The following is a 240,471-nucleotide window of genomic DNA, read 5'->3' on the forward strand; positions in this document are numbered from 1 at the left end:
TAGGCAAGAATTAAGCAGGCTCTTGTCTAAGCTATGAAGCGGACTCTAAGGTATAGAATCCTTGACAACTACAAAGCTAAAATAAATATGGAATGTTCTATCTGAAAACCCCTCATGTGAAACTCTATACCTGGATTGGAAAAATGTCAAAATGATGCATGTGGCTCAGCTCAGCCAGGCAGGCAGGGGTGTTCCATTCTTACTGGTAGGATTTAAAACAACAAAGCTTCTGCAAGTTTGTTCTAGGCAGAAAGGTTTTTCATCTTAGGTCCTTTCATTAATCAAAAAACCCAGTTTTTATAGATTCACAATTAGTATCTATCTCATGTACTGAAATTCTTCTCAACTTTCATAGCATGAATGCTACCTCCCTGAGTTTCCCTTGAGTGGGTTCAGCTAGTGATAACGACATCGCAGGTGTCGTGTGTTTTGATCACGTACCAGACCCCACTGCTAACCGTCTATTTGTATCGTGTCATCCGATCCTCACAAGCCGTTCGAGCCTTTGAGCTAGTTACATAGAATGCTGAGGCTCAGAAAGCAACATGCCTAAGGAATTTACTGTTACTGTATTTACTTTCATTCTGCCTCATGTTAATAATAATAATTTATTATTATTAATAATAAATTATTATTATTATTATTTGTCGTTTTTGAGGCAGCAACACCATCTTTTCCTCTGGGACTACACGTGTCCTACGTGCTAAACTGCGTAAACGCGGTACTGAGTAACAGGCAAACTAGAACGTGCACGTTCTGACTGGGTTTGCGGGAAGCACCCGTGCAACACGGGGGCCCACAGGCTGTGCGGGTTTGGGTGGATGGACTAAACGTCCATCGGGCTCCCGAGACCCTAGTATATTACGTTCACGCCTGAGCGCCAGCGGCCGCCGCTCGTCTCGCGGAGGCGGGACTTCCTATCTTCCTAAAGAAGCACTTCCGGCCAAAGCCGGAAGCTTCGCTGCGGACCGGCGCGTGCGAGGGTCGAGGTTCGGACCACCCCGGTAGCCGCGGGGCAGGTGAGCTTCGGAGGGACTGAGGGGCTGTGGGAGCCAAACGCGGGTGGCTGGCCTGTGGCCGGTGCGTCACCCGGCGGTGCTTCAGTCCTTCTGTCCTCTCCTAGAAACTTCTCGGGTTGTCGGAGTCGGGTGGTGCCTGCTCTCTGCCACCCCTGTCAAACCGAGACCGGGACGTGCGGGCCGGAAAGGAGTCGGGGCGTGTGGGGGCCCGGCATCGGCCGCGGGCTAGGGGGCGGCTGGGCCGCGCCGCCCAGCACTGTGTGGTGGCGCGTGACTTGGGAGGAGGGGAGATGGCTCCGGTGAGAGAAATGGCCCCGAACTTCCCGTCATTTAGCGTCTGTGACGGGGAGGTAACGTGAAGGAGGCGCCGAACTTGGAGCGTTTTGGAGAAGTTCCATTGCCGGCCGCTGGGGATGGGCCTGGGTGGTGGGTGTCCGCGGGAGGGCGTGACGTCCCTGTCTGCGGGGGCCGCGTCTGGTGGAGAGGTCGGGGCTCTCTGGCCCCGGGCTGCAGGACGGAGACAGCGGGGACGAAGGACCGGGAGGGCGACATCGTGTGTGACAGCGGCCCAGCGGGCGCTGCCGTCTGAGATTCGTCCCAGCGTCCCCATCCCTTCACTTCTCACCTTTGTCTCCGCTGTCACACACAGCACGTCGCTGGGGACGTTAAAAACCCAGGTCGACAGACTCTGCCTTTTGACCGTCCGGTGTTTGTAACTCATTGTCGTAACTGAGGTGTGGTTCAGGCGCGGACCTCCGGAGTCGCCCGTCACCCTCGCGCCGCGCGTGTAATCCGGCGGCGAATCACGAGATTGTCAGACCCCCGGCCTCTCACTTCTCTGCGCCGGTTTGCAGCCCTGTCACCCGGGCTGCTGCCGGCCCCCTAACCCGTCCGCTGTTCTTCCAGCCTCTTTTCATCCCAGCATCTAAGGCGACCCTCCTAAAATATCAGACTGTTGCCCTGCTTTCCGAAGTCCGGCGAGGACTCCCGTTACACCCAGGGTAAGAGCTGAAGCTACCGCTGCTCTTTGCCCCGCCCTCCGGCCTCTTCAGGCACAGCCCGGCCTCGGGGTGTTTGCAGTTGGGGCTCCTTTGCCTGGACTGCTCTCCCCCGCATCTGTGCACCCGGTTTAGTCCCCTAACTCCCTCATTTATGGGAATACCGCCGTCGCAGCCGGTCTCCCCGACGCGGCTTTCCCGGACCTCCCCGTTGTGCTCGCCGTGGTTTAACACGCCTTGTGCGTTTTTCATTCGTCGGACCCGCGGGGCTTGCCCGCTGGGATGGAAACTGCGCGAGGACATCTTTGTACGTTCTGTTTACCGCTGTATTCCTGGTGTCTAACGCAGTGTCTGCTTCCCGTGGATTTTCTATAATGTAACTGGAAGGAATGGATTGGAAGGAATGGATTGGATTTTCTATAATGTAACTGTGGAAGGAAGTACCATTTTACACTTGGTACTTCTGTGCTTTCTTTTCTTGCCTTTTTTTTGGATTGAGGTTTGACCTTGTGTATTTTCTCTTCATTTTTTTCTTCTCTGTTTCCTTGGAAGATAATATTACTCTGGTACTCTATACTTACAGGGCTAACCTTTTAATTTTTAATTTAGCAATGCATACTTAATTGAATCTAATTCAATCTTAAGTAAATCTTAACCTCGCCGCACAGTATTGTTTTTACCTTTGTTTTACTTTTGTCTGATTTTAAACAGACTTCTTGGATCATCTCCATACTTATTTTTGTAAGATGTACATGTTCAACAATAAAACTAGAGTTGTTACTATTTTCTGGTGGTTTTGATTTTTTCTTTTTGACTTTTTTTTTTTTTTTTAAAGATATTTACTTGAGAGAGAACATGAGCAGGGGTAGGGGGCTTGTAAGGGGGAGGTCAGAGGGAGATGGAAAAGCACCCACTGAGCAGGGGCTCTCTCTTTCTGGGACTCTGAATTCATGACCTGAGTCCAAGGTAGGTGCTTAACCCAGTGAGCCATCCAGGTGCCTCTTCTGATTGATTTATTAAAGTCAGTTTATCATACACTTAATAGAATATTTGTTGTATACTTAGCACGTCAGACTTTATTTTTTTAAAAGTGTATGATACTTTCCCTACTTTAGCATTTTGCTGGAAAATACAAGAGTCCACTAGAAAACAATATGGCAGACAATAAGAGTGAAATGAATATGACCCAGAGAATGAAACTAAATATACACTGTATGTTAACTAACTTGAATTTAAATTAAAAAAAAAAAATATGACCCAGAGAGTAATTAGGGTCTGCCTGAAAGGAGAAACATTATAGTTTGCCAATTATTAGGAGTGCTGGGATGAATTTGTGGAGAGATTTGGGGAGATTTGCTGGTATTTAAAAGTGTATAAAGAAAGGGCACAAAGTTAGTGATTAATTTTATTCTTATTCATACAGTTTTGTTATAAAAATTGTGTTTTTTTTTAAGATTTTATTTATTTGACAGATCACAAGTAGGCAGAGAGGCAGGCAGAGGGGGAAGGAGAAGCAGGCTCCCTGCTGAACAGAGAGCCCAATGCGGGGCTTGATTCCAGGACTTTAAGATCATAACCTGAGCCTAAGGCAGAAGCTTAACCCACTGAGCCACCCAGGCGCCCCAAAAATTGTGGGTTTGATGTAGATTTTACACATTGGTGTTCTAGAGAGGAGTGCCTTTGGTCTCTTAGGAAATGCTTAAAGCTTTTAAGTAGGGGGACCTACTTAAAATTTCGTGAGATATGGGCGCCTGGGTGGCTCAGTGGATTAAGCCGCTGCCTTCAGCTCAGGTCATGATCTCAAGGTCCTGGGATCGAGCCCCGCATCAGTCTCTCTGCTCAGTGGGGAGCCTGCTTCCCCCTCTCTCTCTGCCTTCCTCACTGCCTGCTTGTCATCTCTCTCTCTGTCAAATAAATAAATAAAATCTTAAAAAAAAATTTCGTGAGATAATTCAGTATGCGAAGGCTAAGAATTTTCTGTCAGGTTGTAGTAAAACTTGGGAGACAGCCTTTGACATTTAGCATAAAAGGACAGCAAGACATGGTAAGTGAAGTAAGCCAGTCACAGAGACAAATAGTGTTTGATTCCACTGACATGAGATACCTCGAGTAGTCAGGTTCATAAAAACATAAGGTAGGGGCTGGGGAGGAAGGGCTATGGGAGTTGTTTAATGGTTATAGAGCTTCAGTTTGGCTGGATGAGAAAGTTTTGATAATTGCTTGCCCAACAATGTGACTATATCTAATGCCACTGAACTGTATTCTTAAAAATGGTGAAGATGGGGACGCCTGGGTGGCTCAGTTGGTTGACCGGCTGCCTTCGGCTCAGGTCATGATCCCAGCGTCCTGGGATCGAGTCCCACATCGGGCCCCTTGCTCAGCGGGGAGCCTGCTTCTCCCTCTGCCTCTGCTGCCACTTGGCCTGCCTGTGCTTGCTCTCGCTCTCTCTCTTTCTCTGGCAAATAAATAAATAAAATCTTAAAAAAAAAATGGTGAAGATGGGGGATCCTGGATGGCTAAGTGGATTAGGGCCTCTGCCTTCGGCTCAGGTCATGATCTCGAGGTCCTGGGATTGAGCCCCACATTGGGCTCTCTGCTCAGCGGGGAGCCTGCTTCCCTTCCTCTTTCTCTCTCTGCCTGCCTCTCTGCCTACTTGTGCTGTCAAATGAATAAAATCTTCAAAAAATGGTGAATATGATCAATTTTATGTGTATTTTACAACTAAAAACTTTTTTTTTTTTTTTTAAACAGCAGATGGGTTTGTTTAAGATTCTGCTAAATGCAAGCACCTCCCTTGGCTCATTTGGTAGAGCATGTGACTCTTGGTCTTCGAGTTGTGAGTTTGAGCCCTGCATAGGGGGTAGAGCTTACTTTAAAAAAAAATTGGGCTAAATACTTGGGAATTGTAACATTTTGGGGTGGTAATTTTTTTTTTTTTAAGATTTTATTTATTTGACAGAGAGATAGCACACGTAGGCAGAGCAGCAGGCGGAGGGAGAGGGAGAAGCAGGCTTTCTGCTGAGCAGGGAGCCCGATGTGGGACTCGATCCCAGGACTCTGGGATCATGACCTGAGCCAAAGGCAGCCGCTTAACCAACAGAGCCACCCAGGCGCCCCTGGGTGGTAATTTTTTAAAAAAGATTTTATTTGTTTCAGAGAGAGAGATAGCATGAGCACGAGGGAGGGGGAGAGAGAGAGAGATGAGCATGAGCCTGATGCAGGACTCAATCCCAGGACCCTGGGCTTATGACCTGAGCCAAAGGCAGCCGCTTAACCAACTGAGCCACCCAGGCGCCCCTGGGTGGTAATTTTTTAAAAAAGATTTTATTTGTTTCAGAGAGAGAGATAGCATGAGCACGAGGGAGGGGGAGAGAGAGAGAGATGAGCATGAGCCTGATGCAGGACTCAATCCCAGGACCCTGGGTTTATGACCTGTGCCAAAGGCAGATGCTTAACCAGCTGAGCCACCCAGGTGCCCCAGCTTATTGAAATTAAACTTCCCCATATAAGCTACTGTTATTCTGAATGTGATATAGTTCTTTGATTTATGGAATATTTCCCCTTACCTAAATATAGAATCTCTAATTTATGATGTTAATGATCTTAATCATTAAGAGATCTTAATGACTACATTGACTGTATATGTTGAGCACTTCTACACATAAAAACTCATTTAATTCTCACAATATCTATGGAGTAGGTCCTAATACTATCTACATTTTATAGATGAGGAAACTGAGACACAGAGAGATCATCCCGTGTCCCATTCTGTTCTGTAGTGGACAAAGTCGAATTTCTCTCCAGTAGCCTGGCTGCATATAATGTCCAAATTATGTTAAATAGGAACAAATCTCTTAATTCTTAGGTGTTTTGCAGTATTCTTTCAGTCCTAGGAGAAAGAAACTGTGTTCAAACTAATGTAAACAAAAGAAAGACTACTGTTTCATTTAACTGGGCTAATGAAAGGCTTCAGGCATAGTTGGATCACCTCCACTTCCCTTTCTGGCCTTACTTTCAGACAAATTTTTCCAAATAGTGGCAGAGGTGCCTCTCAGCTATTCCAGGTTTAAGTGGTCCTTTTGTTTTAAGGTCTAGGGAAAGAGAGAGATGGATCCTGTCTTCAAGAGCCCATGTTATTTTCTAAAAGACTGACTCTCCTTGGGTTAGGATCTTTACATATGGACCAGTTGCTATATGCCAGAATGGAGGTGTGGAGTCATCATATTGGCCGTCGTGGGCCATGTGTCCACTCCTCCAGTGGATGAGTGACAGGCCACCAGGCCAAGAGAGTACACTTCCCGCAGGGGAAGCTGGCTGAAAAGGCGAAAAATAGGTGAGAACCATTTTGATAGTATAGATAGAACTCTAGGTCTCTGTTAGGTGCTTTCCCAGGTTAAGATTCTTCTACCTTTTTTTTTAAATGATTTTATTTGTTTGAGAGGGAGAGAGGGAGGGGGAATGAGAGGAGAGAGGTCAGAGGGAGAAGCAGACTCCCTGCCAATTAGAGAGCCCTGTGTGGGACTTGATCCCACGACTCCAGGATCATGACTTGAGCCGAAGGCAGTTGCTTTACCAACTGAGCCACCCGGGCACCCAAGATTCTTCCACTCTTAAACAATAATAGTCATTTTTAGAAGAATTCTTAGAAGAATTAAATTATTAGCATTTTGAATGGATATTGTGCAGTTAAGATAAAGAAAAGGAAAGCATGTGCTATATGTTGAAGACTTACTACCAAACTCCTCTCATGCCCTCAAATTTAATTTGTTTCTTTATCAAGGATAAAGACCCCTTTAGCAGTCTGATAAATCTTGTGAGCGCCTTAGAATTTGTTTTAAAGATTTTAGTTATCTCCACACCCAACGTAGGGCTTGAAGTCAGAACCCCAAGATCAAGAGTCACACACTCTACTGACTGAGCAGCCAGTCACCCTTAAAATGTTTGGGGTTTTTTTGTTTGTTTGTTTGGATTTTATTTATTTATTTGAGAGAGTGCCAGTGCAAGAGAGAGCACATGCGAGGGAGGGGCAGAAGGAGAGGGATAAGCATACTCCCTGCTGAGCAGGGAGCCTGAAGTGGGGCTCTGTCCCAGGACCCTGAGATCATGACCTGAGCTGAAGGCAGACACTTAACTGACTGAGCCACCCAGGCGTCCCTAAAGGTTTTTTTTCAAGATTTATTTATTTGAGAAAGAGTGAGATAGAGAGCAAGTGGAGGGAGGGGCAGAGAGAGAGAAGCAGGCTCTCCGTGGAGCAGGGAGCCTGACATGGAACTCGATCCCAGACCTCTAGGATTATGGCCTAGAGGCAAAGGCAGACACTTAACTGACTGAGCAACCCAGGCGCCTTAAGGTGTTTTTAAATATAGAAAACACATAGCATTTCATATAAAGAACTTCTACAACTCAGCACCCAAACCCCAAATAATCCAGTTAAGAAATGGACTGAAGAGGGCGCCTGGGTGGCTTAGTGGGTTAGGCCGCTGCCTTCGGCTCGGGTCGTGATCTCAGGGTCCTGGGATCGAGTCCCGCATCGGGCTCTCTGCTCGGCAGGGAGCCTGCTTCCCTCTCTCTCTCTCTCTGCCTACTTGTGATCTCTGTCTGTCAAATAAATAAATAAAATCTTAAAAAAAAAAAAGTTAAAAAAAAATGGACTGAAGATATGAATAGACATTTTTACATGAAATAAGGCTCAAAATCACTCACCTTCAGGGAAATACAAATCAAAACTACAATGAGATATCACTTTATACTAGTCAGAATGGCTAAAATGAACAACAAAGGAAACAACAGGTGTTGGTGAGGATGTGGAGGAAGGGGAACCCCCTTGCACTGTTGGTGGGAATGCAAACTGGTGCGGCTCCTGTAGAAAACAGTGTGGAGATTCCTCAAAAAGTTAAAACTAGAGCTACCCTATGATCCAGCAATTGCACTGCTAGGTATTTACCCAAAGGATACAAAAATACAGATTAAAAGGGCGTACATGCACCCCAATGGATAGCAGCATTATCAACAAGAGCCAAATTATGCAAAGAGCCTAAATGTCCATCAACTGATGAATGGATAAAATGGGGCACATGCATACAATGGAATATTATGCAGCCTTAAAAAAGAATGAAACCTTGCCATTTGCAACCATGTGGGTGGAGCTAGAGAGTATAACCCTAAGTGAAACAAGTCAGAGAAGGACAAATACCGTATGATTTCACTCAAGTGTAATTTAAGACACCCAACAAACATGGGGGAGGGATAAAAAAGGAGAATCAAGAAACAGACTCTTAATTATAGGGAACAAATTGATGGTTACCAGCAGGTGGGTGAGAGGATGGGTGAAATAGGTGATGGGGATTAAGGAGGGTACTTGTGATGAGCACTGGGTGTTTGGATGGAATGCTGAATCACTAAATTCTGCACCTGAAACTAGTGTTACACTATATGTTAACTAACTGGAATTTAAATAAAAACTTGGGGGGAAAATAGAAAATATATAAGGATTTCAGATGAAATCCAGTTATGTGAAATGGAGTTTTTATGTCAAGAGACATAAAAATTGTAATCATGTGTTCATTAACATTAAATGACAAAAATCTAGTGGCAGGTCTAATACTGTAATTTTGAAATAGCGATGCTTATAAAGAATATCTTGAGATATCTGAAATATCCATAATGTGATATGAAATATCTCTGATCACAGGTGCTGCTAATCCAACTGATTTTTTGGCCTATACGCACAGTTTCAGTGAGAAGTTAGTGAATATCTTCAGTTAGGGGATACTTTGAGAACCTATGGACTTAGGGTAAAAAAATACTTCACTTAGGTGCTGCCCAGGTAGTCAGCCCAGTACTCCAACCACCAGGTGAGAGTGAGGTCTCACTCTGTTCTTGTTAGTTGGCCCTGATCCCCAGTTGCATGACTTGTACTGTTTCTTTGACCAGGCCTCCCAGATGCAGTCTTTGGGTTTCTGAGAAACATTCACTTGGACTGTCCCTTATTGTGCTGTTCCCAGTCTTTGGGAGCCATCTATGTTTTCTTGAATCCTTTAATACCAGATATTAACCTTGATCTCCCTTCATTCTGAATTTCTGGTGGTCATGACTTGATCACCTAGATATATTCCCTCCCATCTTTTTATTTTTTTAAGATTTTATTTATATATTTCAGAGAGAGTGTGTGCATGTGAGAAAGAGCGGTGGGGATGGGGGTTGGTGGAGGCGGAGGGGGAGAGGGAGAGGCAGAGAAAATCTCAAGTAGACTCCACGCTGAGTGCAGAACCAGATGAGGGGTTGGATTTCATGACCCGGTGTCCCAGTTAAAGCTGAAGCAAATCAGAACTCTACAAAACTTAAAATATTTTAAGTTTTTTATTAATTAATTATTTAAAAAAGATTTTGATTTATTTGACACAGAGAGACACAGGGAGAGAGGGAACATAAGGAGGGGGAGTGGGAGAGGGGGAAGCAGGCTTTCAGATGCAGGACTCCATCCCAGGACCCTGGGATCATGACTTGAGCTGTAGGCAGACACTTAATAACTGAGCCACCAAGGTGCCCATAAATTTCTGATTTTTTAAATTGCACTAAAATACAGATAACATTGAGCGTCTTTTTTTTTTTTTTTTTTTTTAAAGATTTTATTTAGGGACGCCTGGGTGGCTCGGTTGGTTAAGCAGCTGCCTTCGGCTCAGGTCATGATCCCAGCGTCCTGGGATCGAGTCCCACATCGGGCTCCTTGCTCCGCAGGGAGCCTGCTTCTCCCTCTGACTCTGTCTGCCACTCTGCCTGTGCTCGCTCTCTCTCCCTCTCTGACAAATAAATAAATAAAATCTAAAAAAAAAAAAAAAAAAATTTAAAGATTTTATTTATTTATTTGTCAGAAAGAGAGAGAGAGAAAGCACACAAGCAGGCAAAGAGGCAGGCAGAGGCAGAGAGAGAGGCAGGCTCCCCGCTGAGCAAGGAGCCCGATTCGGGACTTGATCCCAGGACCCCTGGGAGCATTACCTGAGCCGAAGGCAGCAGCTCAACCCACTGAACCACCTGGGCGTCCTTTTTTTTTTTTTTTTTTTTTTAAGATTTTATTTTTAAGTAATCTCTACCTCCAGAGTGGGCTTGAACTCACAGCCCTGAGATTAAGAGTGGCACACTCCATTGACTGAGCCGGCCTGGCACCCCAGACCATTTGAACAGTGCAGTAGTGTTCAGTAGTACTACAGTTCAGTAGTGTTAAGTAAATTCACATCGTTGTACAACCATCACCACCATCTGTCTCCAGAACTCCTTTCATTTTGCAGAACTGAAACTCTTAGCCATTAAACGCTTTCTCCCTTCCACAGCCCTTGACAACCACAAATCTACTTTCTCTCTCTATGCATTTGATGACTCTAGGTACTTTTAAGTGGAATCATACAGTATTTGTCTTTACTGGCTTGTTTCACTTAACGTGATGTCCTCAGGGTTCATCCATGTTGTATCATGAAGCAGAATTCCCTTTCTTTTTTTTTTTTTCTTTAAAGATTTTATTTAGTTATTTGACAAAGATCACAAGGAGACAGAGAGGCAGGCAGAAAGAGAGGGGGAAGCAGAGGGCCCGATACGGGGCCCAATCCCAGGACCCTGAGATCATGAGCCGAAGGCAGAAGCCCCAACACACTGAGCCATCTGGGTGCCCCTCCCTTTCTTTTTAAGGCTGAATAATATTGTATGCATACACCACATTGATATTTGAGTTAGTTCCATCTCTTGGATCTCTTGGGTCTTTGTGAATAATAGCACTGTGAACATGGTTGCAAAGTACCTGCTTGTGTCCTTCCTTTTAGTTCTTTTCAAATATTTTATTTGAGGAATTATGTAGTCCTCATCATGAAGAACATACAGGAAACTGTTTAGATTTTTAAAACATTATGAGAAAGATCAGTAAACCAACGGGAAAATGGATAAAGGATGTGAACAGTTCATGGAAAAGGGAATCAAAATGAAGAGATGCTCAGCTTTCTTCATAAAAGAAAATGTAGATAAAATGCATATTTCACTTGTCTGACTGACAACCAAAATTGTGTTAATATTTTGTGAAGGGCAGTGTGACGACACGGGCTCAAAGAGTGCTGCTGGGACTGTGAATTGGTACAGCCACTAAAAAGGGACATTTGTTAATGCCTATCAGCATTAAAAATGCACATACCCTTTGACTTAGCAAACCTGTTTTGAGAATTTTCTACAGATATATATTTTTAAAGATTTTATTTATTTGTTTGACAGGTAGAGGTCACAATTAGTCAGAGAGGCAGGCAGATAGAGAGAGAGGAGGAAGCAGGCTCCCCGCTGTGCAGAGAGCCAGATGCGGGACTCGATCCCTGTACCCTAAGATCATGAGCTGAGCCGAAGGCAGAGGCTTTAACCCACTGAGCCACCCAGGTGCCCCTCTACAGATATTTTTGCACAGGTATAAAAAAATAAATGAGCAGGTTTAGTCTTTGCAGTATTATTTGTAATAGCAAAAACTTGGAAGTAACCGAAGTCCATCAGTTTGAAGACTGGTTAAATCACTCTGTATCTATACAAATACTATGCAGCCAGAAAAAATTTAAAAGCTCCTGACATGGCTGTAGATAAATTTCCAGGTTATATTATTGAATGAAAATGTAAGGAACAAAACCACATATGTAGTATGGTACCATTTGTGTAAAGAAAGAAGAAAAATACCGGTATGTATAAGCTTAAAATGGGTAAGGAAGTATATAGAAGGTACTAATAAAGCTGTTGCCAGCAGGACGAGATAATGACTAGCAGGAGTGGAAAGGAAGCTTTCAGTGTATTCCTTTTATACTTCTTTGAGTGTCATCTTTTAAAAAAATTAAGTGAGAAAGATGTGCCTATAAAAATACAAGGATTGGGGTGCCTTTGTGGCTCAGTCGTCTGCTTTTGGCTCAGGTCATGATCCCAGGGTCCTGAGATCGAGCCCTGCATCAGGCTCCGCACTCCACAGGAAGCCTGCTTCTCCCTCTCCCACTCCTCCTGCTCGTGTTCCCTTTCTCTCTCTCTCAATCTCTGTCAAATAAATACATAAGTAATCTTTTAAAAAAAGAAAAAGAAAAATACAAGGATGAAATGGAAAAAGAGACTGCCTAACCAGTGACTTCCAGACACTTGAACAGACTTCTTAAGAAAAACATCAGTAGGGGCGCCTGGGTGGCTCAGTGGGTTAAAGCCTCTGCCTTTGGCTCAGGTCATAGTCTCAGGGTCCTGGGATGGAGCCCCGCATTGGGCTCTATGCTTAGCAGGGAGCATGTTTCCTCCTCTCTCTCTGCCTGCCTCTCTGCCTAATTGTGATCTCTGTCTGTCAAATAAATAAGTAAAATCTTTTAAAAAAAAAAAAAAAGAGGGACGCCTGGGTGGTTCAGTGGATTAAGCCGCTGCCTTCGGCTCAGGTCATGATCTCAGGGTCCTGGGATCAAGCCCCACGTCGGGCTCTCTGCTTGGCGGGGAGCCTGCTTCCTCCTCTCTCTCTGCCTGCCTTTCTGCCTGCTTGTGATCTCTCTCTGTCAGATAAATAAATAAAATCTTAAAAAAAAAAAAAAAAGAAAGAAAAAGAAAAAGAAAAACATCAGTAAAGTTGAACCTCGAAATCAACTTGTAGAAAAAATGTGAAGACAAGAAAAGAAGCTTTTGGGATTGATCTGGACTAAAAAGTAGTACAAGAAAGTGTACTCCTTGGGTGTAGTAGTATATGTCTTTTAACTTTAAATCCTGAATATTTTGGGGGCACCTGGGTGGCTCAGTGGGTTAAGCCTCTGCTTTCAGCTCATGTCATGGTCTCAGGGTCCTGGGATCGAGCCCTGCATCGGGCTCCTCGCTCAGCAGGAAGCCTGCTTCCCTCTCTCTCTCTGCCTGACTCTCTACCACTTGTGGATATCTCTCTCTGTCAAATAAATAAATAAAAATCTTTATAAAAAAAATAAAAAAAAATCCTGAATATTTTGAAACATAGGAAACACCCAGATACTCGTTGCTTTTATTTAATGATTGTTAATATTTTGGCAGCTTTGCTTCGTCTTTTAAAATACATTTAATGTAGCATAAGAGAGGACCGAAAAGTAGCAGATTGATTCAATTTCTTATCTTTTGTTGTTTCTATGGAGAATGATTTCCTGTCTTGTCCAAAAAAAAAAAAAAAAAAAAAAAAAAAGTCTGGTTAGAAAACATGTTGAAGATAAAAAGAGAGGTTAGCATTTAGCCATTTTCAATTAGTCTGCATTCTCCAGGTGCCTGTATGGCTCAGTCAGTTAAGCCCTTGCCTCAGGTCATGATCCTGGTCCTGGAATTGAGCCCTGCATCCTCAACAGGCTCCCAGCTCAGCAGGGAGTCTGCTTGTCCCTCTCCTTCTGCTTCCCGACTCATGAGTGTGTGTGCATGTGTGTATGCACGTGCTCTCTCCCTCTCTCCCTCTGATGAATACATCTTTGAATTAGTCTGCATTCCAGAGAAATTACATTTAGAACTTTATGAAAAGCTGGCAAAAATGATTGCAAAAAATTCCTGTTCATACTCTTTAAAGAGTAACAAACAAGGGGAACTAGAATTTCTAGGAAAGATGTTTTGTGAACATTTGGAAAAGTAATAATCCCAAGGAGATAGGAAGAGTTTAGTGAGTTTTGGCTAAATTTACCTTTTTTTGTTTGTCTTTTGGATTGTAATTCCCTGGCAAGCCAGGGAAATTTGCAGAGAACAGTGCATTATTTCCTTTCGCTTTTCATCATCTTTCCTTTCCTCCCTCCTCATTATTGTTAATAGAACAAATATCAGCTATTCCTTCCAAATATATTCATACGACTGAGAGGTGTGTAAGTTAAAAAGTGAAGCGACCCTTTCCCCCACCCCACCCCTCTGACAGTATACTCTGGGACTGACGGTGGGCTTTAATTTCGGGGGGAGCTCATGACATACACAAAGCTCATGATATTATTGCTTGTGAACTGGGTAATAGGAGAGCTTGTAACTAAAAAACATTTTACCCACAGTTTGTATGAGTTCTTTCTTTGGTTATGTCATATATATGTGGGTCATATACATTTACATACACACATATTTTATCCTTGATCTTATAAAAATTAGGACAGAACTAGGAGAGATAATGTTGGATTATTTTATGTTTAGAATATATAAATGTAGGGCACCTGGGTGGCTCAATGGGTCAAGCCGCTGCCTTCGGCTCAAGTCATGATCTCGGGGTCCTGGGATGGAGTCCCGCATCGGGCTCTCTGCTCAGCAGGGAGCCTGCTTCCTCTCTCTCTCTGCCTGCTTCTCTGCCTACTTGTGATCTCTCTCTGTCAAATAAATAAATAAAATCTTTAAAAAAAAAAGAATATATAAATGTAAAGTCTTACATTTACACATAATGTTATGATGTGTTAAGTCCAACTTCAAAATTAGTTGCACAAGGAGTGCCTAGGTCAGCATATAACTCTTGATCTTGGGGGTCGTGAATTCAGGCCCCACACTGGGTATAGAGATTACTTGAAAAATAAATTGTTGTACAAATATAGCATAGAGAAGACCTGGTTTGAAAATTCTTCATGGAAATTCATAAGACTTTACAGAAACAAGTAAACAAATAGATTTTCTCTTAGTCTCAGTGTCAGTATTTAACTTTTCCTTTGGCTGGATGGTTTGGGCATGGCTTTCTTGAATCTTAAATATATTTATTTACTTTGAATAACTGTCTCAAGAATTTTTCCCAAGGAAATACTTCAAAGGACAAGAATAATTTAAAAGTGAAGATATTTTTAGCTGTTTTCTTTGAGATAGTAAACAATGGAAGCATATATCAACAGGGAAATGATTAAATTTTGGTATCTACAGGTCAACATTAAAGAGATTAATATGACTCCGTGGCTATATAGAAAAATGTTTATGCTATTAAAGAAGTAGAACAGATTACATATCTATATCTTTTTTTTTTTAAGAGATTTTATTTATTTATTTGACAGAGGAACACAGCGAGACAGGGAACACAAGCAGGGGGAGTGGGAGAGGGAGAAGCAGGCTTCCCCCTGAGCAGAGAGCCCAAGGCGGGGCTGATCCCAGGATGCTCGGATCATGATTTGAGTCAAAGGCAGATGCTTAATGACTGAGCCACCCAGACACGCCCATATCTATTTCATTCATTCATTCATTCATTCATTTATTTTAGATTTTATTTTTTTATTTGACAGAGAGAGGGATCACAAGCGGGCAGAGAGGCAGGCAGAGAGAGGGGAAGAAGCAGGCTTCCCGCTAAGCAGAGAGCCCAATTCGGGGCTCGATCCCAGGACCCCAGGATTATGACCTGAGCTGAAGGCAGAGGCTTAACCCACTGAGCCACCCAGGTGCCCTTATCTATTTCAATTGTAAGAAAATTGTACATGGGGCGCCTGGGTGGCTCAGTGGGTTAAAGCCTCTGCCTTCAGCTCAGGTCATGATCCCAGGGTTCTGGGATCGAGCCCCGCGTCGGGCTCTCTGCTCTGCAGAGAGCCTGCTTTCTCCTCTCTCTCTGCCTGCCTCTCTGCCTACTTGTGATCTGTGAAATAAATAAATAAATAATCTAAAAAAAAAAAAAAAAAGAAAGAAAATTGTACATGTTAATGAAAATTGAAAAAGGCATTTAAAACTAGTGAAAACTGTTTTTTTTTAGCATAGTTAAAGTTAAATTTAAACATTTAAATTCTTTACATTTGAATCTTTATTATTAAAAATTATTTTGAGTATAGTTGATACACAGTGGTACTTTAGTTTCAGATTTACAACATAGTGATTCAGTTTCTTTATACATTATGCTATGTTCACAACAAGTGCCGCTACCATCTGTCACCACAGAAGTCTATTATAGTATCATTGACTATATTCCCTGTACTGTGCCTCCTATTCCAGTTACTTACTCATTGCATAACTGGAAGCTTATAGCTCCCATTCTGCCCACCCACCCAACCCCCTCACCTCTGGCAAACATCAGTTCTCTGTATTTAAGGTTTGATTCTGCTTTTTGTGTATTCATTTGTTTTTTTGTAGATTCCACCTGAGTGAAATCATACGATATTGGTCTTTTTCAGTCTGAGTTATTTCACTTAGCTTAATACCCTCTAGATCCATCTTTGTTGTCGAAATGGCATAATCCCATCCTTTTTTATGGTTGAATAATATTTGTGTGTGTATATGTGTGTGTGTACACACCTTTTTTCCTTATCCATTCATCTATCAGAGGACACGTAGGTTGCTTCTACATCGTGGTTATTAGAAGTAATGCTGCAATAAGTACAGGGTGAATATGATGTAGGAAAGATGTTAGGGCTTGAAGCCAATGGCCAAGAAAGAATTCTTGAGGTGTTTTTGGTGCAAAACGTGGTTTTATTAAAGCACAAGGACAGGACCCTTGAGCAGAAAGAGTGGCACTGGGGTCATGAGGAGTAGCTGATTATATACTTTCAGGTTTGGAGGGGGTTAGGGATAGTGTAAATCTAAGGATTTTGGAACCAAGGTTTTCAGGACCTTGAGGGGCTAGCTGTTGTTAGGATAAGGTCATTTTTTACTGTTTGGTAAAACCTTGTTCATGAGATCCTTCAAATGTATATTGGTAGGTCATATGCTTGGAGGATGATAGCCAGTAGATATCCTGGGGGGTACAGATAAAGGAAGTTTCCAAAGGAATTTTTAATATGCTAAAGTAGACTTACAGGATCCTGGGGGTCAGGCTAAGATTGCCTTTTGCCCTTAGCAAAGTATTAACATTGGGGCAGTTGAGTCCCTAGAGGAATGTCACTCTGCCTGTTTCAAGGGGTTGCTAAGTAGTAAGGAAATTTAATTTTTCTTTTGCCTTTGTTTCCCACATTACATACATCTTTTCAAATTACTAGTGTTTTCATTTCCTTAGGGTAAATACCCAGCACTGGAATTGCTGAGTCATATGGTATTTCTATTTTTAATTTTTTGAGGACACTCCATACTGTTTTCTACAGTAGCTGCACGAATTTACATTCCCACCAACAGTGCACGAGGATTCCTCTCCCTCTGCATCCTTACTGACACTTGTTATTTCTTGTCTCTTTGATGCTAATCATTCTAACAGGTGTCAGGTGGTCTCTCATTTGTAGTTTTGATTTGCATTTCTCTGATGACTAGTGATGGTGAGCATCCTTTCATGTATGTGTTGGCCATCTGTGTGTATCTGTATGTCTTCTTCAGAAAAATACTGATTCAGGTCCTCTACCCATTTTAATTGGATTTTTTGTATTTTTGGTGTTGAGTTTTATAAGTTCTCTATGTATTTTGGATATTAACCCCTTATTGCATATGTCATTTGCAAATATCTTTTCCTATTCAGTAGGTTGCCTTTTGATTTGTTTTTTCCTTTTGCTGTGCAGAAGATTTTTATTTTGATGTAGTCCCAAATAGTTTATTTTTGCGTTTGTTTCCCTTGCCTCAGGAGACATACTTAGAAAAATGTTGCTAGGGTCAATGTCCAAGAAATTACTGCCTATGTATTCTTCTAGGAGTTTTGTGATTTCAGGACTCAGTTTAGGTCTTATGTAGTTTGAGTTCATTTTTGTGTATGGTATAATAAGAAAGTGGTCCAGTTTCATTCTTTTGTGTGTAGCTTTCCAATTTTCCCGACACCATTTGTTGAAGAGACTATCTTTTCTGCACTGTATACTCTTGTCTCTTTTGTCATAGATTAATTGACCATAGTAAGTGTTGGTTTATTTCTGGACTCTTATTCTGTTCTATTGAAATATGTGTCTATTTTTGTGCCAGGACCTTTGATTACTATAGCTTGTAATATAACTTGAAATCTGGAATTGTGATACCTCCAGGCTTGTCTTAGGATTGGTTTGGGTGTTTGGGGTCTTTCGTGGTTCTATACAAATTTTAGGATTATTTGTTCTAGTTCTGTGAAAAACAAGATTGGTATTTTGATAAGGATTTCATTGAATCTTTTTTTTTTTTTAAGATTTTATTTATTTATTTACAGACAGAGATCACAAGTAGGCAGAGAGGCAGGTGGGGGTTGGGAGGGGAAATATGCTCCCTGCCGAGCAGAGAGCCCGATATGGGGCTCCATCCCAGGACTCTGGGATCATGACCTGAGCCGAAGGCAGAGGCTTAACCCACTGAGCCACCCAGGCGCCCCAGGATTTCACTGAATCTTAAAGCTATTCTTTAATAACAAATCTCGTCAGTTCAAATTTTCAGTATCCTCATTTCTTTTACTTTAAAATTATTTACGGTTTTTAAAAATTAGGATCCACATAAAGTCCATATATTGCAGTTGGTTGACATATTTCTTAAGTTTCTTTTAATCCACTCATTCTCTGGATCTCCATGCCTTTCTTTTTCTCCTTGCGTTTTATTTGTTGAAGGAATGGAGTTGCGTGACAGTAGGGATCCCCCTGTCTGGATTTTCGCAGACTACAGCCTGGGAATGTCATCTAATATGCTTCTTCGGTCTTCCGCTTTCCTGTGAAGTAGGAGTTGGATCTAGTTATCCCTAAATTGGGAATACTTTTCATTCAGTCTCCCCTTAAGACCTTCTCTTTCTCTTTAATTTTAGGGTTCTGTATTTTTAGAGCTGCATGCTCCACCAGCTGAGCCAGCCAGGTGCCCCTAGAGTTTAATTTTTTTATTTATTGTTCATTCTGTGTGTTGCTTCATGTATCTATGGATTCGGGTTTTTCTCCCTTACTGAAGAGACAAAAATGCCCATATTGCCCTTTTTCTTTCCCTGTTCTCTATCACTTTTATCCCCCTGTCTCTGTTCTCCTCTCCTTCCAGCCTCTTCAGTAAATGACAGAATAGACAAGTTATGTGATGAGCTAACTAGAGTTAAACAAAACTTAGAAAAATGTGTTATCCGGACGCCTGGGTGGCTCAGTTGGTTAAGCAGCTGCTTTCGGCTCAGATCATGATCCCAGCGTCCTGGGATCGAGTCCCACATCGGGCTCCTTGCTCAGCAGGGAGCCTGCTTCTCCCTCTGCCTCTGCCTGCCATTCTGTCTGCCTGTGCTCGCTCTCTCCCCACCCCCGATAAATAAATAAAATCTTAAAAAAAAAAAAAAAAGAAAAATGTGTTATCAAAATACAGTTAGAAAGTAAAGTAAAATCAAATTATGAGAATATGGCACATATATCTGTCAGTCCTTCTTTTCACCAAAATATGAAGACCAAATTGGTCAGGAGTGTTGACCTTAAGAATTATCTCAATGAGGGGTGCCTGGGTGGCTCAGTGGGTTAAGCCTCTGCTTTCGGCTCAGGTCATGGTCTCAGGGTCCTGGAATCAAGCCCTGCATCGGGCTCTCTGCTCAGAAGGGAGCCTGCTTCCCCATCTCTCTCTGCCTACCTCTCTGCCTACTTGTGATCTCTCTGTCTGTCAAATAAATAAGTAAATAAATCTTAAAAAAAAAAAAAAGAATTATCTCAATGAAATTTAAAAAATATTTTTAAAGGACTTTAAAAATCTGTATTAATTCTTGTTAATTTTTTATAATATTCTTCCTAGATCTCATATTTTGGATTCTGGCTACGTTATAATGAATGACACTTTGACATCAGATGTCATTGGTCGACGAGTTGAGGTTAATGGAGAACATGCAACAGTGCGTTTTTCTGGTATTGTCCCTCCTGTGGCAGGTATGTTTGTGTGTGCATTTGTTTATTTTAGAGTTCTTTCTTTGCAGGCTTCTCTCTGGTGGTTTGTAACATCTATTTTGAAGAAATTAACAACGAATTTGTAGATGCTTTCTACATACAGTTGTTTGGTTTCAGTAACAGTATCCTGTCGTATCTATGTTTTTATTTAATTTTAGACTTATCTATTTATTTAGTGTTGCCATTTTATAGTAATTCAATCTTAAAATATCTTCTGAGTAAACTTTAAACAAGTAATAATTTTGAATTTTCATATCCTAACCTCAAAAACTAAGAATTTTTGGAAATTTCTTTTGTCATTGATTCATGTGTATATGTATTTAGAGTAGTTTAAATTGATAGGCATACAATTTTGTGATACCTTTTTTCACGTATTATCTGGTACATATTTATTTTATTTTTTTTTAAGATTTTATTTATTTATTTGGCAGACAGAGATCACAAGTAGGCAGAGAGGCAGGCAGAGAGAGAGGAGGAAGCAGGCTCCCTGCTGAGCAGAGAGCCTGATGCGAGGCTCCATCCCAGGACCCTGGGATCATGACCCGAGCCGAAGGCAGAGGCTTTAACCCACTTTTTAAAATTAATTATTTTTATTTTTTAAATTTCAGTACAGATAACATACATTGTTATATTGGTTTCAAGTGTACAGTATGGTGATTCAGCAATTCTGTACATTACTCAATGCTTGTCAAGATAAGTGTGTTCTTAATCTCCTTCACCCATTTTACCCATCACCCCCCACCACCTCCCTTCTGGTGACCATCAGATTGTTCTCCGTAGTTAAGAGTCTGTTTCTTGGTTTTTTGTTTTTGTTTTGTTCCCCTTTACTAGTGTGTTTTGTTTCTTACATTTCACATACTAGTGAAATAATATGGTATTTGTCTTCCTTTGACTGACTTATTTTGGTTAGCATTATACTTTCTAGCCCCATCCATGCTGTTGCAGATGGCAAGCTTTCATTCTTTTTTATGGCTGAGTAACATTCCATTGTGTGTGTGTTTGTGTGTGTGTGTGTGTGTGTGTGTGTGTGTGTATACACATACACTATCCTTTATTCATTCATCAATTGATGGACACTTGGGCTGCTTCCATAATTTGCTATTATAAACAATGCTGAAGTAAACATAGGGGTGCATATATTTTTTCTAATTAGTGTTTTCATATTCTTTGGATCAATACCCAGTAGTTGAATTACTGGACCGTATGGTAATTTCATTTTTAATATTTTGAGGAACCCTCCCCACACTGTTTTCCACGGTGGCTGCACCAATTTGCATTCCCACCAGCAGTGCACGGGTGTTCCTTTTTCTCCACATCCTCACCAGTGCTTATTTCTTGTATTTTTTATTTTAGCCATTCGGACAGGTATGAGGTGTTATCTAACTGTGGTTTTGTTTTGCATTTCACCGATGCTGAGTGATGTTGAACATCTTTTCATGTGTCTCTTGGCCATTGGTATTTCTTCTTTGGAGAAATGTCTATTCCAGTCTTCTGCCCATTTTTTAATCAGATTGGTTTTTTTTGTATGTTGAGTTGTAGAAGTTCTTCACATATTTTGGATACTAACACTTGATCAGATATGTCATTTGCGAATATCTTTTCCCATTCCATAGGTTGCCTTTTAGTTTTCTTTCCTCTGCAGAAGCTTTTTTTTTTTTTAAAGAGTTTATATAGTTATTTGACAGATCACAAGTAGGCAGAGAGGTAGGCAGGCAGAGAGAGGGGGAAGCGGGCTCTCTGCTGCGGGGCTCGATCCCAGGACCCTGAGATCATGACCTGAGCCGAAGGCAGAGGCCCAACCCATTGAGCCACCCAGGTGTCCCACTTTTTTTTTTTTAATTTATTTATTTGTCAGAGAGAGAGAGCAAGTGAGAACAAGCACATGCAGACAGAGTAGCAGGCAGAGACAGAGAGAGAAGCAGGCTTCCTGCTGAGCAAGGAGCCTGATGTGGGACTCGATCCCAGGACGCTGGGATCATGACCTGAGCCGAAGGCATCCGCTTAACCAACTGAGCCACCCAGGCGTCCCCCACTTTTTTTTTTTTTAAGACTTTATTTTTAAGTAATCTCTACACCCAATGTGGGGCTCGAACTCACAACCCTGAGATGAAGAGTTGCGTGTTTGTGGGATGCCTTGGTGGCTCAGTCAATAGTTAAGCATCTGCTTTCAGCTCAGGTCATGATCCTGGGATCAAGTCCCATATCTGGCTCCTTGCTCAGTGGGAGTCTGCTTCTCCCTCTGCCTACTGCTCTCCCTGCTTGTGCTCTCACTCTCTCTCTGGCAAATAAATACATAAAATCTTAAAAAAAAAGTTACATGCTCATACGGAGGTTGCTCAAAATGTTAAAAATAGAACTACCCTATCACCCAGCAATTGCACTACTAGGTAATTATCCAAAGGATACAAACATAGTGGTTTGAAGGGGGCATGTGCACCCTAATATTTATAGTTGCAGTGTCCACAATAGCCCAACTATGGAAAGAGCCCAGATTTCCATCGATGCAGGAATGGATAAAGAAGATGTGTGTGTGTGTGTGTGTGTGTGTGTGTGTGTGTGTGTTATGCACACATGATGGAATATTACTCGGTCATCCAAAGGAATGAAAGCTTGCCATTGGCAGTGATGTGGATGGAACTAGAGTGCATTATGCTAAGCGAAATAAGTCAGAGAAAGATGAATACCGTATGATTTCACTCATGTGGCATTTAAGAAATAAAACAAATGAACATAGGGGAAGGGAGGGAAAAATAAAATAACAGAGATGGAGGCAAATCGTAAAAGGCTCAACTATAGGGAAAAAACCGAGGGTTGCTGGAGGGGCAGTGGGGAGGATAGGGTAATTGAGTGATGGGCATTAAGGAGCGCAGTTGATGTAATGGGTGTTCTGTGCAATGCAATTCTGATGAATCACTAAATCCTGCCCCTGCAACAAATAATACACTCTGTGTTAAGTAACTTGAACTACAAAAAAAAAAAAAAAAAGTTGCCTGTTCCACTGACTGAGCCAGCCAGGTGCCCCTGTGATACAGTCTGAACATAAGTTCCACCTGACCCTGTGGGAACTCTGAAGGGAGGGTGGCCCTTCAGAGATTTTCCTAGCTAAGATGAGGGGCGAGGCACTTACACCTGTGATGATCTGTCACTGGGTTTTGTGGAAGCGGGTGTGTCAGGCACTTTCTCCAGTGTAGACAGTTCTTGAAAGTGGGTTCATAGTTGAGGGCTAGTTGCCAGAGGCTGGTTTGCCCAGCAGCTGGTGGGAATAAGTCTCAATTTCTAAAGGCAGGTTGGAGTGGCCCATCACAGATCCAGTAATGCAAATGGAAGCTATTTCATGGTAATTTAGTGACTATGAAGTGGTACATATTATTTTCATTTATTAAATTGCTTGTGAGTTTGACAATTCCTTCATGTATGTATGATCAGGTGAATTTTCCCCCCTCAAATTATAATTCTGTGAAGAAGGAGCTACTGTGTATTCACTCTATTAATTATCTCATCGTTTGGGGGCATTCTGTAGGACTTTACCTCAACTGGTGTGACTTTTGAGTTTTTTTCAGAAGTCAACAGGTGGAATTGGTACAAAGATGCAGTGAAATTGAACACAGATTCAGTAATTACTCCTGGAGCTGCTTTACTGGGTGTAAATTTTAGGGTTGTTGTGATAATTAAATAAATGAAGGTGTTTAAAGCGCTTAGACCAGTTCCTGGTGCATAGTGTTAGCTATTGTGGTAGATAAAATTTACTTAAGAAAGAAATAGGGCAGTTCTAATGTTTTACAAATGGCTTGGGTTGGAAATCGAGATATCCCGAGATAGCATCACAGGCAGGCTTTTTAATTTTTTAATTTTTATTTTTTTAAAGATTTATTTTAGAGCATGTGAATGAGTGTGGGGTGGGGAGGGGCTAAGGGAGAGGAAGAGAAAGTCTCAAACAGAGTGCTCTGAGCACGGAGCTGGACTTGGGCTTGATTGATCCCACGACCCAGAGACCATGACCTGAGCAGAAACCAAGAGTCAATGCTTAACTGACTGAGCCATCCAGGTGCCCCCATATGCAGTTTTTAATAAAGTGTTTAAATAAAGAGGATATGCTGTGATGGGTAGAAAAGTGCCCCTCCCCTTCCAACAAAGATGTCCCTAGGAGCTGGGAGCATTGTGTTTGGTTACATAGCAAAGGAGAATTAGGGTTGCAGGCGGAATTAAGCTTGCTAATCAGCTGACTTTAAGATAGGGAGATTATCCAGGTGGGTTCAGTGTGATCTGAAGGATCTGTTGAAGTAGAAGTAGAAGAGGACAGTGCAGGAGAGCAGCGATGTGAGAAAGTTTTGACTGGCCACTGTGGGCGTTGAAGATGGAATTGGGTCGTGAAGCCAAAGAGTGTGTGCAGCCCCTACCAGCTGGGGAAGGCAAGGCAATGAGTTTTCCTCTCTCGCCTCCAGAGGGAACACAGCTTTGCAACCCCTTGATTTTATTTTATTTTTTAAAGATTTTATTATTGAGAGAGAGAGAGAGTGTGCATGAGAGTGGGGTGAGGGGCAGAGGGGAGAAGCAGACTTCCCTCTGAGCAGGAACCCGATGCGGGGCTTGACCGGAGACTCCAAGGTTGTGACCCGGGCCGAAGGCAGACACTTAAGCAACTGAGCCACCCAGGCGCCCCTGCAATGCCTTGATTTTAGACCAATGAGACTGTCCTCAGGCTCTGACCTCCAGAACTGTAGGATAATAAATTTGTGTGTGGGGGGGATGATAATCAGACACTAATGTTACAACTGTGTTTGGAGAGTCTGTTTAGAATTGTTTCATGAATGTGGGAGTGAGGAAGCACTTTTTCTAAATTTGTTTCATATGATTTAAATGATTAACTGATTTAATTAATGAAATACTACCAGTAGACCTTTTATTAATATACATCTGTATGCTTAAAAATAAGATATTTGTTACTCGATATTCTCATATTCATATACTTGGAGTTGCTGTAGATCAATCAATATATACATTGTATTTTTATTTTCTCTCCAGTGATTATCTTCATGGTTCTTTGCCCTTAGTTATTGTTTTGTAATACATTTTATGGTAACTGAAATCTGGTATTATTGTCAACCTGTATAGAGTGACTAAATTAAATGGTCCTATAGTATCTTGGGTTCCATTTATCCTGTAGTAACAAGTTAATTTAAAATAAAATAGTCGAGGGATGCCTCTGCCTTTGGCTCAGGTCATGATCCCATTGTCCTGGGATTGAGCCCCACAAGGGGCTCTCTGCTCAGGAGGGAGCCTGCTGCTTCCTCCTCTCTCTCTCTCTGCCTGCCTCTCTGCCTACTTGTGATCTCTCTCTGTCAAAGAAATAAAATCTTTTAAAAAAATAGTTGAAACATATTGCTTCTAAGTTCTTATGGAGGTATTTTGTATTCTGCACTCAGTTTATTGATCTTAAATAGTGGTTGAAATGCGTTGACACCTATTGAAGCAAATACTGGCAATCCAAATTCATCAGGGAACAGCTGACTCAGCAAAGTCAGAAGTCTGCCCTTGATCTTTTTTAGTATTTTTCTCCATTCTTCACATCTTCTTACCAATTTCCAGCCTCACAGATTCCAGCTTCTAACCTGGAACTTGCCAAGGGTCTGACTCTATCATGCACATCTCTGAGGCTCATCACAAGAATTCGATCAGATTCATTTTTTTCTTGTGTTTTAGAGGATTAGTATAATTTTCCATGACAAAAGAAGCAGTTGTTTTTTTTTTTTTTTTTTTAGGTCTTGGAGGATGTTGTTTTTAAATATAACAAGATTTTCTTATAGTTTCATTTAGTAATACTGCTAATTAATCTTCCGGGCCATTCTTGAAGCCTCGTTGCTGTGTTTCCTTTGTTTTTTTTAAGTACCTATTAAAATAATACATGAGCATGATAAAATATAGTGCCTAAGGGCTTATGATGAAAAACCAAAGTGTCTAGCTGTGGGTGTTTCTTCACTGATTGGTTGTAGGTGTTTTCTTGGTTAAGCCTATTTAATCGAGGTCACATGTACCTTTTCAGTTATGAAATATTTTCTTCTAAGATTATATTTGATAATGTTTACTCTTCCATTTTTCCTGTTTTCTCTTTCTGGCACTCCTATAAGTTGGATATAGGATTTCCTAGAATGATCTTCTACGTTCCTTTTTTTCTTCCTTGCAATTTGTTGGAAAAAATTGTGTTTTGTCTTCTAAAACTTCTCATGTTCTGGATTCGTCTGATTACCTCCATGTGATGTCATTAACATGTATTTCTGTCTCTATGTTTTCTGTACATCGGTAATTGTATATAGGGTTTATCAGATTCAGGTTTGATAATCTCTTTTTTTGGTACAAATACTCTGTAGATAATGCATTCTTCAGTCAGGAGGCGCACAATGTCTGGTTGTATCTCTTTTTGTGATGTTTGCAGCTCTAGATGAATATGGTTTATGTCAGTTATTTGGGGTGGTCAAATGGTGAAATTCTAATAATTTTCTTCTATTGTTCTTCTGATGGACTGCGTATATTGTGGAAAATTTCCCTATGTTAATTAGTTTCTTTCCAAATAACTGGGTGATTGAAAGGCAGGATAAATGTTGGATTTTTTCCTTTTATTTGTCTTCATAAAAATGAATTGGTTGACTTAGAAAACCAGTGAATTAAAAAAAAATATAAAGTCATGGGTTTAAACATATTTTATGTTTTAGTCCATTGCTGTTATCCTTATTGATGCTCAGACTGTCCCAGATTCAGCCAGAAGGACCCCCTTCAGATTGCCTCCTGAGTACTTTTGATGTGACCCAGTGGTTTTTGATAGTTTCCTTACTAAGATTTGATAAGGAAGCTATCATATGTGAAGGGTTCATCTAACACGTTTTTTGCCCCACAATCAGCCATTTCTCCAAGGTTCTGCTTTCTATTTTTTTTTTTTAAGTGTCAGGTAGCATTTGGAATAGTATAAGGAACACCTATATATACTTGTTATGTCTGTTTAACATTGCTAACACTTTGCCTTATTTGCTTCATTCAATAAAAATTTTTTTTGCCTAAGCATTTTATTTTTTAAAGACTTTATTTATACATTTAACAGAGAATAGGGCATGAAAGAGCATAAGCAGGGGGAGTGGCAGAGAGACAGGGAAGAGCAGGCTTCCCACTAAGCAGGAAACCCAATCCGGGGGTGGGGGTGGGGTGGGCTCAATCCCAGGACTCTGGGATCATGACCTAAACTGAAGGCAGATGCTTAACCAACTGAACCACCCAGGAGCCCTGCCTAAGCATTTTAAATAAAGTGATATGCATAGTGGCATTTCATGTCTGAATACTTCACCATGCATCTCTAAAAAGTAAAAGCATTTTCTTATAAAATACATTTTAAACTCAAATTCTGATTCGTATCGTGTTACTGGTGAATAGAATTCTTTTATTGTAAATAGAGTTTATGTAAGCCACTGAATAAACAAGATTATTGAAAAAAACTCTGTCCTAATTAACCTCTTGGTTTATAGTCTTTGAAGATTAGTCCTAAAGTGAAGTGTGTCCGTTCTTTAAAAGGGGGTAATCATAGGGGCGCCTGGGTGGCTCAGTCTGTTAAGTGTCTGCCTTCAGCTCAGGTCATGATCCCAGGGTCCTGGGATCAGTCCCATGTCGGGCTCCCTGCTCAGTGGGGAGGCTGGTTCTCCCACTCCTTCTCCCCCTGCTTGCACTTCCCCCCTTCTCTCTCAAATAAAATCTTTTTTTTTTTTTAAGATTTTATATTAATTGACAGAACATGTGCACAAGCAGGGGAAGGGGCAGGCTTCCCACTGAGCCAGGAGCCTGATGCAAAGCTCAATCCCAGGACCCGGGTTCATGACTTGAGCTGAAGGCAGATGCTTAACCGACTGAGCCAACTACGTGCCCCTAAATAAACTCTTAAAGAAAAAAAATAGGTCTTTGTTTGTTTGTTTAGGTAAAGTTGACACAGGTGTACAATGTAGTGATTGGACAACTCTATAGTTAGATTGGACAACTCTACAGTGTAGCTATAATCTGTTACCATAAAGTGCTGTTACAGTACCACTGACTCTATTCCCTACCCTGGACCTTTCACCCCCACGATTTACTCATTCCATAGCTGGAAGCCTATACCTCCCACTCCCCTTCAGCCATTTTCCCCATCTACCCCTCATTCCCTCCCCTCTGGCAACCATCAGTTCTCTATTTGTAGGTTGGTTTCTGCTTGGTTTGTGGTGTTTTTTAGATTCCACATGTAAGTGAAATCATGGTATTTGTCTTTCTCTGACTCATTTCAGCAAAATTTTAGGTGTTTTCATCTGTACCATCAAAATTATGCACTAGCTCTTTTCTCTCGATTAGTTTTATTTTTAAAGTTTTTTAGTTTATTTTTAATTTTTATTTTTTTAAAAAGATTTTATTTATTTGACAGAGAGAGCACAAGCAGGCAGAATGGCAGAGGGAGAGAGAGAAGCAGGCTTCCTGCCAAGTAAGGAGGCCAATGTGGGACTTGATCCCAGGACCCTGGGATCATGACCTGAGCAGAAAGCAGCTGCTTAACCCACTGAGCCATCCAGGCGTCCCTTATTTTATTTTTTAGAAGGAGACAAGGCACATGCGTGCGTGGGGTAGGGTAGCTGCAGAGGGAGAGAGAGAGAATCTCCAGTAGGCTCCATGCTCAGCGAGGAGCCAAGGGGTGCTCAGTTTCAGGACCCTGAGATCATAACCTGAGCTGAAACCAGGACTTGGCCACTTAAGCGACTGAAACACCCAGTGCCCCTTTTTGATTAATTTTAGATATGAGTTTCTTATTCCCTCATATAAAGAAAATTTGTATCTAGTCTTTACTGTTCTACTTTTTTTTTCCTAAGAGGAAAGTTGTTTATTTAGCATTTTAAGGCTTTTGTAGCATTTATTTACCTACTTTACGTTTTTTACATTGAGTTGAGTTAATTGCCCTAGGCTTTTTTTTTTTTTTTTTTTTTAAGTAATCTCTGTGCCCAACATGGGGCCTGAACTCCAGACCCCAAGATCAAGAGCCACATGTTCTTCTGACTAAGCCAGCCAGATGCTCCTAAGGTATTTTTGTTTAAATAACATATTTCTTAATTTTTAAATTTATTTTTAGAGGATTTTATTTATTCATTTGACTCAGACGGAGCCACAGGCAGAGGCAGAGGGCGAGGGAGAGGCAGGCACCCCGCTGAGCAGAGAGCCCAATGTAGGACTTGATCCCAGGACCCTGTGATCAGGACCTGAGCCAAAGGCAGACACTTAACTGACTGAGCCACCCACCCAGGTGCCCCCAAATAACACTTATTGATTGTACTTTATTAGTGTTGTTTTGATGCTGTTGTTATTCCAAGGTTTTTAATGGGTTTTATTTTCTCACTGCTTTTATTGAACATATACTACTTTGAGAATCAGAATCAACACAAATTATTTGGTAGCAAATCTCTACATAAAGTATGTGTAACAGTGTTCTTCTCTGAGACATTTTCAAATGAATCCTGCTTTTGCCCTCCTACCAGAGCAAATAGAAAGGCATATGTGTGTTTAAATGTGGTGATGACAGGATAGGTTTTCATATTCTGGGAGTTGATGGAAGAAATGGCTAAAGTTACAATTTGTTGTCTAGAAGAACATTTAAACATTATGTTAAAACCAAAGTTGTTGGGGTGCCTGGGTGGCTCAGTGGGTTAAAGTCTCTGCCTTCGGCTTGGGTCATGGTTCCAGGGTCCTGGGATCGAGCCCTGCATTGGGCTCTCTGCTCAGCCAGGAGTCTGCTTCCTCCTCTCTCTCTCTCTGCCTGCCTCTCTGCCTACTTGTGATCTCTGTCAAATAAATAAATCTTAAAAAAAAAAAAAAATCCAAAGTTGTTGCCTTTGACAGACACGTGATAATATTCAGATGAAAACTGTAGTGTCGGGGCATCTGGGTGGCTCAGTGGGTTGAAGCCTCTGCCTTCAGCTCAGGTCATGATCCCAGGGTTCTGGGATCGAGCCCCGCATCGGGCTGTCTGCTCAGCGGGGAGCCTGCTTCCCTTCCTCTCTCTCTGCCTACTTGTGATCTCTGTCTGTCAAATAAATAAATTAATTAATTAAAAAAAACTGTAGAGTCATTTAAGTAGGTAATTTAATTATTTCAGGATGATTTTTATAACTTATTTCTTACTGGGATGTAGCCCTGCTTCAAACTGGTAGCAGATCTTATTATAGGAGTAATAGGCATTTGGTAATTTGTGACTTTAAGTATGTTAGGCCCTTAGTCATCTCTTCTGTATTTATAGGTGCAAAAAAATTGGTACTCAAGTGTGTCCTTGTTTGAAGCTTTGGACAGATGTGGGGTTGCTTCCTGAGAGAGAATTCTTGCTCCTGAAAGTTAGTGGTCTTTCTGTAGTCCACAATCGTGCTGAAGTGGATGGCCCTCTGCTTCGAAGGGTTGTTATGAGGAGTCAATAAATTAAAATATATATAAAGCATTTAGACCTAAACTTGACAGGATGTAAGAGCTTTTTAAATGTTTGCTGTTCTTGTTGTGAATCAGGAGAAAAGTACTCTTTTTCTCAGAACACTTCATTTCCCTCTATAGGAAAACCATCATAGAATCTTGATTTTTGTTGGAGCATGGTAGTCACTCTCATCTGTCAGGGTATTGATGTATAAATATAAAAATTATATTTATCATTGGAAATTAATAAACCTATATTCTCGTGTCTGCTTCAGTCTTTTGCACATTTGAACTTGGTAGATGGAAGGTAATCAGGGCCTTAGCACCCCTGGCCTGTAGGAGGCAGAAGCCTGGGTCTTCCAGCGTTGGGAAATGACCGATGAGGTCCTACCAACCTCCACTTTGGTCCGCTTTCTCATCTCTGCTGGTTTCCAGACTTGCTCTGCTGTCTTTAGCGGACAGGGCGAGAGCTTGCCAGACAGGAGTGATGCTTCGCCAGAGTTACAGCTGATCCCAAGAGCGTGCTGGCCTTGCTCTTCCCACCTGTGTGAGTCTGAGTAGTGACTTGTTCTTTGAAGTGCAAATGGCCTTCTTAGTGATGTCCGCTAAGGCAGTTCATTTGGGTGAGGGCTTTTATGATGAATAACATTACTTGTGTTTAAGGCCTTTGTTTAACAAAGTGGATTAAGATACAAAAGGAGTGTGTGTGTGTGTGTGTGTGTGTGTTAGTACAAAGTTTGGTCCTTTTTCACTATGTCATTTTGGCAAGAGTGACATAATAAGAAAAATATACCTGGTCTGTGTCTCAGGTTCCTGACACAAAGCTCCCCAAACCCACGAAACTTCCTGTGTGTTAGGGGAACTAGGAACATCTGTTAATCTTGAAAATAAAAGCTGCTGGGGAGCCTCGGTGGCTCATTTGGTTAAGCATTTGCCTTCGGCTTATGTCGTGAATCTGGGGTCTTGGGATCAAGTCCCACGTGGGGCTTCCTGCTCAGCGGAAGTCTGCTTCTCCCTCTCCTACTAACCCCTCCACTGCCTTGCATTATCTCCATCTCTCAAATAAATAAAATCTTAAAAAATTAATAAAAGGAGCACCTGGGGGCTCAGTCCATTAAGCTTCTGCCTTCGGCTCAGGGCATGATCCAGGGGTCCTTGGATGGAGCCCCTCCTCCGGCTCCCTGCTCAGCGGGGAGTCTGCATCTCCCTCTCCCTGCTGTTCCCCCTCCTTGGACTTGCTCCCTCTCTGTCAAATAAGTAAATCTTTAAGAAAAAAAAAAAGGGGGGCTTTTTTTTTAGGAATAAAAGAAAATTGCAATCCAGGATAAATAAACTGTGGTAAAACCTGTGGGAAGGTCAGAGGGAATAAAGGAGAAGCATGCTTTTTAAGGAGGAAAGGGGTAGGTTGGGATGTCTGTTATAAACTAAAAGTCCACTGGAGTAAAGTAGAGGTCATAGTGTGGTAGCTTTTCACTGGCTGAGCTGTTGGCTCTTGTCGGCATGAGGTGGCTTTTCATTGGCTGAGCATCTCTGCTTTTAGCCGGAATAATGGAGTAGTATCTGGGTGCAAGGTCAAGTCCAGGTAAAGCCAAGTTTGTCTCTTCCTGTTGGGTCTGCAATCCTTCCGACTACATTTTGGTGAAATTTCCCACTACTGATTTTCACATGCTCTAATATTTGTTCTTCAATTCCTCGTTCCCCACCAAGAACTTCTAAAAGAAGGCCCTCGGAATCTCCAAAGTGATAAGTGTCTTTTTGTTTGCTAATGACAACCGGTGGCTGGGTTGCCCTAGGTAGCTTCAGGATGGGGGGCTGGTCACCAGCACCTTAATTAGGAGTTTGGAACTTTGACTCACCCCCATCCTCTGGGGAGGGAAGAGAGGCCTACATGAGGAGGTCTCCATGAAAATCCCCAAACTGTGGGGTTTGGAGGCCTTCTGGGTTGGTGAACATATGCACACACTGACAGGTACACCTCAAACTGTGGTGCAGTCACCTGTGCTCAAGACCCTTCTGGGTACAAGACCCTCCTTGTAGATGTTCATCTGTTCTTTGTTTTATCTTTTATAACGTACTGTAAATGTGAGGGTTTTCTTGATTTCTGTGAAGCAGTTCTAGCAAATGATCAAAAGTACAGGCTATGGAAACCCCTGATTTATAGCTGGTAGCTGAGAAGTTAGAGGTGACAGCTTGGGACTTGTGACTGGCATCTCTAACTTCTCAGCTACCAGCTATAAATCAGGGGTTTAGACATTCTTGTGGGACTGAGCCCTTAATCTTTGGGGTCTACACTAATCTGGCCAGTTAGTATCAGCCTTTAGGTATATTGTAGGACATTCAGATTGTGTCTGCCAAGAATTAGAGAATTGCTCGGAGTGGAAACACCACACATCTGATACCAGAGTGCTGTGAGACTGCAGGAAGAAAGTTTTCCCTTGAGTAACTGACATACTTCCTCTGAGCTTCAATTTCTTATCTTTCAAGATTGAGATCCTGTGTCTCCATGCTGCTTAACAAGGGTTCTCAGGAGATGCAGGATAAAGTTCAAGCTCTTTACTGTGTCATTGGAGAGTTTTATGTTAGGGTTCAGCCTCTTTGCGGCCCTGCTAGTCTTTTTTTCCTGCTACTGGCTCTGCGCTGACCCTGGGCTACACCCCCGGTTCTACCTGTGTGGGACTTTTTAAGGCTCCCTAAACAGGTCCTGAGCTCTACTAGGCTTTGGCCTCTGCTATTTTCCCTTCACAGTTTCTTTCCTATTACCATGCATGTTTTTCCCACACACCACCCCCAATCGTATGAACGGTCTTCTTCCGTCTTCCTTTTTTTTTTTTTTTAAAGAGTTTATTTATTTATTTGACAGACAGAGATCACAAGTAGGCAGAGAGGCGGGCAGAGAGAGAGGAGGAAGCAGACTCCTCGCTGAGTGGAGAGCCTGATGCGGGGCTCCATCCCAGGACCCCGAGATCATGTCCTAAGCTGAAAGCAGAGGCTTAACTCCCTGAGCCACCCAGGCGCCCCTGAACGGTCTTTTTTTCTTTTTTTTTTTTTTAATACTTTATTTATTTATTTGACACACTGAGATCACAAGTAGGCAGAGAGGCAGGAAGAGAGAGAGGGGGAATCAGGGTCCCCACTGAGCAGAGAGCCCTATGTGGGGCTCGATCCCAGAACCCTGAGATCATGACCTGAGTTGAAGGCAGAGGCTTTAACCCACTGAGCCGTTCGAGGTGCCCCTCGAACGGTCTTCTTAACTGTGCTTCCTTTTCACCTGCACTCACTTTTATTCCAAGAGTTAGCCTTTATGTAATGGCTGCTGGTTTTCACATGTATCCCTGTTGGAAAGCTTTGAGCTGTTTTACAGCGAGAAATGGTCTTATTTTTCTATCCTATTCATTTTTCCTCTTTATTATTTACTTCTGCTTTCTGTAGGCTTAATTTAGGGTGTTTTTCTCCCCTTAACATTTTGAGACAGATGATTATTTTCTGTCTTCCATCTAACCTATACATTTAAGCCTGTAACTTTCTCTCCAAATGCAGCTTGTGGCTACATTTCCCAAATTTTGATATGTGGTATTTTTATCATCATTCTGTTCAAAATATTTTCTAATTTACTTTGTGCTTTTTTTTAAATTAAAATTTTATTTTTTAAAATATTTTATTCAAGAGAGAGAGAAAGAGCACAAGCAGGAGGAAAAGCAAAGGGAGAGGGAGAAGCAGATTCCCCACTGAGCTGGCAACCCGTTGTAGGTCTTTATCCCAGGACCCAAGCCAAAGTCAGATGCCCGACCATCTGAGCTACCCAGGCACCCCGTGCTCTGCTCCCCGACCCAGGATTTATGTATTTATTAGAGTGAAAGAGAGCACACCTATGTGGGGAGGTGCAGAGGGCCAGAAGGAGAGGGAGAGAGAATCCCCAGCAGACTCTCTGCTGAGTGTAGGTGCCTGATGTGGGGCTTGATCTCAGGACCCTGAGATTATGACCTGAGTGGAAATCAAGATCGGACACTCAACCAACTTTGCCACCCAGGTCCCCCTGTACTTTCTCTTTTGAAGCAAGGTAATTTAGAATGATATGGCTTAATTTATACACATATGAGTATTTTCTAATAAAACTTTATTGACTGAATTCTACTGTGTACAGAGCCACTACTCTGTGATTTCAGTCTTTTATATATTTTCATTGCGGTGAAATGCACAGAATGTAAAAATCCACGTTTGTTACATTGGTTACATGTGCGGTCCATGGCATTGGGTTCATCACATTGTTTTGTAGCCATCACCACTGTCCACCCCCAGAACATTTTTTCATCTTCCCAAACTGAAATTTCGTATTCATTAAACAGTAGTTTCTCATGCTTCTGTCTCGCCAGTCCCTAGAATCCACTATTCTGCTTTCTCTCTCTTGGGAATTTGACTGTGGTATTTGTCTTTTTTTTTCCCCCTAAGATTTTGTTTTTTAATTTACAGTATGGGCATGTGAGCAGGGAGGAGGAGCAGAGGGGGAAGGAGAGGAAAAGAATCTCAAGCAGGCTTTGCGCTGACTGTGGAGACCAGTGCGGGACTTGATATCACAACCCTGAGATCAGGACCCGACCTGAGATCAAGTGTGGGACACTTAACCGACTGAGCCACCCAGGTGCCGCTGTGGAAATTTTTTTTTTTTTTTTATGAGTATCGAATTTCACCGAGCATAATGTCCTTGAGGTTTATCCATGCTGTAGCATGTGTCAGAACTTCCTTGTAAAGGCTGAATAATGCTCCGTTGTCTACATGTACGGCATCAAAAAGAATGAACCACTTGGGAATTAACCAGGAAGGTGAAAGGCATATGCAAGGAAAATTATAAAATGTTGCTGAAAGAAATGAAACACAAATAAATGGGAAGACATCCCTCCATGGATCGGAAGAGTTACTAAAGTGTCATTACTACCCAAAGCAATCTACAGAGTCTGTTTGATCCCTGTATAAATCTCAGTGACGGTTTCTGTGGACCCTCTTTTTTTTTTTTTTTTAAAGATTTTATTTATTTGACAGAGAGAGATCACAAGTAGGCAGAGAGGCAGGCAGAGAGAGAGGAGGAAGCAGGCACCCTGCTGAGCAGAGAGCCCGATGTGGGACTCGATCCCAGGACCCTGAGATCATGACCTGAGCCGAAGGCAGCGGCTTAACCCACTGAGCCACCCAGGCGCCCCTCTGTGGACCCTCTTAATCAGAATGTTTAGTCCTTATTTTACTTATTTCTTGATAATTTGGGTTTGTATCTGCCATCTTACTATTTGCTTTCTGTTTGTCTTGGCTGTGTTTTTTTTTTTTTGTCTCCCCTCTCCCCTCCTTTTGGATTATTTTTTAAACTTTATCTTTCCTCTCTATTAATCATACTTTTTAAAAAATAAGTTTTTATTTATTTATTTGACAGAGAGAAAGGATCACAAGTAGGCAGAGAGGCAGGCAGAGGGGGAGGAGGAAACCGGCTCCCTGCTGAGCAGAGAGCCTGATGCGGGGCTACATCCCTGGACCCTGAGATCATGACTTGAGCCAAAGGCAGAGACTTAACCCACTGAGCCACCCAGGTGCCCCAATCATACATTTTTTTATTAAGTAATTATTAGGGAGATAATAACCTGCATCTTTGACCTATAAAAGTCTAATTAGTAATTTTACTTCTTCCTGGACTCCTACAAACACCTTAGAATACTTGAATACTAATTCTGCTTACCCAATTCCTAACTCATAGGTTGGGTATTTTAATCTTTGTGCATATAAAGCACCAAGAACTGATAATAGTTTATATCATTTTTATTAATTTAGATGTATCTATATATTTACCCTTTTCTTGCCTTTCTGTATCCTCAGGTTTTCATCTGGGATAACTTTCTTTTTTTTTTTTTTTAAGATTTTATTTATTTATTTGACAGAGAGAGATCACAAGTAGGCAGAGAGACAGGCAGAGAGAGAGGAAGGGAAGCAGGCTCCCTGCTGAGCAGAGAGCCCGATGCGGGACTCGATCCCAGGACCCTGAGATCATGACCTGAGCTGAAGGCAGCGGCTTAACCCACTGAGCCACCAGGCGCCCTGGGATAACTTCCTTTATCCTTGAAGATCACCCCTATTAATTTTTCTTTGCTGAAATTATCTTTGTTTTAAAATTTTTTTAAATTGTGGTTACATGCATATAAAACATAAAATTTGCCATTTTGACCTTTTTTATTAAACATTTTAAATTATAAAATACAACAAGATTTACTGTTTTAATCTTTTTTTGAATAGGCTTTATTTTTTAGAGTAGTTTTAAATTCACAGCAAAACTGAAGAGCAGGTAGAGTGATTTCCTTCTGCCCCGCACACATGTCTAGGCCCCCTCATTACAAATGTCCCCCACCAGAGTGTATATTTGTTGAAATCGATCAACCTGTATTGATGATACATCATTATCACTCAAAGTCCATTGAAGTTCACTCTTGGTGTTGTATATTCTGTTGCTTTGGGGAAATTTATGATGACATTATCATACAGAGTAGGTTCACTGCCTTAAGAATTCTGTGCCCCACCTGTTCATCTCTTCCTTCCCCCTAACTATTTTTAAAATGTTAACATATTTAATTGTGGTAAAATTTACATAACATAAAATTAACCATCTTAACCTTTTGTTTTTTCTCTCTTAAACCATTTTTTGGGGGAAGATTTTATTTATTTATTTGACAGAGAGAGCTATAGTGAGAGAGGGAACACAAGCAGGGGGAGAAGGAGAGGAAGAAGCAGGCTTCCCGCCAAGCAGGGATCCTGATATAGGGCTCGATCCCAAGACCCTGGGATCATGACCTGAGCCGAAAAGAGATGCTTAATGACTGAGCCACCCAGGCGCCCCTCTTAAACCATTTTTAAGTGTATAGGTAAACAGTGACTAGGGTACCTCATATAAGTAGAACCATAGAAGTCTTTGTCCTTTCAGGATGGCTTTTTTTTTTTTTTTAAGATTTTATTTATTTATTTGACAGAGAGAGATCACAAGTAGGTAGAGAGAGGTAGGCAGAGAGAGAGAGAGGAAGCAGGCTCCCTGCCAAGCAGAGAACCTGATGTGGGGCTTGATCCCAGAACTCTGAGATCATGACCCGAGCCGGAGGTAGCGGCTTAACCCACTGAGCCACCCAGGTGGCCCCAGGATGGCTTTTTTTATTTGACAAAATACCTTCAAGGTTCATCCATGTAGCATGTGCGAGAACGTCATTCCTTTTTACGGCTGAATGTTCCATTGTATGTGTATCACATTTTTTTATCTGTCCATTTGTTGATGGATATTTGGGTTATTTCTACCTTTTGCCTATTGTGGGTAATGCTGCAATGAACACTGGCATACGAGTGTCTGAGTTTTTTTTATTTATTTTTTTAAAGAATTTATTTATTTATTTGACAGAGAGAGATCACAAGTAGGCAGAGAGGCAGGCAGAGAGAGAGAGGAGGAAGCAGGCTCCCTGCTGAGCAGAGAGCCTGACACGGGACTCCATCCCAGGACCCTGGGATCATGACCCGAGCCGAAGGCAGTGGCTTAACCCACTGAGCCACCCAGGCGCCCCAAGTGTCTGAGTTTTTTTAATGCTTGGGGTTATATGCCCGTAAGTAGAATCGATGAGTCATATGGTAATTCTACATTTAGGTTTCAGGATCCACCTGAAAATGTTTTCCAAAGTGGCAACACTGTTTTATGTGTCCGCCAGCAGTATATGAGGGTTCCGGTTTTTCCACATCCTTGCCAGCACTTGTTACTTTCCATTATTTTGGTTATAGCCATACTATTAAGTGTGAAGTGGTATCTCATTGTGTTTTCTTTTTTTTTTAAGATTTTATTTATTTATTTATTTTCCAGAAAGCGAGAGCACAAACAGAGGAAATGACAGCAGAGGGAGAGAAAGAAGCAGGCTCCCGTTGAGCAGAGAGCCCAATATGGGACTCGATCCCAGGACCCTGAGACCATGACCCGAGCTGAAAGCAGAGGCTTAACCCTCTGAGCCACCCAGGCACCCCTCATTGTGGTTTTGATTTGGATTTCTGTAACGACTAATGATCATCTTTCTGCGTGTTTATTGGACATGTATATATCTTTGGAGAAATGTCTATCCAAGTCCTTTGTCCATTTTTCAGTTGGGTTGTCTTTTTTTTTTTTTTTAGCTTTTTATTATTATTATTATTATTATTAGCTTTTTATTTTAATTCCTGTTAGTTAACATACGGTGTTGTATTAGTTTCCAGTGTACAGTCTAGTGATTGAACAATTCCATACATCACCCAGTGCTCATTATGACAAGTACAGCCCTTAATCCTCTTCAGCTGTTTCGCCCATCCCCACCCACGTCTCCTCCGGTAACCATCAGTTAGTTCTCTATAATTGAGTCCATTTCTTGATTTGTTTCTCTTTTTTTTTCCCTTTGCTCACCTGTTTTATTTCTTAAATTCCACATATGAGTGAAATATGGTATTTGTCTTTCTCTGACTTATTTTGCATAGCATTATATTCTCTGGCTTCATCCATGCCATTGCAAATGGCAAGATTTCATTCTTTTTATGGCTGAGTAATGTTCTATTGTATATATAGACCACATCTTCTTCATCCATTCATTCATGTGTGGACACTTGGGTTGCTTCCATATCTTGGCTATTGTAAATAGTGCTGCTGTAAACAATAAACATACATGTATCCCTTTGAATCATGTTTTCTAGTTTCAGAATTTTTATTTAGGGTTTGAAAAAAAAACACAGTTGTGAAATTCTCTGCTGAAATTTTAAGGTCATCCTTTATTTTCCTGAAAATATTAAGCATAGTTAAAACTCCATTATGCAGATGCCTGATGAATCTGTTTGTGTTGGCTGTTGTTTTCCTTGGTTCTCAGTCACGGAGTCTTTGTCTTTTTCTGCGCTTGGTTATTTTTGTTAGAATGCCAGATATGATGACGAAAAATTATAATTCCAGCTTTGCGATCGTGTTATCTTTCTTCGATCCTTTCCAAGGATTTACATTTAATCCCTTATGAGGGTTAGTTTATGTATCTTATCGCTGATGTCTCCTTACTCTTAGAATGAAGACATCTTGAGCTCAGTACAAATCCTAGAGACTTTCTCAGCAACTTGGATCTTCCTTGGGGGGCTGTGATTCTCAGTATTGATTTTTTAGCCCTTGAAATCTGTCCAAAGCTCTGTTCAGCTTTTTAGCTTCTTATATCAGAATTACCAAATGCCTTAGGGGAAAACATTGCTCTAAATGTTTATTAGTTATACTCTTTGGGTTTCCCTTTTCTCCCACATGTTGGCTTTGTAATTCTTGGCTGCCTTAGTAGCCCTCTGGGATGTACACACATATCTTTAAAATTGTAGTAAATATACATAACTAAATTGACCATTTTAACCATTTTTTCAGTGTAGAGTTCGGTGGTATTAAATACATCTCCCTTGTTGTGCAACCCTTACCACTGTGTACCTGGAACGCTTCATTTTATAGAACTGGAACTCTGTACCTATTAAATCATAACTCCCCATTCTCTTCTCCCCTCAGCCCCTGACAACCCCCATTTTACTTTCTGTCTCTATGAATTTGACTGCTCTAGGTGTCTCGTGTATGTGGAATCCTATCTTGTCTTTTTGGGTTTGGCTTATGTCATTTTAGCATAATATCTTCAAAGTTCAACCATGCTGTGGCGTGTTTCAGACTTTTATTCCTTTTATTGGCTGAATAATCTTCTGTCGACTGGATACACCACATTTCATTTGTCCATTTATCATTAATGGACACTTGGGTTACTTCCACCTTTTGGCTATTGTGTATAATGTTGCTGTAAACCTAAATATGCAGGTGTCTGGGTCCCTGCTTTCAGTTCTTTTAGGTATATACCCAGAAGTGAAATGCTACATGATTTGGTAATTCTGTGTTTAGTTTTTTTGAGGAACGATCCTACTGTTTTCCATAGTGGCTGCAGCATTTTACATTCCCATGAGGAGGGCACAAGGGTTCTAATTTTTCCATATCCTCACCAGCACTTGTTATTTTGTTTTGTTTTGTGTTTTGACTTTGGCCATCATAATTGATGTAAAGTGATTTTCAAAAATAGTTTATGTAGCTTTTCTAGTTTTTACTAGGAGGGTTAATCCAGAAGTGAACCACTCCATCTTTCTTTTGCACTTAAAAAGTACTGTATATAGAGTGTTCTGGAAACTGAAGGGGTATACAAACACAAGGTCTGGCCAAAGACAGCAAAGTGTGACTTTGGAATTACAATCACCTGGGTTTGAAGTTGTGTGACTTTGAGTGAGTTATTTTACCTGTGTTGCATAAGGATACTATTTATATATAGTTTTTTATTTTATGAAAAGCAGAATAGTAGACTAGGACTCCAAAACTTGGGTATTTGTCCAGGAATTAGTAAAAAAAGAAGGTAATACTATCTGCTTGACAAAGACAAAGTGTCTTGTGAGAATAACATGAAGTAATGCAAAAGTTTCTGGCATTCAATAAGTGCTCAGTAAGTTTTAGCTATTGTTTCTTTCAGTTGTAGTTTATTTTATTTATTTGACAGACAGATCACAAGTAGGCCAAGAGGCAGGCAGAGAGAGAGAGAGAGAGGAGGAGGAGGAGGCAGGCTCCCTGCCGAGTAGAGAGTCCGATGTGAGGCTTGATCCCAGGACCCTGGGATCATGACCTGAGCCGAAGGCAGAGGCTTTAACCACTGAGCCACCCAGGCGCCCCATATCAGTTGTAGTTTTTGTAGGCTTATGAACCAGACATGCTCTCTATCATATTTGCTGATTGCAGTCTCAAGTCTAAGGTTAACTTGCTTTTTTTCAAAAGATATTTTTCGCCCCCAGTGGTGTCTGTGTGATAGGGTTTCCATTGCTAACTGTATTTACTTGCAGCAAAAAGGAGCATTAATTACCTCCGACCTCACTTAGTCCTCATTTTTTTTTCTTATTCTATTAGGACTCTGGTTAGGAGTAGAATGGGACAATCCTGAGAGAGGAAAGCATGATGGAAGCCACGAGGGGACTGTGTATTTTAAATGCAGGTAATTTTTCATTATGAATTTGCACAGTTTTTCAGGTAATATTCAATAGTTGAATAAAGGGGGATGGAGAAGAAGAAATGTTTGGCTTTGGGTATAGTTATAATGTAGAATTTGATGTATTCTAAAAAAAAAAAAGAAAAAAGCAACCCTAATTTGCAGAGTTTTTTCCCTTAGCTTTTAAAACTCTGGCTCTTAACTTCACAAGTAAGATTGCTTGCTTTTTCCTTCTTTGGGTTTTTTTTTTTTTTTTTTTAAAGATTTTATTTATTTATTTGACAGAGAGAGATCACAAGTAGGCAGAGAGGCAGGCAGAGAGAGAGGAGGAAGCAGGCTCCCTGCTGAGCAGAGAGCCCGATGTGGGACTCGATCCCAGGACCCTGAGATCATGACCTGAGCCGAAGGCAGCGGCTTAACCCACTGAGCCACCCAGGCGCCCCCTTTGGGTTTTGTTTCTTGACAGCTTTTTAAAATTGGATAAATATAAACATTTCTCATCAATAAACAATTTACAGTCCACTAAATGAATAATAAAAGAGAGAAATAACCTAGGTATCCAAAAAGAAGCAGTTGATTAAACAAAGTACAGACCACCTGAATAGGGGACTGCTAGGCCACTGTCAAGAAAAGTGCTTATATTGCTTATCTACTAATATTTTTAACTGCTTGAATTCAGATAAACTTTATGAAGCTTTGAAGAGGATGGTGGGATGCTTTCAGACAGAAATTTTTTGAAATTTTTGTTGTTTACTTAGTAGGTTTCAGTTTCTCAGAAAGACCTTGGTGTTTTTTGTTTTGTTTTGTTTTGTTTTTGTTTGTTTGTTTGTTTGTTGTTGTTGTTTGTTTTTTGTTTTTTGAGAGAAAGCACAAACCAGGGGGAGGGCGGAAGGAGAGGGAGAAGCAGACTCTCTGCTGAGCAGGGAGCAATGCAGGACTGACCCGTGGACCCTGGAATCAAGACCTAAGCCAGAGGCAGAGGCTTAACCGACTGAGCCACTCAGACGGATCAAAAGATCAAAAAGATCTTTTAACATCAAACTTATTTTCCCTTAAATGTGGCAGAGTGAACGCAGTCCTGGCCCTGAATGAGACTAAATTTACTAACCTCTAAAATGGGGATCAAAATTAGATAATAGCAAAATATATTTCCCAGCCTACCATCCTGTAATTTCAGAGAATCAGGGTGGAAGAAGAAGGAGGCAGATGGCAGACTTGGAATGAGGGCAGCTCAGAATGTGTCACGAGTTCATGGAAGATACATTAGGGAGGTGTGGAAATAGAAGTTCCTTATCCTGGCTTGTTGATCCCTCACCTTCCTGAACGATGACCTCATAAACCTTCCAGTGAAGGAGCTTTTCCTCAAGAGCCTGCCCAGCACAGTTCCCTTTTCTAAAAGCGTGCCCACATCATTCGTGACTGCATGGACCTTAACGGGCTCTAGATGGAGTGATGTTTTCACTCTTGGTTATTCTTAGTGTAAAAATGAAGAGTTGTTTCAGTCTTGACAGACCTTCGGGATTTGCCCTGAAGGGCAATGGAGGCCTCAGTTCAGGAACAGGTACTCACTGTTTGGATTCTCTTCCTTGGAATAGCATTTGCTTATTTCCTCATGTCTTCTAGTGAGGTCATGCCTGAGCATTTACAGACTGAAATGCATACTCTCCTGTTACAAACCTACTGTTCTTTCATTTCATGGAAATGAGCCTTTTGTTGATTTTAAGTCTTACATCGGTAGGTAATGTTAAGTATGTACCCTGTTGCAGAATATTTATGGGGCAGTACAGAAGGGAGCATTGTGTCTGATGTGGTGGAGGACCACTGGTCTAGACTAAGAGAATCACCTTTACAGTTGTTAATGCTTGTATTGGCATAATTAGGAAGGACATGACTAATAGAGATCGTATCAGTATCATGGAATCTCTGCCTCATACGAAACAGATTACATTACATGTATTTGTTATTAAGTTCATTGATCTCTTCCTAATATATCATACACACTTCTTCCCTGTCAAAACCCATGTTCGGAGGTGGCCATACGAGGTGATCTGGTCCACCCCCTAATCCTCTTTTGACAGCGTCATGCCAACTACTTGGGTGGTGGCAGGGGTGGGGGTTGATCATTTCATGTCACTCTAATTTCAGTCAGATCTCTTATATGACCTGAGGAATGTCTGGCAATCTTCTGAGCTACTACTCATCATTAATATTTGTGACACAAGTTTACAGGTTTATCCTAGAACTTATGGCTGTGAATCTCTCATCAGCATGCTCCCAGGTGCTTCCGTTCTCCGTCTGTTGTTTTTTTGGGGTGTAGAGAGGTTCAGTTAAGGTGATTAACCTGGAAGTTCTTTCCACCTTGCCCCTAGACGGCAGAATGATTTCCAGGTTTTTTTTGTTTAACCTAAACTAGAGAGTATACTCTCAACAGAGCCCTGTGTGTCAGTATTCCACTGTTCAGTTTTTATTTAAAGTGTTCACTTTCTAAACAGTTATCTATTTCTTCTGGTGGGCATGAAATCTTTTTTTCTTTCCTTCTTTCTTTTTTTTTTTTAAGATTTTATTTATTTGAGAGAGAGCACGCACACACAAGCGGGGCGGGGGTAGGAGGAAGTGGCAGATTCAGAAGAAGAAGAAGTAGGCAGGGAGCCCAATGTGGTTCTTGATCCCAGGACCCTGAGATCATGACCTGAGCTGAAGGCAGATGCTTAACTGACTGAGCCACCCAGGCACCCCCCACCCTGCCACCTTTTTAAAAGAAATCTGAAAATGTAACTTTTTCATGTGCCTGGCTAGCTCAGTCAGTAGAGTATGCGACTCTTGATCTTGGGGTTGTAAGTTTGAGCCCCACGTTGGGTGTAGAGAGTACTTAAAAATAAAATCTTCAAGGGGGTGCCTGAGTGGCTCAGTTGATAAAGCGTCCAACTGTTGATCTCTGCTCAGGTCTTGATCTCAGGATAGTGAGTTGAAGCCCTGTTTTGGGCTCCATACTCAATGTGGAGCCTACTTAAAATAACTAACGAACTTTTTAAAAAAGTGACTTTTCTTTGGCACCAGTGAATGGAATACCTGACATCAGAAGAAATGCACTGTTCTAGACTTTGTGCACAATACTGGATAACTTAGAAAATAGAATCTTGATTTGCTCATCCTGCATGTGTCATAAGATTGTTGTAAAGTATTTTGAGCTTCTTAAGTGAGCATTAATGGATTAGTATAAATCATTCCCCTGCTATGGTGTAAAGAGTTAAAAGAACTTTTTAAAAAAAGTCACTATGTACTGATAGTTTGCAGACAGGGCACATTTCTGCAAAAGATGAAGAGAGGTATTTCATTCTTGGAAAACTCCCATAAATCAGGGCAAAATAAAAATTGTATCACTCAGGGTCAGTCTACAAAAAAACTGAGCTGTTTTTCCTTTGGAAAATTAGTCTACCAGGTCAGTTCTTCCGTAAAGCACTGTACACCAAGTGAAATGGAAGTTAGTTTTGCAAGCTTGCCTAAAAGGCTCTAAACATGTGTAATTTTGTCTGTAGCAAAATAGGGTAAGAAGATCAACAAGAGACCCAGCCTTTCCCAGGAGGTAGCATCTAAAGCCCCAACAAGAAAAATGCTTTCTATGGTTAATTGGTCTGTGGAGGACCCTTGCCTTTGAGTAATACTGCCAGATTCAGGAAAGAAAAATATGGAATGCATAGTGAAATTTGGATTTTTAGAGCAACAGCCAGTCATATTTTAATATAAATATTGGACATGTATGGGACATACTTATACTAAAAAATGATTGGCTATCAATCTAAAATTCATATTTCACAAAATTCATCCTGAATTTTAGCTGACAAACCTATTGGGTGGTTAATAGTGCAAATTAAATCTCGGTGACAGGGCTTCATGACCGTCCTCCATTCCCACAAGGGCTGTGGTCGGGATTTGATTTCATTCAGAGCATCTGTAATTGGTGGGCAGGAGGAGGACAGAACCAGCACAAGCTGAATGCTTACGAGGGAAAAATGTTTGGACTCCCCCCCCAATTTTTTTCTCTTTGGGCAGGGTTCAGAATTTCAGTGTTTTGATCTACCATCTCAGTAATCATCTGGAATGAGTCTGTGTAGATTATTAGTTTGTTTTTGGATATTTATTGTTACTGGTGGGCCTTCATTCACTTGATATTTTTCAGTATTTGCAGGTCTGTTTTGTTTTCTGAGAAACCCTCCAGGAATGTTCCAGAGGAGACTGATCTTTGATGTTATCCTTTGATCTGTAAAGGGCATAGCATCCACTTTGCAGCTACCTAATACATACCATTCTAACTCCTTTGATCTGCCTGCAGTCAAACAAAACAGTAATACAGGTCTCTTCTTGAATGGTTCATCACCACTGTTTAAAAAGTGTGAATTTAGAACAAAAGTGAAAACCATTTGTTTTGTATTGTGTTTTCTCATTTATTAGAACTGTGCTAGTTTTTAAACTTATGTACTCAAACTGTTTCATTTATTTTTTGTTGCCGTATAGTTGACAATGTTACGTTAGTTTCAGGTGTTCAGCATTGTGGTTTGACAGTTCTGTGCATTGTACAGTGCTCACCACAGTAACTGTAGTCCCCATCTGTCAACGTACAGTATTACTATGGTAGTGTTGACTATATTCCCTGTACTGTAGTCTTCGTTCCATGACCTTTTTTTTTTAAAAGATTTATTTATTTGGTGGGGGGCAGAGGGAGAGAGAATCCTTAAGCAGGCTCCCTGCTGAGCACAGGGCCGGAGGCTCGATCCCCAGGAGCCTGAGATCATGACCTGAGCCAAAAATCAGGAGTCAACTGCCTAACCGACCGAGCCACCCAGGCACGGCCCCACCCCCATGACCTATTTTTAACTGGAAGTTTGTACTCTTAATCCCCTTTACCTATTATGCTTATCCCTACCTGCCTTCCCACTTTGGTAACCATCAGTTTGTTCTCTGGATTTAGGACTGTGTTCCTCCTTTGCTTGTTTGTTCATTTGTTTTTTAGATTCTGCATGTAGGTGAAATCATACGGTATTTGTCTTTCTCTAACATATTTCATTTTTCATAATACCCTCTAGGATATTGTTGTGAACATGTAGTGCATTCCTATTGTGGATGGCAAGAATCCTTTTTTTTCTGAGTAATTGTTCCATTGTATATTTGTATGTCTGTATCTCATCTTTATCCATTCATCTATGGATGGACACTTAGGTTGCATCTGTATCTTGGCTGTTTTAAATAATACTGCAATAAACATAGGGATGCATATATGTTTTTGAATTAGTGTTTTTATTTTTTTTAGTTAAATACCCAACACTGGAATTGCTGGACTGTATTCTATTTCTACTTTTAATTTCTTAAGGAACCTCCTTACTGCTTCCCATAATGGCTGCAACACTTTACATACCCACCAACAGTGCACAAAGGTTCTCTTTTCCCCACATCCTTGCCAACACTTACCGGTTGTCTTTTTGATAGTAGCTATTCTGACTGGTACCTTATTATTATTTTTTTTTTTGTATGTATGTGTGTATGAATGTATTTTTAAAGATTTCATTTTATTTATTAGATATGAGCAGGGGGAGGTGCAGAGGGAGAGCAAGAAGCCGGCTCCCCACTGAGCAGGGAGTTGGATGCAGGGCTTCATCCCAGGACTCGATCCTAGGATCCTGAGATCATGACTGAGCTGAGGGGAGATGCTTAACTGACTGAGCCACCCAGGTGCCCCTTGTTTTAATTTTTAATTTTTTTAAAGGATTTTATTTATTTATTTGACAGACAGAGATCACAAGTAGATGGAGAAGCAGGCTCCCTGCGGAGCAGAGAGCCCGATGCAGGACTCAATCCCAGGACCCTGGGATTATGACCTGAGCTGAAGGCAGAGGCTTTAACCCACTGAGCCACCCAGTATTTTTTTTTTTTTTAAGATTTTAATTTTTAAGTAATCTCTTAGCCCAGTGTGGGACTTGGAACTTACAGTCCTGAGATTGTGACCTGAGCTGAAAGCAAGAGTCAGACACTCAACAGACTGTACCACCCAGATGCCCCTAAGATTTTAATCCCTACACCCAGTGTGGGGCTTGAACTCTCAACCCCGAGATCAAGAGTTGCATGTTCCACCACTGGAACTGGTCAGGTGCCCTGCATTTTTGTTTTGTTGATGGGCTTCTTCCTGTGCAAAAACTTCTTAGTTTGGTGTAGTCCCCATAGTTTATTTTTGTTTCCCTTGCCTCAGGAGACATATCCAGACATATCCATTATTTTTGTACATGGTCAAAGAAGGTGATCCACTCTCACTCTTGCATGTAGCTATCCAGTTTTCTTGACATCACTTGTGAAGACTGCTACTGCCCCATGGTGTATTCTTGTCTCCTTTGTCATTGATTGATCATCGGGGTTTCTTTCTCCCCCTGGGCTCTCTGTTCTGTTCCATTGATTTATCCGTCTGTTTTGTGCCAATATCTTATTGTCTTGATTAGTTCAGCTTGGTAGTATAGCTTGAAATTTGGGATTGTGGTATCCCCAGCTTTGTCCTCCTTTCTCAAGATTTCTTTGGCTATTCTGGGTCTTCTGTGATTCCATGTGAATTTTAAGATTATTTGTTCTAGTTCTGTGTAAAATGCTCTTGGTACTTCGATAACGATTGCATTAGATCTGTCAGTTGCTTTGCATAGTAAAATGGGCATTTTGATGTATTCTTCCCATTCATGAGCATGGAGTATCTTTCCATTTGTTTGTGTTCTCTTCAGTCTCTTTCATCACTGTCTTACAGTTTTCAGATTAGGTCTTTCACTCCTTGGTTAAATTTATTCCTAGGTATTTTAGTCTGTTTGATGCAATTGTATGTGGGATTGTTTTCTTGACTTCTCATTCTGCTACTTCATTATTAGTGTATAGAGATGAAATATATTTCTGTATGTTAACTTTTTATCCTGAAGCTTTACTGAATTCATTTATTCTGATAGTTTTTTTGGTGTACTCTTTAGGGTTTTCTCTACATAGTATCATGTCATCAGCAAATAGTGACAGTTTTACCTTTTTTTTTTCTTTTAAAAGATTTATTTATTTGACAGAGACAGAGGCAGAAAGAGAGGGAACACAAGCAGGTAGAGAAGGAGAGGGAGACGCAGTCTCCCCACTGAGCAGGGAGCCCGACGTGGGGCTGGATTCCAGGACCCTGGGATTATGACGTGAGCTGAAGGCCGACACTTCAACAACTGAGCCACCCAGGCATCCCACAGTTCTACTTTCTTACCAACTTGGATGCCTTTTTTTTTTCCTCTTGCCTGATTACTGCCTCTAGGATTATTTTTTCATTTAAGTCATACGATATTTGAAAAACAGATCTTCCAAAAAATTTTAAAAAGGAAGAAAAGTAGATTTTCCCCATTCTGTTTCTATACCCTCCCCATTTTATTCCTTTAAGGCAAACCAGTTCTATTTCATAAATTTCATACTTTCCTTTCACCAGAATTACAAATTTCACTAGTTCTTTTTAAAAATTTTTTTGTTTTTATTTTATTTTAAGATTTTACTTATTTGTTGGAGAGAGAGCACAAGCAGGGGGACTGGTACGCAGGGAGAAGCAGGCTCTCTGCTGAGCAAGGAGCCTGATGTGGAACTGTCTTTTTTACTTAAAGATTTATTTATTTGAGAGAGTGCATGCATGTGAGCCCAGGGATGGGCGGTGGGGGTGGGGTGGGGGAGAATCTTAGGCAGACTCCCCACTGGGTATGAAGCCTGATGCGGAGCTCAGTCTCAGGACCCTGAGATCATGACCTGAGTCGAAATCAAGAGTCAGAAGGTCAACCAACAGAGCCGCTCAGGCGCCCCACAAATTTCAGTAGTTCTTAAATTAAGACCTATTTCATAAATGTGAGATTCTAGGAACAGTTGCTTACATGGAGAACCTAGTTGTTTGTACACATTTAGATCAGTATATAAACTGTTCTCAATTGTCTGGAATTCAGTGCTTGACAACACCTCGGGCTCTAATTCAGCCTTGTATATGTAAGATGTTTACCATTAATAGCACTTATTTTCCAGTGAACACAGGATCTATTTGTGTTCTGTCCTTAGAGAAAATTAAAGGAGATATCTAAAAGTGATCTCCTAACATACTTCAGGAAAAACAACATAATGTCTTATTTAAACATTTGTTTAAACCATAACATTTTATTTCAAATGTTGTAGTTTTGTAAATGTTTTATTGTCAGTGATACTGTTTCTGCTGTGCTGCTTTCTTTATTTTCATCAGTATTTCCACGTATTTCCACAGAGGATCCTGTTGGATGCCTCGGGGTAGGACAAAAGTACCACCCATTTCACCAGTCTGCTCAACCTGCACAGTTCAGCTACATTTCTATTTCTTTGTTGAATACACTCGAGACCCAGGGTTCTTTTTGTGCTTCACGTTCTTGCAGGAGGCATAAAACAGTCTATTTTTTTTTTTTAACTTACATATTTAAGTAATCTCTCCACCCGACCTAACACTTGAACTCCTCTAGATGGGTCAACCTCTCTTCTTCCCACTAGTCTTCACCCATAGTCTAGCATGAGTGTCTTTATATGGTGTCTGTTTTCCAAGAGGGTGGAAATGGGGACTGTGAGGACTCTCTCTGTTGGTACAAGCAGGTCACTGGGTGAGCCTAGACTCAAGAGTGGGGGAAATAGGTATTACCTGGTAATGGGATACGTGGCAAAATCATATCACCAAAGGGCACGTGGGCTGGGAGTCATCTGTGGATGTAACCCACACAGTTCACCAGCTGTCAGTTACTCACATCTCTTCCCCACACAAAGTTTGCTCCTCTCACCTCCAAGAGTCATAGCCCCTTTCGGTACTGGCTCGACATCCAGGGTGTTGCCATTGAAATTAGTTCCAGGTACCAATGAGGCTCCTTGGATGCGTTTTCTGGTGCATGTGCTCAGGAGGGGCTCCTTCATCTGGATCCGAGAGGTAAAAAGTTCTTGGCCTTCCTCACACCCAATGCACGGTGATGAGAGGGAAGGAGTAATTGCAGTTACCGGTTCCAGGAGAAGCATTTCTTCTAGATTGTCTAATTTGTTGGCATATAATTGCTCATAATATGTTCTTATAATTGTGTTTGTTTGGTGTTGGTTGTGATCTCTCCTCTTTCATTCATAATTTTATTTATTTGGGTCCTGTCTCTTTTCTTTTTGGCAAGTCTGGCCAGGGGTTTATTACTCTTTCAAAGAACCAGCTCCTAGTTTCATTGATCTGTTCTACTGTTCCTTTGGTTCCTATCTCATTGACTTCTGCTCTAATTTTATTATTTCTCTTCTCCTGCTGGTTTTAGACTTTATTTACTGCTCTTTCTCCAGCTTCTTTAGGTGTAAGGTTAGGTTGTGTATTTGAGACCTTTCTTGTTTCTTGAGAAAGGCTTGTATTGCTATATATTTCCCTCTTAGGACCACCTTTGTGGCATCCCAAAAATTTTGAACAGCTGTGTTTTCATTTTAATTCGTTCCCATGAATTTTTAAAACTCTTCTTTAATTTCATGGTTAACCCATTCATTCTTTCGTAGAATGCTCTTTAGCCTCCATGTATTTGAGTTCTTTCCAAATTTCCTCTAGTGATTGAGTTCCAATTTCAAAGCATTATGGTCTGAAAGTATGCAGAGAATGATCCCAATCTTTTGGTATTGGTTGAGATCTGATTTGTGACCCAGGATGTGATCTGTTCTGGAGAATGTTCTGTGTGCACTCAAGAAGATGTGTCTTCTGCTGCTTTGGGATGGAATGTTCTGAATATATCTGTGATGTCCATCTGGTCCAGTGTGTCATTCAAGTCCCCTATTTCTTTGCTGATTTTCTGCTTAGATGATCTGTCCATTTCAGTGCAGGGTGGGGGTTTAAAGTCCCCTGATATTGTATTATTGTCAAAGTGTTTCTTTGATTTGTTTTTAATTGGCTTATATTTTTTGCTGCTCCCATGTTAGGGGCATAAATATTTGTAATTGTTAGATCTTCTTGTTGGATAGACCCTTTAATTATGATACAGTGTCCTTTCTTAACTCCTATTATAGTCTTTGGTTTAAAATCTAATTCATCTGATGTAAAGATTGCCACCTCAGCTTTCTTTTGATGTCCATAAGCATGATAAATAGTTTTCTACCCCCTCCAACCTGGGGGTGTCTTTGGGTCTAAAATGAGTCTCTTCCAGACAGCATATTGATGTGCTTTTTTATCCATTCTGATACCCTGTGTCTTTTGGGGGCATTTAGCCCATTTACATTCAGAGTAACTACTGAGAGATAATGAATTTAGTGCCATTTGTATTGCCTGTAAGGGACTGTTGCTGTATATTGTGTCAGTTCCTTTGTGGTCTGTGTTACTTTTGGGCTCCCTCTTTGCTTAGAGGATCCCTTTTAATATTTCTTGTAGGGCTGGTTTGGTGATCACAAATTCTTTTAGTTTCTGTTTGTCCTGGAAGCTTTTTATCACTCCTTCCATTTTGAATCCTGTATTTCTCAGATATAGTGAATATAATTATATTCAGCGCATCAGATGTTTTATTTTGAGTAGATGCTTATTTAAAAAGTTGACTTTTAAAGGTTTTTTTTTTTTTTTTTTTTTTTGCCCTGTCATCTCATTTATTAAACGGTAAGAAAAGATACAAGCAGGAAAAACACCAACCATCCTTTCACCTCAGGCTGAACGAAGCACAGTGATTTCTCCCCTTTCTCCCCCCACCCCCCACCCCAATTCCCATCCATATCAGTTTAAATTTTGAGGTTCTTTGATCAGAGTACTAGTGGAGAGGAGTTAGAGGAGCGGTGGAGCCTTGATTCTGGCCTCCTCTAAGTCCCGGGAGAAGGAAGTTGCAGGCCCAGTCAATCAAGCAGACATTGTATTTGGTGGGTCTTTAATGTGGTTGCCCACCTCCCTGTTCTGTGTTCAAGCCCCCAGGGAAAGGTGTGGCAGTAGAAGATGACCAGGTCCAAGCTGCCCAGGTCAGAACTGCTGAAGCATGGTCCGTTCACCAATGCAACATTTCTAGAGAGCAGTGAGCTGATTCTCCAGTGGTGAGCAGGGGACTACATATGAACTGGGACCTGCAGGCCAATGTATCCCTGAGGAAAAGTCCACGTGAACAATTCAAGAAACTAGTTAAGAAACAAGGGGCAGGGCGCCTGGGTGGCTCAGTGGGTTAAGCCGCTGCCTTTGGCTCAGGTCATGATCTCAGGGTCCTGGGATCGAGTCCCGCATCAGGCTCTCTGCTCAGCAGGGAGCCTGCTTCCTCCTGTCTCTGCCTGCCTCTCTGCCTACTTGTGATCTCTTTCTGTCAAATAAATAAATAAAAATCTTTAAGAAACAAGGGGCAGAAAGCTGTGGGACAAATGCACAGCAGGCTTCTGGAGGGCTGGAGATCCTTTCTCTAAAGGTCAGGATCATTCCCACCTGTAGTAGTCCATCTCCCACATAGAACATTTCACCTTCAGTCAAGAAGGCAGAGGAAAAAGATGGCTCATCCGAACTTGAGCCCCAGTTATGTACTTCAGACGGTAGCTCCACATCTACCCTTTCACTTATAACACAGCCCCTGCCCAGAAACACGGTGCTTGAACTTTTAAAGTTTTTATTTCAATATCAGTTAGTTAACACACAGTATAATATTAGTTATATTATACTGTATTATATATATGATACTGTTATAATATTAGTTTCAGGTGTACAATAAAGTGATTCACACTTTTGTACAATACATGGTGCTCATCACAAATGCTGTTCTTAATCCCCCTCACCTATTTAACCCATTCTCCCACGGCAATCAGACAACAAAAAGAACTAAAAGGCATCCAAACTATCAAGGAAGAAGTAAAACTTCCACTATGTGCAGGTGACAGGATATTCTATATAGAAAACCTGAAAGACTCCACTAAAAAATTGGTAGAAAGGATACATGAATTCAGTGAAGCGACAGGATACAAAAGCAATGTGCAGAAAACTTGCAATTTTATTACTAGCAATGAAGTAGCAGAAAGAGAAATAAATTACAATTAATAATTGTAAATCCTATTTACAATTGTTTCCAAAACCGTAAGGTATCTAGGAATAAAACTAGCCTAAGAGGTGAACAACCTGTATTCTGAAAACTGTAAAACACTGGTGGAAAAAAGAAAATTGAAGATAACCTAAAGAAATGTGAAGACATTTCATGCTCATGGATTGGAAGAACAAACATTATAAAATGTCTATACTTCCCAAAGCGGTCTACACATAATTTAATGCAATCCCTATCAAAATACCAACCACATTTTTTACAGAACTAGAATAAATAGTCCTAAAATTTGTATGGAACCACAAAAGACCCTGAATACCCGAAGCACCCTTGAAAAAGAAAAGCAGGGGCGCCTGGGTGGCTCAGTTGGTTAAGCAGCTGCCTTAGGCTCGGGTCATGGTTCCGGGGTCCTGGGATGGAGCTCTGAGTCAGGCTCCCTGCTCAGTGGAGAGCCTGCTTCTCTCTTTCCTTCTGCCTGCCGCTCTGCTTACTTGTGCTCTCTATCAATTAAATAAATAAAATCTTTAAAAAAAATGAAAATAAAAAGAAAAGCAAAACTGGAGGCATCACAATTCCAGATTTCAAGTTATATTACAAAGGTGTAATGATCCAAACATTATGATATTGGCACAAAAATAGACACGTAGATCAAAAGAGCAGAAAAGGGAACCTAGAAATAAACCCACAAGTATATGGTCAATTAATATTCAACAAAGCAGGAAAGAATATCCAATGGAAAAAAGACAGTCTCTTGTTAAATGGTGATGGAAGATTTGGACAGCCACATATAGAAGACAGGCCCAGCCAGCCACGCCAAGACTGGAAGCCACCTTAGCCCAGGTGCCGGTCATCTGACTGGAGCCATCTTGGATCGTGAAAGGCTCCACTGACTCTCCGCTGAGCGCAGTCACCCAGATCATGTCACCTGATAGCATGAGAAACAAGGACCGCTCAGCAGAGCCAAGCCTGCCCCAGTGAATTACAAGAAATAGCAGACCACTGTTTTAAGCCACTATGCTTTGGGGCAGTTTTTTTTTTTTTTTAAGATTTTATCTATTTATTTGATAGACAGAGATCACAAATAGGCAGAGGCAGGCAGGGGGGTGGCGGGGGGAAGCAGGTCCCGATGCGGGGCTCAATCCCAGGACCCTGAGATCATGACCTGAGCCAAAGGCAGAGGCTTAACCCACTGAGCCACCCAGGTGCCCCACGTTGGGGCAGTTTTTATGTGGCAGTAGAGAACAGCTTTGCCTGAGGTTGCATGTGAACTTTATCTTACATATGTTAATAACTGTAGTTTTTCTTAGCAAAACCATGCATCATTCATAGGGTGAAATTGTTATGTCATGATGTCACTGATGTTAGACGCCATAGGAGCCCAGCTGGACATGCTTGGCAGCCAGTGCTTGAGTGTAGAAACTGTGGCTTCTGGGATATCCCAGTATATTTTGGAAGATGTCAGCTTATGTTGACCAGTGTATTAGATACGATACTGTATAGAAAAGAACTGCTGCGCTGATCTGTGTGTCTGTGTAGAAAGGCTTGTGCCAGGCAGTGTAGTGATGGCTTATATATTATGGTTTATTTAGTCCTTATAAATAACCTCATTTGACAGGGCTTTATAGATGAGGAGACTCAGGCTGAGAACATATAATCACCTCCCTGAGGTCATAGAGCCAGTAGGTAATGGAGCCCAGAAGGATCCCAGGTTGGCCCAACTCCAGAGCAGCAGCGTCCCCATCCTGCTTCTGCCTCCCATCTTAGGAACTTAGATGTCGGGGTGCTTGGCCTACACAGTCGGAAGAGCGTGTGACTCTTCATCTTGGGGTCATAAGTTTGAGACCCACATTGGATGTAGAGATCACTTAAATAAAAATAAAACTTAAAAAAAAAGGGATGATATATGTTCATTAGGAATTTAACTTAGGGAATGTGTTTAATTTGCCAAAATAAAGCATTGATTTGTATCTATAAGCCCAGACAGAGATGTGGGAAAGGACAATGCACCAGTAGTCGGAAATCCAAGGTTTTTGGTTGTGGCTATGATACCTCTAGCAGTGGACCCCAGGTTCCCCAGCTGAAACGGGGCTGGATTAGATGAGAGTTTCTTAAGGTGGGACAGGAGGCCCACCAACGTCAGAATGTCCTGGAGCATTGTTCTAAACAGGCAGATTCCTAGGATCCAGTAAGATTTTCAGATGACTTTCTGCTTTTTAGGTTATGTTTAAGAAGTCCTAGCCTAGGGGATTTCTCAAGTCTATCACTTTGAACTCTTAAAAAATCATGCTAGCTGTATTTGATCTCTTTAGCTGAGTAGCATAGCTGTGCTTCTTAAAACAGCACCTTTCTTTTTTTTTTTTTTTTAAAGATTTTATTTAGGGGCGCCTGGATGGCTCAGTAGGTTAAGCGTCCACCTTCAGCTCAGGTCATGATCTCAGGGTCCTGGGATCGAGTCCTGCATCAGGCTCCCTGTTCAAGGAGGAGTCTGCTTCTTCCTGTCCTTCTGCCCCTCTCCCTGCCTGTGCTCTCTCTCTCTCTTTCTCAAATAAATAAATAAAATCTTTAAAGAATATTTTATCTGAGAGCGGGGAAGCGTGCCCAAGCGGGGGAGGAAAGGCAGAAGGGGAGGGGTACAGGGACAGGACAGAGGGAGATGGAGAAGCAGGCTCCCCGCTGAGCAGGGACCCCCCCCCCCGATATGGGGCTCCATCCCGGGACCCTGAGATCATGACCTGAGCCCAAGGCAGACGCTTAATCAACTGAGCCACCCAGGTGCCCCCAGAACTGTGTCTTTTGTCATATGAACCTCTCCTAGGGTTAAAATGTAATATTTTCTAGGAAGCTTCTGGTAGTCTGTGATCCTCTGATATCACAACGTACTGTACAGACTCAGAATTTGATTTTACTGCAACAGAGAATTTAATTTCCTGCATCATCAGTTCTCCCCTCACCACTGGATGATTTTCAGAGGCGTACAGATCTGCTGCGCCCAGCCATCGTAAGACGCCGTTGCCCTGTGCTCTTCTCCCCTTTGCAGTGAAGCCCTCGTGGCGAGAGTAGGAAGGCTTCCCTGTCTTCTCAGCGTCTGGAACTCGCCCACCAGGCTGCTGCCCTGTGGCTCCTACTGGGGTTAACTTCCTGCCTCCTTTCCTAGCACTGGCCTGGTTGTCCACTTCCATCACCGGCTTCAAGGACCCCGTGCTCTGGGGTTCCAGTGACTTCTGGGCCATTTTTTCTTACCCGTGACATCACTTCTAACTTTCGGGGATCACAACCCCCTTTCATCTCTGCAGACCCACTTTAAAAAAGTGTGTGTTTATATAGATGAAATTTATCAATCTGAGTTTTCATCCTTTTTAATCATGGTGACTTCTAGGAAGCTTTGATTTCTTTAAGTGTCAAAGGTTATGCTCTGGAATAGTGTTTGTAATTTCTGGCAGTTTATGTATTTCATCATTTATTCTCCAAAGTGATCAAATGACAGTAACATTTATGACTATTTTATAGTAGATACTTAAATCATCCTGAAAATAAGGTCTAATTGCCATGAAGTAATGCTGAAGCCTGAAATTTAAAGGTCCAGAGACCCACTTTAAATCTCTTGAAAAGCCTAAGTGGTCATTACATTCAGTGATATGATTAATTTTAATATTAAATCTACTAAAAATTGCTCTAAAACCTGACTAGAAATTGTGGCTAAATATCCTATATTTCTGTAGAATTCTTCCCACATTCTCTCTTTTAGGCCCATATTTAACCTTTTATTTTTTTTATAAGATTTTATTTATTTATTTATTTGACAAAGGTGTGGGGAGAGAGACAGCACAAACAGGGGGAGTGGCAGGCAGAGGGAGAGGGAGAAGCAGACTCCTCACTGACCAGGGAGCCTGATGCAGGACTTGATCCTAGGAGCTTGGGATCATGACCTGAGCTGAAGGCAGATGCTTAACTGAATTAGCCACCCAGGTGCCCCATATTTAACCTTTTAAAATATATTTAGCTGAAGGTTGTTACTTTTCAGCTTTTGTACCTAAGCCAGCTACCCACAAATGTTTTTTATCTCTTTGTGTCCTTATTCAATCTTTGTCTGTAGATGTGATTCCTCTATAGTTGTGTTATGTACAGTTTGGTTCAGGTTTTAGAAATCTCAACATTATTCTGTGATTAATTTTATTAAGTGTTACAGCTAGAATTTTTAATGACTACCTCTGTCTGGTTTACTTAATATTAATAGTTCCTATCCAGCTGGGCTTTTTTATGGTTTCCAGAGTTCCTTAGTTACAAATAAATGCTATTATACAGAATCTTTGTAAATGCAATTTTGTTTTTTATTTTTAAATTATTGCCTGCTGACATATTCCCAGGAATATGATTATACACTCAAAACCAAACCCAGCCTTGTAGTCTTTGAGGTGTTAGGATTGTTCTTTATTTTTTGCCAGTTTTGTTGAAAATAATTTCATTATTTGAATTTGCATTTTTTAATCTTGAGCAAGGTAAAACTTTCCCCTGTGGATTTAATACTTCTGTTTCCTTTTAGGTGAATTGTCTTTTTCATATTTCTTGTCTGTTTATCTGCTGGAACTTAAGCTTGCATAAGCTCACAGCCCTTTTGATCAATCATATCGATTACACATTTGTATAGTGCTTTCCCTTTTATGCTGATTTTGATTTTTCAGCATAGAGAAAATTTTGCCGTCCTTCAGAATATTGCTTTTATGGCCATTCTGGTGACTGATATTTTCTTTTTCTTTTTTAAAATTGTGTGAATACTGGGGCGTCTAGCTGGCTCAGTCAGTAGAACAACACTTGAGCTCAGGGTTATAGGTTCAAGCTCCACATTGGGTTTAGAGATTACTTAAGAATAAAATCTTTAAAAAAATTGTATAATTGCTTTTTTTTTTTTAATTTTTTATTTATTTATTTATTTATTTTTTAAAGATTTTATTTATTAATTTGACAGAGAGAAATCACAAGTAGACGGAGAGGCAGCCAGAGAGAGAGAGAGAGGGAAGCGGGCTCTCTGCTCAGCAGAGAGCCCGATGCGGGACTCGATCCCAGGACTCTGAGATCATGACCTGAGCCGAAGGCAGCGGCTTAACCCACTGAGCCACCCAGGCGCCCCTGTATAATTGCTTTTGTTTGCTACTGTATTTATAAACAAATTTGTAAATGTAGGCATTTCACATTTGTGGCATACTGACAGTTCATAAAGGATTTTTGAATGTGTCATTAAAAAAATTTTTTTTTAAGAATTATAGGAGAGAGAGTGTGTGTGCAAGTAGCGGGGAGGGAGGTGGGCAGAGGAGGGGCAAGAGAGAATCCTCAGGCAGACTCCCGACACAGGGCTTGATCATGGGGCCTCTGAAACCGTAACCTGAGCCGAAAACAAAATCAGGCGCTTCTGACTGAACCACCCAGGTACCCCTTGAATGTGTCCTCTTATTTAAATGTCCCCATTGATGATATTTTATGTTTCATTTCTCTTTTTTTTTCCAGACACCCAACAGGGGGATCCTTTATTCGTCCCAACAAAGTAAATTTTGGAGTGGGCTTTCTCACTGCAGTTAAGAATCGCTATGTGTTAGAAGATGGACCAGAGGAAGATGGAAAAGAGCAAATTGTTATAATTGGAAATAAGCCCGTGGAAACTATTGGTTTTGACTCTATTATAAAACAGCAAAGGTATGTAGGCTTGATAGCGGCAGAACTGACTTTGACGGTTTCATCACTGTTCAGGATTAAAGTTCAGTGGACTATATGTTGATACTCAGACTTTGCCTCCAAACTGGTCTTGTCCTTTCTGCACAAACAGCCAGTTAAAATCAGAGGAATCTGAGGACTGAGTCTTTGGGGAAATTAAAATTCTTAATTTAGCATAAGGTTGTTGGGCTTTTCTGGATTGGAATTAAAACATTACCCATCATTAATATTTATACCAGCCGTCTTGTCTAATAAGTAAGATTGACATTTTGGTCCTTTTCTATTTCATGGTGCCATTCTAGCTGGGTGGTAAGTCAGAAATGGAAACAGAGCTCTAAGTTGCTACCTACCATGTGGCATTCTGGGTCCTCTAGAACCAAGTTAGTTTCCATCTCTGGATCACACCCTTTCTTCCCTGGGGTGATTGTGAAGTTGCAGAATCTTGGGTCCCATCCTAGACCTGGATCAGAATACTATGGGCTCTTGCTTTTAAGAAGTACCCAATGTATTATGAAACTCTCTGTACACTGTGGTTCTGTGAAGAGAGGCCTTCTGCCTACTCCGATGCTGGGGCTGAATCACAGTGAGTAGAAGCTGATGTTCCACAGAAACACAACTGCACGAGAACCTTCCAGGTGATGGTCACTGCTGTCCTGTTTGACCCTGACCCCACAAGGTGGCCTACTAGCGGCCCCTGATGGCCACAGTGGAGAGTACATTTCTAGCTACTTGGTGTCTTTCACTTTTCTCTCTAAAAGTCTCTTAAATCAAACTGGGGTTTTGTTCGAAGTCCATGTATTTGCTATCTTATTTTGCCATTATTGTGAAAATTTAACATGACACCAGATGTAAAATTTATATGGAGACTGTGTGGAAGAAGAAATTCATTTCTGGATGCCTCTGCTTTTTAGCATGGGTGACCAGCATTAGTAACAGCAACAAAATATTCAGGGAGCCATCCAAATACCTAGACACAGAATATGGATAAATAAGTTATGCTGTATTCATTCCATGGCAGTGAACACGAGCAGCAGCTACCACGCGGTACAACAGTACATGTGAAATCTCAGTAGTACAGCGTCCCGCCAAAGTAGTCTGCCAAGAAGTGCACCTTGAATGATTCTGTCTCCATGAAGGTCAACACCAGGCGCAACTGATCGATAGTGTGAGAAGTCAGGGTAGACGATTTTGAGTGGAGGAAGCACAGAGAGGACTTCCCGAGTTCCAGGGATGTGTTTCTTGATCCGGGTGGTGGTGACCTGTGCGTATTTATTTAAAATCACTGAGCTGTGTACCGATGTGTAGGTAGGCTAATCCATATACTTTTCCTACGTGGGATTTTTTTCAATATACAATATGTGAAGGAGGAAAACTCAAGGAAATCAAGATTTTTTTTTTTTAAAAAGCAAGCACTGGACTGTGAATTACAAAGCAGCTTACACTCACTGTTGAGGATTTAGAAAATAGAAATTGAACAAAAGGAAGTCGTGACTCATGCTACCACCGAGAGGTAACAGTCATGGATATTTTTTGCTTTTTATCCTACTGGTTTACTTGGATTTAAAGAACAACGTGCTTTATAGGGTTGGAGTTCTTTCCTTCATCTTCCCATTTAAAATGCAACTATTGAAAAGAAAAAAGTGCAACTATTGAAATATCTTTTACCCCCATAAGAAGCACATTTTTTTCTCACTGGTTAATCTGAATACCCTGGCTTCTGTGAAAATTGCAAACCGATTTTCCTGCCCTGGCTTATGAACGACTGTGTCACTCATGAATTCTTTTGCTGCCTGACCCAGCTACTGGAGGCTCATGGCGTTCCATGATTAGCTAGCATCTCCCTTGGAACGGACTCCATGTTGGAGTCCAGCTGGGTCAGACGTTAGCTAAGCCACCTTCTAACTCTGACACTTTCCAACTTCTAAGCCTGAGTCTCCTCATTTATGAAACAATAATTAAGCTGTTAGACCTGCTGTGGATAACACTGGAGAGTGGGTAAATAGTGGTCACCAGTGTTAAGGAGGGACAGAATCCTCCCCTTGAAGCTGTCATGTTATCTTCTTAATAATATCCAGCTGACCAGCTCTGAGTTTGTGCCACTTAAGACTTAAGGAAAAAGAATTAAAAAAAAAACCAACAAAAACCAGCGTGTGTGACTTCTCTTGCAGATGGCTCTGGCTCCAGAGTGAGGTCTGTGCTGAGACCTGAGCTCCCACACTCTCTAGCGAGGTTTCCCTGGGCCCTGCAGCCAACTCAGCAGGCACAGTGAGATATTTTTAATTTCAGAGGGAAACAGTGGCCTCTGTTGCACACAGAACAAACTATTAGTTTGAGGTTGTTCAGTTCCGTGATAATCCTACAAGTTTTTTTATTGCTGTCCCATCCCCGCAAAGCTGGGGTTTTGGTGTTCCTGTGATAAAAAGCGAGTATCTCCTGAAAATCATCATGAAATGAGAAATGAACGTAGTGATGTCCAGTCTGATTCCAGGGTTTGGGAAGTTGTGCTGGGCACAACTGACACTTACTGACAGTAAGTTTGAAGGACACAAATAATTATTAAGTTGTTCTGGCCCTGACTACTTACTAAATGCAAATTCAGTGTGATTTGTTTTGTTTTGTTCTGTATGACTTACGGGGACACTGAAAAAAATGCAACACCAAGGGCACTGTCAACTTGAGCCAGTTTGGGAGCCCCTAGACCTTTGTTGCTGCCTTTCTCTTGGTCTCTCATTACTGTAATAGCACATGCCTGGGGTTTTGATGGGAGTATTTCCCCCAAAGGCGGTCAGTTTTTCGTTTGTTTTTATAAATACTTACAAAATAACTTCTCTATGTCAGGCAGTGTTCTGAGGTTTCACAAATAATAATATGGCATTTAATATAGCATTTAAAAAAATTATAAAAAGCACAACACAGAGTTTACCATCTTAACCATTTTAAAACCATTTTTAGTTTGGTAGCACTAAGTACATTCACAGTGTTGTGCAGCTGTCCTCACTGTCCTGCTTAAACAGCAGCCCCCAGCCCGTGGCAGCCACCATGCTACTTTCCGCCTCTGTGAAGTTGACTCCTCTAGGGACCTCACAAGTGGAATCCTGCAGTATTGTCTTTTTATGATTGGCTTCTTTCCCTTGTCATAATGTCCTCAAGTTTACCCACTTTGTGTCGTATGTCAGAATTTCCTTCCCTTTTAAGGCTGGGTAATATTCCATTGAATGGATGTACCACACTTGGTTCATCCATTCATCCCTTTGGCTATGGTGGTAATGCTGCTGTGAATATGTGTGTGTAAACCACAACATTTTAAAGCTGTGGAATCTGAGGTACAGAGATTCTAACTCCCCTCAGGCCAAAGGAAGTGGTGGACTTGGGATTTGAACTCAAGCGATGGGGCTCTGGATTCCCTGTTCTAGATACCATACAGGCTCTTTCAGTGATTAGAAAATGCAGGTCCTCTGCACTTAGAATGTGGCTTCTGAGATTTATCTAGTAAAGCTGAAGATACGCATGCTTTCCTCACCCTAGAGAGACTTTCCATGTATGAATGCGAGAAGCATACGACAGTGTTTACTTCAGTCCTGCTGGGAATAATATAACTGTCAGCAGAGGAGTAAACAGATTAATTGTGGTCTCCAAGACGTGGAAACAAATGCTCTGGAGCACATGGGTTGATGTAGCTAAGTCTCACTGCTGAACAATATACTGTAGCTTGGAGGAGGATACATACACTAGGATACCATTTATATCCCGTTTCATTATAGATGAAATGCTATGATTGTTTAGGGACATGGAAATGTGCAGTCAGACTATTCCGTGCTTCCGTTTAAACAAACACCGAGTGTGGGGGAGCAGAGGAAGAAGGAACATGCTGGAATGGGACACGAAGGACTTCAGCTATATTTGTAGTGTCTGTAACACTTTCTTTTTCTTCTCTTTTAGTAAAGCGTTATTTCTGAAACTGGCTGGTGGGTACTGGTATTGGTTATTTTTGGTAACTTCTTACAGGAAATGCTTTTTAACTTTTTAAAGGGCCAGTGGACGTGTCCGTGTTTATCCATACGTGTGAACTCTGTGTTTTTCATGCAGTCAGCTGAGCAAGTTGCAAGAAATTTCTCTGAGGAACTGTGCCGTGAATGGTGCTGGTGACAAAGGAGCAATTGCCAAAGCGTGTCCTAGTATCCTTTTCACTGAGAACCTGACTTTGGACTTGAAGCTCATATGGGACACAGCCAGGAACCTTCCCGGTGTCTGTTCTGCCCAACTTTCTTCCTCAGGGCCTCTCTGGCTTTCCTGTGCCAGTCGCTGCGATAGGAGATTATTTATCTTCCCGGACCCCTCTGCCTTCAGGTGAGGCAGCGGGCCTCACCCCAGCCAAGGAAATGTCTGGATAGGGCTCCTCACACAGGCCAGATGTGGCTGGCACCTGCCTTCCGCCCCAAGCCGTTAGCCTGCTCCTGAGTGCAGACAGAGCACCCAGGCAGCCTTCTCATGTGCAGACCATCCAGTGTGGACAGGGAGAGAGAGGGGGAGCCGGAGGCCTCAACCGCACCCCGGGGCCCCCCACACCAGCCCACCTGGACCGCCTTCCTGGTTCACGCAGCTGCACGCGGTTTGTCACGATCCTTCAAAACAGGCGCTTCCAAAGTTTGTAATCCTTTTCTCTACCTTCTCTTAGAAGAGTTTTTGGTTTGTGTTTACCCTGCATTGCTTTCATGTTCACAACTAAGAATATAGGAGATAAGTTTAAGTGAAAAATCCCCCTGGCAAATGAATGAGATTTTCTCGAACTTTCAAAGTTTTTCTCTCAATTCTTTAAGCCTGCCTCATCTCTGTGTAATAATTTATGCCAAAGATAGTTTATAATCCGTGTTCGGGGGGCAGAGATGGCGCATGAGCAGTAGTCTCTAGCCAGCTGTTCTCAGCTGTCCCTGTACTGTATGCTTTGTGACTCCCTCAGTCAGGACCCGGTCACCTTGCCTGTGAGCAGCCCCTCTGTGGGCCCCAGCGAGCTGAACTGGTGCTGTCCCTTCCCCTGTGGACAGTGGAAGCATTGTGGATGGAGTAGTTGGGTAAGGAGCAGAATGCCACGGGCAGCATCTGGAACATTCTGTGATCTGCCCGGCCAGCTACTAAGTGATTTTAGAAGATTGGGAATTGGGTGATTCAAGATTTATTTTCAGCATATCAGAGATATGGCCAGTAGGTGGGTATGGGAATGGCGACTATTTGCTCAGAGTTGTCAGCAGGGTCCTGGGGAGTCAGCATGCATCTCGCTTGCTGATGCTGTTCTTTGCTGCGGAGTCTTGAAGAAATGCGGTTTCATGAGACGATCAAGGGAGGGCTGATACTTGCAGGTAGAGAGATCGATGTCTTCCAGTTGCTGATTGAATTCTCGCCTGCAGTGAAAGTCTTGTCTGTGTCTAATCCAGTTGTCCCTTTGGAGTGGCCCTGTTTGAGGTCATTCGCTCTGCTGGGACATCAGACTGCAAGAGCGCTGAGGCCCTGAGCTTGCCGGGCCTGGGAAGCTCCTCTGGAGAGGTCTGAGCTCCTTCCTCCTTTGCCAGCTGGCTCGGCGCCAGGGGAGTCTGGGCCTGCGAGCAGGAACCAAGTACTGCCGACAGCCTGTGCGTGTGTGCGTGCGGGGCACTGCGTGACAACTGCCAGCTTGTTTAGAGCTGATTTAAGAGGGCGGGTCGTCTCTGTGCTCTGGATCACCAGCAGGTGTGAATATGAGAGAGAATGAGTGAGTGAAGGATTACTGGACTCCTGCCCTTGCTGACCAGCCCCGTGGTCCAGAGCTAGCAACATCACGGAAATGAAAGGTGGCTGGAGCCTGACCGTGAGGCATGAAAGCACCCTGCCCAGCAGTTGCAGGTGGGTCCAGACCCCCCAGAAGCTCCCATTTCAGTCAGAGACTAGCCAAGATTTCCTGACCTAGGTGTGGCCTGAGGGGTGGCCTAGCCCCTGCGGCCTTTGTGCCCTCATTTCCAGCACCTCCCACGTCCTTTATCTAAACCTGTTCTAACTTCAGGGCCTCGGCTTGTCTCGTTCTCTCTGCCCAGATGCTCTTCTCCCTGATGGTATTCCTCTTTGCCTGTGGTCTCCGCTCAGATGGCACCTTCTCTGAGAAGACGGTCTTCCACGACCAGCATATATAACGTACCCACACACCCCTTTCTTGTGTCTGTGGCTGCTACTATGAGCCTGTCTGTAGGTGGCATACTGCAGAGGCATGTGCTTATTGCTGTCTCCCCAACTGTGACTGTTGAGTTCGCTGCTTTGCTCTTGGCCCCCTCCCTACGGTCGTGGAACAGAAGAATGAACGGTTCCCAGCACAGCAGAGTTGTGCGAAAGACCCTCCTCAGAAGGTCCAGTCCTGCCCCGGGCTTCTCTTCCGTCTCTCTGCCTGGGGGTTCAGAGCTGCACCCCCTCTTGATGGCACCATGCTCCCCTGAGATGTTCAGCTCAGGTACCTTTTTCTCTCTGTCCTGCTCATTTCTCCTTCTCTGAATTCCCAAATCATTCTTAGCACTTCAGAACCTTTGTCCGTGCTAACCCCCATGGTCTGTTCTGGAGGTGCGGCTGGGGACTTGGGGGTTCTTGCAGGTTGGAGCAGAGTGAGGCCCCACAGGAGAATGACCCGTGGCTATGAGGCAACCGCTGGAGGGATTGCCTGGCACGAGACATAAAGCAAACTCACCACCATTTTTTTTTTTCCCACTCTTTTTGTTGGATATTGCTAGAATGGTTTCACCTTGGTTAGGACCTTTGGTTCTTCCTTACTTGACTATAGAGGTTTGTCTCAAATTTGCAGCATATGACAGTGAATGTTTTTGTTTCTCAACGAAAAGTGGGTGACTTACAAAGGTAAAAGTAGCGTGTGTTCCTGGAAACATTTTAAGCAGAATGGAGGGTGTAAGGTGAGAAGGTAAAGATCCCTGCTCTGGAATTCAGAAGTGACGACTGTTCTGTTTTGTGTGACTCTTTCCATCTTACTCTTCCTTAATGGGTGCTTTGAGGTATCAGAAAAGTAGATTTGTCAAGAAACCTGTTGTCCTCGTGGGATGAAGTCCTAGATATTGCTGATCAGCTGAAACATCTGGAAGTTCTTAATCTCAGGTATGAGCTCATGGGTGTCCATTTGTCACCTGTTATGAAAACCCCAATGTGTCCTCATTCCCTCATGGCATCTCTGTGGGAGAGAGGGAAACACAGCTCAGTGGAATTTAAGCTTAATTTCTTCTTCCTCTTTCTTAAAAACTAGACCTTTTTAATTTTTTTTTAATATTTTATTTATTTATTTGACAGACAGAGATCACAAGTAGGCAGAGAGGCAGGCAGAGAGAGAGGAGGACACAGGCTCCCTGCTGAGCAGAGAGCCCGATGCGGGGCTTGATCCCAGGACCCTTAGATCATGACCTGAGCCGAAGGCAGAGGCTTTAACCCACTGAGCCACCCAGGTGCCCCGTTTTGTTTTGTTTTGAGTGCCCGTAGAGGTAGAGGGGTAGAGGGAGGGATAGTCTTAAGCAGGCTCTGTGCCCAGCGTGGAGTGCAACTCGGGACTTGATCCCATGATTCTGAGTTGATGATCTGAGCCGAAACTGAGTCAGACACTTTTTAAAAAATCAATTTATTTTTTAAATTTAAATTTTTAAATTGTTCCATTAGCCAATGTATAGTATATCATCATTTTTTTTAAAAAGATTTTATTTATTTGACAGAGATCACAAGTAAGCAGAGAGGCAGGCAGAGAGAGAGGAGGAAGCAGGCTCCCTGCCGGGCAGCGAGCCTAATACGGGGCTTGATCCCAGGACTCTGGGATCATGACCCAAACTGAAGGCAGAGGCTTTTAACCCACTGAGCCACCCAGGAGCCCCCATCATCAGTTTTTGATGTAGTATGTGTGCAGCGTTTCATTAGTTGTGTATGACACCCAGTGTTCATCACAACATGTGACACTTAACTGGACCACCAGTTACTTATTACTTATTTATATTTAAGCTTTCCCCCCAACGAGGGACTCAGAGTCTCAACCTCAAGATAAGAGTTTCATACTCTATTGACTGATCTAGTTAGGTGCCCCTTTTCTGGGGTATTGGACGGGGGAGTCTTTTGATTGACTGAGGGAGGGTTGGCCTATCGAGCTGGGAGATCTTGGTGTCTCTTGTGAGGCTACCCATGAAGGATGGGCCTTCTGGGGGAGTCAGTATTTAACTGGGGAGTAGGAGAGGGGCTGTGAAGAGTGCTTATTTGTTCCGAAGCTTCTGGCACTTAATTGCTGTAGGAATGAGTAATTTCGTTGGAATGCTGTCTCCTTCAGTTCTGATAAGGATTGTCCACCAAGCTGCATGTTTCACTAATGGCCCCGTCTTCCGGGCCTCTTCCAATGCTTGGTTAATTTCAGTCTTAGAACCTGATTCCCCGAGGGCTCAGCCAGGTGGGAAGTATGAAAGTCCTCGAGCCAGCCTGGTGTGGACAGGTGGCTGGTACCTACCTGGCTCAGGCAGGTCAGTGAGACCGGAGAGTCAGGCCTGAATCAGTGGTGCTCCAGATAGGGTGGAGGGTGTCCTCTCACCCCTGGCATCTCCTCTTCTGGAAATAGGGGTTCATGTGTTTTCATGGTACCTTCTTTCACAATGACTCAGGATTGAGCACTATCTGAGATCAGGATCACAAGAGAGCACCGAGAAGGCAGTGACTGATTTTATCCATCCTGATAGCGAGAGAGTGGTTTCGAGACCCTGGAGGAGCGGGACTGTAGCTCCCGGGGCAGCCTATCAGTAGGGCAGTTGAAAGGGCGCTGGATTTTGTGGTGTCCAGAGTCTGCCTTGCGAAGCTAGACGCTGACCTTACGAACGCCTGAGGCTTACGCTTCAGCCAGCTGCCCCGGCCCTCGGAGAACATCTGTGGATGTCAGCTACCAAAAAGTCGTGCATCGCAAATACTAAAAATGAGGTAGCCTGGACTTCATTGGCTTTTAATTAATTTCGCTTTAAGGTCGAAACAAACCAAATGCCTGCTATTAAATCCCAAGTTGTTAGGCACCTGGGTGGCTTGGTTGAGCGACTGCCTTCGGCTCAAGTCATGATCCTGGAGTCCTGGGATTGGGTCCCCCATCAGGCTCCCAGCTCCCTGGGGAGTCTGCTTCTCCCTCTGACCTTCTCCCATCTCAAGCCCTCTCTCACTCCCTCTCTCTCAAATAAATAAGTAAAAATCTTTAAAAAAAATAAATCCCACATTGTTGCTTTTAGGGACTTTCACTTGGGCCTCCTGGGGAGTGGGGGATCAACACATTGTGACTTCTTTTTCTATACAGTGAGAATAAACTCAGCTTTCCCTCGGGTTCACCAGTTCGAACCGGAACATTTCCTGCACTGAAGGTTTTAGTCCTTAACCGAACAGGAATAACATGGGCGGAGGTAATCCTATTTCTCCAGTTTATTACCCAGAAATAAGAAATTTAAAATTCTTGGCTTAATAGAGAATGGAAGCACAACTGTGGCTTGGTTTTAATTATCCTGTTATCCAAATAATAGGATTATTTAAACTGCCTCACTGAAAGGAGTTACAGAATCATTGCAGTGAAGTAAAATTTTATATTTTGGGATTAGGATTTTCTCTCTTGGCTCCTTCTGCATTGTTCTGGTGTCTTTCTGGACTGTAGCACTCCATAGTGGGGTGGAGTTAATTTACGCCGAACTTGAAGAACCCTCAACTTAGCTGTTGATGGAGCTTCTCTGCATGTGCTCCAAGGCAGAGCTGCCAGAAGATTCTCGCATCCTTTTCTCATTTAAAGTTTAGCTCTGGAATTCACTGTTCATTGTGTACAGCTGGGTTCAAAGTGGACTAGTGGGTATTTTGCCCGGCAGCATTTGGAACTTCTATCTGGCACTGCTGTTTTCCATCAGAGGTGACCTGTACATGTGCCCAGTATATTCCGTTTTCGCAGATACGTACCTTCCCCACAAAGTCCCGTCTTTGAAATGCCACTGAGGAGCCTCCCGTAGAGACCAGTTGCCTTTACTGGTGCGTGTACATTCTAGCGCTCCTTCCTCCAAGATGGGATTAGAGTTAGCCTGAGAATAGGCGGGGCACATAGAAATTCAGGTGCTAGAGATGGTGGTGAAGTTCAAGTGCAAAAACGGCAGAAATAGTTTGGGAAACACCGTCTGATGAGTCTATTCTTTGCACACCTGGGTCAGCATTGGGAACTGAGCAGCGGTGTTTAACATCAAGTTCCTTCCTTTGCTGGAGCAAACTATGTCACGTGCTAAGAGTGTGCGCAGTGCATGTCTGCACATCCACTTTGCAGTCCTCGCACATCCCTGGAGGATGCATTCACAGCTGCCAGAGCGCCGACTGTATACGCTCCCATGTTATCGAAACACTTTGTTGCCAGCCCACCAGTGCTCCTGGCCCGAGTTAGAGTCCGTGATGAAGTGTCCATAGGACATTTTGTTTCTAAAACAGTAAGGGAGCTGAATTAAAGTGGAGATAATAGTAATTAACACACAGGAAGAAACACGTAAGAGAAGCTGCTCCAGCCTGAACTCCGTTTCTCTCCAGGTGCTCCAGTGCGCCGCTGGGTGGCCGGTCCTTGAGGAGCTATACCTCAAGTCTAACGATCTCCTCATTTCGGAAAGGTAACAAAGGCTTACTTCTGTCCATGTTTTGCCATGTAGTCTGAATAAATGAACAGTCTCAATGATGCCTCACACTGGTTTTTCTTTTTAAAGGATTTGCTAGTGAGAATTAGAAACCTGCTTATTCTTTACAAAGTAGGGCACCTGTGATCATTGGTCCTGATTGAGGAAAAGCCCATCAGAGTGAGAGCCTTGAGTTAAATATATTTGAAGACAAGAATTTTATTAGTTTCACAGAAATATATTTAATTTCTGTTTCTAAATGGAGGTTCTGTAGGAAATGCTTTATAAGGATCAAATAATGCATTTTAATCTTTTTTTCAAATAATGCGTTTTGGGTAGCATTATCTGCAGAAGGTTGATGGACCAGAGCATATGTAAAAGTTTGCTCTCCTTAAGTAAATTAAACATGTTGTCTTTCTCTTTTGTTGATTATCATTAAATTATTATTAAAACTAAATGCGGGCAAATTTACAACAAATTCTCATTTAACAGATTCAAGTTAATGAGATTTTACTGTATGGAGCTATTTTCTATACAGACAACTGCAGGTGTTTTTATTTTTGTTTCAAAATATTTTGTTTATTAGGGAGGGAGGGAGAGCAAGTGAGTGGGGGAGGAACAGAGGGAAAGGCACACCCAGCCCCATTCGGGGCTCGATCTCATGACCCTGAGATTATGACCTGAGCCAAAAACCAAGAGTCGGACACTCAACCGACTGAGCCACCAGGTGACCTAGGTGTTTGAAGACACCTAGCCACCTAGGTGTTTTCAAATTACACTTTTTATTTTGAGATAATTTGAGATTCCCATGCAGTTACCAGAAAGACTACCCAGAGATCCCCTGTACCCATGACCCAGATCCATGCCCTCGGTAACATCTTGCAGAGCTACGGTTCCATATCACAGGCAGGGTCCTGACATCGGTCCAGCCCAGACAGAACGTTTCCATCACCATCAGGGCCCCGCGTTCCCCTGGTGTGGCGCTCTTCACCTGCCTCCCGCCCCTCCCTCTTCTTTACACTAAAGGCAGGTACTTAAAAGCTGTATCTTCAAAAAACAATTAAGAGATGAAATTCACATTGAAACGTTTTTATTTTCCATACAGGCCAGCTGATGTCCTGCAGTCAGTCAAGTTATTAGATCTTTCCTCTAATCAATTAATTGATGAAAATCAGCTGTTTCTAATAGCCTATCTGCCCAGGTAATTTGCTTCTTCAGTGCTGCTTGCAGTAGTGCTTAGAAATGGTTAGTAAATGGATCACATCCTATCTTTGCTTTGGAAATGTGATGATGATGATGATGATGATGATGATGGTGATGATGGCATTCACAAACTGAGGAAGTCCCTTTGGGACATTTTTATTTGCATTTATGCGGACCATGTCCCTGCAAACCTCATACACTTTAGTCTACATCTGCAGTAGGTGACTGAAGAATGAATAATTTGGCCCTCGTGCTGATGTCCAAAGTCTTCATTCATTGCCTTTTAGGAAGTTAGACCATGTCTCTTTCCTCTCTGAGACCCATGATCACGTAGCACAGCCGCGGGCACCAGGAACCGGTAGGCGACTGTAGAACCCTCAGAGCACGTTCTAGAGTCCACTCCGTGTGCCCCATACTGCACTGTTTCTCAGCGTTTCATGTGGCATGAGAACCTAGTGTGTGGGGGAAATATTACAGATGCAGTCTGGTTGATAGGCTGTAGCATTTTCTACTGCGCTTTATAATCAAATTTAACATTTTAAATTTCAGATTAGAACAACTTATCCTTTCTGACATTGGACTTTCTTCTATACATTTTCCAGATGCTGGAACTGGTATGTGAGATCACTAGCTCCCCTCCCCTGCCCAGTACCTCATACTTGAGCTCTTTCTTTTACTTCTGTGTAACTTCGTTCTCCTTTTTTCTCTAGGGCACAAGACATCCATGTTTCCTTCCTTGCAGTACCTCGTCGTGAATGACAATCAGATATCACAAGTAAGGGCTTCTGCGGAATGTACGTACCTCAGGAGCCCTCGTTTCCACTCTCAGGAGAAGTTTGTCAGTTCCTTCCATTACAAAATATTTACTTCATTTTAAAAATATGCTTTATAAAGTTAATTTTACCTGCACTATAGTTAACATGCAGTGTTGTGTTAGTTTTAGGTGTACAGTATAGTGACTGCGCCCTTCCACACGTTACTCAGGCCTCATCAAGCTAAATACACTTCAGTCTACACTGTCTTTCCCCGATCTCCCATTCACCTCCCTTCTGGTGACCATTAGTTTGGGCTCTATAGTTAAGAGTCTTTTTTTTTTTTGGTTTGTCTCTCTCTTTTGTTTTGTTTCTTAGATTCCATATGAGTAAGATCATATGATCTTTATCTTTCTTGATTGACTTACTATGCTTAGCATAATACTCTCTAGCTCCATCCATGTTGTTGCAAATTGCAAGATTTCATTCTTTTTTTTTTTTAATGGCTGAGTAATATTCCATTGTATATATGTACATCTTCAGTCATCAGTCAATGGACACTTGGGCTGCTTCTGTGAATTGGTTGTTGTAAATAATGCTGCTGTGAACATAGAGTTGCATGTATCCCAAAGTTAGTGTTTTGTATTTTTTGAGTAAAGATCAGTGGTGCGATTTCTGGATCATAGGGTAGTTCTGTTTTTAACTTTTTGAGGAACCTCCCTGTGATTTTCCACAGTGGCTGCACCAGTTTGCATTCCCACCACCAGTGCGCAGGGGTGGTGGTTGGGGGGTTCCCTTTTCTCCACATCTTCGCCAACACCTGTTGTTTCTTGTGTTGTTGATTTTAGCCATTCTGACAGGTGTGAGGTGATCTCTCCTTGTAGTTTTGACTTGCATTTCCCTGATTGTGAGTGATACTGAGCATCTTTTCATGTGATGGCCATTTGGATGTCTTTGGAGAAGTGTCTGTGTATGTCTTCTGCCCATTTTTCATTGAATTATTTGTCCTTTGGGTGTTGCGATTGCTAAGTTCCTTTTACATTTTAGATACTAACTCTTTATTGGATGTGTTATTTGCAAATATCTTGTCCTATTCTGTAGGTTGCCTTCTAGTTTTGTTGCTGGTTTCCTTTGCTGTGCAGAAGCTTTTCATTTTGACATACTAAGAAATATTTTAAATTGAAAGAGAAATGCTTCTCCTCAGAAAACCCTAAAGTATTATGAAAGAACTTAATTTAAGTCACAGTAAGCAGACTGTCATTGTACGTGACATGGTTCTAGAGTAAAAGTGTGTTGTGTCTAGTGGGTGCTCCGTGCCTAAGGACAATCCTGCACCTCGGGTTGGAATGGGGGGATTTTCCTTTTCTCTTGCTAGTTCACATACTCCAAGAAATGAGCCTGAAACATGTTTATTTTCACGTATTCTCTTTTGCTGGGTTTCAGTGGTCGTTTATCAACGAGCTGGATAAGTTACCGAGTCTGCAGGCTCTGTCCTGCAGCAGAAACCCCCTGACTGAAGGGAGCAAAGCAGCACATACCACTCGTGGGCTCATCATTGCCAAAATCGGTCAGTTGAAGACCCTGAACAAATGCGAGGTGAGTGCTGGTTTCAGGATCTGATGCCTTTTAGCACAGGAAACGCAAGATCAGAATCGTCCTGCGCCTGAAGCATGATGGCTCTTCCAGGCTCCTCAGGAGGTGGTGTGGACGAGCCCAGTCCCGGAGAAGCCTGTTGCTTGGATATTTTGAGAAGGGGCCTGGCGCATCGAGGTTTGCTCCTTTGTCTTGGGATTACAGGAGGAAGAGCCAGAGAGCTTGTCCTCCTCTTCTCAGCCACTGCTCTCAAGAAATTGCAGGGCAGGGCCTTGCTGGCCCCACGGTGCTTGCCTGGAACAGTGTGCCTGCCGGGAACAGTGTGCTCCGGGGTGGGTGGGGTGGGCTGGGGTGGGGGCAGGGGTGCACCTGCGGGCCGGACGCCGGCTGTGCACACTCTCGTGAGGAAAATGTAAGACGAAGTTCTTACCTCCTTCTGCCGTCAGTTCCTGAATCCTGTCCCTGTTGGAAGGGACGGTAAGAAGAGATGCCCCGTCACTCTCTGTGTGATGAGCGTCCCTCAGCGAGCGGCAGGGCAGGGCACAAAGCACAGACCGCGTTTGTCCCGCAGATCCCGCCGGAGGAGAGGCGCGGCGCCGAGCTCGATTACCGGAAGGCGTTCGGCAACGAGTGGAAGGCAGCGGGCGGCCACCAGGACCCTGACCGGAACCGGCCCCACGCGGAGTTCCTCGCGGCGCATCCCCGGTACCAGTCGCTGTGCCTCAGTACGTGTGCGGCCCGCAGCCCACCCCGCACCGCCCCTGCAGCCCCGGCCACGGGGCGTCGGAGGGGACCCTAGTGGCCCTGCTGTTCTTCGGGGCGTGGGGTCCTCCGAACGGGCCCTTGGCCCGATGCTGGGGCCCTGTCCGCAAGCCCAGGAGCCAGACTCGAACCGGCCTCTTCAGGGCAGAGTCCGCAGCCTCGCTCCGCAGAGGGAGCGCGGGGAGTCTGAGGCCTGCTGGAAGGTCGAGATCGGCATCGGGGCGCTGGGGCAGGGGGCAGCCCTGCGGTGGAAGGCCCTCCTGTCTGCCCGAGTTCACCCCGCTTCCCGCCGCGGGAGGGCGGGCGACCCCTCCTGGCCGGGGGCAGGAGCAGCGGCGGCCGGGCCGAGCCTTCGGACCTTGCACGCGCGGAGCGTGTTAAGGTCGAAGCCGGGCCCGGGTGTTGCCAAAGCTCCCCGGGCAGTGGCGACCAGCGTGTCCGGTCCCCTCCGCGCGGCTCGAGGGCGCCCCCACCCCCCCGGCCCTCCCCGCCCCTCCCCGCCCCCGCCCGGGGCTCCCTTACCTTCCCCGCCTGGGTCCTCAGGCCCTGAAGCCCCCACTTGGCGACTCCGTCCCTGCCGTACTCCCCGTTTTGACTTCGTCGTCACTCCAGATGTCACGGGTCCGGGACGTTCTTTCTCAAACCCGTTTCCCGGTGCCGCTCGCCGTGGAACGCTCCGGCTGGGGCGCTGGCCGTGAGGACGCGAAGCCGCCTGGGGGGGGGGGGGCGTTTTCCGATCCCGGCCGGGAGCCGCCCCGTTTCCCGCTGTTTCTGGGAACCCGAATCACCTGGGGGTGGGGGAGGGGAGGGAGCTTCTGTCCTGCAGCCGCGCGGGTCGGGCTCCGGGCGGCCGCTGAGAAGGCCCTGAGGGGAGACACGGCCTCTCGTGCGGCCTTGAGAGAAACGCAGGCCCCGGTGGGTCCCGCACGAGCACGCGCAGGCGAGGCCTGCCCTCCCGCCACCGCCCCTTGACGCCGCATTTCCAGGCGAGGGATGGGCCTGGGCACCCAGCCTGGCGTGGCGCCATCTGGCTGATACCTGAAGATGTCCCTTGAGTTGCTAACACGAGGGAGCTGTTTGTGAAGGCGGAGCTCTGACCCCGCGTCTTACGGCTCTGGAGGCACTGCCTGGTCTCGCCGGTTGGGAGGCGGGACGCGCTGTTAGGCGCTGCGAAGTCGGGGGGGCGGTGGCTGCCTGGACGCGGTGGCTGGCCATGGCCGTCCCCCAGCAAATAAACAAGTAGCCCAGTGAAGGGGACAGGTCCCAGGTGAGCGGAGCAGCTGCTCCAGGAAGGAAAAGGCTACGGGGGTCTTTTTGGCGCCTGTATTTTTCCTTCTAGGGGCCTGGTTTATCGTGATCTGTGTTTATGCTTCTTGCACAGAATATGGTGCGCCGGAAGACGGGGAACTCAAGACACAACAGCCGTTTTTGCTCAAAAACCAGCTACTAAGTAAGAACCGCACAAAGACCGCTTACTTGTATGTGCGTCTTTGGGCGCTGACACAGATAGGGACGGTTGGTTTCTCTTAAGGAGGTACCTGGAATAACGCAGTTTTGAAAGAAAGGATGAATTCTCGAACATCTCTGAGTTGTATCAAAGTTTTGGCAGTTCCCATGCTTTCAACTGTTAGAAACTGGGACTGGGCGTGTGAGAAGTGCGCTGACTTGTGGTTTGTAAATGTGTGACTTTCTTACATGGGGACGCCGGCTACATGGTCAGGCCAGGAGTCGGCAGGGAGCAGGGGAGGCACTGGAATGTTGGTCCAGTGCTTTCTTTTTTTTTTTTTTTTTTTAAAAGATTTTATTTATTTATTTGACAGAGATCACAAGTAGGCAGAGAGTTAGGCAGAGAGAGAAGGGGAAGCAGGCTCCCCGCTGAGCAGAGAGTCCGATGTGGGGCTCGATCCCAGGACACTGAGATCATGACCTGAGCCGAAGGCAGCGGCTTAATCCACTGAGCCACCCAGGCGCCCCGGTCCAGTGCTTTCTGTTGTTAATTCTGTGAATAACTGTTGCTAATTGTTAATTCTGTGAAGAATTAGTAGAAGGAATTTTCAACATCAGTAAGAGCTGTTCCTGTATTAGGATCTGAGCCCAGTGGTCCTGCAGTTGGATCCTGGGGCAGGTGCGGTTCAGGTGTGTGCAGTTTGAACCCTTATTACACTAGCTCTCAGTCTTTTCCCTTTTTTTCTTTCAAGCACTGAAGATAAAATATCCTAATCAAGTTGATCAGAAAGTCCTAGAGAAACGACTGCCAGGTAAGAAAAACAGGACTTTTGTCTGCTTACACTTAGGAATCACTGGCCTAGGCATGAGTCAGCTGGTAGAAAGTATCTAGAAGTGTGGACTTTTGGAGCTTCTAGGTTTTCACTAACCTTTTATGATCTAAAATACAATGCGTCCTAACCGCCAAATGCTCAGGTCTCCCGTACCCATATCAGCTTGTGTAGGAAAGTCTTGTTAAACAATGACCTATTTAGACAAAGGCACGAGTGTGGAGCGGCATGGCCTTTCCGGAGCCCACCGCTATTTAGTGCCCAAATTGTGGCGCAGGTCCAGAGAGACTCACTGGGCCCGAGGTCTTACCATCCCTTTGTAAAACAGGAAACCTGTCTTGGTGAGCTGAAGTGTGAATTACTTGGACATTTGTGACTTCACATACACTCTGCTCCTTGTCAGTTAGGAATCCCCGCAGAAAGTTCTCAGATGTGGTCTTTTAATGGACACACTGAAATGGTTTTCTTTGGAAAAACAACTCCAGAACTCTGTCTAAACATCACTGTTACTGGAACGGAATTAGCTTCATCCCGAAAATACTGTTATGTCAACCAACTAGATTGATCTAATGTACTTAGAATTACAGTCTCTCGAGTGTACTGTGCCTTGTCAGATGGAAGCCCGCCTCATGGTGAGAGAGTGGTCTGGACGGGTTAAGTGTGGAGCAGCGAGGCTCTGAGGAGATGAAACGTGTAGCGCCCTAAGCGACTCTCATAAAATACATTGCTTGTGAGTGGAGTAAATTCACATTTTAAACTGTCTGCCTTGTAGCACTTGTAATGGCAAATTTCTCCACCACCTGACTGCTCACCAGTGGGGAAGGGGAAGGGCCGAGTAACCCCCGGCAGCTCCATGCCCCACGGTCAGGCACCAGGAGCGAGAGCGCAGAGGTCTAGGGTCGACTGTGCAGTATCGCTGCCACGAGTCGCCATTTAAATTGAAATTCATTAAACTGAAGTAAAAAAATTCAATCCTGAGTCATCCTGACCCCGTGGCCCTTCAGGTGCTGGCCGGCTGCACGGATGGCTGGACGAGAAAGCAGCACCGTGGGGTCAGGATGTCATGAAACCCGACAGTCCTGACAACCAGAGAAAAGCCTGGAAGTGTAGACCCCCATTCCACAGGGGGCCTAGGAAGCCACAAACCATCTCCACGTTTTCTGAATGTTAAGACAGTTGTGTGTTATGTTGACATTAGAAATGGTAGTAGTATTTAGAGCATTACGGGCAAATTGCCATTTTTTTCTGTAGACCCAGTGCAAGTGGGCAGATTTCTTACTAGGATTGTTGTACGGCCAAAGTGCTTGTTTCCAACATGACTTAGGAATGGGTCCTTTCCCGTTGCTCTTGACCCATCACTAACCACCCCCTGAACAGTGAAACCTGGTCCACCGAAATCTGTTAAGAAGGACAAGATTATCTACACATATTCACAGACAAAAGAACAAGTTATGTGAAGTATGTCAATTGTTTATATTCAACACATAAACAAGGCCAGTTTTTATTCTAAAATAAAGATAACATTTATTATCACAAGTTGCATAAAAACACAGCTTTACAAAAATCATTTTTGATAGAAAAATATTTGAATACATGTGATATTTGTAGGAACACCATACTATTGCTGTACCTCCAGCTAAAGCTTCAAAGAAACTATATTTCTCATCATCAAAATATCCAATATTTACCACAACCCATCTTTGGAAATAAGTTCATAGCGTTTTCTGAACAAACCAAGGCATCTGCTCATGAGGCAGGTCCCACATTACGATCTCACAGACCGGTCCCTGCCTCATTCCACAGAGGAGGAAACCAAGGCAGAGCCATGGAGAGGCGCCTTCCGGACGCCTGAGCCCCCACACCAGCATTCTCGCTGCCATCTGTAAGCGAGTCATCAGAGGTTTAGAAAATGAATGATTCTACTCAGATTTACTCCTCTGTGCACAGAACGGGATTTCTGGTTTATTCAGATGGAGGAAATGTTTGCCACCACTGAAATAGAATCCCACTGTCAAAGGGCACTTAGGTCAAACCCTGGCTCAGTTCCCCACTTGTCGGGTCAGTGGTGTGGAACCTGCTCTCCGGGTGCATGGGGCAGACAAGACTTTCCCTAATGATGTCCACGGGAACGGATACCGTGAGTCATTGCGACTGTGGTCTTGTCACAAGAGCTAGATTGACACGTGTCATTTGAGAGAACTGAGGGTGTTTTTCTTTGACAGACTCCATGACAATTCAGAAGGTGAAGGGACTGCTGGCCCGTCTTCTCAAAGTTCCTGTGTCAGAACTGCTGCTGTCCTATGAAAGCCCCAAAGTAAGTAGCCCACAGAACAGAGTCCGGCTGAGTCCCCCTAGTGTGACACACTGTGAATCTAGGGCTCCATGTGACACGTATTGTTTCTAAATGGGAAACATATGCCTCTGTTCGGGAGGGGGCGCATGTATGAAGATGTCTCCGCCTTTATCGCCCCAACCCTTTGTTCTGTTTGTAGATGCCTGGCAGAGAGATCGAGCTCGAAAATGACCAGCAGTCGTTACAGTTTTATTCTGTGGAAAGTGGAGATTGTCTGTTGGTGCGATGGTAATAATGAACTAAGAAAGTCTGGGGACTACACTGATTATCATGACTGGGTGTGGGGGTCACCGGAAATAAAGGATTTATTGGAACAATTCTGTCAGAAAAAGAGGTTTTACAACTTGCCCTAAGCATAGAAAAGGTGATATTTTCACTGGGAAGAGACCATTTCTAGGCTTGTATGTAACAGCAGTAATAAAGGCTTTGCACCTACTAATGGTTTTCTGATTTTATTTCATATTTCGTGACTATACATTTCCATATGTGGAGATTTAAATATTAAATAGAACCTAGCTAGTCTAATGAAATCTGAACACAGTTAATGTTGGTCATAGGACCAGTTCTAATGGAACTCTATGGATACTACGAGCTTATGAAGTTAGCAAAATGATTTGGACGGTCACTTTGGGAAATGTCGCTTAAACTTAGGCATTTTCTATATGTAACGTGTGCTGTGATCTCTTCCCTCCATTACCCTGTTTTTAGAGTACTTACAAAAATTCATTACATGCTTTTCCCTACAGTTGGGCATATATCCTACAGAAGATTTCCATCTCTGATCGGAGTTCACTCATATTAGGTAAACATTATGCAATGACGGGAGGAAAGAAAAATTCATTCTTTTAAAGTGTCTGCTACTTAGCACTGTCCTTCCCTATGTCACTAAAACCCAGAGAGGTATTTGATTTATAGCTACAGAATTTTAGCTTTTTTTTTTTTTTTTTTAATAGTACTAGACTGTGACCTTCAGGCTTTATGTTAAACAGCAAAAGAAAACTGAAATTAGCTCACTTAATAAGTGACCTTTAAAACCAAGGTCCAGAACAGAGACTTATATGGGTTCCTTTCCTAGTTGCCCACTTCACTCAGACCATTTCCATTCCCAAACTTTGGTATAAGTGACCACACAGCATTCTGTGAGTTGTTTTTGGCCCTTCATGATCCTAATTATGCTTCACAGAGCCATTCTGTAATCCAGGCTGGAATTCACATTCTTAGTTACTAGATTTCTGAACAAGGCCAATTTTAACCAAAAGTGATAGGTAATGAATTATAAACTAGAAAGGATACCTCAGGTTTTAGAAACATGTTTTATAAAACAATTTGGTGTTTTTCAAATGGTCTTCCAATATGGAAATAAAATTTTTATGTACAGTATCAGTTGATTTTTAAAAAGGAAATTTTGTGCAAACATTTAGAAATATCACATTGGTTTCAGGTAAAAAGTACCAACCTAGAACTATCTGGAAAGACCACAGCGCCTGTTACCTAACTGCAGGCTCCCCTCCGACTGACCCCAGCTGCTCCCAGGCGTACCGTCCTCCTCCGGCACAGCAAGTTAAAACCCTCCCGCTGCTGCTTCGCACTGACAAGGATCCCCACACAGTTCCTTCAGCTGCCACAGCTGCGCCAGCTCCTCGGGCGAGTACTGCGGGGAGGACAGCATTCCTGTCTCACACGTCTTCTCACACAGCCACAGGCCATCCTGGCAAGAAACCAAACCAAAGTGAACTCAGAGCCGTGGAAATGAGCTTGAAGGCTCCAGGGAGGGCGGGGGTCGGGGAGAGGATTCTAGGTTCCTGTGTGTGCGCGCGCGTGCGCGTGTGTTTAATTTAGAAAACAGAACCCATGTCTCAACCTTGACCCTGGGTGGGATGGCAAGGGTCTGCCCTGAGCACCTGGAACCCCAGCCTGCCCTCAGCTGGGGTCCCGTTCGCCAGCAGTGCAGTCAGAGATGGTCATGGCCTTCGGTGCGAGGCAGAAAACATCAGTCCTCTTTGTAGAGAACATTTTAAATACTTCCTTTTCAAGGACATGAGGTCACACACACAAGTCTCTGAACACATCAGGAAACCAGCTCCCTGAGCTACGGTCTGCAGACACACCTGCCCACAAAGACCCACCAACCCCAGCTACCACAATGATCAGACGCAGAAAATGATGTTCAGCGTTCGGCAAGTCAAATCTGGGACTTTGGGAGGACGCAGGGCAGTCACGGCTGGCCCAGGAGAGAGGGTTCATCCCTGTGCACCCCTGACGCGAGCGGGGCCTGCTCTGGGCCCAGGTGCCGCACAGGCTTCCTGCCCCCCCCATCCCTGCATGTGCCTCTACCCCTTGCACCTTCTGTGGCCTAAGTGGAAGCTGCAGGAATCGGAAATTCCCCAGAAAGCCTTGAGCTGAAGCCCAGCTTCGTGCCTGCCTCTCTTCCCAGCGCCCCTGTTCCCATTTCCAGCCTCCGGAGATCCCTTTCTTCTTTTCCCTGGCCCGGAGGTCAGTGGATTTCCAGGAGCACCTTCCGGTACTTACATCCGGGGTTGCATCTGCATCAGTCAGAAGAGCTGAAGGGTCCCTGGACTGTCACGCTGCTGGGAACTTGCCAGCGGATTCCTTAAGATCTTTTTTTTTTTTGAAGTGATCTCTGTGCCCAACATGGGCTCCAACTCATGACCTTCAGATCAAGAGCTGCAGGCTCCACTGACAGAGCCAGCCAGGCGCCCCCGACTCCTTATATTTTAAAGCTACAAAGAACTTCTAATGAAACATATAAAAACCTAATTCTCTGTGGGTGGGAAAACTTCCATATAAAACATTTCTTTTAAACTCAGAAAAGTGTGCGAACACAGGTGGATGACTGTGAGCTGAAACGGGCTCAGCCCTGCTGCCGGACCTTCCGCTTGCTGTTCCTGCCCAATGTCTGACCCGGGCACCTCACTCCCTCACACTCCGCAGAGCCCTGGGGCCGGCCCCGCCAGGCTCGCTTACCTGGTAGCGCGCAGGTCCTATGGCTGCCATCCAGATGCCCATGCTCACGTCTTCACCCTGTACGCACCCATGAGTCAAAATGCAGAAGCTGAAATGCTGCGTCATCTCTAAACACGATGCCACACGTTCCCATAAATCATCTTTCCACTTGTTCTGTAATTATTCTACCGGGAAACGCCAAGTCTACCACTTGTACACAGAGGGAAACCTAGTGGCGGTGGACACCCAGGAGCTGACATGCCTACACACAAGACGGCGAGGGGCCGGTCGGCCGCCCTCAGAGGCCCCACGCTGGCAGCATGAGCGCTACAGTGGCTCCGGTCGCCAGGTGGGCTGATGAGTGGAATCCACAAAAAGGAAGCCCATGCTTTACAGCCTTCCTCCTTGTGACTGTCAAGCTTTTGGTTCCTCCAGGGACTATCCTTTTAAGTACTGCCCGAAAACCTATTAAGTAGGCTCAAAAAAAGATTTTAGGAACAGAATTTAGAGCCAGGGTTTGGAGGCCATGGCTGTGTCCCTGACCTCAGAGGGGCACTCCTCCCAGGTGCGCTGCTATGTGCTCAGAGGTCAACACTGGGCTGGACGGGACTCGGCGTGAAGAGTACACGGTCGGGGCGGAAATCCGGACTTACCTGATAGGTCTTCAGTCTGCCCGCGTTGCCGGCGAGCCAGTGCACGATGTCCCTGGAGATGACGTACCCCGAGCCGCAGGCAAAGGCTGGGTAGGCGGGACTGGGGTACTCCAGCTCCTGCCACTTGCCGGTTCGGTCCACAGCCCAGTTCAGTCTGAAACTGAGAGCCAAAAAGAGGTGGCTTCTTTGTGTCAGTGTGACAGCTGTCCTACACTACAAGCCGGGACCCCTTTACGATCACTACAAAGGACTAAGCTGTAAAAGCAAGGAAAGAAGGAACATTTTTTTTTTTTTTTTTTGGTCTAAGGAAAGGCATCATTTACCTAGCGGGTGTGTGACATGAAAGACTGGCGCATCACATTCTCTAAGTTACATCTGTGGAGTTTCTGAAAGTACCAGAGCATCATGTGTATACATGCTAAAGACCCTGAATCCGAAGGAATTCTTCCTTCGCTGAAGAAACAGCGAAGTTTCAGAAACCTGTCACAACTCTCTTCTAACCTACCCCGTACAGCTCCTCCTCACACGAGCACCGTTACTTCTAGGCCGTGACGATGAGAGCCACACGGTCTTCCCCTTCTCATTTACCTTAGCCCAGGCTTCCGGGTCTGCAGATCTCCCCTCTCACTGCAGACTGCTAACGCCCAGGGGCCCAGGGGCCCAGGTAGGAGGCTGCCCATCTCAGCCACATTTTGCTTGTGAAAAACAGCTTGTGTGTTTGTCATTTTAAATTAATTCCTTTTGATCAGGTACATGAAGCCGAAGAGCGAACAAGGTTTAACTTACTTTCCCCACCAAAAATTAGGCCCGTCCAGATTCTTGTGGGTAATCCTATTAAATACAGCCTCCAAGTCTATGTAACAGTCATCGTCTGTCTTCAGCAGTAAGTCAAAGCTGGTTGTTTCCACGGTCCTGTTGGCAGAAGGGAAAACGGGAGTCAGTGCATCCGTACCTCCGTACCAGGAGAGGAAGCGATGCCGCCGCAGTGACATCACCACCGTTTTTCTGGAGGACCATCCCTGGACGACCTGCACTTTCTCTGTTTCTCCAAGGCTGAGAACGTGCTCAGAACGCTGCCACCAGCGACTGCGTCCTCACCCGATACTCACCGAGTGTAACACAGAGAAGCACCAAGCAGATCTGAAGGGTGAGGACGAAAACACAATAAACTACAGACCTGGCTTAAGTGGAACCTACGCGCAAACAAATGGTTCTGTGACCTTGTTCCCATAAAGCTGGCAAACATGCCAACCCTGGCACTTGGGTTCTTCCCGGGCTCGCCCACGGAACCTTGCTGCACAAGATGCCCTATTTTGCCACAAGTTCCACTCCACTCAGAGAGCTAATGGTTTTTAAAACACCGAGCTGTAACATGGAAACAGACTTCCCCGAAGAAATGATTCCCCGCACTTAAACTCTTATAAATGACCTTTAGGAAGGCGCAGGAGAATGACTTCATTTACCCAGACATGTCGGGGTGAGCAGAGACAAAACTGACTTCATTTCACACTGCCAATCCCTGTCCATCTTGGATTAAAACAAAAAACAAAACAAAACAAACCCAAAGTCTTGCTAGGGAACCAAATGGCAGAAATCTGAATAAAAGATATCTGGAGAAAGCGTTTTTTGGTCGAAGAATGGTGAATTTCACAACAGGTCCACACCAAAGTGCATGACCCCGTGTTTCTGAAGTTTACTTCTAATTAACAGCACAGGAGCACATAATATTTGCTCATCAGGAGGAACCCTGTGATAAAGGACACTGCGGTCACTGAGGAGTCACCCAAAGAAAGAATGCCTAGTGCCGCTTTCATTACAGCATGGACGGTGGAGGGAAAGGAGTGGGTCCCCAAGTCCAGGTCCATTAGCCTGTCACCAGTGATTCAGGTGGCACTGATGACTAAGATCTTAGAGATGCACAAGGAGTACAGGAGAGAAGACTTACACTGAAGGTAACAGATAAACTACACTGAACTTCCACAACCAGGAATCAGCTCCCCAGAGAAAGTCCTAGAACCCCACAATCCGGATTTCCCACTTCCTGGACCTCCATTCCCACCCTTCACTGAACTCTTTCCATTCCTGCCTTGGCCCCCTTACAACAAGGACCCCTCTCAGGGGCCTTGAGCTAAAGAAGGTTCTTTTTCTCGGTTCAGTTGTCCAAACACAACCCTGATATTCTAGACACCCCGATTTCCAGCTCTTACTTCTATCTGCCCTCTAGCCACAGGGTGTTTCCAAAATTATATTAATTTGCCCTAGCTATGAGACATGACCTTCCGTAAATGAATCCGGAATACATCCATCCGCTCTGCCCAGGGCAGCAGGCAAGAGCGAGCGACAGACTTCGCTCACCAAGAAACGAGCTTCCTGATCCAGTTTTAAAAGACATAGATGTGGAAACCTCTAGATTTAGGCTAGACAGAGACAGCTCAGGTTCATTCTAGGGTGGACAGTGTCACAGGGCTCAAAAGCAAGTAAGTGGACCGCAGAGTGACTAATCTTGTTAACTGTACAAATATGTAAATAATAGTAGTTGTTATTGTTGCTGCCATCAGTCGCACAAAGGCAGGAATGACAACCCAGGTGGAAGAAATGCTGAAGGGTTGGGAAGTTACAGGAGAATCCCAGGGCTTTGCATTTCATCTTGCAGAAAAGGTTTGGAATTAGGGCAAGTGGTTCTCGAATGTGTAGAGTAGAGGATGGAAACAGAATGTGCATGTTCTGAAGAGAATTCAGACCAGTAACCTGGGTTCGGGGGAGCTGTACTTGGGTCATGTAGGTCTGCAGGTGTGATCACCACTGAACACGGGACATTTTCAAACTCAGTGATTTTCATCTGGTGTTGGCTTGAGGCAACCAAGACAATGACTCAGATCTCATTTTGACTCAGAGAGAATGGAACAACTCGAAATGAGAGCGACTTTTGCCCTATTTTTGATAAAGATCATTAACATCACAGATCTGCTCATCTTAATGACAAAGCAGGAGAACTTTAAAAGGTCAATCCTCACAAAGAACCAGGACACAACACATCACATCCCAGGTGTTGAGGGGTTCTGGGGTTGGTTAAAAAAAAAAAATGCAGGGGTCTAATGTTAATAAATTGTTCCTACATCCAAAAAACAGTAAGACAAGTTCTACCTACCTCACATTCTAACCACCTACCATCTGTAGAAGTTCAGCAATTTCGCAGGGACATTTCGGTAAGTGTCCACGACATCCACAAAAACAATGTCGTCATAGACGCTGCTTTCCTCCCTCAGTAGGGCGTCTTCCCTGTGGAGGTTACTTATGTGGTCAAGAAGTCTTCGAGGGCGAGAATGGAGGTTTTGTAAGAGTGCGTCACCTTCTACAAAGGAATATTGGAGATGGAGAAAAATGCTGTCGCGAACGTGAGACCCAGCACATGAACGCTCTGTATGAACGCTCTGTACACTCACACCCTCCCCCCGGGGGACCCAACAGAAAGCAGCAGGAGGCCCCTGAGCTGGGGATCCATAGCCACTTTCCTGCAGACAGTCCTGTGGCGGCCCCGTCAGGCCGTGGGAGGCAGTGGGTCCCTCCGCGACCACCCCAGCCCCGGACTCTGTATCTCACATGCTCACAAGGACGTCCCCTGCGGTGCTGTTTGTAACGGAGGAAACTCTCCTGACAGGAGAGTGACCAGCCTGGGGGACAGTCACATAATGGGATACTGCAGGCAGAAGATGTGACCTGATCTTGCATGTTCTGGGGAATGGCACTGACAAATGATGCCAGGGAAGGGGCCTTCATCAATATGACACCATAGACCTCGATTATAAAATACTCCCATCAGAACTGTTACAGAAAGATACATACGTATGTAGTAGAAAGCAGGGAAGAAAGAAAGGGAAGTGTGCACATGAATTTCGGGACAGGGACACCCTCTCCGAGGGAAGGGAGGGACGCCGGACAGCTAACAGGGAGGGGGATTGTGTCTGTGACGGTTTTTTCTTAAAAGGAAGCAAATATGACAAAACACAAGCATTTGTTAATTCTGAGTAAGAAGGAAATGGCTGTTTCCCACAGTGCTCTCCATTCTTGGTGTCTCTGTGCTATTTCATAATAAAAATGTGCCGAAAGACACCTGTTTACTATCTCACATGTTAACGAATCACTTGTTACATCCGTGCACAGACTGGCCTCAGATCCTGTGGACTTAAGGCGGCCACTTTCACTACGGCAGGATTTTCTCAAGTGTCTCACTCCAATCAGAGAAAATATCTAGTAAATACAGCGAGTGGCTGCAGGGCAAGGAAACAACAGAGCCGCTCAGCACCCTGCCTCCTGGCACCGCAGGGGAAGCCTGGGGTGTGGGGATCGAAGGCCGAGACCTGATTTCTGCCTCTGCCCACAGGGACACGCGGGGCAAAGCTGCAGGTTTCCGGGCCCGAGTTCTCATGAGCGGGAGGTGGAGGAGGGCGGGGACCGCTTGCTGACACCCACATTCAGCAGGTTGGGGGCGGAGGCCACAACTCTTGTCTTCAGCATGTGTCTTCCCAGAACTCTGAGGCAGTGGGACCCCAGACAACCACTGTTTGGGAAACTCAGGCCTGAATGACCCTGTGCTCTGCCAGCACATTCTACTGTACATTCTATCACACTCTACCGTAAGAGCCTTTACTTGGGAGATAAAGAGAAGTATATGCAATTTAACACTTGAAGTAAAGTCCAAGTGTATGAAAACTGGCAAAATGGGAGCATGGCTGTAACAAAGGGAGAGCAGGAATTAAACACAGGCCTTTCAGACGAACCCCACTGCCGGTGTCAGGAAACCAGGCACATGCAGTAGCAGACCTGCGTGTGCTTTAAACCTGTATGGGTGCGACCGAAAAGAACCGCAGAGCTGCCAGCCTCAGAGTTTGCTAGATCACCTCTGTCTAGCGAGTCTGCTAAGACACAGACATCTGTGCTCCAGTCTCGAAGATTTTAACTTTGTAGCTTGAGGTAGGGCCCGGACAGGGATGCCAATGCCCGACAAAATTTAATAACCGGTGTATAACCTGATGGTTCTGAATGGCACTTAGATCCTGATTTTAAAAAATGTATACTGAGATTTTTCAGATATATCCAGAACATGAGAAGACAGTCTACTCATTTTCATTTTTTTAGCCTACAACTTAAGTTATTTCACTCTTATTTGAAAGAAATCGTCCCTCACCCAGACCTTATTCCTTTAGCCTCCATGACAGAAAAATTATGACAAGTTTTTGTCCAGGGTACAGGAGCGGTCCCTTCTAGAACAGTTTAGTGGCAGAAGTCTCCAGGGCCCCTTAAACTAGTTTTTAAAACCTCCCGGTGGTATATTTGGGAATGAAGTGGTCAGAGAAGGGAAGGTGCTGGATACTCCAGTCAGACAGTGTGTTACACCTGCCCCGGCCCCACGGCTTTGCTGCCTTAGGAAGCTGCCTGAGCTCCGGATCCGAGTTTTCCCCAGGGCTGGGGTATTAATAGCTGCTTGGGGAGCTAAGAGGACACCTTCCTTGGCAGAGTGGTCTCACAGTTTCATGAAAACTCTCTGGACTGGAGTTGGGGATCTCTAAATTTTAAATCTATTTTTCATGGCAAGTTTATGGGTAAAACCCATGTACCTGTTCCAGCCTACTCTTTGGGGGTGATGTAAGAATACAACTACTTCTGTGAGGAAACACTATAAATTAAGAGGTTTTAAAAAAAATTTTATAAAGCCACAGTCCATTTGCATCTGCAAAGAACAGGCAGTGGCTCAAATGGGGTGTGTGCCCTCCTCAACACTGTGCTGTCAGGGGCTCCCGGAGAGTCTCCTCTCAGGATCTGCTCTGCTTTCTCCGGTCACGGAGAGCCTTCAGGGAAGCTGGGTCCTAATTCTTTTATCGGAATCCATGCTCTGTGGAGCTCTGAGATGTCAGGACAGAAATTCCACTGGGCACCTTTGTTCCCTTGGTGATGTTCAGGACAGGTGGCCGACAGGAACTGTATCCATGGTAGTCTTTCTTTCTTAAAGATCAGGGACACGGAATTCTCAGGAATCATAGATATTTAAGTAAGTATCATTCAAGAAGATAAACACAGCCGCTCCCATCCTGACAAAATCCTTCTCGAGTTCTAGGCTAATGTTCCTGACCCCAAGTTTTAAAGGAATCTTTCTAACAAACCCATCCTTGAAATGTGATAGATTAGGAGACGCATTTAACAAACCGTATTCTGAAAGAGAGTCTATGTTTAAATATTCAACATGAGGAGAAAGTGCACACATGAAGCAGGGCAGGAAGCTGAGTCCACTGGGCCACCTCCAACAGAGGGGCAGACGCAGGCATCAGAATGCACCACGCTTGCTGGGACAGGGAAAAAAAGGTTCTTCCCTTCTTCCCTTCCCTTCTGACAGTAGCACAAAACCCACTATAGTTATATGGCCTCTGTAGCCGTTCTGCAGAAGTCCCCACCTGGCTACAGGATAAACCAGACACAGCCACGCTAGGGCCAACAAAGTCCAAGGTCATAGATTTTTCAATGTCATCCTTATGGTGAAAGACTGGATACTTTCCCTCTGAGAGTGGGAACAAGACAAGGATGTCTGTTCTACTTCTACTTCTTCTACTCAACACTGTATTAGGCATTCTAGCCATGACATTTAGACAAGAAAAAGCAATAAAAGGCATCTCGATTTGGTGGTGGGGGGGGAGATACAACTATCTCCATTAGCAGATGACATGATCTTGCAGGTGGAAAATCCCTAGGCACCCAACTAGTAACTTAATAAACGAATTCAGCAAAATTGCAGCATACAAGATTGATATATAAGAATCAATTTTATTTCTATACATTAGCGATAAGAATCTAGAAATATAAAAAACAATTCCACTTATAATAGTGCCAAAAAAAATATGTAAGAATAAACTTAGCAAAAGAAATGTAAGACTTGTACTCTGAAAACCATAAAACATTGCTAAAAGAATTAAGTTTAAGACATAAGTAAATGGAAGGATATGCATGTTCTCGGATCAGGGACTTAATGTCAGAATGGCAACACTCCCTGAAAAGATCTGCATGTTCAACGCCACCCCTTTCAAATTCCAGCTGGCTTGCTTGCAGAAATTGACAAGCTGATCCTAAAATTCGTATGAAAATGCAGGGCCCAGAATAGCCAAAACAATCTTGAAAGAGAACAAAGTTGGAGGATTCACACTTCCCGATGTCAAATCCTGCTACAAAGCCACATATGCAAGACAGAGCAGTACAGGTAGAAGGACACAGAGGGCACACACACACAACACAAGTGGGAGCCCAGAAGTAAATCCTTCCATTTAAGGTCAGAAAGTACAGCATGGAAGTTAATGGTTGGTTGATGTTGCGGGAGGGGAGAATGAGGCACGTCCGCTAAAGGGCACGGGTTTCTGGAGCGATGGAAATGGTCTGGAATTAGCAGTGATGTTTGCAGAACTCTCACACCACAAACCAGTGACTTAACCACTTTAAAAGGGTAAAGTGTTTGTGAATTATATATCAATAAAGCTACAAAAAAAATCCCCTTTTCCGTCAAAGTACAGAGTTAAGATGAGGTACGTGAGACTCAGCACACTCCTCACCTTCCAAGCCTCCGACTTACCCTGAATGGTGTAAATAAAACCTCCGGCCACTCCCTCCACGCCTTCCATGAACTCGTGGGGCAAGGCGCCCTCCCCGGCCTGAAAACAAGGGAAGTGCTCAATGCTTCATTACTACAAGTACACTTCTTCTATTTAAAACTGATGTGGCAAAATTTATAATGTGACTCCACAGCAGATAAATCCATTTAAGCCCTTCACGAGATCAGGTTGACTTCAGTGTTCTATGTTTGTTACCCGATTGTTATCTTGATTACAATAGTAAAGATCAGGTGCACAGGACAGTCCATAGGGCTCAGAATTCCAACTGACATAGAGTCACAGTCTTGAACTTGCTACCATAATAGCACAAAACCCAATTTTATTTTACATCCCAAACCTGCCACTTAAAAAAAAAAAAATGACCACCTTTGATTTCTTTGAGACTGAAAACTGCCATGAATTCAAATACATCTAGGCAGATTTTTTCCAGTTTGTTCTACGAGCAGAGAAAGCCCCTTGAATGAACTGTGCAGACGGAGCCCTGCTACTCACTGATGCTCTCACAGCCACCCAGGCCAGACACAGGCCTCTCGGCCTCCGAGGACTGGAGGAGATTTTATGATTAGAGATTTACAAGTTCCCAATGTGGTGTTTCCCTGCTGTGTGCTGCACGCCCGCGAGGCATCCCTGGCAGAGTGGGGCTGGGCCGGACCGCACGGGATGTGTGTGTGTGGGGTGTGTGTGGGGTGTGTGTGTGTGTGCATGTGCACGGCACTGCTCCCACACACTCCCCTACCAGCATGGCTGCAGCCTGGCCTGTCCCCTCAGCAGAGCTGTACTGCCCAGAGCAATGAGGAAGCTACCGAAGGTGGAGCTAACGTTCCCGGCTTTGCAGAGGCAGGAAAGGTGGCACACTCTGTTTTTTCATTGTGTACTCTATATTGTTTTGGCTTGTTTAGAACTTGATGGTAATTTTCATTAGTTTCTATCTAAAAGGTCACAGCTGGACTTTTTTTTTTTTTTAATTTTATTTATTTATTTGACAGACAGAGATCACAAGTAGGCAGAGAGGCTGGCAGAGAGAGAGGGGAGGAAGCAGGCTCCCTGCTGAACAGAAAGCCTGATGCGGGGCTCAATCCCAGGAGCCTGGGATCATGACCTGAGCCGAAGACAGAGGCTTTAACCCACTGAGCCACCCAGGCGCCCCACACAGCTGAACTTTTAACAGTTTCTGACATTCTCACTTGCTGGCAAGGGAGCAAGACTTGGGGAAACTTTCAGTTTCACTCATTTATGGTGGAAACCTGTATTTGTACGTGGGGGTTTCCTAGAAGGGGCTACCAAATTACCAGACTATTTTTTAAGGTTAGCGGAGTGTGTAAGCAGTCTTTTGCCCTCTACAACTATACTTACCCCCAAAGTGGGTCATTTGAGTCTTTCAATTTGAACCTAGTCCTCAACTCAGAAGTCATCTGGTTTCCTTTTGTGCAATCAGTAACTACAGAATTTCAGCACATTTTGGATATTTTTTAAAGTTTCATAAATAGAAAAGGAGGAGACATACTAAAGGCACTTGCCTTGGAAATAAGGAAAGAAAAGAATAAAACTATAACTAAATTTCATAAGATGTTTTATGCTAAATAAAGGACTGTTGGTAACAAAGGATGAGATCCTAAAAATGACCCACAAGGCTAAGTTTGTAATTATATATGAATCTGTGATCTAATGACTTTCTTCCTCACTGGAGTGTAAGTTCCACTGTGGGCCAGGAGTGGTTTTCTAAATGAGTAACAGCATACCACCTAATGTTTCTTTCAAATTTGGGAATTAATTCATGTGAATATTAATAGTTAATGAAAACAGACTAAGCCCGTGAGCTGAGATGGTGAACACTCTCCTAATCATTACACCAGAGCATCGAAGAGAGTGAGACTGTGTTTGCAACACCACCACATACCCAACTTGTATTATTTCAAGCTCGTCGTGTGAAGTCTGCCTACACCTTATCGTCCACACTTACTTGGAAATATTTACCTATCAAACTTTCAAATCTGAAGCAAATCTGAATACATGAAAAATACGAGGCAGAAATCCCAGCAATATAAATGACACCAAAAGCTCCGCTGTATTTGCCAGCACTGCTGTCTGTACTGCTGTCACGAACATCCTGCTAGGAAGGTGAGGGTGTGAGGATTCAGAACACTACTGAGCAAGCGTCCTTCGAGAATGTTAGCTTAGGAGTTATTGAGAAATGGGTGCCAGGGTGGCTCAGTGGGTTAAGCCTCCACCTTTGGCTCAGGTCATGATCTCAGGGTCCTGGAATCGAGCCCCACATGGGGCTCTCTGCTCAGCGGGGAGCCTGCTTCCTCCTCTCTCTCTCTGCCTGCCTCTCTGCCTACTTGTGATCTCTGTCTGTCAAGTAAATAAATAAAATCTTAAAAAAAAAAAACCATAAAAAATTATTGGGAAATAAAATATCATGTTTTTAAAATTCACCAATCTTAAGGCAAAAATGTGCATTTACTAATGCTGGGGTGAGAAAATCCAAGAACATGAGTTGTTCGTCTGTACTATGGTGACTCAGCATTTTCTGCCATACACGCGCAAAGTACCCACGATTCACAGTTCCACATTCCCTGGGTTGATGTAAATTGTAAAGTTAAAAACACTCTTTCTGTATTAAAAAACACTAAAGTCTAGACTATGCCAAACAGCCTTAGGAAGAAAGGATGATTTACCGTAATGACTCGGAGAACGCCGCCGCCATCATTCACAGTCACTTTGTGGAGATTTCTTGACACGAGGCCTTGGAGGTCTTGGCTCTCCCACACGATGGTACCTTCAAAGCTCTTTTTGTGGAAAGATAAAGTGAGTCGATTTCTTTATTGTTGTCATTTAGGTTTTAAGTATGTTTTCAAGGAAAAATAATTTTTTCCCCTAAAACCTATTGGTTACAATTTTTATCCCCCTACTCTAACACACAGCACCGTTAACATGTTGGTGTATATGCTCGAATCATTTTTCTCATGCGTATCTGAAAGATACAAGTACAAAGGGTACAGAGACAATTTTGCTGCTGTTTGCATGTCCCTCATGCCGAAGAGTTTCCTGTTGTTACAGCTCAGACGACCGTTCTTAGCCATGCACACACAACTGACGTGCATCGAGTCACGATCCCGAGTCACACAGACATGTCCCCATGGCAGATCTGGGCTCTACCAACTATCTAGTGAAGCATGTTTTGGTGTGAATGTTTATTTTGTTTCAAAATACATTTTCAGAATTGAAATTATGGGGGCAAGAAAGAAATAGAGATATTTTATACAGATTTTGGGACACAATGTCCCAAACTTTTTTCAAAAAGGAAATTACCTAATTTCCCAATTTACAAAAATACTACCTGCACTGTATTCTTCCAAGTATGGGATATTATTGAAAGCAAAGACATTTACGTCAATTTAGTAGATTAAAAGATGATTCGTCATTAACTTTGTTTCTTTTGATTTCTAATGTTTATAAATTACACAGTCTCTACTGGGAGTTACTGATCCATGCCTCTTTGCAATTTAGCTACTGAGTTTTTTATTTTTCTTATTAATCTGTGTTATCTTGTAATAAATAATTGTTTCTACAATACATGCTAAAATTTTTTTCAGAACTGTTTGCCACTTTTTATTTTTTTACTTAAAAGGTCCATAAGTTTTATCTTGTCAAATCTGTCAAGCTTTCTGTTTGAGATAATTATTAAATTCTGGGCTTAGAAAGTTACACTCTCTGCCCCAAGGTTTGGCACATTTAAATTCTAGTGTCTTCTAACTTTTCCAGGAGGGTTCAGCTACTCCTTTGTACTGCTCAGGCCATCCCCACTTTGGATCTCTGGCTTGCTCCAGAGATCCAATGGAAGGCAGCTGGCATCCAATTTTACCCTACCACATCAGCCTGTCTTCTTTTCCTAATACCCCACTTATCAGTCTGATACTTCCTGTTTATTTTACTACTGTCGAACTAAAATTTCCCACCAGAACACAAGCACCATGAGAGCAGGGATCTCGTATGTCTTATAGACCACCATATTCCTGGCACCTAGAATGGCCTGACATGCATAACAGGCACTTGAAAAATATTTACTTCACAAACAATGTTAATTGTTAATTGGAATGATTTTTGGTCTAGAACACCAGACAAAAGATACAGCTTTAATTATCTTCTATTTTTTTTTTACATATTAAAATTAAGAGATAAAGTGTTGTAAGGTCTCAGTTAGCCATCATTAGGAAGGGCACTATATAAAACTGAACTTTCCAATAAGTGAGGCCAGTGGTTTGAAAGGTTAGGCCTTTCAAGCAAGGCCAGTGGTTTGAAAGCTTTTTGTAAAGCATTATAACTCCTCTATGAAACAGAAACACTAGGAGTCGGGATTCCTCAGGCAGTCTGTCACTTTATAGTCTGCACTGTTGGGGAGACTCCTGATGTGCTTTGAGGAGCCTCAGGGTTCCAGAGAGCAGGCCTCTTGGACACACTGTGGGGGGTCACCGCCTGAACTCGAGCACAGAGCAAGCGATGCCCACCTCACGGGTCTGGGCCGGGGGTTAATGATGACACGTGTGTGGCGTGCAGGGTCTCGGCTCAGTGCAACGGAGCTTTAAGACCACTAGAAGGAAAGCAGAAAGTGAAGGGCCCCTTTAAAAGATCTCGTTGTCTTATCTTGGAAATGGGCACAGATTATTTCTCTACTCTCCCTGGAAAGCCTTAACTCTCCAGTTGAACCTTGAGTCCCTAAAAACAGCATCCTTACAGACACATGCACAGAGGGAAACAAGTCTAGGGAGAAATACAGCAAGTATCCTGGGAAACATGTGGATAATGTCACATTCCTCTAACCTTTTTATATGTAGTCAAGTTTTCAACAGTGGATCTGTATTCCTTTCCTATATTTTCACACTTTTATGATCAAAAAAAATTTTTTAAACATATGTATACAAGGAAATAAATTTGGGGTCAATCTTCCAGACACGAGGCATTTGTTATCTAAACTTTTGAGTGTCTACGACGCAGCAGTCTACAGGCTACTGGAACATTTACAGGAGTGAAACTGCTCCTATCTTCAGATCCTCATAATATGCCCTGCTGGGGTCAGTGACAGAGGAAAGTCACTCTGCCTGAGGTCCGCCAGGACTCCAGATGAGAAAGCCCAGGGCAGAGTCTGGCAGGCATCTGAGTCAGCAAAGGGAGAGGCGGATGAGCACTCCTCAAAAGGCAGGCGTGAGAGCACTGCAAGCCCAGGAAAATGTGAAGAGTTTAGTGCCGCTGAAGCCCCAGGCTGAGGAAAGGAGACGTGCAAGGCGGCTCTGTCAGGGCTGCCTGCGGGAACAGAGTCTGTCCTTCATCCCCAACCCGCGGGACATTTGTTTGCAAGCACAGAAGTGATGCAATCCTAGCCCCCATTTTAAACGGTCGCTCCAGGAGCAGAATAGCATCAGGCAGGCGGGTAAGGAGACTGGTAACTGGACTATTATGGAGGTCCAGGTGAGGAGTCAGCACTAACCTGGAAATTCAGACTGCCTTCTGAGAAGCTGAAGGAGACACAGATATATGGAAAGATATTCAAGCTCGCAGATTGGAATATTAATATTATTAATATGTCTATACTACTCAAAGCAATCTAGAGATTCGAGGTAATCTCTACCAAATTCCAATGGGGTTTTCATAGAAATACAGCAAGTGCTACTAAAATCTGCACAGAACCACAGAAGACCCCAAACAGCCAAAGAAACCTGAAGAACAACAAAGCTGGAGGCATCCTGCTTCCTGATTTCAAACTATATTACAAAGCTACTGAGAACAAAACAGCACGCTATTGGCATAAAAACTGGAACATTGATCAATGGAACAGAAGGGCAAGCCCAGCACCAAGCCCATGCACAAATGATCAATTCACTTACCACTGAGGAGGCAAGAAAATACATGGGAAAGACAGACACTGCAACAAATGGTGTTGGGAAAACCAGACAGCCAAGTGCAAGGAAAGAACCTGGACCACTACGCTATGCCATACACAAAAAATTACCTCAGAATGGATTTAAGACCCGAATAGAAGACCTCACATCATAAGATTCCTAGAATAAAACCTAGGTGGTAAGTTCCCGGACACTGGTCTTGGCAATGATTTTTTTGGATTTGAAACCAAAAGCAAAAGCAACAAAAGCAAAAATAAACAAAGAGGACTAGATCAAACCAAAAAGCTGCTGCATAGCACAGGAGACCATCAGCAAAATGAAAAGGCAACCTATGAATGGAAGAAAATATTTGCAAACGATATACCTGACGAGGAATTACTACCCAGACATATAAAGAATTCCCACAACTCAACAGCAAAAACCAAATGCGCAGAGGATCTGAAAAGAATGTTTCCAAAGACAACACAATGCACAGATGGCCAACAGGTACATGAAAAGATGCTTTCATCATCAGGGAAATGCAAATCAAAACCACAATGAGAGACCACCTCACGCCTGTCAGAATGGTGACTAAGATGCGGAGAAAAGGGAACACTTGTGTGCTGCTGGTGGGAATGTAAACCATTGCAGACACTGTGGAAATAATATGGAGGGTCCTCAAAAAGTGAGAACTAGAACTACCATATGATCCAGCAATTCCATTTCTTGGTATTTATCCAAAGGGAATGAAAACACCCACTTGAAAAGACACCTGTGCCCCCTTGTTCACTGCAGCGTGTTTACTAAAGCCATGATGTGGACACAACCCGAATACCCACAGATGGATGGATGGATGAAGATGTGATGCAAACACACACATGCGCGTGTGCACATGCACGCACACACACAGGAATATTATACAGCCATAAAAGGAAGGAAACCTTGCCATTTCCAACATGGATGGATCTTTAGGTTGTTATGCTAAGTGAAATCAGTCAGAGAAAGACAAACATCGTATGACTTCACTTATATGTGGAATCCAACATGTTTCTAAAAACCAAAAACTGAAACACTGAACTCTTACATACCCAGTATCAGACAGGTGGTTGCCAGAAGGGGGTGAAAAGGTGCAAATTTCCAGCTGTAAAATAGTAGGTCCTGGAGATGTAATATATAGCATGATGAGCAGTTCATAATGTATATCTGAAAACTGCTAAGTGAGATCTTAAAAGTTCTCATAAGAAAAGAAATGTAACCGTGGTGGTAGATGTTAACTAGACTCGGTGTGATCATACCGCAATAACCAATCATTATGCTGTACACCTGAAATGAGTATGTTATGTGTCAATTATATCTCCATAAAAAAAGAAAAAAAAGACTGCCTTCTGAATTGAATAATTAAATGCATAAAGGGAACAATGTCTCTGATAACTGAGAAGGCTCTGAGATTGAAGCTTAATTAGTAAACTCACTACCTCAAAACAACAGATCAAGTATAATCCTATACAAAAGCTGGGTTGAAAAAGAAATCTGAGAGAGGAATCTGGGCAATGGAGCAATGTCTAGTGGGAGGGAGACGCAGGAATGGGAAGACACCGACCATTCCAGTCATATCGCGCCCGAGCGAGCCAGCTCTTGGAAACAAGCACATCCCACTCCTGTAAGCAAAGCCAAGGATCAAACCCAGCACTGCTCTGAGTTGGGTTTTTGGTGTCTGACATCTCAGTAAGGAGGTTCCCAGACAGGGGTCATGACTTTCAAATCTAATAAGCTAATACCTATTAAAGATGAATGAAAAGGTACTCTGCTTTACAAACCGGTCTTCTGTGAATTTATTCAGTTTCATTCAGTGAGACTCTGGTCATCTCTATGTGAACTAACTGGAAGGTCAGTGCTAGAACCTGAAAGCTAAGTCCAAGACCCTTGGTAACGTGCAGCTGCTCTGGGTTAATCATGTGTCTTTCTTCTGGCAAAACAGCCTCCTGCCCTTGTATACATTCCTCTAAAACTTTAACAGTAATAAAAATTTTTTAAAAATTTATTTAAATTCTAGTTAGTTAATATACAGTGCAATATTGGTTTCAGAATTCAGTGATCCATCCCTTACATATAACACCCAGTGCCTGTCACAACTAGTGCCCCTCTTAATGCCCATCACCCACCCACCTCCCTCTATCAACACTCAGTTCGTTCTCTATTGTTATGAGTCTCCTATGGTTTGTTTCCCTCCTCCCCCACCATAGGTTCATCTGTTTTGTTTCTTAAATTCCACGTATGAGTGAAATCATATGGTATTTGTCATTCTTTGACTTCTTTCACTCGGCATTACAATCTCTAGCTCCATACACATCACTGCAAATGGTAACATTTCGTTCTTTTTGATGGTTGAGCAATACTCCTGTGTGTGTGACATAATGCTGCTACAAATACTGGGATACAGGTGCCCCGTCGAATCTGTATTTTTGTACCTTTTGGTAAAGACCTAATAGTGTGATTGCTGGGTCATAGGGTAGCTCTATTTTCAACTTTCTGAGGAGCCGCCACACTGTTTTCCAGAGTGCCTGCACCAGCCTGTGTTCCCACCAACAGTGTGGGAGGTCTCTCCTTTCTCTGCATCCTCACCAACACCTATTTTCTTGTGTTGTTAATTTTAGCCATTCTGACAGGTATAAGGTAGTATCTCATTTTTAAAAAAAATTTATTTAACTAACAGCATGAACGTGAGCGTGTGCAAGCATGGGAAGGGGCCAAAGGAGATGGAGAGAGGCAGACTCCCCATTGAGTGCGGAGCCCAACATGGGGTTCGATCCCAAGACTCCGAGATCATGACCTAAGCTGAAATCAAGAGCTGGTGGCTTAACCGGCTGAACCACCCAGGCGCCCCTCACCATGGTTCTGATTTTTTTTCCTGCTGGTGAGTGATGTGGAACATCTTTTCATCTGTCTGTTAGCCATCAGATGTCTTCTTTGGAAAAGTGTCTATTCATGTCTTCTGCCCATTTCTTTTCAAAATTTTATATACTTCAGAGAAAGAGAGCTTGAGCAGGGGAAGGGGCGGAGGGGAAGCAGACTCCCCACTGAGCAGGGAGCCTGACATGCGACCTGATGCCAGGACCATGACCTGAGCAGAAGGCAGACGTTTAACCAACGTTTAACCAACCGTTTAATCAACCGGACGTTTAATCAACATTTAACCACCCAGGCACTCCACCCATGGTCCACTTAACAGGATTATTTGGTTTTGGATACCAACCCTTTATCAAACATGTCATTTGCAAATATCTTCTCCTATTCTGTGGACTGCCTTTTAGTTCTGTTGACTGTTTCCTTCACTGTGCAGAAGATTTTCATCTTGATGAAGTCCCAACAGTTCATTTCTGCTTCTGTTTCCCTTGCCTCTGGCAACATGTGTCATTATAAGTGTCCACAGCCGAGGTCAAAGAGGTTGCTGTTTGAATAGTGATAAAGTTTGGGAGAACTGGTACCAAATACATCCAGGCGGAAGAACTGATAGGATTTAGTGAGTGCCTGGATATGAGAGTTGAGGGTAAATCCCACGATTCTGGTTTGGGCGCCTGAGAAAAAGGAGATACCGCTATCCAAGACTGAAATACAGGGGAGAGGAGGACAGACGGGATGATCTTAGCATCAGAAAGCCCCTGGGACACCCGTATGGAGAAGAAATTAGAATTTCTCTAATTCACATTAGAGAAATGTGAGCCGTAGCTGGATTTAAGAGCCATGACCGAACAGGCGGTAATGGATACAATTGCTGAGGAAGGAGTAAAACAAACAGAAACCTGGGTATCAAATCCTAATGATTAAGAGGAAATTGAGAGGGGCGCCTGGCTGGCTCAGTCCGTGGAGCATACGACTCTTGATCCCAGGGTCGTGAGTTCGAGCCCCACGCTGGGTGTAGAGATCACTTAAAAATAAAATCTCTGAAGGAAAGAGGAAAGTGAGAGGAGATGATAAAGTACACTGGGAAGAAAGACTGGGCCAGATGTGGCTGGACCAAAAAGAAGGCAGATCATATAAGCTAAGAGAAAAATGCAATCAACGAAGTGAAGGACACAAAGTGTCCCCTGGAGTTGGCAGTGGGATCACGGGCCTGCCGTTTCAGATGATCCATCCCAAAAGTAAAGGCTATCATGACCCAATAAAAATGCTTCACCTTGAAACTATGAATCTAGAAAGTACGAAGATAAAACAAGTCATTCTGTCCTGTCCGCTGACACTGGCATTTACCCTGCTGTTTCACGGTGGCTCCTGCTGGTGCCCGGCTGCAGTAACTTTGTGACTGGGATATGACACAGCATCAACACTGTGGACTAAACTGGGTAACTGCCCGAAAAACTCATCGGCCCGCCACACAGTCCTGGTGTCTTCCCTGCACTTCCACAAGCCAGCGGTGACCTGGGAAGGGAGGAGCTGAATCTAGCCTCCCTTTCCTGTACCTGCTCCTGCTTCGCAGCACAGCTGAAGCTCTGGTTCTCGCTTCTCTCACAGGCCCCCCTTCTACTCTCCGATACAAAGTCAACAGAAAGCTAGGGATCTCTTCGGAAGAGGAACAATTTGTTTGTGGCAATTCCCTGCTGAGACCGTAAAACCAAAACAGAAGCCAGGAAACAGCCCGGTGTGGGCTAGAGAAAGAGCTCATAAATGATCTCACCAGTAAGCTTGCTCTCAGCAAGCCCTTTCACATGTTAATTCCCTTGTGCCATGTTTCTAACTTCCCATCCAAACCAACAGAGTAGCTTAAATCTATATACTACTTTAGCACTTAACATATTTTTTATGGATTGGGGAAATGACATCTAAGGAATGTCAACTGTCACCAACAGTGCAAGTACCCACATGGCCAACAGTGATGTCTCTAGTGGCTCAGGGGAACAAAAATAGTCTTTTTTTTTTTTTTAATCAAAATTAGTTTCAGGTTTCAACTGCACCAGTAAGGAAAATACAAAATTAGAGAAATAAATATTTTAAGAGATGCACACAGCAGTCTCCATTTAAATCTGTGACTCCCACCAAGATTTATGCTTTGGTGAGTCACAAGATGAAAACACTACAAGAGCTTTGTTTACTTGACAAGCTGTACTGCTGACATGTTACTCCGGGAGGCCGGGAGGCACAGAGGGAGTAAGACGATAGGCAAATCGTCTACTACTCTCTTGAAAAATGGCATAAATGATGTTTGTCTTCGTCATTCTTTGCTGATGACACGCAGGCAAATCATTCATCACTATCATTTTTTCTGTGCCAATAAATCCAATTAGGCTTGAGGCAGCAAAAATGAGCAACTATGTACAATTAAACATGGTTTCAACAAAAACAGAATTTTTCTGTAAAGGAAGGAATTTTTTAAAAAGTTGTTTTTATAAAGCTAATATGTATTTATTACAGAATATTCAGAAAATGCACAAAAAGGAGAAAACAAAAATCACCCATAATCCTACCTCCTCACCCCTGGGTATAGTCACTGTTAAATAATGGCACATTTTTAAAAGAAAAAAATATTACTCAGAAGTAATGAAAAATAAAAAGTCAATTTAGCTTAAAGCTTCAAGTGAAATAAAGCTCACAAGGCTGTAGGCATGAAATATCTTAACCGAAATGGCCACTTACCGTCCCATCATTAGCATCTCCTGCTACATACATAGTCCAGACCTTGCCTCAACCCAGTTATTTTGAAAAACTTCAAATCTACAGAAAAGCTAAAATTAACCCCAGATCACCTAGACTCACCAGCTGTTAACATTTGGCCATATCTGCTTTTCCTGTCTGTATAAATGTCCTTTTCTGTTCTTGTTGGTTGTTAAACACTTGAGTACTCTAACATGTATTTCCTAAGAACAAGGACATTCTAAGGGAAAGTAATAATTTTTGTGGATTAGCCAAACTTTTTTAAAAAAGATTTTATTTATTCATTTTGAGAGAGAGAAGGAGAGAGCACGAGTGGGGAGAGGGACAGAAAGGGACAGAGAAAGAGAGGACGAGCGAGGAGGAGGGCCAGAGGGAGAAGCAGGCTGGCAGAGTCCCCATTGAGCAGGGAGATGGACGTGAGGCTTGATCCTAGGATCCTGGGATCATGAACCGAGCCGAATGCAAAATTTGTACCTCTAGGGGCATTTGGATGGCTTAGTTGCTTAAGCCTCTGCCTTTGGCTCAGGTCATGATCCCAGGGTCCTGGGATTGAGTCCCTGCATTGGTAGTCCCTGCTCAGTGGGGAGCCTGCTTCTCCCTCTCCCTCTGGCTGCCACTCTGTTTGTGCTCTTGTGCACAAAATCTTTTTAAAAAATCTGTAATTTGATCTAGAAGACTGACCAAGACAATGAGGCAGACTCTGTAATGCTGTGGTTAGACTGAGGTATTAAAGCTGATTTTCTTCTTCTTCGCCCCACACCATGACCCTTCCTCTGAAAGTTTCTCAACGTCGCCATCACGACCTTTTGAGCCAGATAATTCTTTGTTGTGGGGGCTTGTGTGTGTGTTGTAGGATGTCCAGCAGCACTGTTGGCCTCTAGATGCCAGAAGCACTGCACACCCAGCTGTAATCCTGAGCGAGTCCCTGGGCATCGCTAAGTGCCCCTGGCGGGAGAGACTCTGCTCTTGAACAACGGGTCCCAGAAGTCCCGGTGAGTGGCAGCACGAATGAGGACAGTGTGCATTTATCTCCTGAACGCTTACCATGTGGCAGCATGTTCTGGCATTCTGCAGGTCTGAAGATCATTTAGTTCCTGGAATGAGCCTCTCAACCGGCTGGCGTAGCCCCATCTTACGGATGAGGGATGGATGCAGTGAGGCTGAACGGCCTGCACAAGCCACACCGACCCCGAGCGGTAACGTGGGGCTGCCTGGACCTGCTGGTACTGCACCCACGGCCGCCTGCTCGGACACCTGCTCCCAAACATGCCCTCACGTACTTACTCCCTGGTACGTCATTTTTCTCTTTCCTACTCATGCCAACCCCGAAGCCTTTTTTGGGCAAATCCACTCTACACCAGCCTCAGACCGCTCCAAGACCACCTGACACAATACCAGCGTCCCGGGCTCCTCGGAGCAGCAGGACTGTCCCTCTGGGAAGGGTTCTAGCAACCACAGAAAACCTGGGGCACTGCCCCAGCAGAAAGCTCACTGAGGACTTGCTTCCCCCCTCGGGGAGCTTGTGTACTAGTTAATCTGGGACAACCTCAGGGAGCTTGTGTACTAGTTAATCCGGGACAACCTCAGGGGGCTTTCGTACTAGTTAATCCGGGACAACGGCTCCCACCGTGCCTGGCATGAGGTCAGCTAAGTACCGGCTCCGGCTCCGGCTCCGGGCCAGCTCCTCTCCAGGACGGCAGCTGCTCTCAGGGCAGGGATCTCTCACTGTGTCCTCACAGAGCCCCAGTGCTTGGCACACACTAATTTCTCAAACATTTTCTGGCTTCCTTCAAAACCTGAGATCCAACACTGAGGGAACATGGCTTAGCTAAACTACTGCTCTTGATTAAAAGTAAAAATACTTTTGCTGGGACATACTCTGCCCCCCTCCCCCGCTCATGTGTTTGCCTGTGTTCTCTCTCTCTCTCTCTCTCTCTCAAATAAATAAATAAATAAATATGATCTTTATAAAAATAAATGTTTTTGAGCAGAAGTCCATGTACAGGTGAAATGAAGGAGATCCCATTCGCATCTACAGAGCTGACATACATAGTTTCAACTACTTGTACTGAACGCCAAAGACCCACAGCACATGATGAGATGCGTTGTGTAAGGCAAACAGAACCCATGACACCCGTGGCAGGAAAATGTTTCTCGTTTTATCAGTAGAGCTGGTCTCAGGTCTGGTTTCCATGTTTTAGCTCAGCTTTGATGTTGCAGGACAAACTCCACAGGTGATCTACGGTGGCTCCAGAGATGCTTGGGAAGCTGACCCCTATGTGGTTTCAAAGCCTGAGGAATGTACTCGGACTAGACCCGCCTGGAGAGGCCGAGCCGCATGGCTGAGTAATCCTTTCTCACCCACCACTCGATGCTCAGAAACCACCCTACGGCTTAACTGCAGGCTGATGCGGCCACCTGGCAGGTAGGGGAGAGGATCTCTAGGACCCATTTACTCAAGACTGGACCTAGAAGGACCTAGAACAGGACAGCTGTGTTTTCTGAGATGTTCCACAACCTCGAGAAGTTTTATTCGTCTTGGAAATGTGGCCGGTCTCTGCAATTATCCCACCTGCACCAACCACCTGGGCCCTCTAGATAAGTAAATGGCCAAGTTACTCAAACTCAGTAACTCGAGTTACTCGACTTCCATCAGTCTGTACTTATAACCATTCTTCGTCACTAGAACCGTCATGTGGTTCTCAGTCCACTGAGTGAGCTGGGCAGTGCCTGTCCAAAGGGGCGCTGTGGGGACAGCTGAGATGTCCCGGAGCCGAGGGAAGGGACGGTGCCGGGCGCTACGCTTCGTCATCTGGGCACAGAGCCGGTGGCCTCACCCAGCGCCCTAAAGGGCTGCGCGGGCACAACGAAGTGTCAACCGGCGGCCTCGAGAGCACAGCGCCAGGCCTGTGGTGGCCGTGCGGCCCCGCGGCCCTGCCCCTCCACCCCGTACCTCGGGTAGGATGAACTGCTCCACAGGCTTGTACCACAACCTGTTCACCTGCACGCCACAGCTCGGGGGGCTGAAACGGGCCACGAAGAGAGCCTCCTGCAAACGGGGGTGGGAGGACAAAAAGTAAGATTTTGCGTTAGACACTGTGTATGCGGCAAGTTTTCCAGTATTTTCTGTCTCGGGCAGCTTAATCCTCGATGGCCCCAACCAGGGTTATTATGCATCTCCTGATGCTGAGACACCATCGTGTTTTCCAGCACAGTCACAGTTATTATGTAGATATTTAAGGTAACAAAAGCTGTCCTACAGTTCTAAAACATGAAATAAAATCCACATAACCTTAAAAAAAAAGCCCACCTTGAAATGAGGAGCATTAGGGGAAGCATGAGTTGTTAAGTCAAGCCGAATTATTAGGCTTAATCCCAAGGGTTAAGAAGGAACTGAAAGATCACATCTTTCTACACAGAACAAAGGTACTGCAGGAGCCCCCCTACCCCCATTCAGAAAGAACCTTTACAAGAAAAAAATGGCACAGACACAAAAAAGGAACATAAAAGAAGGCTGATTCCCACTGTGTCTCTAGGTACTCCTCGTTAACAGCACTTGGCTCTAAGGCGCTTCGCACAGTGTTTTTTACAATCTGTGGCAACCCTGCAGTGAACGAGTCCAGAGACGCCATTCTTCTGACAGCATTGCTCACTCTGTGTCTCTGTGTCATATTTTGGTCATTCTTGTGTATTTCACATTTGTCCATTATTACTGTGTTTGCGCTTTGGTGATCTGTGATACTGCTTTAATTGTGGGGGAGCCACGAACTGCTCCCAAATAAGATGGCAAACTTACCTGATAAACCCACTGACCAGCACTTCCTCACCCCGCTCCCTCTCCTCGGGCCTCCCCTATTCCCTGAGACACAATATTGAAATTCAGCCACTTAATACCTCTACAATAAGTGTTCAAGTGAAAGGAAGAGGTACCTGTCTCTCACTCTAAATCAGAAGCTAGTGTGGTCCACAATAGTCAAACGATGGGAAGAGCCCAGATGTCCACTGACAGATGAATGGCGAAAGAAGATGTGGGGGATATATACAATGGAATATTATGCAGCCATCAAAAATGAAAACTTGCTGGGGCACCTGGGTGGCTCAGTGGGTTAAAACCTCTGCCTTCGGCTCAGGTCATGATCCCAGGGTCCTGGGATTGAGTCCCACATCAGGCTCTCAGCTCAGCAGGGAGCCTGCTTCCTCCTTTCTCTCTGCCTGCCTCTCTGTCTACCTGTGATCTCTGTCAAATAAATAAATAAAAATCTTTAAAAAAAAATGAAATCTTGCCATTTGCAATGACATGGATGGAACGAGAGGGTAGTATACCAAGCAAAATAAGTCAATCAGAGAAAGACAATTATCATATGATCTCACTGACATGAGGAATTTGAGAAACAAGGCAGAGGCTCATAGGGGAAAACAGGGAAAAAATAAAACAACATGAAACCAGAGAGGGAGACAAACCGTAAGAGACTCTTAATCTTGGGAAACAAACTGAGGACTGCTGGAGGGAAGGAGGTGGGAGGTTGGGGTAACAGGGTGATGGACATTGGGGAGGGTATATGTTGTAATGAGCACTGGGTATATGTAAGATTGATGAGTCACAGGCCTGTATCCCTGAAACAAAAAATACATTATATCTTAATTAATTAAATTTAAATTTCAAAAAAACTTAAAGGATGTAAACCTAAGAGTTAAATAAATTATAATACAAACCAAGTTAACACATACACACACACACACACACACACATACACACACAAAGCTAGTGTGATAAAGCTTAATGAAGAAGACAAGTTGAAAGCAGAGATAGGCTGAAAGCTGGGCCTCTCGTTCCTCTTTGCGAACACAAAGGAAAAGTTCCTGAGGGAAACTCTAAGGGCCTCTTCAGGGAACATGTAAGTGGAACACCCTTCTTGCCGATACAGAGTTGTCATCTGGACAGAGGGCAAAACCAGCCACACTATCACCTTAAGTCAAAGCCCAATCCAGAGGAAGGCTCTGACTTCAATTCCATGAAGGCTGAGAGAGGCGAGGAAGCTGCGGGAGAAGAGCCGGAAGCCGGCAGAGGTGCGTGCAGAGGTGTAAGGATGGAAAACATTTCCATAACCTCAAAGTGCCAGGTGAGGCTGAAGGTGCTGATGGAGAAGCCGCAGCAAGTTCTCCAGGAGACGGAGCGGAGATCATTCAGGAAGGTGGCTATACTGACCGACAGATTATCAGTGTAGACAAAGCAGCCTTCTGCCAGAAGGAGACCGACTTGCAACTTTCCTAGCTAGAGAGAAGTCAACGCCTGGCTTCGAAGCCTCAAAGGACAGGCCGACTCTCTTGCTGGGGCTCATGAAGCTGGTGACTTGAGGGTGTGCGCTCATCTGCCGTTCTGCAAATCCCAGGGCCCCTAAGAATTATGCTAAATCCACTCTGCCTGTGCCCTATGAATGCAACTACAAACCCTTGGTGACAGTGCATCCGTTTATGCGTGGTTTCTGGGTATTTTAAACCCACTGCTGAGACCACTGTCAGAAAGAAAATATTCCTTTCTAAACATGACTACTCAGTGACAATGTACCTGATCATCCAGGAGCCCTGACAGAGACATACGAGATGAGTGTTGCTTCCACGCCTGCTAACACTGCATCCGTTCTGCAGCCCATGGATCAAGGAGTCATTTCAACCTTCAAGTCTTTTTATTTAAGGAATACCTTTTGTAAGACTGCCACAGACTCCTTGGATGGATCTGGGCAAAGTAAACCGAAAGTGTCCTGAAAGGATTCACCATTGTAGGTGCCATAGACAACATTCACAAGTCCCGGGAAGAGGCCCAATACCGACATGAACAGAACCTGGAAGGAGCCGATTCCAGACCTCATGGAGAACTCTGACAGGCTCAAGTCACTGCAGATGTGGTGGAAATAGCAAGAAAACTAGAATTAGAAGTGAAGCCCGAGGATGTGGCTGAATGGCCGTGATCTCATGATGAAACTTTCATGGAAAAGAACTGGCTTCTTATGGGTGAGCAACCAAAGTGGTTTCCTGGGATGGAAGCGACTCTGGGTGAAGACGCTGTGAAACCGCTGCAATGACAAAGGATTCAGGATGCGGCATGAACATAGCTGATACAGCAGCTGCAGGGTTTGCGAAGTGGACCCCAATTCTGAAGGAAGTTCTAATTCGGAGAGAACGCTATTGAGCAGCATCATGTGCTACAGAGAAATCATTTGTGAAAGGAAGAGTCAGCCAGTGGGGCAACCTTCACTGCTGTCTTATTTTAAGAAATGGCCCTGGCCACCCCAGCCTTCAGCAGCTGCTACCATGGTCAGTCGGCACCCACGGACATCGAAGTAAGACCCTCCACCAGCAAAAAAATCACGACATGCTAAAGGTCAGATGATGGTGAGCATTTTTTAGGAATAAAGTATTTTTATTTTTTAAAAAGATTTTATTTATTTACTTGAGAGAGAGACACACAGAGATAGCAAGAGAGAGCACAAGCAGGGAGGAGAGGGAGAAGCAGGCTCCCTGCTCAGATGCGGGCTTGATCTCAGGACCCTGGGATCGTGACCTGAGCTGAAGGCAGATGCTTAACGACTGAGCCACCCAGTGCCCCAATAAAGTATTATTATTTTCAGATTTTATTATTTATTTATTTGAAAGAGTGAGAATGAGAGAGAAAGAGAGACAAGGTGGGGAGGATCAGGGGGAAAAGGAGACTCCCTGCTGAGCAGGGAGCCCAGTGTGGGATTAGTTCCTGGGACTTTACGATCATGACCTGAGCCGAAGGCAGTCGATTAACCAACTGAGCCACCCAGGGCCCCCCAATAAAGTATTTTTAAATTAAGGTATGTGCCTTGTTTTTTTGACATTTGCATTAATATTAATACTATGGCACGTGTAATAGACGATAGTAAAGTGTAAACACAACTTACAGGTGCACCAAGCAAAAAGTTCATTTGACTTGCTTTTCTGTGACATTTGCTTTCCAGTGGTGGTCTGGAAGCGAACCCACAGTATCTCGGAGGTATGCCTGTACTGTTTTCTTTGAGTCCTTCCCAGTTTGTTTCAGGCAAGAACATTTCCTACTTCTCTCATGCATATTCTTATAGGCCACCTTATTACAGGAGAAACTTCGGTTAAAGCTATGAAGACCACACAGAATTTTAGGATTGTGGGGTTTTAGCGGATTATGCGTATTTCTTTCATTAACACCAGTTCTTGGCCATATAGTGGTAATACCTTTTGTATTTTGAGTACCTGCCAACCTATTAGCATCCACCTTAGAATAGGCCTTCCTTGAGCACAAAGATTAACTTCTTGGCTAACAATATGGCAACTAAAAGATAAATCAACATTATCAAAATACTGTCTGGGCCAAGCCTCTTCACTGATAATTCAAACATTAGGAATGGTTTAAAAAAAAAAATGCAACATATACTAAGACAATTAAATGGATCAAAAGGAGGGATGCCTGGTTGGTTCAGTAGGTTAAGCATCCGCCTTTGGCTCAGGTCATGATCCCAGGGTCCTGGGATGGAGCCCCACATAGGGCTCCTTGCTCAGCGGGGAGCCTGCTTCTTCAGACTCTCCCTCTGCCTGCTGTTCTCCGCTTGTGTGCTCTCTCTCCCTCTCAAAAATAGTCTCTGCTAGCCAATTTAACTGCCTGCTACGACAAAACAAAACAAAAATCAATACTCTTCAAGGAATATAATAGATCCAGAGATCCTGTGATGAATTATTCACAATATCTAGGATACAATCCAAAGTACTTAATATAAGACAAACCAATCAATACCCAAGAAAAAAGACAATAATCAATAAAGACAGAACTCAACATGATTCAAATATTAAACTAAACAGACAGGATTTTAAAGTCATTATTACATCTAAGGTCAAACCTGTAAAGAAAATATGTTCAAAATGAATGAGCTCAGGAAATTTTAGAGAAATAAAACTACAAAAGAGAATTAAAGGGACATGCAAGAACTGTGAAGTACAATATCTAAAATACATTCATCAGTGAGGTTCAACAGCAGATCTGAGATGCAGAAGAGTCTGTGAATATGAACCCAGATGGAAGGAATTATCAAATCTGAAAAACAGAAAGAATTTTTAAAAAATGGACACAGTCTCATGATCTGTGGAACAATGGCAAAAGGTCTAACATGCAGGCAATTGGAATCCCAGAAAGAGTGGAGAAAATGGGCCTGAGGAATATTTTTTGAAGAAATAATAGCTGAAAGTTTCTCAAATTTGGTAAAAAACAGATTTACAGATAGAAGAAAGTTGCCAAACCCTGAGCAGCACAGCCAGAAAGAATAAACCACACCCAAGGTACAACACAACCAAACTGCTTAAAACCAAATACAAAGGGGCACGTGGGTGGCTCAGTGGGTTAATCCTCTGACTTTGGCTCAGGTCATGATCTCAGGGTCCTGGGATCGAGCCCCACATCAGGCTCCCTGCTCAACGGGAAGCCTGCTTCTCCCTCTCCCACTCTCCCTGCTCATGTTCCCTCTCTCCCTGTGTCTTTCTCTGTCAAGTGAATAAATAAAATCTTTAGAACAAACAAACAAACAAATATAAAAAGAAAATCTTAAAGGCAGCCAGGACAAACAGACGAAAACACCACTTACATATACCATACATAGGGACAACAATATGAAGGATAGTTGGCTTCTCACCAGAAACAATGAAGGTCAGAAAATATTAAAACGGCATCTTTAAAATACTGAAAAGAAAAGAAGTCAACCCAGACTTTCTATATCCAGAAAATACTCCAGAAGAAAACAGGGGGAGGAGAGGGAGGGAGATAGAATAAAGACAAAATAAAAACATTTTCAGAAAAAGGAAAACGAATCAAATTCATTACAGTAAACTTGCACATTCAGAAAACCTGAATATTCAGGAAGGGATGAGGGGCACTAGAAATGTAAATGTGTGGGCAAATATAAAAGATGATCCTCTAGATTACTTTAATACATGTTTAGCTGTTTAAAGCACAAGTTATAACACTATACTCGTCTTATATTTTACATGAATGCGTACATTAATTTTAAGAAAAATGACAATATAGGATGTACACTGTAATCTTTCTGTCAACTACACATAAAAAAGAGGAGTGCAAAGAGCTGTAGCTGATAGGACAACAGAGAAACTGAAATGGAATTCTAAAAAATACTCAAACCCAAAGAAGGCAGGAAAGAGGACCAGAAACAGAAAATCGTAGAATAAAAAGCAAAATCAAAAACACTTCAATAACTGCATTACATGTAAATGGATAAACACTCCATTTAAAAGGTAGAAGAGATTCTCAGACTAGATCAAAAGGAAGACCCAACTACATGCTGTCCTCAGGAAACACAATTTCTTTCTTTCTTTCTACTTATCTATATATCTATATCTATTAAAAAAGAGGGGTGCTTGGGTCTCTCAGTCCACTAAGCATCTGCCTTCAGCTCAGATCATGATCCTGAGGTCCTCGGATTGAGTCCCACATCAGGCTCCTTGCTCACGGGGGAGCCTGCTTCTCTCTCTCCTTCCACCTGGGGCTCCTGCTGCTTGTGCTCTCTCTCTGGCAAATAAATAAATTAAAATCTTAAAAAAAAAAAAAAAAGAATAATACATCATGACCAAGAGGAAGAGGAGGTTGATTTAACATTTCAGAATCAACAGATGTTAATTCATCCCACTAACAGAATAAAGGAGAAGAACCTGGAAACATTCTATACGCCCAGCAACTGGAAAATGGATAAACATGTTGCTGGAAAACAGCTTAGCAATTAAAAAGAGGAAAAGGGATAGGGCACCTGGCTGGCACAGTGGGTAGAGTATGTCCTCTTGATCTCAGGGTTGTAAGTTCGAGCCCCACATTTGGTAAAAAGCTTACTTAAAAAAAAAAAAGAAAGACGGGGCGCCTGGGTGGCTCAGTGGGTTAAGCCGCTGCCTTCGGCTCAGGTCATGATCTCAGGGTCCTGGGATAGAGTCCCGAATCGGGCTCTCTGCTCAGCAGGGAGCCTGCTTCCCTCTCTCTCTCTGCCTGCTTCTCTATCTACTTGTGATTTCTCTCTGTCAAATAAATAAATAAAATCTTAAAAAAAAAAAAAAAAGAAAGAAAAGGGAAAAATCATGAATACATACAAGAACATGGATGAGTTACAAAAACATATTGAGTGAACGACGCCTTACAGAGGGGAGTACTTTATGATTCTATTTACATATGAAATATCACAAACAAGCAAAACCAGTTTATGATAACAGAGCAAAAAAAAAAAAAAAGGATAGAGTGGCTACCTCTCAAAAGTGGGACAGGGCGATAGGGGTTTGGTTTTGGGTTACACAGCTTTATGCAGTTTAAATTAACCAAGGGGGTGCTGGCTGGCTCAGTCAGAAAAACATGTGACTCTTGATCTCAGGACCATGAGTTCGAGCCCCACAGTGGGTGTAGAGATTACTTAAATAAATAAAAACTTAAAAAAAAAATAACTGACCTAATGTACATTTCACTGTGCATAAAATTTTAAAAATCGCAAATATTAAAGCCCAGTTAATGGAAAAAAAAAAAAAAAAGTCTAGTTAATGATATGCATGTGGAAGTACTTAGGGACAAAGTGTCCGGATGCCTGAAACTGACTCTGAAATACAGTCAGGAAAAATAAGAAGATAGATCATTGAACAACTTTATATATGATAAAGCAAATACAGCAAACATTTTTTTTTTTAAGATTTTATTTATTTGAAAGAGAAAGGGAGAGCACGAACAGGGTGAGGGGCAGAGAGAAAGGCAGACTCCCAGCTGAGTAGGGACCCCAAGGTGGAGCTGGATCCTGAAACTCCAGGATCATGACCTGGGTTGAAGGCAGACACTTAACTGACTGAGTCATCTAGGTGCCCCGAAATATAGCAAAATGTAAACTACTGTAGAAATTAGGTGGCTACATGGGCATTCACTGTATAATTCCTCCAAGATTTCTACAAATGGATCTCTTCAAATACAATTCCTTCCTAATATACTCCTTCAGATGTACTCCATGAATAAATCAGATTACCCTACATACCAGGAAGAGAGTAACCCCAGTTGTTTTAAACTTTGAGTCCCTCAACATCTTTATTACAAAAGACATTTGAAGTAGCTGTTAGCCATGTATTATAGAGACAGACTTTCAGGGCTGGAACGAAGAGACACTAATACTTGCTTATACCTCAGAGTTCCAAAGTTTCCGCACTCATTATCAACTTTTGTTATTCCTTAGGCTTTAGGGGATTTTAGGTTGGGAATTTCTAATCTGCCCCAACCTCTTCTTTTCTAGATATAACACATTATTTTTAACTGGTATTCTGTGCCCTAACCAGCATATTACTTTATTATGCTATACTGTATCCAATCAGTAAGGGAAGAAAAGTGGAAATCTTCCAACCAGATGTAATTATATAGTCTTCCAGTCTACTATATGCCATGAGGAAAAAGCTGTTATTTTTTAAAAAGAAAAATGGGGAAAACCTTGTACAAAACAAAGCATTACCTCTTGTTCTGCCTGATAAAGCTTGACCGTGATGTTCCTCTGGAAACCCACATCACTGGCATCATAAAACACCCCAAGACTGGTAATAACGATGGGGTAGAGAACTCGGAAGCTCACGCTGACAACTCGGTCCTCAGAAATTCCTGATGAAGTGTCTTCAGAAAGACTGAAAGCCTCAATTTCCTGGTTCAAAACTAAGGAAATCATAAGAAAGAGTTTTACATAACCAAACAAATAAAATCTTACAATTCTTTCACAAATGGCAGCAATTAAGGAAATTCTTCAGAAATATGGCTGCTTCTAGGAAAAAAATAAGTTAATTTTGAAATTTAAGAATGAAATTTTTAGCTACATCTAGATAAAATATTTAATTATCAAAACTACTTTAATAAGTTTTTGTATGTACATGTGTGCATATGTATGTCTAAATGCCATAGAGGAATAATCTATTAGGAAAGTTTCGATAAATAGGGATATTAAAACAGTACCTAATGCAGTCAAAAATAATGAGAAAATTTAGTCTTGCTCTGAAAATTCCAAAAACCCTTCTTCTTGTTGGGCAACTTAAAATACTTGTGATGTCACAGGACAAAAGTCCTTGAAATCACTTCCAATAACACTGAAAATTTCTACATAATACCGATAAATACTATATAATACTGATAAAAGAGAAGCACATCAGAGTAGCATTTCTGACCACATACTGTGTGCCATGCCCCATCACATTAACAACTTCACAACTACACTGAGTGGTCGTTGCATTATCTGACCTCACGTGTAATGATACTGAGGCCTGGTGATGTTAAGTAACTTGCCTGAGGTCACGGAAAGTGGAAGAGGCAGGAATCAACCCCAGGTTTATGAACTTCAAACTCAGTACTCTTTCCACTCCCCACAGCTTCCTGAATCGAAGCCAAAAACAGTCCTTTGCAAATAATGTTTTCAATTACCGTAAATGAATCAGGACCGATTACACGAAGTAGTTCACATGGCTGAGAATCAGTGCTAGTTTGTAAAGTAATATAGAAATTTATTCTAAAAGATTTTATCAAAGTTCTTTGTATCTTTCAGAGCTGTGGTTTTCCAATTTTCCTGCTCACACAACCACATCAGTTAAACACATTTGTACACACACTCATATACCTATTTATAAAATAGACACATACATTGTTACCAATATATTCAGTCTTTATAAAGAAAACATTGTCTTCTTTTCAGATAAACAGAAATTCAGTGTTCTTCCCACACCCAGCAGATCATCTGGATCCCTACCTTTGAATTCCTAGGATGTTATTTTATATTTAGTAATGCTCAATAAAATGTGCCTGATGGAATTGATGACCCTCTACCCACTTACATACATAAGCAGAAGGGGGAAGAAGGTGGTTACACATTTTGTCATGGGTTGGCCAAGCACTGGCCACAGTATCTAGACTCCAAAGAAACTGGATGACAGCAAAATGTTTTCTTTTTAATACACTCAGTAAATATAAAAGATTCAAAGTATATGCATATAAGTTAAGCATGCTATAACCTAACTACATATCTATTAAAAACAAATATACCTTAAACTTCAAGCTACCTAGACACAGGAAGTCCTGCTGCTTTAGTAATGTTATTAATCAAAACTTCTAGATATTCAGAGGAGCATGATGATTAATTAATACTCATGATGACCTTAAGGTATTGAAATAAAATGAAAATGACATTTGAGTCATCAAAAAGATAAAATAAGGTTCAATGTAAATTTAGTCACACCTGGAATGCAAGTTGGTGCAGCCTCTTTGGAGAACAGTGTGGAGATTCCTCAAGAAATTAAAAATAGAACTTCCCTATGACCCTGCAATTGCACTCCTGGGTATTTACCCCAAAGGTACAGATGTAGTGAAAAAGAAGGGCCACCTGTACCCCAATGTTTATAGCAGTAATGGCCACGGTTGCCAAACTATGGAAAGAACCAAGATGCCCTTAAACGGACGAATGGATAAGGAAAATGTGGTCCATATACACTATGGAGTATTATGCCTCCATCAGAAAGGATGAATAACCAACTTTTGTAGCAACATGGACGGGACGGGAAGAGATTATGCTGAGTGAAAGAAGTCAAGCACAGAGAGTCAATTATCATTATGGTTTCACTTATTTGTGGAGCATAACAAATAGCATGGAGGACATGGGGAGTTAGAGAGGAGAAGGGAGTTGGGGGAAATTGGAAGGGGAGGTGAACCATGAGAGTCTATGGACTCTGAAAAACAATCTGAGGGGTTTGAAGTGGCGGGGGGAGTGGTGGGAGGTTGGGGTACCAGGTGGTGGGTATTATAGACGGCACGGATTGCATGGAGCTCTGGGTGTGGTGAAAAAATAAGGAATACTGTTATGCTGAAAATAAATTAAAAATTTGATTTGGTTTTGGATTTCAAATGTAATTTGTTCTAGGCTATTCTTACATCATCAGGATTGCAACATTTTATTAGGTTCATGGTCCTTTTGGGACTCCAGCACAAGCTAACAGACTGCCTCACAGAAACACAATTACACATGACATTTTCCTTACAATATTAACTAAAAGAGCATAAGTAAGAAAACTCAGCTTTATACAATACAGATAATTTATTTAAAAAGCTAACTGAAACTTAACTTTATAAAAGGCAGGTTCTTATAAAATAACATTAAGTACCATGTCCCAGGAATGAGTCTAAGTTTTTTTAAGTATCAACTTATTTCATCCTGTCAATGCCTATGAGGTAAATACTTTTATCCCCAATTTATAGATGGTGAAACTGAGGCACAAATGGGGTAAATAACTGACCAAAGGTCACACAGCTCAAAAAGGTAGAGCCTAGATGTAAATCCATGGAACCTGACTTGAAAGCCCAGGTTTTCAACGACAACACTGTCATTGCCTGTAAGAGTAAGGTGTACATAAGACCTGACAAATCTTAAAATTCCAGGGGTCATAATTGGCACACTTAAGACTGTGAAAAGTTTACTTTTCCTTAGAACCATAGCTGAACATAACAGGAAATGCTGGTAAAGAAAGACATCTGCTTACACAGTTAGCAACGTCCTAAAACTGGTTCCCTGGAAATAGAGGAACCTGATTAGGATCATCTTTCTTCATCATCAACTCCCACAAATCTTTATCTGTAAGGAATACAAAATATTACTCATTTAAAATTTTTACTATTTGTTTCTTTTGCAGGAGGTTATAGGCAATAATCCTAAGGGAAAGTTGACTCATAATATTTGTATCAAGGTTACTATAAATTGACAAGATGGTGAAATCAGCAGGTGTCTCAAAGTTCAAAACTCAAGTTCTCTAGGATTATCTATGCACAATGAAATCTCCAGATGCATGTGAATCATACTGAGAAACAAACTCTCCTGGATCCTGAAATTAACTATATCTAAAAAGACTCTTCACAGAGAGCTAGAGCAATCACTCAATCTGTCAAAAAGGATGAAAGGTACATTTTGATGAAAGCTCGATCTTAGTCTGCTAAAAGTGGACCACCAGACTAGCCAGCTTAGCAACTTTTCCTCAACATCAAACTTGTACACGGAGGCACAGAGCTGTGGAAAAAGATGACTCACCCGGATTCGTGATGTTGAGCAGTCTGCAGGAATAAGGATCTTCCCTGTCTTCCACGGGCACATCGCAGCCATGAGCTCCTATTATGAACTTCACAAGCACACTGAAAGGTGCATTGGCATTACCATCAGATACTGATCGGCACTCTGCGCATGCCCGTTTCCCCATGCCCATTTCAAAGCTTTTACTTAAAGACCCAAATATTTATTCTAACTTTATTTTTCTAGTCTAGCAAAACAGGAACAAGCAAAATGAAAGTTGCCAACCACCACGTGACATGTGGATAAGCCCTCTACTGTAGTACTATGTCAAAGCGAGTATGAATATGTTTGGCCGGGCTACCAGCAAATGCTCATACTAATTAAAAACAAACCACAGTAAAGTCAGTTTCTCACAGTCCAACCTAAAAACATATCTGTATCTGCAATCTTCTTTATTTACTTTCCTCTATTGTATTCCTATTTCCTATTCCTATTCCTATTTCCTCTATTGCTCCAGACCAGATTAGTCTTCCTATTCAAGAAGAGGTCTTCTCCTCTCCTACACCTTGTAGGTGTAGGAGCCTGTAACCTGTTGCTCCTTCCCTACACATTACAAATACGATGAAGTCTTGATACTCATTTCTATTTACCGACCATCCCTTCCTTGTCTCCACCTTTTTTAGTGAAGTCCCACGAAGGAATGAACTAAAATTGTAGGCTCTAGTTTTTCATCTCCCACTCACTTTATAAAACAGAAATTTTAGCTTCAATACCCACCACTTATACTGAGCTGTTTACCACCAATGTAACCACTGATTTGCTGCTAAATCCAGACAACTTTTCAGCCCTTCAGTCTGTATATCAAGAATGCTTCAAGAGCTTCCTTACAAGGCTCTTTCGCCCCAACTATGTGGCTGGCTCAGTCACTTGCACTGGCTCTTCTTCACCAAGTCTGCCCATTATGGTAGATATTAAAGCAGGGCTTTGGCTCTGGGTCTCTTCTCACTCTTTCTGCCTGCTCTCCCTGGACTTCAACTAGCTTGGGAAAGATTCCCAAATTAGCATCTCTAGTTTGGACCCATTTCCTAAAAGATCCGTATGTATCCATTAAACATTTTTTCCCAGATGGCCCACAGATGACAGTGGTGTGCTGGAACCTGCTCCTACTAGCTTATGAAAGCCACCTGCTAAATCTTCAGGAATTCTGTGGGCTAGTTATTAAGAACAGACTTTATTAAATTATATAAACTTACAATAAAACACACTGCTTTAAAAACAAAGAAAATACTCAAATTAATCATTTCTTTTTTTTTTTTTTAAAGATTTTATTTATTTATTTGACAGAGAGAAATCACAAGTAGATGGAGAAGCAGGCAGAGAGAGAGAGAGAGGGAAGCAGGCTCCCCGCTGAGCAGAGCGCCAGATGCGGGACTCGATCCCAGGACCCTGAGATCATGACCCGAGCCGAAGGCAGCGGCTCAACCCACTGAGCCACCCAGGCACCCCAAATTAATCATTTCTTAATTATTTCACTACTACCTATGTTCTTGAGGTTATATTTACCTATTATATCTGGGCAGTAGAAATAAAATGGTATGCTACTACATATCTTTCCCCAGTCTGTGTTCAGAGATGTTGTGTTAGTTGGTTGAAGTGGGTCATGGTGGGAATATTTATTTATACCACGGAAACTAGTGAACACTACAAATAAGGGTTTCATTGACTTTAAGGGATGGAGAAAAAAAAGTAAATTGTTGGAGGAAAAATTAACGAAGATTAAACTTAAAAAAAAGTAATACATGTCTTCATGTATCAGTGGAACAGAATAGAGAGTACAGAGATAAACCCACAATTAATCAATGACAATGGAGGCAATTAATTAATGATAATTAATCAGTGACAATGGAGGCAAGGATATCCAATGGGAAAAAGATAGTCTCTTCAACAAAGGGTTTGGGAAAACTGGACAGCTTCCTGCAAAAGAACGAAATGAGACCACTTCCTACACCACAAACAAAAATAAACTCAAAATGGATTAAAAACCTAACTGCGAGACCTAAATCCATAAAACTCCTAGAAGAGAACATAGGCAGCAATTTCTCTGATGACAGCTGTAGAAACATTTTTCTAGCTATGTTTCCTCAGGCAAGAGAAACAAAAGCAAAATTAAACTACTGGGACTACATCAAAATAAAAGCCTCTGCACAGTGAAGGAAATAATAAAACTAAGAAGCAACCTATGGAATGGGAGAAGATACTTGTAAATGACAAATCCGATAAGGAGATAATATCCAAAATGCATAAAGAACTTATACAACTTAACATCAAAAAACCGAACAACCCAATTAAAAAATGGGCAGAAGACATGAATACAATTTTCTAAAGAAGACATACAGATGACCAACAGACAGATAAAACCATGTTCAACATGATTCATCCTCACGGAAATGCAAATCAAAATCACAATGAGATACCACCTCACAGGTGTTAGAATGGCTAATACCAAAAAGACAACAAATAACAAGCATTGGTAAGGATGTGGAGAAAAGGGAACCCTTGTGCACTGCTGGTGGGAGAGCAAACTGCTGTAACCACTGTGGAAAACAGTATGGAGGGCCCTCAAAAAATTAAAAATAGAACTATCAGGGCACCTGGGTGGCTCAGTGGGTTAAAGCCTCTGCCTTTGGCTCAGGTCATGATCCCAGGGTCCTGGGATCGAGCCCTGCACTGGGCTCTCTGCTCGGCGGGGAGCCTGCTTCCTCCTTTCTCTGCCTGCCTCTCTGCCTACCTGTGATCTCTGCCTGTCAAATAAAGAAATAAAATCTTTAAAATAAAAAAACAGAATTACCATATGATCTAGTAATTCCAGTATTGGGTATTTACCCAAAGAAAATGAAAACACTAATTCGAAAAGATATATGCATCTATATTTACTGCAACATTATTTATAGTAGCCAAGATATGAAGCAACCCAATCGTTCTTTGACGGATGAATGGATAAAGATGTGGTATATACATATACAATGGAATATTACTCAGTCATAAAAAATGAACTCTTGGCATTTGCAGCAACACAGATCTAGACAGAGTATTGTGCTAAGTGAAATAATTCGGAGAAAGACAAATACCACATGATTTCACTTATATGTGAAATTTAAGAAACGAAAAAAAGAGATAAACCAAAAAACAGTCTCTTCATAATTAATTTTATTTTATTTTTAAAAGATTTTATTTATTTGTCAGACTGTGAAAGAGAGAGTGAGTGCATGCACAAGTAGGGAGAGCAGTAGGCAGAGGGAGAACCAGGCTCCCCGCTGAGCAGGAAGCCTGATGCAGGACTCGATTTCAGAGCCCGGGATCATGACCTGAGCTGAAGGTAGACGCTTAACTGACTGAGCCACCCAAGTGTCCCCCAAAACACAGGCTCTTGAGTACAGAGAACAAACTGGTGGTAGCTAGAGGGGAGGTGGGTGGAGGGGATGGGAGAAACAGGTGAAGTAGATTGAGAGTCTATTTATCTTGATAAGCACTGTGTAATGTACAGAATTGTTGAATTACTATATTGTACACCTGAAACTAATGTAACACTATATGATTAATACCTGATTTAAAAATAAAAAGAAAAAAGTGATGTGTCTGTAGCCACCCCATTGTGAATAGCACAAAAAACTGAGGAACCATCCTTCCACTATTCAAAACTTATTACAAGTTTTGATTCAACAAAGAAGTCACTGATTTTACTGATGAAGAGTAAAGTTCTGACATATATCTCGGTTGTCACTTCAGTTTTACTCTATCTTAAAGAAAATATTTATGTCCAAACTGCACTCCTGTCAGGTGTGACATGTAATTGGTTAGATACAAAGGTCTAGAACAATGGGAGCATTCATGGGAATCAGCTCGCTACATGGAATTTATAATAAAGAGTAGCGCGTCTGCTATAATCTGTCAGTTACTCACCATACATCATTTATATCAGCAAAACTTAGAACACATACATATGCACACGTACACATAATTGTTATGCTTCCGAGAGCCAGCTGCTAAACTTTCACCAGCACTCTACCGCCTTCAGGTACCAGACTCAACATACCCACCACAGAACTTCTCTCCCATGAAACCTGCTCTTTTCATCTAGTGTTTTTGCCTTGATGGATTATTCTCCAAGTTAGAAAGCTAGCAATCATCCTCCACTCCTTTTTCTCCTCTCCCTCTTGCTGTTTATTTACCTCTTTTTCTTCTAAGGTCACACTTCAGTTCAGCCCCTCAGCGCCTAGCCAGGTCTCAGCAATCCATGCCTCTGTCCCCACAGCTGTTCTGCAGGGCCTGGCCACAGCCTGCCCCTGGGCTGGATGGCCTCCCTCTCTACCTCATAATCCCTGTCTCTCGGCCCCACTTTCCTTCCCGAGCGCTTCATCTCACTCATCCACACCCTCCTCTGAACTCCCCTCCCCAACCCAGGGTTCCAGTTACATGGAACTGTTTGGAGTTTCCCAAACACTCCAGGCTGTTTTCTATTTATCTATACGATAGCACATATAACATTTTATTACACTGTTACATCTATTTCCTTCTATTAAACTTCAAGCTCCCATAAAGACTGGGACTCTATGGCAACTATCTTTGCATTCTACCACATGCAGTAAACTACGTGCATGCAGAAGATACTCAATAGTTACTTGTGAAATTGACAATTTATTAATTTTATTACAAAGGCTTTTCATTAAATAATGTCCTGGAAGTGTATGTGGAATCTGGCTCCTTCAGTGAAATGCAAGATTTGAAGGTAAGCCACAGCCACAGAAATGCAAACATTTTCGTTTACTAATGGCCAATTAAGGCAGAATACCCATTCGTAAACAACTAGCATTTAGAATAAAAGTATAAACAGAAATGAGTAAGTTTGTTGACTAAATTATTGCAGATATTTAACAAATTAGTTTTTTAAAAGCCATCTTAAATATTCTTACTAGACTCACAAAATTACTCTGCCCTAAGAAGTTTTTGGCTAGTATCTATTTTTATATAAGTATCCCATCATTTTTATAGAACAAATCACCAAGCTTACTAAATTTAAAGCAGTAATGCTATGATGGCAAATAAATGACTCGTGACTATCTGAATGTTAATTTTCCTCACTACATTTAGTCTGAGTCATTCCCTCAAGAGTTGTTGAGTGTCTTACTCTGTGCCAAGTTAGGTTCCAAGTACTAGGAATACATCAGTGAAATAAGCGACATTCCCCGGGTGCCTGGGTGGTTGAGTTGGTTGAACACCCAACTCTTGGTTTTGGCTCAGGTCAGGATTTGTGGGATTGAGCCCAATGTCGGGCTCCACATCCAGTGCGTTGAGCCTGCTGAAGATCCTTTCTCCTTGGCTCCCTCTCCCTCAAACCCTCCCCCTGCTCACTTGTGTTCTTTCTCTCTCTCGGAAAATAAAATCTTAAAAAAAAAAAAGTTAAAGTCCCTACACTCACGAAACTATATTCTCATGGGGAAAGACAATTTAAAACACAAAGCTAAATATAATAAAAATGCTAGTTGATAATAAGTATTATAAAGAAAAATGAAGTCAAGTAAGGGAGGATGGAGAGGGAAAAGGGCTTAGATGCTTTTTAATAAAGAGCTGCCTCCTGCTAAGGTGAATTCTAAACAGAGAGCTGAAAAATGTGAGACTGTGAACCACGAGGATTGTCCAGTGGAAGAGTGGTAAAGACAGGGAGACAGTAAGTGCAAAGGCCCCAAGGCAGAAGCACACTTAGTGTATGATGGAAGCACAGTAATGTTAACCAGTGTAGGGGAAGTAGATGTAGATAAGGTCAAAGACCACAGTGAGTACTTGGTATTTCACTCAGAGCAAAAGAGAAGCCAATGGAGGGGTATGAACAGAAAATAGACGTAATTTGATGAATTTTAAAAGAAGCACACTGGCTGCTGCACAGAAAATAAAATACAGGGGAACAAAGGTAGAAGAAGGAAATCCATATAGAGGCAGCCACAAGAATCCAGGTGAGAGGTAATGTGGCCTGATGGGGAGAGGGTGGTGGTTCTGATGGTAGTGGTAGACGTGGCGAGGGGTTGGATTCTGGATAATATAGAAAGGTAGCACCAAGAAAACATGCTGATGGGTTGGATGTGGCATGTGAGAGAAAGAAGAAATCAAGATAACAATGTAGTACAAATTTTTAAAATTTCCTATTTTCCTGGAGCCTCAACATCCTCACAAAGAGGTTATGAACATCCTCCCCAGGTGACCTGAAACACTGGAGTGATAAAGCTGGTCCCTGCCATAAGACCCCCCTCTGGCCCTCCCTCACTCACCTAGTGACATTCGAACACAACAGTGAAATCCTCTCCCTCCTTCTGCTTGTATAGGCCCCTGTGGCCCCCGTAAAGGCATGTACCCATGAGGCCCCACTGTGGACTCGCCACCTGCTTGGTTGAGCCTGCTCCCTGGACGCTCCTCCTGTGTGGCCGCCCCCTGTGTGGCGCACTGGGCCTCCTTCTCTAGGACTTGGGAGTGGACTAGATCTAATCTCTTAGGCCTCTCCCCGTGTACCTTCTGTGACCATGCTGGACGGATCCTAAAGACCCATAAGGGGGACTCACTCCCTCATTTATAACATAGTCACCGGGGTTTTCTGAGCAACAGGTAGAGAGGGTTCATTATTCTCTGGGACAGAAAAAGAAGGAAGTGCAGGTTTTGGACGAGGTTCTGACAGCAGTGAGGAGTCCAAGGCCTTTCATTTGCTGGTTTATCGGTACTATTATCATTGAGATCATGAACCAAGGAAATCTGTCTTGAAAAGGAATGAAAGCCGCTATGAATAAGATAGGAAATCTATAAATGTTCACAACTGATGACAAGAAAATGCTGCAACTGTGTAGCTAATCAGTCCCAAATGTGCCAGTGTAATGCAATCCTAAGAGGGCCACGGAGAACCGCCCATCATCTGAGTGTCTCCGCAGAACTAAAAGTTCAGTCTCCCATGCTTCTGTTCCACTAGCCCCTCACGATGTCATCTTCAGAGCCTGGTCTCACTGCTAAGGTCTTGGGCTCCTAACCAATAACTGAGCCATCTAATATCAACATGAGATGTGTTACCAAAGCTCAGCCGTGGAAGGGCAGGCAGGAAAAAGAGCTACACACTGCAGAGCACACAATTAAAAAAACACTACAGAACAGGAAAAATTCAGTGTGTCTCTGTGAAGTTGGTAAAAAGCATATTTAGACACAAACATGTCTAACCAGAGACCTATTTTGGAATAGAACTTTTTTTTAAAATTTATATTTTATTTTATTTATTAGAGAGAGAGAGAGATCACAAGTAGTCAGAGAGGCAGGCAGGGTGGGGGGAGAAGCAGACTCCCTGCTGAGCAGAGAGCCTGATGTGGGGCTTGATCCCAGGACCCTGAGATCATGACCTGAGCCAAAGGCAGAGGCTTTAACCCACTGAGCCACCCAGGCGCCCCTGGAATAGAACCTTCTAAGAATTACTATTCTAGGGGCACCTGAGTGGTTAAGTGTCCAACTCTCGATTTCAGCTCGGGTTATGACCTCAGGGTGGTGACATCCAGCCCTGCACTGGGCTCTGTGCTGGGCATGGAAACCGCTTAAGGTTCTTTCTGATTCTTTCTCCCTCTCCTTCTGCCCCTCTCCCTGCTCACTCTTGCTCTCTTAAAAAAAAGGAACTACTATTCTAAAAACAAAACAAACCAGGTATCTATAAATGCTAGTATGTTAACCAATGAATATATTCTCCCCTAACTATCTTTCCGTTAAGAACTTTGTGACTCTATGTGAAGGGAAAGCAAAATAAAATAGCCATTTCTCCCAAGAAGAGTGGCCACATGCCTAAATTGACATTTCTGACGGTCTCAGGAGAGGTTTTCCAGAACATTTACTCAGTTAATCAGGCAAGTGCCAACTCAGAAAACCTACCGTTGACTTAATGATGGATGTTGTATTAAATGCTTCAGCCAGGTGCTTCTTATCACATTTCGAAGTTCGTGGTTATTGCGAGCAGACAACACACCAACTACCACATCATAGTGACTAGACTTCCACTGAGGAAATGAGGCCAATTGATCTAGAAATAAGCAACAATAAATTAGAAATGTCATATCTCAATTACTGTTCATATGTGACATAAAAATGTTTATTATAAAGTAATACATGTTCATGTGTATAGAATATACAAAGAAATACAAAGAAAAAATATTTAAAAAATCACACGTACCATCCAGATAACCATGACTTTTTGGCATACAGTCTTTTTGTCTTCCCTACGTATGTATATATTTATGCTTCCATAAGTACCTAAAACTTCAAAACTATTAAGATGTTTACGGTGAGAATGAGTTTGGAAAGGCAGAGTGGCATAAACCACACAACAGTAGGCAGTATGAGTCCGTTAGGCCGCGAGCAGAATCCTGGTTCTTTTTATGTCCAGTAACAGTTATTTAACTTCTCTTTTTAATTAAAGATTAAAAACAAAACAAAACAAAACAAAACAAAAAACTTCTAGGAGCGCCTGGGTGGCTCAGTGGATTAAAGCCTCTGCCTTCAGCTCAGGTCATGATCTCAGGATCCTGGGATCGAGCCCCTTAGGAGGGAGCCCCATCGGGCTCTCTGCTAAGCAGGGAGCCCGCTTCCCCCGCCCCCCCCCCCCCCCCGCCTCTCTGCCTACTTGTGATGGCTCTCTCTCAATCTCTCTCTGTCAAATAAATGAATAAAAAATAAAAATTTAAAAATTAAAAAAAAAACAAACCTTCTAAGTAATCTCAATCCGCCACATGGGGCTTGAACTCCCCACCCTGAGATCAAGAGTCTCATGTTCTACTGACTGAGCCAGGCAGCCACCCTGAAAAGTTATTTACCTTCTTGAGCCTCAGTTTCCTAGACTACAAATGGGTGTAGTAACACTTCTCATAGAGTTATTGTAAAAATTAAATGAGATGATATATATAAAGGTCTTGGTTTGGTACCAAAACAGTAGGCACAGGCACTCACTGGCAACCATCTGCAAACGATAACCACCACGCAAATCCGTGCTTTCAAAAGTGAAGGCCTACGTTAACATTATAGGGGGCGCCTGGGTGGCTCTGTTGCTTGAGGAGTCGACTCTTGATTTTAGCTCAGGTCATGATCTCAGGGTCCTGAGATCAAGCCCATGTTGGGCTCTGTGCTGGGCATGGAGCCTGCCTGGGATTCTCTCTCTCCTTCTCCCTCTGTAGCCCCCCCACTACAGCTCTTGCTCTCTCTCTCAAAAAAAATTATTAAGTTTGGGAAATAAAGCTGAAAGACTACTATGCTGAAAAGTACCAGAACCCTGAGCAACACCAATAAATTCCACAGCCAGCAAACCCTGTATCACTTAATATAATATTCCAAGGAATGAACGAGGGAGGCAACATTTCCAGGGAAGCAACAAAAAAATCAAGTGACAAGTCATGCGAATGGTTCATTTTTTACTGCTGTAAGGTCTAATGGGCAGGATTACATTTAAGAAAAAGAACTGTCCTTAGTGGACAGAACGGGAAGATATTTTGTTTTTTATCGCCAGTTTCAAAGCTGGAGAGCTACAAGCTTATACATAGCTCTGATGAGGGGCCGTTTCATCTCTTTCTCCAATGACGGGAACTGATCCAAAATGTTTCCAAAATTAAATAATCGAAGGCCAGAGAGCTTGTCTACATTACATGCAATCCTTTTATATGCCAGAGGATCCAAGCATTCAGTCAAAAGACAACAAAAACATGATGGTATTTTTTCAAAGGACCAATTAAAATAATAAGAAAATCTGCGAGACAGTCCCTTCTAATAGGATACCTGAAGGATATTACATTATAATTCATCTAAAAATATAGGAATTTTTGTGTAGATACCTTATTTTCCACAAAAGACACATTTCTAAAAACAAAAGAAACCCCCCCAAACAAACAAACAAACAAACAAACAAACCAATCTAAATGAAGTACAGATACTTGTTATATTAGCTTACCAGGAATCCTGTACTAAAATGAATTCTTTAAAGGCAGGAATTTGTCTTTTTTTTTTTTTTTAAGATTTATGTATTTGAGAGAGAGAGAAAAAGTGGGAACAAATGGGAGGGGTTGGGAGAGGAAGAGAGAGTCCCAAGCAGACTCCCGGCTGAGTTGGGACTTGATCCCAGTGCTGTGAGATCCTGACCTGAGCTGAAAACCAAAAGCTGGCCACCTAACCAACTGTGCTACCCAGATGCCCCAGGCAGGAACTTGTCTTTAATGTAAATACAAATTTTCCTTGACTAACCTTGCTTATAATAGACCATATTCATTGTACACCTAAAAAGTACTACACATAGAGTATCAGTTGAACACTTTGCATGTAGAGTATCACTTAATGCTCACAACACCGAGAAGTAGGTGGGGTCAGGCTCCTTACGAAACAAACAAGGCCAGAGGCACAGAGAATTCAGTAAATTCCCCTAAGGCAAACAATTAGTAAGGCGCGAGGCTAAGATTTAATCCACAGCAACTGACCTCCATTCTCCATCACCTTCTAATTAGCAACACAGCTCCGTGTAGCTCCTCTGAGACTAAATTACGATCTTTTATTCCTAACAGAGTCATGTTTATTCCTAACAGAGTCTTGGAGGCAAATCAGTGATAAGCAGATCACTGGAAATGCTGGCTAGCACATTACTTTTTTTTTAATTTCATGGAAATTAAACATTTATATGAATGAAATAAACACTTCAGGAACATATTTTCTGAGGTACACAGAACTATAAGATGGAAGCTGTACCTACTGCTGGAACTAACCCTAAATGAGTCTCAATTTGGAGGATAAGTTAAGTGCTTATGTAAAATTGGCAATGATATCCCATCTCACCCCCTACTCTTTCACAGAGAAATAGTAAGTACTTTTAACAACAGTAATGAGGCAAATGTAGTAACCAGACATATCTGACACTGATTCCAAAGCCAACGTGCTTCATGATACCCATAATAAGCTATTTAAATCCCTGTGTCTCAGCTTTCTAAAAAAAAACACCCCCAAAACAAAAAAACCAACCAAACAAAAAACCCCGATACCAAAAAGTCTTCAGATAGTCTATTTCATCCATTACAAAATGTCTTCTGGAATTATTAAAAACTGTAGAAGAGCAAAGAGACATTTAATCTAAATGCCTCATTTACCTGACATCAGCACAAAACAAGGCTGATGCACAAAAGAAAAATCATAAAATAACTAAAACAATCTGTTAAATGCCAAATTATCACTGCTTCATTTTTGGTAGATAATCAAAATAAGCCTTTGAGAAATGGATTACATGAAACATAATTTAGCTTGTTCTTGATTGACAAAGTCTTCATGAACAATGTCTCAAATCAGTCCCTTTCTCGTCATTAATTCTACCCCCTGCTTCAAGTCAGACTCTTATCTTTCACTGGACCATGACAGGGGTGTCCTAATGATGAGCACTGAGAGATCTGTGGAAGGGCTGAACACTGTATTGTATACCTGAAACTAACACAACACTGCACGTTAACTACACTAGAATTAAAATTTAAAAAGACAATTGGGAAATTCTGAACACTAAATATTGGAAAGAATCATTAATTTTTCTAATTGTGATGATGGTTTTGTAGTTATGGTTTTTTAATGTCTACTGATAGAGACACTATACTAAGATATTTATGAAAATAATAATTTCTCTGTTATTTGCCTCTAAATAATCCAGTGGGAAGAAGTGGGTAGGAGTGTGTATGAAAAATGTGAGTTGAAGGTGTACGGTGTGTACATAATATTTATAATATTTGTTCTAATCTTCTACTTTTGGTATGTTTAAAAATATTCATAATAAAAACTTAAAACATGAAAAAAAAAATCCCAAGGCTATCCTAATGGTTTATCCCCGGTTTCTTCTTCTCACTGCCAAACAAGATTTTTCTCAAACTTAATAAATAAATAATAAAGATAAAGATGACCATGTGGCTTGTGAAAATCCCACAGCTTACGGCTGCAAACTACTTTTTGATCTCGTTCCACTGCCATTCCTCTCCTTTGCTTCTACTCCATGTCTATGCTGCTTCTGTGGACGTGGTTTAGTTTACACACATTTCTCCTTTTCTTGCAGAGGAGAAGGGCATGGCAGATTTTGGCCTCTGAAAAAACTTCTCCTTCCAGATATACTGAAAAATAGGTCCCTAAAGAGTCAACCAAAAAAACTCCTGGAAGTAATAAACAAATTCAGTAAAGCTGCAGGACACAAAATCTATCTATAAAAATCAGAGGCACTTCTATACACTAATAATGAACTATCAAAAAAAATTCAGAAACCAATCCTATTAACAACTGAATCAGAAAGGATAAAACACCTAGGAATAAGTTTAATCAACAAGGTGAGAGAGCTGTACACTGGAAGCTGTAAGACAGTGACGAAAAAAACTGGAGAAGACACAAATAAATGGGTGCTCATGGGTGAGAATATTTTTTAAATGTCCATACTACCCAAAGCAATCTACAGATTCAATGCAATGCCTATCAAAATTCTAGTGGCATTTTTCACAGGAATACAGCAAACAACCCTAACATTTGTATGAAACCACAAAAGACCTTAAATAGCCACAGCAATCTCAGGAAAGAACAAACAGGAGGGCATTGCGCAGCATTAGCTCTTCTATCCTCATCTAAGAGGGATGATTATAGCAATACAGGCCTACCTCAGGAAACAAGAAGAATCTCAAATAATCTAACCTTATACCTAACGAAGCTAGAGGAAGAACAAAACCCAAAGCCAACAGAAAGAAGGCACTAGCAAAGATGAGGGCAGAAACAAATGATATAGAGACTAAGAAAACAATAGAATGGATCAATGAAACTAGGAACTGATTCTTTGAAAACATCAACAAAATTGATAAATCTTAGCCAGACTCATAAAAAAAACAGAAAGAGAGAGAGGGAGGGAGGGGACTCAGATAAATATCACCAGAAATGAAGGATAAGAAATAACAACCAACACCACAGAAATACAAGGATTATAAGAAATCATTTGCCAATAAACAGGACAACCTAGATGAAATGGGTAATTTCACAGTAGCACAAACTTTCAAAGCTGAATTAGGAAGAAAAAGAAAATTTGAAGACCGGTTACCAGCAATGAAACTGAATCTGTAATCAAAAAGCCAACTAAAGTCCAGGACCAGATGGCTTCATAGGTAATTCTCCCAGACATTCAAAGAAGAGTTAGTATCTATTCTTCCCAAACTATTCCAAAAAATAACAGAGAAAAGAAATCTTCCAAATTTATTCCACAAGGCCAGCATCAGCCTGATACCAAAACCAGATAAAGACACCACAAAAAAGAACTACAAGCCAACAACTCTGATGAACATAGGTTTAAAGACGCTCAACAAAGTATCAGCCAACCGACAATACAACAAAACATTAAAAAAATCATTAACCACGATCAGGTGGGATTTATTCCAGAGATGCAAGAGTGGTTCAATATTTGCAAATCAACCAACAAGACTGAAAAGAAACATGCACCTCTATGTCTCGTGCAGCATTATTTACAGTAGCTAAGATATGGAAGTAGCCCCCAAGTGTCCATCGATAGATGAATGGATAAAGAACACAGGGTATATGCACAATGGAGTATCATTTGACCATAAAAAAGAATGAAATCTCATCATTTCCAAAAACATGGATGGAGAAAGTATAATGCTAAACCCAGTCAGAGAACAACAAATACCATATGATTCCACTCATACATGGAATTTAAGAAACAAAACAAATGATGAAACTAAACAAAAAAGCAGACTCTTAAATACACAGAACTGGTGGTTGCCAGAAGAGAGGTAGGTGGGGTCATAGGTGAAAAAAGATGAAATAAGCAAACACATGGAGCAAAACACTGGAGGCATGATGCTCACTGGTTTCAAACTATATTACAGGATATAGTAATCAAAACAGCATGGTTTGGCATAAAAACTGACATACAGGGCAATGGGATAGAATAGAGCCCAGAAATAAACCCACAATTATATGGTCAATTAATCTATGACAAAGGAGACAAGAATATACAATGGGGGAAAAGGACAGTCTCTTCAATAGATGGTGCTGGAAAAACTATTCAGCCATATGTGAAAGAATGAAACCGACCACCACCTTATACTATACACAAAAATCAACTCAAAATGGATCAAAGACTTGAACATAAAACCTGACATCATAAAACTCTTAGAATAAAACATAGGCAGTAAGATCCTTGACACTGGTTTTGATGATTTTTTGGATTTGGCAGCAGATTTTGCAACAAAAGCAAAAATAAATGAGCAGCACTACATCCAACTAAAAAGCTTCTTTTGCACAGCAAGAAAATCATCAACAAAATGAAAAGACAACCCAAAAATGGGACAGAGTATTTGCAAATCATGTAACTGATAAAGGGTTAATACTGAAAACATATTAAAAAAATAAAAACTCCTACAATTCAATAGTTAAAAACCAAGCAATCCAATTAAAAAATAGGCAGCGGATCTGAACAGACACATTTCCTAAGACAACATACATATGGCCAACAGGCATATTAAAAGGCGGTCAACATCACTCATCATCAGGGAAATGCAAATCAAAATCACAAGGTGAGATCACCTTACACCTGTCAGAATGGCTAGTATCAAAAAGATACAAGTGTTGGTAAGAAAGTATAGAAAAAGGAAGGCTTGCATCCTTTTTGTGGGACAATAAATCACTGTAGTCCCTCTAATAAACACTATGGAGGTTCCTCAAAAAATTTAAACTAGAACTATCATATGATCCGGCAGTTCCACTTCTGGATATTTATTCAAAGGAAATGAAAACACTGGAGAAGATACATGCATGCCCTGTTCATTGCGGTGCTATTTACAATAGCCAAGACATGGAACCACCTAAGTGTTCACGGACAGATGAACAGAAAGAAAATGTGTTACAGATAAATATAAGGCAATATTATTTACCATAAAAAAAGAAGGAAAACTTGCCACTTCTGACAACATGGATAGATCTTGAGGGTGTTATGCTACGTGAACTCAGCCAGACAGAGAAAGACAAATATGGTACAGTTTCACTCTTATGTACAATCTAAACAAAACAAAACACTAAATTCATAGAAAACAGACTGACGGTTGCCAGAGGGGAAGGGTGGCGTGTGGGAAGAATGGTGAAGGGGGTCAGAAGAACAGACTTCCAGTTAAAAATAAAGAAGTCATGGGGATGTCATGTACAACTCGGGGGCTATAGTGAATAATGCTGTAATGTGTATCTGAAAGCTGCTAAGACAGATCTCAAAAGTTCTCATCACAAGAAAAAAATTATAACTAAGCTAACTAGACTGTGTTCATTTTTACAATATGTACTTATACTAAATCAATGTCATACACCTGAAACTCATGTAAGTAGGTCAATTATATCTCAGTTTAAAAAACAGGTCTTCGGGGCGCCTGGGTGGCTCAGTGGGTTAAAGCCTCTGCCTTCGGCTCAGGTCATGATCCCAGGGTCCTGGGATTGAGCCCTGCATTGGGCTCTCTGCTCAGCAGGGAGCCTGCTTCCTCCTCTCTCTCTCTGCCTGCCTCTCTGCCTACTTGTGATCTCTGCCTGTCAAATAAATAAATAAATAAAATCTTTAAAAAACAAAAAACAAACAAACAAAAAAACAGGTCTTCTACCACGTACCAGCAACGTAAATCAGTCCACCAGACTTGGGAGTACTGTATTACATGGTATGAACCCCCCAGCAGGTGCTCAATAAACAGTTGTGCAAGAATGCCCACGTTCCTACTGCCCCTGACCTTATGCTACTTGCTAGTACAGGGGACCTACTTTGATTCTGGTGTCTGGAGACAGGAAAAAAAGAAATGAACAGTTAAGAAGTAAACATGTCATAAAAAGACACAAAGGGGCGCCTGGGTGGCTCAGTGGGTTAAAGCCTCTGCCTTCAGCTCAGGTCACGATCCCAGGGTCCTGTGATTGAGCCCCGCATAGGGCTCTCTGCTCAGCAGGGAGCCTGCTTCCTTCTCTGTCTCTGCCTGCCTCTTTGTCTACTTGTGATCTCTGTCTGTCAAATAAATAAAATCTTAAAAAAAAAAGACGCAAAGATAATTCACACATAAAATGCAAATAGCCAACCAACCAACGAAAAAACAGTCCATTTCACTAGGAATCAAGTTTGAATTAGATGGATACCATCTAACCAGGCTCCTGCTATGTTCAAAATGACAAATACCTTCTTAAATAATACCCCAACCATTGGTATTGGAAAGAAATGTTATTTAGAGTTTTTTCAAGGAAATGGCTCCTCTCCTATGTTGCTGCTGGAATGGAATTTGGTAGTCTTCTGTGGGACAATTTGCCAATACACATCAAATACCTCAGATAATTTTTTTTTTTTTTTAAAGTAGGCTTCATGTCCAGAGTGGAGCCCAACACGGGGCTTGAACTCATGATCCTGAGATCAAGACCAGCTGAGATCAAGAGTCGGACACTTAACCTACTGAGCCACCTGGACTTTCCAGAACTATGTAAGTTCTATCCAGCATTCCACATCTAAGAACTTATTCTAAAGAAATAATCAGTGATGTACTAAAAGATCTCTACTCATCACAGTGTCATTTATTAATAGTGAACAACTACAAAATCCAGAAATGCAGAAATAAGGGATTAGTTAAATTAAGGTGTATCTATATGCAGCCATTGAAATTATGTTGCAGAATTATGTTTTATTGTTATTTACCATATTAAGATCAGGAGACTATAAGAACTATGTACATACTATGTGGTTCCATTGATATGAAGTATTAACAAGCAAATCTCTGCCATTTAAGATCAGAACAGTGGTTACCACTCCTGGCCATGATGGAAGGGAGCATAAAGGGAGCTTCTGAAATGCTGGATTAGTCGGGTGTATCAAAAATATATCAACCTATACATTTACAGGCCCTTTTCTGAAGGGGTATTATACATCAATATAATTTTTTTTTAAGATTTTATTTATTTATTTGACAGAGAGAGAGAGATCGATCTATCACAAGTAGGCAGAGAGGCAGACAGAGAGAGAGAGACGGATGCAGGCACCCTGCTGAGCAGAGAGTCCGATGTGGGACTCCATCCCAGGACCCTGGGATCATGACCTGAGCTGAAGGCAGGGGCTTAACCCACTGAGCCACCCAGGCGCCCCATCAATATAATTTTTAAAAAATACTAAGTCATTTCCCTCCAACATGCATTGTAGGTATGTGCACTCAAAAACTGTCATAAAGATCATTTTCCCTGTTCTTAAAAATAATTTCAAATTTTTCTACAAAGAACTTGTTTTACTTTTCTAAGAAAAAAATTTATATCATAAAAGATCGAATAGATAAAAAGTGAATAGACAATATGTAGGTGGCAAATTCATTCATATTTTCTCAGTTTTGTTCTCTTGATTCATTCCTTCAAACTACTAAGCACAAAAAAACCAAATTTTTATGCCAGGAATAATTAAAACCCCACACCAGCTCCCTGAGGACAACAGCATTCCCTTCTCTAATATGTAGTGTATCCTGAGGGTCAAGTAGAACTGTGAGGTTCTCCACTGACAGTGGACATCCAAAAGTCTATTCTAGACCAAGGGAGGTTGACTTCAAAACTCATTGTTCAGAATAGGCCCAAAGATTCTTAAAAAGCAGACCAAAATTTCCACTCTCACATGCATGCTCTCAGATGACATCAATCCCAAATAAGCAGAAATCTTGGAAATGAGGGAAACATATAAATTCATGACAGATCTACTGCTAAGGACAATCATCATATACACGACTAGCATGCCCAATCTCTAAAATCTCCCCAAATACCTCACTAGCCTACGCACCAGCCACCACTATCCTATTCTTCTCTAAAATCCATGGAGTGTTTACTATGAATCAGGCACTTTTCTGGGTGTTGTATTAATTGAATCTTCACAATAACCCTATGAGATCATCATTTTATAAATAAGGAAACTGAAGCATAGAGACAAGATTACCATATAGGGATAATTTTGGATGAACCAGCCCTAGGCAAAATTGCAAAGCAAGCTCAATTTGTCTTTGGCCTTCTCCTTGCTCCCTGTCTCAGTTCAGCAGACTGAGGGTCTCAGAGCAGGGGACTCCACATCTAGCTTGGTACCTAGAGCTCTAAGCATTTGTTGAATGGATATACTTCTTTCCTTTCACTTTGGTTTCCTTCTCTCCAAATATCCTAGAAAGAGAAGACTTCTTTGGTCACATCCTTTTCTAAAAAAGGATGTTACATAATTCCTGCTAAGGTATTACCCAAAATGAGTATGAGGTAAGAGATGTATCTTCTAACTGTATCCTCCAGTCCAGTGTCCCTGTCTCCACTTTCCTCATGCACCCCTAGGTGTGCTGAATTTCACAAGAGACCTGCTTCCTCTTCACCAGTTGCTCTCCTAGACCTTATTTCGGCTGTTTCTAGGGAGCCACTACGTTAGAAAAACGCCAGGTGCTGACGGGACTCCTGGCCGTCATTCAGGCCCCTGCTCAAGGGCACCTCTTCAGAGGGGCCTCCCCTGACCTCTCTATTCAGAACAGTAGGACACCATTCTCTGCCCTCTACACTGCTTTCTTGTTGTCATCCCACCTGTCTCCATCCCCTAGGATATTAAAAAATTATTTTCTCGGTTCTGTCTTGCCTTCTAAATTGTAAACTGCACAACAGCAGGGATGTGATCTGGGTTACTGCTGTAACTCTATACCTACAACAGGAGTGGGCACAGAGTAAGCTCTCAAAAATTTCCTGAATCCACTACAAGTCAGAGGGCTTTTTGTTTTTTTTTAAATCTTCAGGGAAGGTAAGTCTCCCTTTAAAAAAGTACCATCAGAACTTAATGAGCCTGAAGACAAAGAGGCAGACAAGAGAACAAAAAGAAATCTTAAAACATTAATTCAAGGGAAGAAAACATAACAAAATCTTGGGTTTTCTCTCTCACTTTAGGCTGAAGACATAAGGGTAGATATATAAAAGTGCCCAAATGTTTTAGTTTGAATGCGGTGGTAACACGATGGGAAAAGGAGCTGCAGGAAATCTTGGCGATCCATATGCTTCTACTGCTTTTAGTTTTGCAAAGTGAAAGCTAAGAGTCTGCCAGGTTTCATTTAGAGTGAAATATCTAATTTATCATCTAACCAGATGCACGGTATCCACCTAAGTCAAAGTTAATTTATTTAACTAGTACTGATTTCTTCACATATAGCTGGATCCTCCTCAAGGCCTATTTCCTAGTCTCTTTAACCTAGCTCAGGCTGACCTGAAGGCAAGACAGCGGCATCGTCCAAACACTGTGGGGATAAGAAAAACTTCACTGAAGTTAAGAGACCACCTACTAAGTTTTAAGCTTGAAGACAAACAGGTTTTTCTTGTTTATTGAATCCCCAAAGACTAAATTAAGGTCATAAATATCCTAAGAATGTTCTGCAAGTAAATTCTAGTAGTGCTCACAGAAAGGAAAAGAAAGCTGTAAAACAGAAACCTAACAGATAATAGAAAGCATTTTAGATCTGTGGCACTCTTCCCTCTACTCAGTTTACAAAAACCTAAAAAACAAAACCTTAAAAAAAAAAAAAAAAGCCCCTAATCCTAACCTGTTAATAGGTTAAATGCTCTGTAACCACTGTGTTTTCATTAAATAAATTAACCGTGTTTTAATTTTATTCGGGTCACACAAATAGCCTTTTCAAAGAGCTTGTGGTTTGTCTAATAGGAAAAGAGTCTAAGAGACTGTTACCAGTCTAAGGAACCCCCATAATAACGATGAGATTGCCTTGCGGATTGCCGAGTTAGTTTCTATGCCTCCCACTTAAAAAGTAAGGCACAGATCCACCCCAGAATTGCAAATATTCAACTGTGATTTTTAAAACGTTTGGGTAAGAAAACAGCTGTTCGGGGAAAAGTGGTAGGGAAAAAACTCGCCGAGTAGTTAGAACACAACACAACTACTACCTCATTTTGAAAACAGCCTTCTAGGTTTCTTTAATATGTCCTAGGACAACCTCTTAGAAAAGAAAACAAGAAAACAAGGGAAAACCATGAACAACAGCAACAACAACAACAAATCTGCCGGCACCTTGCGCGGACAAAGCATCCCGTGAGGCGGTGAGAGGCGCAAGAACCGAGCTCTCAGCCCCGGAGAGAAAGCTCCGGAACGAGCGCACAGACCGTCGGCCAACGGCGGTTTCGCGGGCGCCTCGCTAGCCGGCGCCCGGCCAGCCTCACAGGGACAGCTCGCTCGCAGCCCCATTTCACGTCCGGCCGTGTCCACCGACCGACCCCGCAGTTTCCAAAGAAAACAAAATCGGTGTGTTCTTACGGCAAAGTTACGCTTACAGGCGAGACCCAGGCTTCCCCGGCGCCACTGGCGCCGCCCGCGGCAGAGACCCGCACGTCCCGACCGAGCGGACCCGCAGCGGGGAGGGGGCAGGCCCGGCAGCCGGAGCCCGGCGCACGCAGCAGCCGCCCGCGGCTGAAGGACACAAGGTTTGGCTCGCGGGGCGGGCGGGCCGGCGCCCACAGCTCGGACCAGGCCTGGCGGGCAGACGCAGGACTCGCGGCGGCCGGCACCGCTCTCCGGCCCGTAGAAGGCGGGAGGGGAGAGGCGGCGGGACTCGGACGGGGAGAAGCCCCCGGAGTTCGCCCGATGGAACGCCCCGAGGATGAAAAGGGCCGTTTGTCTCCTCAAGGGACGGTCGCGCTCGGCCCGCTCCCCGCTGCGGGACTCCGCGGAGGAAGCCGCCCGGGGGCTCGTAGTCGGCCTCCCCCTCCGCCCGGCCCCCGGACCTCACCTGCCGGGCCGGCCCCGGAGGCGCGGGCGGGCGGCGGGGAGCGCAGCCGCAGCCAGAGGTGCAGCGCGGCCCCGAGCACACACGGGCACAGCAGCACCAGCCAGTTTCGCATTGGCCGCCCCCGCCCGCTCCGCCTCGCGCCCCCGTCGCGCGCCGGGCTCTCCCGCGTCCCGGCGGAGAGGGAGGGGACGTGCGAAGACGAAGGCCGCGGGGCGGCGGTCGACGCAGGCGCGACCACTCCGGCTACGCCTGCCCTCGCGCCCGCCGCCGTCCGGACTCCTCGCGGTCCCGTGCCCCGCGCCTCAGGTTCCTCCAACCCCGGGCGGCGGTGCCTCAGCCGGCCAGGCCCCGCCCCCCCCGCTCGGCCTTCCCCCTCGGTCCCGCCCACCTCCCCCACTCGCCCCGCCCCCTTCCCTCGCGTCCCCTCCCGCGCCCGCAGGCCAGCCGGGAGCTGAAGTCCTGCTCTGGGCCTAGGCAGGGGACACACCCCAGGGGTCCCGAGGCTCGGAAACCACATTTCCCATAATCCCATGCTCTTGCTCGCGTCACTCGGCGATCGCGGAGGCGAAGCACGAGGGCACACTTGGAGCATGCGCGTCTGTTCTCGACGCCTACTAACGCCGGATGGCCAGAGGGAGGCGGTGCGGGGCAGCGGGTGTTCGGGGCCAGGCGCAGGCCCCGGAGGGAAGTACAGCTGGGGCGAAGGGTCGCCGGTCGCCTCTGATTTAAGAGGGATCGCGTGATGCTTGTTTTAAGCCACGCAGAGCTCGGTTTTCAGATCCTGGCTCCTGTGGAGGCGGAATCCTGCCGCAGCCTCCTTGGTCCGGAGAGCTGGCGGAGCGCGTCTTCCGCGGCGAATCGTCCCTCAAGTCACTGGTGCTGGGGCCCCGGACCCGCTCCCTGCCCGGCTCCGTCCTCTGGGTGCCCAGGATGAGACCACACCAGGGGCCGAGCGGCGGGGGCGGCCGCGATCGTCCGGGCGACTGTCCACGGTTCCGCGCGCCCCCGACTCAGACCGGGGAGACGAGCGCGGGGACACCTCCTGCGGGACGGAGCCGTGACTACGCCGACGCGGGGTGCGCGCGCCGGGCGGGAAGGGCTCGGAGCCCAGGCCCTGTCCCGCGGCGTGCGGCGCGGCCCCGGGACACGAACCCCTGGCCGGCCCGGCCCGACGCTCGGGGGTGCGGGTGGGGGCTGTGGCTGAAGGCGCCGGGCAATCGCGGCCGGTGCCAGGAAGACGGAGGGACGGGTGAAGAGCGCCCGGCGTCCGGTGCTGGTCGTGGTTGGTTTGTTTCAAGTTTCCGCGAGTTGTGGCAACAGAAGGAGCTATATCGTGCAGTAGAGTCTTGGTTGAAAGCCGCAGAAAATCCATTTCAAACAAACTTAAGGGAAAAAAGCGAAATATTCAAGTAACTGAAGGAGGAGCGGTCTCAGGCGCTGTCAATACCATAGTCTCACCGAGTGGCAATTTAATCTCAGCAAAACAACCGTCTATTAGTATTCCTTCTCTTTAAATCAAGAACTTCCAACTTCATTTTATTTTTTAGTACATTCAGTTAACCACTGTATAGTACAAAATAAAATTAATATTTTTTAAGTAGACTCTACGCCCCTCTTGGGGCTTGAAGTCATGACTCAGATTAAGGGCTACATGCTCTAGGGACAGCCAGTGAGGCACCCCTAAAATGACTTATTTGAATGTTTTGTAATGTCTGTACTCCATTTAATTTCAATAGTTGTATAGTTTAATAGTTGTATTAAAGCTGTAAGCCTAAGGTGTTCATACTATATGTTTGTACTTTAAAAAAAAACACCAATGTGGGGTCAGAAATGATTTTTTTTCCCTTTATAAGGATTTGTATATTAGTTATCGATTCCTAGCTACCAAATTACTCCAAAAAAATTTTTTTTGAGATTTTATTTATTTCAGAGAGTGTGAGAGAGAAGCACACTTCCAGCTGACCAGGAAGCCGGAGGAGATGCTCCATCCCAGAATCCTGAGATCATGACCTAAGCCAAAGGCAGATGCTTAACTGGCTGAGCCACCCACGTGTCTCTTACTCCAAAAACTTATTATTTTTTTTAAGATTGTATTTATTTATTTATTTGACAGAGACAGAGATCACAAGCAGGCAGAGAGGCAGGCAGAGGGCGGGGAGCAGGCTCCCTGCTGAGCAGAGAGCAAGATTGATCCCAGGACCCTGAGATATTACTTGAGCTGAAGGCAGAGGCTTTAACCCACTGAGCCACCCAAGCGCCCCACTCCAGAAACTTCTAAAACAACAGTATTTATTATCTCTCACAATTTCTGTGGGTCAGGAATTTGAGAGCTAAGTTCTGGTTCAGGGTTCTCCCTTAAAGTTGCAGGCAGATGTCCGCTGGGGGTGTGGTTATCTGAAGGCTTGACTGGTGCTGGAGAACTGGCTTCCTAGGTGGCTCACGTCTGTGGCTGGCAAGTCGGTTCTGCCTTTTGGCTGATGTTCTTCTCTAAGTGGGCTTCTGTAGCATGGGGACATTAAACCACAAGGTGCTTTAATGTCCCCATGCCATAGTGGCTTTCTTCCCCAAGAGCTGGAGATCCAAGAAACCAGCGCAGATTGCTGTGATGCCTTTTATGATGAATCTTTGCAAGACACACACGGCACTCCTGCAGGGTTCTGTTGGTTACACAGACTGGCCTGATTCACCATGGGAATGAGGGACCACAGAAGGGGGTGTATACCATGGAGCAGGGCTCACTGTGGCTCATGTTGGAGGCTGGTTACTACAGTACCTTATGCAAATGGTTTCTAAACAGTTCGGGGAATCATTAGGGGCCTCTATGTACTCACTATGGCCCTCGAATACCCCCAAGCCAAGAAAGAACAGTATTTTCTCGTGGGAAACAGAACTAGCAGGCTGTGATCACTGCGGTTCTTGGGCAAATGTCACCAAAATCTGTCCCTTCCTCAGAATGTTTGTTTCCATATAGCAGTAAGGAAGGAGGATGTGTAATGTGTATGAATTTCTTATTTGAAATCATTTGTTTAGAAACTACACTGATCAGCAGTCTACATTTTAGTGAAAGAAATTGTAAAAGTAATAATCAGTTGTTACTAAGGGTGTCCTGTTTTTCATCTTGAAGAAGGACAGTAAAAGGGGCACACTCAGTCACATAAAATACTGTGCTGCCAAAGGGATCCCCAACTTCTGGGGTGGCAAGTAGCCGGGCCGGGTGTGGAGTACCCGGGCGAGGCCATTCCAGTGCTGGGCCTGGCCCAACGTTATGCCCTCTTGTGCCTGGCCAGAAGGTGCTCTGCCTCTGGGCACCTGTTGTGCACCTGCAGCTGTACAGGGCCCCTTGGCAGCAAATTTATAAAAATTAAGACAAAAAAGAAAGGTAGTAAAAGGCTTCTGTTGATGTCCTAAAATATCCATTTTGTGGTTAATGAATTATAATGAGTTAACCTCAGAGGAGAAATAATCTCTCATTTAGGCAGATCTATTTATTCAACAAATCCTTAATTATATGCCAGGCACTTCGGTAGTAGGTACTTGGGATAGATCGATGAACAAAACAGAGATCCCTGGCCTGCAGTGGTGGGGGAGGGGACAGACTGGAGACTATAATGATAAAGAAATAGCAGCATATAGATGATGGTAAGTGTTAGAGAAAATATGAAAGTAGAGCAGGGTAGGGGAGTTGGGAATGCAGGACTGAAATGGGGCCAATTACAGTATCAAATAGTATTTAAACAACTGTTCAAAGTTACAATGAGCTCTAAAGGGAGGAATAAATAAAACCAGCCTAACCTATGGCATTAACTAATTAAGATGTTCTTCCTTCCAGTTACCAAAATGCCTTAACCTACGGCAGGAACTTCACTGGTGTTCTGACATGCCTGTAACAGAGCTTCGAGTAAACTTTACAGCATCTGTGGATCTCACCACAGTGGGAGCTACTCTATCACCTGTTGAGAGAGGCAGGACCTTCCACTTACTTGTTGTGTACTTTCGTCTAATAAACTCAGGACTAAGGTGGATAAAGATCATAAGAGAGACAATGTGTAAAAAGGAAGGAACAAAATTTTAAAAACCCTAAGGATGATGTAAACAGCCTATGTAGTCAAGGTACTCATAGTTTAAGATATGAACAAGTTTTTTTTTTTTTTTTGAGATTTTACTTATTTATTTGACAGAGAGGGAGAGATCACAATTAGAGCGGCAGGAAGAGGCGGGGGGTGGGGGAGGGCGGGAAGCAGGCTCCCTGGCTGAGCAGAGAGCCCAATGCGGGGCTCCATCCCAGGACCCTGAGACCATAACCTGAGCCAAAGGCAGAGGCTTAACCCATTGAGCCACCCAGGCTCCCCTAAGGTGTGAACAAGTTAATAGAGAATTAGGATTAGGGAAAGGCAAACTGAGATGGTTAGTCACCCTGGCTGCAAATCAGTTGTAATAAGAGAAAGGAGACACATATTGGGGCCACACAAAGCAGGAGGTATCTGGCCAACACCAAGCGTCCCAGAAGAGGTTATCCCTTGAAAACACAGGGCTGGGGGGTGGGGCTTAAAATCAAAGAGGCCAGTTAAGAAGGCCAGTGGGAAGTAAAGGCATTTAGGACACCTTAGGTGGACACCTGGCTGGCTCAGTCAGGGGAGCATGTGAGATTTCATTTTGGGATTGTGAGTTAGGGCCCCATGTTGGGCTGCTGGGTGTAGAGCCTAAGTAAGTAAGAAAGAAAGAAAGAGAAAGAAAGAAGAGAGAGCACGTTAGGCAAAAAATAAATAATAAAAATTAATAACCCCCAGGGGTGCCTGGGTGGAGCAGTCAGTTGAGTGACTGATTCTTGGTTTTGGATCAGGTCGTGATCTCAGGGTCCTGAGATTGGGCCCCTCCTTGAGCTCCACACTTAGAGGAGAGTCTGCTTGGGACTGTCTTTCTCTCTCCCTCTGAAGTCCACATTATAATTTTTTTAAAGATTTCATTTATTTGACAGAGATACCGCGAGACCCAGAACACAAGGGGAAAAGCAGGCTCCCTGAGTAGGGAGCCCGATTCGGGACTCAATCCCAGGACTCCGGGATCATGACCTGAGCCAAAGACAGATGCTTAACGACCAAGCCACCTAGGCGCCCCCACATTATAATTTCTTATCTGGTCCCCTATTACTAGACACATTAGCACTTCTGTGCATAAAATGTTACCCATATTTCAGGTAACTTCCTTTTTTTAAAAAAATTTTTTTAAAGATTTTATTTATTTATTTGACAGATAGAGATCACAAGTAGGCAGAGGGGCAGGCAGAGAGAGAGGAGGAAGCAGGCTCCCTGCTGAGCAGAGAGCCGGATGTGGGGCTCGATCCCAGGACCCTGAGATCATGACCTGAGCCGAAGGCAGAGGCTTTAAGCCACTCAGGTGCCCCAAAGTAACTTCCTTTTTAAGTATTATTTTAAGGCTCTTTGTTCATACTGGTATTGTACCAATGTGTCTAGTTTGCCTTTAACAAGTAAGTTTCCATCCCACCTAACATTTTTAAAAAAGTCTTTGCTAATTCAATGGCAAAATTTTTTTCATTAAAGAAATTGAATATTTTATATTTATTACCTGTTTTTATCTTTTCTGTAAATTACCTATTTTGCCTTTTATCCATTTGAACAAACTCTTATATATTCAGGGTATTTATCCTTTACATTTATATGCTGAAATTACTTTCCCCTGTTTTCTTGCCTTTTAATTTTTTGGACACAAAAACATTTTGCATTTTTATGAATTCAAATCATCAATATTTTCTTCACATTTTAAAACACTTCTGATGATGGGATCTGATCAATATTCCCTCTTTTTTAAATATTTTATTTATTTATTTATTTGACAGAGATCACAAGTAGACAGAGAGGTAGGCAGAGAGAGGAAGAGAGAGAAGGAAGCAGTCTCCCTGCTGAGCAGAGAGCCCGATGTGGGGCTCGATCCCAGGACCCTGGGATCATGACCTGAGCCAAAGGCAGAGGCTTTAACCCACTGAGCCACCCAGGCACCCTGAGATCTGATCAATATTCTTATTTGATTTAACCTTTCCCTAGAATTTATTCTGAAATGTGATATGATTGAGGATCTTCTAAATAAATTTTTTATCCCATAGCTATCTATTGTCCCTGAACATTATTTCCCTGTTACTTTATGATGTATGTTAATTATTAAAATTTTTACATATAATAGTATTTGTTTTTGAGCCACATTTTTGCATTAATCTGTCTTTATATCAGCACCATAATATTTTAATGATTGTAGTTTTATGATATCTTATAATCCAGAGGGCAATTCTCCCCCCATACTCTTACTTCTCACAAATATATTATTTCTGATGAAATTTATAATCATCTTTCATAGTCATTACCTTGCTCCCTGAGCATTATGTTTAGTTACAAAACTAATGTATGCTATAATTAGTAAATGCCAGTAATGCAAGTGTCAACACGAACAAATGCTAGAACCTTCCTTTGGCCCACCCAATCATCCTGTCCAGATTTAACCACTTTAGCCTGGATATTTCTGCTTGTATATATATCTGGAATTTTCCCAAATCCCCTAATTTTTGGTATAGAAAGGGAGGAACACCTTTCATTTTAATTCCTGAGAATGAAATCTGTGCCCTTACTCCATGTAACTCCAGAAATTCTAGTTTCCTTCTGAAATATCTAAGTGTGGCCCAGGAGGGTTTGCTTCTGCCCAAGTTCATTATTACTGTCACTGACCACCTTTTACTCCAGACTGCTGCTCTAATTTTCTCCAACAATTGCCTCAGCCCATAGTGACTTCTGTAAACCACAACACCAGTTCCTCTGCTTCCTCCCCAACCATGGACGTGATACCTCCCTTTTTCCTCCAAATCACAGCTGCGGCGTGGCTCTCATGCTTAATACACTTCATTAAGAATTTAGACTAAGAAAATGCAATACAGAAAGGAAAATTTTAAACTAGAGGTGAGATGAAATTGTTCTTAAGGTCTACAAATAGAGTTTCCCATCAGGCTGTCTCTTGGCTTATGTGCCCCTCCCCCTGCACTGGTCACTTCCAAGGGTTTGCTCATCTCCAAGTCAAGGTCACTTCTCACTGGTTCTCTCTTTCAGTACAGGGTCCAATTTTTATTGCCAACCAATGAAGTCAAAATTGCCCTTAAGTTTCTCTTAAAGTCACCTAAAATGTATAATATGCATGGTTCTGTGTATGCAGTTCTATAGAAAGATTATTTTTTATTCTTCTAATTCTTTACCATTAATGTGTCTCTGCAGCTCTTGATCATTTTTTTCCCCTCAAGGAAACCATCTTTCCTTAAACAATAAGGTTCACTTTGTTTGGTTAATAGTTGGGAAACCTGTGAAACTATGCAGACCTTCTTTTCGAGAGCTTCAGAACGACTGGCATTCTTTGCCTTGGACATCCACTGTCCAAGTAATGTGCACTACTTAACTTAATAGCTACTCTTGTAATGAGCATATGTTGTCGCATGTTGTCGAATCGCTATGTTGTCGCATCACACTTAAAACCAATGTAACACTGTGTATCAACTACACTCAAATAAAGAAAATAAATGAGTACTTTTCTTTCTTTCCTTAGTCAATACTTGAATTCTTTTAGGAGCCTATGAAGCGAGTGTCAGATGATTTTTGCAGATAACAACCTTCACACCTGCAGATAGAACGCTTAACATCTCAGTCTGAAGCCTCTTGACTCTTGTATTTCGGTTATCTCACTTGTTTAGGAATTCTCCAGGGCCACCAGAAGGTAGAGGAGTGTTTCCAGATGCTGGGGGCAAGGTGCGCGCGTGACGGGAGGAGATGCCATGGTGCCCTGTCTTCAGGGTGGAGTGTTGACCGCTGATGACCGGTTGCATTGCTTTCTGGGAATTGGTCTTAGCACAAGGGTATTGCCTTGCCCAAGGGTACAGCCCCCTCCCCTGCATCCAATGACTAGTTAAGTTGGGATAAAAATATTTGGGTTAACTCTGAGGAGCCATCCCATGACTTCTGTTGTAGCTGTGTCATAGTTCAGCTTCTGCCCGATTCTGCTTCCCTGGCTCCCCTGTAGCTGTCTGTCCTCAGTAAACGTCCTGCACATAATGTGAGCTCAAGGGTCTGTTTCCCCAGAAACCTGACCTGAGACAGTGATTCTGTTAAGATGTAAATAAGACGGGGCTGTTTCTCAACCCCAAACCCTGGGATGGCTCATTGGTTCCCTTACAGGGAAACCAAAGTCCTTGGCCTACAGGTCCCATGTGATCTGGAACCTTGTACACCTCTCACCTCAGCCCCTAGTACCCTGCCTCTCATTCGCTTTGTTCCAGAGCTGTACTGGCCTCTTTACCACCCTTCGAATATGACAGGTACATTCTTGTTCCAGGATCTTTGCACTGCTCAGTCCTTCTGCTCTTCCTCTGGATAGCTTCATGACTTGCTCCTTGTCCTTCAAGTCAGCTAAAACGTTAACTTCTCCAGGAAGCCTTCCCTGTCCATTCCACTAAAAATTCAACCTTTCTCCCACCACGCCCAATTTCCATTACTCTGTTCTATAACACTTCTCCACTCTAGTGTACTGTCCACTTTACTTATTTGCTTTGTCTATGGTTTATCGTCTTACTGTCCATGTAGAGCAGAGACCCTCCCCCATTTTGTTCAGTAATATATCCCAAAACCTGAAGCAGTGTCTGGTACTCTGTGGGTGATCCATGTATTTTTTTTTTTAATTTATTTAGCACAGAGGGGAGGGGCAGAGGAAGAAGTAGAGAGAGAGAATCTCAACCAGATTCCCGGCTGAGTTGGGAGGCTGATGGGGCTTGATCTCAGGACCCTGGGATCATGACCTGAGCCAAAATTAAGAGTCTGACGCTTAACCAACTGAGCCACCCAGATGTCCCATGATCCATACATTTTTTGAGTGAATGAATGAATGAATGAATGAGTGAATGAGTTTGGGAAACTTTTTCAAGGTGTTTGTAGTAGAATTCATGGGGTGTCATTACAACCAGGGAGAGTGTGCAGAGCAAAGACAAACAAAGACATGAGCCTTTAGGTGCAAGTGAGGAAGAGGAAATTACAAAGGACACTGAGAGGAAGCCAGAACACAGGAGAAAAAGAGGAGATTGTGTCACAGAAGACAAGAGGTGAGATGGGGAGGAAGGACAAGGAACTGTGCCCACGGTTTTCAAACTATGAAGCCACATAAGGACTTACGGCGTGAATGTCTTCCCCTAGATCCATCTAATCCCACATGGGATGGATGTGCAGGTGGGGCAATGGTGGGGGGGGGGTTCCGAGAGTGGAACCCTCATGGTAGGATGAGTGTCCTCATAAGAAGAAGCCAGAGAGCTAGATTATTCTTTGACTGACTACTGCACCAAGAAGCTGGCTGTCTAATGCCCAGTGAAGTGGAAATGACGTATGGATCACTTTTTCAAGAAGGTTGGGTGCGAAGATCGGAAAGAGAAAGACCGGAGCTGGGAGGAGAGACTGAAGAAGTGAGTGTGTTGCATTCAGGTGGGAGAGATAGGAACAACCCAGGTTTCGTAAAGGATGCATAGAAAGAACCAGTAGTAACCGCATAATAAATCAACCAAATCCGAGTTTTGAGAGAAAAAGGGGACAGGACAAATGCTACAATGGACAGACGATGCCAAGACAACAGGGACTTTCCATAAACCAGGGCATATGGTCAACCTATCCAAAGCTCTTGTTCTCTATGCAAGTCATTCCTCTGTGAGCTTAGCAAGCTATTACATTTTCTAACTGTAGGTGGCAGCAAAAAGCTTGGCTCTTTATGACCTTTTCTTTTCTTTTCTTTTTTTTTTGGAGGCCTGGTGGGGATGGCAACTAAATGTGGGTAAAAGTTAGCCACTGGCTGTAGTGTAGGTTCAAGATAGCAGATTTCAGTTTAGATTTTATTCCGGGAAAATCCATTTTGTACTTTTTTGGGAAAAGAAGCATCTCTTTTGGATCTCAAAGAGGAAACAATATTTGAGCCATTATAAAATAGTTAGTTGTGGGGCGCCTGGGTGGCTCAGTGGGTTAAGCCGCTGCCTTCGGCTCAGGTCATGATCTCAGGGTCCTAGGATCGAGTCCCGCATTGGGCTCTCTGCTCGGCGGGGAGCCTGCTTCCTCCTCTCTCTCTCTCTGCCTGCCTCTGTGCCTACTTGTGATCTCTCTCTGTCAAATAAATAAATAAATAAAATCTTTAAAAAAAAAAATAGTTAGTTGTATCGTGGAGTCATTTTATCTTTTCTTTTTTGACCATTGTCTCTTTTTTTCCAGTTTTACTGGGAAGTAACAGAAATATATCACTGTATAAGTTTAAGGCATACAGCATGATGACTTGTTTACATATATTGTAAAATGATTATTGCAATAAGTTAACCTCCATCATCTTATACAGATACGAGAAAAGGAAAAGAAAAAAGGGAAAAAAATTTTCTCATTGTGATGAGAATGCTTAAAATCTACTCTCTTAAAAACTTTCCTATATATCATACAGCAGTGTTAGCTATAATCACCATATTGTAGAGTACATACATCCGTAGTATTTACCTAATAACTAGAAATTTCTCCTTTTTTGGCTACCTATATCCAATTCCTGTGGTCCCACCCTCTGCTCTGATAACCACATGTCTGATCTCTTTTTCTATGAGTTTGTTTGGTTTCTTTTAGATCCCACAGATAAGTGAGATAATTTGTTTTTCTATGTCTGACTTATTTTGCTTGGCATAATGTCTTCAAGGTCCATCTATGTCGTTGCAAACAGATTTCCTCATTTTTTATGGGCGAGTAATATTCCGTTGTCTGTGTATTTATATACGATGGTATATATGTATATACATATGTAATATGTATATAATACATTGTATATATTGTGTGTATATATATATACACACATTGTATGTGTGTATATATATACTTCTTTATCCATTCATCCACTGATGGACACTTGGGTTGTTTCCATGTCTTGGCTATTATAAATAATACTGCTGTGAATATGGGGGCGTAGATATGTTTTTGACTTAGTTTTTTGGTTCCTTTGAATATGATCATGGAAGTGCAATTGTTGGGTCATAATAGCTCATGATAGTTCTATTTTGAATTCCTTGAGGATCCTCCACACTCTTTTCCGTAGCTGCGGTAGCAGTTCAAAATTCCACCAAACAGTGTACAAGGGTTCCCTTTTCTCTCCATTCTTACCAGAATGTGTTACCTCTTTTCCTTTTCTTCTTCTTTTCTCCTCCTCCTCCTTCTTCTACTACTACTACTACTACTACTACTACTTCTTCTTCTTCTTCTTCTTCTTCTTCTTCTTCTTCTTCTTCTTCTTCTTCTTCTTTTTGAGAGAGTGTTTGCATGAGAGCAGAGGCAGGGTATAGAGTGAGAGGGAGAGAGAGAATCTTAAGCAGACTCTCTGCTGAGCACAGAGCCGCACATGGGGCTTCATCTCACAACCCTGAGATCATGACCTGAGCTGAAATCAAGAGTTGGAGGCTTGACTGACTGAGCCACTCAGGTGCCCCTACCTCCTGTCTTTTTGATGACAGCCATTCTAACTGTTGTGAGGTGATACCTCAGAGTGGTTTGGACTTGCATTTCGCTGATGATGAATGATGTTGAACCCCTTTTCATGTGCCCGTTGGCCTTTCATATGTCTTTGGAAAATGTCTAATCAGGTCCTTTGCCCATTTAAAAAATTGGGTTATTATTACTAGTTATAATTATTTCTTATTGAGTTGGATGAGTTCTTTATACATTTTGGGTATTAACCCCTTATCATATATATGCTTTGCAAGTATATTTTTTCCCATCTTATAGGTTGTCTTTTCACTTTGTTGACGGAAGCTTTTCAGTTTGATGCGGTCCCACTTATTTTTTTAAATAATATATATATTTTAATGTAAAAGTTCCATTCTCTGAGTGTTATCGAATGATGGAAGCAACATTATAAACTTTGAAGGAAGCTAAAAAATAGAATTTCGAATCAACCGTGCATAAAATTAGAAAAAATTATGAATACCAATTCTAATTTATGGGAAGCCTCGGTCGGGTGTATCTTGTTGAGGGAAGTCCTTTGAAAAGTTAAGCGTATTGCTTTATTTTGTGTCTTGTTGGGATGGTCCCACTTATTTTTATTTTGTTGCTTGTTTTAGGTTCATATCCAAAAACTCATTACTGAGACCCACGTGAAGGAGCAGTATTCCTGTGTTTTCTTCTAGGGGTTTCACGGTTTCATGCTTTACATTTAAGTCTTTAATCCACTTTGAGATAATTTTTGCGAGTGGTATGAGCTGAGGTTCAGCTTCATTGCTTTACTTGTGAAGACCCAGTCATCTCAGCTCTGTGTGCTGAAGATCATCCATACTTTCTCCACTGAGCACTCCCCGCTCCCTTGTCTAGTACTAGTGGACCATATATGCTTTTCTTGTTGTTGTTGTTTTCCCTGGGCTTTTGATTCTGTTCCACTGGTCTATTTGTCTGTTTTTATGCCAGTATTATGCTGTTTTGATTACTAGAGTTTTGTAGGATAGCTTCAAATCAGGGAGTGTGCTGCCTCCTGCTTTGTTCTTTCTCAGGATTTCCTTGGCAATTTAAGGTCTTTCTCAATTCCATATAAATTCTAGGATTATTTATTTCTGATCCTGCAAAAAATACCCCTGTGATCTTCATAGGATTGCATTGAATCTACAGGTGAACTTTTTCAAATGCTTCTTCCGTTCTCTTGAGATGATCATGTGATTCTTTTCTTTCATTCCATTAATGTGGTATAGCACATTGATCTATTTGCATATGTTAAGGCATTCTTGCATCCCAGGGATAAATCCCACTTGATCATGATAAATAATCCTTTAAGATGCTGCTGAATCCAGTTTGCTAGTATTTTATTGAGAATGTTTGCATCTATATTCATGAGGGGGACTGGCTCTAGTTTTCTAATACTATCATTTTCTGGTTTTAGTTTCAGAATGATGCTGGCCTTCTAAAATGAACTGGGGAGTTTCCTCCTCTTCAATTTTTTTGGAAGAGTTTGAGAAGGGCTGGAGTAAATTTTTTAAGTGTTTGGTAAAATTCAACAGTGAACCTGGGCTTTTCTTCGTTGGGAGATTTTTGATTATTGATTAATTTCCTTATTAATAATTGGTCTATTCAGACTTTCTATTTCTTCCTGAGTCAGTCCTGGTCAGTCATATGTTTCTAAGAATTTTTCCATTTCTGGGTTGGAAAAATTTAGCTTGTTGGTGTACAGCTGCTCACAGTAGCCTCTACAATCCTTTATATTTCTGTGGTATCTGGTGTAATGTCTCCTTCTTCATTTATAATTTTGATTTGGACCTTCTCCCTTTTTCCCTAGTCTAGCTAATTGGTTAGTGTGTCAACTTTGTTTCTCTTTCTAGAGAACCAGCCCTTGTTCTGGTTAAACTTTTCCATTGTATTTCTGTTCTCTATTTTTGCTCTAACCTTTATTATTTCCAGTCTTCTGCTAATTTTGAGTGAGAAGGAACTTCTTCTTTTTCTAGTTCCAAAAAGTATAGAGTTATGTTATTTATTTGGGCTTTCCTTCCATCCTTTCTTTCAAGTTTTATTTATTTAAGTAATCTCTACATCCAACGTAGGGCTCGAACTCAGAACTCAGAACTCAGATCAAGAGTCACATGCTCTTCTGACTGAGACAACCTGGCACACCTGGGCTCTTTCTTGCTTCTGAATGTAGGTATTTATTGCTATCAACTCCCCTCAGAACTGCTTCCACTGCATACCACAAGTTATGGTATATGCGTTTTTATTTTCAGTTGTCTCAATAAGCTTTTTAATTTCCCTTTTAATTTCTCCTTTGATCCATTGTTCAAGAGAATATTGCTTAATTTCTAAGTGTTCATGATTTTCCCAGTTTTCCCCTTGTTATTGATTTCTAGTTTGGTGCTAATGTATTCAGAGAAGATAGTTGGTACGGTTTCAGTCTTCTTGAATTGCTGAGACTTGTTTTGTGGCCCAACATATGGTCTGTCTTAGCACAAATTTTATGCGTGTTTGAGAAGAATATGTATTCTACTGCTGTTAGATAGAATGTTTTGTATATGTCTGCTAGGTCCATTTGGCCTATAGTGTTGTTCAAACTTACTGTTTCTCTACCAGATCTCTGTCTGGATGATCTATCCATTGTTGACCCTGGGGTATTAAAGTCCCCAGTTATCCTTTTTTTTTTTTTTAAAGATTTTATTTATTTATTTGACAGAGATCACAGGTAGGTAGAGAGGCTGGCAGAGAGAGAGAGAGGAGGAAGCAGAAGCCGAAGGCAGCGGCTTAACCCACTGAGCCACCCAGGCGCCCAAGTCCCCAGTTATTCTTGTATTACTATTTATTTCTCCTTTTAGCCCTGTTAGTTTTTGCTTTATATATTTAGGTGCTCTGGTGTTGGATGCACAAATATTTACAATTGTTGTGTCTTCTTGATGGATTGAGAACTTTGTCATTATGTAATGACCTTATCTCCTTTTTTTTTTTTAAGATTTTATTTATTTATTTGACAGAGACAGAGATCATAAGGAGGCAGAGAGGCAGGTGGAGAGAGAGGAGGAAGCAGGCTCCCTGCTGAGCAGGGAGCCCGATACAGGACTCGGTTCCAGGACCCCGGGATCACGACCTGAGCCGAAGGCAGAAGCTTAACCCGCTGAGCCACCCAAGCACCCTGACCTTGTCTCCTTTGACCAATTTTAGTTTAAAGTCTGTTTTGTTTTTGTTGTTGTTGTATATTTCCTTGAAATGACTTTTTACATCTCTTTACTCTCAGTCTATGTGTGTCTTTCAGGCTAAAGTGAGTCTCTCCTGGGCAGCACGTCATTAGATCTTGTCTTTTTAATCCATTCAGCCATTCTAGGCCTTTTGGTCAAAGAATTCGATCATTTTATGTTTAAAGTCACTACCAGTAGGTAAGGGTTTATTTTTTCCATTTTGTTAATCATTTTCTGGTTGTTTTGTAGATCCACTGTTCCTGTTTCTTTTTTTTTTTTTTAAAGATTTTATTTATTTATTTGACAGAGATCACAGGTAGGTAGAGAGGCTGGCAGAGAGAGAGAGAGAGAGAGAGAAGCAGGCTCCCTGCCGATCAGAGAGCCCGATGTGGGACTCGATCCCAGGATCTCGAGATCATGACCTGAGCCGAAGGCAGCGGCTTAACCCACTGAGCCACCCAGGCGCCCCCACTGTTCCTGTTTCTTAACCTGCTATCGTTTTATGTGTGTTTTGATGTTTTTTGGTGTCAGCATGCTTTGACTTGGCACCATGTTTTTTGTATAATTGCTACGGGTTTTCCCCTTGTGGTTACCACAGGCTCACCTAAAAATACCTTAAAACTATAACCCCATAGTTTAAGCAGACAACAACTTAACTTCTGTAGAAGTCCTAAACTTTATACTTGTACTTCTCCTCCCCCTCACATTTTAGGTTATTGCTGTTAAAATTTACACATTTTTTACTCGCATAACTAATAACAGGTGTGGTGCTGTGCTGGCCTGGGGGAGGGGCAATGTGGTCAATTGTAGCCCCTTCTTTAACCTTATAATGCAGTCCATCTTTGTCTCTGAAAGAGTGCAGGGGAGTGCTTTGGCCTCACCTCTGTGTTCTAGGATTCTCTGTGTTGTCTTGTTCTTGAACAGTTATTGGTTGTTCTTAGGAGGGGGAACCAAGTCAAGAACAACCGGTGTCACCATCTTGGTGACGTCATCTTTTATTTTGTCATTAAAAGATGAAATTCTGGGGATACCTGGGTGGCTCAGTCAATAAGTGTCTGTCTCTTAATCTCAGCTCAGGTCTTAATCTCAGGGTTGTGAGTTCAAGCCTTGCGCTGGGCTCCACACTGGGCATGGAGGAGGTTACTTGAAAAAAAAAAAAGATGAAACTCTTTCTCCTAATACAGAATAATTTCTGTTAATTTTACCACTTCAGTATTAGCACATGCCATATGCACACGTCTTATTTGTATATAAAATTTTTTAGTCAAGTCCAATTTTGATAGATCTTAGGGAACCTTGCTATTGAACATTATAAATATTTAAAAACTATTACAACTGATGCCAAATTTCTTGTTTTCAAAGATAAGCCCAGAGAAATCCAAAGATTAAAAAAAAACTTGAGGGGCACCTGGGTGGCTCAGTGGGTTAAAGTCTCTGACTTCGGCTCAGGTCATGATCCCAGTGTCCTGGGATCAAGTCCCACATCGGGCTCTCTGCTCAGTGGGGAGCCTGCTTCCTCTTCTCTCTCTGCCTGCCTCTCTGCCTACTTGTGATCTCTGTCTGTCAAATAAATTAAAAAAACTTAAAAAAAAATTTTTTTTAGAAGTTCACTTGTGCCTAGGTGGCTTAGTCGATTAAGCGTCTGCCTTCAGCTCAGGTCATGATCTCAGGGTCCTGGGATGGAGCCCTGAATGAGGCTCCCTGCTCAGCAGGGCATCTGTTTCTCCCTCTGCCCCTGCCCCTTGTGCGCTCTCCCTCTCTCTCTCTCAAATAAATAAATCTTAAATCAATTTTTAGAAGTTTAGAATGGTAAAGTGAAAGTGCACACATCATTCAGACAATCTTGGTGGAATCTAATGTCATAAAATTTAAAATTCAGAAAGAGAAAAAGCAGAGTTAGAATGTTCTCCCCAGGTCCATCAGATAAATGTGAATTCAAAAACCCAGATTTGCCTTGATGAGTTATACGATCTTGAGCAAGGAAAGTACTTAACATTTTTAGATCTCCTATTCCTAATCTATGAAATGAGACTCCCAGGGTATGCATACTTCAGTGAGTCGTTTTGCATATTAAATGAGAAAACAAATAGGCAAAGTCTATACATGTTCATTTCCTGTTCTCCTCTAAACATGAATATGAAGGTGTTTAAACTAAAATTAGCCATGTGCGAATTTAACCCTTAATACATCACAAAGATTAAAAAAGTGGAATTAATTCCACCAAAAGCTTTCAAACAAACGCTGAAAAGGCTTTCTTGGACGTACCTTGGTTTGGTAGTTTTCAACTTTACATCTCAGATTCCAAACGTCCAAGTATATCTTGATGCGTGGAGAAGTTTCACTGCAAGGGAATTTGGGGACGAAAGTTTGCATTGTTTGGATTAGGGCCAGAATTCAAACTCCTTCTGCTAAGTCGTCTGCCTTTTCTCATTTAATGAACTCTATTACTGTGTTACTTCGTCCATTCCCTCTTAGCTTAATGGAAATGCTGAAAGCAATCCACAGTATCAACCATATCAAATATCATGAATCACCGTCTCAGTCCTGGACGACTCTACCCACCCCATACGGGTGCCCCGCCACATTACAGAGCTCATGCTTGCTGACACACACCCTTTGGCCAGTCTGGAATTTGCAGAGCTAGAGTCACTAATGGCTTTGACAGCAAACAAGCAGTGTCCACTGCCTCTGTTCGACTCCCTAAAAATGCCAGTAACACTAGGAAGCTGTGGCCTTTTGCTGATATCAAAGACTAAATTGTGAGGTTTTTTTTGTGTGTGTGTGTGTGTGTGTGTGTGTGTGTGTGTTTTGGCTTTTTAAGTTTTTATTTTAATTGCAGCTAGATAACATACATTGTAATGTTAGTTTCAGGTATACAAGATAGTGACTTAACACGTCCCTAGAACACCCAGTGCTCATCACAACAGGTGTACTCCTTAGTCCCCATCACCTACATCACCCATCCTCCCACCCACCGCCCCTCCGGTAACCATATGTTTGTTCTCTATAATTAAGAGTCTGTTTCTTGATTTGTCTCTTTCTTTTATTCGCCCTATTGTTCTCTTAAATTCCACGACTGAAATCATATGGGACCTGTCTTTTTTTTTGACTGACTTATTTTGCTTAGCATAATCCCCTCTAGTTCCATCCATGTTTTTGAAAATAGCAAGATTTCATTCTTTTTTTGTGGCTGAATAATATTTCAGTGTGTATAGAGACCACATCTTCCTTATCCATTCATCACTTGATGGACACTTCGGTTGCTTCCGTATCGTGGCTATTGTAAAGAATGCCGCTATCAGCAGGGGAGCATGTATCCCTTCAAATCAGTGTTTTTGTATTGTGTGATTGATTATAGAGTAATCATAGAGTGATTGATTATAGAGTAGTTCTATTTTTAACTTTTTGAGGGATCTTCCATACTGTTTTCCACAGTGGCTGCCTCAGTTTGCATTCCCACCAACAGTGCACGAGTGTTTTGTCTCAGCCTCCTCACCAACACCTGTTGTGTCTTGTGTGATTGATTTTCACCATTCTCATGGGTGTGATTTTAGCTATTCTGACAGAAAACCTCTGAGAATGTTCTCTCATTGTAGTGTTGATTTGTGTTCCCCTGATGATAAGTGATAATGAACATCTTTTCATGTGTCTCTTGGCCATCTGTATGTCTTCTTTAAATGTCTGTTTATGGCTTCTGTCCATTTTTAAATTGGATTATTTGGTTTTGGGGTGTTGGGTTTGATAAGGTCTTTATGTAGTTTAGATACTAACCCTTTATCAGATATGTCACTTGCAGATATCTTCTCCCATTCCATAGGCTGCCTTTTCGTTCTGTGGATTGTTTCCTTCACTGTGCAGAAGCCTTTCTGTAGTCCCAATAGTTTATTTCTGCTTTTGTTTCCCTTGCCTCCAGAGACACATCTAGTAAGAAGTTACTATGGCCAGTGCCGAAGAGGTTGCTGCCTGTGTTTTCCTCTAGAATTTTGATGGTTTCCTGTCTCACATTCAGGTCTTTAGTGCATTTTGAGGTTATTTTTGTGTATGGTATTAGGAAAGTGGTCCAGTTTCATTCTTTTCCATGTTGCTGTCCACTTTTCCCAACAACATTTGTGGAAGAGACTGAATTTCCTTTTGGATATTCTTTTCTGCTTTGTCAAAGATTAACTGACTATATAATTATGAGTTTATTTTTGGGTTTTCTATTCTGTTCCATCAATCTATGTGTCTGTTTTTGTGCCAGTACCATACTGTTCTGATCACTACAGCTTCGTGATACAACTCAAAGCCTGGAATTGTGATGCCTCTAGTTTTTCTAGATGGCTTTTTCTCTCTCAGGATTGTTCTGTCTATTCAGGGTCTTTTGTGGTTCCACACCCATTTTAGAATTGTTTTTTCTAGTTCTTTGAAAAATGTTACTGGCATTTTGATGGGGAGTGTATTCAATGTGGAGATCACTTTGGGTAGTACGGACATTTTAACAATATTTCTTCCTCCAATCAGTGAGCGTGGAACGTCATAGACTAACCTGTTGGCCAGCTGGGGTGGACTCTTCTGTCCTTGCATGTTCAATGGTTAGAGTCTGTACTGAGTGAGGAATATGGTCAAGAGAGGAGTATGGGGAGGAAGGCTGGTGGGAGGTGGGTGCTGGCAATGACCAAGACCACTGGACATGTAAAAACCATGGGCTACGGGCCACACCATGGTTGCAGAGCTCACCCGTCAGAAACACCAGCCTTTCTTCCTCCCTCCCTCCCGGCATCCCTCTCTCCCCTCTTCCTCTATTTCTCTGCTTCTACAAGTATTTATTATGTGTTTATGTATCCTAGCACCGCTAAAGTTACAAACGAGAACACGACAAACTGGTTTTTGTCTTCACAGACCTTCCACTCTAGTGAGGGAGACACGCAAAGAACAAGCGAACACAACCCACACAGACGAAGGCTGTGAGTTTTCTCTAGACTTGATCAAACTCAGCACACACTGTTGCTGCTGTGCGGACAGTTTCCCTCTCATGGCTTCCTGGCTTTTTTTGGGGTCCTCCTGACCAGGCTTCCCAAGGAAATGAATAACCAGCAACACTGCCACCTCATGCCTTCTTAAAAATAAACCTTTCTAATCGTAGCAAACACAATATTAATAATGAGCTAGCTTCCCACTGCTGCTCAGGTGACCTCATACCTGCTGCTAAAGCAATGACTGCTATCATTCTTTATCATTGACTTCTCTTGCCTATGATATATTTTTAATTTTTTAAAAAAATTTTATTTACTCATTTGAGAGAGAGAATGAGAGAAAGCGAGCATGAGTGGGTCGCTTTCTCATTAGTGCTCAATTTTCTTCAACCCACACAATCCAACTTTAAATACATAGTCAATCTCTCTTAACAAAAAATTCCAGGTCTTTCCACATTTGCTGATCTGAAAGCTTATATTAAGGCCTATTCTTAATACTCTTTTAAATATATATATATATATATATATATATATCCCTTTATCTATATTTTAATATAAAATATGATGAATTTCTCTTAATCACTGCTCACAACTACATATTTCCCAGGTTGCAAAATTCCATAAATTAATACTCTTTGGGTGATCTGGGTTTATGCACATAGGGGAGGATTCGTTTGTAGCCTTGTCTCCACTGATTTTTCAACTTGTTTCTCCTTGTTCATTCTGTAAGGAATCTTGCTTTTTGGAGATCAAAGAAAGAGAAAAAAAAAAGTTTCCCCTATATTTTTGTCTTTTGTTTAGGTTAAAAATCAACACTGTTTTTACATTTGCTCAAGATACACTATTCAAGTTACTTCAAAACACTTTAGCCAGGATGTGTACAGAGAAGCCTTGTGGCTAATGGCAGAACTATTTTATAGGGAATTAATTTGAAATGTTAGCAGAGACTGTAGCAATAGGTTTCCAAAGTGACGTTACACTAATGCAGCAAGAATATCTTAGAGCTGTTCTGAGTCAGAGGACAGGATGGTATTTTGTTTTAAAAGATAAGATGGTAATTCCAAATAGCTAATTATGCACAGGGTTCATTATCCATAGTGGTAGAGGAATTAGGGTGAGTTTCCTCCATGAGATCAGTGCCAGATCTCATCCCACTCTTACACACTATTAAAGAGTTTTTCCTTCTCGTTTATACACAACGAGGTGACTATCCCCTGCTGAACCAGTGTTGGGGTACAAAACCTATAATTACCTTCCATGGAGACAGCAGTCAGATACCCCAGCAACCTCATCTGATCTCTATAAAGTATTCGGCAGTAGAAGTCATGCTCCTCATAAAGTCAGAGGACCGGGTTTGGAATCCTAACTCTGTTACTTACTAAAATTATAACTTTGGGTAAGCTACTTAATTTCTCTGGGCCTCAGTTTCCCTGTCTTGTAGAGTGTGAAAAAAAATGAGTGCCTCATTGAATATAATACTGCAGATGAAAGTACTTGGCATTAGCTGGTGCTCAGAGAATGTTAGTTTCCTTTCTTCTGCAAGCTCGAGGGACAAAGAGGTAGGAGCTATATCAGTCAGCTGCTGCTGCATAATAAACCACACTGAAACAGGGTTTGTTCTGGCTCAAGCCTCTGCAAGATGGCCAGGGCACTGCTGCAGTTGCCAGGGCAGCTCTACCTCGGAGGTCTTGTTCTGGGGCCCATGAGGATGGGACAGTCACCACCTGTTCCCATCAGGCCAGGCAGAAGTCTAGGAGGGCTGACCAGAAGCACGTGAGGCCTCTTCTGATTGAGGCTCAGAACCGAGGGCTGAGCCCAGTGTCCGCAGTGCGGTGAAACATACACACGTCCGGGGGAGGAACTGCAAAACCACGTGCAGAGGGTGTGGACGCTGCCGGGTAAGAATCAGGAAAAACATGCTGCTGCGTCTGCGCGGAGCAAGGAGCTCCAGGTTGTCATGATATGCAGACTGGACCGTCAAAGTCGGGCCGACAAAATGTCCTGCAGCCTATGAGCGGAGGAAGCTGGAGGGAGGCTCCTGGGGCCCAAAGGGACAGGGCGGTGTTAAAGCATTATCCCCTTCACCTTCGCAGAATCAAGAACGGAGTGCATTGGGACAGTGAGGCTGACAGGGTACCCTGCAACATCTGATGGGCTCCTGGGTCTAAAACACACACACACACAAGTGATGAATTTGAGGATGATGCAAGTATTGTCTCTGCTGTCACTTACAAATGACACTGACAGAGACTACCGGTGAATATGTATTTCCCGTGAGTTCCAAGGTAACGGACACACACAGATTCTGCCTCTGCTCGTCATCCGCGAGTGGTGGCCGGAAGCCCCGCTCGAAGAGGCGGGCACCATGCGGGAAAACGAGCGAAGCGAAGGCCACGGAGACGGGCCCAGGAGCCGGTACGGAACAGGCGATCCATCCGCACTGCGGGGAACGCGTGCCAGGTGTGGCGGGAGCACCCAGGAGCGGCTACTACCGCAGCCCTGGGAAGGGGAAGGAAGGCTTCAAAGGGGGGTGCGACCCCCAAGGTAGGTACGAGAGCTCAGTAAAGTCCTGGGGGTGGGGGAGAACAGGTGAAAGGCTTTGTGGTGGTCTCAGCATCACTCAGGCACGCAGGGAGTGCGGAAGGGACACGGACAGAAACTGTGACCGGCAGAAAGGAGAGGGACTCGCTCCTAGTACTGCCCGTTTACATGCTTCTCAGGAAGGCAGCTCCGCAGTGGTTGAGGACGGGCAAGGGACTGTTTCCTGACTGCTTCTCATAGATGTGGCTCCTTTTACTCACTGGACAAGCTTCTCGTGCCGGGATCCAGCCCTGCAGTAGTCAGACGTGGCTCCGGCCCGCGCGGAGCTCCGTCATCACCAGGAAGGATGTGGTGCTACCATGGAAGAAGGACAGGTGTTTGCGAGGCTCCAGCAAGGGGCTGCAAGCCCGGCTAGAGCACGAGGCAAGACTGGTGGAGGAAGCAGGCACTGGCCGGGGGCAGCAGGGGCAGAACATCCACCCAGATGGGCAGAGCCGGCTCTCATAAGATGTCGCAAGGACATAACCCATGAGCCATGCTGAATAGGAAGCGTGAAGCCGGGTGTGCCAGACACAGACAAAAAGTCCGGAGCAGAGGAGAGGGTTAGTGACACACGGAAAGGGATAGAAGCACAAAGATCGACCTCCTCGATGGCAGTGCCATTCCTACCCTGTCCGTATTTGGTGTCACCTGCTCTGCCCCACATAAGCTCTGTGCCCCAAATCCAGGCGAAAAGCCTGGTGGCTAGGCGGGTCATCGGGGAGCTATGCTGGTGGGGCGTGCTGCCCTGGAGTCTCTCTGAAGAGGAAGCATGTTGGATGCAGACACTTTATCTCTGCTGACCCCCCTGTCCCCCCCCCGCCCCCCCCACCAGCCCTGCGCCTCCTAACCACAGCGTCAGAAAGAAGTTTTCTGTTGGGAAAACAACAGAAAACTAGACTGCCAAACGCTGTCGAAGGCGGAGTTCGGGGGCTGCGATCCTGCCTGTATCCCATTCGAGGTGTGTTAACCTACCCTCGTGATTTCCCCCTGCTTCTCATGTCTTTTCCATTGCTCCGATAACCCGCGCGATCCAAGCATCTCCAGATGGGCTGTGAGACCTTCTGTTCTGTGACCTCTGGGAGGGTCTGTCTGCCCGGTGGGGAGCTCGAGGCCACCCCTGCCTCTGATTTCAGACACCTGGTCGAGCTTCGTGAGTGTCTTCTGCAGAACTCAGCTGCCTCAGGACGTGGGGCACCCCAGAGACGGACAGCTGGGTTTACTGGGCTGGGGGCTCGGCTAGTGGGCACAAAGAAAGTAAGGAGGGGGGCCTAGGAAGCTGGCAAGAGGGAGGCTGAGATGATAGACATGGAGGGACTTTAACTTGACTAGGGAGTGAACTGGGGGAAAGAAAGGAAGTAAGGGATGTGGGCGGGGTGTGTGTCGGGGAGACCGAGGAGGCTGAGGAAGAGGGGTGAGTCTGGCTGGCATGAACCACAAGCTAGAGGGCTGGGAGGTTGTGGCAGGAGGGAGATGCCTCAATGTGTGACTTCAGAAGGGCTCCAGGTCACCTCTGCCTCGAGTTTGTCAGATGATCTTGAAGGGATTGTGCCTTTGGGTTCAGAATTAAGTGCCCCTGCTTCGTCTTCAGGACTCAGCCCTCATTCCCCGTCCTGTAATGGCTGCAGACCCGTGGTGCTAAGCCACCCTTCCGTTTCTCCCATCCCGTGGTGACTGACCCATGGCACACCGCTAACCCGTAGCTTTTCTCACTCAGTCGGGGTGGTTGGCCCATGGCTCTGCTTCAATACAAGACTATAAATGTCTTGACATTCAAACTGTTGAAACATTCTACTAAAACAACCCTGTTCTTAAATTTAATTCAACAAGTGATCATGGAGGACCCGCTCAAGGCCAGGCATGGGGATAGGGCCTGGGCAGCAGTTTGGGGGATGGGGACAGCAGGTCTGGGAGGAGCCTCTCCTCCGAGGTGGCCAGTCGTTCGGAGGCACCAGCCTGAAAGCCTCCGCTCCAGGGGATGCTGATTTTCTGCTGGATACAGGTGAAGCCTTCCGGCTCCCCTCCTGTCCTCAGAGTTACCCAACCTGGTGACGCAGGGAGTGACCTCTATACCGCCCTTGTGTCCGTATGTCCATCAAAACAGGGAGTATTGTCTTGCTTTTTAAATGTACCTAAGTAGCATATTTTATATATTGTTCTGCAACCTGTCCCTCCCACTCAACATCTTTTTGAGTAGGAGACCGCACCACTGGATATCTACGTCACAATCTATTTTTGAAATTCCCCCCTGACACGGCATGTAGATAATATTTCTTACCAACCTGGCACCATTCTATGTGTTTTTCAGATTCTCATTCACGTATCCTCAAAACAGGCAGTGTTATGCCAGCTCGGTTTTATACATGAGGAAACAGACACAGAGAGGCTCAGTAACCCATTCAAGGTCACACAGCTACTCAGTGGTGGAACAAGGATTCAAACCCATATTATCTGTCACATCAGGTCTACGTCCATGACCCCTGGGCTATTGTGTCTCCTTATGGTGTTTCTGTGTTTCCCTATTACAGTCTATGACACTTATTCTTATGCCTACTGCTGGGTGCACATGTGATTGCTGGGTCCAGAGGGTGTCTCTCGTTGTGATGAGTGCTTATAGTGTGAGCTCACCTGGGGACTAAAGTGTCGTAGGAGCAATTCTGGAGGCTCTGAGGGAGTTCAGGGCAGCTAAATAGTGACTTCAGTGTTTGATCCCGCTCTTAACTCCAGCCTTTTTTCCTGCCACGGTGACCATCCAAGAGGAGGCTAAGAGACTATAAAAACACTTGGAGAGAAGAGAGAAGACAGAGTGACCCACGTCAGAGAAGCAACTCTTCTGAACTGCTTCTCTCATTCATCACCAAGATGCTTGGACCCGCTGTGAGACGCCCCGTGAGCGACCCAGGAACCGGCCATTTCCCCTGTATAACTTCAGCCCGTCGGTTCCCCTCGTTAGTCTGCTCGACCACTTAGGGGAGTCTGTATGTTGGCCTAAGCCAATAATTTTGACCACACTCTTGCAATATGATTAGAGGAAGAACAGGATAGCTTTTGGCTTTACGATGTTCTGGAGTAACGGTGTAAGTGTGGGAATGTTTGTGGAAGTACTAACGTCCCCCGTCTCCTCCTTCTCTGGGTCCAGACCGCAGCATCCTCGTTTGAAAAGAACAAATGTCCGTGGGGCTGTAATAACCAAGGGCGCTCATTAAATCCCACAAACTCAGTTACCCTACAGGTGAGATGCCCCTGGTGACTTTAAATGGCAAAGAGGAAGTAGGATGGGGGGGGGGGTTGGTCAACCCTCTCTGAGGGCCTTTTTTGCCCTGGCCGAGCCTGAATTAGCAAAGACACAAACCACAAAGTGTGCCCCAGAAACGGGGAGGTCCAGGCTTGCTCCTTCTCCCTCCCTGGTCCATCTCTGGGCCATTGGACGGGAAAGGGATATGTGTTATGCTATGGGGGAAATCCTAATTTTTCAGTAGGTTGCAAGAGGCATGTTTCGGGTGAGTAGTTTGATGTTCCTTTTCTGGAGGGAGGGCTCGTAAGTGTATTGGCACATTGATCAATTGAGCCGTCTGGGGTGAAACGTGGGAAACAGAGCATCTGCTCCTGGGAGGGGGAAGGGAGGACGGACCGGACCCTGCCCTGCACAGGGGAGGAGTGAGGGAGTGAGGGAGAAGCATCCTCGGATGGCAGGCCTGATGTGTCCAAGGGAACTTGTAAGATCGTGGATGATGTAAAACCCTCCTCTGTCACCCCTACAAAGTCTCTAGCAACACTGGCATTGGTCACTCGTGCTCTCGGAGGGAATGGAATTGTTTCGGACACGTTCCAAGTCATCACAATTACACATGATACAAAAGCCGTTTCCAAATTGCAGGCCCGAGTCTGCTGGTGCGTGTGAAAGCAACTTAGTGTTTTGTGCCCAGCATTTAACAAAGGAAGTAGGATGGAAGAGAAAAGAGCCGCTTGCACCTACTAAAGGCAAGGAGGCTTTTGGCAAATTTTGTACGGGTTTTAGTCTATCTGGACTGCTATAACAAAATACCACCGACTGGGTGGCTTATAATCTACAGAGATTTTCTCCCAGTTCCGGCGGCCAGGAAGTCCCAGTTCAGGCTGCCAGCATGGTTGGGTGGGGGCCCTCTTCCCGGTTCAAAGCTGGTGCCTTTTGCTGTGTCCTCACGCGGTGGAAGGGGCAAGTGGTCCCTCTGGAGCCTCTTTAATAAGGAACCTGATCCCATTCATGACAGCTCCACATGATTTAAGTACCTTCCCAAGGCCCCACCTCCTAATAATCATCTTTTGGAGGTTATGATGTCAGCATAAGAATTACGATTATGAAGACAAACATTTCAGACCATGGCAGTATGTATGTGCTGAGCTGTGATATAAAAGGTGTTTCTTTTTGTGGATCGTGGTAAAAAAACAAGGAGCTCTGCACTCCAGGGTCACATGCCTGCTATAGCAGTAACCTTGACAGCTCGCTCAGCTCTAACACAAGCCCAGAGTCCTTATAAAGGCAGTCCTAGGGGCGCCTGGGTGGCTCAGTGGGTTAAAGCCTCTGCCTTCGGCTCAGGTCATGATCTCAGGGTCCTGGAATCGAGCCCCACATTGGGCTCTCTGCTTAGTGGGGAGCCTGCTTCTTCCTCTCTCTCTGCCTGCCTCTCTGCCTACTTGTGATCTCAGTCTGTCAAATAAATAAATAAAATCTTAAAAAAAAAAAGCTGTCCTGATGCCTGTTGGCTTCAGCACTGTTCACCACCCCCAAGAGGCGGAAGCAAGCTAAGGTCCAGGAAGGACGGATGGATAAACACCCCGTGGTGTGTGCATATGGTCTATACACACAGTGGAACATTATTGAACCTTAAAAAAGGTTCCAGTCAAAGGCAGCAGCACAGATAAACCTGAAGAACGTTATGCCGAGGGAATCAGCCAGTCACCAAAGGACACGTACTGCATGAGTCCACGGATGGGAGCGACCTCAAGTCAGCAAAGTTCTAGAAGCAGAAAGCAACATGGCAGCTGAGGGGCTGGGGAGATGGGAGTACGGAATCTTAGGATGACAAAGTTCTAGAGATATGTGGCACATCAATGTGCAGGTGATTAGCAGTACTGCATTATACACTTAAAAATTAAGAGGGTAAATTTGTGCCATGTTTTCTAACACACACGCACACACACACGCACGCATGAGGAGTCCTGGCTCAAAGGTTCCCGGGGCTGGGCACTAGCTCTTACCTTCCACTCTCCCTGCTTCTTTGCTTCAGTGTCCTGGTGGGTCTTGTTCTGCCATCTCTGCGAGCCCCATTGGGCAGCCCTCCTTGGCTGGGCCCCCCTTGCTCACGGGGCTGCTTCTGACTTGCAGACCTGGGCTTCGCGGGACCACGGGCCTCCCTCACCCAAGCAGGTGGGAGCCAGCACTGGAGCCCTGCGCTCCCGCCACCCACCCTGCCGTGCACGCCCAAACCCCAGAAGGAAGCCCTGCATGCTTCACTTCTCTCCACACCGCACCCCCCCACCCCCCGCCCATCGGCTGCCTCCTGGGAAGAGGCTTCTTGGGCCACCTGCGCTGCCACGTGTACCAGCCAAGGCCCTGCCTTGCTGGGAGGTTGCTCCGTGTTTGCCCCGACAAAGATGCTCTCACTGATCAAATTCTACTACGGCTTCTATGAACTGGTTTTCAAATATGCTCGACTTGGGTCATTGCTGTTGTCTTCTGCACTGTCCAATTTCAGAAAGAATCCTCCTTAACCAGTTTATCCAGGATACCCTCCACCCCCTACCCTCAGTATCGGATCACCTCCTGGAACACATCCTCTTCCCCATCCCCAGATGAGGTCTGATCACTCCGGCCGGCCCTCCCTCCCCCTGATGTTTCCTCTCCATGATTTCCATCCACTGCCCGACCCTGCTCCTCGGCTACAAATCCCCACTTGCCCGTGCTGTTCGGGAGTGGAGCCCGGTCTATCCCACTGAAGGACCCCATTGCAGTGGTCTCTACGGGCCCCTCCAGTGAATAAAATCTGCCTTCCTCTTCAACAAGGGTCATGACTGTTTTCTCTCCTTAATAGCGCTCATGTGGGTTTCAAAGCTTGACAGATCGCTGACTTGGCAATCAGCCTCCTTATTGCTTGGTGAGGGGAGTGGTCTTTTGTACAGAGGGGAGTGAGGAGACAGCCGGCAGGACTGCTGTGGACCGAATGCAAATCAGACTGCAGGACACCCCTTTGCCAAACCCTCTATGTCTCCCTATTGCCCTTGGCAAAAAGTTCAAACTTCCTACCTCGGTTTACCAGGACCCATTTGCCCTTTGGCACTCTCCCATTTCCGACTCCTTGTCCAGGCCTCCAGAACAACCTGCAGCTCCCAGACCCTCTCTCTTGAGCTTTTTCCCCTGCCCTTGTCAAGTGCTGCTTTCCACCGGGGTGGCAAATTCCTACTTACTTAAGTCTTAGTAGAAATGGAGCCTTTACCATGAAGCTAACAGAGCTTAAGCTTCTGGGCCTGTGCTCAAGCCTTCAAACCTGATTTTGTAACCTAGGATTCCTCCTCCTCCTCTTCTTCTCCTTCTTCTTCTTCTTTTTTTTTTTTTTTTTTCTTTTTAAGATTTTGTTTATTTATTTGACAGAGAGAGAGCAGGAGAGCATAGGCAGGGGAGCAGCAGAGGGAGAGGGAGAAGCAGGCTCCCTGCCCAGGGAGCCCCATGCGGGGCTCTATCCCAGGACCCTGGGACCACAACCAGAACCAAGCCTTTGCCTCACAAAATCTCAATCTACTTTTGAGTGTCAGTGTAGACAATCTGATCTCCTGAACTCATTAAGAAGGGGATCTTAACCTCTGATATGTGCTGCCCACCGATCCCACACCCCGGGGACGGCTCTGACAGTGCTCCACTGTGAGCCTCTGGACTCAACAGTCTCTTCCCTGAAACTCAGAGAGAAAAGTTATTTTATCTTTGCCCCTCGTGTGCTGAGATTCAAGTGCATAGTAGGTAGGCAGTAAAAATGTGACTGTATGATGCCCTGTGTATACTGATTTGGGGAAATGGTGCTTTTTATGTCTCTCAAGGTATTCCATAAAACCTCTGTTGTGAATGAAGGAGTGAGCACGGTCCAGGAAGGTCGTTCCAAACCCTGCTCTGGCGCTGTGTCTTCCTGATTCTCTCCCACTTCCTGGAACTTGACGCGTTTGTGGCAACTTCACCAAATCAACACAGCTTTCTCATCTGCCCGACCATCTAGGGATCTCTCTGAAGCAGGACGTTTTTATTAAAGAACAAACAAAACAGAAACAAAAGATCTAGCATCTCTTCAGACTTAAGAGCTTGCCAGTGTGTCCATTTTTCTTCCTCTGAGAATTCCTTATATTATACAATTTACTTTTCTTCCCTTTACTTACTGAAATCTCAAGTTAAAGCTGTTGGACACTCATCTACTCCTGACCATGGCTCTTGGCCAGGTGTAGCCCTGGGAAGGTGGGTCCCCTTTTGGTGCCCTTTCTGTGCTCTTGGATTTTTTTTTTTTTAAAGATTTTATTTATTTATTTGACAGAGAGAGATCACAAGTAGGCAGAGAGAGAGGGAAGCAGGCTCCCTGCTGAGCAGAGATCCCGATGTGGGACTTGATCCCAGGACCCTGAGATCATGACCTGAGCCGAAAGCAGCAGCTTAACCCACTGAGCCACCCAGATGCCCCAGTGCTCTTGGATTCTTGGATGATGTGGTGGTTGAGAACAGGCTCTGATGTCGGTCTTCCTGAATTTAAATTGCAGCTCTCCTATTTATGGGTGGTGTTCTGTGAACTTGACCCGGTGACTTGAGCCAGACTCTCAACAACCAGTTGTTGAACTTTCAGGAACTTTGCAAACCTGTGGATGATCTTGAACTTGGCATTAACAGGAGTAGCTACGCCATGGAAACTGGCAAATGCCAGTTCTTTGCCCATTCCCTGACCTGCTTGTTGCCATAAATCAGCATGTCACTGCTTCTTCTTTATCTATAGGGTAGGAGTAATAATAGTGCATATCTCATGGAGGATTTGGGAGAAGTTACCTTAAGTGTGCTTACTTGTGCATGCCGAGTACTCAGTAATTGTGAGCTATTCTGGGTGATTCTCCCATTTCACACGGTCTAAAGTCTTTCTGCTTCATGTGTTGCTTTCTGCCATAACTTCAAACATTGGATCTACCAGATCCAGCACATATATGAATAATAAAAATTTTAAAAATCCCTTAGACTAAGTAGGACCTTAAAACAACTAGCTCGGGACACTTGGATGGCTCAGTCGGTTAAGGATCTGCCTTCGGCTCAGGTCAGGATCCTAGGGCCCTGGGATCGAACCCTGCATTAGGCTCTCTGCTCAGTGGCGAGTCTGCTTCTCCCTCTGGGCTCTCTCTCTCAAATAAATAAATAAAAATCCTAAAAAAAAAAAACAAAAACAAAACTGCAAAAGAACCATAAAACAACCAAAATGGCAATAAGTACATCATATCCATAATTACTTTGAATGGAATGGAATGGACTAAGCACTCCAATCAAAAGACATAGGGTTCCAAATGGATAAAAAAGCAAGACCCATCTACACGCTGCCCACATGAGACTCATTTCAGACCTAAAGATGCATGCAGATTGAAAGGAAGAGATGGAAAAGCATTTCTCATGCAAATGGAAGTGAAAAGGAAGCCAGGATAACAGTACTTATATTGGACAAAATAGATTTTAATACAGAGACCATAACAAGAGATGAAGAAGGACATCGTGTGATTGTAAAGGGAACAATCCAGCAAGAAGATATAACAATTGTAAACATTTATGCACCCAACAAGAGTGCACCCAGATACATAAACAACAGAAAACAAACATAAAGAAATTAACTGATACTAATTCAATAACAATAAGAGACTTCAACATCTCAGTTACATCAGTGGACGGATGATCTAAAGAGAAAATCCACAAAGAAACAGTGGCTTTGAATGCCTTGTTGGACCAGATGGGTCTAACAGATATATTCAGAACATTACATCCTAAAACAGCAGAATAAATATTCTTTTCAAGTGCACATTAAACATTCTCCAGAATAGATTACATATTAGGCCCCATTACTGGCTATTTACCCAAAAAACACAAAACACTAATTTGGGGGTGCCTGGGTGGCTCAGTTGGTTAAGTGTCTGCCTTTGGCTCAGGTCATGGTCCCAGGATCCTGGGACAGAAGAAGAGCCCACGTCAGGCTCCCTGCTTGCTCAGTGGGAGTCTGTTTCTTCTCCTCTCCTCTTATACTCTCTCTCTCTCGCTATCTGTCACTATCTGTCTCTCTCTCTCAAATAAAAAAAAAACCCAACTAATTAGAGAAGATACACGCACCCCTATGTTTACTGCAGCACTACAGAAGCAGCCCACGTGTCCACTGATGGATGCATGGAGGACGAAGACGTGGTCCATGTACAGTGGACTGTTAACCACAGCAAGAACGAAATCTTGTCATCGGTGATGACATGACTGGAACTAGAGATTATGATGCCAAGTGAAAGAAGTCAGTCAGAGAAAGACAAATACCATAGGATTTCACTCATATGTGGAGTTTAAGAAATAAAACAAACAAATGACAACACAAAAGGAGACCAACCAAAAAACAGACTCTAAACTATAGAGAACAGAAGGTTACCAGAGGGAGATGGCTGGGGGTTGGGGGAAACAGGTGACTGGGATTAAGATTACACTCACCAGGGCGCCTGGGTGGCTCATGGGTTAAGCCACTGCCTTCGGCTCAGGTCATGATCTCAGGGTCCTGGGATCAAGTCCCGCATTGGGTTCTCTGCTCAGCAGGGAGCCTGCTTCCCTCTATCTCTCTCTCTGCCTGCCTCTCCATCTACTTGTGATCTCTCTCTGTCAAATAGATAAATAAAATCTTTAAAAAAAAAAAAAAAGATTACACTCACCATGGTGACTAATGGACATCCCCTCACTGGCTAATAAGTTTTACCTTCTCTTTATTTCAGTGCATTTTGGTAAATGTCAGTCTTATTTTAAATTCGGAGTCTCTATCTGGTCTTGTGTCCACACCGATGGTGAACAGGGTAAATATAGTTTAGTCCCTATTTATCAAGCATGTGTTATACCCCGGGCAGAGTTAAATAGCCATGTTACTTCACCGAATGTTCTAGAGTCCCATGTGAAACAGGGGTTGTTACACTCATTCTACTTGAAGGAGTGAGAGCACAGTGCAGTGCCGAGCTAGTAAGTGAGAGTCAGGATTTGAACCTGAGTCCCTCTGACTTCAAAGCCATGTTCCTTAAGCCTCTGTTTTTGCTTTGTTTTGTTTTGCCTTTTTAAAAATTATGTTACGTTGGCCACCATACATTAGTTTTTGACGTAGTGTTCCAAGATTTATTGTTTATGTACAACACACAGTGCTCCATTTTTTTTAATCTCCTAACAGAACTCCTGGCTTGATCCTTATTTGTCTACCAAGTGGGATCCCTCCTTTCCTTCTGTATTGTCCTGTTCTTAACATCATTTTAGCTGAAGCAAGATGAGCCATTAGGGGTCTGTACTTCTGGTGTCAGAGACCAGCAAGGGCTAAGCTGAATCAAGTTCCCTGATCAGGAAGCAGATCTGATAAAAGCAGCATCAGCTACAAAGCACTGACTTTATTGGGGATATGGGTATCCTTTATTCTGCCCTTCTTCTTCTTCTTCTTCTTTTTTTTTTTTTTTTTAAAGATTTTATTTATTTATTTGACAGAGATCACAAGTAGGCAGAGAGGCAGGCAGAGAGAGAAGGAAGCAGGCTCCCCGCCGAGCAGAGAGCCGGATACGGGGCTCGATCCCAGAACCCTGAGATCATGACCTGAGCCGAAGACAGAGGCTTAACCCACTGAGCCACCCAGGTGCCCGGGATTGGCTTATTCTTAAATTGAGTTGGATAAAATCTAATCTCACTTAAAAGCAAAAGAGAAAAGAAAGAATAATAAAAAATGTAAAAACTCCAAATAAATGATAAGAATTTCACCAAATAATTTGGAGAAAAGAGTCAGACAACTAATACTTGTGCACACACCTGGCCATGGTAATAATAGGTTGCTTTTTCTCACAGGAACACTTGAATACCCCCTACTCCAAACAATGGGTGTTGGGAGTGGACGAGGCTGACTCGTGTGACTTTGTGCTCCTGGGACAATGTTTCCTTCCTTGTCCGGCTGTTCTTCCCTTGCTGACCCAGCCGCAGCCCAACCCTGACCTTGATCACCCCAATGAAACCAGAGTTCAGGGAGATTTTACAGCACTCAGGTGCTGCATGGTTTTTAAACAGCCACAAAGTGTGACCTTACCATAAAGTTAAGAGTCTGAATCAAGCCTAGTGGCCTTCATTTTTTTAATGCGGGGTGGCGGAGAGGAGAGACTTGTCTCGGAAGCTCTTGGTTTGACTCCAGGCAGTGGCATGACGTTTAACTCCTTTGCTTGGTGCCTGGTGGAGGCGAGCACTCCCCAAATAATGGTTTCCCTCCCTCCTCCCCTTCACAGGGTCTTCTGAAGCTTTGTTCAGGGGTTAGAGAGAAGCACTTGGTGTCAAGAAATGACCAGCAACATTTGTTGGGATAATACTGAGTGTCTCTCCTGTGCCGGCTGGTCTGTTAGGTGCTGAGACTATAGGGGTGAGTAAATGTCTCTCCCTCACCGAGTTTACAACACAGCTGGGGGAGCACATGGGGAACTGAGTGATCACATATTCAAACGTAAAATCCCAACAACGGCAGGCATTGTAAGTAGAGCTTCACTGTGCAAGAAGCTATAAATACAGTTGACTTGGTCAGAGAGGTCAGAGAAGGTGTGAGCCCTCAGGGATATTCAAGTTCAGATCTAAAAAGTAAGTAGACCTGGCGGAAGGAGAGTGAAGAGGGCTAGGCAGAGGGAACAGCAGGTGCAAAGGCCCTTTGGCAGCAGGGAACAGGCTGGTGTGAGGCGGGCTAGAGTAATGGCCGTGGGGATGGGCACGGGTTTTGAAGGGGGGTGAGGTGTGTACGCGAGTCTGGGAATGTGGGGGGCGGGGCAGAGCCAGAAGGGCCTGGAGGCCACCCTGTCAGTGGTGAATCTTTGAAGGTTAGAGTAACATCACACATGGGCTTGAAAATTTTACCAGTTGGTGACTGACTTAGAGCTAACAGAGAATCAAGTGCAAGTGTTTTATTAGAAACTGTGAGATGGCTGGTTCTGACCAGCGGCAGGTGACACTGGTCACGCATACTTATCTTAGGAGTATTAAGACTGGCAGATGCCCAGCTTCTTGTCTCCCACTGCTGCTCGTGGCTGCCCCTCTGGGGCAAGGCAGAGCAGTGCTGCCCTGGACGTGAAGCCCTTGCGGGCGGGGAAGGGAGCACCGTCCTGATCCTCCGTAAAGGCCACCTGTGACCTGGGATCTGCTCCCCTCTGTGAAGAGCTCAATGAAACGGAAGTGTACACGGAGAGTCTAAACTAATTCCAAGTCCCTATTCTTTCCAGGTCAAAATATTTGTTGTTGCTGCTGTTGTCACTATTATTATTGTTTTCATCTCGAATTTGAAGTCACCAGAACACTACTCCCCCGACCTTCGGCCTGCTCCCCTCCTGTGGCTCCGACGGAGGGAGGCAGCCGACCATTCGTAGACTCACTGCCGTTTTCCGGGGGCTGGAGCTCAGAATCAAATGTGAGACCTGCTGACTCATGTCGTGGGGTCCCAGCGTGAAGCTACTCTGGGATCAGCCTGAGATTTCATATTCACTCTCTGCAAGGACAGTGGCCACGTGGTAGTGGAGAGCAAAGGAGACAGCACTGTGGGGCCCTCAGAAAAGATCAGAGGCTTGGAAGGGGGCCCCCGAGCTCCTGGGGTGGGAGTGCCTTGAAGAAGTCCTCTCTGCCCCCGGGTGCTGGTGGGCTGGGCGGCCAGGAGGCTGGGGCCGCATTCAGAAGGTGCAGCTGGTGCCTTTGCTGTGGTTTCTTCCTTCACAGGTGGTCTGTGGTAATAGGGTTTTGGGGCAGGCCACCCCCTCTGTTCACACCGGGAGCCCCTCTGGCCGGGAGGCAGGAGGGGCTAACAAGAGGTTGTACCTCTTATTTACGGAGAGGCTGATCCAAGTGGGAATCCCCGGAGGATTCCTCATGTTTTTCCAAAAGACACGCCCATACCCCGTTCCCGTTTCAGCCTGCATTCTGCTGAAAGCCGGTTCTCTGCGCAGAGAGCTGTGGATTAGAAGCATTTCAAATTCCAAAATGCTGCCAAATACACTTAAGAGTCCTGCTCCATTACTGATGTTCTGCCTAAAGAGGAATAAAATATTGAACTAAGTGCCCCTCAAAACCCCCCCCAAACCCCAGTAGGATTATTGATTGCTAGCCACACAAACCAACTTTTATTGAAGAATAACATACATACAGAAAAGTACACAATCCAAAGTGTACAGCTCAGAGAATTTTCACAAACTGGACACACTCAGGTAACTAGCAACTAGATCGACACACGGAACATTCTAGAAGCTCCCCTTGTGCCCCTTCTGATTCCCATCCTCCAGAGAGTAACTAATATTCCCCACTTGCAACAGCTTGGGTTAGCTTTGCTGAGCTTTGCAGCTGACATAAATGGAATCATGTAGTATGAACGTGCCCAATGTCGTGAGCCTCACACAATGCTGTGGGGTCGAGCTATGGGATCGTTATTCCCACTGCTGCCCAGGATTTCACTGTGGGAATATACCAGAATTTATTTATCCATTCGACGTGGGCATTGGAGCGCTTTCCGGCTTTGGGTTATCCTGAATAGCGCTTCTAGGAACATTCTAGTACTTTTCTTTTGGTGAGCACATACACACATTTCCGTAAAGTACCAACCCAGGAATGGGGTTTTTAGATCATATAATATGTACATCCAACCCAGGCTATCTTATGGAATAAGAAATTTACTGGATGGAGCTTGGAGGCTTAGAGAATTGACAGAAAGCTAGAAAGAAAGAGACGTAGGAGGATGTGGTGGGGGCAGAGGGTGAGACAGCTAGCGGGGCCGAGGAATGGAGTGGGAATGGTCTACTCAGGGCTCTGCCGTCCCTGGTCCTTGTTGGCTCTGGGCACAGAATCCCTGCAACCTGCCAGGCCTAGATGCCTCCCTGCTGGGCCACTGCTGCCCCTGGACCACTGCAGCTCCCATAAAACAAATCTCAGCGTCTTCTCATTTCTGTGTCACTTGCTCCGAGCTCATAGGTCCAGGCAAAGGAGTCCAAGCAGGGGGTCCACCTGAGGCCAGGAAGACCTCCCCCCTTCAGCACCCACAGTGAAAGGGAGTCCTAGTGTGTCTAGTGAGGGGTGATCTTCCCCTGTAGGAAGGAGGGGTCAGACGCTGGACAGCCAGCTCGTGAACACAAAGTGACGACCGTCCACAGCAGGCGCAGCCCCTTTGGTTCGCCTCCCAGTGAGCGGCTAGTGGGGCGAGGGGGTCAGCCACCTGTTTGTGTACCTTGGAGCCCAATTGCACGGCCTTGCCTTTAGCAAGGGGGCGTCGAGTTCAGGGACACTTTAGAAGGGGCCAACCACAAAGGTAAGAGAGCATCTCCTGGAGGAAGGAAAGGGAGAGAAGAGGAAGAGGAAAAAGCGAGTGACACAGGGGAGGGACTGAAACTGAATACAAAGGAGAGAAAGTCTGGAAGAAGGCGAGAAGCACAGTTTCTTCCTGACCTGATTTCTCAGGCTTCTGTGCTGTCCCACTTTCTCTGCTTCTCTGATGTGCTTTTATGAATTGTGCTTTCCTTTATCAGGTTAATGATGTTGACATCGACCACAGAAGAAAGAGCTCCTGGTCATCAACTGAGACAGGGAAGGGTTTGAAGTCTGATTATCACACGCCGCATACAATTCTGCTCTCATTAGAGCATACGGCTTCCTAACCTCGCTGGTGACATCAGTGAGCTTTAATGAAATGAAGAATCACTTCCAACAAAAGAGGCAAAGCATAAACATGTACTGAAGCCATTTGCAAGGTGGCAAGTTATTAATTGATCTGAAATTATATTTGGCTCTCCAACAGAACCACGGTGACTTTGAAGTCATACATTCCCGCCAATGTTATGTTGGAGCCTTTAATAATTTGTTTTAAATGATAATCAGAGCTTTCATCTATGTAGCACCTCTCTGTGGCCTCCCAAAGAGAAAGGCGGGAGGAGTTATTACCATTATCCCCAATTAGCAGGTTAGAACATTCCAGGCACACAATAGCTTGCCCCATATCACATGGCCAGCTGCCGTGAGAGCCAGTGAGTACAGTGGTTTCTACAACAGAAGAGCGTGAACTTGGACAAGGAGCTCTCTGCCCCCATGGTTTATTCTCTTTCAACTTTGTTTTAGGCGGGGTAGAAAAACCAGAAGCTGTCCAGTCTCCCACAGGGGCATCCACATATCTGTCTGTCATTTTCCATGAGCTACTTGGGCCCAATGTGCCTCCTTCTGGCAAAGATGGGGAGAGACGTGTGCTACACTTATATTAGAGAGAGAGACAGAACAAGCAGGGGGTGGGGGTGTGAGAGGCAGAGGAAGAGAGAATCTCAAGCAGACCCCCCTGCCGAGGACGGAGTCCAACACGGGACCCTGAGATCATGACCTGAGCCGAAATCAAGAGTCAGTGCTTAACCCACTAAGCCATCCAGGCGCCCCTGGTTGCCTATCTTTAAAACAGACTACTCTTGTGGCATTTGTGGATTGTGAGAGGATTAAATAAGTGAATACAGTCAATGCTCGGATGGTGCAGAGCAGCAGCTGCCCTGTGGCTCGCTCTGGGGCAGGGACCACTCCAGTGACAGCCCATGGGCCCTGGGCTGTGCCCAGAGCAAGTCCCTATTAATGGAGCCATGTGAGAACTACGAGAAGTCAGAGTAAGAGGGGCAGGAAGACACGGCACGTGGAGGGGAAGACGAAGCCCTCGGTGGGCGCAGCTTGAGCACACAGACAGACGGCTGTCGTGGTGCGCACGGACACTGAGGCTTGCTACAACAGTCCCCCAACATCGACATCTGTAGAAAGACCCCTCCAAAGTGGTCGGTGGTAATCAGTGAGAAGCAGGGACTTGTCCTCGGCGGGGTCTGGGCCCCACACACATCAGGAAACCCATCTGATGCTGTGGGTTATTTCCTTTCTCATAGGATAATGAAAAAGCAGGAGAGAGAACTTCCAGATGAAAACTTTATCCACATAGCTCAGTGGGTCCAAATGCTCTAATTTGCTACTGAATTATTGGGAATGCGGGGGGGGGGCATTGTACAGTTTTTCTTTTCCATAAATTAAGCACTGGAATGTATGAACTTGAAGTACTGAAAATGGGAACTGATGCTTTAAAAAGTTAAACTCTTAGCCTCATACTTATTTTCACTTGGCACATGTGTTACTGGGTTACGAAAAGATCTATTTGCTTTGCCAGTGATGGAAATACCATGAGAATGAAAAGAAGGCATGAAATAGAACACAATGAAGAAAACCAATGGAGAGAGGCAGGTCCCCGCCATCCTGGTTGGGGAGGGCCGGGGTGGGCTGGGACTCCCTATAGCTAAGAGCATGCGGTCTCTACCAGGGAATTTAAGGACAGGAAAGGAGCCACGTCATAATTCATGGAGTCAGAGGATGGTACAAAAGAACTTCTTCTCTCGGAAGGGGTTTTCCGACGCAGGCACTGGGATGATGAGAGGGTCCTCACGTACGTGGGCTTCACAGTAGGCCAGGAGGTCTGCGGCTGCCTGGGAGACCTGCAGGGGACACAGCACAGGGGTTAAAAGCCAGTTCATGGTGGGTCTGGTGCAGAGGCGTCCGTGTGGATATGGCCAAGGACAGGCGGGCGGTGTGCACTGCCAAAGACAAGGCCAGCCTGGAGAGAGGGTCTGTGCAAACCCAAGGAGACAGGGTTGAAAACGTGCCTGGATGGGAGGAGGTGTGGCCCGGGGGTGCAGGAACAACCTCTGAAGAGGAATGGGAAGGCCCAGACATCCTTGTTCTACTGATGAGTGGAGGCCCTGGGTCGTTAGCTTCACAACGACTCCGCTAAACCGTGTACAGATGAATAAAGTGGAGCGCTGGGCCTGGCCAAGCCTGTGTGATTGTGTTTGTTATTGTTATTTGTTGTTTGATTGCAATCCACTCTCGTGACCAGCACAGAGAGACACTTCATTTTCCCCAAGAGAACACATATTATCAGTGTATTGTATGTATCACATATAGGAACTACGTACTCCAAGCACACACCTTAACTCACAAAGGCCACCGCCTCCCCCTCACCCCATGTGCAGGGAATTGCATGGGACCAGAAATCTCCTTCCCCTTCACTTTCCTTCCAGTCTCACCTGAAGCATGCGGACACATGGTAGGGGTGCACTGAGCTATCCCCCTTGTTCAAGCCTGGGGTTCTAGAGGAGGGGCTGGGTGGGAGCCAGCAAAGGGCCCAACCCCGCTCCCTAATAGGAAGATGAAGCTACCAGCTCCTTTCACCCGGCATCTGGGTCACGTGCTTGGCAAATGAATGGCCTGTGTTGATGCATCCGGCCAAATAGGTCACCCTGCCTGCAAGGGCTTATTAGAGGCGGAGCTAAGCATCCAGCAGTCAAATGAGATCCTTTCGGGGCACTCAATGTCTAAATCCTTCCTAGAATGTTAGAAACATTCCATAAATGAATGAAAAAATGTCTTAGAATCCCCAGTGTATACAAGCCACACACATTCTCTCCAGGTTTTAAAGACTGACCTACCTTCCAAAATTTTCCGGGAATTTTTCTTCTGATTTCCAGCCCAGACCTGATTTAGCAGTGGCTGGACTCCTACAAACAATTCTGGTAGAGATGTATAAGGAATTTACCCCCCAAATAAAGGAATTTACCCCCGCCCAGGGCAAGATCTCAGGTCCTGGGATCAAGCCCTGCGTTGGGCCTTCTGGTTAATGGGGAGCCTGCCTCTCCTTCTCCCTCTGCACTCCACCCCTGCTCATGTTTCCTCTCTCTCTTAAATAAATAAATTAAAAAAAAAAAAGAAAAGCTTTAATGTATCTCTGTTTACCTTTTAGCACGATCCAGCTCACCCGAAGTTAGGTCGCTAAACTGTAATTACAGCTTCCTTCCCCTGGATCATCACCCGTGTTCACAGGCTTAACACCCTTCACGGGGGAATTGGAACAGTTCCATTTCCTGAGACTGACCACAAGGGGGCGCCCTGCTGGGGGCCGTGGACGCTGGACCGTGCACCAGCATGTTAGACCCAGGCATTCCAGGAAGGAGCCCCAAAAAATGTAGCTCTGGAGGTGCCAACCTCCAGTTATAAAACAGTCACGGTGCTGAAAAGTATTGTGTAGGGAATACAGTCAAATAATATTTTAATAACACCCTATGGTGACAGACGGTAACTACACTTATTGAGGTATTTTGTAATGTACAGAATTGTGCAATCACTCACACTTGAAACGAATAGAACACTGTATGTCAGCTATAATTCAATTTAAAAAAACGAGGCTTGTAGGACGGCTGGGTGAATGAGGGATGGGGCTAGGCTGTTCCTGCCTCCCATCAGTGTCTCCGCTGCCCACACAGCTAAGCTGTTCATGTCTGGCCCTGCTGGTTTTCAGCAGATCTAATCTAGAGAATTTTCTGTCACCTCTAAAGGTGATATTGCACTTGGTTCCACAATTTTTCTTTCAGGGAAACAGGCTGTTCTTCGATTGCCTACTTTTGCTGCCGGTTTTAGGACCACAGATGCACTTGCTGAGTGATAACTACAGTCCCACTGGATGGCGGAGTCCTGTCCGGGCACCTGCGCAACAGGAATGAGTACCTGATGGGCACTGTATTGGTGCCAAGTGATAAGCGCCCAATGCGAGACCAAATGGGCAGATCTGGTTTGGTTCCATGCAATATTTACATCCTGGATGCCCTCGTTTTGTTGAAACATTCTTAAGAGTGCACAAGTCATCCTACAATCAAAGAATCAGGGGAGGTTTCCAGCTCAGCTATCAGCCCTCTTGTTTCACAGAGTGTACGATGTTCCTTTATTCCTGCATAAGCAGAGTATTTGGATAACCCCTGAAGTTGGCTGTTATGGGATCTGTAAGGATAAATATAAGTAATGAACATCTTAATGAGTCTTACATATGAAAGGTGGCATCTTGACTCACAGCTTAAGATCCAGGCATTAATTAACCCAAACCTGCTTGTTAGGTTGCATGGAAGGGTTTTCTTAATTTGTCCTAGATTGATTTTTATAGTTGAAAGTTTCCTTCCATGCATATAAAACATGGGCTGCGGGCATTGCCAAACTGCAGAAAACATCTGCCGTCTTTGAAATAAAAAACATGTGATTTGTTTTCAAAGAGAAAATTTTATTTGGGCTGGAAATTTAAAACTCCCTTACTGTTTACACTTTCTCCTCAAGCCTGAAGTCGGCTTTACCTAAAGACCTCTGCTGTAAAATGCCCAGAGCGTCTCTGCCTCTTCTCCTTAGTATTGAGCTATTACAAGACAACAGATGTTGAAAAGAATCGGCAGCCTGGGAGCAACTGTGGAATTTTACCATTGCATTTCAGAGTAAAAGAGGTGATTAAAACAGCCCAAGTTAGCACATAATCCTGTTAGTTGCACTATAATTACAAGCTTCAATGATGGGAGAAAATGTTGCAATTACTATAGTCAAACTCCTCCACAAGACAGATAACATAATTACTATTCTGGCTGTGACTCCCACTGCATTTATCCTTTGCATCTCAAGCAGAGCAACTCACACCTATTCCTCAGCAAGCCCAATCTATTTAACAATACTACTTGGAATCAATTTCAAGCATCTTTTATGGTTATGCCTGTTCCTCTCTCCACCCCAAGAAAACAGAGCAGGATTATTGTGGAGAGCCCAGCCGGGTTCCGCCCTCCTGCTTCCCTGCCCTCCCTACAACCCCTGCCCCGTGGTGCAACAACAGCATCTTTTACAAGGTCAAACGTGGTGCACACTTGCAACAGAAGAAGTCATCTGCTGATTTTCCCCGGTAGAACCATCAGGACATTACAGGAATTATCTCTCACCTCTAAAGTCTGAGCAGGTGCCCCCGAGTGAATCCTTGTGATTTTTTTTCTTTCTTTGAATGTTGGGAAGTATTTGAGATTAATGCACCAGTTCCTAAGCACGTGCTCAAGATACTTGCATATTATGACGCTGTAAACTGAACGTTTGTGTCTGCCCAACCCCAATCCAAACGAGGAAGCCTTAATCTCGACATATTTGGAGGTGGGGCCTTTGGAAGGTCATCAGGTCATGAGGGTTGAACCTTGATGAGTAGGACTAGTGCCTCTGCAAGAAGAGATGCGAGAGAGAAGCTTCTCCGCCCACCATGTCAGGTCACAGCAAGGTGGGGCCATCTGTAAACCTGGAAGAAAGCTTCCACCAGAGCCTGACCGCATTGGCCTTGTGATCTTGAACTTCCCAGCTTGCAGAGCTGTGAGAAATGAATTTCTGTTATTTAAGCCACAGGTCTATGGGACTCTGTTACAGCAGTTATGAGTGGGCTAAGACACTAGGCTTCTAGTGGATCCCAGCAATGATTCTGCATTGATCCAGATAAATATAGGCAATTTTCAATCATTGGGTCCTAGGACACAGATAGAGCCACCAGTTGGGAGTGTGTAAGGTTATCCCTAGAGGATATGGAGTGGGCGTGGCCTGGAAGATAGAAGTGAATACACGAATAACATAATGGAATTATGAATTCTCTGAATTCTAAAGGCAAGTCGTCATAATGGCGGATGAGCTATCATCACATACGTTTCCCCACCACACACGAGAAGATGACTGCACATTGAGAGGTAAATCCAAGACGCTTGGAGGAGAGTTAAATATCTCCAAGTGAACCTTAGAGTTGATATACATGTTCTTCATGGCCAGAAGAGGGAAGCCCTCACTGATTAAATGACCAGATCCACCATGAATCTCAACCAAACCCTTGCAACAGGTTGGCGCATATCCTATATGACTCCGACCATCTCTTAGTTTTGATATATCCCAATTTTCCACAAAGTAATTCCTAATTCAACCATTTTGCAAGTTTACCGAAAAAGTAATTTATTTGGTGACAGGAAGCAGTGAGTCACTCAAGAGGTTTCTGGGACTTAAAGGTGGAAGATGGACATAACAGGGAGGTTCTGGGCTCCAGGGTTTCTAGAAAGCTATGGCATCTCTTAGAGAGGAAGCAATGGATTGTGAGTCAGGAAACACTGTGTCTGACTGAGCCGCATTCAGCACTAATGAGCTGTGTCATTCTGGGCAAGACAAACACTCAGGCACTTGGTTTCAGTCCTGTCAACGGGAGCAGCAGTAGCTGCAGGTTTGTGACGAAGCACCATAATGGGTGCAATTACACATACAGCATGTTCGTATTTCATTATTCCTTTGGCTGCTTTCTGGGAGGGCGCTGACAAACAGACACGAGGAAGTTTCTCGGAAATTATTAGGGCAACTGGATGCCCACAGTGCCCCCAACCCAAATCCTCGCGAGTTAGAAGTGTCCCTTGCCTTTCTCAAATGCACATTTTGTCTTCTTGTTCTCCTGCTTCTGTTCTCCTCTTTGATTTAATTCAAAGATTTTTCTCCTTTGATCTGAGAGCTATTCTAGAATCACTCATTCCTAGCCCCTTGTCTTTGAATTTCTTTCTAAATCTGGCCGTAGACAGTTACCATCTGAACAGGTTTCTGGGAAAGTACAAGAAACCCAAGAGAAGGGTTAGGTTTCTGCTAAACTAGCAGAAGGTGAAGCAATGAAGGGGCAGGACCCAAGTTCAGACCAGACACGCTTGAAAGGCAAGATCTGTTTGCACCGGCTTGACTTTGCGCTGGGTCACAGGACGTGATTTATATTTATTTTCTTTTAGACATGTCATTCTTTCAACCTTCACGTCATTTATCACTTGATTCTATCCCTTCCTTGGACGGCTATGGACGCTTTAAATTGGCTGTCAGTGACCTACCAGAACATGACAGGCTCCCTGATTTTGTTCTTCAATTTTCCACAGAAAACACCGTGATATTTGAGCCTCACTCGTCTTCTGTTTTAGTAAAAAATGCCTTTTGCTTTAGAATTTTCTCGTTTGGCTTTAGAAAACTCAACACAGCGTGTTTTATCTTGTGGAGAAATAAAACCTTAAAGAACACATGTCATTCTTGGAAAGGAATCTATACTTTCAGTGCCATCCCAATCAAAAGTAAAATTGAAATTTTGGAACTTCATCAAGAACAAAAGCTTTTGCACAGCAAAGGAAACAGTCAACAAAACAAAGAGGCAACCCACGGAATGGGAGAAGATATTCAAAATGACACTACAGACAAAGGCTGATATCCAGGATCTATAAAGAACTCCTCAAACTCAACACACACAAAACAGATAATCATGTCAAAAAATGGGCAGAAGACATGAACAGACACTTCTCCAGAGAAGATATACAAATGGCTATCAGACACAAGAAAAAATGTTCATCATCACTAGCCATCAGGGAGATTCATATTAAAACCACATTGAGATACCACCTTACACCAGTTAGAATGGCCAAAATTAGCAAGACAGGAAACAACGTGTGTTGGAGAGGATGTGGAGAAAGGGGAACCCTCTTACACTGCTGGTGGGAATGCAAGTTGGTGAAGCCACTTTGGAAAACAGTGTGGAGATTCCTTAAGAAATTAAAAATAGAGCTTTCCTATGACCCTGCAATTGCACTCCTGGGTATTTACCCCAAAGATACAGATGTAGTGAAAAGAAGGGCCACCTGTACCCCAATGTTTATAGCAGCAATGGCCACAATAGCTAAACTGTGGAAATATCTGAGATACCCTTCAACAGATAAATGGACAAAGAAGATGTGGTCCATATATACAATGGAGTATTATGTCTCCATCAGAAAGGCTGAATACCCAACTTTTGCATCAACATGGATGGGACTGGAAGAGATTATGCTGAGTGAAATAAGTCAAGCAGAGAGAATCAATTATCATATGGTTTTGCTCACTTGTGGAGCATAAGGAATAACACAGAGGACACTGGGTGAAGGAGAGAAGTGAGTTGGGTCAAATTGGAGGGGGAGACGAACCATGAGACTGTGGACTCTGAGAAACAATCCAAGGGTTTTAGAGGGGAAGGGGATGGGGGGTTGGGTGAGCCTGGTGGTGGGCATTATGGAGGACACAGATTGCATGGAGCACTGGGTGTGGTGCATAAACAATGACTCTTGGAACATTGCAAAAAAAATTTTTAAGAACTCACAAACCAGTAGGGTTGTCATGACTCTTAGAAGGGCTAGAAACAAACAAACAAAGAGGGGAAGACATGTGAAAGACTTATCTGTGAGAAGAATTACGAGGGGAAAAAAAATCTCTGGTTCAAATATAAGTGTGAAGCAAGAGTCATAAGGCTGACGCCCAAAGGTCTGTCCCAGCAAACTTCTGTGCGCTTACTGTTCGGTTCCACTCAGCATCCCTGCGTTGTCCAAGCTGATGGGCAGGACAAGTAGAAAAGATAATCCTGACCTTATTTACACTTACATCTGGAATGTAACTGATGCTTTTTATGCAGTGTGTTTCCATGAGAATATGGTCATATTTTGCATCTGGCTACTAGTCCCTAAGGGAATGAGGAGGAATATACAGATTGTATACAAAATGAGAAAAAAAAAACCCAAAATGGACAGTGTACTTGCAGATAATGTGCTAGAGAGGAACTATGTGGGAAGGACAGAAAGGGTCTCTTTCTGTTTACTGTAATGTGCGGCCACCTCACATGGCACCCTCTTTCTTCTTCACGGACCATCACACTATATAAATGACAATAAAGTCAGAGGAGGGAATGCTAACTGGGTCCTCAGGGGTTGGTGGCAACTCCAGGGAAGAGGTGATTCCTATGCAGAATTTTAATTTTGAAACAGCTTTCTTGTCTTCACAATAATAATCCTTATTTGTTCATAAAATTGCCCTAAAAAGTTCAAAGCTAGAAGCAAAAAATCAATTGCCACTTGGAGACTGTGCTTTGGTGAACGTCTTTTCAGATATCTCACTGTTCCTCTTTCTACATATAATTTCCTACGCTGCTCTGTAATGTGCTTTTTTGTTCACTCAGTACACACAGATGCACGTCATTGTTTAGGATGATAATGTAGTGTAACATGGTCTCTACCTGACTTACTTAACCAAGCCCTGTTGATAGGCAGTCAAAAATTACAATTTGTCGACATTATACGAGCACGCTGATGAAATTCGTACTTCCCTTCATTATTTGTGAGAGAGTCTCTGGGTAAACTTCTAGATGTGAGAACACTGGCGTCAAGAGAATGCACAATAAACATTTTGATACACATTCCGAACTATCCTTCTAGAAGACTGTATCAGGGTCTACTCCAACCATCAAGAACCTCTCACTTCACAGCCGATGACAGTGGATTTCATCGAAGATTAAAAACATTAACAGTCTTACAGTAGCCAAGATATGGAAGCAACCTGAGTGTCCACTGATAGAAGAAGGGATAAGGAAGATGTGTGTATACACACACGATGGCATGCTACTCAGCCAGATAAAAGAGTCAGGCCAATTGCGACAACGTGGATGGACCTAGAAGCTATTATGGTAAACGAAATAAGTCAGACTGAAAAAGACAAATGCCACATGATATGACTCATATGTGCACCTAAATAAACAAAAGAATAAACAAGAAGCAACAGAATCAAAGGCAACAAACTGATGGTTACCAGAGGGGGTGGGGTCAAATGGTGAAGGGGAGTGGGAGACACAGGCTTCCCGTTACAGAATGAGTAAGTCAAGGAAATAAAGGCACAGCAGACAGGGTCATCTTTTGCATTTGGCTCCTGGCCCAGGGCACACAGTCAGTGGTACTGTAATGGTGCTGTCTGGTCACAGACGGTAGCTACACTCGTGGGGAGCACAACATTACACACAGAGAAGTTGAGCCACTATATTGTACAGCTGAAACTAATGTCCCATTTGTGTGTCAACAATACTAAAACAAAACCAAAAACGGTATGGGTCTCAGTATTTTTTTTTTTAAGCAGATCTCAGTGTTGTTTTGTGCCTAATTCTTATTTATGGAGGTAAATGTCTCTTCATATCTTTGACCATTTATAGGTCTCCATTTTAAGCTGCCTATTCGTTTGTACAGTTAAAAAAAAAGAGGATATTTTCTTATTGAATTGTCAAAGAAATTTCAGAGAGGTTTAGGGACACCAACACTTTGTTACACAAATGCAAATGTGTTTGTTTTGTTGACTAGAAATTTTTACCATATCGAGTTTTTTAAAATGCCGTCAAAACTTTTATGTTATGAACTGTGGATTTTGTGGTATGATTGGCCCTCCCAAATATTAATAAAAACATTTGCTTCTGAAAAAAAAACCCAAAACATTTTCTTCTATTTCTCCACCATTTTTATGGTCTTATTTGTTATATTTAAATCTTTGATCGGGGTGCCTGGGTGGCTCAGTCGGTTAAACGTCTGCCATTAGCTCAGGTCATGATCTCAGGGTCCTTGGATGGAGCCCTGCATTGGACTCTCTGCTCAGCAGGGAGTCTGCTTTTCCCTCTGCCTCTGTCCCTCCTGCCCCCAAATAAATAAATAAATTCTTAAAAAAAATAAATCTTGAGGCACCTGGGTGGCTCAGTGGGTTAAGCCTCTGCCTTTGGCTCAGGTCATGATCTCAGGGTCCTGGGATTGAGCCCTGCATCAGGGTCTCTGCTCAGCAGGGAGCCTGCTTCCCTTCCTCTCTCTCTCTGCCTGCCTCTCTGCATTCTTGTCTGTCAAATAAATAAAATCTTAAAAAAAAAAAATCTTTGATCAAACTTAGGGACTGACCTGTTTCCTATGTTGAAGCCATAAACTCTAATGTTACTATTTGGAGATATGGCCTTCAGGGAGGTAATTCAGGTTAAATGAGGGAAAAAAGGGGATGGGACTCCCTAATCTGATGGACCTGGGTATGTTTAAAAGAAGAACAGACACAAGCTCTCTCTTCCCCGAGCACAGAGGGACGGCCACTTGAAGACACAATGAGCACGGAGGCCTCACCAGACATCAACGTGACTGGCACCTTGATCTTGGACTTCCAGGCTCTGGACTGTGAGAAATTAAATTTCGGTTTAAGCCACATAGTTTGCGGTTTATGTTATGTTTATGTTGTTATGGCAGCCAAGCAGACACATACAATCCATCTGAAGTTCATCTGTATAAGATTAGTGATGTATGCAGCTTTGTTTGTTTTCCTAAGGGCTAGCAATTTCCAGCAGCATTTATAAATAATGTGTTCTCCACTGATTTGAGATACCATATGGATCATATTCCAAATTCCTAGTACATTTAGATTTATTTAGGACTACCTATTCTGTTCTGTTGATCTGCCTAATTAAAAAGCTTTAAGTACTCTGGTTTTATGATAGATTTTAATACCTCACAGGAAAATTATATATATCTTCTTCTTTGAACACAGATTACTTAAAAAAAATTCTTGGATACTTTCACACATTTAGTCATCTAATTGAACTTTAGAATAGTTTGAAGTTTGCTTTTGACAAAAACAGAAATAGAATTCTGATTAGATCTGTATTGAATTTATATTATTATATATAATATAATATATTATTAATAATAATGTAATATATTATATATTATATTATTATTATATTATATATTATAATATATTATTATATTAATATTATATTATATTATAATAATATATTATATATTATAGTAATATAATATATATTATTCTAATTTACAGAGAAGAGACAATATTGACTCTACCTATTCAAGAGGGTGTCCATGGGGCACCTGGGTGGCTCAGTGGGTTAAGCCACTGCCTTCAGCTCAGGTCATGATCTCAGGGTCCTGGGATCGAGCTCCACATCGGGCTCTTTGCTCAGCAGGGAGCCTGCTTCCTTCTCTCTCTCTGCCTGCCTCTCTGCCTGCTTGTGATCTCTCTCTGTCAAATAAATAAATAAAATCTTTAAAAAAAAAAAAAAGAAGAGGGTATCCACTTCCCTTTATCCAAATTGTCTCCACCTTCCCTCTTTCAAGTCTTTTACATCTTTTTATGTTTTGAGTGTGAAAAAGTATAATCTTCCACATTTACATATGGCATTCTCGAAGTCAATTTCATTGTTTAAGAGATGGTTTAAAAAGGATAACTAGGCTGACATTTACTCATACTATTGCTACTATTTTACTGCACTATGGTCAAAGAACGTGGTATGAACTATTTCTACTTTTTCGAATATAGTAAAGTATTCCATGATTGGTACTTATAGAAAAGTGGTAACATTTTTTGGAAAAAGATATATGTCCCATTATCCATCTACCTATCAATCAACCATCAATCAATCAGATCAACCTAATTAATTTTATTATTAATATATGCTTACATCTCTTTTGTCTAGTTGATCCACCAAAGACTAGGAAAGACATGCTATACCCTGACACAATTTGTCCATCTTGATGTTTTGACAAATTTTTCTTTATATATTTTTGATACAATTGGATCGTATGGTAAGACTATCTTTAGCTTTGTCAGAATTTTGCATTCTCCAGCAATAAATGAGAGTTCCTATCCTTCCACATCTTTGTCAGCAAGTACTATTGTCAATTTTTTGGATTTTAGTCATTCTAATTATTGTGTAGTGGTATCTCATTGTCCCTTTAATTTGTAATGCTCCAGTGGAGCGTTCTATATGTTGTGGAGCATCTTTTCATTTGCTTCTTTGCCATCTGGATATCTTCTTTGGTGAGGGGTCTGTTCAGGTCTTTAGACTATTTTTTAAAGATTTTATTTATTTATTTATTTGTCAGAGAGCGAGCAAGCTAGTGAGAGAGCAAGAGAGAACGGGCACACAAGCAGGGAGAGTGGCAGGCAGAGAGAGAAGCAGGCTTCCTGCTGAGCAAGGAGCCCGATGTTGGACACAATCCCAGGACCCAGATATCATGACCTGAGCCTAAGGCAGATGCTTAACCACCTGAGCCACCCAGGCATCCCTTTTGTCTATTTTTTAATGGGGTGGTTTGTTTTCTCATTGTTGAGTTTTAAGAGCTCTTTTTATATTTTGGATACCAGTCCTTTATCAGGTATGTGCTTTGTAAAGGTTTCCCCCAGTCTGTGGCTTGTCTTCTCATCCTCTTAACAGTATCTTTCACAGAGAAGTACTTAATTTGAATGAAGTCCAGCTCATCAATTTTTCTTCTGTGGCTTGTGCTTTTGGTGTCATAGCTACAAATGAACCGCCAAACCCAAGATCACCTAGACTTTCTCCTGTGCTTTCCTCTAAAAGTTTTATAGTTCTGCCTTTAACACGACTCATTTTGAGCTCATTTTTGTGAAAGGTATAAGGTCTGTGTGTAGATTTATTGTTTTGCATGTGGCTGTCTAGTTGTTACCACAGCATTTGTTGAAGAGACTACCTTTCCTCCACTGTATTGTCTTTGCTTTTTTGTCAAAGGTCAGTTGACTGTATGTATGTGGGTCTATTTCTGAGCTCTCTATTCCACTTCATTGATCTATTTGTCTATTCTTTTTCAATACCAAATTGTCTTGATCACTGCCGCTGTATAGTTAAGTTTTGCAGTTGGGTAGTGTCAGTCTTCCTCCTCTCCCTCAATATTGTGTTGGCTATTCCATTTTTTTCTTATTTTCCCTTCTCCATATAAATTTCAGGATCAGTTTGTCAGTATCAACAAGCTAACTTGCTGGGGTTTTTTATTGGCATTGTTTTGAATCTATTGATCAAGTTGGGAAAAAATGACATCTTAATAGTATTGAGTCCTCCTATCCATGAACATGGAATGTCTTTATTTATTTAGATTTTCTTATCTTTTTCATGAGTTTTGTAGTTTTTCTGACATAGATCGTGTATACAATGTAACCAGTGGTTAAAAAACAATTGATCCAAGATGGTGAAGGTGACTGGATTAAATATGAAACAATAGTTATAGACCCTGAAATCATTGTGTCAAAGTTGATGGCAAGAAAAGTTGTGAGCAATGTGGCTTATGACACAAGAAAGAGGGTGGGTTCTATTCCTGTTAGAGTTGGACCTGTGACATCTGCAAGTTAATGCACAGCAAAGTAGCTCTGGAGACATTTGGGCTAGGAAAGTGGACTATTCAGTTGAAGCAGCTTAGTCTCAAAGAACAGTTGTCTAAAGGTGATATTAATATAATACAATCTTGCAAACCAAGGTATTAATATAATACAATATAATGTTTTATATTATTTATACAATGATATTGATCATTGTATATACTGATATACAATGATATTAACATAATACAATCTTGCAAACCAAACCCCACTGGTAACCTGGGCCTGAGAAGATGGTTTGCTTTTTAGGTAGAATTGTATGATCAAACCAAGATTAAGTTTTTGTTAAACACTAGAAGGCCCAAAGCACAATCTAAAGAAAAATACACAAAAATGATGAGAATAACACTAAATGTTGGGAGTAGAGAAGAGAACACCACAATATGCTGGCGTAAATTCTTCATCAGGTTATGCTTGCTTATTTATATTCAAACCACATTAGGGTCTAACTTTTGGAGTAAAAGATAGTGTTGAAGGAAGGAGACTCTCAGGTCATTCCTACGGAAGAGTTCACCGTGTGCCTCACTGGTGACATCCACTCTACAGGACACCTAATATTCTTTCTGCTGCTGCTGTTGCTATTTATACATCCCATGAACGGACATAGATGGGCAGTGATCTCTTTAACCATCTGGTACCTAATGGAGAACAAGTGTCTTATGCCCAAATCTGAAGTCTCTAGAGAGTAAAAATTGAGAAGACTGACCCTATCTCACTAACATATAAAGAATGTCACAGAATTCCAAGACTGAATTCATCTAGAAACTGTAACCTGGTAAAGACTTTGGATACGAGTGATAGATTCCTGAGGCAGATGACCTTTGGAGTGATGGCTCAGATAGATTTTCTGTGGTGAGTGAAGTGCTTGATTCTCATTAGTACTCTGAAAGTTGGGAATGAGACACTGGGCAAACGACACTATCCAATGTGCCATTTGTTGAATGTTGAAGATCTGGGGGTGAGTGGTGCTTTGATGGTGCTTACAAAGAATGCATCAAGCCCAATCTTATGCAAATATTAGAGGGCATGCCGCTATTTATTCTCGATGGACATGAACTCCTCTAACATAGCAGACTCAACTGTACTAAAGCTTGTTGGCGCTGGTTACTGAAGCTGGACTGGAAACAAACTTTGTTTATAAAAAATTTGTTAAAAAATTTTAATTGTGGTAAAACGCACATAAAATGTATCATCCTAACCATTTTTAAGCATACAGATCAGTATTAAGTATATTCACACTGTGGTGCAACGGACACAACAGAACTCTTCCATCTTGTAAAACAGAAACTCTGTCCCCCATCAAACAATTCCCCATTCCCTCTCCCCCATCCCCTGGCAACCATCATTCCACGTTCTTTCCCTATGAATTTGACTATTCTGGTTACTTCATGTAAATGGAATCATACAGTTTTTTTCTCTGGCTTAATTTCACTTAACATAATGCCCTCAAGTTTCATCCATGTTGTAGCCTGTGTCAGAATGTCCTTCCTTTTTAAGGTTGAATAATCTTCTGTTGTATGGATTTACCACACTTTGGTTATCCACTCATCTGCTGAGGGACACATAGGTTGCTTTTACCTGTTGGCTATTCTAAATAATGCTAGGAACTGAATGTACAAATCTCTTAGAAATCCCGATTTCAGTTCTTTGGGATATATACCTAGAAGTAGAATTTCTGGATTGTATGGTAATTGTATTTTTAGCTTTTTGAGGAACTACCATACTAGAGCTTTCCATCATGGCTGCACCATTTTACATGCCCACCAACAGTGCACAATAGTTACAATTTCTTCACATCTTCACCAACCCTTGTTATTTTCTGTTGTGTTTTGTTTTGAAAGTAGCTATCCTGATGGATGGGAGGTAATGAAAAAAGGTTTTTAACACTAAATGCTGATATTCTAGTCCCCTCTGTCCTGTGGTAGAGTTCGTTGCTACTGCTGGGATCCTTAGAATGCAAGAGAGAGCCTGAAGAGATGGCTGGATGAAGTCCACTGGAGTGGCCCTAGCAGCTCGGTATAAAGTTAGAGACCTCACAAGGTAAGGGTTTGGACATCTGCCAAAAATCAGGGCCTTTGTTGCATAGCCCTGATAAAGGTGCTCCTGTAGGTGTGGCTTATTTGTGATGTATGAGTCAGTGTTTATAGCTGCAGATTTTCAATGCCCTTTTAGGGGGAACAAGGTGTGTGGTACATGGACTGCCTCACACGACCCTATTTCTATGATACTGATCTGTATCTCCTTTACTGAAATACAATTGTAGGCAATGAAAAAGGTTTGCTAAAGAGGTACACATTTTGCATTATATTTGACTTTCTGCATAATTGAGATGATTGTTTCTGTTGCCTAGCACATGAATGACCACTTGGTTAGGTAGAGAATTATTTGCAGAATGTCAGCATTTTTATGTAATCTTAGGCTGGCTTCTTCTAAACTGTGATGCCATATTGTCCCGACTGATATTTCTGCCCTCCATAGCTAGGGCATTGTGGTTTAATGACAAGACTTGAGGTTCTGGGTTGGTATTCCCACCTCGTCACCTTACTGTGGGTCCAAGTTTTCTTGTGTATGAACTGCGGTATGAGCAGCACCAATATCTTGGGACCAGGGTGAGGATTCAAGCATTTAATGCATGTTGTTAGGGGTATGTGCCCCAAATTGCTTCCTCTGCCTGCATACTTAACAGGCTTTTCCTTTGCTTTAGAGATTAAGGAACCTCAGCAAGTGTATGTGTCTCAGGGCTTATTGTTTTCTATAGTCCTTCCTGGAACATAGTGAGCTGTTTGGATCTGCAGATTCAAGTCTTCCTTTATTTAACGAAACCTTTTCATATTCTCCCCTTCAGAGTATTTTCTATTCCATTTGTTCTCTCTGCCAGGAACATCAGCATCCAAACGTTGGAGTGTTGCTGCCAGTCTTTGTTTCTGTCACTGTCTCCCTGACTGCTCTGATCTGACCATTCGTCTTCTCTTCTGCATTATGTATGAGTTTCTGAAGCCTACGCTCCACATCATTAATTTGGCTTCTGAAGGAGTGTGTCACACTCTTTGCTCCTTGTAATGGTGTCCCCATCCCCCCTCAACCTCTTTCCTTAGTTTTCCACCTCCTTTTCTGACTCATTACTTTATCTCCTCTTTGAGCTAGAGTTTCACAGATTCTGTTTGCTTTACATTTTTGAGCCTCTAAAGCAGTTACCTGAAGTTTTCTTTGGTTTTCTGGAAGAAGACTTTTTCCTAAATGAAAACTTTATTGGTCTTCTATATGCTATAGTCCAGTTCTTGATTTTTCTTGGAAGTCTGTTGACATAGGTCCATAAAATTTGTATGGAGCCACAAAAGACCTTGAATAGCCAAAGCAATCTTGAGAAAGAAGGACAAAGCTGGAGGTATCACAATCCTAGATTTCAAGACATACTGCAAAGATGTGGTCATCAAAACAGTATGGTACCGGCACAAAAATAGAAAAGAGAGCAGAAAAGAGAGCCCAGACATAAACCCACACTTAAATCATTAATTAATCTATGACAAAGGAGGCAAGAATATACAATGGAGAAAAGACACTCTCTTCAAAAAATAGCTCTGGGAAAACTGGACAGCTACATGCAAAAGAATGAAACGGGACCATTTTCTTATACGATACCCAAACATACTGTCAAAGCGGACTAAAGACCTAACTGTGAGACCCCAAACCATTAAACTCCTAAGAGAAAACATAGGCAGTAATTTCTTTGGCATTGGCCATGGAAACATTGCTCTAGATATGTCTCCTGAGGTAAGAGAAACAGAAAGCAAAAATAAACTGTTGGGACTACACCAAAATAAAAACCTTTTGCACAGGGAAGGAACCAATTAAAATAACTAAAAGGTAACATACTGAGTGGAGGAAGATATTTGCAAACAATATATCTGATAAAGGGTTAGTATCTAAAATATATAAAGAACTTACACAACTCAACACCACCTTCCCCCAGTAATCCAATAAAAAAATGGGCAGAGGACCTTAAGAACATTTTTCCAAAGAAGACATCCAGATGGCCAACAGACACATTAAAAGATGTCCAATATCATTCATCATCAGAGAAATGCAAATCACAACGACAATGAGAGATCAACTCACACCTGTCAGAATGGCTAGAATCAAAAAGACAAGAAACAACAGGTGTTGGTGAGGCTGTAGAGAAAAGGAACCCTTGTTCGCTATTGGTGGGAATGCAAACTGGTATAGCCACTGTGGAAAACAGTTTGAAGTTTCCTCAAAAAATTAAAAATAGACTTACCATATGATCCAATAATTCTACTACTATTTACCCAAAGAAAACAAAAACACTAATTTGAAAAAATGTATGCACTCTTATGTGTGTTTTTTTTTTTAAAGATTTACTTATTTATCTGAGAGAGAGTAGGGGAGAAAGAAAGCAGGGGAAGGGTCAGAGACAGGAGGGGAGAGAGAATCCCAAGCAGACTCACACTCAGTATGGAGCTTGACATGGGGGTCGATCTCACGACCCTGAGATCATGACCTGAGCCAAAATCAAGAGTTGGATGCCCAACTGACTGAGCCACCCAAGTGTTCCTCTGCTGTGCTTTTAAAAAAGTAATACTGCAAAATTGGAAATAAGGGAACTGTCCCAAGGATAGGAGACAGTGAAATAAATTACTGTATAGCAGGTGATGGAGGAAAGAGATAGTAAAAATGACATTTCAGGAGACTATTTACTGACCTGGACATGTTATCACAGTACACTATTTGGTGATAAGTCAGGTTGCAAAATGTAATCACCACAGTTTTATAAAAAGAAAAACAGGTAAATGGCTAGATGGAAAAAACATGGAAATGTAGTTCTTAGAAATTATTTAAACTTTCTTCCTTATACTTTTATTTTCCAACATTCTCTAAAGTAAATGAGCACCATTTTTATGACCAGAGAAATAGTGTTATTTTTAGAGTAGGAATTAAAGGCCTCGGAATAGGGTGCCTAATTTCTTTGTCTCACTCGTAGCTTCTGGATGTTCTCTCTCCCTTACAAGCCTTACACATACTATATGCTTTGAGATATATCCAACTTACTTTCATATATTTACGGTTTGAAAAAAAATTCTAAACAGAAGAAGCAGAGTATATGTAAAATATATCTTCAACACTTGCAAATTCAATTCTTGCGTCCTTGTGTGTTGTTTCTACAATATTTCTTTTTAAAGATTTTATTTATTTGACAGACAGAGATCACAAGTAGGCAGAGAGGCAGGCAAAGAGAGACGGGGAAGCAGGCTCCCTGCTGAGCAGAGAGCCCGATGTGGGGCTCGATCCCAGGACCCTGAGCCGAAGGCAGAGGCTTAACCCACTGAGCCACCCAGGCGCCCCTCTATAATATTTTTTGATGATGTATTCTTTTTTCTTCTACTATTTATTTATCTATTAAAAGACTTTATTTATTTATTTGAGGAAGGGGGAGGAACAGAGGGAGAGGGACAAGCAGACTCCGTGCTGAGTGTGGAGCTCGATGAAGGGTTCAATTCCAGGACTGGAGCCAAAATTAAGAGTCAGACGTTCAACCGATGGAAACAGCCAGGTGTCTCTGATCATGTGTTCTCTTCTCTTTTAAACACCAAATTACAAAACCTCAATGCCCAAGAGTAAATGCAAGTAATTCATTTTTTCTCTAAGGCTATTCTATTTCTCTTTTCAAACTGTTTTCTCCAAATTTTTCTTAACTGTTAGGAGAAGGATTGTGAGTCATTACTTGTCACGACATGGTCTCTTTTCTTCTATGTCCATAGCTTCCCACACTCGTCTGCTTCTGCTACTGTCTCTGGGGCTTTAGCTTTTAGAGCATTCATCAACGGACACTGCTCTCTCTGACCTTGTTTCTTCGTAGTCCATTGAATGCAAGATGATATAAAACAGGTTGATTTATCTGTCAGCAATCAGCATCTCAAGCCCATGGTGACAAAATTAGTCTCAGCTGAATGACAGCGTTATTAGGGATTGTTAGCACATCCCACAGTGAGAGCAAATGAGCAACTGACAGAGAGAGAGAGAGAGAAAGAGAGAGAGAGAGAGACAGAGAGAGAGAGAGACACACTGGGCATAGTCACTTGGCAAGTTTGTCAGCTGTTTCCCAGTCCCAGCTGAGAGTTAGGTCTGCTTAAAGGTGTGGTCCACCTGCAGAGCCCACCAAGTCACAGTCCCAGGGACTGGCCCAATGCCCAGTGCCAGGGGCAGGAGGATCAAAGCACACCTAGCAGTGCCCAGTGGAGAGGTGGCTTCCACAGCCTTCCTGGGAGCCTGCGACTGGGCCTGCCTGGGACCCCTGTACCTTCCCCACGGGACATCTTCTCCACACCTGTTCTCCTGTCGGGCTGGACGAGCTGGCTCTGGAGACCATTTTCTTCACTTAAACCTGTTACGCTTTGCTCAGCTCATGTCTTCCGTAATGTTTCACAAACTCTCCCTGCTCAGTGATCACTGTCATTAATGTACTTTGCCAGTGCAGTTTTATGCAGCTTAAGTCTCTCATGGGTGAGAAAAAGGAGGCGGCGCTGGTATTCTTTTCCTGAGGACTAGTTTCCATGATAGTCATATGTATGTTCTTTATTTCTTTTTTAGGATCCTGAGTATTACTTGCCAAGCTTTTTTGCTTTTTGGGAGGCCTTACGAGTTCTATGTGGAATTGCCTTTTTTCTTATGATACATGGAGAATAGTTACTTTTTTTTACGCAGCTGATACAGGTTCTCAAAGAGAACACCCATCTTTGTCGGGCAACACCCTGAGGGGCTTCTAGGTGGGACAGAGAAGCTCCCACGGATGCTGGGAAGCAGGTGTGAGTGGGGGAAGGACCCAACAAACATTAAACGAGAGTAGGGACGGCGCTCAGGTAGGTGGGGAGAGGGTCTCAGAACCCAGCTGTGTGTGGCTCTGAGGTCCGGCTGCCGCTGCGTATAGAGCCTCCCTCCTATGTCCCCTGGAAAATCTGGGACAAAGCCGACGTCAGTCCTGGGCTTCTGTGCAGATGATGTTTGGGGGGGATATACAGGACTTCAAGACCATAGTGAACGTTTTGGCTACATCTTTCCTGCCATGAACTGCCCATACCTCTCTGAGCTCAACGTATTCCTTTCTCTTACCAAACAACTGCTTCTTACCAAACAACTGCTTTGTGCGGTTACTTTTTTCCTCTTCTACCCCCCCCCCCCCCCCGCCGCCGAAGAGTCACCCCCTTTACTCTCAGGAGCAGCAAGCACCATCCTTCCCTTCCCTCCTCCACGCTGGACACTGTTCCAGTCACGGTGACTGCAAAGCCCAGAGGTGGCTCTGTGGCAGGCTTCCTACCTTGCCAACCACGGTCCTTTCCTGCTTGGTGCCCGACACCTGTCCTGCCCATGCAGTGCGTCAGCCCCCATCTGCCGGCCCCCATCTGCCGTGCTCCCACCTGGAGCCAGCTCTGTGCGACCCGTGCTTGCGATTTCTTCCACTGGAGCCTCCAGATGCGCCCCCCTCCCCCCCGCAGCATGCTTCCTGTCACTCCGGGGCCCAGAGAGAGGCAGGACTCACTCATCCTTCCCATGTCACAGCCTCTGCCCCCTCATTCCCATCACTTTCCGCATGAGTTCAGTGAATTCTAGGAAGTGCCCCTCACCTCCGTCATGTACCTGTCCTCTGTCACTGACCCTCCAGGCTCCTCTTGTCCCTCTCCTCTCCTGCACTGACCCCTCATCCATTCTGGAAAGGCCACTTCTCCCTGGTGACTTTCTTCCTCTTCCCTCCCTCCTCAAGGCCCTTACTAGGGTCAGTGCGGAGTGTTCTTGATGGTTTCTCTGTCTCTCCAGATTTTTTTTTTTCGTCTGGCTAATTGATAACAATATACACCTAATTTTGCCAAGAGTTGCATCAAGTAGACTTTTCCCCCAAAGCCCTGCTATGCCTCAAAACAAGAGGTGTCTCAACACCTTTTGCATGAGCTTCGCACCCAGTAAGATGGCTATCATACAAAAAATAAGTGTTGGTGAGGATGTGGAGGAAATGGAAGTTTTGTGTGTCGTTGGGGGTGTAGCCTTCATGGAAACCAGCGTGGTGTTTCCTCGGAAAGTTGCACAGAGAATTACTGTGTGATCCTGCGCTCTCCCGTCCGGGTATATGCCCAAGAGGACGGAAACCGGGGACTCCAAACACTCGAGCACCTTTGTTCAAAGCAGGACTTTCACAAGAGCCCAAAGGCAGAAGCAGCCCGAGACGATGAGCACCGTCCCCAGGTGAATGGGTCCGTGAGAGGTGGGACGTGCAATGGAATCTTCTCTGGCCGTGGAGGGGAAGGGCGTGCTGACAGACACTGTGGTGTGGACGAACCCCAAAGACATGCACCAAGTGAAGTGTGGACAAACACTGCACGATTCTTGTAGGAACGAGTTTCCCAGAATAGTCAAATTCACAGTGACGGAAAGGCTGGAGGTTCCCAGGGGCGGGGGGAGGGTATGTGGGGGACAGCAAGTCTGCTGGAGGTCGGGATACATTCCAGAGAGGGACCGCGGAGAGGACGGCTGCACGAGCCTCTGTGAACTTCATCCTACTGGGCTTGCAGATGGTTCAAATGGCGAATTGCACGTTATGTGTATCTTAGTGTATTTTTTAAAAAAATAAAGAAATGTTCAAGGTTGGGTGAGCAAGGGGAGAAACCATACGTGTGACCACGAAGCTACAGTGGGCATGTGGTCCCTCGGGGCCACCTCTCTCGTCAGGAAGCTCTGGGTCCTCTGTGACACCGGAGGCCATTGGCGGCCCCTCCCAGAACCCCTACAGAGTCAGAGATGCCCACAGAGAGCCCGCTGCTGGGATCCCGCGGCTGCGTCTCCCTCACCCATCGCCACGGGAACAACCTTCCCTTCTGCTACCATCTAACGAGCTCGACTGAGTTGGTTAATGATTTCTCCTCGTTCTTTTCGAGCCTGTGCATGGGCCTTTGGTGACTCTTGAAGAGCCCTTCACTGGGGGGACATCCGGTGATTGTCTGGGTGAAGGTGATGGTTACTATCACGGGTGAGGGTGGAAGGTGACTGTCACACGTGTAATTTTAAATAAATTATACAGAATTTATCTTCCTGGTTAGACTCCAGGCACGAGAGCTGTCCCATGACCAAGGCCGGTGCCCACGGTCTTTCCAGTCTCTGGCCATGGAGCTGGACAGTTGGGCTCTAGCGTCGTTCTCCCTAGTGTCTCCCACACGGCCTCGCTGAGTCCGCTCCCACTTCCCGGTGTGTCTGCCTCTGTGACCCAGCTCCGCCTCCGGCTCCCGTCTACACGTCTGTCTGCGCCTCCCCCGCACCCCTGGCTGCCTAAAGCGGCGCCCCTGAACGACCCACAGCTCTTCTGGCAAGTCCAGCTGCCCCAAAAGAGCCATGCCCAGCTCGCGCTAGCCTTCCTTGCCCCTCGGGTACCACCTCCGATCCAACTACCCGCTTCTGATTCTGCCGGGCCTTCTCTGAGCGTGGGGAGGGGGTCGCCCGTGCGTCCTCATCCCAGCGGCGCACCACTGCAGAGCGGGCGTGTTTGTCAGAAGAGCGAGTCCCCCCACCACCCTGATCCTTTCGGAGAACGTCTGTCCTGTGGATCTCATTCTTAGATCTGTTTCTATACTAGTGGGGCTCTCCCTCCTTTACCTGTTTTTTTTTTTTTAAAGATTTTATTTATTTATTTGACAGAGAACACAGTAGGCAGAGAGGCAGGCAGAGAGAGAGGAGGAATCAGGCTCCCTGCTGAGCAGAGAGCCCGATGCGGGACTCGATCCCAGGACCCTGAGATCATGACCTGAGCCGAAGGCAGCGGCTTAACCCACTGAGCCACCCAGGCACCCTGTTTTTTTTTTAAATTAAGATTTCATTTATTCATTTGAGAGAGAGAGACCGTGCGCATGAGCATGGGGAGGGGCCAAAAGAAGGGGAGAAGCAGATTCGCTGCAGAGCAGGAAGCCCGATGCGGGGCTCCATCCTGGGACTCTGGGATCATGACCTGAGCGGAAGACAGATGCTTAACTGACTGAGCCACCCAGGGGCCCCTCTCCCTCCATTAGGATTGTTTGGTTCCTTGCTCTTTGCTCTAGCCTAGAGATGAAGGAGAGATGTCTAATCTGTAGCTGATGTCTAACCAGCACCTGCAGCATAGAGGCCCCGAACAGTACATGCATACTTATGCCCACTTGTATCACGTCGTATTCCCCCCTCGCTTCATGTATCGCTGTGTCACTTTCTGTGCTCCTTTACTGCCCCCTTGGATAGCTCGAGCCCCAAAGCCCCAGTGTTCTCACAACTGTCCCAAGAGAGGCAGGAGCTGATGCTCTGTGGCTGTAATTCCAGCAGGAGGGGAGGTCTCAGTGCCAGGAACCTCAGGGAGGGACTGTTCGCTCTGCCAGGAGAAGGCTTTAGGGGTCACCCATTGTCCCCAGCAATTTGTCCTTTTTGAATCCAGATGCCTAGGCAAGACCCCTGTTCTGTGTGCCAGAGGCCCCTGGACTTGAGTTTCCTGGTGTCAGACTCCTGACAGCTGATGAACCCACACAGTATCTGAGAGCTCCAGGCTCTGCCTGGCCCCCTGCTGGCTTCTGAGTGGCATCTGGAGACTTTAGGTGGTTTCATCTTGCCTCGGCAAAAGGTCCCTCGTGAAGGGATCTACACTCATCAGCGCCATGAACGTGGTGAGAGGTGCCTGGCGCCTCTCTTCACTTTCCCCGAAGGGATGTCTGAAAACGTGGCCCACGGTTCAGTGCCTCCCTCCCAACAGCCCCTGTCAACATACCCAACAGAGTCTGATCTCGAAGTCACTGCATCGGGCAGGAAAACGATGATGGATCTCACTGTCAGACCCTCTCACTTACTGGCATGACAACAGAGCAAAATAGAGCTGAGAGGAATACGGGTCTATTTTTGGCAGCTCCTTACGGAATTGGTGCACACTGTGTATTCTGCATCATTTGAATCCTTGAGCACACTTGGAACTCGGAGGCAAACACTCATTTGTAAATGTTACAGCTGCCAAGGTTGGCCAGCGGCTCAGCTGGGTGACGAGTTAACTCTCACAGGGAAGTGGGAGGAATGCTGGGAGCTGGGTTCTGGCCAGCGGGGAAGGCTGGCTGGCGCGGGCTTACCTTGACCCTGTCCATACAGGCTTCCATCTTGAGCTGCTCTACAGCCTTCCTGGCTTGCGAGATGCTAGTGGTGCTGTTGTTGGACATGACTTCTTTCATTCTGCTGCCCCTGAAACAAGCGAAGTTGACGGGTTGGAAGAGGCTGACCCTCCTCGCCGTTCTCCCCTCTCCCACCCCCTACAGCTTCTCTGTCCCAGCCGGGGAGCATTGGTGAGAAAACCCTCCCTCGACAAGGGAAAGACATGCTTCTCTAGAGTGATGGGAGTGAGACACTCGATTGTCAAGGTGGTCTCAATGGTGGGTGGACCATATGGTCCCAGCGTTGCTTTAGTACTCCCATGACCGTAAGTAACACATTAACTTTTGTGCAGTACTTTGTTGGTAATAAATCATTTTCTTACACATTTGTTCATTTACTCTTCTAGCAGCCCTGAAGGTTGGCAAAGCATACTAAGTAACACACGTACGAACAAACTAAATTCTGTTTTGTAAGTAAAGAACTGCAAACCTCAGAGAGGTTTTGCAAGCCAACAGCTAAAGTGCTCATGGCCAAACTCTGTGGATCCTGAACCCAAACTCAAAGCTGGGAAGCCCAGCCACAGGTTCTTTCCATGGTTTCATGTGGCCCTCTGGCAATCCACTGCTCTAAGTACCTGTTTCCCCTGGAAACAACTGCTTTATTATTAATTTTAATTTGCTCTCATTCCAAAAACCTTACAGACTCTGTACTGGGAGTTTGTTTTTAAGCATTAACACACATACATACACACACCCCTATCCCCAGCATAGATTTGTTTTTCTAGAAGAAGGAAGAAATTTCCCTGATTGGATTTGGAATGATGCCACACGACTACGAAGAAACCTCTACAATGCTCACTGTTCCACAAGCAAGCATCGGTTCCCGCATCGATTTCCACAAAGATGCTGTGGTTTCAGGTGCCCCAGCTAATGACCAAGTAGTTTTACATGGAAGGGGCCTGAGAGCTGAAGATGGGCCACACAGGGAGCTTCCAAATGGCTTCCAAAGGCACAGAGGGAGGCGTGAAGAGACCTGGCCAGCATGGCGGCGCACACGGCAAGTGCTGAGGGTTCGGCACATTTGTGCTAACTCTGGTCCACGTGGGGCATGGCGGCCGTTTCATGTGTCCTCGGGCAACTTTTCAAAAAGTAGAAGTTTCTTGTTATAAGATACAGAGCAGCTGCCTCAATCAGAGTTTGACAAGTGTGTGTTCTTGTCTTGCTTGGGAACTTCTACTCAAGAAGAAGAGGAGAATCAGGAGTAGCAGGGTCTTGGGGACCCAGCGAACAGCCATCCGCACCCCACCATGGAGAGACATGCTGGCGTTTCTCCATGGTTTCAGGTTGGTGCGTGTCCCTGTGCATGTCCCCAAGCCCGAGTGCCTGCCCTGGGCCTGTGTGTGTGTGTGTGGCTGTGCCCCCACGGATGTGTGTGTTCATGTGTATCTGTGTGCCTGTGTGTCCACGAAAAAGGAAGGAGGAAACACACACAGGGTTTCCAGCCCTCTCCAGCCTGATGCACGCCAAAAAGGATCCGACAATCATTGTCTTCAGATCCTGAATCTCCCTTCCCATTCCAGAGCTCATCCTCTTTCCTCCTGACTTTGGGCTTTTAGGAGTTACGGAGGTCACCGAAGAGGGGTACAGGCACGACTGAGGAGAGGGCAGCTGCGGCCAGGGTCAGCAGGAGAGAAGAAGGAAGACACAGGGGAAGGGCCAGGGCCGGGGGAGGGGGAGCAGGGAGGGGGTCTCTGCACCAAGAGTGTGCGGGGGTGGGGATGGGGGTGTGTACGAGGGGGCGGCGCGTCTGCACAGGAACTTCTACCCGCAGAACTGGGGCCACACAGACGGGGAGAGGCCCTCACCCTCCCATAGCCCCAGGCCGGCCGCATGGAGCGCACCGATCCCACCCAGTTAGTGTCCCGTTCTTCCCCGTTGATGAAGAGGCGCACATTGTCAACATACCCGACTCTGCAGCACGGAAGAGCTCTGGCTGAAGGCTTAATATTGGGGAAGATCCCACTGAGCCGAGTCTGGGTTCTCGCATCCCAAACATAGGATAAGCTGGCGGGGGCGGGGGTGGGGCCGGCTCTCCAGCACCAGGGACGCATGGACTCTTACCCTGCCACGTCCTCTGTGTCCCCTCCAGACCAGGGGTGTCCACATCTCCAGTGTCACCTCTGAGCCTTCCTTGCTCACCCCCTTACTCTTCCTCAGCCACAAAGCACCACGTCCCTAGGGTCACCTAGTGTCACAGTCACCTAGCAGACGATCCAACCAATGGTCACTCCCTCCCAAGAGTTGTGTCTTTCCTGCCATGTAAATCCAACACCCTCCCAGGGAAGGGCTTCAAGATGCCACTGCAGAAAGCCCCCATGTACCAGCACTGGTGCCCATGACACACAGGTGGCCTTCCCGGGTCCTCGAGGCCAGCCACCATCCCACTCCCGGCCCCGGTCACCCCTTGTTTTCCTTCCTTGTTGGGGCACAAAAGGAGAAACCCCATCTCTGGCTGCATTGACTGGGTCTTGTCATACTGGCCCCTGGGGAATGACCCAGAACAAAAACAGGAGACGCATGGGGCCACCTGCCCAGAGCCCCAAGCTGGATGGACCTTGGACATTCTGCCTCTGAGCCTCAACACTGGGAAAAACTATTCTTCGCAGCTGAGGCCCCGTCCTGCGGCTGGAAGCCCCTCTTCATCCAAGGCTGACACTGCATATGTGGTGGCCCGTCCCTCCTCAGGGTCTGCCCTCTCACTCACCCCTTTCTCCTGGAATGCTGGTGTCCCTGGGTGTCCTCTCCTCAACATAGAGAAATATATTTATGTCTTTTCTGTCACCTTCAAACAAATAGACAAGAAAACAGAAAACCCTCGCTCCCCTTCATTTCCACTCTTAAGAAAAAAGGGACAATGGCCGATGCCCACAGAGGACCCCGACGTAACTCATGGTGGAGCTGCAAAAAGTAAGGCCAGAGCGCTCCCTTCCTGGGACACAGGATGACAAGCCTGTTCCATTCCATCTCCTCTGTCTGCTCTGTGGCCCGTCAGTCCTGTCAGACCCTCTCACAGGATGTTGTTCCTCATGTTGTCCTCCGTGACCCTTATGGTTTCATGTCCTTACATTCATGGTCTCCCTCCAAGAGGCCAGTAAGCTTCCTCACAGCAGCACATGTACTCAGGACCTAGACTGTGACAACCGCCCCCCACCCCTGCCACCCACACCTGGACTGCAGTTCACAAGCTTCCTGAGTGACTCCGGCATGGACCATAGGCGGAGAATGGCAGCCGGTTCCAGATCACGTGTCCTCTTTTGTTCCTTTTGTTCGTCAGGTCACCTTGGTTCCATGCATCTTCAGAACACTAAGGAAGTCCTTTAGAAGATTTGGTGGCGGTATGAATCCCTGGGGATCTTGCTAAAATGCAGGTTTTGATGGAGCGGGTTGGGGTTGGTCCAAGTGTGTGCATTTCTACCCGGCTTCCGGCTGCTGCTGGTCCGTGGACCAGACATTGATTAGTGCGGCTCTGAACGAATCCCCAGATACTACTGGAAGGGAACATAGAGGTCCAGGCCCAATCCCCTTACTTTTTACATGAGGAAACCTATTTAGGGAGATTAAATAACTTGATCTGATTGAGCCGCTTCGTGGAAGTGGAAGGTAGTGATTCCCTGGTGTGGCTCCCAGTGTGCTGCCCCTCCCGGACCTCATAAGGTGTGTGGGGCAAGATTAGGGTTTTCCCCCTGCCCCCTGGTCTATCCTGTTCTCCCAGGACAGACTCACCTGTCAAGTGAACTTGAACTTTGTCTTGCTTGGGACTGAGATGCCAGGGGCTTCCCCTGTGGGAGGCAACAAAACCCAGGGAGACCAGCCGGTGCTTCTGCCAAGTGGAGCTGGCGGCAGCTGAGTCTCTAAGAGACGAACCACGGGGGCGCCCGTGACGCCCTCCCTCCCCGCCGGGCCAGGCTGCTCTTTGTGTCCACCTGGGTAACAACTTTCGAGGCTATCCAGACCCCGTTCCTGCATGAGAACTGATGGATGCTCTCCACATGCCTGTGTGTATGTGGGTCCACATGGACCCGAAAAGAGAAACGGGAGTAGAGACAAAGTGGAGATGAACAAAGCCAATGGGCACGCAGCCTCCTGGAGAAGGACCAGCTGAGCTGTTGGCTTCAGAGAAGACGAGGCAGATGGGAAAATGAGCTGACTGCAAGGGACAGAGGCCCTGTCACTGCCCCCGTCAGGGAGTCCTTTCCTTCTGGGTACATGGGAACCCCCTCCCCCACAGACAGTATTCACAGGGAGAGTCTCTCGGGCTGAGTCCTACAGTGCGCAGCTCAGGGTCTGGCAGGAGGCGGTGGGCAGCGCAAGGCGCACGCCCATGGAGACGGTTTGAGTCCACACCCCATGTCCCCCAACGGGGGCACGTCCATTCACATTCTAAGACAGGCTTCATAAGGGCTGGCCCTCTGCTGTGGCAGGTGGAGAGGGGGACAGGATGGGGACAATCGCTAGAAGAAAGTGACAGTGGGAGGACGCGGCCCCACATCAAGGACCCTGCATGCCCTGCCTCCCCGCAGGCCCCCACAGGCACTGCTGCCAAAGACAGCTGCGCTCCTAGCGGACCGTGCTCAGACGGGACACGCCACTTCCTCACCAGCTGAGAGGCAGCACAGCAACAGGCCTGGGCAGGGACGGGCTGGCGGTCGTCAGAGGAGAGGCTGGTTCGGGGCTCCCGCCTGGAGGCTCACCTGAAAGTGCAAGCAGGGTCGGGTCAGCAGGTACGGCGAAGCCGGTGTCCCCCGAACCGCCCGCCTCCCCACGGCCTCCGCTGGCAGACCACATGGGAGGGGGTAGCCCCAGGCAGGAAGGGGAGTCCCAGTCTGACACCGCAGAGTGGGAGCATCTCGGGGCCACAGGCCGCCCTTGCCCTCCCTGGCCTGGACGTGGGGAGGCCTCCCCAGCACCCCCCCACCACCCCGCTTCCAGCCAACCTCCACCAAACAGTTTAGAGGTCTTTCCTTATTACAGAAAGTGAGGCCGATTGTAGAAAAAGGTGAAGAGAGAGAAAATTACATCAAAGGAAATAAAAAACAACGATAAGGCCTCTTCCCAGAGATAACCACGGTTATTCCTGTGCTTATTAGAAATAAGCTGATTCCAACCGAAGGACGTTCAGCACAGAAGAGGTGACTCGACTGGGTGGCTTTAAGGCTTCTTTAAAGTCAGGGACTCTGCGGACAAAGAACTTGTTGCCTCCCTCTGCTGGAGAGGCAGAACCTTGGACAACAGGCACGTCCCCGTGGGGGGTCGTCTACACCTCACCCTAGAACATCCATGTCCCAGAGATCCCAGGGGCCCTGCAGCAAAAATAAAGTTTGGCCAGCAACGGGCTGGACTACGGGGAAGGATGTGTGTAGTCCTGCTCAGTGGGTTTTTCCCAGCCCACTGCGGAGGGTACAGCACTTCCCCGCTGCGAGTTTCCCTCACTCCATCTTCCAATGGGAGATAGACAGACAGACAGACAGACAGAAAAGTCCTTGAGAGGAGGCCTGCTGTCCTATAGGGGCAGAGCCTAAACTTCCCTGCCCATCCTCTGGACAGACACGAACCCCTGGGGAAGGGAGTGTGCGTGGGGGGCTGGGGAACAAGCCGCCAGACCGACCCAAGTCCCCTCCACACCCTGCCCTTTGCTTCCTTCAGTTATCTAATCTGCATTCCTTTTTTTTCCCCTTAAGATTTTACTTATTTATCTATCTGAGAGAAAGAGTGAGTGAGAGAGAGCACAAGCAGAGAGAATGGGAGAAGCAGACTCCCCACTGAGCTGGGAGCCTGATGTGGGACTCGATCCCAGGACCCTGAGGTCATGATCTGAGCTGAAGGCAGACGGTTCACTGACTGAGCCCCCCAGGCATCCCTCTAATCTGTTCTGAAGTCAGGTGTGCTCCGGGGAATGCTCTCTACTCTCACTGTCTTGATGCTTAAAAGGAAGGCAGACAGACGTTCCTCTGAGTGGGTGTCGCATCACAGTTCCTGCAAATGTCTTACAACAAATGCCATAAACAGGATGAGAAAAGCCAGGTGAGAACCAGAACAATACACAGAGGGCTGATGTTTGCTTTATGAAGCAGATTATGTATTTTGTCCCTGGACACATCCTGTCTTAGAGGTCAGAGGCTTCGTGCAGCAAAAGCTCTTGCCTGACTCCATGAAAAGCGTCCCTAGGGGTTGGTCATTCTTCTGCTCCTTCCTTTGGAGGACCACAATGCACACCAGCATAGTAAAGACTCTGATGAGCCCTGCAGGGATGAAACCTGTTTACTCAACCCGTCACTCTCCCAAATGATTGATTCAGGAACATCCCGGGTTTTGTTTTGTTGCTTTTCATGTAACGGGCCATCTCGTACTTTTTTGTCACAAGCTGGGGTGAGTGAGTGAGACAAGTGGCTGCAGCGGGTCTGGCTGCCCCAAGGGCTGGCGGGATGGAGAAGAGCAGGGCGCCTGGGTACCATTCTCCAGGCCCTTGCTCTTCCCCAGCCCATCGCGGGGAAGGTCTCCCTCTCCCAGTGGTCCCTGAACTGGCTGCTGTCAGCACAACCCCGGAGCTCAGTAACCCCAGGCCTGGCTCTATCCCACTGCAATGACCCAGGACCTCTGTGCCCTTTGCGGGCTCTCCGGGGATTCTGACACCTCGAGTTCTCAAACCACTGCCCAAGTCTGTTGGTTCTGAGACTTTGCTGTGCCCTGAATCACCTGGGGTCACTTAAAGATGAGAAGTGCGGGTCACACCCCAGACCACGGAAGTCACACTCGATTGTGTGGCTTTAAGGCTTCTTTAAAGTCAGGGACTCTGCGGATGAAGAACTTCTGACTTCCCAGGTACTGCCAGTGTGCGAGGCACATCTGAAAAGACACAGCTCTGGTCTGTGTCTACACTGTTGCTTGTCAAGCTCAGGTGTGCACGTGATTCATGTGAATCTCAGATTCTCATTCGATAGATCCAGGTGGGCCTGTGCCGGACCGGCCTCTGCAGCCGGGGAGGTTGTTAGAGATACAGAACTGGGTCCCCCCCAGAACTTGGGAACCGAATCCGCATTTTAACCCGAGTGATTCGTGTGTAAGTTAGAGTGGGGCGGGTTCCGTGCTGGAGCGGGGGGCCTAGGGCTGCTGTATCAGGGACCCGGGGCCAGGGTGAAGAGGCTTTATTGGAGATGTGGGAGTCAGAGGTGGGAATGGGAGAGTCGCTGTTCTCCGGACCCTTGTGTTACTCCCAGCCCACCTCCCCACCTCCCTTCAGCCGAGTCCGTGGCTCCGGTGGCTCGGAGAGAACAGACGTTAGGAAAGGACGAGCACTTCCTCTCGTCCTCTTGGCATGTGCAGAGCATTTTCCACCCGGCGCTTGCGGCGTGTTTCAGAAATCAGCCTACCAAGCTGCCTCGGGCCCAGAAAAAGCTTGAGACACCTTCCCAGGATCGATGCTGTTTCTCAAAGTGAGACACATGTTTGGCGCCGACAGGAACTTGGCTCCTGACCGGCCTCCTTGATCTGCTGCTAAAAGAAGCTGTTTCTTACCAGCAGTGAATATGCTGCCATGATGTTTTCAGAAGCGTTTCTTTCCCCCCCCAAACAGAAAAAAACCATGCTCATCTGTACACAAAATGCTGTGGTCTCATTGTGAAGGCCTAGAAAGATCCACCATGGGACCACCAGCTGGCTGGGAGGCTCTCAAAGGTAGAAGCTGGTTTTACTAATGTCTGCATCCCCAGGATGAACCCAGGACAGGACCACTGTCCATGTGCTGATAACTGTGACTCATGTAGGCACGAGAGACCTAACGGGGGTGTCACAACAACGGCGCTGATTCTCCCTCCACGACTTCTCCTGTTTCATGCTTACATAGAGCTCATTCAGCTCCGAGTTGTGAAGTGTAATGCCCTCGAGTCCTTCATGTCTGCTGATGGTGTGGTGCTGGGCCTTGAGGAACCAAAATCATAGTCTCTATTCTCAGAGAGCTTACAGTCGGGTGTGGGGGGGGGTGCTGCACGTTGTTCAAGCAGTCGTGCTGGTGAATGATGGGAGCACGCAGTTCTTAGTTCCCTAACCACAGAACGTGACTTGGCCTGAAGGTCTATGTTGGTTTCTGTGAGTGATTCTGAAGCCACAAAGAGGAAGGAGACTTGCCTGCCCTCACAGAGCTCAGTGTCTGAGGGGAGAAGGTGAGTAAGTAATGGTAATGGTGTGATACTTGGGGCTGAACCCATTCTCTCCTTTTCTCATAATGACATAACTGAGAGGAAGACGGCGGAGTGGGAAGATCCCGAGCTTACCTCCGCCTGTGGACACACCAAGGCTGCAGCTACACGTAGAGCAACTCCCTCTGAGGATTACCTTCAGATTGATAGAACAGACCTTCCACAGCTAAAGACATAAAGAAAAAGTCACATCGAGAAGGGCAAGTGGGGCAGTGACAGGGTCTGATCACGACCCACCCCCCACACTGGTAACCCACAAGCAGGAGGGATATCACAGGCCCAGAGGTCTTCCCTGAGGAGCAAGGAGCAAGGAGTTCACACCCCACGTAGGGCAGTCCCTGCCCTGGGAATCTGCACCTCCAGGAAGACAAGCCCTCAATATATCTGGCCTTAAAATTCAGCAGAGCTTAAATCTGGGGGAGCTGAGTGCTACAGGAAACCAAGACTCTGCTGTTAATCTCATTCACTCTGAGAACTAGCACTTTTAAAAGTGCCTGGGTTATATGTGAAGGAGACTTTTTGATTAATTTTAGGGCATGTGCCAATGGGATAGGGATCTGTAGGAACTGTCTCTGGGAATGGATATGCTGATAGGTAGCATTTTTTCTTGCCCTCCTTCCACCTAAATGGCAGTATAAGAAAAGAAAACGGTATGTATGAAGGAAACCTCAGGAATCTATCAGGTGATTTTCCAGCAGAAACTTTGCAGGCCGGAGGAAGCAGCAAGATATCTTCAAAGTATTGAAGGGAAAAATACCTGCAACTAAACATACTCTACCTGGCAAGATCATCATTCAGAACTGCAGGAGAGAGCAGTTCCCAGACAAACAGAAGTTCAAGAGTTCATCACCAGTAAAATGGCCTTATAAAAAATGTCAAAAAGTATTTCTTTAAGCACAAAAGAAAAGGTTATAACCAGAAGTTAAAAAAATTATGAAGGAAAAAGTGAAAAATAAGAAGATGTAAAATATGATGTCAAATATATAAAACATGGAGTGGAGCATAAAAACGTAAAGCTTTTAGAATGTGTTGGAATTTAAGCAACCATCAACTTGAAACAGACTGCTATATCTCCATACAGTGAACATATGAACCTCATAGTAACCACAAACTAACAATCTATACTAGTTACACAAAAAGTAAAGAAAAAGGAATCTGAGTGTAAGACTAAAGAAAGTCATCAAATCAGTAGAGAAGAGAGCAAGAGAAGAGGAGAGGAACAGAGAAGATCTACAAAAACAACCGGAAAACAAGGAACAAATTGGCAACAAGAATCAACAATTACCTTACTTTACTTTAAATTACCTTGAATGTACATGCACTAAATGCTCCAATTAAAAAACATGGGGTGGGGTGCCTCGGTAGCTCAGTTGGTTAAGCAACTGCCCTTGGCTCAGATCATGATCCCGGAGTCCTGGGATCGAGTCCCACATTGGGCTCCCACCTCCACGGGGAGTCTGCTTCTCCCTCTGACCTTCTCCCCTCTCATGCTTTCTCTCACTATCTCTCTCTCTCTCAAATAAATAAATAAAATCTTAAAAAAAAGGACACAGAGTGAATGAGTGGATAAAAAACCCAAGTCTCATCTATATGTTACCTACAAGAGACTCACTTCATATCTAAAGACACATGCAGCCTGAAGGTGAAGAAATATAAAAAGGTATTTCATGCCCTGGAAATGAAAAAAGGCTGGAGTAGCAATATTTCTGTCACACAAAATGGACTTCAAAATTAAGAATGAGCAAAAGACGAAGAACAACATTAGGTAATGATAAAGTGATCAATCCAACAAGAGGATATAACAATTGTAAATAACTATGCACCCAACATGGAAGCGCCTAAATACATAAAGCAAATGTTAACAGACATAAGGGGAGAAATTGACAGTAATACAATGACAGTAGGGAATTTCAACACCCACTTACATCAATGGGTAGACTGTCCACCCAGAAAATCAATACAGAAACCAGTGGCTTTGAAAGACACATTAGACCATATGAACTTAACAGATATATACAGAACATTCCATTCCCCAAAAGCAGAATATACATTCAAGTCCACATGGAACATTCTCCAGAATAGATCATGTTAGGCAACAAAACAAGTCTCAAAACTTTTAAGAAGATTGAAATCATTTCAAGCATCTTTTCTGGTCACCATGCTAAGATTTCATTACGAGAAAAAAGGCCTGGAAAAACACGGACTCATGGAGGCTAAACAACATGCTACAAGACAACCAATGGGCCAATGAAGAAGTCAAGAAGAAAACTGAAAAAAATGCCTTGAGATAAGTGAAAATGAGAACACAGTATTCCAAAACCTTTGGGATATAGATAAGCAGTCCTTACAGGAAGTTTATAGAAAAACAAGAAAAATATGAAATAAACTATCTAACTTATACCTCAAGGAACTACAAAAAAACTAGAAAAAAATCCCAAAGTCACTCAGTAGAAGGAAAGAAATGGAGATCAGAACAGAAATAAATGACATAGAGACTAAAACCAACAACCAAAACCCAATAGAAAAGATCAACAAAACCAAGAGCTGGATCTTTGAAAAGACAAGCACAATTGATAAACCTGTAGCCAGATTCATTAAGAAGAAAAGAGAGGACGCAAATAAATAAAATCAGAAAGAGAAGTTACAACTGGCATCATGGAAATACAAAGAATTGTAAGAGACTACTTATACACCAACATAAAAAATTATACACCAACAACCTAGAAGAAATGGATGAATTCCTTGAAATATACAATCTTCCAGGACTGAATCAGGAAGAAACAGAAAATCTGAATGAACTGATTACTACTAATGAAACTGAATTGGTCATCGAAACTCCCAGCAAACAAATGTACAGGACCTGATGGCTTCAGGTGAATCCTACCAAATGCTCAAAGAAGAGTTAGGACCTTTTCTTCCCAAAGTACTTTAAAAAAAGAAGAAGAAGAGGAAGGAAAACTTGCAAATTCATTCTATGAGGTCAGCCTTAACCTGACATCAAAACCAAGCCAAAAAGGAGAGAGAGAGAGAATATTATGAGCCAGTATCTCTGATGAACATAAATGCAAAAATCCTCAACAAAATATTAGCAAACCAAATTCAATAATACATTAAAAAGATCATTCACTAAGACCAAGTGGGATTTATTTTAGGCATGCAAAGATGGTTCAATTATTTGTAAATCAGTGTGTGATACACTACATTACCAACATGACAGATTAAAATCATAGATCATCTTAATGGTTGCAGAAAAAGCATTCAACAAAATTCAATATCCATTCATGATAAAAGCTTGAAAATACTTCTGAATCTTGACACAAAGGCAGTAATTTTAAGAAATTCTATTTGGAAAACCAAATATGAGGCATTAATTATAGTAAGAATTCCACCTTATGAAGCCATGTTCACTTCTAGGGGCTTAATAGTCTTGGGCACAGACTGGGAGGGTACACCTACCAGATCCCACATGCCCCCAGGAAAGAGGTCACTGGAGAGAGAGCCCAACACACAGCCCTGAGTCCCTAGCCACACTTTGGTCCTGAGTCACCATTTCCAATACTGCAGGGTACCTAGCCCGCAGCTTTGCTCTTTGGTCCAATTCCCACAGGTTAAGGGTGCTACAAGTATAAATATTAAGAATGTCACTGTTTTCACCCTAAAATCCCGTTAGGTGCTAGGGCCTCAAGGTGCCACTGCTTCGGGCATAAAAGCCGAAGAGAGGTTCTCCTAGGGTTCACAGCAATCATTTATTGAAGATACATTGTTTTTGAATTGCCACAAAGATTTTATGCATCAAGTCAACATGTCAGAGTGCCCTCCCCCATTCCGCCCATAATGGAGCTTCAAAATAAGGGGGAGGTATATTTCACTGGAAAAGTCATAACCACTCTACTAGCAAAGGCACAGACTTTCTCTACATGTAGAAGCAGAAAAGGGTACTTTAGCGTCCCAAGAAGAGTTTTGTTTTTTTCTCACAGTCATGCCAGGGTAGACCCGAACATCCTGACCCCTGAGCAGAGAATTAGGAGCTGTCACACCAGGCTGCATGGTTAGGCGGTCCCCTCGTTCCCCTCGGTCAGGACAAGGCCATGGGCATCCCCACTCCGGCTTGAACCACACTGCAACGTAAACACTGTGATAGTTGAGCCTGATGCATTTTACAATCTCGGTTTCCATTATTCAATTTACATCTTGATTGCCTAATAGCCTCTGCCCGATCCGATAGCAGCGCATCACCCCGAGGTTAAACCAGCGCAGGGATAAGGAGATTTCCGTGCAGCACAGACTGTAATGCACCTGAGGGACAAGCGGATTCTTAGAAGAGGGCTCTGGGTCTGAATAAAGTTGGAGCACACTGGTCACCAGTCCCCAGGTGACTGCCCGCCTTATCTGTCCCTGATTAAGGTCAAGAAAATTAGAGAAGGTTGGCAGACAGTTGTTATATGGAAGGACATTTGACGAGTTAGTGCAGACGAAACGAGAGAGAACCCAGAACCATCTTCTCTGGGACCCTTAAGGCTTCCCACTCTCTCACGTACGTGGCTGCTTCAGACATCCTCTGTTTCTTTGGCCTGGCAGATAGAGCCCCAGAATTTTACTCGGCGGCAACGGCATTAAAAAGTCCGAGTGTTCTGTTGCTTTTATATCCGCCTTCCTAGAGTATATGTAGTTAATTCTTTCTCTGCCTGCTGGATAAGACAAACATTCATCGCGCACACTGGACCATGCCGTTGACCAGAGTGAAGATATTTAAGAAGTAAGACCCATGTCCTGCGCGTGGCGCCTTATAGTATAGGAAACAGGTATTTTCATTTTTTCTCAGGGCGACTCTACTGAAGTGGGCAGGTCACTGCCCCGAGGAAGAAGAGGCAGTTGGGAGGGGACGTGGTTGGGCCAGTGTTTTGGCTTTCGAGCACGGCGGTAACAAATCACCATACACTTGGTGTGGCTTGAAACCTCCTATTATTTATTCTCACAGTTCTTGAGCCTAGAAGTTCGAAGTCAAGACCATTAGGGCCATGCAAGGCCATGTTCTTTTTGAAGATAACAGGGAGACGATCTTCCCTCTCCTTTTCCTGGTCTGGGGGCTCCCAGCAATCCTTGGCATCCTTGTGTGTACACACGTCACTTCCATCTATACAACCCCCTCTTCTTGTTTCTGTGCCCCATCCTTTTCTTACAAGGGCACCAACCATGTACCGGATACAAGGCCTTCACTAAGCTAGTATAACCTCATCTTAACTAATTACATTTTCAAAGACCCTACTTCCAGATAAAATGACGTGTGATGTTCTCCCCATTCTAGTAGGAATGGGGAGGACACTATTCAACCCAGTATCCCATGAACCCAAGATTTGTGGCTATCGGTCTGTGATGGTTTCTATAAAGCATCACATATGTTTTGCTATTTGTAAGACCTGTAAGGAAACACCTGAGAATGGCATGGTGTTTCACAGCTGGGTGAAAGAAATTCATCTTAGGGTGATGGAAACATGGGCTGAGAACCCATGTTTTCATGAACATGGGTTCATAACCTATAACATGGTTCATTATGAACCATGTTCATAACCTATAACCATCTCAATTTCTCCACTTTTCAAATGAAACAACTGAAGTCCAGCTGTTTATTTCTCCAAAGCCATTAAATAGCTAATTAGTGGGGAAAATAGGACGAGAACCTCAAGTTGATCACCCACCATTCATTTATTTGACCCTTACTGAGTCAGGCATGAAGAAATGAGGGAGTGATTCAAACATGATCGTCACCTCTATTTTGTGCAGGAGACACATCTCATGGCAGCGTAAGCAATCAGAGATTCTGGGTGCCACCACAGAAGTCTGTGAAGGGTAGAGGGGCCAAAAGGAGAGGGTGGATCCTTCTTGGGGTGGGCAGGGAGGTAAGGAGGAAAGTGGGAAGGCTCCATACTCAATGTGGGCCTGGGAAGGTGACTAGGAGCCCACCAGGCAGAGGAACAGCATGTGCGAAGGTAGACAAACTTCACACATGCCTGGCATGGTCTAAAAACTGCATACTTCTTTGTTCCTGGAGCCTGGGAGTGCAGGGGTCAGATCACAGAGGGTCTCAAATGCTACTCTGAGGAGGTGAGACTTGCATCAAATAGGCAGTTATAATCAATTGAAGGGTATTTAAGCAGAGAGGTAATAAGATTGCTTTTACATTTCAGAAAGGTCACTTCAATCTACTGTGCAGAATGTACCAGAGGTGAAGGAGATAAGCAATAGACCAGATTGGAAGCTCCATGAGTCTAGATGAGAGACTCACCGTGTGCACTGGGTGCTCTAGTGGAGAGATGAGGTGGGAGGTGATAGGAAGCCAGTACTGGGATGGGAGCACACAGGTTGGGAAGGTGGGGAGGGAAGGGTCTGGACCCATGGTCAGGGGGATGGCGCCGTGCCACTCACCAGGCTCCAGAAGTGAAAGTGGGGTTTGCAGGTGTGTGCGATGAGTTCCCATGGGGCAGGCTGCACTGAGGGTGACCTCAGGACACTGAAGAGGACATGCCCAGCAGATGGGCAGATGGACAAGGATGCACTTGGAAGTGAGTTTGAGCTGAAGATGCAGAATCCTAAGTCAGGACAGCAGGGGCACCTGAAGTCCACTCGGGAAGGGCTCCGAGGAGGAGGGAGCATGAGCCACAGGCCCGGCCGGCAGGGAGCTAGGCTCAGACCAGCATGGTGGGGCTGGGCAGAGGAAGGGGGCTCCCAGCTCATCTCTGCTCCGTTTCTTTGCTCGTTAGTCTGCACTTTCAGAATTGTAGAAGGAAAAGATTCAATACCAATAAAGCCAATAAATTATTGGCTGAGGCTGAGACCAAGATGGCTGGGAGACACGCGGCCTTTCTTGAGAACGCCTGGGCCAAGAAGGCGGTGCTGGTCACGTGCTTCACAACTGGGGGCTTCGACGTCACTCTGCTCCCCTCAGCCCCTTCACCAAATGAGCCACATGACCAACCAGGTCACCCCCTACACCTACCCAGTGCCCCTGAGATGATGGGAACACGCACTGTGCACGCGGCCCGCCCTAAGACCCCCACCCCAGGGTCCGAGTGTGCGGTGGCTGAACAAACTGTGAGCCAATACCTCCGGTGACAGGCAGGAGGCCCCCTTCCCTACGGCCAATAAAAAGTGAAAAGGGAAAAAAATCCCCCTCAAAACAACAAATTATTTTTATGGATCAAAGGGCACAAACTTGCTAGGACTCTGACTGGGGCTTCATCAAGTGAAATTCTGCAGAACAGAGACCGAGGACGTCCCGGGTCAGCACAGACCCCAAAGGAGTATGCGGCTGGTGCGGCGAGCACAGTCTTTCGTGAGGCTTTTGGCCGCTGCCACTGGGGAGAGAGCGGGGCTCGCTCTCAGGGAGATGCCTGCCGGGACAGAGGACCATACAGGCTCTGAACTATGCACAGCTGACCCTCAAGCGATGCGGGAGGTAGGGGTGCTGACCTTCCCTGCAACCTGAAATCTGCCTGTAACTCCCGACTTCCCCAGCACTTAAGTACTCATAGCCAACCAGCAGCCAGTGACTAGTGCTTACTTTGTATCTTACATGTGTTTTATATCGTATCCTTACAATAAACTAAGCTGGAGAAAAGAAAATGTGATGAAGGAAATCATAAGGAAGAGAAAATATATTCGCAGTGCTGCCCTGTACTTATGGGAAACAATCCCGCATCAGTGGACCCTCACGGCTCAAACCTGCGTAGGTCAAGGGTCAGCCAGACTCCGCGCCTCACGAACTGTGTGGTCATAAACGCCCACACACGCTCGATGGGTCATGCCCTGTGATCAGGGAGAGGCGGTTCGTGCCAGGTTTTCTGTCCACCCTCCCCAGCTGGATCCTTTTCCACCACGTGCTCAGGTTCAAGTGCAGTTTGCGATGTCAGAGCCGGGTAAAACCAGTGCCTGTCATGAGTCTGGATGTACTGCCTGTCTCTGGGAGGGTTTCTCCTGTCCCCCAGCACAGCCCTCTCCCCTCACTCTGGTGGTTCCCTTGAACGTGGGCTCAGAGGCCATGGTCTATCCGTGCCTTGTAGGGAAACCATAGTCTTGACAGACAGACCGAACTAACCAACGAAGACGAGGCTGTTCTGTCCTCTGGGACCAGTTCCAGGAAACACTGTTTCTGAAGACGCCAGCGGCTGGCAACAGCATTTCATCTCTTACCATTCTGTAAGACCAATTTACAATGAAATGCTTGAATTTCTAAATAAATTTGTTGAGGTGACATTCACCTGGCATGATAACTATTTTGAAGCGAACACTCAGTACGTTCACGACGTTGTGCAAACACCAGCTCTATCTCATTTCAGTACATTTCCGTCACTCCAGAATAAAACTCTGTACTCAGTAAGCGCTTCTCTCCCGAGCCCCTGGCAACAACCAGAGTCTGACTGCTCTCTGTCTCGGTGGTTGTGCCTACCTGGACATTTCGTATGAATCAAAGAACTCAACAGGTGCTCTTTTGTGTCTGGCTTATTCCACTAGCATAATGTTTGGGGTCACATTCACCTTGTCGCCCGTATCAGCTCCTCCTTCCTTCTATAGCTGAAGGATGCTCACTGTGCGGACATACCACGATTTTTGGTCCGTCCTTCTTTTGATGGACATTTGAGCTGTCTCTGCCTTTTGACTACTGTGACTACTGCTGCTTTGATATGCATATACCTACATTTGTCTGAGTACCTGTTTTAAACCATTTTATGTCCCCTCCAGTAATGTATGAAGCTCCATTTTTTCCATATCCTCACCAACATTGTTATTTTCCATTTAGGGGGTGGCTATCACCCTCCCAGTAGGTGGGAAGTGGCACCTCGTTGTGGTTTTCATTTGTATTTGCCTCATGACTCCTGATGTGGAGAGACTTTTTGTGTGCGTATTGGCATCATTTACTCTTTAAGAATGGTCTTACTGTGGGGCACCTGGGTGGCTCCGTTGGTTAGGTGCCTGACTCTTGATTTTGGCTCAAGGTCATAATCTCAGGGTCATGAGATCAGGCCCTGCATTGGGCTCCACGCGCAGCCTGGAGTTTATTTGGGACTCTCCCTCTCCCTCCCCCTCACCTCGTGCTCTCTCACTCCTAAAATAAACAAAATTTTTTAAAAAAATGACCTTAATGTTAAACTTAAAATTTTGTAACAATCTCAGGTTTACAGAAAAGCTGCAAGTTCAACACCAGGGATTGTCTTCTGAACCACTCAAGCATAAGCTGCCAGCCCAAGTCTCTATTACCCCTCAGCACCATGGGTCTCCGGAAGACAAGGACACTCTCTTACACAACCACAACACGACCCTCAAAGTCAGGCCAATGTACACTGCTATATTCCTATCATCTGGTCCTCAGACTCCATTCAAGTTTCGTAAAAAGTGCCTGTAATATCCTTCATAGCAGAAAGAAAGCAACTGCCGGCAATGTGGCCTTGGACTTCTGCCTCCAGAACTATGAGAAAATAAATTTCTGTTGTTCAAGCCACTGGTGATACAGCTAATACAGCTCCTCCCTGGTTGTAAGAAGAAAGCCAACTGCCTTCGCTCAGTGCAATGCCGCAGACTGACCAAACCTTCAGACTCGCACAACTACAATAACAATGGGTCTCTATCTATTCATGAAGACAAGGGCAGAAGGCCCAGCTGGCCGGCAGGACAGTATCAGGATATCCCATGAGGGGCCTTCAGAAGTTCTTACTGCGGTTTAGGTAGTGTCCAGGAGCCATTCCCAAGCGGTAGCACAGTGCAAGGAGACGACATCTACATGGGTGGGTGTGGGGGCCACCTTGGTGCAGACGACCCCTGCCCACAGAAGCAGTATCTCTTCAAAATAGTTTCCAGGTCCCCACAGGGACATGCCACTTAAAAAAGTTACCAAAACTCGGGTAAGCCCAAAGTGTAGTGTCTACAGGAGGTGTTTGAGGTTCATTCATCACTGCTTCCAGTCCATGAGTAGTTTACTATTTGGGGGACATTTTGACCATAAGCAATGTCACCTGACAATACAGTTGACATACATTGTCTTATGTGTGGTTTCCAGGGTGTCACAGGTGAGCAGAAAAATGCCTTCTTTAAGATGCTCATGTCCTAATTCCCAGAATCTGTAAGTATGTAACATGACAAGGAGGAAATAAGAGCAGATGCAATTAAGGTTGCTAATCAGTGGACATTAAAATAAGGAGGTTAGGGATGCCCGGGAGGCACAGTCAGTTAGTTAAGTGTCTGCCTTCGTCTCAGGTCATGATTTCTAGGTCCTGGGATCGAGCCCTGCATCAGGCTCTCTGCTCAGTGGGGAGACTGCTTCTTTTCTGCTCATGTTCCCTTTTCTGCTCATGCTCCCTTTCACTCTCTCTCAAATAAATATGATCTTTAAGAATAAAATAAAATAAGGAGGTTACCCTGGCTTATCTGGGTGGGTCCAATGTAATCACAAGGGTTCTAACAAGAGAAAGAGGGAGGCAGGAGAGTCAGTGTCAGTGCCTGAGATTTTAAGGTGCTACATCTGAAGATGGAAGAGGGCTATCTCAAGGAAGGTAACCAGCCTCCTCTGGAGGCTGGAAAAGGCAAGAAGACAGAAACAAATGCACTTCTGAAAACACCGTAATTTTAGCCCAGTGAGACCCTTTTCAGATTTCAGACTTCTAGAACTGTAATACAATAGATGTGCTGTTTGAAGCCACTAACTTAATTAGTTACAGCTGCAATGCCGGGTAGCAGAGCCAGGAGGTTAGCAAGGCTGGGTTCTCACGCAGCAGGGGGAGAGGGTGTACGACACTTTCACCCACACCGATATATAGCTGGACCCTCCCTTCCTCCTCCAGCTCTCTCTCCTCCTTTCTGGCTCTCTCCGACTGTATTAGTCAGCTTTGGCTGCCATAACAAAGAATCACAGACTTAGTGGTTTGTGCAACAGATGCTTATTTTCTTATAGTAGGAGAGGCCAAAAGTCCAGGGTCAAAGTGTTGGCAGGTTGATATCTTCTCAGGTGCTTCTCCTTGGCTTACAGATGGTTGCCTTCTTGCTGTGTCCTCAAGTGACCTTCCCTCTCTGTTGGTCTGTGTCCTAATCTCTTCTTATAAGGACACCAGTCCCATTGGATCAGGTCTCATGTGCATGACCCCATTAATTACCTCTTTCAAGGCCCAGTTTCCAAATAGGGTCACATTCTGTGACATTCTGAATTTGGTGGGGACACAATTTGCCCATAACACTCCGCCCCCTGGACCCCCAAAGTTCATGTCTCTCTTACATGACAAGTAAACTCACCCCATCCCAACAGTTCCAGAGTCTTAATCTTACTCCAGCACCATCTTTAAATCCAAAGGGTCATTTAAATCACATGTGGGTTCCAGGCCTCCTCCTGATCCTTCTTTTCTATTTGTTTGTCTTCTAGATCACTAATTCGATCTTCTGCCTCACTTACCCTAGGTGTTAAGAGGATTTCGATTAGATTGGATCTCAGTGATAGCCTTTTTAACTTCTGCTAGATCAGCTCTCCCTTCTGCCCGTAGGGATTTTATGTTGCCACTAATGGTCTTCTCCAACCTAACCATTGCCTGGATAATTGTTACCCTGAATTCCCTTTCTGACATATTGATTATGTCCATATCCAGTAATTCTGTGGCAGAGGTCACAGTCTCTGAATTCTTCCTCTGTTGGGTGTTCCTCCTCCTAGTCATTTTGGTGAGACGTGGTTGAGGGGATGTGTAGCTGAAAATATCCACCATGATCCAAGAAAAAAAAAATCACGTACGGGTGAGACGTGAGGTATGACTCATCTTGAGGGAAAAACTCCAGTCTGTGGGGTTTACTCCATGAAATCAGACAAGGTATCTGTTGCCAAAACACAATGGTGGCCTATGATAGATTTTTCCATGCTGAAAGGGAGAAATCAGAAAGAAGAAAGGGGTCATGGGTCCCAAATGAGTCCTTTGAAAGACAGTGTAGTACTTCAGACCATGTCAACTCCCATTTTGACGTGACATTATTTCAAAAGAAGAGCTATTTTTACCAGGCGGGAAGTGTCTGATTGTCAGAGCAAAATGACACATCTGAATTTTCCATGTAACTTTTAATTGAGAAAAGGACAAGTGCTGTCATATTTCAGCGCTTCCCATTACTCCAGAATAATGCATTTTCTATAAACGCTACTCGGCAAGCTACTCATTTGCACATTCCTGGAGAATTAATCTTTTTAAAGAAATAACAAGATTGTGTTCCAAAGAATCAGGATTTTACGTTACATCGTATGTGCATCTGTGTGTGTGTGTGTGTGTGTGTGTGTGTATTTATTTCCCATCTCATTTGCTTCCTGCTAGATCTTTAGTAGTAAGACCACACAAGCCTGCTTTGCGGTCTGTGGCTCCATCCCGGTCCCTCTCATCTCCAGCCGCCTGTTTTTCGTCGTGATCAAGATTGCGATTTGCAAACAGGCTCCTAAACGCTGGAGGAAAACAGTGAGTAAACTTCAGCTCCTGGAAGATCCGTAACACTCGGCTGACTTTCCGGAACCGGGCCAGCAAGAGCTGGCTTTGAGAGTAGCTCCCAGGAGGACCCAGAGCCCCCCAGTGCGGGTAGGGTGCGACTGCCAGGCTGCTGAGGAAGGAATTACCAGAAGGCAGGGGAGGGCCCCATGTGGCAAAGGTGTGGGGGATCTTGGTGAAAGGAATCGGGACTAATCCCTTTCTGTGACCTCCGCAAAGCTACAGTCCTGTCCTCCCTTCCCTTATCTCTCTCCGGCCCAGGACACTACTTCTCTTTCCCACCTTCCCAGCCTTCTCTTGCAACCTTTTCAACCTCTTTAACAAAAAACAAAAAATACTGTTCAGAGCAGTTTTAAGTTTCACAGCAAAACGGAGCAGGGAATACAGAGATTTCCCCCCATGCATGGCATTCCCCACCAGGCACGGACGCACCGTAACCACCCAGAGCCCACAGATCGCACTGTCGTTCATTCCTGGTGCTGTGCATTCTGTGGGTTTGGACAAATGTATAATGACAGGTCGAGCCATCGTTATAGTGTCCTACACAATAGTTTCACTGCCCTAAAAATCCTGAGGGTCAGGCATATACCTGCGCCATGGCGCCGTTCTTAAGGTTAAACGAGGTGATGTGACTGAAGGGTCTAGAAAACCGGCTGGCACGGTGTGGGGGGCTGGCAGTAAGTGGCCGTTATCAGCAGGATGGAGGCACCCGGAAGCAGACTGCCGGGGCTCTTGGGGTATGGACTGTCTGCTCTCCCCGGGACTCTGCCGGGAACTGCAAGCCTTCTGGGTATGTTACACGTAAGGGAGAGAGGGAGACTGGGTGGCCCAGTTGGGGGGCATCTGCCTTTGGTTCAGGTCATGATCCTGGGGTCCTGGGATCAAGCCCCACATGGGGCTCTCTGCTCAGTGGGGAGTCTGCTTCTCCCTCTCCCTCTGCCCCTATCCCTCATTCGTGTTCTCTCTCAAACAAATGGATGGAATCGTAAAAACAACAATCATGTAAGGGAGAAAGCTAACCGCCTGGAGTAGAGTGAGGCCTGAAAGAAACCCCAAATCCGTACCTTCGGACACGAGCGATGGGATGGCACTCACAGCTGCTGACCTACACCTCCCCCGCTCACGTTCAAGGAGAGGCAGGGGTGGTAGGTTAAGGAACAGACACACTCAGGAGTCTTTGGCTTTTGTTTCCAAAGCCTTGCCTTGTGTGGGAAAGAAGTCGTACTGTAGGGCGGCTGCAGAGCAGGAAAGGAGGAGCTGCCCCGGGACGAGACAGCGACCCTCCCCAATAGCCCGGGGTGGCTGGGGGTGGGGGGCGAGGACTGCACTACCCCCCTGAGTAGGGCATGGGCGGGGGTGGCAAGATCCCAGCGGAAAGTGGCCAGGGGCGGGGTTCCTGGAAGAGACTGTTGTGCCCCCAGGCAGGACCAGGACCAAGAGCCTCTAGCCTCAAGGGCCGTACCCAGCTGACGGGTTCTCACAGTCACCTAGTCCTCGAGATGCCTCAAGGACCAAGGGGGCCCCTTTGCCACACCCTGGACCTGCCTGAGTTCTGGGGAATCACAGAGAGGCTGGGGACGGCTGGGGATGCCCGAGACAGGAGTCCCCTGCCGGCCGGAGGGATGGACGCCTCAGTGAAAGATGAGTTACGGGAAAATCAGAAAAACCCGTTGCTCCCCCACACCCGAGTCCGGGGACTGGGATTCACACCAGCCTGTCCATGCGGCCTCCCCCCGGGCCAGCCAGGGTCCGGGTTAAGGAGGCTCCGCAGCAGCCCTGCCACCTATCCGCTTCACACAGCTGCTCCCTCCGCTGCCGTGACTGAGGCCTCAGCCTCCTGTGATTCTGGGGCCTCCCTGCAAGTCCCCCGGTCCGGGGCGCCGGGTCCCAGCACCTCGGGGTCTGGCTCTCTGCAGCTCACCAGTCACTCATGACCTAGCCGCCTCTTCTAAGGCTTGTTTCGTTGGAACCTTCGTGACCGATGGTGCGGCAGCTGGAGCAGCCCCAAGTTCATTACTGAACCGGGCCCCCTACAGAACGGAGCAGGACCGGGAGGCGGCCGGGCAACCCCTCCAACAGAATTCGCGTTTGCTCTACTTGGACGTGCAGGAGTTTTAACATCTGCTTGATGTTTCATGAGTAAACCTGACGTTTATACAAGACAAGAGGAAGCAGAGGCTCAGATATTTTGTTTCTGAATCCACATTTTAATGTAATGTAATTTCTTCCGAAATGTCAAATATGCGAGAGGCTTTTGAAAAATTGGTACCAAGCTTCCTCCGTATGATATTCAAAATTAAATAATTCCAGTCCCAACTAAGAGTCGGCTGCCTGCCCTGGCTCGTAGGTGCCTGGAACTTTGCCACTGTCATCTTTTGCTTTCACTAGTTGTTCGCCAGCCCAACTCTTGCTGGTAAATCTGCCTCTGCTCATTTTCAGGGTCTCACTCAGATGCTACCACCCTCTCAAACAAAATTTTCTTGAGCTGGCTTGCCCCCGTGGTCCCTGGAGCTGAGCGCCACTGCCCATCGCTGTGATGCTTCTAGGCTTTCTGTTGTCCTCACTGCCTGAGACCTCGTACTCTGGTACTCAAGTAGTGGTGAATATGTGTTTTCTTCCTTCCTAGACTGCCAACTCTTTGAGCACAGAATATTTGTTAGGTTCATTTTTTTACTTTTTAAAGATTTTTATTTATTTATCTGACAGAGAGAGAGCACGCACGCACAAGCAGGGGGAGCGGCAGGCAGAGGGAGAAGCAGGCTCTCCACTGAGCAGGGAGCGGACGTGGAACTCCATCCCAGGACCCCGGGATCATGACCTGAGCCGAAGGCAGATGCTTCCCCATCTGAGCCACTCAGACGCCCTTTCCCTTTCTTTCAAATAGGACAACAGTTAAGATATTTGAGGTCCCCTTTCTGTCATTGTACCTTCGCATAAATCAAGCACACACTCTTTATCCAAAAGACCTAAGAATTCTCTTGTGAGACTGTTTCAAAATGATCCTCAAACCCCAAACAGCTGAAAGCTGTCAGAGACACACCTTCAGAGCACGGTAAGTGCTTGACTTTGCTGTTGAGCACAGCAGACCAAGGTCTGCCAAGGCCAGCTCTGTGGCGGGGTCCGCACAGCAGGCCAAGGCAGAGCCGCCAAAGTCAGGCGTTTTGTCCTGGGGATTCTGATGGCCGAGATGCCAGTGTGAGTCCCCGGGGGCCTTCCTGTCATACACGAGAGCCACCCAGAGTGGTGTGGGCACAGCCCAGCATCCTTTGGGAAGCCTGGCCCTCCCCCTGTACAGGAGAGGAGCTCTGAACTGCAGTCAGAGCCAGCCACCCGCTCTGTGGGCCGGACGCCACGGTCACTCAGCACTCCTGGATGCAAAGTACCGCAGCCCGACCCTCACACCCCCAGGGGAGGCACCCCAGGACGCTTCCACGACTTCTGACTTCACGCGATCTACACCTCTCCTGCAATTCCTGTCTTCTCATTCTTCTGAACGTGGTGACGCAGGAATTAATCCTCAGCTGACCAAATGATGGCACCGACGGGCATGAAAAAGTCAATCTAGGACCATGTCCCATAAGTTTGAGAGAGCCCCTGAGAGGGATGTGGTGGACCGCAAGCGGAGGGGGTCTGCGGGCTGCAGCTCCTTCCCCGCGGGAGAGCGCCTCCTGCAGGCAGGACTCCCGGGTCAGACTTCGCAGCTTCGTGCAGACCCCGCACCTTCTCTGCAAACCAGCTACCAGACCGAATCCAAGAATCCTCCTTCAAGCCAGGTAGGAGCAGTCAGAATGCTCTGATGCTCGTTCTGGAGACAAAGAGTTTGGAAAAAGAGGGTTTTATTTTTTGTTTTTGTTTTTCCAGATAGGAAGGGTGGCTGAGAAGCCAGATTTACTTCTAATCCCATTTCAATTTTGGTTACTTGTCTGACTGCGAGTAAGTTTCCGTCCCTGCATTTCAGGGTTCCCCTTTGTAACAGTCTGTCATTGTCCCCAAAAGAGCAGAGTCAAGTACGATGCCTCAAGCAGGAACAAAACCAACAAGATAACTTAGCAAATACATGAAATCTGAGAAACCATCACTTGACTTTTTAAAAGATTTTACTTATTTATTTGACAGAGAGAGACAAAGAGCGCACAAGCAGGCAGAGCAGGAAGCAGAGGGAGAGGGAGAAGCAGGCTCTCCACCAAGCAGGGAGCCCGATGCGGGGCTTGACCCCAGGACCCTGGGATCATGACCCAAGGTGAAGGCAGCCACCCAACCGAATGAGCCACCAAGGCGCTCCGTCACTCAACTTTCTGAGAAAAGGTAACAACCTAATGGCGTGATCATGATGAAAAACAAACAAAGAAAATTAGTCACAGAGTTTTCATTCTAGTTTAGGAGAATTTATGACCAAATGACTGCTCAGACACCTGTCTTCAAAAGAGAAAGGAAGCCTGACCTCAGAGGCTGTCACCCACGAGCACTGTTGATCATGTGTTACAGACGTTAATGGATCTCTCCAAGCTGTTTATTCATATTTTGCAGACTGACTTATGAGCTATGTATGGAGGAGAATGTTTTAACAGCAGTGAAAAAAAAAAAAAAAAGACACATTAAATAAGTCTGAAAGTGATCTGGGTATTTTCCAAGAAAAAAGATACAGAGTCTGATGTGAGTTTTTCTTTAATGCATTGGCAGCCTGTTGATGACCTCTGCAAAGTAGTTGTCCAGGGTGACTGTCCCTGAGCGGTACAGGTGAGGGTGGCGAGTGGCTGGGCTGTGGCTAGAGGCAAGTGGAGAGAAGTTCCACCTTTCCCAATAGCCAAGGAAGCCATGGACTGCAGGATCTGTTCACTGACCCAACCGAGGCGCATTACGACCCCCCCCTAAATGCAGCACCGGCACCGGAAGGTTGTCTCTGAGCAAGACAGTCTGCCTGGGAGGCTCGCCCTGGCTATTTCTCCTTTGAGCCAGAAGTCAACGCATTATTGGGAAGAGGCACCCAAGAAGGGAAAAGTCTAATGAATATAATAAGGCTTTAAGAAGCAGGAAAAACATACACACAGTCTAGCTCACCCACAAAGTTTCCATAAGATGCAAAGATGAGTTCTCAAATCTGAGATGTAGCAAAAACATCTTCTATCCCTACACGGGGAATACCCGTCCTATGGACATTCTCCAGCCAGGTCCCTGCAGAAGGAGTAAGGCTGCTTAGTAATTCTTCGGCTCTGAAGCCAGCAGCTGATATAGGAACGCAATGCAGAAAAAGGTAGAGAGCAAATAAATGTGCGGTATTTTAGAAAATCTACCGTAACATTTGTTAATGAACCAAAGAGTGCTCGAAATGGAAAGGATTTCACAGACTAGGGATCCAGTGGTTTTAAAGCATGAAGGTCTCTTCTAAAATTAAAAAAAAGAAAAATGTAGCCTCCCTATGGCAGTACTTTCAGTATCTATTGACTCAGAAGATTTAGAGTGACACAAAGAGTTCAGGAATACACTCAAATTCATGTCATCTTCCTGATCCCAAGGATGTCAGGCACACTTGAAGATTTGCAGTAGATGAGCATCTGACATTGCACGTTCAGTCTCCACGGGGCTCCTGGGCTGGACTTGGACTCAGAGACCTCTCGCAGTCACTCTGGGGACCCCCTGGCAGAAGCTAAAGGCTTGGAGAAGCCTTTAGCCGGGCAGCTAGCAGTGGAGAAACTGGCAGCTCCACACAGCCAGGGGACTCGTGGGTCATAGCCGGGGGCCCTCTCTCTGGGGGACCCGGCGGGAGGGTATTTCGCTTTACTGTGTAGGAGAGCCCAGACGAGGGAGGGGAGAAACCGGCCCTGTGTGCAGCGAGATGATGTCCTGACGTCCTGTTCTGTGCTTCCTCTCCCTGTGCTCCCTTGTCTCCCACCGTCCCCAGCCAGCTAGGGGACCCACGTTGCCTCAGGGGGGACTGGGATTATCAAAGCAGGAATACAGAAAGACGAGGACGCATTTTGCTTTTTTCTTTCAAAGCAGGTTCCGAAAGCCCTCTTGGGGGACATGTTTTGGATGACAGAGATTTTGATTTATGTGAGGAAGGCTTACGGAAAGGGAGGGCCCCGAGGACACCTAGAAAGAAGAGAGAGAATGGCCAGGATTCACCTGTTCCTAGGACACCTGCGCAGGGACGTGCGGCGAGCAGCGCAGAGTAACTCTGGAGCCCAGCGGACACCTGTGGGAGGCGAGCAGCTTGCGCTGGGATGCAGGCCTGCCTTCCCTTTGTCTTCATCACACAGGGAGCCCACGCCTGCTGCAAGCTTGTGCTCACTCAGGCTCACGTCCCCCATGCTGAGGCCGTGTTCTCGACAGGCCTCCTGCCAGCAGACCTGCATATCCCTGTGGGTCCCCCGCAGGATGCCCACCTGTGCTCCGAGACACTGGTGAGCCTCATCCAAGCTATGCCCTAGGGTACGCTCATGTCAAAGACCTGGGGGGTCTCACGTGCTCCATCCAGCAGGTGGGGCCATAGACAGGTGGTGGTGGTGCGTGGATGCCCCAGCATCTCATTTCTGTACTTGGGAGGGGCACCCCTGACCTGGAATCTGGAACCCTATGGCCCCCTAAGGGTATCTGAGGCCATTTTCCACCCAAGAGGCAGCAGAATGCAACTGATGTGCAGAAGCCCCGAGTTTCTGTCCTCGGCCGCTTACACATGAAGCTTAGTTTCTCAGTCAAGAATGGGGATAAGCATGCGGCCTCCCAGCACTTCTGGAAAGATCAAGTGGACAGGTCACAGGAATGCTTTTGGTAAAGCACAAGACGCTAATCAAATGTTTGCGAGGGCTCTTTCGAGAGTCTAGGCAGTGTCTGTGAGATACACGAAATACAATTTCAGCAGATGTAGCTGGGGTAGTGGTTCCAGGGGGCATTCACTGTGCTTAATATTAAAAAAAAAAAATTAAAAAACTTGAAACACTGTCTAAAAATTCTTCCGACCACTTATTTCAGTCAAAAACCAAGGGGTGAGGATGCTTTATGTTAAAGACCCCTAATATAAAGAATTGTTTATGTTAAAGAATTAGAATGGATGAAAGAAACCTGAGACACAGGCAGATGTTTGGAGACAGGAGAATCTAATACGCACAGGGACGCTGTGTTTAACCAGAGTGTCCCTTCACTGCCAGGCCATCACGTGCTTTAAAACCGTGATGATGGAGGAAGCACACAGCTCGGGCTGCACGTGGCGTCAGGTGAAGCGGCGGGAATAGGGACGGGCAGCTGGTCTCGCCTCCCGGGTGGGAAGCATTCACGGTCGGCATGGACGTGAGCAAACCTCTGGAAAGGAGCTTGGGCAAAGAAACAGCAGAGGCCACCGTTCCCCTCAACCAAAAAGGACCTAGGATCCAGCTCCTGCCTGCCTGCCTTGTTGGGTTCATGTTTGGAAGCTCCCACGTCTCCCAACCACCCTTTAGGCAGGACACGGGCAAGAGGGAGCCAGTGCAGGATCTGGAGCCAAGAGGCTGAATTTGGAATGCTGGATCTTCTTTTTGCTCGCTGTGCGACCCTGCGGGCAAAGTACTCAGCCCCTTCTTTCCTTTGGCTGTAAACCAGGAAGAGTCAGTATGAACTTCCTATGGCTGCTGCAATGGAGGACAACAAACTTATGGCTTCAAAAACCCAAATCTGTGATGTGAGAGCTTTGGTGTTAGAAAGCACACTGTCCGCAGGGCTGCTGGAGGCTCCAGGGTCTCCCTGCACACCCTGCTCACAGCCCCTCCTCCACCTTCCAAGCCAGCAGCCCAGCATCATCGTCCTGTCCCTCGGACACCGCCGTCCTCCTTTTATAAGGAAACGTATGATTACATCGGATCCACCAAATAATCCTGGATACTTTCTCCATATCAAGCGTCTTAACCACATCCACAAAATCCCTTTTGCTCTGTAAGGTAACACAGTCACAGGTTCCACTGTGGCCATCTTTGCTGTTGGGGGCACTGTGTTTCCTTCAACAAAGTTGCCAAGGCATAAATACGTATGAACATATTTATTTTTTAAGTTGTTTCCATACCCAGTATGGAGCCCAACGCAGGGCTTGAACTCATGACCCTGAGATCAAAAAGACCCGAGCTGCGATCAGGAGTTGGCTGCCGCGGAAGTGATGGAGCCACCCAGGTACCCCCTTGAGGAAATACACACTTAATACCATATAAGACACTTAGAGCCTGGCTTGTAGCGGTCCTCAATAAATGTTAGCTGCTATTATCATTATTTGCTTAAACAAAAACTCGCAGCCTCCAAAGTCTTCACTGTTCCTTAGCTGTGATGCAACCCTTCCCTCTGGCCAAGCCCCGAGACCTCCTTCTGGAAGCCTTTCCTGACAAAGACTGCGTGTGCTGTCCTGCTGTGCTCAGGTTCTTAATTCTGGGCTGTGTCTTAAGCCTCTGACTGGCATGTACATTCCTCAAGACCCGGGACCTCCCTTTACTCACCTCTGGGCTCCAGCCCGCTGGCCTAGTAGCGCTCACAAGTCTCCTCAGTGACTAATGATCTTCCCTGAGCCTCAGCAAAGGGCGAGGCCAGTTCATGTGCCTGCAGGTGCCATACCCCTGAAGCTGCTGTGGCCTGCCCCACGGGAGCTGTGGGACGGTAGCAGGGGTCATCATGTATTTTGGGGTCATCATGCTGCACACAGATGCAGTTAGATCTTCAGGGTGAAGAGCTGGTTTCTGGGTGAGTGAAGCTGTCCTGGGAAAAGGAGGGGTGGACAGAGCCCTGTGTCCAGCCGGGAAAGGAGCTCTTCCTTTTCCAGGGGTTTTGGCCTTCTGGTGTCTGTGGGGAGTCACGGTCTCACCCATCCGAGGGTTGGTGGGGAGAGGCTGGCATAGGAACTGGTCTGGGACCGCTGGGGGGAGTTTGGGGGTTTTCAGTTACACGGAAGGACGACCCGCGGAAATCACCTGCTTCAGTGGTTTACAAAACTCAAAAAAAAACAGATTCCCTGGCCCCAGCTCCGAACCACTGAGTCAGATGCCCAGGGGTGAGGTGGGATTTTGGAAAATGACTCAAAGTCATTTTGCTACGCAGCCAGGTTTGGGAGCCACGGACGATTCTGCCTGGAATTTTCCAGACAGACTATGCCCCCACGAAATGATTCTTAAAACAGGTGTGTGAAAATGGAAGGCACGGCCGACGGGGCCCGTCATGACGCAAGTTCACGGTTCACCCTCCAGGCCACACAGCAGGATTCCACGAAGCATTGTCTCCCAGTCCACCCGTGTCCACAGCGGAGCGGCTGAAGGGTGACAGCTCCCAGGTCTTTGATCGGGCTTCTCAGGAGCACCCTCTGGAGGTCTCTGGGTGGCTCAAATGCCCTTGGATTAGGGCTCCCTCCCTATGGCCTCCTCTCGGCCCCTCCGTCCGGCGGCTGGATGGGTGGGACATCCACGACACAGGGAGATCCTGGTGCTGGGTGTTATTTTGCCACAAGTTTCTCCCTCCACCTTGAGTCAGACCAAATGTTCCTTTTAGCTTCCCTGGGTGCTGGGGCGTGGTGGAGGCTATCGCGGAAAGCAGCTGCAGAAGCCGCCTGTGGGCCCAGCCCAGTGTCATCTCGTTCCACCTTTGCTGCCTCTGCACCTAGGAGACAAGTTGCTTTCCTTTCTCCTTCTTGGATCCCAACACGGAGTCCTTCCCGAAGCACCTCGTTTAAAATCTGCAGTAGTCTTTCCCTGGAATTCTGTTGTCTTCCTTCCTCATTTTGTTTTTCTCCCAAGCACTCGTCACATTTTGAGATGCTCATTATGAAGTTATTATTGAACTCACTTTTGATCCTCAGGCTTGTTCTTCCCGGCCTGCTCCCTCTACTCGAATGTCAATTCTGTGAGGGCAGGACTTTGTCTCCCCTTCCCCTGCTGGTCCTCGTCCGTTCGCACGCGGAGTCCCGCGGTTGGGGAGCGGAGAAGCCAGCACAAGGCAGGGAGTGAGGAGAAGGACAAGAGACCCCACCACGGGCCACATTTCACAGCTACCAGAGGCCCAGGGAGGAGGCAGGGCAGGAAGAACCGGAGGGAAGTCAAGAGTGGCCTGGGGCCCTGGGCCACTGCGTGGGCAGCTTAGGTGAGTTGCCATGGTTACTGGGCAGCAAGGCCAGGGCCCAGCCCTCCCGCTTCAGGCCACCAGAGCTTGGGGGTAGGTGGAGGGTGACCAGGTCTGGGGGAACCCCCCCCCCCCACCAAACTCATCCTTGGACAGACAGGCTGTCCCCGAAGGCTAATCAACAGTAATCCCTGACAGCCACATGCAGGGAGAGATGGTGTGGCCGAGTCAGATCAAATTCGAACGTGTCAGGGGACAAAGGAATCATAAACAAGAGACAGAGCTGCAACTGCCTGAGCACAGAAAGAATGAGTCATCCCGGGGAGTGTGTCGGCAGCTTGCTGCGGCCTCCCAGACACCGGCGGCGCGAGCGAAGCTCTGGCACTGCTGGGCAGTTGTGTCCCTTCGAAGGGACCAAGGAAAGGTCCTGCCAGACCTGTCGAAGGGGGTTCAGAAAATACCACCCCCAAATATGCCACTTTGGCATAAGGACTATTTTGAGCCGAATGCAAGTAAGAAACAGCAGACGCAGGAGGACCTCCCTGGCCTCGCCCTTCCTGACAAGAGGCACGTTTCTGTTTGTGGAGGAGTTTATCCCTTCCATCTCCTAGACCAGGAGGGAGAACACCACCGCCATCACTGGGGAGAGAAAGCAGGCGTCAAGATGAGGTCTGCACAAACAAACCTTGCTAAAATAACTCTGATCTTCTGTAAGTTGCCCCCCTGTATTTACCTTCTCACAATTTGCCGCTCCTAAAAGCCCATATCCCTTTTTGTCTTGTCTCTTTACCACAACTTAATTTCCCTTTTTGAAAGATCATATATAAGCTCTCAAGGTTAACTGCTTCTTCAGGATTTCTCTTCTTGCCCGTGAAGCTCCTGTGTGTATGTATAATAAACTTTTCCTCCTATTAATTTGGCTCTTTTTCTCCTGTTAATCTCTCCTGTTGTCACGTTAATTCACAGGCTCCAGTCACTAAACCTAAGAGGGTAGAGGAAAAGCTTTTTTCCTTTCCTACAGTACCCTCCGGGGGCATGCACAGCAGGTACTCCAGGGCAATAGGAGAGGGCAGATGCCTTCCCAGATCAGGCTAGAAAAACCCGTCAGGGGAGGATACCAGTCCTTGGGTGTGCCTGGACCCTCATACAGATAAGGAGAGATGGGAAGGTAGAGGCCACTGTGACAGCGGGTCTTACAGACAAAACGGAAGTCATCAGGCAGCAAAGATTCAGTCTGTGTGTGTATGTATAGGAGGGGGTCCCAGGCTGCCAGAACTTCCCAATAACAGTGGGTATTGGGGTGAGGGGAGAAAACGGTTTTTTGAAAGTGTATTAGTGATTCGATTCCGGGTTCTGTTGTTGACTGGAAGGCAGACCTTGCTATATGGGGACTGTGCCACGGGGTATCAGCAAATGCTGGCTCCCCTGCCCATGTGCTGCCAGATCTGCTCCCCTGCCCCCAACAACCCAGACTTCCAGCATGAGGCATCACCCACCGTCTGCCACCCCTGCCTCTGTCTCTCCAACAGTGTTCAGAAGGGAGCCCCGGAGCCGGCGGGGCCCCCACTGATGTCACCTGCTCCTAGCGGATCGCCTCCAGCAACTTTCATACATCCCTCTGCTTTCTAACCCCCTTTCAGCGTTCCCTCGCTCTTTCCTTTCTGCTTCAAATTCCATTTCTCCTATTTGGACTTTTATACTCGCACCGTGTTTTTGATGAGGATCTCTCAGTTTTACGTATTTGTAGGCTAGAACACCAGAAGGAAATACAGTAGAATTCGGGTGGTGCATCTATGAGGGGAGGTACATTTTTCATATTAACACCTTTTGTTGTAGTTGAAAAGATGTTCCAAATAAGAAGTTCCCTTTTTTCCTATTGCTATCTCCCTGGCCCTCTTCCTTTGGTGGTGACCCTGAGCATGGGGTGGCTGAGAAGCTCCTAGAGCTGCAACCTAGACCTGAATGCCAGGAGGAAACAGGCATAGGTGGTGCAAGTGAGTGGACACGGGGCCACTGCTTAGTGAAGTGCATGCGACTGTCAGCAGGGCCCCCAGGGAAGCTTCCAGGGTGCCGTCTCTCTCTTTTTCCTCAGCCTCACACCGCACATCCCACTGGAGAGCCCCAACCTGGTGACCCAGGATGAAACGGTCGGAGAAAGCAGAGCAAGAAGGAAATTTGCACCTCTGTGAGCGGAGCCATGTGCAGTCCCCGGGAGCGGTCCCCCTACATCATCATTTCTCCCCTTGCGTAGCTCAGGTGCTCCTACTTTGCATATGCTTTTCCTTGGTTCATTAAAAAAGTCACCACGACCCACCAAGCACCCCGCCAGAACACTCTAGGACAGTTGTTTTCTGCTAAAGAGAAGCTTGGACGTATGAGGTGAGGATTAAATCCAAGTAGCTTGTGGACCTGAAGCTTGTCTGTCGTCCCTCCGCCCCATGGCCCACTAACCCGGGTTCCCTCCCCATCTGGCCCTCTGAGGTTGGGCCACGGGTGACCTGCTTGCAGATACCCGGCAACCTCAGGGCTTCAGGGGCCGGTGGCTTCTCCACAGCCTCATATATGTCCTCACTCCTCCTAGGACACTGGAGCCCAGTCCACGAGCAACCTTTCCTCAACCCATCCGCCCAGAACTGCCATTCTGGCTGCTGGGTTCCACTAGGAAGACTCATTGCATGTCACCTACCATTTGACCTAACAAAAGCTCGTCAACAGTTAAAGCAACCTGGAACTCTCCAGCTAGCTTACTGAAAAGACCCTCCCTTCAGTAGCCATTGTTTTCCTCTGTGGTGATTTTTTTCTTTCAACAGTAATTCTTGCCTTTATTTCCTTCTCTAAACAGAAATTTCATTTGCAATTTTTTACTTCTGCTAATTTATTTAAGATATTTGGTTTATTCTTCATACGGCTGGAAAGAACTAGTTAAAATCTTAAAGTTGTATTATGCTGTTATGTATTTGGCCCCCCTGGTTTTCTTTGCTGACACTCACTTAGCGTCTTTTCAGTTAAAATACCCTTGCTGGCTACTATGGAAAGGATATTTTTGTAGCATTTTTGGTGTACTAAAGAAGTTAAGATTTGGGCTCCTGGGTGGCTCAGTGGGTTGGGCCGCTGCTTTCGGCTCAGGTCATGATCTTGGGGTCCTGGGATCGAGTCCCGCGTCGGGCTCTCTGCTCAGCAGGGAGCCTGCTTCCTCCTCTCTCTCTCTCTGCCTGCTTCTCTGCCTACTTGTGATCTCTCTGTCAGATAAATAAATAAAATCTCAAAAAAAAAAAAAGAAGTTAAGTTTTAATTTCTGGTTTAAAAGCACTGAACGAAGACTCTCTCTACCTGTATAGTAAGTCTCCATGCCAGACCACGTCTACCATATCTATTTACCAATAAAAAGAGGAAATCTGTGAGACTACAGAACAGTATATGTTCATAAAAGTAAGATCTTAAAGACATTGTCTCAAAATGCCACGAAGAAAAAGGGCAATCCACGGACACGCATTGCATGATTAGGCATTCTCCCCCTTTCGAGTAGAACAAAAATGAGTCAAGGTAAGAACAATGTGATAGTGAGATGTGGCTATAAATAAGTGAGAATGAATTGTCTTGCAGACTTCTGTCTTTTCTTAGCTATTTGGCTGTCTTTCTCAGTAAGCAGCAGTTGGGGGGGGAGAAGGGAGGGCATTTTCCCCAGCCCCTCCTACAGCCCAAGCCAGACCTCCTGAGACAGCTACAGGGCACTTGCTTCCCCAGGGACCAAGGGGACAACAGTGTCCGAATTCCTACCTGATGTTCCACCATTTCACAGAATGTGCTGAGATAAGGGGGACTCTGGATACTGTCATTAAGTTTACCTTTAAAGACTGTAAAATGAATATGGGTTTTCCTGGTTTCTCCACTGTCTACTTGCCCAAGAAATGTCAAAGGCAATTGCCTAGCCAATCAGGGGACTCCTGGGAATGACCCTTTTGTTGTGCTATGTGTCGGCTGGCAAGATATCTTCCACAGGTCCCCTTTGGGCAATTTTATTTTAAGGAGGCTGAGGATTGGTGGTAGAGGAGCAAACAGGAAGGCCATTGTCCTAAATAGTCATTTCAGCTTAATAACCCCACGGTGAAGCTACTCATTAACCAGCCAAGCACCATAATAAACCCTGTATTTACATGAATACCTACTATTTATTAAGTGTCATATCCATCTTTTATCCACACTGATAACTGAGCCAAGTCCACCCTTGAAAATTAATTCATAGTTTATGTCTTGTTTCTTGGAACTGAAAAAGGTTTTCTGTTCAACATCTCAGTTGTTCCCACAGTAGCTTCTTGCAGGGAACAGGGCCAGATCAGATGGCGGTGTGCCTCCCTTCCCCCGCAGCACGCAAAAATCAGGAAAAGGATTTCCCCAAAGAATCAAGAAGCCAGCCACAGAGCCCGGGTCTCGCTGCTCGTATGAGGCATTTACCACTGAATTTGTCTGTCCCACAATGGGAAAGAAGCCTCATAGTGAGGACTCAGGAGCAGATGACAAGACTGACACGTTTTAATGGGCAGCACCACGCAGCCTAGGAGGCCTTCTGCTCTCACTGAAAAGGCAGGCCCCATGCCAGCCTTTTATGGCCCTGGGAGGTAACAGAAACAGAAAGAGACGAAGACCGGCCCTGCTGGGGAGGGGAGGCCGGGCGTTCAGGATGCACTTTATCACTTGATCAAACTTTAACATTTTTCGATTTCCTGACACCCTAGCCCCAAATACACGAAAATAAGCAAATCCCCCCAAATTAAGAAGTCTTCTCCAGCCACACCTCTGGCCCCCTCACCCTCCCGCAATTATTTCTAAGGCAACAGATTCAGCCAAAGCTCCCCCAATGCCGCTGGTTGCGCGCGGTGAGCGCAGCGGGTTTCAGCACCAGCCTCGGGGACAGACGCCATCAGGCCGCGGGGACGGAGCCCTCGCCCCGGCGTCTACTGTCGCCGCCGAACCGCTCCGAGGAAGGAGTCCCGGGGAACTGCGAGATCCCGAGGGCTTCTTCAAGCACGGGCCGGAAACATTTTCACAAATAAAACGACAACTAGCCACTCCAGCCCTTCCACTGTGGGGTCCTCTTTCACCGGGGACGTCCCCGCCCGGGGAACGGCGAGTGTTCGCGACCTACATATGGAAAGGGGCCCCCGGAGCCTCCCCCAGCTCAAGCCCCAGAGATCGGGAGACGCCGGCCAAGCCGAGCCTCCCCCGCGCCCAGCGTTCGGAGCAGTCGTCCAAGCCCGCGCTCGGGGTCGCTGAGGGCCCTGCCGCGGGTCGTGGGTTCGAGGGGCGCGCTCACCTGCCGGCGCCCACCGCCGACGCCCACCTGTGCGGCCAAGGGAAGGCCGGCTGGGGTGGGCGGCCGGGGAACCCCAGGTACGGGTGTCGCGCGCCCCACTGACGGCGGCGGGACGACGCGCGCACCAAGCCGTGTCTCCAGTTGCAGGGACTTTCCCGCCCGAGTTGCCCTTTGGCTTCTGGCTCGCCCGGGACTCGCGAGCCAGGGCCGGGCCGTCCGTTCCCCCACGGCACACAGGGCCCGGCCCCCCGGCCGGACGCCCACTTACCCGGAGCGGGGCGCGCGGGCCGAGGGCGCCGCTCACGCGCGGGCTTTGTCTCCGGCGCGGCGCTCGCGGGGGGCAGCCAGACCGCGCGGCATCGCTCCTCGGCTGGGGGGCGGCTCCGACTCCGCGCCCCGGCTCCCGCGCGCCTCGGCGCTCACGGGCTCGCGGTGGGAAGGCGCGCCCCGCCCCGCCCGCTACCCCCGGGGTCTCCGAGCCGCGTCAGCAGCCCCGCCCGGGCCGGGGAGAGACGACGTGAGGCTGGGGGCGGGGGTGCGGGGTGCGGGGCGCGGGGGGAGGGGCGTGGGGGGCGAGCCCGTGGCCCGCGCGCCACCGAAGTCACCCAGACCCAAAGTACTTCGTCTGCTCCCCGCCCCCGGTGCAGGGCTCCTGGAGCGCGAGCGGGCCCGGCGGAGTGCGGGGCGCGGGACCCCGGACCCCCGCCGCCCTCCTTCCACGTTGGTCGCGCCCACTCCGCGGCAGGGTCTCGCCGGGCGCCCGGGAGGGGCCGGGAAATCCCGCCCGCCGCCGCCGACGTCACTGGTGCGTCACCGGGGCTCCCGCGCCAGGGCTCCGCGCACACCCCGCGCCCCCCGCCCCCCGCCTGCACCCCTCACCCCGCCCCGCTCGCCCCCCGGCCGGCCGCGCGCCCCCGCGAGGCCCGGCGCTCCGGTCAGGACGCGCGCACCGCCCAGGGGCTGGGGGCGGGGCGGTGGCCGTGGCGGGGGGCGGTGGGGTCGCGGGGCGGCGGTCCTCGCGGGATTCCCGCCCCTGAGCCTCCCGCGGCCTCCCCCGGGCCTGGGGGTTAGTTCCCAGGTCAGCGAGGCGGGGTGAGCCCGTTTCCAGCCGCCCCAAGAAATGCACCATGCGCCCCGGCCCCCGAGAAGGAGGCGAGTGGAGAGACGCTCCCGACCCGTGAGGATTCACGAGGCGCCGTCGCGCTCTCCGGCCGAAGGGCCGCGCTGACGTCGCCGCGCGGCGGGCGAGGAAGGGGCCGCGGAGCAGGCCCACCGCCGGGGCGCGGCCAGCAGGGCGGGCGCGGGTTCCCTGTGCGCCGGAGAGCGGGAGCCCGTTGCGCGGGGAGTCCGCGGCCGCTCCGCACCGGCGTTCCGCGGCGGGGGCAGTTCGGACCGCGTAACCACAGCCCCTGCCTCCGGGGGGAACAGCGTGGCCGCCGTCCGTGGCCGCCTGCGGGTGAGACGACACAGAGTCGCGGCAGCAGGGAAGCAGCGACGACGTTTCAGGCGCTGTGAGGGGGTTGGGTAGGAAAAGGAGGCCGAGGCGAGCTCCGTTCCTGCCACCATGTGAAATCATGGCCGACAGTTAGGACCTGTCGCCTGGAGATCTCCGTGCGCCGGCCTGGTCCACCGTCGGGCAGCCGCGCCTGGATGCACACGGCGCAGGGATCACTTGTTTCTTAGATCTCGGATCCCCACGGACTTGACATTTGCCCCAGACAAATGTGCAGCTTTGCTGACTCGAGCGTCTGACAATGCAAATGTGGAGTTCAGAAGTGCCCACCTGGGGCCAGCAAACATCTCAACATAGATTTTCTTCACAGCTTGCAAGTGCCCACTTAAGACGCAGAATTTAACTATGGTAAAAGGACGAAGGCCGTAAATATACCCACAGCACTGACCTTTTTTAAAAACTAAGAAAGGTATATGGGTACTGCACTAAAAATTCAACAAATCCCAAACTGGATTCATTATTTCTACCCCCAGATATTTCTCCTGTATTTCTTTTTCTTTCATTTTAAAGATTATGTATTTATTCGAGAGAGCAGAGCTTGAAAAAAGGCGGGGAGGGACAGAAGGAGGGAGCGAAGCCGACTCCCTGGGGGAACAGGGAGCCCCAGGCAGCTGGATCTCATGACCCCAGGATCATGACCTGAGCCAAAGTCAGACACTTAACCAACTGAGCTACCCAGGCACCCCGTTTTCTCCTGTATTTCTTGCCCCTCCCCACTTGGTTGGCTAAGGCAAAATCCTGGTTTCCTATCATCCCAAGTCCTATCTCAGGCAAGCCCAAGTAATCAATTGTAAGGGAAATCAGTACCTACACTTCCAGATACCCTACTTCCTTATTTTATCTTTCTAGTTTATTACACTATCCCTTAAGGCTGACATACCCATTTCAAAAACAAAGAAGAGAGTCGGGGTGGGTTCCCGAGTGGATCCCATCAGCATACAGCAGTATCAGCACTACCTGGGAACTTACTAGAAATGCAAATTATCAGATTTGACCCCAGCCCTACTGGATTACAAACTCTGGGGACTGAACCCAGTAATCTGTGTTTTAAGTCCCAGGGGATTCTGATTCTGTCTATCCCTGTTTATCACCCAAGACTGTTAGGACCAGGGACACCCATCTTCCTTTGTCCCTGGTAATAGTCCTTGTTCTCAGCTCTTTGTCCAGTGTCGATATGGCCACTACAGATTTCTTAGACTGGTGTTTGCATGGCGTACCTTTTCCCATCCTTTGACTTTAACCTGTGTCTTTATTCTTGAAGTGGGGTTCTCTACTCTTGAAGACAACACAGAGTTGGATCTTGTTTTTTAATTCAACCTTTACTTGGTAGTGTTGAGGTCATCTCCTTCTTACATAGTTATCATACGGTTGGGTTTAAATCTACAATCTTGCTCTTTGTTTTCTGCTTGTCCTCTTACTTGTCATTTCTTTTTTCCTGTCTCCTTTTGAATTAACGGAGTATACTTTAGTATACTAAATACTAAATACTTTAGTATTCCACTTTATTTTAAGTATTGGCTTTTATTCTTTCTCTTTCTCTCTCTCTCTTATGGTTTATAATAAGCATCTTAAACGTACCACAGTCTACCTTCAAATACCATTATGCTACTTATTTACTGTAAGGTTTTTACAACAGTATGCTTCCATTTCTCTTCTTCCAGCCTTTAAATTATTTTGTCATATTTTCCTTTTATGTATATAATCCCACAACATGTTATTTTTGCTTTAAGTTGTCAGTTTTCTTATGTAAAAAATTTGAAATGATTTTTTAAAAAGTCTTATATTTACCACTTCTGGTGCCCTTCATTCATTTGTGAAGACGCAGTTTTTATGTGGTATCATTTCCTCCTACCTGAAGAACATTTTTTTTTACCATGTCTTGTAGATCTGCTGATGAGAAATTATCTCAGCTTTTGTTTATCTGAATAAGTCTATATATTGCCTTCATTTTTGAGGGATCTTTTTCTAGTTTGACAATTTGAAGCTGTTTAAAGATATCAAGCATTGTGCTTTCATGTAAAAAGATCTGCCGTATTATTACCTTTGTTTTTTGGAATGTAATAAATCTTTTTCTATTTGCTTATATGATTTTCCCTTTATTGTTGGTTTTCCCAGTATGATTTTAAGGATTACTGGATTGAAAGACTGCTTGCTTCTGGCATAATGCATCACTGAGTGATAGCCAAATTTTTGGTTTAAATAAGGGTCTACAAGAACTTTTCTTTAGTGGATCTATAAGGAGATATTGGAATACCTAAACGTCCATGAATATATGGTTCTGTTATTCTTATCCTACTTTAATATTTGTAATAGAATTATCCTGAGATAAACATAGAAGAACTGTGATCTACTAAAACCATAGACAAGAAAGGAATTAGGGACTCTTCGGGCGGAACTAAAATAAATTCACTCTAATGGAAGGAGCTTCTTAGCAAAGAATAAACTTGAGGAAAGTGTGAAAGTGAAGATAAACCAAGCATGGGCTTCATACTCTGAGGAAGACTTATTCAAAGATAAGGAAGGGCAACCCAGAACTTGGTAGTTTGGGTTAGAGTGTTTTCTTAAAAACAAGCAAAGAAACAACCAAATGTGCCTTACTCTCTGTCCATCTGTTCACCCACCCATCGCTTGGTGGTCCACCTACCCCCACCTCCTGATCCGTCCGTCCATCCATCCATCCATCCATCCATCCATCCATCCTTCTTTTCTAGTATGTACCTACTCTACCCCATGATACTGTAAATTGCTCAAAACATTTAAAAATTCCTCTTATGGAATTACCTGCAGGATCATAATTTTCTTACTACCTTGTAATTGTACTTTGTTTTTGACTAAAACTGTTATCAAATATTTTATTTATCAGATTCAGTGCTGAAAGACTTTTGGTTGTTTTCAAAACTTATATATGTTTATAGGAGAGGAGAAACATGCTTAGCACTTGAATTAGAATACTACAGCCCAGCCTCAAACAATCACCTAGTTGTTTTGACCTCAAAGGTCACATTGCATTGTTTAATTTCTCTCAAATAGCTGAGTTGCAATCCAGTGTCCCCAAAGTGGCAGGATGTATTTTTCTGTTCAGGTCATATAACACAC

The 240,471-nt window shown here is 44.7% G+C and overlaps 3 protein-coding genes and 1 long non-coding RNA gene across 13 annotated transcripts; 2 read left to right on the plus strand and 2 right to left on the minus strand.

The window, feature by feature from the left end:
* The first annotated feature begins 907 nt into the window (after positions 1-907).
* On the plus strand, positions 908-78,921 carry TBCE (tubulin folding cofactor E). 6 transcript variants are annotated; one of them, XR_004278524.1, is made up of 18 exons: positions 908-1,019; positions 19,532-19,662; positions 41,087-41,171; positions 58,694-58,879; positions 62,984-63,072; positions 65,917-66,016; positions 68,214-68,316; positions 69,464-69,540; positions 70,649-70,744; positions 71,296-71,360; positions 71,457-71,521; positions 72,942-73,094; positions 73,538-73,816; positions 74,397-74,568; positions 75,235-75,303; positions 76,052-76,111; positions 77,134-77,587; positions 78,352-78,430. XR_004278524.1 is itself a non-coding variant. In XM_032312147.1 (18 exons), the coding sequence occupies exons 2-18, from the start codon at positions 19,563-19,565 to the stop codon at positions 78,712-78,714; spliced, it is 1,884 nt and encodes a 627-aa protein (XP_032168038.1). In that variant the 5' UTR covers positions 908-1,019; positions 19,532-19,562; the 3' UTR covers positions 78,715-78,921. The 6 variants fall into 6 exon arrangements, 2 of the variants coding, with proteins under 2 accessions (XP_032168038.1, XP_032168039.1); XM_032312147.1 differs by lacking the exon at positions 77,134-77,587 and adding an exon at positions 78,622-78,921 and having other exon boundaries at positions 78,352-78,443; XM_032312148.1 differs by lacking the exons at positions 74,397-74,568; positions 77,134-77,587 and adding an exon at positions 78,622-78,921 and having other exon boundaries at positions 73,663-73,816; positions 78,352-78,443.
* A 945-nt stretch (positions 78,922-79,866) lies between these two features.
* B3GALNT2 (beta-1,3-N-acetylgalactosaminyltransferase 2) lies at positions 79,867-137,562 on the minus strand. 2 transcript variants are annotated; one of them, XM_032312149.1, is made up of 12 exons: positions 137,203-137,561; positions 124,298-124,445; positions 116,378-116,478; positions 112,784-112,977; positions 104,224-104,319; positions 92,427-92,537; positions 89,709-89,787; positions 85,268-85,451; positions 82,886-83,011; positions 82,100-82,259; positions 81,468-81,524; positions 79,867-80,190 (listed from the first exon to the last, which is right to left on the minus strand). In XM_032312149.1, the coding sequence occupies exons 1-12, from the start codon at positions 137,312-137,314 to the stop codon at positions 80,044-80,046; spliced, it is 1,515 nt and encodes a 504-aa protein (XP_032168040.1). In that variant the 5' UTR covers positions 137,315-137,561; the 3' UTR covers positions 79,867-80,043. The 2 variants fall into 2 exon arrangements, with proteins under 2 accessions (XP_032168040.1, XP_032168041.1); XM_032312150.1 differs by lacking the exon at positions 104,224-104,319 and having other exon boundaries at positions 137,203-137,562.
* Positions 129,686-135,917, plus strand: LOC116572800. The gene is made up of 3 exons (XR_004278527.1): positions 129,686-129,740; positions 129,835-129,842; positions 135,908-135,917. It is a non-coding gene; the product is annotated as an uncharacterized LOC116572800 (long non-coding RNA).
* Positions 137,563-175,059: 37,497 nt separating the features above from the next.
* GNG4 (G protein subunit gamma 4) lies at positions 175,060-236,276 on the minus strand. 4 transcript variants are annotated; one of them, XM_032312163.1, is made up of 4 exons: positions 236,131-236,276; positions 204,410-204,503; positions 199,735-199,843; positions 175,063-176,214 (listed from the first exon to the last, which is right to left on the minus strand). In XM_032312163.1, exons 3-4 carry the CDS (start codon positions 199,831-199,833, stop codon positions 176,086-176,088), a joined length of 228 nt encoding a protein of 75 aa, XP_032168054.1. In that variant the 5' UTR covers positions 199,834-199,843; positions 204,410-204,503; positions 236,131-236,276; the 3' UTR covers positions 175,063-176,085. The 4 variants fall into 4 exon arrangements, with proteins under 4 accessions (XP_032168052.1, XP_032168054.1, XP_032168053.1 ...); XM_032312162.1 differs by lacking the exon at positions 236,131-236,276 and adding an exon at positions 235,863-236,102; XM_032312160.1 differs by lacking the exon at positions 236,131-236,276 and adding an exon at positions 205,953-206,054.
* Positions 236,277-240,471: the final 4,195 nt, after the last annotated feature.

This window comes from Mustela erminea, chromosome 14, assembly GCF_009829155.1.
Source record: "Mustela erminea isolate mMusErm1 chromosome 14, mMusErm1.Pri, whole genome shotgun sequence".
In the NCBI taxonomy this organism is placed as follows: Eukaryota; Metazoa; Chordata; class Mammalia; order Carnivora; family Mustelidae; genus Mustela; species Mustela erminea.

Bases quoted from the DNA above. Each gene is read 5' to 3' on its own strand.
- GNG4 (XM_032312160.1), bottom strand. From the start codon at position 206,031: ATGCTGGTGTGCATTGTGGTCCTCCAAAGGAAGGAGCAGAAGAATGAC. The intron at 199,844-204,409 runs GTGAGGAAGTGG...CGCTTGTTTCAG, and splicing joins GCTGTGCTGCCTCTCAGCTG to GGGCAGCAGAATGAAAGAAG. The intron at 176,215-199,734 runs GTAAGCCCGCGC...TGTCCCCTGCAG, and splicing joins CCTGTATGGACAGGGTCAAG to GTCTCCCAGGCAGCCGCAGA.
- TBCE (XM_032312147.1), top strand. From the start codon at position 19,563: ATGAATGACACTTTGACATCAGATGTCATTGGTCGACGAGTTGAGGTT. The intron at 71,361-71,456 runs GTATGTGAGATC...TTTTTTCTCTAG, and splicing joins TTTTCCAGATGCTGGAACTG to GGCACAAGACATCCATGTTT. The intron at 76,112-78,351 runs GTAAGAAAAACA...TTTCTTTGACAG, and splicing joins CCTAGAGAAACGACTGCCAG to ACTCCATGACAATTCAGAAG.
- B3GALNT2 (XM_032312149.1), bottom strand. From the start codon at position 137,314: ATGCGAAACTGGCTGGTGCTGCTGTGCCCGTGTGTGCTCGGGGCCGCG. The intron at 83,012-85,267 runs GTAGGTGGTTAG...TTCTGCCAACAG, and splicing joins TTGCTGAACTTCTACAGATG to GACCGTGGAAACAACCAGCT. The intron at 80,191-81,467 runs GTAAGCGAGCCT...GTTTCTTGCCAG, and splicing joins TAGGACCTGCGCGCTACCAG to GATGGCCTGTGGCTGTGTGA.